This window comes from Dromiciops gliroides, chromosome 2, assembly GCF_019393635.1.
Source record: "Dromiciops gliroides isolate mDroGli1 chromosome 2, mDroGli1.pri, whole genome shotgun sequence".
Lineage (NCBI taxonomy): Eukaryota > Metazoa > Chordata > Mammalia > Microbiotheria > Microbiotheriidae > Dromiciops > Dromiciops gliroides.
The window spans coordinates 13,719,883-14,008,240 of NC_057862.1; the positions used below are offsets into that span (position 1 = coordinate 13,719,883).

General features: G+C 40.7%; 2 protein-coding genes across 4 annotated transcripts in view; one reads left to right on the forward strand and one right to left on the reverse strand.

The window, feature by feature from the left end:
- Nucleotides 1-5,252: 5,252 nt before the first annotated feature.
- On the reverse strand, nucleotides 5,253-107,680 carry A1CF (APOBEC1 complementation factor). 3 transcript variants are annotated; one of them, XM_043983145.1, is made up of 12 exons: nucleotides 107,587-107,680; nucleotides 73,050-73,193; nucleotides 48,701-48,835; nucleotides 44,510-44,640; nucleotides 42,413-42,651; nucleotides 33,332-33,496; nucleotides 27,724-27,821; nucleotides 25,966-26,239; nucleotides 23,185-23,369; nucleotides 17,558-17,694; nucleotides 16,728-16,873; nucleotides 5,253-12,113 (listed from the first exon to the last, which is right to left on the reverse strand). In XM_043983145.1, exons 2-12 carry the CDS (start codon nucleotides 73,146-73,148, stop codon nucleotides 11,962-11,964), a joined length of 1,761 nt encoding a protein of 586 aa, XP_043839080.1. In that variant the 5' UTR covers nucleotides 73,149-73,193; nucleotides 107,587-107,680; the 3' UTR covers nucleotides 5,253-11,961. The 3 variants fall into 3 exon arrangements, with proteins under 3 accessions (XP_043839080.1, XP_043839079.1, XP_043839081.1); XM_043983144.1 differs by having other exon boundaries at nucleotides 23,185-23,393; XM_043983146.1 differs by lacking the exon at nucleotides 73,050-73,193 and having other exon boundaries at nucleotides 23,185-23,393; nucleotides 107,587-107,676.
- Nucleotides 107,681-199,500: 91,820 nt separating this feature from the next.
- PRKG1 (protein kinase cGMP-dependent 1) overlaps nucleotides 199,501-288,358 on the forward strand; it is a 1,388,722-nt gene continuing 1,299,864 nt past the window's right edge. Inside the window, exon 1 of the mRNA XM_043987057.1 lies at nucleotides 199,501-200,060. Within this exon, the coding sequence (XP_043842992.1) occupies nucleotides 199,795-200,060 (266 nt within the window). The 5' untranslated portion in view covers nucleotides 199,501-199,794. The remainder of the gene's footprint in view (nucleotides 200,061-288,358) is intronic.

The following is a 288,358-nucleotide window of genomic DNA, read 5'->3' on the forward strand; positions in this document are numbered from 1 at the left end:
GGGCAGCCCCAGGCTTTAGAAGCCTGGTGAGTGACCAATCAACAAGTGCCTGCCATGTGCCAAGCATTGCAGATTCAAAGAAAGGTAAAACAGTGACGAAGAAAGCCAGCGACAGAGGTGGAGCTTTAACTAGTGCTTTGTGCATATGATAATAATAAATGGGAATGATAATAACAAACAATCTAATTCTTCAAGGTTTTTCAAGGAGGCAGCTGGGTGGTACAGTGGATAGAGGGCTAGGCTTGAAGTCAGGAAAATCTGAGTTCAAATCCAGCCTCAGACACTTCCTAATTGTGTGACCCTGGGCAAGTCATTTAACTCTGTTTGCCTCAGTTTCCTCATCTATAAAATGAGCTGGAGAAGGAAATGTGGGGTTTTTTTTCCCCCAGGAGAACACCATAATGGTGTTACAAAGAGTTGAATACAAACTGAAAAATGACTGAACAACAACAAAAAAGTTTACCAAGTACTTCATTTTTTAAACCTCATTAGATCCTCACAACAGTACCATGAAATAGATGCTATTATCATGTCCCTTTTGTAAATGGGGAACCTGAGGGTGAGATATATTGGATGACTTGCCCCAGAGTAAGTGACTAAAGGTAGGATTTGGATTCAATCTTAGTGATTTGAAGCTAACTCTCTGTCTACTGAGTCACTTGCCTGCCTCTGGGACAAGGGGCAGAGATCACAAGATTGTTCAAGGCTGCTTCTGGGGAGATGCCACCAGGGGTATGTGTGTAACTGGGGGAGGGCTGAGTGGGGGAGGGGTCCACTTGGGCATGGCTGCTATGGGGAGGAAGCCACCATCTGGTAGAGTTCTATTTTAATGAGGCATTCTTGCTAAAGAAGTGCTAAGAACAGGTCTTTCTGAAGGATCGAAAATGAAGTTAGTGTCCCTTTAAAATTCAGTACCACCATGCAAAACCCCAACTTCAGGACATTAGGAGCATCTTCAGACAACTCTTCAGGTTTGGGAAAGGGAAACAGTAGAGCGTGATGAAGTGTGTGTGTGTGTGTGTGTGTGTGTGTGTGTGTGTGTGTATGGGGATGGGGATGGGGATGGGGATGGAGAGTGTGAATGGGAAACTAAGCTTGAAAGAATCCTTTTGAGACCAAAGACTCAACAATTCAATTCCACAAAGATTAGGCCTCTACTAGTCACAGGGTAACAAGAGGATCATATTTACTTAAAGATGGGTCAATAAGTCAAAAGTCCATAATTCTGGTGTAAGCGAAAAAACACTGGCTTTGAAATCAGGCAACCAGGGTTCAAATCTTCCCTTGGCTACTTACTAGCCGTCTGAATTTAAACTAGACCAGGGGTCCATGTTTTTTCTTTTTCTGTTTGGATTTACATCCTTAGTGCTTAGCACAGTAATTGACACATAGTAAGCATGTAGTAAATGCTTGTTGACTTGACTTGGCTTGGTAGGCAGTTTCCTTGACTCAGCCCCATAGTCTAGATGACTCGAAGAAGTCTGTCTTTGTTTTTGGACACATCTCTGAAGTAAAACAATCTTACAATATTTCTGACATTACTCAGACCTGAAACTTGGCAAAACTTCCAGTAACCTTCCCACCATTTTATTCTGATGTTTATAGTTTGAAATACATCTTGTAGAGAAATCATTTAGGTTTCTTGTGGCCTTGAGCATTTGGGCTCAGGAAATGATTACACTTTCTGCTTTGAATTATTGGTCTGGTCGATCTTTACTGTAAGTACAGTAAAATCATCCATAGGGACCCAGACTCCCTGAGGCAATGTCATTGTAGCTTAAAGCATAACTATTGTAGACAGCTTGGCTTTGTGTTGTAGACATATTGTAGACAAGTGGCTTTGTCAACCTTCTCCACTGGAAAAGGAAATGACAAACCACTCCAGTATCCTTGCCAAGAAAACCCCATGGACAGTATTGGCATGATATGGTTCATGGGGTCCCAAAGAGTCAGACACAACTGAGGACTCTGAAACAACAACATAGCCAAGTAGACTTGTGTCACAATAATCGTGGGTTGTGTTTTCTGGATATCGGCATTAAGACAGGTAGGGAAATTCTCTAGCTGACAAAATGTTGGGTTCTTCACATATTTCTAGCTGGTCTTATATGCACACTTTATACGAACATGTTAGCCCAAGCTTAGCCAGGAGCTTGGACAGAACAATGATAGCATTTTCCTTGTGAATTGTACATGTCTGATACTTCTCTTTTCCAGGGTTGTATTTTTTTTATGAGCCTCTCACTGATTATGACTTTTGGTAAGTGAAAATACACTTTAATTTCCAATAAATATGGAAAAGAGTTTCATGCAACTTGGAGTTCATACAAAGGAGATAGTTTAGCAAATATTTTCATGTTCTTACATCTCTAACATGAAACCACTAAGTCAAAACAAACTATTAGCCTTCAAAAATACAAGTGTAGGGGCAGCTAGGTGGCGCAGTGGATGGAGCACCAGCCCTGGAGTCAGGAGGACCTGAGCTCAAATCCGGCCTCAGACACTTAACACTTACTAGCTGTGGGACCCCGGGCAAGTCACTTAACCCCAATTGCCTCACTAAAAAAAATACAAGTGTAAACAGAAGCACATTTATGTAATTGCTAATTATTCTTCTGTGTTGTGGCTGTTAGTTAAGTATCTATGATCAGGACCTATACATGCAGTACTAACTTTCAAACAAATCTTTGGGTCTTGATCATTTGTTTCCACGTATGATTTCTTTCTTTGCAGTCATTCCCCCCACCCCCCAGAAGCCTAGATAGAGAGTTGAAAGAGATGCAATAAGCTATCTGGTCCAACTTGCTTATTTTACAGATAAAGAAACTGAGGCCCAAGGGAGTTATCAGAGGTGGGAGAATTCTGGAATTTTCTAATTCTGGGAATCATTGTATATATTTATAAAATCCCTTGTGGGAAAGGGCTGTGTCTTAGGGTCTAGGCTCCTTTCCTCTCCATCTTAGGACCTAGTATCATGTTGATCACTTGCTAAGCACCCAGTGAGTTCTTGGTGAATAAAAACAATGAGCTGAGCCACTTGGGGAAATTTCCTTCCTCCACTAAGGACCTTGGTCTCCTCACCTAAAATGAGGCGACTGTCTTGCTTTATGCCTCCTGTCTTGTCTACGTTTTAAAGAGAGTCTGTGCTTAAGTTGATAAACTGGGGAGTGTCCAGTGGAGGGTCACCAGGATGCTATGTGAAGAGAGGCTGAAACATCTGGGGATGTCGAAGCCATGGGGTGCCTGGGTTTAAATGCAGGGAGTCTCAGGGAAGCAAGAGTCACAACAGGATGGCAAAAAGACCTTTATCCAATAGAGGCCAGCTCACATCTCCAGCCTCAGGGAAAATCCCCTTAGGGAAATCCAGTCTATAGAGAGTGGAAATAGAGTAGTCCCTAATACTCAGGTGCTGCTGGGTATGCGAATCAACCAGTGCTGGTGAGACTCTAGGCAGTTACAGACAAGGGAGTTCACCTGGCCAGAGGTCCTGAGGCTGCCTGGCTGAGCAGACCTAGCACGTCATTCCATTGTCAGGCCTTGTACTGCAATCATTTTTTGGAGGGGAAGAGTGGACCAAGAGAAATGCTTTTGTTCTCTTTGTCTATCTGCATAAAAACTCCTGCAAATTCCCTATCTCCCATAGATGTTTATCCTGAAGAAGACTTGGGCGGGGGCACCAGTCTACAGCTGGAAGGGTTATCCAGCTTATCCGGCTCTTCATTTTTCAGTTGAGGAAAATGGCTAGGGCCTAGGGCAATCTGAAAGGTTGTCCTATGGAGGGGGGCTTGCACTATTTCTGCTTGACCCAAGAGGGCAGAGCAAGAAGCAGGGGATGAGATGCAAAAGGACCAATTCAGGCTGGACATCAGGGAGAACTTCCCAATCATTAAATCTGCCCCAAGGGGAATAGGCTGCCTTTGGACACTGCAGATTCCTCCTCATTGGAAAGCTCCAAGCAGAGGCTACTTGGGGGCTTTGTTGAAGGATTTCTTCTTCAGATCTTAGCTGGACTAGTCTGTTTTGGAGATCTCTTCCAAACCCCGAGATTCTGTGAAGTTCTCACAACAAAACGATTGTAATCAGAAAAAGCATCATCTACCAGGTAAATCTGTCTCCAGTGAAAAAAATGTTCTTTCCTTTAATAAAAAATATTTTAAATAATCAGGTAGAAGATTTCTGGGTAGAGATTTGTAGAATTCAATTAGAAATATTTCCCTCCACTAGATGGCAGATTTATTATTATTTCATGAATAAACACCATGAATGGTGTCTCACTGTTCTGCACCTCTACAGTTAGTTATCTCTTCCACATTGCAACTTTCCCCCATCACGGTTTCACTATATTCTGGGTTGGCATAAGAAGCTGCAGCTGACACATGAAGGCTGGCAGATGACAAAGAAAGAGTTTAGAAACTAAGAAATGCACATAATATATGTATAGTATTGTGTAATATCAACCCAAATTTTATAATAGGATACTGTAAACACTCCATAAAAGAAAGAAAAAAAATTCAGACTTCTTCTTTGGTGTGAAGGGAGGACCAAAGAATTTTACATGGATTTTTCAGATGCACTGGGGTGCTGTGCTCCTTACCCCCACAATGTGGAGGGAATAACTATTTATTTCTTTAAAAAGTCATTTTCTGAGAAACCATTTATGTTGGGTTTGTTTCATTAAGGTTGCCTTATGTTAGAGTGTCAACTTTTTTAGGGCAGGGACTGTCTTGCTTTTGTTGGGCAGAGTAAGAACTTAATAAATGTTTCTTGTTCATTAAATCATATAAATTCCATCTCTCTCATCTATATCTATTTTTTTTTTTTTTGGTGAGGCAATTAGGGTTAAGTGACTTGCCCAGGGTCACACAGCTAGTAAGCGTTAAGTGTCTGAGGTCGGATTGAACCAGGTCCTCCTAAATCCAGGGCTGGTGCTCTATCCACTGTGCCACCTAGCTGCCCCCATCTATATCTATTTATATTTATCTCTGTCTCTGTCTCTGTCTCTCTCTGTTTCTCTGTCTCCTCCCCCCCCCCAATCCCAGGTTAGTTCTCCATGAAAATGTAAGTTCCTTGAGGGTCAGGTCTATTCATTTTTGAATTGTAGTCCTCTCCCCTAACCCAGCACGGTGACTGTCACCTGTTAGGTACTTAATTAGTGCTTGTGGAATGATTGATCAACTTTCCCCCTTAAAACAACATTAACTCTTCTTCTATCTGAAATGGTGATCCAAATAGGGAAAGAACAAATCCAGAGCTCACAGGTTAATTTAGATATTTAATAATACCTCATAAGTCAATTAACAGCATCTTATCAGCCAGAATTATATAGCATATTACAATATTTGGTAGATTATAATTCCATTTAATTGACTATTCGAAGGTGTCCATTATATTTATTGCAAACCAATGATTGTTTCCCCAAACATGTAGATGATGTAATTTTGACTCACTCCATTCTGGGAGTATACAATGAAAATTCTATACAAACATTGTACTAAAAGGACAAAATAAGTGCTTCTCACACACTTTTAATACTGTTTATGCCCATTTGGTTTTGTCGCCCCAGTGAAAGAACCTCCTCATGTAAATAAAAGAACAATAGTGCCAACATGGAATAACAATATGTGACTCAAGCAAGAAATGTGTTTGTCCAACTGTACTTTTGTTTTTAAGGTGTGTGTGTGTGTGTGTGTGTGTGTGTGTGTGTGTGTGTGTGTGTGTGAAGCAGTTATTTTAGGCAATACTGCTGCTAGTTATATAGCTCTACCCAAAAGGGAGAGTTTGACCCAGAGTGATATAACCAGAATCAAATCAAATAGCAGCCACTAGATGAAATATTAAGGTTTCTGATCCTGATGATTTGGTTTAAATAGCCTTCTCTGCAGTCTGCAAAAATAAAAGTTCTCCAGGAATTGGAGCAGTGGAAGCCAAGTTCTTGAGCAAAATTCATATTTGTGAGGGAATCTTAAAAGAGAAAAGAGCATTTTCATTCATTTCCCTGTCCCTCCCAAAGCCCAGCTCTGCTTTGTGAACTGTGTCCTGGGTTTTCCTGCCCAGGAATACACTTATGAAATTAAAATAATAATGAACCTAGTGATTTCAGACTGATAAACATGACTCTCCATTAATTAATATACTTGGGCAATTCTTGAATCTTTATTTGGCTTTAAAATTATTTTTTAAAAAGTTATCTTCCCCAGTATTGCAACTTGATTCTTTTTTTGCTTAGTCATTTATTTGGCATCCTACCCCCCTCAAAAGATTTGGAAGATGTTTTAACAAAGAAGATCCAACATTGAATTAATCTACATTAGCCTACCCAAACAAGCTGGGGTTGGAACAGAAAATAATGCTTGGGAAAGAGAAAATTTCTTATCTGAGTCCTGAAGAATAACTGTTGAAAAACATACTTCCCCAAAGTTTAAAAACTCTTGGATATTAGTGGGTTGAAATTTAGTGTAATGATGTTTTCTAAAACTGGATGAAGACAGAGAAAGGAAGTTACCATGAAAGAATATTCACTGAAGAACAGGTGTTTCTGTAGCTTCTGAGAGAAGACATAGCATCTAATATTTACTTCTATAATAGTGGGTAGTGAGATGGAGGTGGAGGAGAAATCATTAAAAAAAAATTTTTTTTTTTGGTGAGACAATTGGGGTTAAGTGACTTGCCCAGGGTCACTCAGCTAGTAAGTGTCAAGAGTCCGAAGTCGGGATTTGAACTCAGGTCCTCCTGAATCAGGGCCTGTGCTTTATCTACTGTACTACCTAGCTGCCTCTGAGAAATCATTTTTAAAAAGTATATATTATGTGGTAGTTCTCAGAATCCTTTCTTCTCCACTTACCCCCTCTCTGATATTTTTATTTTAAAATATGGGAGGGATTGGGATTATGTGAAGAAGGTCCAAGCTGAAGAAAATAGAAATAAAGAGAAGGTGTCTGTGTGTTTGCCAGCCTGTAGTTTGAGCAAGATGTGGTGGGGAGAGAGGGAAAAGGAAAAGGAAGAGGAGGTAGAGGGAGGGGGGGAGAGAGAGAGGGAGAGAGGGAGAGGGAGAGGAAGAGGAAGACACACACACACACACACACACACACACACACAGAGACAGAGAGAGACAGAGACAGAGACAGAGAGAAAGCCAGAGAGCCAGAGAGAAAAGCTACTTTGGAAAGTGATTTTAAGGGTGTGCTTGGAAAATTCACTTTTCCTTGGGCCTCAGTTTCCCTGTCTGTAGGGTGAGGGAGGTATACTAGAGGAAGTCCCGCCCAACCATAGATCTATGACACTGGTGGTCATCAGAGCTCTAACAGGGCTAGGAATGGATGCACTTGTCTTAGGTGTACAAAGCTGAGGAGCACAGTTAGTCCTATCTATTCTGCTCCCTGGATTACCTAAAATAAAAAGCAATAATGAAGGCAGAAGTGGGGAGTTTAATATTTGTGCTGTTGCTGTTTCATGGCTTCCCTATATAACCTCAGGGAATCATGGAGATGCTCACATATAGAGCACGAGTTTGCTTTCATCTAAGAATATTCTCTAGTTAAATATTACACAAGGACCAACCACTGTACATTAACCACAAACATTCTATTTTCCTTCTAATTGCTGCTAGGAAAAGTTGGCTATTTAATCAAACACATTTCTGAGATAAAGAATATTATTCCACATTCATGTGGCTTTTTTGGGGGTGACATTTTGTTTCTTATTTTGTGTGATTAAATGCAATCAGATAAAAGCAGGGTTTGGGACCAGAAATCCTATTTCTGCAATGCTTTTATATTATGATCTACTTTTTCGTCTAAGGAGGACAAAACCCAGACATCATTTCACTTCCTGTAATTATGGACAGGATATTAAGAGCATCCTCTTAATGCTTTTAGAGTAAAGCTAAAATCTCAGGCCAGATCATCAGAAATCAGTTCCACAGGACCCATGGTTGGACACTACTGTCTATGGCTGGTTGTGGCAGTTACAGACGAACATTAGCAGTTCACATCCCACAAAATACTGAGCATGTTGTGAGGGAATTTCACTCACTTGTTTGCAAAGTATCTTGAGGTCTCCAGGTTATGATTTGTTGCTTGTTTTTTTAAGTCTGATCACAGAGTGCATTAATAGTGCCAAGTGTGAAACCAAGGACTAATTGGTTTCTCCAATGGTATTTACAATATACAAAAAGTGTATTTACAAAATCTAAAAAAAATGCCAAGTCTCTTTGTAGCCTTATTTTTGGTATTCCCCACATCCATTAATTGGCCAAGAAGTTTAGGTAATAGGATTAGAAAAGGTCTTTAAAGACAACTTCATAACCAGGCACACTGAAGAAATACAAGCTATAGAAAATAAAAAAAATCTCCATTTAAACAACTTTGTGGACCTTCTTTCAAGAAACTGAAACACTCTACATTCACTTTTGCTTCTAAGCAAAGACTAATCCTAAAACTAGGATAGCCCAGGGGAATGGGTGATGGCTTTGCATGGAAGCCAAGGTCAAGGGTAGGTAATGTTCTTTCAACTGCCTCTAAGACGCCTTAAGTGGCTCCAAATGCCAAAGAAATGAAAGGAAATTCTAACTTTTAGAGTACCTCTCTAACCTAACAAATTATTCGGTGCAGACTCCTCCTGTCCCCAATCTAATAATGGCTCAATAGCTCTGAATAGAATTATAAAATGGAATTAGTTAAAAGCCTAGTGACACTGAAATTTAGATGGATGTTGTTTTGGTGAAAAGCTGAACTCTAGGCTGGGAAGAACATGGGGGTGAGCACTTTCGTAGAAGTAAAATAATATCCAAGAAAAAAATGTTTCTACATGGTTAATACTGGTAAATAACTTGTAATCTCATCCCATCTTAGTGCAAAGGAATACCTGAAATGTAGCTTCTAAAGGATTTCCTTTCTCTGGTGAGAAATACTCTGAACCCAACATTTTCCTGACCTGAAGTAACTTCCTGGTAGTTTTCTGAGTGCCTTGCTAACAAAATCATTACCTAAATATCAAGTCATTTAGGATGACAGTGAACAAGGACCTGGATGATCGTCTGAAAGAGTGATTTAATCACTGAAGTCAATGGCTTACTTCCAGTGGCAACCAGGGAAAGACAAGACAATCCAACAAGGGCGGAATCATGGAAAGCTAATTGGACAAAGATGGTACAGGTTGGGCTGCATCATTCACACTTATAGAATGACATTCACATTGTGCTTTTCCCCATTCCCCTCATATTCTGTATTTTTCTTAATATTTTAATGTCAACACCTCCTTTCATGATTCTATGCTTCTGAAAATTGCTGTTCTGACTTTTTTTTTGGTGGGGGGGGTGTCATTTTTTTTTTTTTTTTTAGCTGTGTGACTTTGGCTAAATCATTTAAATTTTCTGAACTTTAGTTTCTCCTGTTACAAAATGAGGGGATAGGACTAGGTGTCCTCAAATATCCCCCACAACTCTAAATCTGCAAGCTTATGTTTTATTAAGAAACTACCTTTTGTGTCTTGGCCCACTGATACATTTTCTCACCTTTAGAAATATTTCTCAATTCCAATCTTTTGTCAGCAAAAGAGGTCAATTGTTTTTGTCCCTTGGCTTGTTTTTTTTTTTCTTTTTTTTTCTGTTGTCTTTATGTTACAGTCTGGACATGTTATTTCACTGGTAAAGAGAATCCCTGGGTGAGGCAGCGCCCTCTCCCAATGCAAGTCAGTACATTCTTTTTGACCTGAAGTCTTGCTGAGTTGCCTGGAGCATCAAGAGATTATGACTTGGCCAGAGTTCCCAGAGCCTTGAATAGCCCATGGTAGGTACTTAATAAATGTATGTCAGTTTGGTTTGGATTGGATGGAAAGAGAAGGAATTAGGAATTCAACGGAAAACAGGATTTGCACTGAAAGGAAAATGGAGCCAAACTGGAGTCCCATTTTCCAGAGGATTTGAAAAGCAAGATGTGCTCAGTGAGATAGAGCCAAAAGAAGAGACAGGGAGGCCAAGCACGTGGGGTTTTCAAGGCCCAGGTTGCCAGTAGGTTCTAATAGTGTTCTTACTGCTGGGTTGGGCTATGCCTGGGGGCTCATGGGGATGAGGTCAGCCCTGGTCTGCCCTTTTGGGCTCTGACATCATTTTCAGCCAGTCTTTGGATTTGAGTCTCATAAATGTTGATGGGGGCCCAGGGATTTCTGAATGGGAATGTGAGTATGTTTTATTGATTTTCCATTAATGAAGCTAGAAGGGGGCCTCATCCAGGAAATGAGGGCCTGAGTGGACCCAAAGCACACAGGCTGCTCCGTCTGTTTCCCAAACCAGCGTTCCGGTAGATGTGGGGACTGAAGTGCCACTTCTTCATCTCCCTGCTCCCCTGCTCCCCAGCAGTGTCCCCGGGGGAGTGGTGTGAAGGCTACTTTTGGAATGGTGGAAAGGAACCCAGTCTTTGATTATGGGGGAGAAGGCTTTCCTGGGGAGGCAGCATGAAAAAATAACTCTGATTTTGCAAAGTTGTTTGATGTTTATGGGAGCAGGAAGAAAGCTAAGGCAGTGAGTTCTCATGTTAGTTGTCATATGGTTGGATTTGAATGAAGGGCCAGGGACAAACCCAAGAGAACTTGATGGTCTATAAGATCCAGAAAAAATGAACAGTGCCTTCCTTGGTCTTGCTGCTGTGAAGGCATGTTTTCACCGAGCTTTCTGTGGCAGGCAATTCAATTCAGGAGACATGAATTAATCTCCTAATTAATCATATGATGGATAGAAAATTGGTTTTGAAATAAGGGACATCTGGGTTCAAATTCCTCCTCTTAGACTAGAAGTGGGAAAGTTTAACCTGAGTCTCAGGCAACTTCCTGACACTGTTATAAAAGGGTTGCTATTTACCTCAGTGGAGGGATTTATCATGCCAGGATTTCCCACACCAATTAAACAGTAAGTCTTACGTATTGGCATCTGTACAGAGAACTGGGTTAGGGGCAGGGGGTACAAAGGTGAGAAAATGTCAAATTCTCCTCTTGAGCAACTTACAATGTGCTGAGAGACTAGGTCAGGGACTTTAGGGGCTCCCTGGGATCTCCCCCCATTTCCTGATGTATAGGGCCTAAACAAAATGGATTCAAAAGAAATCTACCTGGGGGGGGGGCATCTATCAGAACTGGGTTGAAAATATTGGTAATAGCCCAGAGGTAGAATCAATGGGAGGGGGTGCGCAGACTGCCTTTGTTGTTGTTTTTTAATTGCAGGGCAATGAGGGTTAAGTGACTTGCCCAGGGTCACACAGCTAGTGAGTGTCAAGTGTTTGAGGCCAGATTTGAACTCAGGTCCTCCTGAATCCAGGGTCGGTGCTTTATCCACTGCGCCACCTAGTTGGCCCCTTGTAGACTGCTTTTAATGTCTATATGGAAGCTCCAGAGAAGTCCTGAGTTTACTAGAGAAGTATTTGTCTTAGATAGAATGGAAAGATCCCACAGTGATTACTAGGGAAGTCTCTCCTGGCTGTTAACTAGGCCAGGCCTATAAACAGAGCCCAGGGAGGGGCCACTGGAGAGGGACCTTGGAATGTTAGCCCTCTGGGACTTTGTGGTCCACAGGTTAGGCTGGAGTTTTGTCTGAGTTTCTGGTCACCCTTTGTGGTTCCTCACCTCTGTGAGTGGCTTGGCCCATGCTTCCCATTGGCTGTGATACCTGACCCCAGTTTACACTTTCCTTTGTACATATAACAAGGGACACCTAAGGTCTTGAATAACACAAGATATCTCCTGGGACCAGAGTTGCTTCCCTTTCTGCGTTAGAAAATGGATTCATCACCATTTGATTTAATTTTGGAAACACACATGCTAAAACAACCCCACTGGCCAATGAGTAAGAAACTTTAGGAAACGGATGACTTAAAAATGATGTAGAAAGATTAGGAGAGTCAAGGGAGGTTTTGTCTACATTGAGCTCTGTGTTTCTTGTTTTTAAATAAAAAACAAACATACAAAAACCAGTCCTCAAAAGGTCCCATATCCATCCCCACGAGCAGCCACGGCAAAGGCAGGGTAGGCTTCGTACGTGGTGTAGGCTGCCAAGTCTTGGCCCAGGGTCACAGCCTGTTTCAGCTGGGCTGCAGTCACAGTGGCAGCTGCATTTGCGATAGCATAGCCTACCAGAGGGGGTGCAAAGGAAACACGAGTCAGAAGGCATGTCTACACCTTTCTGATTCACTTAGACCTGAGCTCCAGGGCTATTTCTGATCCCTCCTAGCTGGGTGAAGCCAGACAAGATGCTAAACCTCAGAGTAACCCGACCTGTGCTTGCACAGAGAGTTTCCTCTCCAGGAGTTTCTGAACCCATTGCAAAAAAAAAAAATAATTGACATGCTAGACACAAAGGTGTAGTCACTTCACTTCAGCTTTGTTCAGGACACCTGCATGCTAACTTTAGACCTGCTACTTAAACATCATATAGGCTAGGGGTGTAATTTATGGCTTCTAAGTCAGTCCAGCTCTAAGTCTATGATCACTAAGCATAGTCTAGAAAGGACCTGAGGGGCCATTTACTACTTCCCCCCCCTGTTTTACAGAAGAGGAAACTGAGGCCCAGAAAAATGAAGTGATATCCAGGGTCTCTTCCTATTCTAGTCCATCCTCTTCTCAACATCAGATTGATCTTCCTAAAGCACAGGTTTGACCATGTCATCCCTCCCCACCCCCCACCCAATAGACTTTAGTAGCTTCCTATCACGTCAGGGGTAAACTGTAAAATTCTTTGTAATAAACAAATGTTGTAAGTTGGTTCTTCCTACCCCAACCAATACCTTTCCAGTCTTCTTCTACCTTAGCTCCCCCTCCCCCTCCACATCCTATCTACAGACTCCAGGCATTCTCATTGGCTGTTTCCCTTTCGGGAACATTCTAGTTCCTCATCCCCTTTTCCTAGTTTCTTCCAATGCCATCTACATCTAACCTTCTACAATACACTTTTCACTATTCCCCTTATTGTTAGTGAATTCCCTCTGGGAACATTTCCAATTTATCCCACATGTAGTTGGTCTATGCATAGTTGTTTGCATGTTATCCCCCCCATGAGACTGTGAGCTTTTTGAGGGCAAGGCAGAGTTGAGGTTTTTTCCCCTTTCTTTGTGTACTCAGTGCTTAGCACAGGGCCTGAAACATAGTGTAAGCTTAATACATGCTTGTTGACTGACTTTGCCTCCCCCTTCCCATAAAATCATCCCTTATAACAAAGATGTTTTTAGAAAAGATGAAGAAGAGAAAAAATCAGCAAAATCAAACAACACATTAAGAAAAAAATTATCTGACACTGAAGTCAATGTTCCAAACCCATGGACTCCCACCCTTGCAAAGAAGCAGAGGAAGGAAAGGCTTCCTGTCTCTTATTTGGAGCCAAGATTGTTCTTTATCATTTTGAAATATTCACTTTGGATTCTTTTGTTTTGTTTCCCCACTTACACTTCTGTAGTCATTATATATTGTTTTCTTGATTCTGCATCAGTTCATGTAACTCTTTTTGGTGCTTCTCTATATTCATCACGTTTGTCAGTTCTTGCATAGTCCATTACATTCATGTACCACAGTTTGGTTAGCTGTTCTTCAGTAGATGAGCATCAAATTTGCTTCTAGTTCTTTGTTACCAGGAAAACGGCTGCTATATTTTTGTGTATGTGTAGTCTTTGTTTTTGTCAAAAGACTTCATTTATATATATGCCTAACAGTTGTTGCTTCCAGAATGATTTGACCAATTCACAGCCCCACCCAATTTGGGACATTCTTTCAAATGGCTGTTATTATTTACAATTCTTCTTTTGAGAATCATTTGTTTATATGCTTTGACTACTTATCTATCAGATAATGACTTTTGGACATATATTTCTATTAACTATATATCTTGGATGTCAAACCCTTATCAGAGATATTTGATATCAAACTGTGTTTTTGCCATTGAGGTGGTAGGCTGGTTCTGGGTGGATTTGCTCCTACTATCTGAGATACAGAAGATAAGGGGTTGTGGGGAGAGAGAGAGAGAGAGAGAGAGAGAGAGAGAGAGAGAGAGAGAGAGAGGAGATGAGAGAGAGAGAGAGAGAGAGAGAGAGAAAGAAATGGGTACTTAAAATTGAGGGAAAAAGCAAGGACCAGCTTCAAACAATGAGTCCATTTGGCTGATGTGCTGTGTAAGCCTGCCCAACTCCAGACAAATTGATTGTGTGTGTGTGTGTGTGTGTGTGTGTGTGTGTCTTTAGTAAAGCTCTGTGGCAGGAAACTGCCTGGACCCCATTATCATTTTTTCTAAAATTGAAACCACTCCTTAGCTATTCTTCACTGCATTTTATGCTTGCTAATCCACATTTCTTAAGCAGCTGAGTCTGTTTTCATGCCTCTGAGAAGTTCACTGAGAACAAGTTTTATATTCTAGGATACTTCTAAGAGAAGCAATATAAATATACAATCTAGGGAAGTTTACATCTCAGGGGCTTCTGAATTTTCTTTTTCCCATTGGGCTGAGGGCTCAAGTCTTTGCAGTCTTTGGAAAGAAGCCTGCTTTGGGCATATTTCCTTGTCTCTGCTTGATCCCACAGGGAGCTGTGACATAGGATTATGTTCCTGTTACTCCTGTGGTGATGGGGCAGCTCTCATGCTCTAAATACTTTGGTCTTTTGGCTTCAGGAAATGGAATCAGGGACAAGATAATGAAAACAAAAAACATTTTTTGGTAAAAAAGAGTTTCCTATAAGGAATATCCAGGGAATATACATGGAAAAGAATCCAAACCTTTTTGGCTGTTGATTAAATAAGATTATATAAACACATATATGTATCCACACACACACACACACACACATACATACACATACACAAACATCAAAGCACTACATAAATTCTAGCTATTATCATCATTATCCTAACCTGTGATTTCATTAGTATAGGGCATTCCATGGATGTAGACTGCTACCTACTCTGTAAGTTGCAATATTTGAGAGTTGCCTGGGATACTTAGAAGTTAAGTGACTTGCTCTGGGTCTCAGAGTCAGTGAATTAGGGGAAGAACTTTTTCCAGGTCTTCCTGATTGAGACCAACTCTCTGTTTACTCTGTTCCATTGTCCCTATCATTGTTATGGCTCATCATTTTCTATAGTAACCACAGCAAGTGGTTCTTGGGGGTCGACTTCCTACATGAGAAATGGGTCATCCTAGTTCATGGACTGATAGATTCAGAGCCAAAAACGGTCCTTAGAGTTCATACAGTCCAACCATCTCCTCTTATAAGTAGTGGAAGAGACTGAGGTCCAAGGAAGTGACTTGCTCAAAGTCATAGGTAATAAGGAGCAGAACCAGGATTAGAACTCAGGCCCTCTGACTTAAAATCTAGTGCTCTTCACACTAGACAAGTACCTGTCATCTTTCTTCAGGCTTTGAGGTTTCTTGATCAAATGCCTTAGTGGATGTTTTCCTTCCTAAATTTCCCGTACCATCTCCCAGTCTTGCCTCAACCCTGATGCTGGAATGGCAGGACTCAGGAGCAAAAGGTGAGTAGGTGACTTGCTCAAGGTCTCACACTCTGCTCCTTCCTTGGATCCCTAACTCAGAGCTAAATAAAGCCATAGGGAATAAAAATGGTTGTAAATGGAAAAGTATAATAAATAATTATGAAAACTCAGTAATTCATCTACCAACCATCCATTAAAATGCCTACTTTGTGTAAGGCACTGGGCAATGATTAAGACCTAGGGTCTGGAGTCTGTGATCTGGGAGGCATGTTTTATACCTGAGCTTTCCCCTTTCCATTCCCTCCTCCCCAAGTGCCACATGAAGGTTCCAAGAGCAAAGTTCTGACCTTGTCATTCCCCTGCTTAATAAGGGGCAGTGGCTCTTTGTTGCCACCTCCATTTGAGCTTTCAAGCCTGTCATGATCTTACTCTAACCTATCCTTCTAGACTGATCCTGTGTTGCTTCCACAAATCCCTTCTCTATTTCTGACAAGCTGGCATGCTCAGGACTATCATGATTGTGACATTCTATTTCCTGTCTGCTGTGTCAGAGGTGAACTTCTAAGAAATTATAAAGTACAAGGCCTGTACAACTCTACTGTAATTTACAGTGAATTCATTCCAAATGGGAGACATCCTTTGTGAGATATGGGAAAGTCCTTGGGAATATTCTTGATTGTTCATACTCTCATGCTGGTCAATCAAGAAGATCAATATACAGAAACCCAAACTTAAACATATTGCAATGATAACCAATAGGGGACTGGTTATTCTCATCACAAAAATAATAACAGCTAATATTTATGGATAGCACATCATTTTACAGTTGAGAAAATTGAGGTCAAGAGGTGAAGTGACAAGTCCAAAGTAACACAAGCAGTGGATTGCAGACTAAACCCCCAAAGTCTTGACTCTTGGTACAATGCTTTTCCATGAGAATGTGTTGTTAATTTCCTTGGCAAACCTTTCATTCATGTATCTTGCAAAGACAAACTTATCACGAGCATAGTCCAAATATATTTTCATGATTCTAAAAAGAATGGAATTAGAACTCAAAAGAACTTCACACATATTCTAGTCCAAACCTTCCATTTTACAGATGAGGCAGTTGAGGGGGGCAAAAACAGAGAGGTCAAGCCACTTGCCCAAGACCACACAGCTAAGATGTTTCAGGAGCTGGGCTTGAAACCAGAATGTTCAATCCCACAGCTAAAGCTATTTGAGATGGGACTTTCTTTGTGGAACACAAATTAGTGCCAGTTTTCACCCACCTGGAAAAGCAGCAGCCGCAGCGGCAGCAGCAGGAGGAGCTTCCGTTCCCTCCATAGGAATGCCCAGGGTCTGAAGAGTGTATTCAGCTGCATATGTTTTGGCTTCATCAACAAAAGCACTAAGTTTTGGAGGCGTGAAGGGGTGACTGTAAAGCAGAGGAGATGTTAGATTTGGGACCATTTTCCAAGTTTCTCAGCTAGATACATGTTGTTCCTCACAGATTATTACCATAATAACCTGGAAAACATTTGTGGAATCATAGGATTGGAGAGAGCTGGAAGAGACATGAAATTACAGATTGTTCCAAATGTATGGTGAAGTTGATGATGATGGTAAGGATTATCCAGCTCCTAGATTGGCTCAAATTTTTGAATACAAATCATCTCAATTCTGTACTCTATGTTTTGACTATCAATGAAAAGTGAAGGGAAACTTTGACTAGAATTTGTCAGAAGGTAATGGCTAAAAATAAAAAAAAGAAGGTAATGGCTATAAGCATTCAACCCAAGACCTTTTCCAATATTCCCAGATATCTTTATAATCACTTTGTATATAGTTTGTATTAATTGATCTGTGCATATATTGCTCCCTCCCCCACCCCAGTGGAATAGAAGCTTCTTGAGGGAGAGGACTGTTTTGACTTTATTTTCCTAGCTCTAAAACTCCACAGAGCATCCAACATCAAAATGACAAGCATTTAAAACAATGCCCTCTTCTCAAGAAACTTGAATTCTTTTGGGGGCTTAATAAATGCTTGTTGAATTGAATTCAACAGAGAGAAACCACCACCTGCAGCGAACAGGGGAAAAACCCCAGAAAAGCTACCCACATTGCTGGGTTCTGGTTGGCAAGAGCTGGAATGGAGACTTTGTAAAGGAAAAGTTGTCTCTGGTCTTGGCCAATGGCTGAGTGGAGCTGATACACCGGCTGTCCCCAGTTATTCTTCTGGCAAATTTCTTCTAAGACCTAGAAGAATAAAAATAATAACTTTTATTCTATGTGGTTTTTATTATTCAATCATCGATTCATTGCTTCATTTGTTCATTCATTCATTTATTTATTCTATGTGTTTTTTAAAACAAATGTTACACTTGGATTACTTCTCCAAATCTGAGAGTTTTAAGCTTCCATCTTCTGAATTCATGCTTATATAAGAAAGGCAGAAAATGCTCCATGGTTTAATGACTCATAGACCTTGAGTTGAACTCAGGTGAAAATCGAACAACTATTAATTCATAGATGATTCCCCTAGCACTTGCTCTAATACACTTTTTTGCATAGCTGTTAGCTGTTTCACTTTGCCCCAAGTACTTACAATTGTCATTTCAAGCTTTAACCTCAATTTTGTTTGCATTGTGATTGCTGCTGGGTCGACTTTTCTTTCCTAAGATCATCCATAATTTCTGCATAGTGTACAGGATGCAGAAGTACCCTCCTTTCAATTTACTGGGTCACAGTTGTCAAACCTTACCTTTGCATAGAAAACCTAAGAAATGTGCTATTGTTTGTCCAAGGGAAAAATTCCAAATGGGTGGTCCTATATTGTGGTCCCTTTCATTTCTCTGCCATATCCTATTGACCATCTGTGGCATCCTCTGCTTTTTATTAATTACCCGCACCTTCTTTTTCCTAAGTATTTTGCCCCCAGACTTACTGATTTAATCATAAGGATTGTGTCAGTCTTCCAGACTAAAGCCAATTTGGATGATGACCGGTGTCTAGGACAGGCTATAGTAGACTATTGCCCATGCAGTAATGTGTTTCCAGAAGAGTCCACAAAGTACAAGGCATAGGAAAGAACCAAGAGTAAAGGTGTGGGGGAATAATTCTCCAAAGCTCATAGTCCATAGAGGGATATTATTTGAGTAATCCTTTTGGAATTATATCACGGAATCACAGAATTTTAACAGTAGAAGGGACCCATCTATTCTAGTCCACATTTGAATAGGAATTCTTCCTCTAAAATATTTCATGTTATATAGAACATTCCATGTAATATATGGTATTATTGCTTGATCACGTGCTGTGAGGAAGCCCATGCATTTTGGTGACTCTAGGATGTCTTAACCTCTGACATCAGCCTAAGTTTGCCTCTCCTCATCTTCCATCCATTATTCTCAGTTCTGCCCTGGAGGGCCAAGCACAACAGAACCAACTCTCTTTTATGTAGAATCATAGAATTTCTGTTGGAAGGGACTTCAGTGCCCAGCTAGTCCATTCCATCACTGAGAGAGTCCCCACTGTAACCTACCCAGAGAGTAGTTATCCAGGCCCTTGAAGACTTCCTAGGAGCAGGAGCCTTCCCTCCCTCAGCACAGTCTAGTCCACTTTGGACACTGTTTCATTTACTCGAAGATAATGATCACGTCTCCATCTCAGCCTTCTCTTTTCCAGATTAAGCATACCTAGTCTAGTCGGCAGATTCTCATATTGGATGATTTTGGCATCCCTTACTATCTTGGTTGTTCTACCTTTAGGTCTTCTGAAGCTTTTCAAGATCCTTCCTATAATGTGGTCAGAAGGGAACACTCCTGAGACAGTCCCATCTGCTACTCTGGGTGTGGTCCTAGGGTGCTGGTCCCACTGGTGTTCCAGGCAGAGTGTCTTCCCTGTACCTCATTTCCAGGTGTGGTCCCACCATGGTCTTACAGGGCTCTAAATGTGACCCATTTAGAGGCCAAGTGGGTTCACATTTGGCTCTTTAGTGCCCTCCCTTTCTGCCCCCACTTTGCAGGTACCACATTCAACTGCCTCTCTGGGATATAAGTAAGTATGCCTTAAACCTACCATCTTTGGGGCAGAGATTTCAAGAGGAGCCATGCCACTCTCTCTGAACTTGGAAACATTGTTGATCAGAGACCCCCTGGATGAGTTAATGTTCTCCCCAGGGCATCATTCTGAGGGCAGTGAAGCTTCCTCTTGGTGCTTTCTCATCTCCACCATCAGCAAGCCCCCTTCTCCTGGAAATATATATATATATATATATATATATATGTGTGTGTGTGTGTGTGTGTGTGTGTGTGTGCATGTACATGTGTCCACACATATGTATATATGTGTATCCACATTTTTTGTGTATACCTACATACATACACCCTCCAGGCCCCAGAGCTTTCTTTGGCTGCCTGTGGGATCTGGCTCAGCTGACTGACAGCTAAGGTGTTAGTGATAAGCCTTAATACTCCCAGGTTCCTTGTGCTTTAACGAGAGGCTCTGCAAAGCCCAAAGGAATGCCCTTGTTGTGTTGTCATGCATGAGGAGTCCCCCACATGCCCAGATATATGGAGGGCTGATATTTGGGGGCAGACCTGAAGACCCCCCCCAAATTATATCATAAGCCACCTCATACACTGTATCCCTCATTCAAATGACCTAATGGTCATTTGTTGGGCACCTGGTCTCTGCCTGTTTGTGTGCTCAGGGCTCCAGAAGGTACAGAGAGGAATCTAGCTAAGAGTCTAGCCAAGGGCAACTTCTTATGTACTGGGGAGATAAGACATATGGGCCACAATCTGGCCAATCTGAGGTGAGCAAGTATTTTTTTTTTTCAAAGCACAAAAACCGATTTTCTCTTCTACCCCTCGCCATTGGGAAAAAAACAAGAGAAACACAACCGTTGTCACAATATTGGGCAATTCTTTAACAGTGACACAATATCTTAGACTCATATAGTAACTTAGGGGCCTCACTTTACCTATATTGTTTGATTTGACCCCCACAACAACCCTGTGGGGGTGCTATCATTATTCCCATTTGACAGATGAAGAACTGAGTCAGAGTTTAGTGACTTTCCAAAGTCACATAACTAGTACATGTCTGAGGCAGGATTCAAACCCAGATCTCTCCGACTGCTATTCCTGTGTTCTCTTTGCTAGACCAAACTGCCTCATAAGAGTTGAGAGCAGTCTGGACTTTGCTGGACAGAATGGCCGAATCTCAGAGTTAGAAGGGTCCCCTGGGGTCCTCTATGCAATTCCATACTGGAAGCAAGTATCCTTTTGGTTAGTTTGGAATCAGACTCAGTCTATTTTGTAAATAGACAGACAATGAGCCAAATGTAGATAAAATCCAGGTCCCATCAGCAGGGACCCAGAACTATAGCTCTGCCTGTTTATGGATCTGGCATGATCTTTATAGCTTCTTACTGAGGACTATCCTCTCTTACCCAGGATTTCCCCCTAGGAACATTAGAATTTGTCTCAGGCTCAGATCTATACAAGGGCTAAAAAGACGACAGTATGAGTAGCTAAGTGGTGCAGTGGATAGAGTGCTGGCTTGGAGTCAGGAAGTCCTGAGTTCAAATCTAGCTTCTACCCTGGGCAAGTCACTACACCTTCTTTGCCTCAGTTTCCTCATCTGTAAAATAATTTGGAGAAGGAAATATATATATATGTATGTGTGTGCATGTACATGTGTCCACACATATGTATATATGTGTATCCACATTTTTTGTGTATACCTACATACATAAATACACACACATAAACACAAACACACTTCAGTATCTTTGCCAAGATGACCCCAAATGGGGTCACCAAGAGTTGGACTTGACTGAACAACAGCAACGACAACAACAAGGTACAATGGAAGGATTTAAAGGCCCTTTTGTATGACCCTGGGTCAATCATTTCACTTATTAGTAAAATGCAGAAGTTTGAGTAGATGACTTCTAAAATTCTTTTTAGCTCCATATTTATGTTGCTATAATCTATGATTCCTCAGCTCCCAAGCAAGTGGTTTAGCTAACAATATGTGGAATACAGAATAGGTTTTATTTCCTGCAACAAAACACAGACTTGTACTTGTGTCAGTAGGCAGTTCAGAGAGCCCTCCTTCCATTCCCATGAGTCTTTTTTTTTTTTTTTGGTGAGGCAATTGGGGTTAAGTGACTTGCCTAGGGCCACGCAGCTAGTAAGTGTTAAGTGTCTGAGGCTGGATCTGAACTCAGGTCATCCTGACTCCAGGGCCAGTGCTCTATCTACTGCGCCACCTAGCTGCCCCTCATTCCCATGAGTCTTCACCATTCCCCAAGAACATAGATGGTACCCAAGAAATGGTAAAGAAATGTGGAAATACTTCTATATGATATAGAATGAAGGAAACAGAACAATAATGTATGGAGGAAAATGAAACCAATAACAAAATCCGAGGCACACCCAAAGGGGAAAGATTAACTGGAAGAAGACACATGCAAATTCTATGCTATTGTATTTGTTCTGATGGATTACAAAACTAGTTGATGAGGAGAATGCTGTGGATACCCATTTACCTAGTTTTTATCAAAGCTTTTGATAAAGTGTTTCATAGCATTCTTATGGAGAATGTGGAGAGCTATGGATTAGATGAAAGAAATATAGTTGGATTCTGGTGGGATATCTGGACTCAAAGAGTAGTTGGTAGTAGTTCAATGTTACCATGGCAGGCGGTTTCTCTTAGGGGATCTCAGGGATCTGTGCTTGGCCCTGTACTTTTGAACATTTTTATCAGACTAGAATCAAGGCACAGATTGGCATGCTCAAAAGTTTTGCCAATAGCCCAGAGCTGAGAGGAATAATCTACATGCTGAATTCAGGATCCAAAGGCATCCTGTCAGGCTAGGGCCATGGACTGAATCTACTAAGATGGGATTTGACAAGGGTAAAGTATTGCACATGGGTTCAAAAGATAAACATCACAAGTCCCAAATGGGAAGCCTGAGGAGTACTAGGGGAATGGTTGTTTCACTGTCATCTACTTCACAAGACTTCATCTGAGGGATTGTGTTTAATATCATGGTTTAAGGAGGGCACTGGATAAGCTATAATGTCCAGGATGGTAAAGTCAATGACATATGAAGAATCACTGAAGGAAATGGGCAGTTTTAGCTTGGCAAGAAGATGACACAGAGAGAAATGATGGCTCTCTTCAAGTAGTTGAAGGGCTGCCATGAGGAGGAAAGATTGGCTTTATTCTCTTTGGCCTTGGAGGGTAGAGCCAAGGGTAACAGGTGGAAGTTGAAAGAAGCCAATTTAAGTTGGATATTAGGAAAAGCTTTCTAACAATCAGAGCCTCCTTAAAATGGATAGGGCTGCCTCACTAGGTGTTAGCTCCCTCTACTTGGAAGGTGTCCAATCAGAGGCCAGACAGCTACTTTTCAGGTGCATCATTGGGGAAAGAGTTTCCCTTGGACTAGCTGCTCAGATCTCTTCTAATTCTCCAGTTCCATGATTCTATTCATTTTATACCCATTTGGCTTGCTTTTAGCAAACTAAAATAGTTTGTAGGTTAGAGTTTTCATATACCTTTATTCCTTAATTTGTTTGGTTGTCTATGAATTTAGTTATTATTCTTTCATTCAAGTATTTAAAGAGAATAAGGTATCATTTCACTTATTAGTAAAATGAAGAAGTTTGAGTAGATGACTTCTAAAATTTCTTTTAGCTTCTTCCACCGCTACTTCCAGTTCCTACTACCTACCTGAGGAGCGAGTTTAATCCCTTGAGGCTTTAGGGTAACTGGATTCATGGGAGTGAGCTCCATCCCAGGTAAAATGTCATAGAGTTTGTCTTCTCCCCTCTTGTCTCCTTTGACCTGATAGCCACGCCCCCGGCCCGGGTAGGCCAAATATCCACGACCGCCCAGTCCTCTAACTCCCGCAGCCCCTACAGGGACATTCATGTAAATTTCTAGGAATGTAAGAAGGTATTAAACTGAATCAAACCACCAGAAAATCACCCTGATTCTTACTGTAATGGAAAAGTTAGCCCCCATCACATTGATTATGCCCCTGAAGATGGGTCATGATGTAGAATTCTAATGGAAGGAAACTCAATGCAAAGTATAATTCACATGAGAAAAATAAATGACCTTGGAAGGACACCAATAGTACAGAGATTTGCCTTTCGTCCCTATGGCCGGCTGGATCTCTGAGCTCAAAGTGACTTTTCAATTTTGGCTGCTAATTAACTTAGCTCTCAGAGAGATTTGGCAAGAGAATAAAATGGTGCAATGGTTTATTATGGCATTCCAATGTGACCGAACTACCCTGCTTATAATATTCTGGCTTGCCTTTGGACTCTCTCCTTTATCAGCAAAATCAAAGTCACTGCCTACACATTAGGATACTGGACTAGGAAGCAAACCACCATTTTGGTTAAGTTCTTCATATTTGCTTCTTTGTTCTGCCAATGTGAGATTCAACTTTTCATTGAGTTTGTGCGTAGATTACTTTTGATTTTAGCTTTACTATTTTTTGTTGTGCCATATTGCTGATTTGATTTGCCACTGGTGGCATAAAAGGATAGGAAAAGTAATTTTGTCAATTACTCTTCCTTCAATCAGCATCATTGGTTCCTAAATAGTCAGAAGATAGATTTTTTACCCCCTTGCTTAAAGCATAGAACATTCTCACCTCCTCCCTCTTCCCCCATGCACACATTACAACTGGTTCATTTTAAAGGTATGAATTTTGGTTCTTCATTGACATGATTCCCCCAAGAAAAGTGTAGTAGGCTGCTTCTGGAGAAAGAGGAGGTCTTTAAGCAAAGGCTAGATGACCACATGAGGCATGTTGTAAAGGAGACTAAGGTGAGGGTAAGGGTTGGACAGCATTTCACTTTAGGGACCCTTTCCACTCTGAGATTGTGAATCTCTGCAGCGTTTGATTCTAAATACAATTAAATGTTCCTCTATAGCCTTCCTTTCTGCTCAAATGATCCAGGACCTGGAAGTCTGCATATGTGTGTGTGTGTGTGTGTGTGTGTGTGTGTGTCTTTTTCCCTCGCCTTCATTAGATGTTTTATTAACTGGAAATAGATATTATCTGGCAGCCAGACCGATTGTTTCCTTTTCTGATTGGAATTTAATTCCTCATTCTCTACTATCACTCAGAAACAAGTTAATTTCCTTACATCCCCATGAGAAGTTGCAATCCATATTTCTAAATGGAGGTAAGATGAGAGCATCCCACTATATTAGGTGTTATCAAATTAATAACAACTCTTCATAGGCAAGGTGGTATTCTAACCACTACCAATAGAATGTGTATTCTGAATTGTTCCTCCATTAGTGGTGAGTGGATTATGCTGAGCTATTCATGTTCAAGCTCAGTCTCTTTGGGGCACAGGATGCAGAGCTAGGAAGGACTTTGTTGTTTGTATCCTTAGCACTTAGCACAGTGCCTGGTGAATATTAGGCACCTAATAAATGTTTATTGAAGTGGATTGAGTCTAGTACTATTCCCACATTTTTACAGAGGAGGAAACTGGAGCCAAGAGAGAGGAAGTGGCTTATTAAGGGTCATCTGGGTAAAAAGTAGCAGGGCTCTTGTGACTCATGGCATACATTTATTCCTCCATCCCACCTCAGCTACATACAGACATGGCCATGGTCAAATCCTTGATCTTACCACCACTCTTAAGTAGAGATTGACTGTCACAATGGTTCCCTTACATGGTCATGAGCTCTGAACTTCCTTTATCTGATCATAATCTTTTGTCAGTCCCCCTATCCCCGTGCCCTGATCATCATTGCATCATTGCAAACTCCAGTTCTTCCACCTCTGTTCTTCCCCTGGCCATCACTCCTGCATGAGCTATACTCTCTTCTCTTTCCCATCTTGACACTTTAGTGAACCAATTCAATCCTACACCATCCTTTTTTCACTAGTACCTTACCCCCTTTCCATATAATTTTCTTACCCTAAATGATTCCTATCTGCATCAGCAGAGGGAGTGCCCCATAACAACGAGCTCCAATCTCTATCTAGAAGCTCATGAAAATGACTTATTAACATGGTGGTGGGGGTTGTGGGGAAAGGAGTGAGCTGTAATCTACATCTCTGGATGATGTATGTACACTGATGAAATCACAGATGCTTGATGCTTTGAATAAGAGTAACAATAACTACTATTACACTTGGAATGAGGATCCAGACTGGGAGTTGGACTTTACCTTGGGCTGTAACCAAATGACCTAACTCAGAACAAGTCATTTATCCTTATTTAATTGAAGCTTTACTCTCTCTCTCTCTCTTAATTTTTAGTGAAAATATAAAAAAAAACCCTTTTACCAGTTGTAATGTGATTAAAAAAAGGATTGCTTATTTGATACAGTAGGCATAACATGTGATTTTCAAAAACCAATTTCCATTCCCTATAACTACAACCCACCCCCCCATGTAATCCATCTAAAGCTATTGCAAAACAAATCATTTGAAATCTTTCAACGAGTCTTTGAAATCTAAATGGCAGGTGTTACCTCTAATAGAAGGGGGACGGATGATGGTTCTATTGCTGAGGTGTCCCTTGGCCACTGGAAAGTGGAGGTTTGGAATGGCTGCATAGGCCTGTGGAGCATAGAAGACAGGTGCTCCCAGGTAGGCTGTGGCTGGGTCATAAACATGTCCCAGTGAGTAAGTGTATTCCCCTTGTAGCACAGTGCCCCGGCCACCTGTGCCTCTGGTGTATCTTACGTAACTGTCTTTATCCACTGGCTTGGCTAATGTCACTTCAATAGGAGAACCATCCAATACCTGTCATAAGAAGAAAGTTAAAGTGAGGAACAGGAAAGGCAACTAAGTTCAGGTAGCATTTGTCCCACCTTTGTTTGCTCTCACTTTCTAGGTTTAATTAAGCAAACATACTCTATGTCCTATGGCCTTACATCACTAAGTCATGAGTGGGTGGAAGGTAGTGGGAACAACAATATGCCACCATGCGGGGCATGGAAAAGAATATGTGTAACTTCATTAAAGGCCCCACCTTTGGGAAGATGGGTTCAATAAGAAAAATAAACCCTGATACTCCTTGTATCTTGCCTCCTGATCTGGATTCTGCTTGTAGCGGACTCCATATGCCTAAAATCAGTTTCCTGAGCCCATCCAACACTAAGTCTATGATTCTGGTCCTATCGTCTTAACCCTTTGGGTACAAAGTTGAAATATGAAAGAATCCTGCACCAACCCAGACAACTGACTTTTATATACCCCATCCTGACTTGGACCCTATACTCTTCCCCTCAAGGATTCCCTACATCTCCCATGCTGATGCTTGCCAGAAACACAAGCAATGTAGATGTTGCCCTGGGTAGGATATAGAACCCTACGCCAATGAAGCCTACGCCTTTCCCCATTAGTACCTTATGTATCCCCTCATTTTTATACAAATTACACAATGACTCTTATACGATAGGGGCCAGTCTGATAATGTTATGTATACCAGCCCTGAAGGCAGTGCAAATTTAGCTTAAATTTTGGCTCTTTCCCAAACACAGGTTTGGATGGAAGAAGAGAAACTCTTTTTTTGTTTGTTTGTTTGTTTTTGCAGGGCAATGAGGGTTAAGTGACTTGCCCAGGGTCACACAGCCAGGTAAGTGTCACGTGTCTGAGGCTGGATTTGAACTCAGGTCCTCCTGAATCCAAGGCCAGTGCTTTATCCACTGTGCCACCTAGCTGCCCAGAAGAGAAACTCTTGTCCTAGGTATGGTATCAGTTGGGTTTCTCTACTTCCAGGCCTATTGCCAATGCAAGGTAGGTATAACTCCATGATCAAGTGATTGTTGACATGTGACCAAAATGTAATGAAACTGTTCCCAGAAACAGGATGTGGAAATCATTTTTGCTACTTCTCATTTGCACCTTGACTATAGAGATGACTGGGAAGAGAGAGGAAGAAAGCCAAAAGACAGGTAGTAGAACACCATGGAAAATGTGCTAGTTTGGAAATCAGAGGCTCTGGGTTCAAATCCTGTCTCTGTTGCTTACTACCTGGGTGTTGTTGGGCAAGGAATTTAACCCCTACAGGCCTCAGTTTCTTTATGTGTAAAAAAAAAGTGCTTGGACTGGATGGCTCTGAAGGTCTCTCCTAGCTCTAACTCTACCTATGAAACTCTGACATTATGGACCTAACTAAGCATTCACATCAAACTCCTACATTGGTCTCTGGTCATTACAAGGTGCTGGCGTCCCTTTCCCCTCGAGATATGGAAGCTACTCATTGGCTCACATTCCTGCATTACCTTCCCATTTAAAGCCTTCATCGCATTCACAGCATCTTCACGGTTATTGAAGTGCACAAAAGCATAGTCCCGGATTTTCTTCACTCTCTCCACAGAACCTACAAGGAAGGAGGAAAAATGAGGCTGTTAACAGAGGTCACGCTAGGCTGATTTCACACCTCGGCTTCTCTTCTCGGGCAACTTAAGCAACAGAAGAACATCTAGTCCGACACCCTCATTTTATGTCATTTTTAAAGGATGTCTTTTAAAAAAATTCTCCCATTACCAAACACCAAATAACATGGCATTTTCATATATGTTGTAGTCTAGTAGGAGAGGATTGTATGTGAAACTGCAAATCTCTATTACATACACTTTCCATTTCTTTTTATGTGTGTAATAAATACATGTCAGTTTCAAGGCTGTCTTGCTTGCATTGATTTCCTTCTGGCCCTCTTTCTGTTTTATTCCCTTTGGGGAAGGAGCAACAGGAACATATACCTACCCCCTTCCCCTTTCTCCCAAATTGAAAAATTTTCTAAAATATTGATTATATATATATATATGTACAATGTATATATGAGACATATATATATATACAATATTGATAGTATATATGGTATTGCTAGATATGCTATTTATATATAGTGTGTATATAAGTATGCATGCATGTATATACACATAGATTTTATTGATACTTAATTTTGAAGGGCTCTTCAGAGGAGTGTTAGTGATGGATGTAATAACAAATGGATGAACTTCAAAGTCCAATTTCTTTCTACAATGAAATAATAGTGTGAGTGTGACATACACACATGTGCCCACACATATATGATGTAGTCATTATGGGAATTTGTTTTATTTATCAATATTTTAGAAGATTTTCAAATATAGAAAAACTAGATACATATATACACACTATATACATTTCCATATGCATCTCTGTACAACGCAGTATATTTACCTATGAATATACACATGCATATGGATTTCTGATATTGTAACTTGAGTCCCTCACACCTCTGCAAGGACATGGTGAGTATGCTTCATAATCCCTACTCTAGAAATATAGTTGGTTATTTTATTGATAAGCGCTCTTAAGTTTTTCAAAGTTGTTCTTTTTCTTTTTCTTTTTTTTTTTTCCTATTGAGGCAATTGGGGTTAAGTGACTTGCCCAAGGTCACACAGCTAGTAAGTGTTAAGTGTCCGAGGCCGGATTTGAACTCAGATACTCCTGACTTCAGGGCCGGTGCTCTATCCACTGCGTCACCTAGCTGCCCCACCTCAAAGTTTTTCTTTACACATTGTTGCTGTATAGCTGTTCTCATGGTTCTGCTTCCCACTTCACTATTTCTCAGTTCGTAACGTTTCCCCAGATTTTCCATCCTTTTAATTATTCATGATGAGATATTAATATTCCATTACAGCCATATACTATATACTATAAATATATTTTTTCTCCTATGATCTCTTTGGGGTATATATGCATAGTTGTGACTCTGCAGGTAGAGTTCCAAATTGTTTTCCAGAATCCCTGGACAAATTTACAACTTTGCCAACTATGGATTAACATGTTTTCCCTGTCTCCAACCATTTGCCATTGTCCTTTTTTGTCATTGTTGACAATCTGATGGATATGAGGTAGAAAGTCAGAGTTGCTTTAGTTTATATTTCCCTAATTTTTAATGATTCAGAGTAGTTTTCCATTTGGTTTATGATTTCTTGGATTTCTTCCCATAAAAAGCATTTCTTTGACCATTTATCTACTGGAAAATGGTTCCTATCCTTTTTTTTTTTTTTTAAGTGAGGCAATTGGGGTTAAGTGACTTGCCCAGGGTCACACAGCTAGTAAGTGTTAAGTGTCTGAGGCTGGATTTGAACTCAGGTACTCCTGAATCCAGGGCCGGTGCTCTATTCACTGTGCCACCTAGCTGCCCTGATGGTTCCTATTCTTTTCTTTCTTTTTTTTTTTGTGAGGCAATTGGGGTTAAGTGACTTGCCCAGGGTCACAGATGGTTCCTGTTCTTAAAAGTTAGAATCAGTTCCTTATAAATTTTGTTTATCAGACCTTATTCAGAAACTTATTACAAAGACTTTTCCTCCCAGTTAATTGTTTCTTTTAAAATTTTAACTGCACTGGTTTTGTTTGTGTAAAACTTTATAATTTTATGTAATCAAGAGTCTATTTTATCTTCTATGATCTTCTGTATCCCTTGTTTGGTTACAAACTTTTCCCCCAAGTTCTGTTCAGAGGGGTATTTTCCTCCTTGTTCCTCTAATTTGTTTATAATGTGACCTTTTATATCTAAGTCATATATCTGTTTGGAGTGTATCCTGGTACATGTTGTGACATATTCACCTATACTTAATTTATGCCAGAATGATTTCTAGTTTTTCAGCAGTTTTTGTCAGATAGTCAGTCCTTATTCCAATTACTGGGGTCTTTGGCTAAACCCTTCATTTTACAGATAAGGAATTGAAGCCTAGGGAGGTTATCCAACTTGCACAAGGTTGCACAGGTAACAAGTAGCAGGGTTGGGGTTTCAACCGGGGCCATCTCTTTCCAAATCTATCCCCCCTTCAATTGCCTCATGCTGTCTCATGATTTGGCATTCAGCTGCTTTTTTAGGAATGCTTTGGTTGAAAAAAGTAAACTACACCTGTGTAGTCAGGTGAGAATTAGGTAAGCAAAAGTCATCTGGAGAACCACTAAAAAAGGAACTAGAAAGGGGAACCATATGGGGCTCTGCTGGGAACAGGGTTCTATGTCCAGCCTAATTAGTCCCTATAAGGATGACCATTTGTCTTTGTAGGAGGCTTTATTTTCAAGGTGCTGTTGTTAGAGGGCAATGAGCTTTTCCATGTCTGCTAGGTATGGACAATTGAAAATAAAGCTGAAAGTTGCCCTAACCTGACCTTGCTGCTCATTTTCTTCTTAGACTTTAAGCGAAGTGAGGCTCCTTGATAGGGCCTCCTGGTGTTTTGGGGTCTTCCCTCTGGAGGCCATACTTTCGCTTCCATGCAGACTTTCACTATTCTCCTTCAGTTCCTTGCTATCCTCTCTCTGAGCATGAAAAAGAATAAGTACAATGGGTATCATTAGGGAGCCTGAGAGTCTAGGCGACAAATTAAGGGACACATGCATAGCATCAGCCAAAGAGAAAGTATCTTGGGAGGGAAAGGTGAATTGCTTTTCATTATTCTTGTTTCAGCTAAAAGGGTCTAGATACAGCTCTGGCTCGCTATGATGAACTAGGAGGAAATGCTGATAAATGACTAGCTTTTCAGCATTTTCTTTGAAATTTCTTTCTTTCAAAAAAAAGTTCAGCAGCTAACTGTTCGATATCATAAGCACCACTCCCTCCTTCTGGGTGGTATGCCAACCAAGAACAGAGAAGGAAAATGGTTCAAGTCATAAAAGACAAGCCACATACTGAATCAATAGGATAACCCCAGAGAAGGTAATGTTCTTCCCTCCTAACAGGGGAGAGGTGATGGATTATGGGGGCAGAATGTTGCAAACAATGCCAGATGTAGTTGCTATATTAGTTGTTTTTGCTTTTTGGTTTTTGTTACATGGGAAGGTTCAATTCTGAATGAATAGATGTTAGCACTACAGATTCAGAGCTAGAAGAGATGTTAAGAGGCCACAAGTCCAACTCCCTTATTTTACAAATGAGGAAGCTGGGGCACAGAGAGGTTAAGTGACTTTCCCAGGCTAGTGGAGTAGTAGGGAGGAGAAACAATATCTAGGAATGGCTGTGTTATAAATATAAGAGGATCACTTAAAATTGTTCTGAGTAGTCTTAACCCTGTATCTTCAGTCTGAACCAGGACTCTATGAAAACTCAACTGTTGTTATAGAACTACTTTGGAGACCCCTGACAACTGGAAAAGCAAAACAACTGACATTTTTATAGCACTTCTTGGTTGACAAATTGTGCAGTGTATAGAGAATTTGGTGTGGAGTTGGGAAGAGTTGGGTTCAAATATGGCCTCAGACACCTACTAGCTGTGTGACTCTAGGCAAGTCACTTAACCTTGTTTGTCTCAGTTTCCTCTTATGTAAAATGAGCTGAAGAAGGAAGTGGTAAACCAATCTAGTATCTCTGCCAAGACCCCCCCCCCCAAAAAAAAAGGGGTTATGAACAGTGGGACACGACTGAAAATGACTAACCAACCACAAAAGTGGAAGTTGGAAATAGATGATTTCAGGCCTCATATGCAGTTAAACTTCCCAAGAACAAGAGCTGTCCAATAGCAAAATGGGTTTTCTTGGAAGGTGGTGGACTTTCTCTCACTAAAGCTCTTTAAACAAAGACTAGATGCATATGAACTGGGGGTGTGGCAGTAGATGATATTCTTCAAGTAAGACTAGGATGCCTCTGAGGTCCCTTCTAGTGGAAATTCTTTGACCTTTTTTTGACAGCCATCTGATGGAGAGCTGATGATAAAATGCCCAGCCATTCTCCATCTGCACAAAGATAGCAAATGTTCTTCAGTTTTAGCCAGAGGGATTTTAGTGATGTTTTTGTACAAGGGGTATGGGCCTTTCAGCTCTGTGTACATGATAGCTCAGTAAAAGGGATTTATTTCTGTGAAAAGCAGGAGACAGACAATATTTCCATAGAGTTTTGGGTGAGGAAATAGACTTCACAAGTTTTCTTGGCCAATGTGAACAGAAGCCCCATGTCACAGTGTTTCTGTTCCAGTCTTAACACAGATTGCTTTCAATGCTTTAAGAATTTTGCAGAGAAAATAACATGTGGATTAATTCAGAATATCAACACAGAAACTTAATATTGGCTGGGACTCCCTCAGGGCTATTCTTCTCCTACTAGCACCCCAAAATAAATCCTTTTGAAGATCCCTGACAAGTGATTATCCTATCTTTGCTTAAAGACCTTCCGCCAGGGGAATCCCTTTTGAGGCAGCCTGTTCCACTTGGGAGCAGTTGAAATTGTTAGATAGTTCTTCCTGAAAGCAGACTAAGTTCACTTCTTTGTAACTTCTACCCATGGCTTCTCTTTATTCATCTTTGGGTCACACAGAATAATGCTAATTTCCCTTTCACAGCACAGCCTTTCAAATACCTCAATATTGCTCCCGTAGTTCCCTGAATCTTTTCTTGTCTATGCTAAGTGTCCTCAGTTCCTTCAACCAATCCTCATATGGAATGCTCTGAAGCAACTTCACCCTCCTAGTTTCCAATGCCCTTCTTGAACTGTGATGCCCTGACCTGAACACAATACTCCAGACTGGTCCACCTAGGAGGGAATACATGGGGATGATCACCTCGCTAGTTCTGCATGCTGGGACTTCTTACAGCAGCCAGTAATTAGATATGAGATATGATTACCATATCTTAACTGTTGATTCATTGAAATTGCAGTTCACTACCCCTAGATCTTTCTCTGATGAATGGCTTTCTTGCCTTAATTCCAAAGCTGAGTTTTGGCATGAAAGGATTATTTCATCTTTTAATTTGCTCACTAAATATTCAACTCTAGGACTATCTGAATGAAGGCAGCCCTCATCAAAGCTGTGAAGACTTGTATCAAGACCAAATGCATGGACCCTCTCCCCTCCCCAAATGGAAGAGGGCATCCCCTTCCATGGAAATCTCTACCTGGTCTAATATTGTTGAATTCCTTTTCGATGGTTTCTTCAGAGGTAGACAGCATGAGGTTTCGCACATAAAGGATTTTCACAGAAGACATTGTATCTTCATCAACTTCTACTTCTGGTTCTGCCCAGTCCACAGCAATGGGATGTCCCCACAACTGAATTCTTCCTATTGAGAAGGACCAGAAGAATGATTGAAAATGGTAGTAATTTAGGTTGCAGGCTGCCCTGTTTATTCTTTGAATGGCTTCTTATGTGCCATTAATTATAGGTTCAGAGATTTAGGTCTCAAGGAAAACTTAGTAATCATCTAGTCCAATTCCCTCTTTTTTTGGCAAGGCAATTAGGGTTAAGTGACTTGTCCAGGGTCACACAGCTAGTAAGTGTCAAGTATCTGAGGCCTGATTTGAACTCAGGTCCTCCTGAATCCAGGGCTGGTGCTTTATGCACTGTGCTACCTAGGTGCCCCTGCAATTCCCTCATTTTACAGTTAGAGATACCAAGGCCCCAAAAGGAAAAAAAAATGACTTCTCTAGGTCATAGACAATAAATGGCAGAGCCAAGATTTGAACCCCGCTCCTTTGCCTTAAGATCCAGAATACTTTCTATTGTACCAAGCTGTCTCATACAGGAATTCCATTCCAGTACTGCCCCTTTGATAGTTATTTGCCTTATCAAGGCCACTTGCTCTTTTGTTTCAGTTTCCCCCTTTATAAAATGAAGAGGTTGGACTAGGAGACCTCTAAGGTTCTTTCCAGTTTTCAATCTATGAATCTGGAAATCAGAAAGGAGAAAACATTTAAAGTAGAAAGGTGGACCTTGTGATACATTTTGGATGAGACTCAAAAGTTGTCTGGTAGAGAAATGGGGATGATACATGTATCTATGTAAGTGAAGCGGAAACTGAGTCTGAAAACAGGCATGAAGGAGCCTTTCAGATATTTTTAGTTTCTAAAATTGACCCACTGAGATCCACAATTAACATTTTATTAAGTACCTACCATGTGCTAGGCACTGTGCTAAGTCCATGGGATGCAAAGAAAGGCAAAAGAAGTTTTCTGCTCTCAAGGAGCTTACAGTTTAATGAGAGAGACACTGTGCAAAGAACTATGTACAAATAAGGTATGGAGATAAACAGAAGATAATCAACAGAAAAAAAGGCACTAGAATTAAGAACATTCAGAAAAGCCTTTCTGTAGAGAGTGGGATTTTGTCTGGGACTTGAAGGAAGCTAGGAGGCAGAAATGAGGAGGGAGAGAACTCCAAACATAAGGAATAGTCAGTGAAAATGCCCAGGGTCTGCACATGAAACGTTTTATTTGAAAAATAGCAAGGAGGCCAGTGAATATGGTAGTGGGCGGGTGGGATATAAGGTGTAAGGAGACTGGAAAAGTAGGGAGGTAGATTTAGAGTGACAGAGGATTTTTTATTTGATCCTCAAGGTAATATGTAGCCATTGAAGTTTACTGAGTGGTGTGTATGTTGTATTGTATGTGGTGTGTGTATGTGTGCATGTGCATGTGCATGTGTGCATGTGCATGTGTGTGTGAGCATGTGTGTGTGTGTGTGTGTGTGTGTGTGTGTGTGTGTGTGTGTGTGATGGTCAGACCTACACCTTAGGAAAATCACTTTGGCAACTGAGTTGAGCATGGACTGGAGTGAATTGGACTTGCAGCAGGAAGACCAAGGAAGGAGGCTATTGCAATAGTCAAGGTGTGTGGTGATGAGAATCTGCACTAGAGAGGTGACAGAATCAGATAAAGAGACATACGTAAGAGATGTTGTGAAGTAAAATGGAAACACTTTGGCAATAGATTGGATCTCGGTTGTAGGGGTGAAAGGTTGAGGATAATGTCTAGGTTGTGAGCATAGATGCCTAGGAGGATGGTGGTATGTTTCACAGTACTGGGGAATTTTTAAAGGGGAGAGGGTTTGGGGGGTAGAGAAAGATGAGTTCAGTTTGGACATATTGGGTTTAAGATGTCTTTCGCACATAACAGCTGTGTGAACCTGGCTAACTTATCTCACCTCTCCCTATCCCCCCTCCATCTTCTTTTCATCCAGCTTGCTAGCTGTTCATGTACCCTCACGAGCTCCATGACCTCTCCAACTCTAGCACCACAATTGATCCACTTTGGCATTGTTCTACAAAGCGTATATCAGGATATACCTCAGGGGCAATTGGGGTTAAGTGACTTGCCCAGGGTCACACAGCTAGTAAGTGTCAAGTGTCTGAGGTCAGATTTGAACTCAGGTCCTTCTGAATCCAGGGCTGGTGCTCTATCCACTGTGCCACCTAGCTGCCCATGACCCTGTAACTTTCTATACTAGAGTATCCCTCTCTGACTTCCACTCCCTTATGTATATTGTCCCTTCCTTCAGAGTGGAAGCTCTTCAAAGCCAATTATTGCCTTCACTTATGCATTTGTATCATCAGTCCTTAGTGCAGCATTTGGAACTTAATCTGTGCTTGTTAAATGCTTTTTTATTCATTCACTCACCTATCCATCAATTCCTTCATTTATTCAATGTTCTAGGAAACTTCCTTAGACAATAAGTTGCAGTAGTGGCACTGATCTGAATTGGTAGAGGGAGTTTCCTCACTAGGAGTTCCCTATACCAATGAAACAACAACCCTACCACAGTGTTGTGAGGTTTAAATTAGGTAACATATGTTAACCATTTTGCCAATGTAAGAAGACTACATACATTTTAGCTGTTATGATCATAAAGCGGAATGTATTTCACAAGCAACAAATTATACATAAAAGTAAATATAACAAATCAAGATGTAAGTCTAGGGGTTTCTTAATTAAAACATGGGAAACTATGATCTCCATTCTTAATTAAAACATATGGGAAACTATGATCTCCATTCAAAAAACTATTTGTGCTTGTTCTAGAAAATGGTAAAAGATTACAGGACATGGAAAGAAAGAAGAATGGACGGATTTTGTCTACAGAGAATCCTCTATTTTCCATGTATAGTTTATCTAACACATCTGGAGCCTGGTTACTTCTAGTAAGAAGCCTATACCTATGACTGAATACTCTAGTTGGAATTCTGTCTTTATGTAGCATATTGAAGAATGGACTGTTTCAGTTAAATGTTGGGGTTCCACTATCACTGAAGGAGAAACTGTGAGAGAAATCTTGACAGATCTTTATCATTTTTTCTGTTTCTTGTCCTTCCAATATGAACTTTAAATATCTTGTATGATTTGTCTTAATTGGGCCTCCTCTTATATGAATCTTCCTATAAGCTTGTTCCCTCTAATTTTTTTCTGTTTTCATTTTTACTCTTTTTTCTTGTTCAGCATTGATTTTGATCTTTTCCCTGACAAGTCAGTTGTCTGACTGTTCAAAGACATGCTTTGAAAATGGCTGCTGCATCAGTCGTTAGTCATTTCCTGTGTGTTAAATTATAATTAATTTCATTTTGGGATGTTATGTGATGCTTTCACATCCTATGCCGCCTGAAACTTTTTTCCATTACAGATTTGATGATCCATAGGTCAGAATTATTCACATGATCTACAAGCTTTGGGGCCTCTTTAGTTTCTTAATCCTGAGCCATATTTTCCAGCATATTTTCTTTTGGGCCATCCTCTATGTTCAGGTTGCTTTGAATTCACAGACTATTAAAATATATATTGATCTGATTTTCAGGGAATCATTGAGTTCTTAATTAAGAATATCTTAATAGAATTTCATTTCTGACACAGATACTGCAACTATCTTCAAGGTGATCTGTTTGTATAGGAATTTTAATATGAAATAACCAAGTGGACCACTGAAAGATAATTGTTATTTTCTTTGTTGTTATGCAGTTGTGTTTGACTCTTCATGACTCCATTTGGGGTTTTCTTGGTAAAGATACTGGAGTGGTTTGCCATTTCATTCTCCAACTCATTTTACAGATGAGGAAGGTGAGGCAAACAGGGTTTGGTGACTTGTCCAGGGTAACTCAGCTAGTAAGTGACTGAGGCTGGATTTGAACTCGGGTCTTCCTGACTCCAGGCCCAATGCTCTATCCACTGTGCCCCCTAGCTGCCCCATTTCCCCCCTTAGATGTAGGATAAACATCAGCTCTGCTGTATTATTTCTCTAGGGAGAACCTTTGAGTAATCCTTCCATTTTGCCTTCTGTTTCATACATAGCAAGGAAGTCCATACAGTTATGATCCAGTTTCAACTTTTATTATGTGAGGTATACTGGTATGATTTTACTTTGGTCAAGTAAAAATCTTCCAATAAACTGCCTTTTCCTGGGCACCTCTGCTTAGGGATCACATTTTTGCTCATTCTGTCAGGGTCAAAATCATTGCAAGTATAAATTGAGGGCTAGCATAAGTTAGCTTTAAGGTACCTGCGACTTTCCAAGATGATAGAGTATAACAAAAGGAGTAGAGGAAAAACCAAATATATTCCTAGTCATCTGAAAAGGAGCTGGATTTTTTTTCTACTACCTTTCAAGTGAGAAAACAGGTCTGACCTAAGAAAAATGCATCTCATACCCAGTTTGTACTTTGTAGCCACAGAGTTCCATTTCTAGCTGTATCAGCACCCTGGCCAGGGACAGTGACAAACCTGAGAGATGTGAGCTGAGTCAGCATCCTGGCAAACAGTGTTTCTGAACAGCTATCAGTTTTGCCACAGAGCCATTATGGAAAAGGGAGGGGGGGTGAAATACAGTGGAAGATTTAAAGGAGTTTTACATAGATGTTTGTCTTCAAGTATTACATGGAGAAGAGAGATTTGACTGGCAGCGTTTGGCCCCAGAGAACAGAACTAGGAGCAAAGGGTAGAAATTGGAAAGAGGCAAATTTAGGCTTCACGAAAAATATGTCAGCACTGCCATGGGACATGGAATGGGACACTTAGGAAGTGGCTGAAGATGCTCAAGCAAAGCTTGATGAATGTGTTCTAGTGAGAATTCTTATTTAGGTATAAATTGGACTAGACAGAGCCTGTGGCTCCATCCCATGCTGTGATTTGATGACTCCATGGAAAAGAGTGGGCTTGGCTGCTTATACCAGGCAGTAGAGAGTCTTTACGAATCCTTGAGGTTGCTTGCAGAGTGTTCCAGACCCAGGTCAGCCTCCATGGCTGGGGAAGGTCAGGGCTGCACTTTATAGGATGCCAGGAGATTTCCCTGATGTGCGCATGTCTCTATAGACCTTAGTGGGATGCTCATTTATACCGAAGGGTCTTGTGCAGAGTGTGGAAGGTGGCCAGGGCAGAAGGGCTCTTGTCTGCTTTGCCTCTTGTGGATTGCCACGTGTAGCAGTGGCTATGTCTGGTCTCTTTCCATCGGTCTCCTGTCCTGCTTCTCAGATGATGGATGTGTCTTTCATTCCAAAAACTTTCTGCGGCAGCTTAGGTCACACCTGCCTGCGCTGGCCTGGTCATTTCAAGGGTGATTTGAGAACTCAGATGTAATGCTCTGAGCCCATGCTGGGTGGGGGTGAGGATCACATAAGCCTGTTCCCTCTTCTTGCCATTTCTCAATCAGGCATGGAACAGAATTTCTAGTATTAGGACTATACCTTAGTTGGAGGAACCAGTGGAAATGGATAGCATAATAATGACTGGCATCCTATAGGGTTTTTTTTGTGGGGGGCAATGAGAATTAAGTGACTTGCCCAGGGTCACACAGCTAGCAAGTGTCCAGCATCTGAATCTGGATTTGAACTTGGGTCCTTCTGAATCCAGGGCTAGTGCTTTATCCACTGTGCCACCTAGCTGCCCCACCATCCTATAGGGTTTTATTGCTATTTTGGGGGTGACTGTATCAGGAGCTTCTGTGCGTTTAATGTCTTTCCTCCACCATCTTGGCTCTGCCCCTGCTTATAGGGTTTTAAGATTTATAAAGTGTTATAATTTCTTCATTTCTTGCAATAATTTTGTAAGGCAGGTGCTACTGATATCCTAATTTTATAGATAAAAAATGGAGGCTCATAGCAGTTGTGACTTGCATGGGTCACACAGGTTGTAAATATCCATGGCAAAATTAAAATCCAGATCCTCCTGACTCCAGGTCTTGTTTTTTTTGGCTGGACAATGGGTGTTAAGTGACTTGCCCAGGGTCACACAGCTAGTAAGTGTCAAGGGTCTGAGGTAAGATTTGAACTCAGGTTCTTATGAATCCAGGCCTAGTGTTTTATCCACTGTGCTACCTAACTGCCCCCCTGAATTCAAGTCTAATGGTCTATCCACTACACCATACTGGTAGCTCCAGCTACATTTAGTTACCTTTGCTTAGTCCAGTTGATAAGTCTATTTCCTATGAAACTTGGCAGGAAGAATTCATTTTGTCCTCCATTTTATCCTTGGATTGATTTAAGTGACCAGTGATAGAATGGACTTGGACCTCTTCTATAACCTGGCCTGACTGAGTCTGAAGCTTGCCTGAATCCTTCAAACACAATAAATATTTCTGGACTGATTTTTTCTTTTGGTGAGGCAATTGGGGTTAAGGGACTTAACCTAGATCACTCAGCTATTAAGTGTCCAGTGTCTGAGGCTGGATTTGAACTCAGGTCCTCTAGGAGCAGTGCTCTATCCACTGTGCCACCTAGCTGCCCCTGGACTGAATTTGGAGACAGGAACACATGGGTTCTAAGACCATGATGGGCTTAAATGATCTCCCTGAAAAATGTGTTTTATATCAAGTGTTCTTCACATTTAGCATGGAGCTTGAATTCAAGCTCTGATTCTTTTTCTCATTACATCTGTGACTTGACCAGGTCATTTCATTTCTGGTGACTTCAACTGTCATAAGAGGAGATTGAACCAGGTGAGCTCAAAGGTTCATTCCCACTATACATCGACATTCCTATGGCCCAAGGGTGGCATGCTTTAAATAGAGATACTTTCCATAAACACATCAAATCCTCTGGAATTTTCCCTATGTTTGGGTCTATTTTATAGCATTTTAGTACATAAATGAAACATGAATGTGGAACTGATTCAAAAGCTGTGATAATCAACAAAGGCTGGGTAAATGTGCCACTTTAAGGCAACTAGTTCAAAGATGATAAAATTGGCAAGAAGTATCCCCTCCCATTCATGGGTCTTTTGGTATACTGTTTTTTTCTTCTTTCCAGTTTTGCAGAGAATGTGGAGATTCATCTATCTCCTGTGATATTACAGCACTGCCATCCATGATCTCATCAGGTGGTCCAGATTTCTGTTTGTCCATTGAGCCAACTTGCCTTTTTGTCATCTTCTCCAGAGATCCTCTGCCTTCTCTCTTGCTCTAGTAAAGTTTGTGATTAGTGTTAAATTGTTCACTTTGTTTCCTACAATGTGTTTTCTCCACATATCACCTCAACCTTTAGACTTTTTCTTTGAATTTTTAGTCAGAGGTTTCTGATATATTTTTATTTTCTAAATCCTTCCTTCCTTCCCCCCTTCCTTCCTTCCTTCCTTCCTCCTTCTCTTTCTTTGTTCTTTCCTTTTTTTTCCTCTTTCTTTCTTACCTTTAATTGGGCCACATGGACTTCAAGTTTTTTATGCAAATACTGGTTATATAGTGATGGTTCTTATAAAACCTTTCCACATGTCTTCAGCAACTATCTCCAGAGTTTATTATACCATGGTGGCATCCTTAGAAATAATGGGGCAATGGTCAATAAGAACTACCTCAGTTTCCTTATTTGTAAAATGGGTGTAATAATAGCATATAACTCCCAGGGTTGTGAGAATCAAATGAGATAATGCTTGTAAAGAACTTTGTAAACCTTCATGTGCTGTATAAATGCTAGCTATTAAAAACTCATGCATATGCATTTGTGTGTAACTTCCAAACTATTTTTATACTTTTGTCAAATGTTGTGGGAAGCTATGTTTGCTCATGAAGATTATTGCAGATTATAGCTATTTTCAATGACTTTGTTTTGGTTTGATTATTCTTTCTTCTGATGGGACTGGTGCCAACAAACTCCAAAAGGGCATTTTTCAAATTTCAGTCTAAATGTGTCTTTTCCTCTTCAAAATAATTTCAGACAGCAGGATTGTTTTTGTTATCTATTTCACTATTAGGTGGAATTTTTGGAGTTTGTGTTGTGTGGAGTTTCAATGCCTTCAGGTTGTGTGGCTTTTCTTTAGGTTTAAGTATGTTCACAATCTGTGCTCTTATTTAACCTACCCTAGGCCCAGGGATAAAATTATATCTTAAGATTGATCTTAACGGTATGCAATTCTTTGTTGTTTGCCTTAGAGCTAAGGGTTCCATTGAGAAAAGCAGTATGAAGCCCTTGTAAGGGCTTATAAGATCTATAAAGTTTTGAGAATATCATCACTATTATCACAATAATAATCTCTATCATCACCACCACCATGCCAAACTCAGATGAGCAGCAGTATAACGTGACCTGAAACAAGAAATGTCCCGACTATTGTTGGTATCAATTTATAAATGATATATTCCTAAGACAAGTGCTAAGAAACTTAATGTCTTTGCTGGGCAACATCTCTCTCTCTCTCTCTCTCTCTCTCTCTCTCTCTCTCTCTCTCTCTCTCTCTCATCTCCATCTCTCTATCTCTACACACACATATATACACACACAAATATATCTCCACACATATGCATGCATGTATACATATATGTGTCTACACACATGTATATTTAGAAATTATTATCAGACCAACTTAATGTGTTCATGTTTCCAAGCATAACTAGTGATATAAAAGAGGGATGAAGTTTCTATTTTAGAATCCTGGGACCCAGAGCTAGAAGAGATCTCAGAGATCCCTGAGACCAACTCTATCCTTTTCTAGGGGAAGAATTCCAGACCCAGAGGCAGGGGACACCTTGCCCTGTGTAACACAAGTAATAAATTGCAGACCTGGGATCTTAAGTCAAGGTCCTCTGTCTCCATTATTTTTTCCTCATCCATCTTATTTGTGTAACTTGTGTAAAACATTCTAAAATTCAAGGCACAGGAAGACCAAGAGGAAAGCTTATTTGCTTTTGAATGGCAAAGGAAGGAAGCCCATTTTCTCTCATTCCCAGTGACAGCTGTAGAGAAGGGGGTGGTGGGTTTTTTTCCTTTGATGGGGGGCTGGGGAGAGCTGCAAACCTGGGAGTAGTTTCCTCCTGCCCATCGCCGCTGCTCGATGACTTTCATACTCCACAAAGGCAAACCCCCGGTTCTTGGTTTTGTCAGCAGCGCTGGGGTACACGATGACATCAACCACGCCTTCTGTGACCTTTTTCATCTCTGACAAGATTTCTTCCCTCTTTTTGGTTTTGGGGATTCCCCCAACAAATAATCGGCAGTTGTCTACACTGGCACACACCCCAAGGAGGCGTCCATTCCTGCAAGAAAAACAGTAGTTTTACTCAGTGAGAAGCCCTTTCCTGCCAAGTTTTAAACACCTTTGGTTCTCCAGATCTTTTGCCAGATATCTACTCATCTATTCCTTGGTGGAGCAGGAAAGATCCTTGGAGACATTAACACCCCCTCATATTTTGGGTGAGGCCAAGTGATTTACTCAGTGCCTTATCATACAATGAGTGGTAAGCACAGGTCTAGATTCTGGGGTTCCTGTCCCTCACATAGAGAAATCTTGTCACAACCATCAGTTTCTATAGGAAAGGCAGGCAGTCCCAGGCATTTCCACTTAACAAGCCAAGGTTAAATATTGAACCTGGAATTTCATTAAAATAAGTAACTTCCAGGTGAAGTAACACTCTACCAATGCAGGTCAGCACCTTCTTGGCAGTGTATGGTGTTAGAGAGTTGCTCAGGGCACTGGGATGATAAATGACTTGATAGGAAGGATCACTCAGTCAGTCTGTGTCAGGACAGGACTTGAACCCAGATATTCCTGACTTTAAGGTCAGCTTTTCTTGCTTATTGCCTATCAACAGTTTAGATATGAAAATCAAAAAAACTCTAATGCAATTTTAGACTGCATTAAGAAAGATATACTTTCCAGGAAAGAGGAGGTGATAGTCATGTTCATTTCTGGATGTTAAGACCAATGTTAGACTGAAGAATTTCCAAAACAAGGCAAATAAGATGGTGAAGAGCCTTGAGTACATTGCATACAAGGACCGGTTGGAGGAACTGGAGATGTTTAGCTGAGAGAAAAAAAGGCTGGGGGGGGGGTGATTATTCTATTTGATTATTTGATTTCTTGATCCCATGAAAGAATGATTACATATGTCCTACTTGGCCCCAGAGAACAAAGTGGAAGAGGAGGAAGGAATCTGTAGAGGCAAATCTAGGCTTGATATAAGGAATATCTTCCTCTTCCTCCTTCTCCTCTTCCTCCAGAGGTTATTCCTAATAACTTCCTAATGATGTAAATGGAATGGGCTGTCTCAGGAAGTGGGGAGTCCCCCATGCTTAGAGGCCTTTAAACTGAGATTGGATGATCACTTGTGGATTCACATGGAGATTCATTTTTGGGTGGGGGTTAGACTGGATGACTGTTGCGATCCCTCCAAAATGTTATTCTTTTGTAGTAGCCACCATTCATGTAAACTTGCATCCTTTTGGTACAATGTCCCTTTGTGATAGATGCTCTGGGCCTTCATTTCCCTCCTGACTTTGGTTCCAGCTTTCCAGGCTTCAAAACCAGGCTTCAGTCTTGCTTTGGAAGCATCCTTGGCACCTGGGGCCTCCTCATTCTGGGACATCCAATTCACCTGCAGCTTCTAACCCTGAAATAGTCCTCTACCAGGCTGGCCCACTTCTCCCATTTGTGAGTTTGTTCTGCGGCTTCCATTTTGTGGAGAAACTCAAACCAGCCAGCCTTCATCTCCCCATGCCCTCGGCTCTGTTTCTGAATTCTAGGGCTTCCAAACCATGCTCCTGCACTGGGAACCTTCATCCCTCCTCATCCCACCCCCACACATACCTCAGCTCCCTTTTATGTGTTGTCTCATTGATTTAAAATTTAAGGGCAAGGTTTTGTTTGTATTTGTATGCCTAGTACACAGTTAGTGTTTAATAAATGCTTGTTCTATAGACAATTTTATAGACAAATACTGCCATTAACCTTTCTTCATAGTTAGTGGATATCTGAGATGAGATATGAATTTAGGGCCTTCTTGACCCAAATGGCTACCCACAGAGCATTATGCCAAGCTGATTCATGCTTACAGTCAGATGGCTGGAAACCCCTGATAGTGCAGTCATGATGACATGCAATGAGAGGAGTCTTACCTAATTTCATAATTATTCAGCTGCTTGATGGCATTTTTGGCCTCCTGCTTGTTGGAGAATGTGACAAAAGCGTAGCCTCGGTTATTTCCATTAAAATCCATCATCATCCGCATTTCGTAGATTTTACCAAACTATAAAAATACAAAACAGAGAGGAGCCTTAACCTTTCAACACTAGGTTGGGATCCTGTGTGACCCCCAAACCTTTTCCATTCTAAACTTGGCATATGTATTCCAGGGGGATTGGTTCTTGGTTCAAGTCTGCTTCATGTCTGGTTCCTGATTCCTTCTATACCTAGGATGAAGCATCCTTTATCAGGAGATAACAGTAATGGGGGTGGGAGTAGAGTAGGGGGAGGACCTAGATACATTTTCAGAATGTTATAGAGACCTGAACGTGCATCATCAGCAAAAGTCCTAGTTTCAGGAATGACTGGGTCCTTACTCCTAAAGATAGAATTTGAATCTCTGGAGATGCTGACTCTCCCTTTTCTTATTTAGGAAAAAGTGCTGGATTTAGAGTTAGCAGTTCTAGACTTGGATCTTTGTAATGAATGTCACACTAATGGCCTGTATGACTTTGGTAAGTCATATGAGTCCTTTTGGCTTCAGTTTCATCAGTGGGAAAAATAGGTTGGACTAGACTACCTCAAAGGTCCCTTCTAGGTAAAAAAATCTTATGATCCTATAATTTTCTTCTCTGTGAAAGGAGAAGGTAATAAGAATACAAAGTATCATCTAACCATTAAGCTTAGATAAAGGAACACCAATTTTGAGGATACCAACCAGAAATGGACTAGGGTGGTGCTACTAGGACTTTGTCACAGAGTGCCAAATTTTGAAATTGCTAACAATCCTTATAAACCTTTGAGGTCCTAGAAAGAGAGCACCTCCCTAGAAAGAGAGCACTCCCTCGCTCAACTCCAGTTCTTTATAGCAGCCTTCCTGTATTGATATTTCACGGTCTTTGCCCCTTCCCTAAGCTTCTTATGTCCCTCCTCCCTCCCCACAACTGCCACAGTCTGTGGGACTTGCCCAGACACAAACATTCCTAGTTACAGTTGTGTGACTTCTTCCTCTGACCTATTTCTATCTTCATTTCCATTTAAAGCAACATATAGAGTAAGTTGTTGAAGAAGACAGCTGTCAGAGAAACAGCTGGGAGCAAGCCACTATCATCTTTTGAAAAAAAACCCCACACATATTAATGTAACTTTAAATAACAAACTAAATTAAATTTATACTTACAACTGATTTGCATACATACATATATGTATATAAATGTATATGCATATTTCCTTTTACAAAGATAAAATTAATCCATATGCTGATTTGATTCTGCTTTCTTCACATTCTTTTGTAGGTTTCCACATTTCTTTATACTCTACTACTACTAGTAGTATTGTATTTGGTTACATTGAAAAACCAGATTGTTTAGACATTCCATAATTAATACTTGTCTTATTTCTTAAGTTCAGAATAAAATAAATAAAATAATAACCCCCCCCCAAATTCATTCCCCCTGATACCATAAACAAATTAAGAGAACAGGGAGTAGTTTATCTATCAGATTTATGGACAGGGGAAGAAGTTAGGACCAAAGAAATATAGAGAGCATTACAAAACGTAAAATAGATAATTTTTATTATATAAAATAAAAATGCTTTTGCAGAAAAAACCCAATGCAACCAAAATTATAAGGAAAGCAGAAAACTGGGAAAGAATTATTATAAGTATCTCTGATAAAGGCCTCATTTCTCAAATATATAGAGAACTCAGTCAAATTTGTAAAAATATAAGTCATTCCCCAATGGATAAATGGTCAAAGGATATGAACAGGCAGTTTCCAGACAGAGAAGCAAAGCTATGTATAGTCATATGAAAAATTCCCTTACATCACTATTAGAGAAATGCAAATTAAAACAATCTGAGGTACCTCACACCTATCAGAGTGAAAAATATAATAAAAAAAGGAAAATGTTGCATGTTGGAGGGAATGTGGGAAAACTGGGATGCTAATCCAACTCTTGGTGGAGAAGTGAACTGATCCAACCATTCTGGAGAGCAATTTGGATTTAAGCACAAAGGGCTATAAAACCATATATACACTCTGATCCATCAATACCCCCCAAAGAGAAAAAGAACTATTTGTACAAAATATTTATGGCAGCTCTTTTTTGTGGTGCCTAAGAATTGGAAGTCAAAGGAATGCCCATAAATTGTGGAATGGCTAAACAAGCTGTGGTATATGAGTGTAATGGAATATTATTGTGCTATAAGAAATGACAGCATAATTTCAGAAAAATCTGGAAATACTTATATCAACTGATGTATAGTAAAGTGAGCAGAACCAGGGGAATGTTGTGCACAGTGACGACAATATTGTTTGATGAAGAACTGTGAATGACTTAGCTATTCTCAGCAGCAATACAAGGATCTAAGACAATGCCAAAGGACTAATGATGAACCATACTATCCACCTCCAAAGAAAGAACTGATATTGATTGAACACAGACTGAAGCAGGCGATTTTTCACTTTTTTTCATTTTTTTCCTTATGAGTTTTTTCATACAAATGGCAATGTTTTACATAATCGCACATGTATAACGTATATTTGATTGCTTACTGCCTCAGGGAGAGGGTGGAGGGAGGGAGGTAAAGAGAGTTAGGATTTGGAACTCAAAACTTTAAATAAAAAAAGTTTATTAAAAAGTCCCTTCCCCCATTACAAATAATGTTAACATAAATATAAGATATTCATTGAATATTAGTTATTTAAAAAGTCATAGAGGTCATATAGGTGAAAGCCATGATTGCTAACAGCAGAAACTGAGCCTCAAAGAAGTTCAATGATTTCTCCAAGATCCCACGGCAAAGAACTTGAAGCCAGGTTCTCAGACAGTAAGGGCAGCGATCTTTCCACTCCACTCTACTGAGTATGTTTCTCCCCAGCCCTGCCTACATTGGTTTTAACTATTTTTGGAGGGAGGGGTCAATTTGAATGGGTATGAGCTGATATTTGAAATGGTTTCCATTTGCATTTTTTTATTAGAGAGCTTGAAGAGTTTTAAAAGTGTTAATAATTTATTCTTTTGTTAATTGTCTATTTATACTCTTTGGACATTTTTCCACTAGTGAGATTGGCTCTTTGCATGATTTAATGTCAAATTTGCTCTTCTTGTTATTGCCACAAATGTTTTTTTTCCAAGTCTTTCTTTGTCTTTATCTAACTGACCCATATAGTTTGCTCTCTGTCAGTTCTCCTATTTGTTTAATAGACATTTCCTTTCAAAACATTCATTCAATCAAAAATTGTGGTTTTGGGGGGTTTTGTTCATTTTATTCTTTTTAAACTTAATTTAAAAAAATGTATTGAATAAAATGAGTATTTCCATAACATAGTGCAATAAAAAGAAAGTTACAGAAACCATTTATTAAACCCATGCTAGCACTGTTTACTAAACTATAGAAATACAAAAAAAGGAAAGAGTCTCAAGGACCTTCCATTCTAATGGCTTTGCACCGTCACCATTCAGGAAGCACTTCTGAACCATCAGGCACCATGTACTGTGCTAAACCCAGGCTAAAAATACCCCAAACAAACATGGAATGGTTCCTGTCCTTACAAGGATTACATTCCATTGGGTAGAAACATGTTAAAGAAAATGCAAAACATATACAAATAATTACAAAAGACATGCAGAGTAAATACAAAATGATGGATTGGGTAGGAGAGTGTCATATACAAGTGGCATGAGATGAGCTTTGATGGAATTTGGAGAATCTAAAAGGCAGAAATCAGGAGGGAACACATTCCAGGCATAGGGACAACCTGGGAAAAACATGGAGATGGGAGATGAAGTGTTTTATAAACGGAATGGTAAATAAGCCACATTAGCTGGGTCAGAGATGTCTCAAGGGTAAATGGAGATCTGGAGATAAGCTAGGACTGGTGATAGAGATGGAAATTGGGGAGGCATGAAAAGGGAAACAGAAGCTGGGAGCATCAGGGTCCAAGAACAGGAGGCTGACATCTGAGCCTCAAGGGATACCCCAAATTAGGGAGAAGTAGGTGGAGGCTGGAAAGCCAGTGAAGAACAGGTCAAAGGGAGGCTCAGAGGAACACAGTTGGCCCAGAGACTGCCAGAAGTGAGATGATAGTGGGTGGATTAGAAGAGGGACCACGACTCACTTTTTCACAAAGTGGTATGAGTTCATCCTCAAAAAGGTCTCGGGGAAGTTTTCCAACAAAAATTTCACAGCCCCGCTCTGGGGGTGCAGCATCCCAGCCAGGGGGAGGTCCGCCATATTTTCTTTGTCCATTTTCCTTCAAGGGGAGGAAGAGAAAAGAAGCATAGTATGAGATGTTTTATCTCTGTTCTCTTTGTAGAATTACATCACAGCGTATGGCAGATATTGTATTATTGCAAAAAGGAGATAGAGGCTCTGCTGGTTAGATCGTCAAATATAACCTAAATGATTTGAATTCTAATCCTAGTTTTATTAGTCATCTGAGTATAGATTCGCAAATGGAAGAGACCTGAGTTATCAACTAGTCCATCACCTCATTTTACTGCTGAGGAAATTAAGTTGAAGTAATGGACTTAAGGTCACACAGCTATTAAATATTATAGAGTTGGACCCATGCAGCAAGGTGGCCAAGTGGATCAGACAGCAATGCCTGCAGTCAGCAAGGCCTGAGTTCAAATCATTTACTAAATGGGTAACCATGGGCAAGCAATTCACTTAACCACTATCTCTATATAAATTCTTTCTATATATAAAATGAGGATAATAATAACAACACCTCTCTTCCAGATTTGTTTTGATGACAAAATGAGATAGTAAAGCCATTTGCTTTATTATTTCAAACTTTAAAATTCTATACAAATGATGATAGTAATTATTATTCTTTGCACTTTGGTTTATAGAAGGCAATATAATCAAGGCTTTAGCATATTTGATATTTAGGACTTTAATAGAGTTAGTTAGAAGGGATATTGGGCACCATCTTGTGCAAGCTCTTTATTTCTTCATATGTGGAAACTAAGTCCTAGAGATGTTACGTGGCTTCCTCAACATCGTACAAGGAATAAGTGGCAGAGGTCAGATTTGAACCCGGGTCCTCTAACTCCACACTTGGTGTTCTTACCAATGTATCATGGCAGTTTTTTGTTATTGTAATTTTTAAAATTAAATTTGATTTTAGTTTTCATGAAGTTCCACTTTCCCCCCTACTCTCATCTCTCCTGCCCACTGAGGAATATAAAAAAAGAATAATAAGAAAAAAAACCCCTTAAGTACAAACATGTACATTCAAGCAAAACTAATTCTACATTGGCCATGGTCTCTTTGTCCCTCCTCCATATATCTCAGTCTGTACTCAGAGTGGTAGGCAGTAGGCTTTATGTTGAGTCCTCTGGAATTGTGGTTGGTCATTGTGTTGGTTGGAGTTATTGTTGTTATTTGTATAAATTGTTCTGCTTCTGCTCATTTCTTCATTAGCCCATACACATTTTCCCAGGATTCTCTGAAGCCACCCTCTTCAACCTTTCTTATAATAAAATGGCATTCCATCACATCCATTGATAGGGGGACATTCCTTCAGTTTCCCATTCTTTGCCACCATAGAAAAGACTATTGTGCCATATTTATTCATTTAATCAACATACATTCATAAAGTACCAACATTAGGTGTTTAGCAAGATAGAAAGTTTTGATACAGTGCACTCCCTGCTCTCATTAGGATATACAGGCTAATATGGGGGCAAAGCCTTCCCTTTATCTGTCTTGATTTTTCTATATAGCAAAGAAGCAGAGATATAAGTAGGGTGGAGTAATAATTGGACACTATCCCAAGGCAGCAACACAGAATGATAATTTTAAAGGTTCTTACTACAATTTCAGTCCAGAAGTATAGCAAGAAATGAATCAGTTTAGAAAGGAAGCAACCCCATGGCACACAGGGTGGGTGTGAAGGGGAAGCTCCTTCCATGCCCAGTTTCCTCATATCAACTTCCCCAACTATAAGCTGGTTCTATGCCCCAAAGTGTCCTAAAGCTGGACCAGAGACTCACACTATGTGTAGCCCAATGGAAATAGATCCAGTTTTCATGAGAGAACCTGAGTTTTAATTCAGGTTCTGTTACTTAATGCCTGAGTAATCTTGGCCAAGCCACTTCTTCTGCTGTGGGATTCAGTTTTATCATTTATAAAATGCGGGGGTTGGATGAGATAACTCCTGAAGTCCCTTCTAGCTCCAGAACCTTTGGAATTCTTTAAAACAAAAGGAGTCATGTTGAGTGGCTGAACTTTCCTTTTGAGAACCTTGGCTCACTCATATTGTTAAATATTTCCTCAAATTTTCATCCAGGGCACACAAAGAGAATCTATGATTTCATCAGTGGAATAAACTCCCAGCATGAGAATGCCCTCTGGTGAGATCTCAATTCATCTCTGACTTAATAAATGACATTGAGAGTTGCCTAAGTCTTTAGAGAAACAAGCTGACTTCCCCAGTATCACACAGCTAGTGAATGTCATGGGCAACATTTGAATTCGATCTAGTCCGTGGAGGTCTTCAAGTAGAGAATATATAACCACTGGCCAAGGAACTTATACTGGGGATTCCTTTCATATGGGGGTTAGATGAGATGACCATGTTGCTCCCACCAACCCTCAGAATTTTTGCTTCTTTGAATGCCAATCTTCCTGAATCCAAGACTAGTGCCCTGCCCACTATGCCATGGTGACCATATGAAACTGATATTAGTTGTTTAAAAACCAATATCCTCTAGCTACTAAAACATGCCAGTGCTTGTCTTCATTCCAGTGGCTTGTCTGATTTTCTTATTCAGAGTGTTGCTTTATGAGGTATTGGGTTAATGTGGTTTAAATGATGCTAATGGTGAGGACTAATTATGATGTTAAAATATCCCGTGATGTAATTATTTCAAATATAGCGGGGAATGGAGATGGGAGTGTTTCTCATGTTTTAATTTTAACTTTTGACTTCAATGAAACTGGATTCACTTCTGCTACATTAAATATTTAAGTTTCCACGCCTTCGTTCCTTCTCTCTCTTTGGGCCTAATTACAAAACCTCCATTTTGGTCATATGAGAAATGATTTACTTGATGCTAACAAAAACTCTCAGTGTTCAAAAACCTAAACTTAGATGGTAATTTATCACAAATGGTGTTTCCAGAGTGCCCTAAAATTCACAGTGGGATCATCTCATCTAATTCTCACAAACTTGGGAGGTAGGTTGTAGATGCTGTTACCCCCATTTTACAGAAGAAGAAATTGAAGTTCAGAAAATGAAATAATCTGCTTAGGGTCATAATTAGTAAATGGAGGAGGCAGGATTTGAACTCAGGCCTTTCTGACTGCAAGTCTAATGCCTTATCCACTATATCATTCCTTTAGTGCTGAACATCTCCTCTTTAAAGACTTTTCATCATGGCCATTTGACATTTTTTAGATATAGTCCGCATATACCCTCAATATTTACCTGAAGAAGGAAAGATGCAGTTAGCATGTTTATGTTACAAAGGGTTTCTCTACTTTATGAAACAACACAACATATTTCTTAAAGCTACCAGCCTCCTAGGACATTCAAAATAGGATCTATAGATCATAAAGCTATACCTAGAAAAGATCTTAGAGGCCATCTAGTCTGGATCCCCCCTTCTTTTAGATGTAAGAAAATTGAATTCTAGGGAAGCAAGTGACTTGCCAAAAGTCACATATGTTTGTTCTACAATAGTCACAAAACTTGGGGGGATGGCGATCGTACCCATGCTCATGGTGCACGGTTGAAGCATATATATATATATATATATATATATATATATTTCACAAACATTTCTATTTATCTAGAGAATGAGTTTTTATTCTGAGCCCATTGTTTGACAAGTCACCTGTCAAGGTTCAGAAAAAGCATTGCTTTGTCGATGAAACCTTTCCTGATTCTCCCAAAGTTAACATTTTCTTCCTTTTCACTTTTATTTGTATTCAACTTAGCTGTGGTCATGTTGAATCTGCCCCCTCCCCCCTCCCCCCAGTGGAATGTATCTTTCTTGGGTACAAGCACACTTTTTTGTCCTTGTATTCCCCAAACCTAGCACAGTGCCTGACATACATTAGGGGATTAGTAAATGGAGGAGGAATTGAGTTGAATTGACATTCAGTGAAGTATTGGGATAAAATGAGTATGATTTTCAAAGATTTCAAAATTTCACCAAATTGCTCTTCCTTCCTTTTCCCGTCCCCTCCTTCCCCCCCATGCCCTTAACTCTCCTTTCCCCTTTTTTACCTCTAGTCTAGATACCAGAATTCCATCCACTGGTAGGTAACATAGATTTTTTCAGAATTGTCATCTAACTTGATTTATTTCTTATGATTGTCTAAAATAGAGAGGCAATCAACAAGCTGGGCCGTTCTCGACTTGCCCCAACTGCTAAAAACTGCATCACCAAAATGGTGTCCTGCACGTCTGGGAAAGTCCCTAGCTGTTGCTGACCGGTCCCTTCTAGTCCAGTACATGGACATAGAAGGCTTGATTTCCTTAGGAAAAGAAGTGATTGGATGGGAAGCTTCATGATATCTCCTCCCCACTAAGTCTTGGTGTGGCTTCTCTTGCCACCAGGAAAAAAGACCAGAGGATCCTTTGAGGTCGGTAAAGCCCCTGGCAGGCCCAGCAGCCCAGGCTGCTGACTCAACACATGGTGGGGGGGGGGAGAACAGTGTGCCACATGAATGCTGCCCTCCCTGCCTTTTTGGAATTTGGGAAGGCCTATGAAAGACAGGTGTGGAAAATGAGTCACATGAGGACAGAGAATAGCCCTGGTTTGCCCATAGATGACAGATGAGGCCTGGAACTTTGGGTCTTTGGGCCCTATTTTTATAAATCGGGGGATGTAAATAGCCAAAGCCAGTTTAAAACTACCCTATCCCAGCTAAACTCCTTCTCAGATGACATGCTCCCCAGAACAGGAGAGTCATATTAATAGGAAGTCCCGCAGTGCTCAAAGTAAAATAGATAGCTTTGATTTTAAGGTGGGAATGTTCATTGAGCACTCAGAGGGGTCCAAGACAGTCTTTGCCCTCTAAAGCCAAATAAGCAACTGAAAGACTTTCCACTCCAAGTGGGTGAAACATCAAAAATCTGAGGCTCCCTCTCAGCATTTCTTACCTCCCCCCCTTAAGTGTCTGCTGTCTTTAAAATTAGACATTCTTCCTAGTCAAGTTGAAGTGTTAAACATATTAGGAAATGACTTCTGTGTTAGAGAGTTATAATAACAACAATACTAGTAATAATATTAATAATAGTTAGAATTTATGTAGCCTTTTAAGAATTGCAAATCCCTTTACATATACTATCTTTAATTTTCACGACAATCCTGAGAGGTTAGAATACTAAGTGACTTGCCCAAGATCAGTTAGCTAATGAGTATCTGAGTCAGGATTTGAACTCAAGTCTTCTTGAGTTGGTGCTGATCTATATCACCTAGCTGCCCAACTTTCACTGTGAGACCAGAAGAACTTTTAGAAGTCACTTGGCCCATCCTTTTGCTCTTAGACACAACTTTCTTTAGAAAACTAATCACATGATCATAGATTTAGAGCTGGGAGGGACTTTAGAAGTGATCTTGTCACAGGATCAGAGATTTCAACATTCAAGGGTCCTTGAAGGCCATCTGATCTAACCCTCTCATTTTGAAGAGAAGGGAACTGAGGCTCCAAGTGAACCCATGGAATCATCCGAGTGGGAAACGTCATCAAGGGAATCTGAGGTCTTTTTTGAGTCCACAGCCTTTCCACTTTGCACTCATTCCTTTTACAAATGAGCAGTAGTGGCTTGGCAAAGGTCATGTACCTAGTGTCAGGAATTTCATCTTGATCTATTAATCCTTTTATGGATCCATGATTTCAATGGTGCTGGCACCCCTTGTACTCTGGCAGATCAATCAGATCAGTTAGCCAATAACCATTTATTAAGTGCCTCCTATGTCCCAGTCTAAACCTGGGGATACAAAAGAAGCAGAAGGCAGTCCCTGCCCATAAGGAGCTTCCAATCTAGTGGGAGACATACAGTTCATCCACACTTTGTCATCCTGAGCTACCCAACATCTGAATGCACTGTCCCCCTCACTGGAGGTCTTCAAACAAAACTTGAATGATTACTTAGTGTCGTAGGCTCCTCTGTTGGAAACAACCTCATAGATCAACCTCATTTGAGAGACAAGGAAACAGAGGTCTATAGAAGCCAAGGGACTTGGCCAAGAGCACACGGGTGGTCAGTGATACAGGTGGGATTTGAATATAGTTCCTCTGATCCCAAAGCTAGGAAGGACTCTTTGCACCATACCCCAACTTGTCAGGTACAATGTTTTAGAAGATATTCTTTTTCAGGTATTGTCTACACTACACGACCTTCTTCAACATTATTTGCTCTGCAGCTACTATTGGTGAAATCCTGTGTGTGAGACACTGCTGATTTGCAGTGAAGAAAGAAAATAGCTCCTACCCTCAAATGACTTACATTCCACAGGTTGGTGGAGAAATCAAATTGCCACACATAAATTTTTTTTTTTTTTTTTTTAGTGAGGCAATTGGGGTTAAGTGACTTGCCCAGGGTCACACAGCCAGTTAAATGTTAAGTATCTAAGGCCGGACCTGAACTCAGGTACTCCTGACTCCAGGGCCGGTGCTCTATCCACTGTGCCACCTAGCTGCCCCTGCCACACATAAATTAATGCAAATCACATATGAAGTACACGGCCCACGGGGTTTGTTTCAGCTCTGAAATTCTTTGATGCTGTGCAATTATGTATATATCTTTTTTTTTTCTCCATAGGGTTTTCTGTCAGTACATGAGAAGCTTCTTTCTTATTCTTTTTATGTTCTGGGGAAACCAGTGTAGCTCTGGGTCTGTCTTCCCATAATGCCTCCTTCTTGTTGGAGGACCATACATTTCTTCCCCTCTGTTTTCATGATAATATTTTTATCCTTTTCCTGTCATGTAAGTCATCTTTGGCAATCCTCTGTAGACTACAGTCATCTTGTGCCTTTCTGCTACCTTCTGGGACCTTTACAATTGTCTTCTCTGAGGATTTTGGTGTTCTAGAAAAGTGCATAAATACTTTGGGATGATGATCATCTTTATTGGGGAAAGAATCTACAATGGAAAAAAAAAAGATGGGTTGGTCATGGGGTCCTGGCATGAGATAACCCGTAGGAAAATGCTTGTGCACCCCTGGCATCTACCTGGTGTTCAGAGGAAGTGAGGAAGGCTCCAGAAAGTTGGGTGGACCCCTTGTAGTGACCTGGGCAGAAGGCAAGGATGAGAGTCACAGGGGTGGGATAGGATCAACCTCCCTGGAGGAACCATCCACATTGGTGGGAACACAGAGGTCTTGGTGCTGGAGTTTTGAGTGTGTGGCATGAATGCATCCAGGACACTCCAGAAAAGGTGAGGAAGGTGAAATGGAGCCTCCAAAGAAAAGTGGGAGTCAGGGATGCAAGCGGAAGGCAGCTGCAAGGTGCTCTCATCCTGACTGATTTCACCTGGGAGCTTTGGCTGTGTTACAGGGCTGGGAGAGATCCAGTCTATTCTCATCTATAGGAGGCCGTATGGTAGAATGACAGAGCCTGGGTTTCAGTCAGTATTTCAACACCCAGCTCTGACACTATCTGTGTGACCTTGTGAAAGTAACTTAGCCTTTGTTGATGCCAGTTAGCTCATTTGCAAAATGAGTGGGGAGGGGTGGGCTCGGTGACCTCTCAGGTCCCTTCTAGCATATCAGACATGAATACATTTTAGGTGGATCTGCATTCTAGAGAGCCTTCGTACCAAATCTCATTACTGTAGTAGCAATCACATGGGCATGGAAGTCAAGGCACGCGGGCACTAATTTTGTCTTAGTCACTGAGCTGACCCTGGAAATGGGGGCACCCATCTCCTGGCCTCTTTTTTTTTGCAGGGAAATGGGGGTTAAGTGACTTGCCCAGGGTCACACAGCTAGTAAGTGTCAAGTGTCTGAGGCCGGATTTGAACTCAGGTACTCCTGAATCCAGGGCCGGTGCTCTATCCACTGTGCCACCTAGCCACCCCCCAATCCTGGCCTCTTTTGCCTTCTTTGTCTGATAGATTAGGGGCCAAGATTGGAATGGGCAGACAGTTTATTATCCGAGGATCCAATGTGTACCTAGAGTGATCTAATCTGGGTTCAGATTTGTTATTGACACTTACTACCTAAGGACCTCAGGCAAGCTGCTTGAGTTCTCTGGGCCTGCGTTTTAACATTTTTACAATAAGGGGTTTGGCCCAACCTCTTCCACAGTGCCTTTCCAGTTTCAAATCTATAATATCCTATTATATGAATTCCTTCCCCTCTGTGGATCTCAGTTTCTTCATGTGTACCAGGACGGGCTTTAGACAAGATGCTCTCTATGGAATCATCACACCCCTAATGTTTCTGGATAACAATATTACATGATATTTGTAGTACAATTGAAGGTTTCTAAAGCACTTTATGCGTGGTTATCTCATAGAACTTAGGTAGCACTGCAGTGGATGGAACACTGGACTTGGAGTCAGGGAGGACTGAGTTCAAATCCTGCCTCAGATACTTACTAGCTGTGTGATCCCAGACAAGTCACTTAACTTCCTTCAACTTCAGTTTTCTCATGTGTAAAGTGGGCATCCTACTTCATAGGGTTATTGTGAGGATCAAATGAGGTAACATCTGTCAAGTACTTTGAAAACCTTAAGATGTTATATAAATTATTATTAGTTGATTTTTTTTACCATAATCCTCTGAGGTAGGCACTCTTATCACCCCCATTTTACATATAGGGAAACAGAGGCTCAGACAGATCATTTGCGTATAGCTGCAGTGTCTAAGGTGAAGTTTGGAGCTAGGCATTCCTAACTTCATCTCTCCAGCACGCTGTCCTCCATGTGATCTTGTGATCTGTTGAATTGTGGGACAATTCAACAGAGATTTTAAATTTTTCTACTGTGTGCCAGGCATTGTGCTTGGTACTGGAAATAGACACACAAAATGGTTCCTTCCCTGAAAGTACTTAGGTCCTGGGGAAACAAAATGTGCATAAGTCATTAAATGCAAAGTAATTTCAAGAGGGGAAGGGCACTGGTGACTGGGTGAAGAGTTCAGGGTGGCATTGTGGCCATACCTTGAAAAAGACAAAGGAGACTCTTAGGCAGAGGCAAGAAAAGCATCCATCCATTCCAGATATGAGGAGCTACTTGGGCAAAGGGCTAGAGATGAGATATCATGTACAGGGAACAACTAGGAGTCAGTGTGTTGGAAGAGAGGATGCTCAAGGAGGAGTAACATGACTTTAGCCTGGAGAGGTTAGTTGGACATAAGTACTAGAGGGCTTTAACAACCAGGCTGATGATTCAGTGTATCTTGGAGGTAATAGAGTCCTTGCTGATTTTGGAGGAGGGGATGGACGTGTTCACATCTGGGTTTTAGGGATATCGAAAGACTGTCTCGGGGGCAGCTTAGGTGGTGCAGGGGATAAAGCACTGGCCCTGGATTCAGGAGGACCTGAGTTCAAATCTGGCCTCAGATACTTGACACTTACTAGCTGTGTGACCTTGGGCAAGTCACTTAACCCTCATTGTCCTGACAAAAATTAAATTAAATTTAAAAAAGACTGTCTCTAAACTCCTTTCCAGTTTTCAAATGCCAGAGTGGAAAACCCTTAAATCTGTGCTGTGGTTCTGTGGTGAAATAAGCAAATGAATGATTATGATTACTTTATACCACAAGAGGCTCATAGTTTAAGGCCTTTCCCCTTCATCTGAGGTGCTAACATAGTAACTCTACCTGGCTCTGGAATCAGAAACAGCAAAAGAGCATTGTATTTGCATTCAGACAACCCAGGCTTGGATTCCCAGCTTTGCCACTTACTGGCTTTTGTAACATGCGGGTTAGTCTCAGTTTCCTCATCTGTAAAATGGGGATAATTAGCATCCTTCACAGAGAGGTGAAGCATGATCACACATCTTGTCCTTTTCAGAGGTGGAGAATGAACCCAGGTGTTCAGGACACCAAGCTGAGCACTATCCACCATGAGATGCTACCTCTTTTTTTTTTTTGCAGGACAATGAGGGTTATATGACTTGCCCAAGGTCACACAGCTAGTAAGTGTCAAGTGTCTGAGGCCAGATTTGAACTCAGGTCCTCTTGAATCCAGGGATGATGCTTTATCTACTGTGCCACCTGACTGACCCTGCTACCTCTTCTAACAACCAACAGAAGAATGTCAAATGCAGCCATGTTCTTGGAATACAATGGATGTCATTTATCTGTGGCTGAGATGATAGAAGACTGAGCAGTCACCTTGTTTCTGTTTTTTTGTATTTTCACCAGGACTGTGCTGGTTTCGAGTGTTGGTAATTATGTTCTTGAACTGATGCATTTCTAAAGATGGACTTCTGATGCTTTTCTTCATTGTTGTTGCTGTATTGCAAAATCACCACTAAATAATCCTTCATTCTCATTGTCGAAGACTTCAGTGGATCAAGAATGGATGTTTTTCTTGACCTTTGCAATAGGGAAAAGCATCCTACATTGGAAATTTAAGACTGGGTGCTAGTTAGAAGGGTTTGTTGTTGTTGTTGTTGTTTTTAGTAAAGAGCCTCCCAAACAGCAAGGGCTCCAGGTTGTACATGGTGAGCTATGGTCCTAGGTTGGTCAGTAACTGGAATGACACCAATTGAGTTCCAAGGGTCTCTTTACTTTGCAACAGAGGGTCATGGTCTGACGTACTCTGGGGGAAATTGTTGGTTTTGGCCTGGCAGTTAGTCCATGAAGCTCCAGGGCAATCCCTTAAAGATCGCTCAGCAGGGGACAGGGATGGGTATAGTGACCTAATGTCACTAGAATGTGAAAATAACTTCTCAGATACATTTCCCTTGCATGGCATGCTAGAGCTTCTTGCTTCATCAGGCTGTGGACATGCTATCTACCTATTTTAACGACTTCAAATTGCTCACCCATTTAGACACATCCACACCACACTCTGGCATGTCCGGCCAGTGGACACAGGGATTCTTCTGAGCCTGAAAATAGCCCTGGAGTGTGGGCAGCTGGGACACAGAGCTTAGGGAAACATGTGGGGTGGGGGTGTGTATTAGTGCTCCGCTGGCCCAATCTGGCCCCTGGGACTTTTGCTACCTATTTAAGATATCGGTGGTCATGCATTGTGAGCGTGAGCTAATGTTCTACGATGGGCAGCAACTGACAACCAGAGGAAGAGGAAGGCCCTGGGTTTAGATGTTCTCTTACAAGAGTATGACTATTTTGATCACTGGCAGTTTTGCACAGTGGTTGGGTATAAGAAGACTGGATTCTTCTAAGAAGAATATAAAGGCCAAATCATTTTTCCAATTGCTCTATTGTGGAGGAGATGACCCTAGCTCCACTATTCTCATCTGGGCTTTTAGAATTATTTGTCTGGTAATTTCTAGAAAAAATAGCTTGGTGGTGGTGAGGGAACACTCACTGGAGTGACCTTATGGAAGGGCATCATCATCATTAATCATTTATTAAGTGCCTCCTGTTTGCCAGGTATTATGCTAAACAGGGGCCTTAAAAAAAGTAAAAAGCATAGTCCCTCTCCTCAAGGGGTCTAATGGGGAGACAATAAGCCAAGTGATTATGTACACACAAGATATATATGGTGTAAATGGAAGGATGATAACAAAAGTTGCACAGGATTAACAGGAACAGAAAGACTGCCTTTGAATCATGGGAGGGACCTCCCACATTGAAGATATAATGCAACCATTAAAATATTGGAATGTTAATGCAAATCATAATGGCCTAAAGGAGGGTCAGCATGACATGGTGGCTAGGAAGACAACCTTCAAGTCAAGGAGACATGAGTTAAGTCCTGTCTTTGAGAACATACTGGTGGACACAAACTCTCAGTGCTCTTGTCAGTTCTCTAGGCTATAGACTTGTTAACCTTCATTGCTAGAGGGAGTCCTTGTCTCAACTACAACCCCAGGTCTAGTTCTGTCCCAAATAATAAAATAAGGGTAACGATGGTTGACATTTATATAGCACTTGAAAGTTTACAAAATATGCAATGGGTATTATCTCCTTGGAACCTCACAACAACCCTGTGAGACAGACACTATAGTCCTTCTGATCCCCAAATGGATAAAAAAGACCCTTGCTGAGAGAGAATGTCCAGGTCAAGGTCACACAGTTAGTGATTATCAGAGGTGAGATTTGAACCCTGGTTTTCTTGGCTCCAAATCCAACATGCTTGCTAGTCAATCACGGAGCCTCAAGAAGTATGTGAAACCACTATTAACAGCCATCTAATGGGCCCGATGGAAGAAGCTGATAGTTGGTTAATGCCAGGATTATTTTTCTGTAGATCTAGATATAATAGAACACATACAGAACATAATGTCGCAAGGGTCTAAATTGATGACTTCTGATTGGAAGATTAAAAGAATATACACAGGAAGCTGGATGTTCTCCAGATCTGCTCCTCAGAGAGAGCAGGTGAGAGTGAACCCAACAAGCCCTGATAAGGATAGGATAAACACATCCACTAAAGTGCCTCCAAGAGGGTCTTTGCTGTGTCAATGACCCGAGTACACAATATATTCAATTTAGATTTGGGAGGTACCTTTAAAATCATCAAATCCAATCTCCCCAGTCTTTCTTACACATGAGGAAATTGATCATTGAATCACAGATAGAGAGCTTGAAGGGCCCCTGGTTTAATCCTCCCATTTTGCATAGGATTAAATGGAGGCCCAGAAATAAGCACCAGGGACCTTATCAAAGGGATCTGGCTTCCAGGAGGTAGGATATGCCACTGTCCTTTCCCTTCATCAGACTTCATGTGGAGTTTTGTGTTCAGTAAGTTCAGGCCACTTCCGGGCATGTAGTTTCAAGGACCTCTGATAAGCTGGAAGGTGTTCAGAGCAAAGCCAGAATCACTTGAAAGAAATGGGGTGTTTCCCTTAGAGAGATCTTGGGGAGGGCTTCGTGATAACCACATTCAGCTATTAGAAGGGCTATCAGTGGAGGAGGGGGTCCAGAGGGGACCAAAAAGGCAAAGGATGGGGCAGAGGCTCACAGTGAGGAAGGCAAAACCAGAAATGAAACTTTCTAACAATGAGAGCTAATGCCAAGTGGGAATGGATAGTTACCCCCTCCATGGAGGCCTCCAAGCAGAAGTTGGCAAACCACTTGAGTTTGTTAAAGGGACAGTTCCTTCCTGTTTGGGTGGGACTAGATGGCTGCTGAAATCCCTTCCAACTCCTACTCAATACAAGGTTATGTGACATGCTCAAAGTCACAATGTTTATAAGAAACAGAGCCAGGGCAGCTGGTGGCACAGTGGTAGAGCATTGGCCCTGGATTCAGGAGGACCTGAGTTCAAATCCGACCTCAGACACTTGACACTTACTAGCTGTGTGACCCTGGACAAGTCACTTAACCCCAATTGCCCCTAGCCAAAAAAAAAAAAACAAAAACAGAGCCCAAACATCTGGCTTTAAATCGAGCTCTTTCCACGGTACCGCACTGACTCTCAGAAGGAGGACAAAGGACCTGGGTCTAGTTCCCTTAGCTCCCCTCTGAGGCCTTGCTAGACTTTTCAATCAATGATTCACCAAAGTCCCCACTAATTTACCCCATCAAATGTACTTGGCAAATTCTTTGTGTTGAAGAGTTATAATTGCAGTCAATCAGTACTTGCATCTTGCGGGAGAAGACAGTGTTAGGATGGAGATGAGGTGGTAAAAAGAGCCACGGATTTGCAGTCAGAATAGCTGAGTTCAAATCTTGGCTGCTCTTGTTTCTCCCTGTGGCCTTGGGCAAGTCAATGAACATGTCAGAATCCCAGAGTTAGAAGGGAATTTCTGACCCTTCTGCTCCTTTCTTGCTCTATATCCTATGGTCCACTCCTTCTCAAAGGAATACAGAGTTAGTCCTTTGTCAGGGGTTTTTCCTAAAGAATATGATTTGGGTTAAATCTTCTGGTTGCCTTATTTCTTCAGCTGACAGAGATGTAGGCTAGGAGTAAGTTGATGTTGCAATAGGAAGTACACAACCTGTGTGACCTTAACTAACTCATTTAACTTTTCTGGGACTCAGTCTCCTCATTTATGGGCAGTGAACCAGGTGAACTTGAACAATATCCATTCCACCTCTATGATTTCTTGAGACCTGGAATCTTCTATGGATTGGCTGTGTGACCTTAGAAAAGTCACTCCTCCTTTCTAAGCCTCCCTCAGTTTCCTTATTTGTTAAATGAAGGCTTTGGATGAGATGTCTCCAAGACAAAATGAATCTCTGATCTTCAGGAACTCACATTCTAATGGGGGATATAATGTGCAGATAAATGCAAGATGCTTGATGACATAGATGTATAGATGAGAGACAGTCTTTGAGAAAGAGGCAGGAGTTCCTGTAAGGGAAGGGCCTGGGAAAATATCTCATAGAAGTTGGTATTGGAGCTGAGTTTTCAAAGAAATCAAGGGTTCTAAAAATGAGGAAAGAGAAACATTGTAGGTCTGCAGGACTCCAGTGCAAAGGCATGGAGATGGGAGGTAGTGTCCTATGTGAGGAACACGTAGTCCAGAATAGCTGGGCCATAGAGTGCAGGGAGTGGTGTTCGTGGAAGGGTGGGGTTGTTAAAGAGAGGAAAGATAGGAAGAAGGGAGGGTGGAAGAGCTCTAAATGCCAAACAGTGGAGTTTACACCATCCCTATTATCAGAAAACATCAAAACTGCAAAGAGGCAGATTTGTGTAAGAAAAGCTTTCTAGAACTCAGAGTCACCAAAAAGTAAAATAGGCTCCACCTTAGATGTTAATGGGCTCCCTCTCATGGACAGGCTTCAAGCAAAGGATTGTAAGGTCCATTGTAGACTGTGTGGGATTCTTATTTGGATGTGGGTTCAACTAGATGGTAACTGAGGTCTCTTTGAAGCTCTGAACTTCAGAAATTTTGTGATGCCATCCATGATCCTGATCACTTCCACATATTCCACCTCCAACTCCATCTTCCAAGTCAAAAAGTAGAATGGCTCCTTGAGATAATGTCAGACTCCTTAGTATGGTGAACAGAGCTCTCTACAGCCCAGTCCTGTGACCTCTAAAAAGGTCATTCATTATTCAACAGATTCATATTCACCATCCACTCTGCCCAGTGTTCTATTAAAGGGCGAGGCGGACCCTGTCACCCTGCCACTGAATAATCTTCAGCAGCTCCTTATTAACCCCAGGAGCAAATAGAAAATCCTCTGTCAGTTCTTAAGACTCTTCACCCCCTGGCCCCATCCTAGCTCTCCAGTCTTCGGCAGTCTATGACACAGTGATGCAGCCCTCCTTGTTGGGCCCCATACCTGATATGCCATCTCCCAATTCTGTTCATTTGTGCTGGCTTCCCCCATTCTTGGAACCCTTTCCCTACTCGTCTATACCTCATGACTTTCCTGGCCTCCTTGGACACTCTGCCCAAATCCTATCTTATGCAAGAGGTCTTTCCCTGTTATTGCAACCTCCATTGCTCTGAGGTCACCTCCCATTTACACTAGACATATATCTTGTGTGTACAACATTGTTTGCATGTTGTGTCTCCTATGAGGGTATGAGCCCTTTGGCAGGGACCATGTTTTTGCCTCTCTTTGTATCTCCAGTCCTTAGAACAGTGCTTGGCATATTGTAAGTGCTTAATAAATGCTTACAAAATGCAGTGCTAGAGGCTAAGGGCTACAAAGCCATCCCTGTCCTCTTCTGGTCAAACAGGCCAAATGATTTAGAATTAGAAGGGATCATAGAGATTATCTAAGCCAACCTACTCATTTTACAAAGGAAGAAGCTGAGAGCCAGTGAGAGGAAATGTTCAGTTGTTTCAGTTGTGTCTGACTCTTCATGACCCCATTTGGAGTTCTCTTGGCAAAGATCCTGCAGTGGTTTGTCATTTCCTTCTCCAGTTCATTTTACAGATTAGGAAACTGAGGCAAACACAGTGAAGTGACATACCCAGCGTTACACAGTTAGTAAGTGTCTGAGGCTGGATTTGAATTTGGGTCTTCCTGGCTCCAGGCCCAGGGCTCTATCCACTTCACCACCTAGCTGACTGGGGTTCATGGGCTTGGAGCTACAAGGGACATTAGAGATTATATAGTCTAGCTACTCTCAATCCCCCAATGTAAAGGTGAGGAAACTGAGTCTCAGAGATAACTATCTTAAGTTTACAGGATTTAAAGCTGAAAGGGACTACCATCTAATTCCTTTAATTTATAGATGAGGAACTTGAAGCTCAGAAAGAAAGGCCTTGCCCCAAATGGCTCAGGTAGTAAGCAGCAGAGCTGAGATTAAACTCGTTTACTTCAAATCCAGATTCTTTCTATGCTACTAGGATGAAAGAGTAAGAACTGGACAGGGCCTGTGAGGCCTTCAAGACTGGCCCCCTCACTTTACATATGAGGAAACAGGCTCAGAGAGGTAAAATGACCCATCCAAGGACACAGATAATATGTATCTGAGGTAAGAAGTGAACTCCATTCTTCTTGACTCCAAGCACAGAACTCTACCCACTATGCATCTTGCTGCTTTCAGTATTCCGCCACACTGTAAAGTAAGTGCTATGGTTATTGTTATCTCCATTTTATGGAAGAACAAACCAAAGTTGAGAGAGCTTAGGTACCAGAGACATGGCTAATCCATGCTGGAAGCAGAATTCAGACCCAGGTCATTGTAACTCCAAGTCTAGCAAGCAGTCTACCATGCCACATGGCTTCTTATGTACAAGTACAATCAAATGCAAGAGTGTTTCTTGGCTCTATCATTCCTCTGAGGAAAGTGATATCTGAAAGGGACTTGGCTTTTTCCTGATTGGGGTAAAGCATTCTTGAACTGAAATGCTAAAAAGCCAGGTCCCAATCAACCTCCAGGAATGAAACGTCCACTGAATGGAGGGATGCTCTTTGTTTCACGTCTTTCCCCCATGCATATCTAGTATGCATTTCCCCCATGCATCTGGATTTTTCTAGTATCAGCATCCAAAGCAAAAATAACATCATGCAACAGGGTTTTTTTGAGGCCTGTGTGCACACTTGGCTTGGATGGCCATTGGGGAGCTGATTGGTCGCTGTTACCAAGTAACCTACAAAACTCCATCACAGACAGCTGTGTTTGTTTTTCAAGGTGATAAGGAAAGGAGTCCAGAAATAGAAACATTCAGGTAATACAGCTCTTCCAACCTTGCCCTGATTTCAATCTTCTTTCTGTGTGAGAGGCTGATCTGGTGCAATGTTAAATTATTCAACTTGACCTCAAGAAAGACAATGACTTTAGGGCCATAGATTCAAAGTTGAAAAGGATGTCCTCAGAAGCCATTTAGTTCAACCCAATTTATGGTCAAGCAACCTCAGGAAGCGCAAGGAGCTTAAGTGACTTACTCAAGTTAGTATAGTCAAGAACAAAGCCAGGATTTGGGCCCATTTCCTCTGAGCTGCACCCCAGAACTCTCTTCACTGTTCTACACTTTACCCCCACACACTCCTTTTCAGGCCTCTCTTTCAGGAATTCAACCACTGCTCTATGGTCATCCAGTCCAACTCCCTCATTTCACAGATAAGTAAACTGAAATGCCCCTTGTGAATGTAGGATTTATTTCAATCTATCGGGCATATTTTAAGAGCTGACTCTTCCAGATGAGAGCAGCAGGGCATACTAAAGAGAGAGTCAGCCTCAGAGTCAGGAAGACTTGCTTTCAAGCACTGCCTCTGAGACATATTGTCTGTGTGACCTTACCTCCCAATGCAGTGCCAAGATAAGTCTCTAAGACTAAGTTGCTAAAACAATTGCCCTTCTTCATTGATAGAGGGAATTTCCTCCCAGTGAGTTTTTATATCAGTTAAGTCACAGATCCAATCTGTTGCTCACAGGGATGTGCTGGAACATGATAGTTGACATCATGTATTTTATTGGTTGTCATGTGGAGGATGGATTGAATAGTCTGTTTAACCCCCAGAGGAGAGAACTGGGAATAATAGGTAGAAATGGCAAAAAGGTCCATTTGGGAATAATGAGAGCTATCCCAGAGTGCAACGAGCTGCCTTGGGAGCTAGTGGGTCTCTCCTGATTGGAAGATTTCAGGCTAAGGCGACATGATGATTTGTGGTTATATTGTGGAGGACATTCCCAGTGGGCTAGACTAGATGGTCTCTCTGGTTCTTTCCAGCAAGGAGGTTCCATGAAACTGAGGCCCAAGGTAGGTAGGTGATTTAATTAAGGTCGTTCAGGAAGTAAGAGGGCAGAGTCAAAATTTGAATTCAGGTCCTTTGATTCTGAATCCAGTTGCCATGTGACGGTTCTCCAACTATGATATTTGAGACTTCAGTTAGTTGAAAGAATATATAAAGGATTAGATTAGTCCCGAAAAATACTGTGCCAGAAAAAAAACAAAAACAAACCAGCTACTTAAGCTGAAATCCCAAAGTAAACTTCCTCTTTGTATTTCTGGGAATATGAATGGTTAAACCTGCTGCTATCAAGATCACATCTCGGTCTTCTTTGTCTTCCAATGGCATTGGACAAGAAACAACACTGTCCTGCCCTGTACACTTAAAAATCTTAGCTTCCTTTGTCAACATTTGGTACACTTGTAACATCAACCATTGTTACATTGTTACTCTTATAACAATGGTGTGATGTGTTACATTGGCAACATCACATGCATTAATATCTACTTGGTTTATTTAGTTTAAAATAGTAACATTAACATTTATTACAGTGTTTCTTTTCTAATAGCAACAATTGTTAAATGATCACTTTTGTAGCATTGTTAACATTTAATGAGATAAAAGAAGTTAAATGTACAGAAATTGCCACTGATTTTTTTATCTTAAAAATTTTTAAATCCTTATAGCATTATTACAAATAATAACACAGAAAGGAAAATATTTACCCCCTATTCAGCAATTCCCATAGATATATCTTCATTATGCTAAATACCTTTGGTCCTGTACTAACTAGATTTCTGATGATTTTACATTTCCCTCTAGAACTAGTAAAGTGTTTCTTTTCTCAGTGGGCAGCTTAACAGAAATTTGTCATCAGCCATTTGGAGACTTGTACAGATTACTTCTGTGATTGGGGACTGTGTACTGTATTCAGTATCACCTCAGTTGAAAACATCTTGAAGGTATATATTAAAATCTTAAATAAAACTGAAAAACCAATAAGAACTCTCCTAACTGAAATGAACTCTTGACAATCTAACTAAAAAGAAGACTGCCCTAATATGTGTCAGACACTGTGCTAGGGTCTGGGGATCTCTAATCAAGAGTAAAAACTATTACTTCCCTGAGGGACCTTACATCCCAGAGGGGAGACACAGCATGCACATGCATTGGTATATGCAAAACACAAGCAAAGTGGATACCAGATGATTTGGGGCAGGGGAGAGAAAGTACCACCAGCTGGGGTACTAGGCAAGAAATCATGCAGAATATGATTCTTGAACTGAGCCTTGAAGGAAATGAGGAATTCCTGAGGTAGAAGTGAGAAGGAAGTGGATTCTAGGATTAGGAAATGGTCAATGCAATGGCATAGAGATGGAGTGCCACCTATGAGGCCAGTAAGCAAGTGGCTGGATTGTAGAAGTTGCAGAGGAGAATAATACGTAATAAGGATAGAAAGGCAGGTTGGAGTCAAGTTATGAAGGGATCGAAATGCCTGATAAATTTATATTTGATTCTAGAGGTAAAAGGGAACCAGCAGAGTTTATTGAATATAGGTGATGACACCACCAGTTTGACACTTTAGGAAAATCATATTGGTGGCCCTTTAGAGTCTGGACTGGGGTGGGGTGAGACTTGAGACAGAGAGACCAACTAGGAGGCTCTTGCAAGAGTCCAGGGGTATATGTGGCTAGAGGTGACGTGGTCCTCAATAAGAGTGGTGACAGTGAGGGCAGAGAAAGAGCCATAGGTGAGAGATGAGGTGAAGGGAGAAATGAGATGTGGCAAGTTCTTGGATCTATGAAGTGCATGAGAGTGTGTGAGGAATCCAGGAGGTTACCAATGCTATAAAAAAAGCAGTGTCCTCAACAGAAATAGGGAATGTTAGAAACAAGGTGAGTTTTGGGGGTGAGGGAAAGATAATTTGTTCTGTTTTTGACATGTTCATTTTGAGTTGCCCATGGGACTATGTATGTATGTATGTGTGTGTGTGTACATACACACATGTATACATAATATTATAAAATACAATTTTACAAGAGAATTCTATATTGTGAATATTATAAATGAAAAAAATACACACCAAAATGTATATATGTATATTTATAATGCATATATAATACATGTTATATAATATGAATAGTATGAATGGATTATATATTGTGAATATTAAAATCAAACTATTACATACACACATACAATGTATTTTTGTGTGTTCATATATGTATGTGTGTATGTGTATCTAGTTCTATGGGCAACTCAAAATGAACATGTCTAAAATAGAACAGATTATCTTCCCCCCAACCCCCAACTCCACCCTGTTTCTAACATTTCCTATTTCTGTTGAGGACATTGTTTTTCTTCCAGCCTTGGTGACCCCCTGGACTCTACTCCCCTCACAGACCCCAAAACTCACTGCATCTTCTTGTTTCTCCCTTCACCTCATCTCTTACATCTGGCCCCTTCTCTATCCTCACACAGTCACTGCCCTCATTGAGGACCACGTCACCTCTTGCCACACGCACACACCTGGACTCTTGCAAGAGCCTCCTGGTTGGTCTAGGACATATCTCAAGTCTCACCCCACCCCAGTCCATACTGTGAAAGGCCACCAATGTGATTTTTCTAAAGTGCCAAACTGGTAATGTCAACACAAACACACACATATGTATATATGCATTATACAAAATGTGTATAATGTGCACACATACATGTATATCTATGTATACACACATACATGCACATCTATGAGAAGAGAAGACTCAAGTGTGACATGACAAGCTGCCTTCAGGTCTTAGACTGCACTTTCACTGGGCAGACTACCTAGACACAATGAGCACAAGTTGTAGAAGAGCTGATTTAGGATTGATATCTGGGAAAGTTTTCTAACAATTAGCCCTGACCCAAAGTGGAATGAGTTGACTTGGAAGGTGATGGGTCCCTTTCATTTGCTCTCTTCCGGCAGAATCTGGATCACCATTTGAGTAGGAGGAGCTTTTTCAGGTAGACATTGGACTAGGTGTCACAGAAGTCCCTTCAAACCCTGAGCTTCTGTGATCTTGTGACCATCTATCATATTCCTTTTCCCAGAAGCCAAGGCATTTTCATATTGGTTAGAAAGGCAACAAGGAAAAGAAACTGAAACAAATAAATGTTTGATAAGAAAACTGACACACGTTGGAGGCTTTTGTTATATACACATGAATTAGTTTAGATCAAGATTAGAACTACGGCTCAGAGGAGTTAGAAAAGCACATGGGAGATATAAGACACTTGGCAAATTAGAGAACAGTGCTCTTGTGAGGAATAGTGGGAATATTGGCTCATCAAGTAATTGTTGCTTTGATTTTTAAAATGTATGTCTAAATTGGATTAGGTTTTCAGTGCATCCCCCAAAGAGATGTGATGAACAGCTTCATGATGCTGGGTTTGATGATGAGTACAGTGATTAGAATTTATGAAATCTAGATTTGAGGTGGGAGGATATTTGTCCCCTCAAAAATGATGAGGTAGTGAATACTGGGGCCACCACGGTCAGTCATTTTGCTAACCAGCTGCCCCCATACTCTGGGTTGGTTTGATCCTGATTTTCTAGGCTGGGGAAACAGAAGTGGGAGTAGGTGGTCCACCCAAGAGGTGGTCTGAAGTTATCCAGTTGTAGATGATGTTCTGTGGCTACAGCAGTGACCCCAGAAGCCAAAGAAAGGACCTATCCTCAGCCAATTCCCATACAGGGTCTCAGGATGCTTAAGTACCTGATATTGCTAGATTTCAGAGGATCTAGAGTTGAAGGGGAGCTCAGACATCATCTAGTTGAAACTTGCTTATTTTACAGATGAAATTTAGTCACAGAGAGGTTATAGTGTCTTGATTAAGGTCATTCTTTAACCAGGACTTTTACACTGGATTCTTTAGACCTGTCATATTTGTTCAAGTATTTAGTGCCTGGAACATAGTAGGTGCTTAATGAATGTTTATTGATTAATTGATTGAAGAGCTAGCTTGCATATGAGGGATTGAACTGGTTCTGTCTGTTCATCAAGGGTGAAAGAAGAGACAACATGGTGTAGTGGAGAGTGTGGTGGCCTTGAAGTCAGAAAGATGTGGATTTGAATACCTCCTCAGACACTTATTAGCTGTGTGACCTTCAGTAAGCCACTTCCTCACCTGTGAAATGGGATAATAGCACCTACCTCACAGAGTTATTATGAAAATCAAGTTAGAGTGCTTTGAAAACCTGAAAGCTGTATTAAAAAGATACTTTTAATTATTGCTGGTGTTAATCAGGAGTAATGCTAGAAGTTGCTGAGAAGATTTCTGCTTATTGTAAGCAGAAAGTCCTTAAAAATTAGAATGAACCCATGGTATTATAGGCTGTTTTGAAGGGTAGTGGGTTCTATGTCATTGGAAGTCTTGAAGCAAAATTATGAGCATCACAGACATGTTGCAGACTGGGAGGGGGAGCCTTGTCAGTTACACCTTGGACTAGGTGGCCCCCAAGGTTCTTCCTGATGATGAGATTCCCTGACTGAGCATCTAGTACTTTCCTGAAGAAGCTGGAGGGGCCAGGTATATAGTCATGAATCAAAATCAGACACTCATCAAGTTAGAAGGGACCTTGGAGATGTGATGGCCTGATATTTTGAATCAAATGAAATCCTGAGAGATGAAGAGATTTTTCTAAAGGTTTCCCAATCAATTAGTGGAAGAGCTAGGGCCAGAGCACAACCCCCTGAAATTGAATCTAGTCCTACTGCTATTTCATAAGGTGCAGACAGACACCTGCAGTACTCACATTGGGTGTTTGAAGCTATCACAGACTCAAGGACCAGGAGGTAATCTTTCCCTTTATATATTTCTGAAGGCTTTTTGTCAGAAGGGTTTGATGCAGACATACTCTGCCCCCACCCTGGGCATTCAATAGCTATTTCTAACTTCTGTTTCATTTTTTTGGGGAAATCATTTTTGATTTTATGAAGTTGAAATATTCTATTTTGTCTTTTGTGATTTTATTTCATATCCTTATCATATTGTAGACTTGGATTTGGAATGAACTTTGTCATATAGTCCAACCCCACCCCTGTTCATTTTACCTATGGGGAAACAGAGACCCAGAGAGATTAAATGACTCATCTAAAGGGACCCAGAAAAACAGGAGGCAGAACGGAGATTCAAGCCCAGCTCCTCCATCTCCAGAGCCCGTGTTCATGCCACTGCACCATACTCCCTCTTTTCTCTACTTCTTTAGTTTTACATCCTCTTCCCACTCCCCAACCCACCAGTCATTGTTGTGAAAGGGAACTCCTTCTGTTCTCCTCTCATTTACATACACATGACTACATCAATAGGTGCAGAAAATTGCCTTCAACAAGACTCAGCCCTCATTTCTAAAAAACTCTAAGAAGTATTGTGTTGGAAGGGCTTTTCTCAATAGGATCAAATTAGACTGCATCTACATTTCTGTTTATGGATTCTATTTAATTTGACAAGAGTTCTTATGTCATCTCTCCCAAGTGTACCAACACTGATGGGTAACCCCTTTGAGACTTAGTCTTTGAGAGTTGTCAGCAGAAATGGAAGCTATGCGAGTCTCCCAGGGTCACACAGAGAGAACATGTGATAGGTAAGACCTGTCACCCTCCCTCTGAGGTTAGCCCTCTAGTTTTCTTGCCAGGGTGCTCCCTACATGGATGAAATCACAGGTCTGTACCAAAAACGTATTACATTCCTAGTAGAATGTAAACTTCAGGGAAGTAATTGTATTCTATTTTACTTTTGTCTCTCAAACTTTTAACACAGTGATTTGCACTTAATAGTTGCTTGAATTGACTTGATTTGAAATCATAATCATGCTAGGCTGATTTCTCAGGCTGTGAGTAGAACCATGCATGGATGGAATAGGAGAAAAAGAGCTAGCCTTGGAGTCAGAGGACCTGAGTTCAAATCCTGGTTATGCTATTTATTCTTATCATCTCAGATCCTACATTTCCACATCTATAAAAAGGAATTGGGCCAGATGGTCTCTGGGTTCCTTTCTATTTCAAAACCTATGACCTCATTCCATCCAAGGAAAGCAAAATCACCTCTGCAACTGAAGGATAAGAAAGGTTGTCTTAGTAACTTTCCCATCAGGGACTTCTTACCTTGAAGGAGATCACCCATCTGTGGAGTCAGATGAGCAGATGTTGACATTGTGTGGCCATAAGCCCACCAAGACCAGACACATTCAAGGTTGCTTAGACAAGAGCTCTGGAGCATATCACTGAGGGTTCCTACCTGGACCAAGCTATATCCCGTGCGCTGAATGAGTGCGCGGAGGGCTGCTTCTTTCTGAGTGCCGCTCAATCCATCCCCGGATTTTTGATTTGATTCCATTGAGAGTGATTATCAGCAAAAAATCAGGTTAATTAGGGGTGCTCACTGCAATCAAATTTAAAATAAATTAAGAAAATTAATATTGCCAAGGTGACAAATCTTTTTGTGGAGGGTATTTCTAATCAACCATTTAAAATAAATCAGTCATTCATGGTTTAATTAATTAATACACAAAGTCTTTTAAACATTATGCCATTACATTTATAAAACATTTCCTAGGTTGCAAACTGGATTCACAGACCATAAGTCATTTACAAAATGGGGTCTGAGTATCATCACTGCCCCCTTTTCCCACTCTAAGGATGAGAAAAGTGAGGTTCACAGTAATTAAATAACTCCCCCAGAATCACACAACTGGTAGCCTCCCCACAGCTGCTAAATTAATATCACTAAAGCATGGTCTGGCCACATCACTGCCCTTGCTCAAAAAGTTGCGCTGGCTCCCTTTTGTCTTAGGATCAAAGATACACTTGTCTTTTGAGATTTTAAAGCCTTTCATAACCTGGGTCCTTCCTGATTTTGGAGGCTTCTTGTAGATTAGTCCTTCACTGACTTAACAGCTTCCTGCTCCTTGGTGATGCCAATCTCTCTCTCATCTCTATGTCCAGTCCTCCACAGCTCTGAGACATCCCTTCCTTCTCCTCCTCTCTGCTTCTTAGAACCTGTGGGTGCCTTAAGGCTCAGCTCTTGCCCCATCTTTGGCATGAGGACCTTTCTGATCTTCCCAAATACTAGTGCCCCCTAAAATGACTTCATATATATATGTGTGTGTGTATTTGTGTATATATATATATATATATATATATATATATATATATATATATATTCTGTGTCTAATTTTATGTGTATATGTTATTCCTTCCCCCTCCTTATAGAATATACAATCTTTGAGGGCAGAGACAGTCTTTGCATCCACTGCACAGCATCAGTTGGCTCATCACAAATACTTGTCACATTAAAAAGAATTGAATTAAACAGCGTTAAAATGAAGTGAATAGGAGGCTTCTTCAACCACAGAGGCAGATGATAAGGCAGACCTGAAGTAGAGAGGTGGGCATGGAGACAGAAGGTGGGTGGGCATCATGGAGGCAGAGCCACCAAGACTACACATGCCCTGGGATCTTCTGGCCTCTTCTTCCACATGACTGAGCATTCTTCTCTGCCTCCTCCGCTGGGTCCTCATCCATGTGCCATTCCCTACATGTGCAGTCCCCCAGGCTTCTGTCCTGGGTCCTCTTTACTGCTTTCTCTGCCCCCTCTCATTCTCCCAATAGCATGTAAGTTCTTTGATGAGAGGGAATGTCTCGCTTCCATATTTGTGTTCCCAGCATTCAACAGTACCTGGCAAATAGGCTTACATCCATAAGTGCATTCTGGTCAGGACTGAACTGGCAGAGGTGAGGACTGGTTCCAGTTATTACTGCCTCTGAGGCTAACTTCCCATCCAATAGGCAACACTACCTTATACATAGAAGGCACTTAACCATTTGTTGAATTGAGTTTAACCGAGTAAAGTCACCTTTCTCTGCTTTATTTTCACTGTTTACAAAAAAGAGGAACCTGGAAAAATGTTCTTGAACAAATCTTTCTGTTCTAAGTGAGAGGGGGTATAATATTGCAGTTAAAGAGCCAGTACTGGAGTTAAGAAATATTGGATTCAAGTCTAGCCTGTGACAGACACTTGCTCTGGGACATTGGGTAAGTCAGTTAGTTGGTCTCAGCAATCTGGACAACTCTCTAAATCTCCAAGCTGCAGAGAAAGGTGCAGAATACATTGACAGAGGGAGTTTCCTCACCAGAATCTTCTAGTCCCAAGGAAATCACAGGTCCACCCCAAATCTTACTTGAATCTCCAATACATCCACCACATAAGTGCAAAATGTATTAGCCCCGGTTTGCAGATAAGGACAAAGAGGTTAAGAAAGACTTGTTCTCGGTCACCATCTAGTGGGTCTACAAGGTAGGATTTTAAACCAAGTTTCTCCTGACTTCATGTCCATGCTCCTTCCTCCTTTTCCAATTTAGATCAAGGATTCCCAGTCTTGAAGGTTGTCATCACATTCTCCCCAACTACTCCTAAACACCACCCCCTGACTCAGCACCATTAAAAGGGATTTTAGCGGTGTGTGTGTGTGTGTGTGTGTGTGTGTGTGTGTGTGTGTGTGTGTATGTGTGTATGGGAGGGACTGTAGGAATTCACTGAATTGCACAAAAACTGGATGTTGCAACTCCAGAGAGGTTGAGAATTAGGGATCAAGATCATGCAATATCCAAAATCATCAATAAGATAAATCAGGACAGTCTGTGTACTCCTGGACTTCCCAGAAACCAGCTGGCCAGCATCTACATCTCTTACACACAAACAAAAAGGAATACTGGCTGCTAGCCTAAGGTTCAATGGAGAGACCTATGAGTGATAGATAGATGGATAGCCTCATACCTGCCCTGAGCTTCCCACAGTGTTATATCTGCTCCCCCCTTGTATTTGTTTTTGTTTTTAGAAAAATTGACTAACACTACACCCTGAACTCTATTACTTTTCATCACATATACCTAGCTTGTCAAGGTAATTTTGGCCCCATATTCTGTCATTCATTGGGCTAACTACCCCATCTTAGCTTCGTGCCATCTGAAAATCTATGAATATTCCATCTATGCTTTGATTGAGAAATAGCTCTGCATTAAGCATAGATCCTTGAGATCTCCACCGGAGACCTACTTCTGAGTGGACATGGAACCATTAATAACTAGTCTGAGTTAAGTCTTTCATTCACTTTAGAATTTATCTAACCTCCTGCCATCCAATCCACACTCCTCTATCTTTCCCATAGGAATACCATGAGAACCTTAGTGGCGAAGTAGACAGATCACTGGACTTGGAGTCAAGAATACCTAAGTTCAAATTCTGTCTCAGACACTTTCTAGGCATGTGATCTCGGACAAGTCATGATCTCTGTCTTCCTTGAAGTCCCCATTTGTAAAATGGGGATAATAATAGCTATCTGCTTTACAGGGTTGTTGGGAAGAACTGAATTCATCAAGGGCAGTTAGAGGTTCTCTCATTATCTTCCTTTATCTCCTTTGGCATCTGTTCCCAATCCATGTCAACGGACCAATAGTTGATTTTTGAAAGGGTCTGAATCAAATGCATCTCAGGATACATATTGGTAATATTCAAAGCAAGCTGGTTTATGTTCTATTTCCTGAATGTTGTGTCCCATCTCCCACTTCTCATCTCCCATCTCTATGCCTTTGCCTAGGCTATCCCCCATGCGTGGAATGCTTGCCTCCCTGACTTTGGCTTCTTAAATCCCTTAGCTCCTTTCAAAACTCAGATTAGGTACCTTAGAGGACCTTAGAGATCATCTGGTTAAATTGTCTCTTTTAACAGAGACAGAGCTGAGGCAGTGAGACCTAAGATCACAAGATAAGGACCCAGTGATTATTTGAACCCCCATTTTCCAATTTCCTAGCTAGTGTTCTGGCCACTATTCTGTCTCCTTTATTGGATCCGGTTGGTATTAGCGGGTGGGGGACAGAGGAGAATCTTCTGAATGGGGTTATAATTTCAGCAAATCAAAACTTTAAGATGTAAAAAGTTTTTAAAATATAAAATAAAAAGCCTCTAGCTAAAAAGATAATTATTAGGGAAATAATTTTAAAAACACAATTTATAAAACCAGAAAGGAACAGATCTGCCCATTTCTCATAGAAGGTTTTTTCCCCCTAGGGCCATAGAGGGAAGATCCCACTGGAATATAAAAGAGGAAAATGTTATCTTTCCCCCTAGAATCTATCATAGAGGGTGGAGACATGGCCACTCAGCTCTGGAGAGGCTTAGGCAATAACATAAGGGCCTGTTCAGGAGTCTGACTCTTCATCTGGGTGACACTGGCTCTTTGGAAGCCCTGAACAATTAACTTTTTTTTGTGTGTGTGTGTGGGGCAATGAGGGTTAAGTGACTTGCCCAGGGTCACACAGCTAGTAAGTGTCAAGTGTTTGAGTTTGGATTTGAGCTCAGTTTCTCCTGAATCCAGGGCCGGTGCTCTATCCACTGCTCCACCTAGTTGTCCCCTACAATGAACATTCTTATCAATTTCCATAGCTTCTCTTAGGCAAAGGCTTGTACTAGTGTGGGCCTTACAGGGTCCCAAGGCAGTGTGGCTAATGTGACCACACCAGCAGAAAAATCTTTCCTATTCCTCAAAGTTCTCAGAAATGTGGGTTATGTTCTGAAGTTGTGACCCTTTCACATATGATTCCTAGTGTTCTGTCCCAGGGTCATTCATTGGTGATGGTGACGAAGATAAGGACTGATGACATTTATATAGTACTTCAAAGTATAGAGAGCACCTGACATACTATCTCACCTCAAATGTCTGCTATCTATGTGACCTTGGACAAGGCACCTCATTAGAGGCATACTCAGAAGCAAAATGGAGTAGTATATTGGATACTGGACTTGCAGACAAGAAGAAATGGGTTCAAATCCCACCTTAGACATTTATTAGCTATGTGACCCTAGACATTTAATCTCTCTGTGCCTTAGTCTCTTCATCTCTAATGGGGGAGGGGGGAGACAGACTCAGGGGCCTCTGAGGTCGTTTCTAGCTTTAACCTATGGTCTTATGATCTCATATAAGTCTTGTAGCAACCCTGGGAGGTGACACTATTATTATTCCCATTTCATAGATGAAGAAACTGAAGTGAAGTGACATTATATAATCTCTTTCTGTTTTTTTTTTGGGGGGGTGGGGCAATGAGGGTTAAGTGACTTGCCCAGTGTCACACAGCTAGTAAGTGTCAAGTGTCTGAGGCCAGATTTGAATTCAGGTACTCCTGAATCCAGGGCCAGTGCTTTGTCTACTGCGCCACCTAGCTGCCCGACATTATATAATCTCATGGGGGAAAAAAGCATCAAAGGCAGAATTGGAATCCAGGATTCAAGTGATATCCTGTCTAGAATTCTTTCTATTAAATCTCTGAAGCTGGTCACCAAGCTTAGCTCATAATAGGTGACCAGTAACATTATCAATGCTAGCTATCATTTGGGAATCATTTTAGTCAATAGGCTTTTAGTTTAGCATCCAGGAAAAAGGAGCTGATCTTCCCACCGTAGTTTGTCATGGTTAGATCATATCAGGAGTACTATTTTCAACCCTGAGTGAGCCATTTATAGGAAGGATATTGTTGAGTTGAAGGAGGACCAGAATGGTGAAGGTCATAGCATGAGGATCGATGAAAAGAACTGGGACTTTAAGCCTGGAGAAGGGAAGACTTAGGGAGAACATGGGAACCAGTTACAACTGTTTGTAGGTATCCCATCTGGAGGAGGTGCCAGAGGTCAGAACTGCAAACAAAAAGACAAAGTGGAAAAGAGGCAAACTTAGGTATGATAGAGGAAAAAAACGCCGAAGTATAATCACTTTTCCCTCTCTGGAGATTTTCACACAGAAACTACATGACAATGGATTGGACTCCTTGGTTGTAATAAACAAACAATGATGATGACAACTATGATAATAGCAGTATTTTCATAGAGCTTTAAGGTTTGCCAAGCACTTTACACGTATTATCTCATTTGATCCTCACAACAACCCTGGGAGGTCGGTGTTGTTATCACTCCCACTTTACAGATGAGGAAACTGAGGCTGACAAATGTGTGACTGGTCCAGGGTCACACAGCTACTATATATCTAAAGTTTAGTTTGAATGGAGGTCTTTGTTGACCCCAGTTCGAGGGCTTCCCCCACCACAGCATTATCTAGCTGCCTCATATGCAGGGTCTTTCCAAACAACTTTGATTTTCTGAACTTCTATGTGCTCTAGACTTTTCATTCATTCGTCTTGATTTGTTTTCTATCTTAAACTAGTCCTCAGACCTTGTCAATTTTCATGCCCTCCATTTTTCGACACTGCCATATCTAATATTTTAGTCTAGCCTCCTATTTCTTCATTCTTAAATTGCTGTAATTGCCTTTTAACTGGTCTCCCTACCTCCATCTCTTTGATCCATTTGATACAGCTTTTCTCAGACTAATTAATCTAAAGCACTCTTAATTGTATCACACCTTTGCTTAGAGGCATCATGGCACAGAGGGAAGAATTTAGATAGGGGATCAGATGGAATAGTATCCATTCCAGTCTACGGGCAATTATCAAACAATCACTATATCCAGAGACCTCCATCTTATTCTAGGTTTAGAAAGACAAAACCACAGAGAGCCCTTGCCTTCAAAAAGGTTATGTTCTACAGGACAGATATAACATCTATGCACCATGGGCTACCCTACCCAATAGTCAATCAGAATCAAGATGATATTGTGTTGAAAAGCTATAAAAGCTATGAGGGATAGTTGCAAAGAAAACCTGTTACAAATAAGCTAATTCTCACATTTCTCCCCAAGGTCCTTAATGTGGTTGTTGATGAGGCTAATGGCCCAGGTCTCCCTCTGGAAAATCACCTCCCAGAAGGTGTGAGATGAAGGTAGAAAGGATGGGGAGCCCTGGCCATTATCAATGGCTGTCTTAGGGCTGTTTGGATCCAAAAGCACCAGCATGTGGCCCTCAGGCTTTTTTTTTTTTTTTTTTTTTTTTTGCTAAAGGCCACCTTTCCTTTGATAAGGTCACAATAGGTGATGTGAAAGTGACAAGTTCATACTTGCAAAATCTGCCTCTCCTTTCAGTTAATCATTAGAAGGGGAGGGTGGAGGATGATGGTACTTTGACATCAGTCAAAGTCTTTGATGCTGAGTCACTCCCAGCTCAGGTTCTTAAATTACCATGCATGAGAGTGAAATGGTAGAAAGAACACTGGCCTGGAAGTCAAAGGACCTGGGTTCAAATCCTCTCAAACTTATTTTGCCTGTGTAACTTTAGGCAGCTCTCTTAACTTCCTTGGGCCTCATTTTCCTTTTCTATAAAAAGAGGGGTCTGGCTCCTTACCGCTTTGACTCCAGGATCCCAATGAGAACACTGACTGCAGATCCAGATTCTGCCTTCAAGTGAGAATGTTCTTTCTTCTACCCTTAAGGACTTCCTTGCCATGCCCCCAAGTAAGCATGTTATTTAAAAAGCTAAACTTATCTGCCCTGCCCCCCACCTCAAATGTGGCCAGTGGGAATAGGCAGCTCCCAGTACTTTTGCAAATATCATGTTGCCAAGGTCCAGTTCAAGACACTGTATGTCTTTTCCCCCCACATTTATTTATTTTATTTTTAATTTATGGAACAAAAGCATGTTTATAAAATAGTAGAATAAAAATATGATTGCCCATGAAATTGCAAATCTATTATGTCCAATTTGCTATTCCTTTAAAATACATGATAAAGTTATCGTATAATTTTTTTCTTTTTTTCTTCTCCCCTTCCCTTTCTGCCTCCCCCTCCCCCATAGCTACCATTACCACAACTAGGGATTAAGACTCGATTATAATAAGCTGCTAAAATAAAATGAAAACAAAATAAAAGTGACTAATGTTATACGGCCACAAGTCCAAAAATATCTCTTTGAAGAACTTTAAAAAGAATTAAAAACCAAATGAGAGTGATCAAGGAAAAAAAATAAAAGCAATCCAGAAAAATTATGAAAAGAAAGTTAACCATTTGGAAAAAGAGATACAAAATCTTAAGAAAGAATAAAGCTCCTTGGAAACCAAAATAGGGTAAGTGGAATTGAATGATATTATAAGATACCAAGAAATGATAAAACTAGAAAAAATAGAAGAGAATCTGAAACATCTCATTAGAAAAACAAGTGATCTGCAGAAGAGACAGAGGAGACAATATAAGAATTGTTGGACTACCTCAAAATTGTGTTCAAGGTACTATGTGTCTCTCTGACACCAATAATGTCAAGGTCAGGGGAGAGCAAAGCTCCATTCTTAGTGATATCAAGGGGATTGGTAGAGAAAGAAGGATCAGGGTCCCTTGGGAAGGCCTCTACTGTACTAGAATTGTATGGGGAAATGGATTACATTATTTACTCAAAAGAGAAAGGATGAAGGGATGAAACAAAGGCCTAAGAAAACACACACACACACACACACACACACACACACACGATACTAAAGTTCTGTTGAAAGATTTTCTGTGTTCAGTGCAAGAAGACCTGAGTTCAAATCCTTCCTTTCTCACCACCTGTATGACCTTGGGCAATTCACTTGACATTTCTTATCCCTCAATGTTCTTATTTATAAAATGTGGGAATTGGACCAGATGGGGCCCAGAGAGGTCCAGGCCCTCTAAAGCCCTTGTAGCTCTGATCTAAATGCTTGTTTACTTGACTCTCTTGGCACCTTCTTGATGTCTGCTGACTCCTTTCATATACTATGGTACAGGTAGGGCCAAGAGGAGGAGTTGGCATCCCTTTCTTGCCTCCCATGACTGTCTCCTCTGGGGGAGCTGCAGAAAACAAATTGTTGCTACTGGTATTTCATACAATTTTCTCTGAGGAATATCCTCTAAATTTTGAGGGAGAAGAGTCATATCATTGTCTTTAATTACACTGTTGGGCATTTATGGCTAACCTTTGTTCATTACCTGATGGTGCTAAGTCAACAATATTTGAGAGTTGTTGATAAAAGGCATAAAGGTTAACCAATGCAGGAAAAAATTTCCATGAAAAATATGTTGCACTGTTAGAATGCTAACCTCTGGAGTGAGGGGAAGACAGCAATCATTGGTCCAATTTTCAGCTAGTTCACAGGTACAGGGCACTTTACAGTTTAAAAATGCATTCCCCATGACAACCCCATGACACTGAAGAAAGAAGAGCTGTAGTGAGAGCACCCAAGTTTGAATTAGGACTGCTTTTTACTGCTTGGGTGACCTTAGGCAAATCATTTCCCATATTAGGGCCTCAGTTTGCTTATTTGTTAAATGAGTGAGTTTGGCTAGATAATCACTTCATTTTCTTCAAGGTTGAAAGCCTATGACCCACAAGGAAAGTGGGTAGTTTTTATTGAATTTAGGAGGTCTAATTATTTTGAATCTTTTTGTCTGGCCATCCTTCCATTAAATCTTGCCATTGGTTGAAGGGATATTGGAGAGGTGGCTCTTGGGTAGGTGCCCATTGGACTGAAATGCCTTTAAAGTTCCTCTCAGCCCTGGGAAGATGGGAAGCCCAGGTGCTGCCTCCAGATCCAGTTTTCTTTTTACCATATGCCACTGGTTGTCTCCTCACTTAGAGTGTGAACTTCTTGAGGGTAGGGGAGTTGCCCAGTCCTGTGACTGAGAAGGTCTTGGTTTTCTCATCAATCAATCAATAAGTATTTATTAAATGCCTACTATGTGCTGGCTGCTGGGGACAGGGATAGACTAGACCTGTGATTTCATTGGCATAGGGAACTTCCAGGTGAGGAAATTCCCTCTACCAATTCGGGTCAGGACCCTTTCTAGAATTTATCATCTTAGAAAGCTTCCTGGAAAATGGGAGGTTAGGTGACTTATCCAGCATCACATCAGAAGCAGACCTAGAACCCCATTCTTCCCGGCTCTAAGGCTAGCTCTCTAGCCACTACACAATCACTTCCAGCCACTATATTAGCTGGCATGGATATAAAGACAAAAATCAAATAATTCCTGCCTTCAGCGAGCTTTCATTCCACTCACCTGGAAAATGATTGCGAGGAAAGCATTTTTTTTTTTTTTGGTGAGGCAATTGGGGTTAAGTGACTTGCCCAGGGTCACACAGCTAGTAAGTGTTAAGTGTCTGAGGCCGGATCTGAACTCAGGTACTCCTGACTCCAGGACCAGTGCTCTATCCACTGCGCCATCTAGCTGCCCCGAGGAAAGCATTTTGTAAACCTTAAAGCATAGAGAAATGGGAGTTATTGCTCTTATTAGTACTTCTCACATATCCCATCTCTATTTCCTCTAGTACTGGGCACACAGTGAGCCCTTAAATATCCTTATGGGTTGAAAGAATGCACCTGTGCTGTGGGGATGGGATATCTGTACTTGTGCTCCCTCCTTCAATCTTTTTGTCCTTCCTCTCTCAGGCTGTCAATTCACACCCTATGGGGTGTTTGGGCTCTATGGAAGAGGATAAAGGGATAAAATCCAGGAACCCTGGGAAGAGATGATACTATGGTGTACAGCATAAAATATTTTGAACTTGCCATTAGCAAAGAACTAGTTATGAATTTTTCTTTTGACTCTTACTAGCTGTGTGACTGTGCGCAAGTCACTTTATTTCTTTGGCCTCAGTTTCTTCATCTGTAAAATGTTAATAATAATGCCTCTCAGGGATAAGAAGGACTTCTCAGGGATATTTTCAGGATCAAAGGGAATAATGTATTCCATAGAGATTAGTTATCATTAATTATATGAGAGACAGAGAGAGAGAGAGAGAGAGAGAGAGAGAGAGAGAGAGAGAGAGAGAGAGAAAGAGAGAGAGAGAGAGAGAGAGAGGAGAGTGGAGGCTACTGCAGCATTGGGATTTGGAAGGACTTTGAGAGGTCCTCTAATCTAAAGCTTCTTTTTTTTTTTTTTGGTGAGGCAATTGGGGTTAAGTGACTTGACCAGGGTCACACAGCTAGTAAGTGTTAAGTGTCTGAGGCTGGATTTGAACTCAGGTCCTCCTGACTCCAGGGCCGGTGCTCTATTCGCTGCGCCACCTAGCTGCCCCTAAAGCTTCTTAAACTGTGGGTGGCCACCCCTCATGGGGTCATGTAACTGAATGTGGGGGCTGTGAAAATTTGGGCAACAGTCAAAGGGTATGTCTACCTATTTTATATACCGATATACCTTGGGTTACATAAGAATTTCTCAGGCAAAAAAGGATCATGAGTGGAAAAAATTTCAGAAGTCCTGGTCTGGTCCGACCCTGTTATCTTACAGATGAGGTGGCACAGACAGAGTGGAAGTAGCTTTTTCAGGGCCACATAGATCCAGGCTTTGAACCCTGGTCCTCTGACTCTAAATCTAGGGCTCTTTCTATGATATCGGCTGCCTCAACAAAAAGGCATGAAAGTTGTCAGTAACATGTTCTCTTCATCCAAGAGCTGAAGCTAGAGCTTCAAGTCAATGGTTAAACTTACTCTTTCAAAAGCACCAGTTTCCTTAGAATTGTAGTTTCTTGAGAGTGTGGTCTGATTTCAATTTTTTTGCTTGTGTGCCCAGTGCCTTACCCAGTGGCAGTTGCATTCTGTGGGGCTCAGGAAATGATTGTTGAATTATCTGAATGGAGTGACCAGGAGTTCTGTGCCATCTAAGAGCAAACAGAGGCAGAGTTGCAAGTAGCCATTTACTCCTTGACTTTCTGGGTAACTTGTGCACCCTTTCTTGACAAGACTGCAGCTCCAGGTATCTGAAATTCCATGCCACTAACAAGGCTTATGGGAACTCCTTTGGAACAATGTCTGACTCTTGTCTGGAGCGTCACTTTTTGCGGTGGTCTAGCTTTGCTCATCTACATTAAAAACTGTTTAGATACATCAATATGTGACCACTCATTTTACCCGCGATTTAGCAGCTGGGATAGAAATGGATTTCAAGCTCAGTATGACAAAATATTGCATTGTATTTTATGTAAGACCATATTATAAGACTGTATCCTTTGCCACAGATAATAACTGCTGGGGTATAATCAAGGAGGATGTAAGGATTCCTGGGACATTTAAAAATTGATTTATAAATTGAGGAATAAATGTGATCTCTTGACTTATGAGTACCAAGCATGGCACTGTGAATATTTTTGATACAAGCATTTCCTTGTAGATCTTACTCAAATGTAAAACATAGTCTTAGTTGCTCATTGTGTTGGCTTTTCAAATGGAATCAACTAGAAATTAAAAATAAGTGCAGGACTTTCCAATGGTCAGAGGCCAAAGTCAACTGGCTTTCATCTAGGATCCAAATTCAGTTGCATAATCGCTGGCCTAATTGAAACATTATTTGTGTTGATGGTGGAATCAGATGAAGCAGATACAACATTGGTTCTTGAACCATTCTTCTTCTTCAAAAGCCACTTAGAGGTGGCATCTAGGTGGCATAGTGGATAGAGCACCGGCCCTGGAGTCAGGAGTACCTGAGTTCAAATCTGGCCTCAGACACTTAACACTTACTAGCTGTGTGACCCTGGGCAAGTCACTTAACCCCAATTGCCTCACTAAAAAAAAGCCACTTAGAGGCTCATTTAGTAGAAAATACCCTTTGAAGACGCATGATGTGACCTTTGAATATCTAGGAATCAGCTTGAAACCAAGATTTACATATGGAAAAGTGCCTTCATCTTCCATTAGGTTCTGCCAGGCAGAATTGGACTATGAAATGGACATGCTCAGGATTTAGTTGCCAGTTTCCAGATGATGAATCTTTCTTTGTCTTCAGAGAAGATACTATGTTCTGGGGGACTGCCCTGGCTAATCCATTCATCCCCAAACTCCCCCTACCTCAATTTTCTACTCAATTGACATGGGAAATCAGCATGGTGGGTGGAAAATTACTCAGCTCTGACCACTGGACACTCTTTAAGGGGCTTCCCAATTACTTTGTAAACCATTGACCACCCTTTGGAAACATTCCTAGAAATCTAATGAATTTGGAATGCCTAAATACATGAATGGATTTGTGGTCTCATGTGGCTGTTTATGTCAGTGATGCAAAGTGTCTTGTTCATGGGACAGCCAGGAGGTCAATGTGACATTGAGCCTATGATACCTACAGGACATTTAGGTCAAAATGTCTGAAAGGCAGTTGGAGATGCAAGATTGGAAGTCAGTGGAGGGATTGGAGCAGGAAGGGTAGATTTTGGAATCTTTAGTATAGAGATGGTAATTAAATCTATGGGAGCTGATGAGATCACCAAGTAAGGTAGTCTAGAGGGAGAAGAGAAGAGCGCCCAGGACAGAATGTTAAGAAACACCTACATTTAGACGACATAATTTGGAGGAGAATGCACAAAGGTGATAAAGAAGGAGCAGTCAGAGAGGGAAGAGGAAAAACATGACAGAGGGTGCCCTCGAAACTTAGAGAGAAGAGAGTATTAAGGAGGAGAGAGTGATCAGTGGTGTCAAAGGCTGCAGAGAGGTCAAGGAGGCTGAAAGATGTAGAGAATACAAGATCCCATTGAATTGACTGTCAATTATAAAGAAGGATTTTATTTGATAAAGCAAAATCATGCCTTAAAGGATCTCTGTCAATAAGGAGCCTTCTATGTATATATCAAACCTTCAGTATTCTATGAAGGATAAAGTAACAGAGATAAATTTGCTGGAGGACTCTCTGAACCTCAGTAGCAGGCAAATCCAAAGGACTTTACCACCATCAGGGGGGAGATGCACCTTCAAGGGATTCTCCATAGAGGGTGAAGATCTCCAGTTGCTCCTGTTTGTAAATGATATTGCTTCAAGTCTCCTGGCACTTAAAAGAAATTTTTTAACCATCTACACAGGAAATGCCAATTGGATGAAGAATATCTAATGTCTAGATTATAGCATGTAACTAGATGGAGAGCTTGTAGAGCTCTGTATACTTATCTTGCACTGAGTGGTAATGCCACTAGGATAAAATACAATTCCCTCAGCCTAACATTTAAGGTTCCCAACAATATGGCTCCCCCCTTATATTTCTAAGCCTTATTTCCTATCGTAGCCCTTCAAGCACTCTGCATTCCAGTCCAGCTGATATACAAGTTATTCCCTATATAAGACAACCCATTTCCCACTTGTATGCCTTTTCACAGCCATGTCTGGAACACACTTTTTCCTGACTTCACCCTCTTAGAATCTCAAGCTTCCTTCAAAGAGCAGTTCAGTCATTACCTTCTACTCAAGACCTTTCCAGATCCTGTGTGGTTAGTGTTCTTGATATTTTGAAATGACTTTGAATTATTTGGCCTACATATTATGTTTACTTCTCTGTGTATATGTTGTATCCTGCTAGTATAATTTATGTTCTTAGAAAACTAGGTCAAAGAGAATGCCAAAGAGTCTCAGCTTCATGTGTATAAAGATTGATTGAAGTTAATGGGGATGCTTAGCCTAGAGAAGGAAAAATTTACAGGTGGGGCTATTTTCTTTTCTGTCTTTGTATCTCTAATGCTTACAACAGTACCTTTTATATAGGAGGCACTTAATAAGTATTTTTAATTGAATCAAATAGACTGAAATCAATCAAAGGTTACTCTGTGTAGCTACCATGAAGGACTGTAATATTTTCACAAGAAAACCTAGAAACACATGAAAGGCTGGTCCAATTGAAAATATTGCCTGGTGTCTGTGGTTAAGACTAGCAACTGTGCACCCAACTTGGAGGGAATTTGTGTCAAAATTGTCCTTCAATCCAAACCTATCTCATTCTATCCAGTCCAGGCCCATCCCACCCATTTTATGTAAGCCAATCCAACCCAACCCAATCCTATCATATCAATCCAACAACCATTTGTTAAATACATTCTGTATGGTAGGATGAGGGTTCAGTATGGGGGGCATAGGCATTTGTAAAAACAAAATAAAGTCCCTGTCCCTAAGGAAATTGCCATTGACTCAAAAAAACCCTATATGTACATAGAAAATTAAATATAAAAAAAATCCCATACAGAAGAAGTACAAATCAATTTCAAGGTAAGGACCAGAACCTCCCAGCAATTCTGAGCTCACATGGTCTGGACTTAGTCTTGGGGCCCTGACCCCAGTGAGGTTGGTTTCTCTCTCTGTTGCCAGTAAATCAGTCCAGGAAATTTCGAAAACGAAACAAACCTTTGTTCCAGCTTTTTCTCAGGTTTTCTTAGATTGCATAACAAGGTCCTCAACTTTTGCACAGACACAAAATAAGCCAAAAGCACCTTGGTACAAGAACAACCTTTGCTACCTGCCCACCGCCCCACTCCCCACCAAAGGGCATGCCATTCAAAGTATTCCCAGGAACTCCAGAACAGATGAAAAAATGAAATGGTAACACAAATAGCCTATCCTTCCTCAGTCTTCCCACCCTTCTGCACTCCAGGGACCTTTATGGGAGGAGAGCTAGAATGGGTTAGGGAATGCTAGACTGATGACACAGGAAAGGATATATGTGTGAAATCTATTAGCTGCTAGTTCCCAGATAGCACTGCCACATTTGATGCAAATGTCTCAGCTTGTTCTTGGACAATGTGTTGTCTGCAGCCCCGGGACCCATTCTTTTGTAACAAAACGTAGAGCCATTTCATGAGTTATCAAGATTGTATTTCAATCATTTCCTCATGGACTCATTTACTTTTCTCATTTCCAATTATGTCTGTATCTTAAAAACATTATTTTGGGCATATCTAGAGTTCTCTGGGCTATCTTTCTTAATGCTCTCACCAAGCACACACATGCTTTTCCACATTAGCCAGAATAACTGGAGCTGTGCCCCAGAAGTCCACAGCCTATGGGCAGGATTCCCCCTCCCACTTGCTATCCCTCTTTCTTATTGGTTATCTTCCCCCTGGGTCTGGTAGATGGTAATTCCTATCCTAACACTGTCACAATGAGCTTCTGGATCTAGGGACCTAGGCCATTTGAGAAGCACAGGATCACTTATGGACCAACAAGAGGCATGAGGGGCATGCCCTGTGTGTTCACCTCAATAAGAATCCCCTCTCCCACAGCTAGGCATCTGGTGTTTGCTCGATCGATGCCTTCTTATAAGGGAGAAATCACTACCACTTGAAATAGCCCACTCCACTTTGGGATAGCCCTTGAATTGTGAAGACATTTTTCTTTACATCAAAAAGATTAAATTAACTTCTTAGCCATTTCCCCATTGCTCCTAGCTCTCCTTTCCGAGTCCAAGCAGAACCAAGCTGATCTCTCCTCCACACAATCACTCTTCAAATGCTTGAAAAAAATCTCTCATTTCTCCCAAATCTTCTCTTTGGTAGGCTAGGTATCCCTTTCCTTTAAATCTTATCTGACATGACCTTGAAACCCCTTGACAGTATCTTTGCCTTATGTTTCAAAGTTCTTTTAAACCTCTAAAGATAGCATAATAGAGGGGCAGCTAGGTGGCACATTGGATAAAGCACTGGCCCTGGATTCAGGAGGACTTGAGTTCAAATCCAGCCTCAGACACTTGACATTTACTAGCTGTGCGACCCTGGGCAAGTCACTTAACCCTCATTGCCCTGCCAAAAAAAGATAGCATAATAGAAAGAACTAGGCTGGCTCTAATGTGAGAGCATTTTGCTTTAAACGTGTCCAAAACAAATCAACAACTCGCCCCCCCTCCCACCTACAGACAAAGTAGGGATAGAGATAGATGATATTCTCTACTCTTTCCTCAGGTCAGCCAGTTGATAAACTAGCATTTTTAGAGTGCCTACTATGTGCAACACCCTGTGCTAAGTGTAGGGAATATAAAGAAAGGCAAAAGATAGTCCTTGCTCTCGAGGATTTCATGGTCTGTTGTTGTTGTTGTTTAGATGTTTCAGTCATATCCAACTCTTCCTGACCCCATTTGGAGTTTTCTTGGTCAAGATATTAGAATGGTTTGCCATTTCCTTCTCCATCTCATTTTTTAGATGAGGAAACTGAGGCGATCGGGGTTAAGTGATTTGCCCAGTTAAGTGACACAGCTAGTAAGTGTCTATGACAAGATTTGAACTCAGGAAGATGAGTCTTCTTGACTCCAGACACAGTGTTCTATCCACTGCTCCTCCTAGCTACCCTTACCATCTATTGGGGGATATTATATACTAATAACCACGTATAAACAAGATAATAAACAAGATATATTAGATTCTCGGAAGGAAGACCCTAAAATTTAGGAGGAATAGGAAAAGTTTCTGGCTACATGTTGGATTTTAGCTGAGATTTAAAGGAGGTATGGAAGCCAGGAGGCAGAGACATGGAGAATGATTTCCAGGCATGGACTATGGCCCAGGAAAATGCTTGGAGTCAGAATATGGAATGTCTTTTGTGAGGAAAAGCAAGAGAACTATGTTGTAGAGTATGGGCAGGAGCCGAAGGTGGAAGAATAATGGAAAAGTGGGAAGGGGCCAGCTTGTGAAGAGCTCTTTTTGCATGTGTGTGGGGGCAATGAGGGTTAAATGACTTGCCCAGGATCACATAGCTATTAAGTGTCAAGTGTCTGAGGCCAGATTTGAACTCAGGTCCTTCTGAATCTAGCATGGGTGCTTTATCCACTGTGCCACCTAGCTGCCCCCTTGTGAAGAGCCTTAAATGCTGAAGAGGGGCTTTCTATCTGATCCTAAGACTATTGGAGTTTATTGAATAGGGAAATGATTTGGTCAGATGAACAGTTTAGACAGATCAGTTTGACAGATGAGTGTAGGATAGCTTGGAGTGGGGAGAAATTTTGGGGAGGAAGACCAACCAGCAGGCTACTGCGATAGTCCAGGTGGGAGAGAAAGGGAATATGGAGAGATGTCACAAAAATAGAGAGGACTTGATTACTAATTGGACATGGAGAGGGTCAAAGAGAGTGAGGAATCAGAGATGACATATAGGTTGTGAGCATGGGTGAATGGGAATATAGTGGTACCCTCAACAGTAATAGGGAAGTAGGAAAGAGGAAGCATTTTGGGGAGAAAGACAAGAAGATTAATTTTGGAGATGCTGAGTTTAAGATGTCTATAGGACATCCAGTCCAAGATGTCTAATAGGTAGTTGGAAATGCAAGACTAGAAGTCCAGAGAAAGACTAGGCCTTGTTAAGTAAATCTGAGAGTCATATGAATAGAGACAATAATTGAACACATCAGAGCTGGTGAGCTCAATAAGTAATATCTAGAAGGAGAAGAGAAGAGGGCTCAGGACAGAGCCTTGAAGGACACCAATAATTGGGGGCTTGACCTGGACAAAGACTCAGCAAAGGATAAGTGAAGGAACAAACAAGGAGGAGGAGAAGTAGGAGACAGCAGTGTCATGAAAACTTAGAGATAATAGAGTAAAAAGGGTGATAGTGCCAGAGTCTACAGAAAGATCAAGAAGGATGAATACTGAGAAAAGGCCATTAATTTGACAACTAAGAGGCTTTGGAGAGTTTAGCCACGAGAGGGAGTAGAGATATAAGACAGTAGATAGTAGAGATGGATGTATCCAGTGAAGATTTTTTGAGGACAGGGGAGTCATGAGTATGTTTGTAGGCAGTAGGGAAGAAGTTAGTTGACCTGGAGTAATTGGAGATTAGTGAGAAAGTAGGCATGATAGAGGGGTCAATCTTCCATCCATGGGATGGAATGAGATCACTTGTGCATGTAGTTCAGTGTGGCAAGGAGAAAGACCTGTTGTTGTTTGTCCTTTGTTCTCTAAGAGGACCATGACATTGGGGAGGGGATGTCATGACTTGCAGTGAATTGTATTTAAGTGAGGAAGGGCTGTGCAAAGTCACCAGCTTCACTCCCTCCTCTGGCATCATCTAGGTCCAGTGGCAAGAGATAGATGGATACATAGATAGATAGATAGATGATAGATGATAGATGGATGGATGGATAGATAATTTGCGTGTGTATACACAGATATGTATATCTACATAAATAAATATATATATATTCATAAATAAATGACACAATCATTGGGGATCTTAGAAAATCTTGGCAATGTTCTTGGCAATATCACCTTGATAATCTAATGGAAATTTATGGAATTGTAGAATCATATTTTTTTGGAGTTGAGTCCTCTGAGTGTATCTCAAAAGCATAACTGGGAAGCCATCATTCAGTCTCTTCTTGAAGACCTCCATGGAGATGGAACTCATTAAACTTGGCATTTTGGAAAGGAATTTACTTTAAAAATAATTACATAAAATTCTATCTGATAATCCAAATAGTTGACAATTTAGCATTCTCTAATTTGAGCTCCTGAAGTTTTTTCCAACCTTCACTGATTTTTATTTCAGTGCTGACAGTAGGCATATTAGCAGAAGAAGTATATATATGTGTGTGTGTGTGTGTGTGTGTGTGTGTGTGTTTGTTTAACCTTTTTTTGCTTCCTCAGCAGTTTTGATACACTTGTTCATGTTGAACTTTAAAACTTTAGGTTTCTTTTAGGCCATTGTATCAGCAAGGGATATGCAAATGATACCTCCCTCAAATTTTTACAGCTCAGTAGGTTCTGTTGAATCTCTTCCAACTGTCTTTTCTTGTGCCTTCTTCTGTACAAGGCAGTCCAGTTGATGTGCTATGAATTCCACTCCAAAAGAAAAGCAGACTCCACTTTGCTGTTCAAGAATGGGAAAACCTTTGTATTGGTCCATACAGAAGTAGCTAACTCCCAGGTACATTTAAAATGTATTTTAATGATTTTTAATTTTTATATTGTTTACTTTCTAGTGTTTTCTTCCCCTCCTTTTCTCCTCTCAGAAAGCCATCCTTTTACATCAAAGAACAAAGAGGAATAAAGAATTCAGTAAAACTCATCAACATACTGAAAGTATGTCAATATCTGCAGGGCTGCACAAACAGAGTCCAAATAGATGAAAGTGCTTCCTTGTATTTCTTTGGGTTCAAGTTTGGTCATTATAAATTCATAGTGCTCTTTCTCCCCCCCTTTCCCTGAGAAATATCTTATATCTTCTGAAGTCACACATTATGACATTCATGTCTGTGGGTACCAGGAACATGGTGAAGAGCTATATTATTTTTATTTGTTTTAAATGTTTTTATTTATTATTTTCTTTTTTACATCATCATAATTCTCCCATTTTCCTTCACCACTCCCTTATAAAGAGCTGTCCCATATAACAAATAATAGTTTTAAACGCAAAAAGAAAAAGAAAAAGGAAAAAAAAATAAGTACAACTAATCAATGAATTGAAAAGGTCTGAAAATATGTGCTATGTACTACACAGTAGATTTCTAATCTCCAAAAAGGGCATATTCTCATATCTCTCTTTTAAGCTTTGATTGTCCTTTATGCTTTTTCATTCCATTCTTATTTTTGGTGTTTGATTTAAATTTATATTGTTGTCATTGTGAATATTGTTTTCCTGGGTCTGCTTCCTTCACTCCTCATCAATTAGTGTAGATCATTGGTGTATTAATCACATTTGTCATTTTTTCAAGTTACTGGGGAGCTTTTTATGGGATGTGTGCTCCTCATTATGTGGGAAGGAAGTTCTTCTAGTTTTGCACACTTAGCTCTGCTCCTTTTTTCATAATGAAAAAGCCTGATCCATATAGGAAACCAGGCTTCCCAGGAGAGAAGATGTTCCAGGAAAATCGGAACAAGAGTAATAGTAAGGATAATATTACCCTTCTACAAACTCCTCATCTGATGCCTCTGAATGTTGTGGCAGAGACCCTGAGTTCTTGAAGACCAGGACAGTGGAGGCCAAGTCTGAGAAGGTGCTACCAAGCTGTAAAGGTGTTAAGGAGAGTCCCAACAGCAAGATATATCTTCTGTCCAAGGACCAGCTTAAACAAGTTTGGAAAGGCTCATCATCATGAGCATGGTAAGGTGGAAATAGATTCTTTGGTGGTGACAATCCGTGAAACAAAGGAAAATACAAAAAGGTCTTGTGTTCTAGATGGTCCCTTGTTGCTTCTGCAGTGAAGTGATTGAATCTTGGAAAAAATGGAAGAGGGGGCTTAGCTTCATAGGGTTTTTAGACTACCTGTAAGCATTTTTAGCAGTTGGTACTCTCACAGTAGTATCTTTTCCCAACAACCATTTATTCAATATATTCCTGGAGTAACTGAAGTATATCAATATTGACATTCTGATTATAAATTAGAACAAAAAAAGAAGGACATGGCTGCTATATGCAAGCACAGTACCATGTCTGTGATCCTACAGTGAACTGAGTTATGCTGAGCTATTAATGGATGATAATGGTTTAATGCATTACCAAAGTATTTGCATTTTAACGGGACCTTCTGGAGATACAATGCTTTAGTCAAATACAGCAACTGTAATGGGGAGGGGATTTTGGTCAATGTAGTAGGGGTCCAAGTAGACCTTTGAACTTGCCTCACATCACACCTCCAAGTAGGACTGGCTTTGCAGACATATCTACATCACAGAAATCAGGCAATCTGTCTGATTGTCCCTTCCACTGTGGGAAAAGTAGATTTTCTGCAGAGAGATGACAATTTCCTTTCACTTAAATAGAGTCACTGTTCTGCTCTGAATTTAGGTCCCTTGACCAATGGCTACATCTGACCAGATCAGTAAGTCATGGCTAAGTGGAAATATTTCTGAAAAAAGATCTGGGGGATTTAGTAAATGGCCAATTCCATACCAAACAATAGAATGATAGGGACAGAGAATGAACTTGGGATTTTATGGATATCGGAAACTTCTGCACAGAGAAGCTCCCTTTCCCAATGCAGGTCAGTCGCTCCCCTGAAGCCTAGAGTCTTAAAGACTTACCTGGGGCACTGAGAAGCTAAAGGACTTTCCCTGCATCATACAGTCAGTAGGTCTCAAAGCTGGGACTTGAACCCAGGTCTTCGTGGCTATTAAGGCAGGTCTCTGCCCACTCTATCCAAAGGTATGATGTAGCCTTAAAAAGCTAATGATGTCACCAAAAAAAAATGGGGCAGCTAGGTGGCGCAGTGGATAGAGCACTGGCCCTGGATTCAGGAGTACCTGAGTTCAAATCCAGCCTCAGACACTTGACACTTACTAGCTGTGTGACCCTGGGCAAGTCACTTAACCCCAATTGCCTCACCAAAAAAAAAAAAAGCTAATGATGTTAGTTACGATCTTAGGCTGTGTTAAGAGTAGCATGGTGTCCAAGACTAGGGAGAGGAGAGCTCCAGTTTACTCTGCTCTGGTGAGCCACATCTAGGACATTGTGTTTGGTTCTGGGCAATACATTTTTTGGAAAGTCATTGATAGACCATATGGCATCAAAAGCAGGATTCCACCATATGATAGCCAGTTGAAGGAACTGGGTAGATTTGGCCTGGAGACTAGAAGACTTTTCTAGAACCTGAGAACTATCTTCAATGTTTGATTCTCATCTCACAGGGATTTGCCTCTTTCTGCTTGATCCCAGAGGGTAGAACTACAAGGAATGAAAGGAAAACTACAAAGAAGAAAATGGATTTGAGATGAGGGCAGAATTCCTAATGCTTAGAGTCACCTCAAAGTGGCCTGGGCTCCTGGAGGCAATAGATTCCTGCTCACTGGAGGGTGTTGAGCAAAAGGCTGGATGCAGACTCACTGGGAATATAGTCAAGGGGAGTTTTTGTGTACAGGTGGGATTTTTATGGCCCGACTGGGCCCCACCAACCATGAAATACTGATTCTCAGACTCTGGGCAGGACCCTGGCTATTCAAGGAAATAAGCTTGGAGGGGGGGGGGGGTTGACAGGAAGACCTTTGCCCTCCCTGGGAGGCTTTCTTTCCTCAGGGTTTAGCAAGTTCAGTGACACAAGTCTGAAGTCCCATTAAAATTTTGTTCCCTGTCCCTATGGCTAATCATATCATGGCACATGTTTCCTTCTACATAATCAACAGGATGGCTTTTTATCTCTCATTTCATGTACACAGAGAGACATTATGTTGTCAGAATGACCAATATATTCATGTCTTCTGGGGAGAAAGGCCTCTGATGAAAGAGAAACACATTTATAAACATGTCATGAACGGAGGAACAGGCTGGAGAAATCCAGAATGTTGTTTGGAGAAGACAAAAACATTGGCTGAAAACATTCACTTCTAGCTCCCTGTGAGGCTTCTTCTGAAGAGTAATTAGAGGTTATCTTCAAAGTACTTCTTATTACTCAGAAGACAATGATTGGAATTCACTCACTCTCCACTTTTTTTTCACTCCTCTGGTCTTAGGACCAACTTAAATGTCAAAGCCCAATGAAGAGCCTTCTCTTCCTGCCTTATGAGGGTCAGTTAAGGGAGCTGGGGATGCTTAATCTGAAGAAGAGAAGACTAAGGAAGCACATGATAGTTGTCTCCAAGTATTCAAAGTGATAGTTAGTGAAGGAGGGATTGGGCTTCTTTAGTTTGGCCACAGAGAGCAGAGCCAGGATGATTGGGTAGAAATTGCCCTTTCTTTGTATCTGTTGCTCTGCCTTGTTTCAATGCCAAGGAACAAGATGCCCCTCCCAAGATAAGCTCATCATTATTCAACTCACTACCATGCTACTAACTGTAGCCTTGATTGACGTCACCTCCCTCAGCCTCTTCTCCCTTTGATTGGAAGGCTTGAGGACAGGTACCAAACTCCTCCCAATGCCATCCTTTATAGATGGCAGAATCTGAACTCTGAGACCGCTCCATTTTGTATCTGCTTCTCTGTCTGGTTTTAGCTCCACAGAACAAGGTGTCCCCATACCAGCCCCCACCCCCCCCACCCACCTCTCACTTCCCTGCCCACCTTTGTGTGTTATCTCTCCCTTTCAATTTTAAGTGCCTTGAACACAGAAACTGTCTTTTTATTCATTGTATTCCCAGTGGTTAGCACAGTGCCTGGCACAAAGTAGGTCATTAACAAATGTTTATTGATTACTGGATATTTCAAGGAGGCAAATTTAGGATTGATATCAGGAAAAACTTCCAAATAATGAGAGTTGCTCCAAAGTGGAACTAGTTGCATTCAAAGGGAGTGATTTTTTCATCACTGAGGACTTAAATCAAAGGCCAATGACCAGTTGTTGAGGATAATGAAAGTAGATGCTGAGGCAGGTATCAGGTAGACTAGATGGTCTCTGAGGTCCCTTCCAACTGTGAGATTCTGTGAACCTGTAGATATTCAAATAACGGTCACAGGTTGATCCAGATGCCTTCTAGGGTCTCTTCCAACTCCGGTCCAATGATTCTGTTAAATACACTTGCAACCTCCTTAAGGAACTGGGTTGGACCTGGCTTCCAAGCTTCCTTCTCCAACCTTTCCTTAGCTCTGTCAGTTTCCACTGTTCTATGTCAATCAGTCCATATTTGTTGGGCACCTCTATGGATGCTACATACAATTAAGTTTACAAAAACTGGGGCAGAATGTCTTTCAACTAATTGAATACAAGAGCAAAGATGAATGACCCCATTTTATCAAATTCTCCTACTCCAATTTAATTTTGGTAACCATAAAAATCCTAATTTTTATGCATAGAAAATGGGCATATTGGGGAAGTCAAATCTCTACTACAGTTTTTTGCAGTCAATGCTTTTATCCATTCCAGGATATCAAAGCATTACCAAGGTTTGATGGGAAAAAGAGGTGTGTGGTGGAAACAGGAGGACCATATAATTTCATCAGTGTGGTGAACTCTAAGATGCGGATTGGTAACTTATGCAATTTCCAATCTTAAAGAGTTGCCCACAGTCTTGAGGGGTGAATCTCCTTGCTCATGGTTACATAAGTTTGGCTTTCAGAGATAGAATTAGAATTTATATCTTTCTAACTGCAAGACCAGCACCCTCTCTATTATAGCTCTTGGTTAGCAAGAATAATCAGTTAAATTAGGAAGCTACTTTAATAATAATAATATCCATTTATGAGTCACTATAATAATGAATCCCCTCCTCAAGCAACTAAATTTGCCATTATTAGTTTGTACATTATTTTTACATCATTAATTCTAAAATATGATTTGAGTTGCTTGCCCTCCTCTCCAAGATTAACTGTTACAGTCTGATCTTTGCTTATGTTCTTATTGTTCTCGACCTCCCAAGACATCTTGCAACCACTGGAGGTTCAGCTTTGTCATTGACGCAATCAAGCAGCTTACTTCTCAGCTCAAAACCCCTTCAGTGGCTCTTTGCTAACCACTGAATAAAGTCTGAACTCCTGAGCCTGATCTAGAAGACATTCTAAAATCTCACAGCACTTTGCCTTTCCGGGCAGTCTTACCTAAGAATATGGCAGTTCATTTGCATTATGTTTTCACTAACACTGAAGTACTCACTATTCCTTGCATTTGTTCAGCCTTGCTCTTTGCTAATGCCGTTCCCCATACACAGGATGCTTAAAGGATCTCATCCTTTATAAAACCTCCCCAATCTTCAAGATCCATCTTAAATGGCTCCTTCTCCAGGAAGCCTTCCAGTCAGTCTACTTCCTTCTTCCAATTCCGCATAATGCTTTACAGCCATCTTGGGCTCTTTTTTCTCTTCTATCCTGTACATCTTTGGTATCATATGCATTTTCCTATATGTGTAATGGACCCTCAATAGACTGTAAACTCCCCAAGGGTGGGGGGATTGTCTTATTCATCTTTTTACTTTTCCAAATGCAAAATACAATATTTGGAAAAGCTTTTGGTTCCCTTTACCAATGCAGACCAATGCCCTCTCTGAAAACTAAGAGCCTAAGTAATTTGCCTAGGGCAACTAAGTGATTTGCCTTGGGTCTCACAGTCAGCAGGCATTAGAGGTGAGACTTGAACTCAGGACTTCCTGACTTAGAGGCTGAAATTCTCTCCACTTAGGCAGTTACTCAGTTTGTACATAGTGAGTTTTAAATAAATCCTTATTGAATGAATGAATGCTAAGTGTTGGAAAATAAGGTGAAAGGAGAAATATTGAATTGAATTGAATCAGAAAGATATGTGTAGCTACCATAGTTAACACATCTTTGTCTTGTTATTCATTCATTATGGGGAACAAATGCCAAAGGGAACCCTTGGGGAATAGCACATGGATATCTCCTCCATCCAGGAATGTCTGGCAAGCCTCTCAGAAAGTATGTCGGTAAGGTATGAGCCTTCTAGCTTAGCTGTCTGGCCCCACACCCTCTGATCAGCTGTACTGAGAAGTTTCTGGGCTGACTTGCCACAGGATCTGAATGTTTAGCACTTTGGTTTCCATATCCCAGACTACACTCTTCAAAACCCACCAGTGTTCCTCAAAATATACTTGCTTTTGTTTTTTTCAAGTTGGAAAGATTAAGACCCCAGCAAATGCTGTTATTGTACAAAATTCCAGCAGGGTTCTCTCTTGGTGATGGCAAATTTGCCACAGTCACTGCAAAGGGTAGAACACTATGAACAACCTTCCTGATACTTATTTCTTACTTAGTGGTATCAGATGCTCTAATCCTATTACTGGGAGTAAAGCAGGAGTTTGTTTAATTGGGGATGTTGACTTGCATGACCAAAACAATAATTAGCATCCACACTTAAGTAACATTTACTAGATGCCTTATTAATTTTTTCCTGAACAAGTATAAGAATAGGAAAATACTTTCATGTCTGACAGATATGAAAAAAACACATTCAAGACAGTTAAAACTAGATCGCTCAAGCCAATACCTTCTCCCATTTTGCAGATGAAGAGACTGAGGTCCGAATAGACTCCAAATAGACTTTCCTGGTTTCTACCTCTATCCTTTGACTGAAATTGCTCTCCAAAATGACCACTGATCTCCCAATCACCAAATATGATAGGATTTTCTTAGTTCTTATCCTTCTTGACGAATCTATATTACTTGACATTTTTTCCATACTCTTCTGAATCCTCACCTACATCGATTTTCATGAGACTACTTTTCACCTATGTATCTGACCATTCCATCTCAGTTTCCTTTGTTGGATGATCCCCCACCCTAAATTGTGGGTTTTACCTAAAGCTCTCTACTCTCTCCCTTCTTCATCCTTCCATTTTTCTTCCTCCTTTATCTCTCCCCTCCTTTACTGCTCTCTTCCCCCTCCTCTTCCCTCTCCCTCTCCTCCTCCCCCTCTCTATCCTTCTTTCCCCCATTCTCTCCCCATTTCTTCCTCCCTTCCTCTCTCTTCCCTTCTCCTCCTCTCTTCTTCCCTCACTCTTCTTCCTTCCTTCCTCCTATCTTTCTCCTCTCTCCTTTCCCTTTTCTCCTTCCCTTTGTCCCCTCTATTTCTCCCCTTCCCTCCCTCCCTTTCTCTCATTTCATTTCTTCCTAAGAGTTCAGGGATCATCGCAAAACTGATGACTCAGATATCTTTATATCCAGCTCTTGTCTCTCTTCAGTTCTGATCCTGAATCACTTATTACTTATTGGAGCTTTCTAACTATATATCCCATAAACATTTCAATATGTCCAAAGCAGAACATACCATCTTCCCCCCTTAACTCATCCCTCTTACTACCTTCCTTTTCTTATCTTTTTTGGCTTTGGATCCTCAGTATTTAGGAAAGTATCTGGAACATAGTTGGGGGTAAATATATGCTTATTAAATGAATGAATTAGCCCTTCAGTATACAGAGGTGGGACAGATGGATAAGGAGTTTCCAATGAGGGTACCACCATCTTTTTAGTCTCCCGGGTTCACAACCTCAGAGACAACTAGACCCTTCACTCTTTTTTGCTTCCCAATAGTCAATCAATATCCAAGTCTTACCAATTCCATCTCCACAACCTCTCCTGAATCCACCCCTTTCTCCTCACTTACATGGTCAGTGTCCTGGTTTATGATCTCGTCACTTCTCCTCTAAAATGTTGCAATAGCCTAATGATGTTTGATTTTCTCCCCCTTCAATCCATCCTTCCCAAACCTTCCAAAAGAATATTTATAAAGAAAGCTCTGGACGTGTCACTTCCCTGCTCAAAAAACTCTAGGTTTTTTTTTTTTTTTTGCCTCAAGGATAAAGAACAGAAGCCTCTGGCATTTCAACTCCTTCAAAGGTTGCAAGTATATTAGCTGTTACTCTATTCTCCTTTACCTTCCAGACAAACTGGCCAACTTCCCATGGCCTGTACTTAGTGTTCTATCTCCTCTCTCCAAGCTTTCCCAAGGCTGTTCCCAAACCTGTGATGCTTCCCTTCTTCACCTCTGGCTCTTAACAGCCTCTGTTTCCTACATGCTCAATTCAGGCACCATCTACATGAAGTCTTACCAGATTGCCCAATTTCTAGTGATCCTCTACACAAATGATTATAAATCTATAGCTTTTCCTCTCCCAAAAGAAGGTGAGATGCTTAGGGGCAGGTATCATGCAGCTTTTGGCGTTCTTTCTAGCATTTGGCAAATCCCTGCCACGTAACAGCACTAAATAAATACTTGCAAAATGAATGGGTGAACAGTTTTAGACCTGGATTTCTGATGGGAAGACTGGTCTTCTGTCCATTGAAACACACTGACTTATGGTATAGTAAAAACTAAAGATGCTAAATGGTGTTTCAAATTAGTTTGTGGTGGGTCTGATAAAATGGAAAAACCCTCCAAAATCTACAAAATGATATTTTTTAAAAAATTGAAACCCATGGGTTTGAATCCCTGATTATGACGTTGGAGAAGGCACTTCCTCACTCAGGATTTCCTCATCTATAAATTATCAGTGTTGGATTAGGTCATCTCTAAGGTCTCTTTGAGCTCCAAATTGATCTTGATTTGATAACAATAGCTTTGCATATTTTGGAACATTAGATCAAATTAGGGGAATGGATGGACAGAATATTGAAAATCCTATCATTTCTCATGTCATCCCAAATTACAAGGAAAATCTTGGATAACAATAGCATTCACCCATTTTGGAATTCAACAAAATTCTGAGCTGTGTGGCTCCCATTCACAGAATACAATTATCCAAAGTCCCGAAGATAACCTAGCTTTTTCTTTTTTTCCTTTTTTTTTTTGGGCAGGGCAATGAAGGTTAAGTGACTTGCCCAGGGTCACACAGCTAGTAAGTGTCAAGTGTCTGAGTCTGGATTTGAACTCAGGTCCTTCTGAATCTAGGGCTGGTGCTTTATCCACTGTACCACCTAGCTGCCCCTGAGAGCCTACTTTAAGAGAATTTCACTTACATGATTACTACTGGGATCAAGAAACCCTGTGGAGGTGAGGTCCCTGCCTGGATTAACCACTTTCCCTTCCTATTTGGCATCATGAAAGAAGAGTTGATAGTGGAATAAAAGCATCTCTTAAGGAGAAGATGAGAGTTTGATTTAAGATAGAGAAGGGAAAGTGAGATCCTCCTTTCTACTTGCTTTCCCTGGAAAGAATTGTGACTGTTAGAGCTGCTCTTTAGAGGAACCTGGTTACTGTTTCCGTGAATAAGATAACAAATGGTGTTTATCATTCGCTGATCAATATTGCCTTGTTTGAGCTGATGGAGTTACTCAGAAGCACAAAAGGCAAAGCAAACCACTGGGCAACAGTGCTAATCCACAGGAAGGACAACAACTGCATCTTTCCCTCTCTTTCAGAGTTCAAGAACTTTTTGATTTTACCTTTTCTAAAAGAAAATGTTTTGTTCATGCTTTAAAGAGCACACATAGGGGGCAGCTAGGTGGTGCAGTAGATAAAGGATGGGCCCTTAGCCCTCATTGCGCTGCAAAAAAAATAATAAAATAAATAGCACACATAATTGTCACTTCTCCTTGCCTCAACAGAAAACTTCCTTGTACTAACCTCCCCCCCAAAAAAAAAACAAACCAAACCTCACACACACACACACACACACACACACACACACACACACACACACACACCAAAACAAAAACAAAAACAACAAAACACCTCCCAGGTGAGTTGATTTTCTCCACCAGTGTAGGTCAGTACTTTCTATGCAAATTCTAGTCTGAGAGAGTACCCTAGAATACAGAGATGTTAAGTAGTATACAGCCAGTATATGTCAGAGGTGTACTGGAACCTGGTGCCCTGGTTTTAAGGCTAACTCTTTATTCATTGTATCAAGATGCCTTACGATGTTTGATACATTCTGCCTCAGAGGACAATTTATTAAATGGATGTTTGGAATAAAGAAACTAAGTTAACCTTAAAAAAGTCAATATATTTGCCATGTCTTGACAGTGTATGTGTTATTCCATATCTAGAGTGCATCATCTTTGTTTACAGTTGGGAAGCATGCTTCACTATCAGTGCTATAATCTTGTTATAGGCCACTATGTTATTCATCTGAATTTATTAACATGGTTTTTTTTCTTTTCTTTTTTTTTGGTGAGGCAATGAGGGTTAAGTGACTTGCCCAGGGTCACACAGCTAGTAAGTGTCAAGCATCTGAGGCTGGATTTGAACTCAGGTCCTCCTGAATCCAGGGCCGGTGCTTTATCCACTGCACCACCTAGCTGCCCAATTTACATAGATTTTGAAAAAGTTCATTTTTTTATCATCCAGATGTAGGAATAACATCTCACACCAAAAGAGGTTCTTTTGGATACCAGGACAAAGGATATTTTGGCTAACTGTAAAGAGTTTTCCTAAAATCTTTCCAAATCTAGAATTGTGTTTATACTCACATAAAAGTAACATGATTACAACTTTGGTAATAATTATGGAATCCTTTGTAATAGTTCTCTTCAAATTATATTATTTTATGTGGATGTTTGTGAAATGCTAGATATTAGGTGAGGTAAGCAGTGAACCAGATAAAGACATGGAAAATGTCCAGTGCCAATGATGTGAGACCTCCATTGCTCTATGGGTCACTCTTGACTTTGATTCTTTGGTGATTATGGTGTTGCAAGGTTTGCAGCTGTGCCATATTATCAGTATAATATTTTTTAAAAAAAAGATGGGTCTTAGTGTCAGGTTGGGATGACTGAAAGGACTGGTCAAGCTCTCAAATTCAATCCAACACACTTTTGGCTTCCTATTTAATTCTGGCCCAACTTATTGTCCATGTCTGACATCTATATCATTATGATCTAACTCTGTTCCTTAAACAAGCATTTATTAAGTACCTACTATGTGTTTGGTACTTTATTGTGTGCTTAGGGTATGAAGACAAAAAATGAAGGTATTCCTGTTAATAAGGAGCTGGCTGCCCAATAGCATGAGAGGAAATAATGCACCAGAAAATGAAGTAGTCCAGTCATGTAGAAAGAGAGAATGATTATGGAAGAACAACCTGAATAGTATTCTGGACCCTATGGGATGTGAGAAGTTCTAGAGGGATCTTCTTTGGACGATCAGAGGGAAAACATGGCTAAGAATTATATCAGAAAATATAGATATATTAAGGAGACATAGATAGTTTACAATGTTCACCAAGGGAAGGAGGAACCCCTTGAAGTTTTGAAATATAATATGAATTCCCTGAGCTGAACTGATTCATGAAGACATCCTACTCAACTATATTTCTTTTTTTTTTGTGGGGCAATGTGGGTTAAGTGACTTGTCCAGGGTCACACAACTAGTAAAATCAAGTGTTTGAGGCTGGATTTGAACTCAGATCCTCCTGGATCCAGGGCTGGTGCTTTATGCACTGTACCACCTAGGTAAGCCCCCCCCCACTTAACTATAGATGGGAAGTAATCTGCATTAGTGAAAGGAGTGCAAACACTGACAAAACTGCTTCAGAGGTGCTGAATAGGACAACAGGTGATATTCCTGCAGTACCCTTTGCTTTGCCAAATACTTTCCTTCTTATACCCCTCGAGGCAAGGTTAAGACAGTTTTCTGAGGCAAACTTTATCACTCTCTTTTACAGAGAAGGAAACTGAGCTTTAGGGAGGTTCGATGATTTTTCCCCCAAATCACAAGCTAGCACATGAAAAACCCCAGATTGAATTAACCCACTTCTCCATGTGTCGAGGCAACTTCAGCTTGTGCAATTTCAGCATGAGACTTGGATGGGAAAGTCTTTTTGTGTTGAATGATATATACGTGCATGCGTGTCTATGTATATAGGTATATGCTTGTCACGTTGAAAATGATTTTTTCTTGTATACAGATAGTTTTTAGAAGTCGAGTCACTATGTCAATATAGCTAACGTTTAGAAAATTCATTCAATTTACAAAACATTGTACATGTATTAGATCATTTGATCTATCAATCAATCAACAAACATTTATTAAGATCTTACTATGTATCAGACCCTCTACTAAGTGCCATGGATGCAAAGATCAGAGTGACACAGGTGTACCTTCCAGAACCTTACATTATAATGGGGGAGATAATACCTACACACACATATATGTACACACACACACACACATATACATGACTATTTTAAGTATGTAAATAATGTATTCAAATGAAATCAAAACCAAATAAAAGAAGCAGAAAAAATTCCCCCCAAACAAAGAAGATCCTCTTGGGAGGTCAGAAGGATTGAGGGACAGAGAGAGTGGAATGGCTCTAAACCTGTGGTTTCATCCACATTGGGAACTCGGGAGATTATATTGGGCTATATTCTCCTTCCAGTGCTGCAGATCAGAACCTTTTCTCTGACTCCCAGCCTTAGAGAGTTGGTTTAGGCACTGAGCGATTGACCTATTCACAGCCAACTGGGCAATCAGTCAAGCAATTATTAAGTACTCTCTGTGTACCAGGCACTGTGTTTGACATTGGAAATACAAAACCAAAAGCGAAGCAGATAGTTTTTGTTAGAAGCCAGGTTTGAACTCAGTTCTTCCTGACTCCCAGGCCAGCCTTCTGTCCTTTAGGCCACACTGACCCATGAAAAGTTCACCTTGCTAGGAGCAAAATGTTCCTATTTGTTATATCTCTTTACCAGATCCCTTCTTCCTCATCTTGTTCGATAATGAGAAGGGGAAGGAATCTCATTGGTAGTATAAAGGCATTATCAATGTCTCTCCAGAAATTGTAGTCCCATAAAAGAGATCTGAGGTTTGCAGCTAAGTGGCATAGTGGAGAGAGCACTAGGGTGAGAGTAGGAACACCCAAGTTCAAATCTGATCTCAGACACTTACTAGCTGTGTGGCCCCAGGCAAGTCACTTAACCCTATTTGCCTCAGTTCCTCATTTGTAAAATGAACTGGAGAAGGAAATGGCAAAGCACTCCAGTTCCTTTGCCATGAAAAAACCAAATGGGGTCACAAAGAGTCAGACATAACTGAAACAACTGAACAACAACAACAACAACAACAACAACAACAACCTGCACGTTTGTCTCACATTTTTGACAAGGGGAAGGCCTGGGTTCTTGGAGAAGTACTTATGACCATTATCAATCAATCAAAGATTTATTAAATCTCTACTATGAGGGAGTATTTAGGGATACACATACAAAGACAAACAATTCCTACTCTTAAGGAATTTACAGATGGCTGAGATGTATTCATCAAGTAGACCACCAGAGAGCTTTAGTTATACCCATAAAAATATAAATCAGCTTTGAAGAGAAAGGTCTTCAACATGTTTGGTGGATCCTCCTGGGCTTGATGAACCCATGCTAGAAAACTTACTTCCTGTTAGACCAGAATGAAATAAACTTTATGAATAATCAACGGGCCTGAAAACCAGTTCAAAGGAGAGACTCAAATTGGGAGCTTCCTGAAAGAATATTCCCAAGCAGACGGCTCAGATTCTTCATGCTAATAATGCCAATTTCAAGAAGTATAACCTGGCTTTCATCAAGGAGGTTGATGCATTTATCCTTTCTTTTGCAAGTGAACAAAGGGGAAGGGAAAATATTATGAGAAAGCTTTCTGGGATGACAATGCTGGCCAGGTCACTCTGGAGGATGACCATCTAATGATTAGCCTGATCCACCAAAGCTTGAACAAGTCCAAAGCACACTTTCTCTTAGCACACTCCACTATTTAGTCCACCACTTATTCATTCATTTATCTGACACGAGTAAAGGTGCTCCACTTAAGGAAATCCATTCACTTGGGCAGAGGGAGATTTTGGCAGCATCTTTATGATAATGCTAATAATCAAATAATAATGATTACTGCTAATAATAATTACTCAGCATGGTACAATTGACTTGGCACCCAGAGAACTGGATTCATTCAGTTTGGGGTTTTGTCAAATATTAGTTGTGTGACTCTCGGCAAGTCACTGAACTTCTCTACACCTCAGAATTCTCATCTATAAAATGGGGTAATAATAATTACCTCACAAAATTTTTGTCTCCTTACCCCAAGGAGTAATTTATAAGGCATATAACAACAACAGCCATTTACATAGAGTAGCTTGCACATAGGGTTTTTTATGTGTCTCTATACATTAGCTCATTTGAGCCTCTTAATAAGCTTATAAAGGAAGTACAATCGTTTTTAACATCCCCATTTTTCAGGTGGACAAGCTGGAGCTCAGAGGTATGAAGAAATTATTTGCCAGGGACTACACCATTAAGAAGTGTCAGAGGCAGGATTCGAACCCAGATTTCCCTGACTACAAGTCCAGCACGATCTCTGTTAACCACTGAGCACTAATTAAACTCCTTATGCACTGGGCTCTGTTGTTTTAGTGAAGTCAATAAGGATACTCCAGGAGGGAAGCATTGAGGAACCAATACTGGGTTGGAAGTGGGAGGCAGAGCTTGGGAAGTGGGGACCCAAAGTTGGGTCTCTTGAATCCTCACTTATTGGATATTTCTAAGAGAGCAGGTCTGCAGCCCTGCCCACTGCCCACCGCTATAAGTGACCCAGCCCCAGAGTGCCAAGCCAACCCTTTTATCCCTTCTCAGAAATGCGCTCCACATTTGCAGATAAAGGGTCCGCCATCCTATTACCCAGCGACATGATGTGTCCAGTACCTCCTTTCCCATTAGGGAGAAGCAGGGCTCAGTGATCATCTGGTTCACAGCCCTTTGTAATCCAAATGAGGCTCGGAGATGGCCTCACCCAGTGCCCACTGCTCACCCACTGCACAAATTCAAATAATTCAAATGGCAAAAAGCAAAGCCCAGGGACCATACCTAAAGCCTTCCAGTGATCCCCACCCGGAAACTCGGTCCTTGGTTATGGAGAATTGGCAGCAACGTGTCGCTCTGCTTATTCCCTCTTCATCATATCAAACTCCAAAGGTTCAGTGCCTCAGAGTTTGGTTTAGAATCTCAGGAAGTTAAACGTTAACTCAGCCTATCTCCCCTGGCCCGGCAGCCCTTTGACCGGCTCTCCAGGTCACTAGAGTCAGACAGAAGCTATGAAGCCACAATTGTTTATAGAGGCCGCTGAATTTTGTTTGAAAAACGAATCATCCCAAATGATATCATTTTGAAGTCCACCTTTCCTGACACGGGGAACCCTAGATTTCTTATTGGGAATCAATCATTGCTTTGAGGAATGAATACAAACTAATATAAGACCATAGATTTAGAGGTGAAAGGCATTTTTGATGCCATCTAGTCTGACCCCTTATTTTACAGAGGGGGAAACTGAGGCTGGGAGCTCAGTATTGCCTAATGTCACACAACTATCACGTGTGTTTGATCTCTTCTACTAGGTCTCCTTGTTTGGAAAGCCATTCATTCCATGTGTGGAAGAAAGGAGAGGAAGAAAGGAAGGAAGGAAGAAGGGAGGAAGGAAGGAAGAAAATATGGGTTGAAAATTAAAATTTTTTTTTTGGTCAGGCAATTGGGGTTAAGTGACTTGCCTAGGGTCACACAGCTAGTAAGTGTTAAGTATCTGAGGCCGGATTTGAACTCAGGTCCTCCTGACTCCAGGGCCGGTGCTCTATCCACTGTGCCACCTAGCTGCCCCAGAAATTAAAATTTTTTATGGTAACATTTATTAGAAATGTTCTTGGGGGCAGCTAGGTGGTGCAGTGGATAAAGCACTGCCCCTGGATTCAAGGGGACCTGAATTCAAATCTGGCCTCAGGCACCTGACACTTACTAGCCAACTGACCCTGGGCAAGCCACTTAACCCTCATTGCTCTGTCTCCCCTCCAAAAAGAAAGAAAGAAAGAAATGTCCTTGAGTTTTAAAAAATCAATGTTATATCTGGGCGGTAGTGGGCGGTAGTTGGGCCTGTGATAATGGTCTGCTTCCAATACTATTTATTGGCCAAGTTCTCTGGGATATTTTGAGATAAATATTTGTAGTAAGAAAAAAAGCTTCTTATGTATAATTCTAGTCACATGCTCATGTTTTGTGAGGTATTCAGTAGGTGCCTGCCCAGGATGTACTGCTTATCAAGTCAAGTGTATTATGTTGCAGCACAACATGCAATTACATGCCCATCAGAGACTGATTCCTGGCCACCTGGCCGTAGACTTCATTTAGTAGACTAGACCCCGGGTGTTCAGGTCTAAGCTTTTATATAAGACTAGAAAGGGCTTGTTGCACTTTAAAAAAAAATGTGTTGGTTTTGTAATTGGAGCCATCTAGTGTTAAGTTGATTTTTTTTAAAGCACATATACCAAAATATCCAGACAAAAATTCTAATTTGGTTTTAGTGGTAAACCTTATTTGACCCTTTGAAAAGATTCACACTGGTAGTCACAAGCAGAAAAAATCTTGAGAAGTCATCTAGTTCTTTCCTTGAGTTTAAATCTCATCTCATCTTTCTTGGTTTGATTTTTTTTCATTTCCACACTCTTTCTTCAGACTCATTTCTTTTTTTTTTTTTTTTTTTTTAGTGAGGCAATTGGGGTTAAGTGACTTGCCCAGGGTCACACAGCTAATAAGTGTTAAGTGTCTGAGGCCAGATGTGAACTCAGGTACTCCTGACTCCAGGGCCGGTGCTCTATCCACTGCACCACCTAGCTGCCCCTTCAGACTCATTTCTACATTTTACAACCATCCATGTTAGCTAGTGGTGCTGGTGGACAAGAATAATTGCCTTCACAGTGACTGCTTTGTGTTAAAGGAATGTCATTCCCATGAATTGAATCGTCAGCAATTAGAAGCTTCTTCGTATGGACTGTGCCAGAGGAAAAAGTGGGCATAGTCGAGTGGTATTCTGGGCATACTTTAGAAAATAATGAGAATGATCATTATTGACTGCAAAGAACTTGGGAGATCATGAAATTATATAGTACATAGAGGTAGATGTGCTATACTTACTCTTTAAGATAAAAGGCAGAGACCTAGAGCTTGTAGGGGCTTTCAAGGCTACAGAGTCATAGGAATGCAGACCCAGAGCTGAAAGGGGTGTCAAAGGACATTTAGCCCAATTTTTTCATTTTACAAATGAAGAAACTGAGGCCCCTGGAAGTTAATTGACTTGTCAAAGGTGACACAAATAGTAAGCATCAGAGGCAAGGTTGCAATCCAAATCCTCTGACTCCATTGTGCCACACTGCCTCAGTTTACAAATAAAGAAACTGAAAGCCAGAGAAGTTAGGTGAATTTATTCAAAGTCAGACACCTGGTAAGTTGCAAAGGCAGGATTGGAACCCAGGTCCTCTGATCATCCAGTCCATTCCTCTGTATCCAGGAAGACTTAAACTGTTCTAGCCTGAAAAGATTCTCTTCTTAGGTTGTTGTTATTTGTCCTTCATTTTTGAAGAGGACCAGTGACATCATGGGTGATGTCTTGACTTTCATGTGAACTGGATTTAAGTGAGGCAGAGTTGAACAAAGTCATGAGTCTCACTCTCTCTTTCTGAGTCATTGAAGTCCGGTGGCAGACAAAAGTCAAGACAACTGGCAATGGCCCAAGTTCTAAGCTCTCCACGACTCCTGCTTCAGGCACCTTCAAGGCCATTGGAACAAATTGTTCTCATCTGCCCATTCCACAGGAGGAAGTCTTCACATGCGTGGGGTAGATGTCCCTAACTCGCCAAAAGGCTTGAGGCCTGTTGATTACCCTTAAGCTGGTTTAGCCTGTTTGATGAGATGGTTTTTACTGGGGTGTGAACACTGTGAACGCTACGGCTTCTTGGAGTCACAAGTGAGAGTTGAATGGCAGGCAGACACCAAAGGTCAATTTGGGGTGTTCGGGGAGGATAAGAACTTCTGGTGTGAGGACTTGCTGAGACCTTTTCAGGGCTGCTTATCCATATTTGGCGTCCACCTGAGCCACCTAATTCTCACTTGTTGAATAAAGTTTTCTCAGCAGTCAGAAATTAGACTAGAACAATAACTATTTTCAATTATGGGAATTGTAAGACAACTTAATTGCATTGTTTGAACCTATCCTTGCATGGCTGGGAAGCTGAACCACTTCTATCTGATGCTTAGAGACCCTTAACTAAGGACCTGGGTTATGTTGACCAGAAACCCAGTCAGATCCAAAGACTGATGCAAGAGTTTTCTCACAATTACAAATCTCATACAATCCATATGTCTTGCCTGAAAATTGGCCCCATACAGCTCAATCAGATATTGTTCTCATGTTCCTTTGATTGTTCAAAGACTCTTGGTGGGGGGAGTGGGATGCTTTTTTCCCATTTCAGGGAAGTGCAACTGTTAACTCTCCCCCTCTCAACCTAGAAAGTCCCTGATCTTTCATGCAATTAGAAATTTGATGACCTAATGTTGTATTGTTTCCTTTTAATGAATTGACTTTATTAGATTAATTGTTTTTAACGTACAAAAGTCTGTCTCCTCCTGTATTCAGGGTTGAGGCCTAAGCTCAGGAAGAGGCCTGGTTCTGATTTATTTAGCAATTGGCATGCATTGCTTCATAAATCAAAATGCTCAGAAGCTCGAACCTTTATTTCTTCAGCCATGTCATCCTTCACCCGCCACGGTGAAGACATCTATTATATTGCCCTTGAATCTTTTCTTCTTTATGTTAATATGCACAGTTTCTTCAACAGCCCTCATATTATCATGGACCCAAGGCTCTATATTATCCTGATTGCCTTCTAGATAGCCTCCAATTTAATCAATGCCACTTTTTAACTGTGGTGTCAAGAATTGCTTACTTTACTTCAGATGAGATCTGACAAAGTCAGAGCAAAGGGAGATAATCACCTGTCTGTTTCTAGAAGTTATGCCCCCTTAATGCAGCACAAGATTGCATTAGAACTTTTGGCTACTACATCATACTGAGAGTTCATATTGAGTCCACTAAAGCCCAGAGATCTTTTTCATTATAACTGCTCTCTCTCCATACCTCCTCCACCTTCTACCTATAAAGTTGACTTTTTTGGTACCTAAGGGCAAGATTTTACACTTATTGCTAGTGAATTTCATCTCATTAGATTTGATCCAATATGCAAACTTTTTAGATGTTGATGCTGTCATACAATGTGTTCCCCATCATGCCCAGCTTCCTGTCATCTGAAAATATGATGTACTCCAGACTCAGAGTTCATATCTTGGGTTTAATTTGTAAGAATGCTTTAAATGCCTCTTTTGTTGAATGTTCATTCTTCTTCACAGATGATTGGGCTGAGGTTGTTAAGATATATCATTTCAGTTTGCATCTTGAGTTGCTTTGATTTTCAGTTAATGTTATTATATGCATTTTTTGCAATTTCAGGTGAATTCAGAGTTATATTGTATTATTAGAATTATTTTTCCCTTATATTTTAAGGCTTTTGTCTGATCACTTGCAGAATATGTTGTTGGTCACTGGAATTGTTCAGTTTAATGACTGTGTCTTGGAGTCTGTTACATAGGATATTTTTCCTAGAGGATATATACTCTTTTGGTCTGTGCTTTGTTTTCTATTCTCACAAGTTCTAGACAAAGTTCCTGCATGAATTAGGGTGTTTAGATTTCTTTTGGCTTGTCATGATCTATTGGGAGGTCTACAATTCTTAAGTTTTCTCTTCATGTACTTCAAGAGGAATGTGTTTTGCTTATATAGAGATATGTTCTTTTAATATTATTGCTTTTTTTACTTCTCTCCTTCTAGATTGTTTTTTGTTTCTGTATATTTATATTCTCTAGCTTTGGCTCTCTCTTTTGTTTCTATTGAAAGACTTGCCATAATTGATTTTTTTGGCTAGATTTATCTAATTCTGAGAGGGGGAGATTCAGATCCCCTACTAGTATAGTATTACTGTCTAATTCCTCTTGTAACTAATTTAACTTCTCCTCTAAGAACTTGGATGCTATACCACTTGGCACGTACATATTTGATATTGATATTACTTCATTATCTATAGTACCTTTTTGCAAGTTATAATTTCCTTCCTTATCTCTTTTAATGAGATCTATTTTTGCCTGTGCTTTGTCTGAGATAAGGATTGCTACCCCTGCTTTTTTTTACTTTAGCTGAAGCATAATATATTCTGATCCAGCCTTTTACCTTTACTCTGTGTGTATCTCTCTACTTCAAATGTGTTTCTTGTAAACAGCATATTGTAGGATTCTGGTTTTTAATCCACTCTGCAATTCACTTCCATTTTATAGTAGAGTTCATCCCATTAACATTCACAGTTATTATTACTGACTTTCTACTCCCCTCCATTTTATTTACGCCCTTTGTACTTTCCCCCCTTCTTTCACCCTAGTCCTCCTCATTGACGTTTTACTTCTTACCCCTGCCTCCCCCGATCTTCCCTCCCTTTTTATCACCCCCTCTCTTTTCTTTACCCTTTTCTCCCTTGCTTTTGTCCTCCCTTCTATCAGTCCCCCCTTTCCCTTCCCCTTTTGCTTCCCTAAAGAATGCGCTAAGTTTCTTTATCCCAGTGAACGTATATGTTATTCCCTCTTTGAATCAAATCTAATGAGATTAGGATTGAAACAATGTTCACCCCTCCTTTCTTTCCCTCTATTGTAATAGGTTTCTTTTTCACCTCTTCATATGATATAATTCATCCCATTCCACCTCCCCTTTCCTTTCCTCCCCTTAGACTCCTTTTTTAACCCCTTAATTTTTTTATATCATCACATCAAAGGCAATTTATATTTATACCCTCTGTGTAAACTCCTTCTCTCTGCCCAAATACATTTACAGTTCTTAAGAGTTATGAGTATTATCTTCCCGTGTAGGGATATAAGTAGTTTAACCCAATTGAGTAACCTTTTTTTTCCCCTCTCTTTACCTTTTTAAACTTCTCTTGAGTCTTGTATGTTAAGATCGAATTTTCTATTCAGTTTTGGTCTTTTCATCAGGAAACCTTGAAAGTCCCCAATATCATTGAATGTCCAATTTTTCCCCTGAAAGAGAATGCACATTTTTGCTGGGTAATAGATTCTTGGCTGCAATCCAAGCTCCTTTGCCTTCCGGAATATAATATTCCAAGCCTTGCGGTCCTTTAATGTTGAAGCTGCCAGGTCCTGAGCAATCCTGACTGTGGCTCCATGATATTTAAATTGTTTCTTTCTGGCTGCTTGGAGTATTTTCTCCTTCACCTGATAATTCTGGAATTTCGCTACACAATATTCCTTGGAGTTTTCCTTTTGTGGTCTCTTTCAGGAGGTGATCGGTGGATTCTTTCAATGATGATTTTATCCTCTGATTCTATGATATCAGGGCAGTTCTCCTTAATAATTTCCTGGAATATGGTGTCTAGATTCTTTTTCTGGTCATGGCTTTCAGGCAGACCAATGATTCTCAAATTGTATCTCCTGGACCTGTTTTCCAGATCAGTTGTCTTTCCAATGAAGTATTTCACATTTTATTCTATTTTTTCATTCTTTTGATTCTGCTTGACTGATTCCTGGTGTCTCATGGATTCCTTATCTTCCAACTGTCCAATTTTAATTTTTAAGGCATTGTTTTCTTCAGTGAGATTATGCACCTTTTTTCCATTTGGCCAAGTGAATTTTTTAAGGCATTGTTTTCTTCAGTGAAATTATGCTCTTTTTTTCCCATTTGGCCAGTCAATTTTTGTGCTTCCTTTTCCAAGCTGCTGATTCTTTTTTCATAGTTTTCTTGTTTTGCTTTCATTTCTCTCCCCATTTTTTCTTCTACCTCTCTCAATTGATTTTTAAAATCCTTTTTGAGCTCTTCCAGGAAGGCTTTTTGTTCTTGAGACCAATTCACCTTCCCTCGTGACGCTTCACATGTAGGCAATTTGAGGGTATTGTCCTCATCTGATTTTGCATTGGCTTCTTCCCTATTGATACAGAAGCTCTCAATGGAGAGGGCTCTTTTTTGCAGCTTATTTATTTATTTTTTAAGTTGAGGTCTGCTCTGGGGGTACCAGGGTCCCTGTTTTGGGCTTCTGGTGCAGGTGTATAGGTGCTGTGTGACTGGCTTTTTACTCTGAGGCCTTTATAGTGTGTGCAGTTCACCCCCCTGCACTTCCTGTCTGAGCACTCAGCCAGGCGCCTGATACCGGTGCCCGATCCCGCCTGACCTGTTCGTGGCCCTCCCGGCCAGTGCAGGTAGGTTTTTCCACTGTCTTTCTTGGCCATCAGATTTTTGAGCCAGGTTCCAGGGGCCTCAGTTGTTCAGTTGTGACCCGCAGCTCCTGCTGACTTGCCCCGACCCCCTCGGCTCTGGGCTACTACCCTGCTCTGGGCCTCCCTTTTGCCCAAGTCAGACTGACCTTTTCCTGAAGTCTTCTAAATTATCTCTGGTTGGAAGACTGTGTCTCTCTGTCTCTTTGCAGGTTCTGTAGTTTCAGAATCTGTCCAGAGGCTTGATTTAATGTTCTTTTTGAGGGAACAGAAGGAGAGCTCAGGCAGCTTGCTGCTTCCTCTCTGACATCTTGGCTCTGCCCCCCCCCCCATAATTGATTTTTTAAATTTTAATTATTTCAGTTTTGCAGGTCATACATTTTGCCACATATTTGCATGCAAATTCTTCTCTCATGATTCCAATTTGTTTCTTGAACTGCTATGGCACATCCTGCTGTATTTTCATGCTGTCTTGAGAATCTGCAAGATTCTGTGTTTCAACAAATGTTGGTTTAATTTCCTTTGTCTTACTTTATTTAGAGATGTTTGTGATCTTTTAGATGCCACATTACTCATCTTCCCTTCTAATTTTAGTTTCATTTCAGTTGTTTTTCTGTCTTCTATGGCTAAGATTCAAACCCAGGTTTTATGAAGCCAGTTTCTGTGTTCTTCTTACACAAGCCATGACTGTTTTTTAAAAAATATTTTCTCACCCCTATCTTTCAGAATACAGAAAGTTTAAGTTGAGAGTTACACAAAGGTCACTAGGAAAAGAATAAGCATTTATTACTAAGTGCCAGGCAACTATGCTAGGAGCTTACACATATAATATCCTCTGATTCTTATAACAAACATGGGAGATAGATTCTGTTATCATCTACATTTTACAGTTGAGGAAACTGAGATATCCAATAGGCAGTTAGAGAAGCAAGAATAGTCAGAAGTAAGTTTAGGGCCAGACAAAAAAATCTGAGATTAATCTGCACAAAGATTATAGTTGGATCCATAGGAGCTGATGAAATCATATTTTTTTTTTCAGGGGCAATGAGGGTTAAGTGACTTGCCCAGGGTCACACAGCTACTAAGTGTCAAGTGTTTGAAGTCGAATTTGAACTCAGGTCCTCCTGAATCCAGGACTGGTGTTTTATCCACAGCACCACCTAGCTGCCCCCATGAAATCATCACATGAAATAGTATGGAGGATCCAGGAGAGAGACTTAAGAGACACTTACAGTTAATAGACACAGACAGAATGAAGATCTAACTGTTAAGGCTAAAATTCTAGGTAGTCTGTCTAAAATATCTAATGAGTGGTCACCAATAAATTATAAGCTTTAGCAAGAGTTAGGCTTTTAAACATTTATTAAGGAGAATAAGAATTTGGTAAAGAGAGAGAGAAAGGCCTACAATCATCTATCTATTAAAGGGAGAGCTCATTTCTAGCTCCCTTCTCCGCCAGAGTCCACAGGAAAGAGAGTGAGTCAGAGCGCCAGGCTCCCCCTTCTTCCTCCCACAAGCAAACGTCACTTCCTGACGCCAAAGAAAAGATGCATGGTCTTGCCCTCAAAGACCTTCACCTCATGGCGGAGCTTTTCTACAGTAAGTCTCCAGCAGGTGGCATCATTCCAATAGTTACATAACAAAAGGATTGAGACAGAGTGGTCACCAGGCAGGAGAAGATCCAGGAGAGAGCAGTGTCACAAAAATCTAGAGAGAAGAAAGTATTAAGGACAAAGGGTCATCGACGGTGTTAATGGGGGTAGAAACATCATGAAAGCAGAGGTCAGAGAAAAGAACATGAGATCTGGCAGTTAGGAGTTCATTGGTAATACTGGAGAGAGTAGGTGTGAATTTCATCTTTTTTAACCCAAGGGCAGAAATGTACATTTATCCTATTAAATTTAATCTTATTCAGTTTGTCTCATTGTCAAGATCTTTTTGGATAATTAGCTCATTATCCAGTGTATTAGTTATCCCTCTCAGTTTTATGACATCTGCAAATTTGATAAGCATACCATCTATATCTTTATCAAACTTATTGAAAACACTATTAAATAGTATAGAACGCACCACAGATTCTTTGGACACTCCACTACAGGCCTCTTCCCAAATTGTTGAAACTGGGTGATACTTTGGATAATGACATTTTAAGAGAGAAAGAGGAGGGGCAGCTAGATGGTGCAGTGGATAAAGCACCAGCCCTGGATTCAGGAGTACCTGAGTTCAAATCTGGCCTCAGACACTTAACACTTACTAGCTGTGTGACCCTGGGCAAGTCACTTAACCCCAATTGCCTCACCAAAAAAAAAAAATTAAAAAAAAAAAGAGAGAAAGAGGAATCATTTATATGTGGTCAAAAATGTAAATAAAGAAACCACTACTTTTCCCGCAAACTCACAAAAGAATTGGCAATGCCTCGGGGATGCAGCAAATCCTCAACCTCTTGATTTGAAGTCAAATTTTATACATAGGTAAAAGGTCAACACTGTGATGTCCAATAAATAATGTATACACAGGTGAAAGTACATGTTTACCAAAAGGTCATACAGATTCAAGCCCATCAAAGAGTATGGAAGACCTTGAATTTGAATCTTGTGTGATTTTTGTGGTGCATTATGTCCCATCTCTGAACCTTCCTCAGTTTACTTATCTGTAAAATGAAAGAATTAGACTCACTGACATGTAAAGCTTCTGTCTCTAACATTTGCATATTTGCTCTGCTCTGTGCTACTTTCCTCCACTCTATTCCATTGTATCATTCATAGAATCGGAAATCTTGAATTGGGAGGGACCTTAGGACCTATTGAATTCCATTCTATTTCAAGTTTAGTAGACATGTAAATTGGCAGGAACCTGGAGATCTGTGTCCTCTAACTCCTTAATTTGAGAGATCCATCTTAATTCAACATATACTTTTTTTTTTTGCAGGGCAATGAGGGTTAAGTGACTTGCCCAGGGTCACACAGCTAGTAAGTGTCAAGTATCTGAGGCCGGATTTGAACTCAGGTCCTCCTGAATCCAGGGCCGGTGCTTTATCCACTGCACCATCTAGCTGCCCCTTAACATATACTTTTAAGGACTTACTATGTGTCAGGCTTAGTGGTACACCAAGAAGACATAGAGATGAAAAAGTAAGAACTAGGAGCAATGGGAGGAAGCTGATGAGGGTAAACTCAAGCTTGATAGATGCAGAAACTTCCTAATAGAGCCAGGCAAAATTGTAATGGGCTGCTTGGGAGGTTGTGGGTTCTCTGTCACTGGAGGTCTTTGAGCAAAGGTTAGCTGAACAATTGTCAATTATTTTGCAGAGGGAATGTTTGCTGAACCATGGCTTGGATTATAGCTCCTTGAAATTAAGAACAGTTTTGGTTTTGATTTTGTATCCCTGGAACCTATTGGGTAGCCAGGTGGCCCAGTGGAGAGAGCATTGGGCCTGGAGTCAGGAAGACTTGAGTTCAAATCCAACCTCAGACATTTACTAGCTATGTGACCCCGGACAAGTCATTTAACCCTGTTTGCCTCAGTTTCCTCATCTGCCAAATGAACTGGAGAAGGAGATGGCAAACCACTCCAGTACCTTTGCCAAGAAAACCCCAAATGGGGTCACGAGGAGTTGGACATGACTGAACAACAAGTACCTATCACACAATTAGGAATTGCTTAACAAGTGTTTGTGGACTAATTGATTAACTAGCTGCCCTCGGAGATCCATCAAGCTCTGACATTATCTTCAGAGTTCAGGGCTGAGGATATGTTTTCAGGGAGCATGAAATGGCCTTCATGTCATGACTCCTGGACGGGGAGACTGGATTAAGATGGATGGCACGTCTCTTTGCTTGCCAAGTTTTCACTGGACACAGCACTGAGCACTTTTTGACCTGGTTCTGGGGTCCAGTTACTTCTAACCCATTAACATAACACAATGAGGCTCAGTGCAGCATGGAATAACTGCTCTCCTCTCTGGTTCTGTGTGATTTCCCACATCACTGAATCCCCAGCCCTCTCTGCTAGCTTTGGCTCACTTTTTCAGGAAATGAACTCTTGTAGGATGGCTGCTTTGTGGCAAGTCTTTGGGAAAGGGCCACTTAACAAAACAGCCCTTACAAGAGGGTTGGGTTCAGCAAAACCCCACTCTTGGGGGTTTCATATGATCTGAATCTAGGTCAAGTCTTCACTTTATAGAGTAAAATTATTCTAGAAAGCAGGGGATCTCCTCAGACAGGCAAAGGGGGCTCAGATATAGAGTCAATACTGACTTCTAAGAAAGCCCTCCCAGGAGTCAGGAATCCTCAGTGTGGTGGCCTCTCTGCTGGTGCAGATCATGGTGTCATGCTTGACATTCCCTTTCAGGGCTCTCACTCTTTAAAAATATTTATTTCTTAAAATTCTTTTCCTTTAAAATTGTGAGCTGCAAAATTTCTCTTTCCCTCCCACCCCTCCTCATCTTACTGAGGCCAGCAAAATTATATCAGTTATACATATTAAATCATATAAAATGCATTTCTATATTAATCATATTGAAAAACTTCACAAAAACAGAAGAAAAGAAGAAAACTATACTTCAATTTGCACTTAGTTCAACAGTTTTCTCTCTGAAGGTAGATAATATTTTTTCATCATGAGTTCTTCAGAATTGTCTTGGATTATTGATCAGAGTAGCCAAGGCTTTCATAGTTGATCATCATTACATCATTGTTGTCACAGTGCACCATGACCTCCCTGTTCTTCTCATTTTACTTTGCATCAGTTCATATAAGTCTTGTCATGTTCTTTTTTCTGAACCCTCCCATAATTCCTTATAGAACAACAGTATTACATCATAATTGTATACCACATCTTGTTCAACCAATCCCCTCATTTCCTCAATCAATGGACCTTTCCTCAATTTCCTATTCTTTGCCACCACAAAAAAGCTGCTATAAATATTTTGTCTGTATGGGTTCTTTTCCTTCCCGAAGCTCTTATTCTTTTTTTTTTTTCAGGGCTCTCATTCTTGAGATGCTAGCTCAAGGATAACATTATGAGCACACTAAAATGGGGCAACAGAGGAAAACTGGTAATAATTCCAAAGAAAGTACCTCCTAAATTCAGTTCAATGAATGCAAAGATGAGAATATCTGAAATTGGTTTAATATGAATTGAACTTCAGAGATTCTTGGATCATAGAATTATATCTGAAAGAGATCTTAGAGGCCACCTAGTCCATTTATGTTACATGTGAGGAAACTGAGGCCCAGACAGGTTAAATGATTTTACCAGAATCATACACTTAATAATTGGAGCCAGGATTATAACCCAGTACTCCTAGCTCCAAATTCAGCTTTCTACCATGACATGATACCTGACACCTGATAGATGTATACCTGATACATGATACCATGCACTAAATGAAGTCCAAATGACAGCTGGTTCATTATTTTTAAAGTATGAACCAAACTGATCCAAAAAGAATCCTTCTAGGGAGGCCTAGGAATTCTAATGCTAGTGGAGATGGTTCTCCCAAGTCAAACTTTTCTTTGCTCTCAGTGTCAGATCTTTAAAGCACATTTCTGAAATTTTGCAGTAGGTTTCGGTAGTGTAGTTACACAAAAAGAGTGTTGGGTTTGGAGTCAGAGGTCCTGGATTCAAATCTCAGCACTGCCAACTACTTACGACCTATGTGATTTGAGACAAAGAATTTGACCTCTCTGGGACCCAGTTTGTTGATATGGGGTCATTTTCAGCTGTGTCTGACTCTTCATGACCCCATTTGGGGTTTCTTGCCAAAGATAGTGGAGTGGTTTGTCATTTACTTCTCAAGCTCATTTTACAGATAAGGAAAGTGAGACAAACGGGGTTAAGTGACTTGCCCACGGTCACAGTGTCTTGGGTCTGGGTTTGAACTCAGGAAGAGGAGTTTTCCTGATTCCAGGTCTGGCACGCCATCCATTGTGCCACTTAGGGGCCTCAGTTTACTTATCTGTAAGGAGGGAGGAAGTTGTGACTTCTAAGGCTTCTGCAAGATTTAAATCTATGATCCTATAATCTTTCATAAGTAAGTGGATCAGTGAACATCAAGTTACATGGTAAATTACTGGCATAAAATGAGTAACTTATTTACAATGATTTAATTAAGAAATAGACATAATCTTGGAAAACATTCCCTTTCTAGGACTATTGGATTCCTACTCCTGGATTTTCCATGCTGTTGCTACAAGTAAGAATTTTCTAATGGTCAAGCACAGTTGCTGTGTCAGCAGTAATATGTATCGGGGAGAGAGGGAAACATGGAGAACCTGACCTGAGATTCCATTGGCACAGGAAATTTCCTCCAAAGAAATGTTCTTTACCGATGCTGCTCACCACCTGCTCTGCAATTTATAGACATAGAGAATCAGCAATAATGCTGACCTTAACCTGGTAGCAGTATGGATGATGGATCAGAGGGAAGTGAAAGCTAAAGCAAGGAGATGAGTGGGGTTATGGCTCTTCCAGGATCATGTTTTGGGAACTGAAAGAGACATCAGAGGTCAACTAATTTCCGCCCCCCCCCCCATTTTGTAGATGAGAAAACTGAGGCTCAGAGAGGTTAGGTGACATACAAGGTCATATAAAAAGTATATGGTAGTGCCAGTTTCAAACACAGGACTTCTGGATACAAGTCTAGCAAGTCCATCTTTCTATCACTCTGTGGTTCCTGTTTTAGTCCAATTCATACGTGGAAAAAGAACTTTTCTACAAGATTCCTAACAAGCGACATTCAACATATGCTTAAAGACCTTTGGTAGAAGGGAAAGTGTCTTGTGATAAAAAATCCTAGCTTTTGAGTGAAAGGACCTGGATCCAAATATTACCTCTGATCAATAACATTTATGTGACCTTGGGCAAATCACTTAATGACCCTAGGCCTCAATTTGCTCCTCTATAAAATGAGGGAGGTTAACTAGACATTGCCTAGGGTACCTTTCAGTGTTTTATATCTGTCTTCCTATGACCCTCCCCCCAGTCTTTTCCTCTTCCATAGATGCTATCATTTGTCAGGGTCCCAGAGCTGGGCAGATAGAATTATTGTGGCTCCAGCATTCCATTCCACAACCAACAAGGATTTACTAAGTGTCTACTGTGTGAAAAGTACAAGATAATAGAGATGCAATAGCCAAAACAAAACAAAAAATAGTTCCTACCCTCAAGGAACTTATATTCAGATGGAGTTTACATCCATGAATCATGGAAAAATGATGATAATTTGCTGTGAAGGTTTTTCCCCCCTCAAAGAAATATATAGAAGACTTGTGGTCTAGGACTCACTGGACTAGATCACTGGTCTCCACACTTTTGGATTGTTTATCCCACCATTTTGAGTAGTGCCAATATTTGTATATGTGCTTACTTCTAATTTATACTACGCATTACTATCAATAATTATGTATGTTATAAGCCTTAATAAAAACAGGCATTTAACCAAGATGAAATAATATTCGATCCTAGATTGCACATGAAGCCACTCTAATTTACTGGTTAGGAAAATGGCATGATCAGACCTGTGCTTTAGGAAAATCTGTTTGGCAGCTGCTTGAAGAATGAACTAGACTTTGCAGAGGCTTGAGGCATGGAGACCAGTGAGGAAGCTATTGTTGTAGTCCAGACATGAGGTAATGAGGGGCTCAAACTGAGGCTACTCATTTGTGAATGGAGAGGAGGGAGCATATGTGAGAGACGATTTGTAAGTAGGAATGATTTGGCATATGTGGGACGGTGAAGGAAAGAAAGAGTGAAAAATAATGCAATGGCTGCAATAATTGCCTAGAAGGATGGTGGTGCAAGAAAGGGCAGTGTCTTGAAAAGCTAGAGAGGGGGCTGCTAGGTGGCGCAGTGGGTAAAGCACCAGCCCTGAATTCAGGAGGACCTGAGTTCATATCTAACCTCAGACACTTGACACTTACTAGCTGTGTGACCCTGGGCAAGTCACTTAACCCTCATTGCCCCACACAAAACAAAAGAAAAGAAAAGAAATAAAAAGAAAAGCTAGAGAGCAGGAGCAAGGTTTTTGGAGAGGAGAGTGGTAAAGTGGGGATCAGAGACTTACAGAGGAGGTAGTAGAGATGAATTTTGAATGAAGGTAAAAATTCTAAGAAATGGAGATTATCCAATCACAGAATCTCAGTACTAGAGGTGGAAAGGACCTGGGAGGCCATCTAGTCTTAGCTCATGTTGCGGGTGAGGAAAATGAGGCCCATGACAATTTCCCAGAGTCCTGCGTGAGGGAGGAATACATCCCAGCCAGAGAAACTAGCCCAAGAGGCCAGAGGTAGCAGAGAACTGTGGGTAGTCCAGTTTGACAGGAATTCTGAGTACATGAAGAAAAGTAATGTAAGAGAAGGCTGGAAAGGTATTTGAGAGCTAAACTGGGGCATCTTGAAAATAGGTGGAGGGATTCGTGTTAAAGCCTAGAAGTAATAGGAAGCAAGTGAATGTTTCTTAGTGTGGGCAGGGCTGGCATAATCTGACTGATGTTTTAAGAAGATTTTTTGTCACTTGTGTGGTTGACTGAAAGGAGAAGAGTCAGAAGGCATGGACACCAATTTGAAGGGCACAACTGTCATTCATGTGCATGGAGATGAGGCTCAAAATGAAGGTACTGGACACATGAATGGAAAGAAAAGGATTGATTTGAGAGCTGCTTAACCCAACATCTGATGAATGGTTGAATTTCAGGCCCAGTGGAAGAAATATTTAGGGAGCAAATGACATCACATAGGCATCCAGGACCCACACATGAACTGAACTTCTTACTCCTTAAAAATTGAGACCATACAGACCTATCAATTTAGCTTTGAAGACTTAGAGGGTAATATACAATTGGCCTGGAAATTTTATTTGAAGGTTGTGAAGGGCTTTTTTCTTTTTGCTTTGTTGTTTTTTGGTGGGGCAATGGGGTTAAGTGACTTGCCAAGGGTGACACAGCTAGTAAGTGTTAAGTGTCTGAGGCCAGATTTGAACTCAGGTCCTCCTGAATCCAGGGCCAGTGCTTTATCCACTGTACCACCTAGCTGCCCGTGCTATGAAGACTTAGAAAACACCTGAGCTAGTCTGAGAATTCATCAAGAAACCTGGCAGGCAGTGCTGCTTTCTGCAGAGCCATCATGACCAAATCCCTGCACCTCTCTCAGGACACCACAAGGGACTTGGTACTAGATGCAGTGATGGGTGTCTTTGGGCATTTGGATGGCGTATGGATTCTCTCATACTTCTGTGAATGGAGATTAGCTGTGGGATATATTTGGGCTGCATTATGGATAGTCCAACTTTAAGCAATTGGGGAGGAGAGAAGACAGACAGGTAGTCCTTTCCTTCTGTGCTTTGCTCCAAGGCTAATGCTATATAATAATTACATCGAGACCTCAGTGATGGAAGAGGCTTTTTAGGGACTAAGCCTTCCAAACTGGATAAACTCCCCAATGCCAAACCACGTGGATCCTCTAGATAAAGAACTAAAAAGGACATGGGGTGGGGCTTCTAATCCAGTCCCTTCATTTTGCCAACAAGAAAGCAAACAGGGAAAGTAATTAGGACAGGTAGTGATAGAGTTGGTGCCAAATCTAGTGGCCTTTCCATTGTACCACACTGCTTCTCAAAATGGGAATGAAAAGCTAGAGATGGGATAGGACAAAATTAATTAGGACTAAGAGGACACCTTTATGTGTTTATGTGCCTGTTTATTTAACAGGAAGCATCATGGGTTAATCTATAGTCTGAGGAAATCAGACTTCTGAGTTTGAATCCTGCCTCAGATAACTCCCAGATGTGTGATCAGGAGATAGTCACAAAGCATCTCTAAGTTTTGCTTTCCTTGAAGTGAATACTTCTCCTACAAAGTATTTATATAAAGAAAGTTCGTTTCAACACACATAGTGCCATAGAAATGGGGGTGTAATAATTTAAAAAATAAGCTTGAGGGGAGTAGCTAGGTGGCACAGTGGATAAAGCACCGGTCCTGGATTCAGGAGGACCTGAGTGCAAACTCCACCTCAGACACTTGACACTAGCTGTGTGACCCTGGGCAAGTCACTTAACCCTAATTGCCCTGAGAAAGAAAATAAGCTTGAAATCACTAACCCAGCACTTAACAGGTACTTAATGAATGCTCATGAGTTGACTTGCCAAGAACATAGCAGGCATGCAGTCTCTGAAGGACTCAACTGAGTGGAAATACTCCTGGGTTTAGAGTTGAAGTGCCAGAATCCCCATCTGCCCCTGCCACTTTTTACCTTGATGGCCTTGGGCAAGTTACTTAACACTTATGGGGGTAGAAGGTGGGAGCCCAATTTGGAGGCTGCTACAATTATCCAGGTAAGACATGATGAGAACTTGAATTAGAGAGGTAACCCTGTGAGTAGAGAAGAGGTCACAGATGTGAAGTCTGTGGAGATAGATTGGATAAGACTTGGTAGCTAACTGCACATAGGAGTGCTGGAAAGTGAAGACACAAGACAATGGCTGCGTCACAGAGACTGGGAGGATGGTGCTGCCTCCATCAGAAACACAGATGTTCAGAAGAGAAGGCAAGATCATAGATTTAGGGTTGAAAGGGACTGCGCAGGTCACCCAGTCCAACCCGACTCATTTTACAGATGATAGAGCTGAGGCCCAGAGAGAGGTGACATAACTAGATCATACAGGTAATAAGTAACACAGATGGAATTTGAACTCAGGTCTTCTGTATCCAGATCTAGTGCCCCTCTCACTGTAGCACAGTAACCCATACAGTATCTCAACATGTCTACTCCTGAAGTTCCTGCATCTTTGTGAGGGTGCCTACACTATGAGGGGAGCCTAACTTATAATAACACCATCATCACAGCCACTATTAAAACCATGTGGTGCAGTGGAAAGTATGTTAACTTGGAATCTCAAGATCTGCTTGGAATTTCTGGCCCCAACACTTACTAGCTGTGTGACCTTGTGAAAGTCATTTGGCCTGTTTTTGAGACTCAGTTTCTACTTCTGTAAAAATGATCAGGGGGGCAGCTAGGTGGCGCAGTGGATAGAGCACTGGCCCTGGAGTCAGGAATAACTGAGTTCAAATCTGGCCTCAGACACTTAACACTTACTAGCTGTGTGACCCTGGGCAAGTCACTTAACCCCAATTGCCTCACTAAAAAAGTTTTAAAAAGTGATCAGGAATGTTTGCTCAGGGTTATTATGAAGAGAATGTTTTCTAATCTTCAAGGTGCTATTATACTTTGTGAATTTCAGAACAGTTGTACCACTGCACATGGGTAGGTCTTTTTACAGTTTCAGAAGCAGCTTCCCAGACTTTCATCTGACACTCAGAACAACCCTATAAGGCAGGGAGGACACACATCTGAACCCCAAACTTTCAGAGTTGGAAGCGACCTCAAAGGCTAGGAAATACACCTTAGCTGACCAGAAGCAGTCTCTGCAGCATGCCTGCAAGGGTCTGTGCCTGAAGCCTCCAGCAAGGCAACTCCAGCACCATCTGTGGCAGCTCATTCCATTTTGGGGCAGCTTTCATGGGAACCAAGTTTTTCCTGATATTGAGCCTAAATCTACCATTTCTACCTGTTGCTCCTTGTTCTACCTTCTGAAGCCAAACAGAATGTCTAATCCCTTTCCCATGGGACCACCCAGCCTTCTTGGTGAAAAAACTAGGGATCATCACATTGAAGGGAGAGGGCAGTGTGGTCAAGTGGGTAGAACCCTGGCCTAGCAGCACAGACTAATCCTGACCATGCCATCGATTGTCTGGGTGATGTGGGCAAAGCTACTTAGGCTCTCAAGCCACCTAGCTTCCCAGCTCTTCCACATGCCCAGCCTGTCTTCTCTCCATATCACAGATTTTACTGAAGTTTGCATGCCATTTGCCCTTCTATATGTAACATGTAGACTGTGAAGTGCCAAACAAGGGGATTCTGTCACCCGCTAAAGGCAATAGTGAACTACTTAAGTTTCTTAAGCCAGAAAGGGATATTGGCAGATCTGTGTTTAGTGGCAAAAAAAAAACCCAAACCAACCAGGAAATGCCAAAGGTCCTGGACAGACATTGACTTAAGTTATGCCCAATGTATAAGTGACTAACATCAGACCCAATCCTGCCAGTGGGTTTGGAAAGGTGAGGTTTGCTGTCCTTATAAGCAAGAGGAATGGAGAAGGAGGTGACAAAATGACTGTAAGAGGATAGGCTGGTAGCACTGAGAAGGAACTTTGTTGCCATTGGCATTTGGCTAATTGTGGCTCTATCTAGAATATCTCCCAGTCCACAGCTAGATCTGGACTTGGGACAGAGATTTGATTCTGACATTCCAAGGCTCTAGAATCCATGTTCCAGAAGGAACCCACTTTGCTAAAGATGCAACTCTCTATATCAGTCCTCAATATGACCTGACTTCATGGAATTGAATGTTTAGGTAGTAATTCTGTCCTGTAAATGTCCATCCAAATGTGTCTGAGTACAAGACTGACCCCTGGGGAAGGAGTTTGGAAATGGTGACTATCTCCTTCACTCTAAGATCCCCAGAGACCTGGGAATAGACTAAAGAACTGGGGAGGGACACCTCTCATGCTTGTATAGAACTAATATGTTTCAACTGTGTCCAGTAGAATCAATTCAGCCATTAAGCTCCATGTATCAAACCAGCTAATATGTGAAATGCACTGTGGTCAGCAGTAGAGGCAAGTGCCCATGTGCTCAGATACTCCAAAGGACCAGTTACTTCTTTGATTTAAAAGTCTCCTCCAATGATCTCCCTCCTGGGTGACCTTTGTCCATGTCCTCCCACATGTTCTCCAGAGTAGGTATATCCAACATGCTGAGGACCTTTCTTGATTTCTCCTGAGGTTGTACCAGTGGAGCACTGTGACTATCCACTTGTCACTCCTCATCCTCCCACCTGGGCATCCTATCTTTTCTTCCCATCATACCTTGCATTAGTGATATCTTTTGCTCATGGTTTTTAGAGGTTTTTATTGGCTATGCACTGTAACCTGCTCACACATACCAGGCAGCTTTTTACTGACTTCTGTGTGATGCACATTTTTAATTATTTAGAGGCTATTGTATTGTGTCTCACTATCATAGAGCAACATGGATAGAACATTTGTATTGCAAAGATGGGCCTTTGCTTTCATGGAAGCTTGAACTCATTGAAGGAGTTTCCCAGTTTTCTAAATCCTATCCACTCCATTCTGCTCCTTTTCAATTCTGAGCCCAACTCATCCATCTGTATTATCTATACCAGACCTATATACTGATAGACAAGCTCTATGTCAAGCCAAACTCATGGAATAATTTGGGTAAAAGCATTCTTCATCCACTTGGTTTTTCTTGCGTAGATGGTTGAGTCAAGCTCCTCTGAGTTATTATAGATCTCTTCTAAGACACTCTGTAATGTTCCAGAGCTTGATTCAATCATCACAATATCATTCATGAGCATAAACATATGGAGGACCTTACCTTATACAGGGAATCCCTTTTGACTTAGACTCTCCACAGGATCTCCTCTATCACAGAGGAGAATGCCTTTAGGTAACATTCATCTCCCTATTTGTGTTGTGCCTGATATTTTTTACAAGAAGATCATGAAACAGGGTTATTTATGCATTATCTTCAAAGAATTGTAAAAATTCTGATTTATGGATTTGATCTTGTAAAAGCCTGTAAAACAGTGCTTTGTTCTGCTAAATCAAATGCTTTTTAATACTAAACAAATAATAATTAAAAAAGGACCTTATATTATTGTTCCTTTCAGTTAATTGTAAAAAAGAAAAGGTATAGTTAATTGCTGAAAATCACTAGCAAAGAGCTTATTATTATTTATTATCCTCATTAAGTATGCCCTTGCTTTGTGCACAGATCAATCATGAAGATACTGTAGAGATGGGAAAGGAGGCAGTAGGCATACATACAGTTGCTTTTTTTAGGTAGAAAGAAGTTCCAGGATTTTTTCCACCCCCTTGGGATCTTCCCTTCTTTTGGATCCCTTATAAATCATTCATTGCTTACTCTCACAACTGTGTCACCTCCAGCAGGGATCACCTCTATACACACTTGAGCCAACTCAGCCCTTCATGTCTTTCTTCTCTTTAGGGCTCTTTATGCCTCCTTTATCAATCAGCCCTGCTGGAACTGATGCTATGTCCAAGGGCTGGGATTCCATTATCCTCAATGGAGAAAACAGTTCATTGCAATGAATTTTTACAAACCCTTTCCATTTCTCTTTTGTTGTCATCTTTCCATTTTTATTCTTGAATAGAATGCCCTTGAGATGACTTTACTTATTAGGATCTCTTCCCAAGTTTTCAAATACTTTTACCCTCTGTTTCATGAACAGGCACTTCCCATAACAATCATCTTCTCTTGTGAGACTTTATAGTTGAATTTCTATTCTAACATGGTGTTGCCTTCACAGCCATCTCTCTCTCTCTTTCTCTTTGGCAAGTAAGTCAGATTGTTGACTAAAGGTCTTCTATGTTCTCTTTATTTCCTTGTTATGACAATTTATATAGGTTAAATTTCCAGATGAAACTATTACAGTTGATTTTTATACAATTTCTGTTGTCTATTTCTCATTTTCATATGTCAATAATTTACATAAATAGTTCTCAGTTAAGTTGTTTCAAATGCATGTCATACTCTCTCTTTTCTTTGTTTTGATAGCTTTACTTCTTTTTGTTTTGATAGTTTTACTCATTCTGAACTTTGTGCTGAAGAATCTGACAAAAGCATCAGGGGTACAAAGATAAAATCTAGCATGGTCCCTGCCCTAAAAGGGTTACAGTACTTGTTGAAGCATGACAATGTAGCTTAGCAGATGTGTTGGAATCAAAGCTGCTTTAAATCAGCCTTGAACACTTATCAGCTCTGTGACTCTAGGAAAGCCTCTTACCCTCTCTGAGCCCCAATTTCTTCTTAAAAGTAAAGGAAATAGAGGCAATTAGGTGGCTCAGAGGATAAAGCACTGGCTTTCAATTCAGGAGGACCTGAGTCGAGAGAGAGAGAGAGAGAGAGAGAGAGAGAGAGAGAGAGAGAGAGAGAGAGAGAGAGAGAGAGAAAGGAAAAGTGAAGGAAATAGTTCCTGTAGCACTTACCCCACTGGGTTGTTATGCAACTCACGTGAACTAGGGTCCATCAAGTGCTTGGAAGACCTAAAAGTCAGTCAATCAGTGGAACAGCATTTATTAAGCATTTACTATGTGTCAGGCACCATGCTAAGTGTTGGGGATCTAAAGAAAGGTAAAGAAAGATGTGTCAGTTTTCATTGGTGGAATTATAACAATCTACATAATCAGAGTGTGCAGGTGAGTAAAATAAGAGGGAGAGAGAAGGGGGGAGGAGAGAAAATTCAGACAAAGAGCTCCAGAACAGGCTGAGGAGGAAACATTTTTTAGCCTGGACAATCAGGGAAATAAGGAATTAAGGAAGACAGGGAAGTCTGCCCTAAGTCTTGAATGTGATCCTTATTCAACACGCCATCTCCAGCGGGCAGACTGTTTCTCCTTCAATATGTGGTGATATACATATATATGGTGATATATATCCATATAGCTGTGGAGATATCTAGCTCTATCTCTTCTTCTTCCATCATCATCGTCACCATCGTCCTCCTCATCATCATTATTTTGGTCTGTATATCCCCAGTGCCTCACATATCAAGGGGTTAAGAAATATTTGTTAATTGACTGATAGAATGTAAATTCCTTTGGGGGAAGGATTAATTCATTTTTGCCTTAATAACCCATTGCATAGCAGAGTCCATGGTCTATAGAAGGTGCTTCATTAAAGCAGACTGAACATAACTGGTTTGAAGGACAAAGGAAGAGAATGATTCTGGGGGAGTTGAGAATGGCATAGATTTCCTACATTGGGAATGGGTGGAGGGGGTGAAAGCTGGTTGAGATCATGGCACAGCTAGCAGCTCAGTTTGTAGAAAGTGCAGAATTTGTCAAGGAACGTAAATGTGAACAATACTCAGGAACTTCTTTTAGGTCTTTCCCCATCATTCCTTTTTTCCAGCCACACTCTGGTCATTTCACGGTTAGACAATTGATTCATTGATTTGCTGATTCATTCATTCATAAAAAGGACAAGGTGGCGTAGCAGGAAGGGTCCTGGATTTGGAGTCAGAGACCTTGTTGGTAACCCAGCTCTGCTAGTTACTGCATCTCAGTGGTCTTTAGTTTCTTCATTTATAGAACAAGGGCATTGGACTGCCGGCACTGAAGCCTGTGATTTTGAGAGGATTCTTTCTCAGTCTAAACTTCCTTTCAGTTTACTTTCTACCCTAGCCTATCAGCCTATTCCCCATTTCTGTTTGTAACTGGGGAGCCCAAGGCTGTTTGCACCCACTTCAAACAGTCTCAACCCCAGATTGATACAGAAATAACTCCCAGCGGACTGGCCTCCCATTTACTGCCTTTGCCTGTGACAGAAAAACAGGTCAGTGACAAATTTAGAACTTAATTCCATCAGGCAGGCTGGAAGGGCGCCAGCATGTCAGCACACCTCCCCTGGAGTTTTCTTTACCTAGCTTACTCTCAATGTCCTCTCCTCTCCACACAGCAGTGGGAAATCTCCCACGTGTATCAAGCGATGGTGCTTTAAACTCGTATTTCCCCTGGGGCCCTGCATTCAGATCAGAGGGCAGACTCACTTGTGGGATAGTAAGTCTCATCCAAACCTCAAGCTGGACTTTCTCCATGACCATTGTATGTTATTTGTAAGCAAAGGGAGAGAGTATGGACAGAGAAAAAGACCAGAAAGACACATGCTTTGGGTGGGGGAGGGTTACACGGCAATTGTGGCCCTTCAAAAACATGTCATGTGCATCAGAGCTGTAACTGGAATACTTACAGCTGGATGGATTCAACATGGGGATGGGATAGAAAAGGGATGTTTCATTCCAGAAACTATAACTACCATAAGATCAATGGGTTGAAATTGCAAAAGGACAAATTTAGACTTGATATAAAGAAAAACATCTTTTAATAATTAGAGTCGTTGATCAGTCAATCAATCAACAAGCATTAATTAAGCATCTACTATATGTCAGGTGCTATCCTAGGCACTGGGAATACAAGTACTAAGATGAGACAGTCCCTACCCTGATAGAGTTTACATTCCATTTAATAATAGAATGAACTACCCCAGAAGGTGGTGGGTTTCTCCTAATAGGAGGTCTTCAGTTAACACTTGGATCTGTTATAAAAGGAATATACATCAGGAATTCTTTTTCTGGGTATAGATCAGACCAGATGATCTTTGAGGTCCTTCCAACCCTGAACTTCTGTTATTTTGTGTGTAATCTCACCCTGGAAAACCTTGCTTCTTTGACCTCAATTTCTCACCTGTGACATAAGGGGGTAGGACAAATGACCTGAGGAGCTTTCTTCAGCTCTAAAGATGTGATTCTAGGATCCTATGAGTCACCAAGAAGATTCCAGCGGTGGGCCAAGCTTGAAGTGACAACAATGAGAGTCAAGAAATGCATGATCAAGGGACTACCCTTCCATCCAAGACAGTAGTTACATATTAGCCATCATTCCTATTTTCTGTGCTGCCTCTCACTCTGTGTGTATATGTATAAAACCCTGTGTGTATATATACACACACATACACAAACACACTTATACACATATGTATATATTTATATGTAAGTGTGCACATATATAATGTATATGCACATATTATCTCCCATAATTAGAATGTAGGCTTCTTAAAAGTATGTATGTTTTTCCTCTCTCTCCCTATCCCTATCCCTTGTATCACAGTGCTTTGTCGTATAGTACTTTATAAGTGCTTTCTCATTAATTCATTCACTCATTCATTCAAGATACTAGAACAAAGATAAGATGACCACTTGTCAGGTGTATTATGCTGGGGATTCTTTTTCAGGTATAAGATAGATTAGCCGGCTGCTGGATTCTCTCCCAACTCAAAAATTCTCTAATTCTGTGATCCCCATCTCATTTTCCCCATTTTTATCCCAGATCCCCCCACTATATGGTCTGGTTATTGAATTAATTAAACAATAATGAAAACAGTCCATGGCTTACAAGGGTGATGGTCATCCCAGGTAAATGGGATCCTGTGGTAGTTCTCCCTGATCAGAGGAGACCCAGGTATCCCTGCCCCTCTATCATCCTTTTCCTCACCATTAGTGTCCAAGGGCTGAACACAGATGACAGAAAGAATGCATAGTTAGCAAATGCTTGCTTCAGCCCACCTGGAGAGGGTACAGAGGACTCTCTTCTCTATGGCACAAGGCTTGATGGGCTCTGTGTCCTAAGAAGGTCATTCAGATCTTCCACATGTCATCATGTCTCTTCATTTGGACTCAAGAGCTTAAACCTCACTCAGCTCATGAGTTGGGGAAGTCCCACCCCCAGCACACTGAATACATTTTTTTGAATGTTAGGAGTTGCACTGTATGGGGAACACTCCATATGGAGCCCCAGCTGTGGAGACTCTCTGCTGACTGGTGCAGAGCAGTGAATCCCCTACATTTACAGGCTCGGAGAGTTGTCCTTGGGTACAGAGAGGTGCTAACTTTCTTTTGGTCACCTAGCTTCTATTTCAGTCAAGACCAAATTTGTAAGAGGTCTAAAACCCACCCTTCCTTCTCTTGTCAAAGAAGTGGGAGGGTTGAACCAGATGTATGTTAAAGGTCCCTTCCAACTGTAAGTCTGTGATCCCGTGAGATCTTCAAAGACTTCTGGGAGATGCAGCATGTTAGCATGAATGAGTGCTTACGTCTGGGGTCTGGAACAACAGTAGTGAGTGTGAGCATGTGTGTTTATGGGAGTGGATCAGGGAAAATCCTCTCAAAGACCAAGGAAGGCAGGGCTTGGAGAGAACCTTTCTACAAGAAGGGAACATGGGTGGAGGGGTTGGGTGTTCATCAAAGCCTGGAGGATTAAGAGCTGGAGATTCTGACTCCAGAAGATCTAAGACAAATGCAGCTTCTTAAACCCATTCTAGGTACTAGAAATTAGTAACGGATCCGACAAGTCTCCCAGACAGGAGTCAGTTGGCCGAGCCTAAAGAAAAGTTCTAGTCTAGTAGTGGGTCGGTCAGACAAAATGAGGAAGAGCTGAAGCAAAACAAGGTCAAATTCATGGTAAGTATGTAGGAAGGACCAATATTAACTGAGAACAGCAAAGCTCCATCATAGGCTACCTGGGCATCCTCAGACACATGGTTTCCTGTCTCTGGGTCTCAGCTTTCTCATCTTAAAATCAAGATGTCAGACATCAGCCAGCCTTTGAGATTCCTTTAAGTTCTAAAAGTATGACTTGGGACTGCTAGGTGGGGCAGTAGATGGAATACTGGACCTGGATTCAGGAAGATCTAACTTCAAATTCTGCCTCAGATGCTTACTAGCTGTGCAATTCTGGGCAAGTTAATTTCTTTCTGTTTCTCTTTCTTCATCAGTAAAATGGGCATAATAATAGTGCCAGGGTTGCAGTGAGGATAAAACGAGATGATACTTTGCAAACTCTAAAATGCTATAGAAAAACCAACTGTTATTAGGATACAGTAACATTGTAACACTGAAATATGCTGATTTTGAGGGAAGCATATATGTTTTTTTCTATTCTATGACCAAACTCCACCCTGAGATTATGGATATTTTGCTGGTGATCCCCTTATCAAAGGGATTTATCTCCATGGTCACAAACATGGCTTCACCCCTCCTCTCCAGTTTCTCTACAGCTTCTGGTGTCCTTTGGTTGAAAAACCTTTGAAAGAGGCTACGAACCAATTCCCAACAAGTGGCAGCTGTATTATTAGCCTGTAGTACACTCCTATGTCCTAAAATTACACTTCTAAAATTACCATCCTAGAATTGAGGACACCAATTAGATTTCAGGTCACCCCCTCCCTTTTTTTCTCCCCTCACAGTCCCGTCTCTAAGAAATAAAATGATCAGCATAGATTTCTATAACAGGGAGGGAGGAACATGTTGGCTTGGTTTCAGCTATGGACATGTAAAAATTCAAGCTTGTCTTTTTATAAACACAACAAATATAGAGTATATCTCTATACAGAGGTCAGTGTTATTTATGCCGCCTTGTTGAAAGGATTCTAATTGAATCTAGGAATGCAGGGTTGGATTTGAAGTTAGGGGAGTGGTGAGGAAAGAGGAGAAGTCCAATCAGGCTGGGTACCCACTGTTCATTTGGAGGCTACATACGGCTATCATGCATTATAGCCAGTAAAAATTAGTTTGGGTGGCCAAGAGAATGTGTCCAGTGAAGTCAGTTAACTTAATTTACTCCTGATGAGTATGATAATTCTTTAGCCTTTTGGGAGTGAAGTGGGGAGGGAACACCAAGCTAGATTTGGAATCTCAGGGTTATAGATTTAAAGCTAGAAGGGACCATCTAGCTGGATTACCTCATTTTATACTTGAGGAAACTGAGGCTCAAGTTGGTTAAATGACTTGCCCAAAGTCACATCGGTAATAAGTAGTAAGAGATGGGATTTGGACACAGGTCTCCTACCTCCCAAAGCCTTATTACAATGTAGAGAAATTCTGACTTGGCAGATAATGGGACACAATGGACAAAGCACAAGATTTGGCTTCAAAGGATCTGGGTTCAAATCCTAGCTCATCTGTTTCCTATTTGTGTGATCTTGGGCAAGTTCCATGACCTTTCTCAGCTTCCCCATCTGTAAAATGAGGAGTTTGTGCTAAATGGCCTCTGAGGTCATTTTTAGCTCTACATCTATGATCCTAACCATGTGACCCGGATTTCAGCTCTTCGGCCCCCAGTTCTGTTGTCTGCGAGATCAAGCTTAGACAAACTGACATCTAAGGTCCTTGTACCTCTAAATGGATGATCTAAATAGGATCAATCAAATGAGAGGATTCTCTTGAAAATCACCACTAGGTACTGACAGTTAGAGGGTTAGAAGCTGTCAGCATTTTCTCCAACGATTCTCTCTTCTTATGGTCAAGTAATCACTGACAGTTTTAGGCAGGATTGTAGGTGACTCAAAAAGACTAACCTGAAAATAAAGGTGTCAAGGGCTCTGGAGGTTTTTGTAGAGGTGCTGGGGAGACAGATGGCAGATCAGAGAAGAGAGACACTTCAAAGGCCAGTAGTAACATTTGGAAGAGACTCAAAGGGCTATTCAGAGATCAGCTGACATTAGATGGAGAGGGAGAAGAAAGCCACCCAGTTCCCCTCGATTCAGACAGATATCCAAGCTAAGGTGGTGGGAGAGGGAAGGATGAAGACTGATTCCAGAAAGGATGAGGGAGAATCCTCACCAGGAATTCTCCTCCCATCCTCTGCATCAAACCTCCACCTCAAAGAGTCCTTCCCTTCCTTCAAGACCCAGCCCAAGCATTTCCTGCTGTTGAAGCCTTGCCTGATCTCAACTGCTAGTCCTCTTCTTCTCAAACCACCTCATATTTAACTACTGTGTGTATATGTATATATTAATTCCATTTGTATTTACGCTGTATTTGCTTATATTTGGATTTGTTTTCTCCTATGGAAGCTCACTGAATAGTGATTGTTTCATTCTTTGTGGTTATGTCCCAGAGGCTAGCCCCGTGCCTGGAATACACAGAATAAATACTTGTTGATTGGAGCAATTGAGCTAAAGAACAACCATTAAATCTTGGTGCTTAATCAGCTCAAATCAACAATTATTTATTAAGTTCCCAGGGAGCCTGGCACGGTGCTTCATGCTGGATCCTGTGCAATGCAACCCAAAAATCATTTATTAAGTGCCTACTGAGTTCAAGGCACTCTGCTAAGTTCTAGGGACACAGAAGCAAAACAACCTCCCTGGCACCCAAACTGCTCTGACTGTGCTCTTTTTAGCCTTATCTTATATCACTCCCTACCACAGGCTCTGTGCTTCAGGCACATGGTGGATAGAGTTCTGGACAAGGAGTCAGGAGGACCCAAGTTTAAATTCTTGCTTGGTACTTATGAACTTGGTGACGGTGAGAAAGTCACTCGCAGCCTCAGCTTCATCACCTGCAAGGTCATTGTGAGGGTCACATGAGATGGGCCATGTGAAGCACTCAGCAAACGCCAAAGGGCTACGTGAAGATGAAGTTTTGTCAGTGCATCTATAACAGCCTTGTGCCTCTGACTCATTTTGGCCATGTGACCCTGGTTAGTTACGTAATCTCTAAATTCCCTAAATAACTGTAAGAACAAGTTTCAGAGATTATACCTATGGAAACATAGGTATGGTTAGAACCAAAATCAAGATGTACTTTCCCACTTTTAGGCCTTGACTCATGCTGTTCTCTTCCCACAGGTGAAATTGTCTAATTTGGGGGCTAGACAGGACTTTAGGCATATCTGGTTCAATTTCCTCACTTGACTGAAGCCCCAAGAAAGGAGGTAAGTTGCTCCAAAACACACAGGTAGTAATGGGTAGACCCAAAGCTCTTTCCATCATACTATTCTATAGCATCTTAATGTTGGGAGGCATCTTTAAGATCACATGCTCCTCCCTCCAACCTCTTTTGACAAAAGCCTTGATTTTTGCAATCTTAGCAAGGGCTCTAGCTAATTTAATTAGAGATGAAGCTTCCATTTAGACTGGAGGGTTTGGGACTGAGTTTCTAGTTTGTTCCCTCACACACTCCTTTTCCATATCTGCACCAAGCTCTTTCCATGTCTGCTGTGATTTAAGCCAGTGCTTAGGCAGTCCTTAGAATGTCCCAATCACCAGGGAATCTTAACTAGTCGTTATGGGTCTGACGAGGGAAACGTGCTCATTAAGAAAGAAAATTGGAAAAGAGAATTCTCTTTTTCATTTCTAATCAAATTGCTCCAGTGCTCTGTTTTTGGAGGCTTTAATAGATAGAACTCATTACTGGTTTAGAAGCTATTAATAATGTGCTATCTTGCATTACTGACAATGACTCGTTTGTTCCGTCAGTGGGATTGGCCAGGGCCCATCCATTTTGTCCTGCTCATTACCAAGAGGTACCAGAAGCCTGGTGGAATTAGGGGTCAGAGAGCGAGGATCCCAACCAGAGCCAGCCATATGATAGGACAAAGTACCTGGCCTCCACAGGGATCCGATTTATGATTGTGGAGTTCATTAGAACTCTTCACTAATGAACTGAGTTAATGACAATCTGCAGGTATTGGCTACAGAATAGGGATGTCTCTGCAGAGAGAACAATAGTGTGGTGTAGTGGAAAGAACATCGGGTGAAGGGGCAGAGCACTCAGCACATTATTAGCAACCTATGAGTGCTGGAGGCAGTTTGGAGATCTGGTGAGAGGGTCCTAGGTGTACAATCTGAATACCTGGGTTCAAATCTGGCCTCTGATAGTTTACTAGCTTTGTAACCGTGGGCAAGTTACTGAGTATCCTAGAGGAAGAGCCAGAAGATATCTGAGAGGCTTTCTATCTTACAGATCAGAAAAGTGAGGCTTATAGAGGTCATTTTATAGATGAGGAAACTGAGGTCTATAGAAGTTAAGTGACTTGTCTAAATTTGTATAGGTAATATATGAAGGGAGGATCTGAACGCAGATTCTCTGGATCCAAAGCCAGTGCTTCCCCCTACTGCACTATAGACCTTTTTAGGCCAAGGTTTCCCTGTCTGAAGACATCATAGAATCTGAGTTGGAAGGTGCCTCCGATTCCATACGGCACAAAGTCTTCTACAGCATGACCCATGGGTGGTCCTTCAGACCTGGCTCAGAGCTGTGGTTTAGGCTCGATTATCTCCATGCTCTTTCCTTACCTAATTCCTTCATTCTGCTTAAGCTTATGGCCTGTAGTGTAGGTGATTGCAGCAAGAGGAGAAAGAGGCATCCAGTGGGGGCATTTAAGGAGAAGGAAAGGTGGTCATTTCATTGATAGTTTGTAAGAATAGCAGAAATTCTCTAGGCTTTTTAGCTGGGCAGAGATTGAGTCCAAGTGAACTGTTTGGGTCTGAAGAAGGGCACAACCACGCCACGTGGCTCCCTTACAGTTTCCCTTTCCAATAGGACCTCCCAGTGTGCTGATTTGCTGGCAGGGTTGGTCATTGAGGAGCACCAAGGTGCCTTCCAACACTGAACCTCTTGTGTGCTTTGATTGTACTTGGTACCTTCGAAGAGAAGGGGCTTAGATTAGCCCAGGGTGAGATTATGGTGCCGCAGATGCACAGATAGGTGCTGGATGCAACCCGGGCAGATCCACTATGGTATGGGTGGAAATCTGCGGCACTCCACACTTATCTTTGAGAGTGCTAAAAGGTAAAGTAATTATTCTAAATGGTTGCATCATTTTTGCGATGGCTAGACACATTGGCAACACATGCCTTCTAAATGTGTAAAAAATTCAGCTGATCACCAAGGGACTCCAATATTCCAGGGGGATCATCTCTAGTTTGTTATGTTATATCTTTTTCAATGGAATTCAGGCAGAAAAAGTCCAGGGATATTTCATACTCCTGCTCTTATTCTTTTATATTATTTACATTTCTATTCTACAGGTGATCACACAAATAAAATAACTTGATTTTCTGTAACTGCATTGGGATGTGAACCCATCTTTTGTAAGTACACTCGATGTATCTTCAGATTCCAGTAGCATACAGGATGGCAATAATGACATTCATTCTATCCTGTTTCCATGAATCCAATGCCATCTTCTAAGTCTCTATATTAAAATAATTGCTTTTTGTAATTGAATAAAAAAATTAGGATTAAGCTTCCCTTCAGTTGTCCTCAGGACAACTCTACTGGCAGACAGGATATCAGGGATATTCTATGTCTCAGAAAATTCCCATACGAGTCTCTTTCTGGATCAATTATATCCTATGATCTTGTTTAACTATACTTTTTTTTTTTAGTGAGTCAATTGGGGTTAAGTGACTTGCCCAGGGTCACACAACTAGTAAGTGTTAAGTGTCTGAGGCTGGATTTGAACTCAGGTCTTCCTGACTCCAGGGCCGGTGCTCTATGCACTGCGCCACCTAGCTGCTCCTAATTATACTTTTTGATGGACTTCTTCATGGTATGTCGAGGCCTGTACTTGTAGTATGGAGACTTGTGATATGTTAGTCCATGAAAGATAGGAAGCTTGTGATGTTTCATTTTAGTCATCAAGTAATATATTGCTAGGTATTTGGTAGGTACTAAATTTTTACAGCCTGCATAATGTGCAGCAGTTTCATTCCATTTTCTAGCATAATTTGCATTGATTATTAAGTCAGTCTCCTTGAAGATAACCCTTATGTAATTTCTTGTACCAATAACCTAGCCCTGAATTGCCACCTTAAACCTTTTTATTTCTTTACTTCTTTCTTTTCTTTTGTGAGGCAATTGGGGTTAAGTGACTTGCCCGGGGTCACACAGCTAGTGTCAAGTGTCTGAGGCCAGATTTGAGCTCAGGTTCTCCTGAATCCAGGACTGGTGCTTTATCCACTGAGCCACCTAGCTGCCCCCAAAACCCTTTTATTTCCACAAATAAATCTATGACTCAGTCATTTGTTCAACATGTCTTTGTCAATATATTGTTGGTTGATCTCATGTGGATATTGCTGATAGAAGGCCTTTGGATTCTACTCCATCTGAAGGCAACTCCCTTTTGGTTATCAGCAATAAACCCAGTGGCATGCAACTAGGTCCCAATTAGTAGGAATAATGAATTCTTAGAAGTGGTCCTATTTATTTTGATCCACTGTCTTCAAAGTTATAATTGTGTAAAATATGGTAATTGATTCCAGCCCAATGGAATTATGCAGTGCAAATTCAAATACTATCACTACTTCGTGGGTTTCTTTATTTGCACTAATAAGGACCTAGTCCTATATGGTTGTTATATTCATGACTTTTGTCCCACCTGCATTTCTGTAGAGTTCTGACTCACTTATCATGTGCTCTGGGAATATTGATCAATATTTTTCCTCTTTTTCTGATGAGTATATGTTCCTTGCTACATAGGTGTTTTGGGTGATGGACAATATGTTTTGTCAATTTTGCATTTTTAATAAAATTGGTTATGATCCATCTTAACAGTTCTTCCTATTGGACTGTGGCTTCAGGAACCCAATAAAGCTCCAAGGTATTTCGCCACACTTTTCTCTTTGATGGTTCCATGTTCTCTCTGTCCTGCTTGGAGTGGTATAATTCAATTTGACTTCAGGGTTCAAGCTTCAATCTTTAATTCTCCACTTCTCCTTGACACAAGTTATGAATTTTAAGCTTTACAAGTGCAAATGACATTTTTATATCACTAGAGAAAGATTCCATGGGATGAAGGAGCTGGTTAGAAGCTTTCAGCGGAGCCACAGAGCTTGATGATATCCATATTCATCATTATTAAGAAGATAATTTTGTTTTTTCTATCCCCCCTTTAACTTGGATATGTAATTAATTTACTTCAGAAGAGATGATGATAGATTTATGTATAGGCAGAACTGTAATGGCTTAAATTCTCTCCCTTCAAAATGGCTAAACGGTGCAGTAGGTTAAGTGCTGGGACTGGAGTCAGGATGACACACTTTCATGAGTTCAAATCTGGCCTGAGACACTTACTATCTATGTGACTCTGGGCAAGTCACTTAACCCCTTTTGCCTCAGTTTCTCATTTATAAAATGAGCTGGAGAAGGAAATAGGAAACCACTCTAATATCTCTTCCAAGAAAGCCCCAAATGAGTTCACAGAGAGTTGGACATGAATGAAAAATTATTTAACAACAACAATAATGCTAGCCATCCATGAGTTGTTTGTGACATTATTGTTTTGGTAGTGTGTATCTTTATATCTGGACATCAAGTATTCTAGCATTCACATCCTACATGTTTGGGTGTATACATTTGTAGCACATAACTATGCCATGAGTATAGAACTGAGTTAAAGGCTTTGTGGTAATAAAGGTAGTGCCTTACTTTATAGGGAAGCTAGGTAGTGCAATGAATAAAGCACTGGGCCTTGGGTCAGGAAGGCTCATCTACCTGAGTTCAAATACAGTCTCAGACATAGCTCTGAGACTCTGGGCAAGTAACTTAACCTCATTTGCCTCAATTTCCTCATCTGCAAAATGAGCTGGAGAAGGAAATGTCAACCCACTCCAGTATCTTTGCCAAGAAAATGCCAATTGGGATCAGTCAGACACAGCTGAAACAATTGAACAACTATGAATGCTTTACAGAGTTTTTGAAAGATCTGATTATATTATTACTAAATTAATAACAAGTTGTTTTTTATACCTCAGGAGCCCAGAGTCCAGACCAGAGTCTAGTTTTTTCCTGATGACAACTCCAAGAAGACAAGATCTTAGAAACTTTAAGTGAACAGTTTTGTTTTGTTGTTTTTCTTTTTTTCCTTATGCTATTATATACACCATATTTGTAACATGTATTCTCTGCAGAGGCCCTCCCTCTGCAGGCTAGTGTCAAAGAGCTGGTTCATGAGGTACCACTCCTCTGGACAAAACTTTCCTTTTTCCTTTTTCTATATTGTTATTAACATATTGTTTGCTAGCATAGGGTAGTATATTCTGTTATTTTTGGCTATTTCATCGAGCAAACCATACATGTTTTTCAAAGAAACAAAGGGGGGGATGTGGTAAAAATTATTTATGGTAAAAATTATTGGAGTTTTAGCTGACTCATTTGGGAGGGGCCACACCTGGCCCACCCTGAAGTTATGTATGCTAATGAGGTCAGAAGGAGAACTCTCCATAGGCAGTTTTTGAAGGACCTCCCCTTTTGGGGGAAGAAGATTGAATGCTCCATGAAGGGAGGCAAAGGCTCTTCCGAAACTCGGGCCTCTCTCTCTGGCTTCTGCCCTTCAGGTGGCACAAGCAACTGTAGGCTTTCCAGGTTTTGGGGAGTGAACACAGAAAACCATAAATTACTTTGAATTAGCTTAATTGGAAATGATCTGGGGATTGCATAGGCTGTTTAGAGTTGAGTATTTGTATTTCTTTTTCCTATTTCCTTATATTTGATTTTTATTAGTTTCACCTTTGTTGTTTAATTAATTCCCAAGTAATAAAATCTGATCCTTCTGTGAATTAAAGCTGTAAGGCTCCTTTCTTATTGGCCTGGGAGAAATACTAAAAGGGCAGTTCAGAGAGGAGGGTGAACCTAAAGGTCCCTCATATTTCCAGGACCCCAATATTTTGGTGAGTCACCTAATTAATGCTCCGTATATCAAATTTTGTCCCTCACAATTGATTATTCTAATTTTTTTGCCAATAGATATGGAATAACTTCTGTTGGGAATAATGGGATCATTCTTGCACCTGAAGGGAAATAGGTGCTTACCATGTTTCAAGCACTGTGCTAAATTCTAGGATTGTAAATGCAAGAATAAAGAAAGACTGTCTCTGCCCTCAAGGACTTTGCACTGAGCAGTTTAAGGTTGCTAAAAGTGCTCTGCAGCTTCCCAAATGTAGTTTGCCCTTTTTCCAATTTATTTTTGTGTCCAACTCACTCTATCTGTTGTAAAAGATATTTGTTTTGATGGATTTATTGATTTTCCCATCAAACTAAGGGGAAGACAAGCATTTATTAAACACTTGCCTTGTGCCAGGCACTGTGCTAAGTGCTTTATAAATATTACCATTTTTGAGAGAGAGGTCATAATTTAGAATATTCATATTCATCCACTTGGTTTTTCTTTTGTGATTGGTTAGAATGGTCTTGTAATCAATACTTTAAATGACAATGGCAAAAATGATCAAGCTTTTGACACAGAGACTTAAAGTGCTTTTACCATAAGGAAGTAGGGGATAATTACTTTTTCTGAAATAATATTCTTGTTTTATCTCTGTGTAAAACTGAATATGAAAAGACTTAAAACATTCCTTAATTCATGTTTGATACCACTTAAAATCATTCGCAACAATACACTAATTTTTTGGGAGGTGTTATTTTTCACCTTTGAGTATGTTAAGGCTAAAATTCTAGCTAAACTATCTAAAATATCTAATGAGTGGTCGCCAATAAATTACAAGCTTTAGGAAGAGTTAGGCTTTTAAGCATTTATTAAGGAGAATAAGAATTTGGTAAAGAGAGAGAGAAAGGCCTACATTTATCTATCTATTAAAGGGAGAACACATTTCTAGCTCCGCTCTCCACCAGAGTCCAAAGGAAAGAGCACGAGTCAGAGCACCCAGCTCTTCCGTCTTCCTCCCACTAGCAAACGTCACTTCCTGACACCAAAGAAAAGACGCATGGTTCTTGCCCTCAAAGACCTTCCTTTCATGGTGGAACTTTTCTACAGTAAGTCTCCAGCAGGTGGCATCATTCCAATTGTTACAAGTAGGAATGAGTGATAAACTATTACTGTACTTTCTCTATGATAAGTTCAGTTTAGACTCATTTTTTAAGCTACCACTAACAAGTAGAATGGAATATCGAGTAGAGGGTCAGGCTTAGAGTTAGGAAGACTTGGGTTTAAAGCCTGTCTCTGACACAGGTAAGGTTTATAACACTAAGTAAGTCACTTCATCTCTCAGTGCCTCAGGAAACTCAGAGTATCTTTTATAAATACAAATGCTTTGTTGGGAATGTCCATACTGGGAGTTTCTCATGCCAGTGAAATTATAGCTTCTTATCCTCTCTTACCCCACCCCTAAAAGTACCACTAACTTCAAAGGAAATGCTGAATTTTAAAGAGTCAACCCACAATCTTTTATTGACAGTAAATGGTGATCAGGCTACATCCTAACTTCCTAACTTCAAGCATTTTTACTGTCCAAACTGTCTAAAGGGAGGTCTGAGTTCATGAATTATGCAGCATGACACAGGCTGCTTAGCCTTGGATCTCCTAAACAGACACCCAACCGCTCACTCACATTGATTCAGAATGCCACCACAAGACATTTCCATTTCTTCTTGATGTGGTAAGAAACCACTTAGTGGCCTAAGCCACATCTAGGTCTGGGCTCCGTTCTAGGGCCAACATTGTTGAGAAGTTGTTCAGGGATCATTCCCAGAAGTGGTAGCAAAGTGTTTATGTGAAGATGGGAAGATTTGAAATCAACATCATTTAAATATCAAATGAGACCCAGACCCAGTGTGGCTATGCTAAATGGGATCTGCTTTAGAATAGAAGGGGAAAGGAACATGTTCCTTAAACCAATACCACAAGCCAGAATGATAGCATGATGTACTTTGATGACTGGAAACTAGGTATGTCTGTGCAGAATCTTGTGGTCAATAGTGCCCATTTAAAAGCAGGAAATAGTCTTCTTTAAGATATTAGAATTGACCCAAGGGCCTCCACTTGAATTTCATGTTCAGCTCAGTACTATCAGCCTCAGTCTGTGGTTTCATCAGTATGGATGCTGTCGCCAGACAGCATGGTTGTATTGAGTATTGAGTAAAGGATTACACAGAACACAGTGACATGGACCTCACCCCCTTCACGCATTAGTGGATGGTTTGTTAGCTGTTGCCTGAAAGTCCATCACCCGGTGATGAACAACCAATGTGGAAGGGATGACTTTCTGGTAGCTTAGCTTAGAAGGTCCTCATCCAGCAGACACAAAACCTGCTCTTGGGCCCATGCTCAAAGCCTTTCCCATTTGCTAGGACCAGACAAACTATATCTTCCTCTGCAACAGTCACTTCCAAATCATGAAGAGGCACCTAGAGCCTTAGGAGCATCATGGTACTCTGTAAAGAGCATTGTCCCTGGAGTCAAAGGTTCAAATTCTGCCTTTGTTGCTTACTGCCTGGGTAAATCACTACAACTCCCTGAGCCTCAGTTCCCTTATCTTTAAAAAAGGAGTGGGTTGAAAATGAAGGCCCTTCCAGCTCTAAATCGATGTATACTAAAACCTCAGAAAAACTGATATTAATTAAGAGTTGGTTCTATTCTTCAGAAACAAACAAACAAAAATGCACACAGGCCCATGAGCACATGCCTTTTGGGTGGCTTACCTCAAGCAGATATTCGTATACAAAGCCTTTCATGATTCTCCTCCCTCCCCTCCCCCATCTGCTGGTGCTTTCCCTCAAAAAAAGGTGACTTTACATCTATGTATCATGTATAATATAAATTTTTATCATTGAAACCTTGCAAAATGTCTACAAGATGTCTTGGGTTAAAAGCTAAATTTCTTTTTGAAGGACCACACCTTAAACCCAAATAACTCTGACTCTCATTAATTGGCCAGTAATAGGTCCTGCCCCAGGCCTCATTCAGACATTGTTGGGCTCCAAGTGAGTATAAATAGTAATTATTTCTGAGGGTCTTCCCTTCCCAGATTGATTTTTTTTGTCTTTGCCTCATTTCTTAACTAGCTTTAATCACTAGATGGGCATTGCCTCTGGCAACCTGTGAAAGGCTTAGCTTAAAAGTCTAAAGTCTCCCACAGCACTGGAGCCATCTACAGTTATCCTAATCTATATCCTGCCAGTGGGCGCCAATGGCTCTTGGGGAAAGAGTGCTGCTGGTGACTTTGTACAGCCATGCCTCCTGTAAATCCAATTCACTTGCAAGTCATGATGTCACCTTCCTGATGTCATGGTCCTCTTCAAGAATGAAGGACAAATGGGGGCAGCTAGGTGGCATAGTGGATAAAGCCCCAGCCCTGGATTCAGGAGGACCTGAGTTCAAATTCGGCCTCAGACACTTGACACTGACTAGCTGTGTGACCCTGGGCAAGTCACTTAACCCTCATTGCTCACCAAAAAAAGGAATGAAGGACAAACAGCAACAGCAACATGTATAGAAGTAATATGCCATGGTAGGTAGAGAGGCAGCTTGGGAGGTTGAAAAATTTGTGTTCAAGTTTTGCCTCTGAAACATATTGGTGGGTGATCCTGGGCAACTTACGTAGCCTTTCAGGTCCCCCAGATTTTCCCTAAGGCAATCAGTGCAGAGCTCAGGCTATCAGTGTTGGTGCTGATCTTCATTAATATAGCATATCCATCTATCCATGCATCTGTGCATCCAGGCATCCATCTTTCTTGGTGCCACACAGCTAGTAAATATCTGGGGCTGAATTTGAATTTAGGTCTACCTGACTCCAGGTTCAACTCTTTGTATCCACTGGGTCACTTGGCTGCCCCAATGGCACTCAACTGCACCTGTCATCTTATTTACTCCTTTTACTTGTCATTATATATTTAATGAGTCTCTCAAGGATGGGGCTATGCCCCACTCCCCATGACTACCACCACATTTTTATCACTATCTTTCTTCATTTTCCACCACCAATTATGTTGTTTAACTTTCCTAAACTGACTCCATCCAAGATCCAAGTCTCAATTCACTTCCTGAATTTGACTTTGTTTTAAATAAATCTCATGTGCCTCAAGAATCATTGCTCCCTCCACAGCGTACAGAACATTTTAATAAGAAATACAATTTCTCTAGGTTTGCAAAGGGCCTTTCTCACAACAAGCCTGTGTGCTGTGTTTATTACTGTTGCAAATTTGCAGATAGATGAGCTGAGGTTCAGAGAGGGCTAGTGATTTCCCCAGGGGCACACAACCAGTGAGTATCAGAGACAGAGTTTGAACCCAAGTTTCACCTCACTACTTGCCCAGCATCCCTTTGATTGAGTAGACCATGCTGCTTCTTAACAACTCTGTGACTAGGGGTATTTTTAACTTGGATCAAAAACATAGTGGAATAGTTAGAGAGAGAGGAAGAACATGAGGCAGCTCAATGATACAGTGATAAGTTGAGGAAGTCTTGGTTCAATTCCTACTATGCAATCTTGGTAGTCACTTAAATTCTGAGACTCAGTTTCCTCAACTGTAAAGTGGGGGTGATAATAGCATCTACATATCAGGGTTGTTGTGAGGACCAAATGAGATAAGAAATGCAAATATTTTTAAAATACTATTTTATTTCCCCCCAATTATATGTTAAAACATTTTTTTTTACATTTTAAAAAGTTTTGAGTTCCAAATTCTATTCCACCTTTTGTTCCTCCTCCCCTCCTCTCCCTGACACATTAAACAATCAAATTTAGGTTATACATGCGCAATCATGCAAAAAAATTCCACATTAGTCATTTTTTACAAGAAGATCTGAAAAGAAAGAAAAAGAAATAGTATGCTTAAGTCTGTATTCAGACAATATCAGTTCTTCCTCTGGAAGCAGATGGCATGTTTCATCATTAGTCCTCTTGGATTACAGTATTACTGAGAATAGCTAAGTCATTCATAGTTCTTCATTGTACAATATTGCTGTTACTATGTACAATATTCTCCTGGATCTGCTCACTTCACTTTGCATCAGTTCACATAAGTCTTTCCAGGTTTTTCTGAAATAATCTTGCTTGTCATTTCTTATAGCACAACAATATTCCATCATAATCATAACAGCATGTTCAGTCATTCCACAATTGATGGGCACTCCCTCTATTTCCATTTCTTAGCCACCACAAAAAGACCTGATATAAATATGATTGTATAAATAGATCCTTCTCTCTCTCTCTGTCTAATTTCTCTCTCTCTCTCTCTCTCTCTCTCTCTCTCTCTCTCTCTCTCTCTGTTTCTCTGTATTTCTCTCAAAGGATAGGTACAGTTTTTTAGCCCTCTGGCTATAGCTCCAAATTTCTCTCTCTCCAGAACAGTTAGATCAGTTCACAACTCCATTGACAATGCATTAATGTCCCAGTTTTCCCACATCCCCTCAAATATTTTTAATTTTCCTATTTTTTGGTCAAACGTGCAAATCTTAAAGAATTATAAAAATGCTTATTGTTGTTGATATTAGTTAAAAGTCATACAGGTATCAAGCAAGAGAGCTGTGATTTGAACAGAATTCTTTTAACAACATATTCAATAGTCTTTCTGGTATATACCAAATTGTCTTTTTACCATGATGGAAACTGAGGTTGAGAGAGGCACATAGATTTGCCCAGGGTCATACTGCTGGTAAACAGGAGAGCTGAAATAATAGCTAGTGTGAAGAGTTGAATGTGCTATACCATGAAAGTGGGGTTATCCTAGTTCTTGGCTCCAAAGTGAAGAGCAATGTGTTGGAGTTATGGAAAAGCCAGGTTAGGCCTGAGGAAAGGGAAAGCTTCCTGACCACCAGAGCCACCTGAAAGTGTGGGGGAGGGGCTGTCTTGGTAAGTTGAGGTTGAGCCTCGATGAAGACCTTCCCATAAAGGTTGGATGGCCATTTGGCAGCCATTTTTATCTTGGATTCAGGTTAGACTAGATGCCTTTGAGGTCCTTTAGAGCAAGGCTCCTTAAACTTTTCCCACTTAGAAGATCTTTTTGCCCAAGAAATTTTTCTGTGACCCAGCTATTTAGGTATATAAAATTAGGGTTAGGGTTCACATACTTAACTCTTCACTGTTGCCATTTTTTCCCTGATCCTCACATTTAATTACATGACCCCATATGGAGTCATGGCCCACAGTTTAAGAAGCTTTGCTTTATAGCACTGAGATTCTCTGTACATAATTCTATGTACTATAATGGGATGCCAGAGTAGGATTTCAATGGGTAAATAGGGCAAGGAATTTAAAGGGGGAGCAAGAGAAGTGAAGGCAAAGTAACAAGCTCAGGGGTGAGCATGGTCAAAATTGGGGATAACAAGACAGCTAAAATGGAAAGTCAGAATATAGATATGGCTGCTCTTCAAGAGGGGGTGGCCCAATCCTTACTCCAGTGGGATTTGGTGGGAAGTGATTATTGGTCAGAGGTTATAGCACATGACAGTAAGCGCAGGAGGCTCTGCATAGGTTCATTGCTTCACCCTGGGAGTTTCACCATCCTTCCTAGAACTAACATCGGCCCCACCTGTGGGATCAAGTCTCACTAAGCTGTGCTGGCTACACTCCTCTCAACAGTTTCTTTGCTGACAACACTCTGAAAGGCAAAAGCTGAACTTAATGCCTAGAAACTTTCTGGATCGAGGCAGATCATTAAGCCATGTCTGATGTTTGACTTGCCCATTAGAGGTGATCAACCATTTTCCCTGAAGCCCTAATTTAACATCTAAACTCTTTCCTTTTTGACATTTATGATCGTAACAAAATTCTAGCATCAAATCAGAAATCTACGGTGCAGGAGAATGGAATTTTTAAAAGCAATAACAACTAAGAACATTTTAATACCATATATCAATATATTTTTTTATGGGGCAATGGGGGTTAAGTGACTTGCCCAGGGTCACACAGCTAGTAAGTGTCAAGTGTCTGAGGCCGGATTTGAACTCAGGTACTCCTGAATCCAGGGCCAATGCTCTATCCACTGCGCCACCTAGCCGCCCCTCAATATATTTTTTTTTAAAAAGAAAGGTTTTTAAAAGAAAGTTTCTGTGAGAGGATTTTATATTTGTCACTGCTTCTCAGAAATCTTGGCCATATATTTGTGAGTTAGTTAAAAGGGAAGTGGAAAGAAAGCTATATTTGGATTCTGAGGACTTGAGTTTCTGACTTGCATGTCATCTACAGGCCTCAGTTTTTTCATATGTAAAATGATGGGATTGAACTAGATGGCCTTCCTAGTGTAGTAGTATGATCCTGCTGGATGAGCCCTACCTCCACAGTCAGAGAACCTGGGTTCAAATGCAATCTAGAATTTACTAGCTTTGTGGCCTTGGGTAAGTCACTATCCTAAGCCTCAGTTTCATCTATAAAATGAGAGGATTCAACTTGTTTATATCTAAGGCTCTTTTCAATTCTAGATCTAGTATAAAAACATCTAGGTACCCAAGTCCCTTCAAAGCTCAGATCAGGTGCCATTTCCTATATGAAGCCTTTCCTGGTTCCTGCCCCTTGTTCAGACCCTCTCCACTTACTTTGTACTTGTATTTATTTAATTATTGTCTTCCCTCTCCTACCTCCCAGTGAAACAGAAGCTCTCTGGGCACAAAAACTGTTTATTTGGTATTTTTTGTACCCCTAGTCCTTAATACAGTAGTATCTCTCATAGAGACGGTGTTTAATAAATGTTTGTTAAACTGAATTGATTTTAATTAAAATCAAAATAAAATGAGATGAATTCTGCCTCATTTGTAGTATGCTTTCAATCTGAATCCATTGTGTAGTTTGGGTGTCTGGTGGAATCACCAATACAATTGGTGTGTGTGTGTGTGTGTGTGTGTGTGTGTGTATGTGGACATGCGTGCACGAGTATGCATGTGCGTATGTGTAACTCAGTCTCCAGGATCCAGGGAACATCAGGTCCACCATTTACATGACTGAAATGACTGAACAACAACAAAAATGACTCAACACATTGATTGCATGGACACTGTCCAAAGCACCACTGAAGTCAAAGGTCATGCACAATTTCTGTTTCAGGATCTTGGCATGACTGTCTGCAACTGCTATGAGGGGGATCAAGTCTCATTTATTTTTTCCCCCATTAGCTCCATGTAGCTCATATTTCCTGCTTGGTAATGATTTGGGGAACAATTGTGAAAAATTACAAATACTTCAAAAGATCTCACAAATTCCTAACACTAGATGGCATGGCAGAGTCATCAGTCCAATCTTTTGGGAAAGTGAAGAGTCATCCATCCAAAATGATGGACCCTGAAGCATTCCATAAAGTGGTATCTGGTCTTTCATTGGAAGCAGATGATTCCTAGAGTAGGAAACATAGCATAGGGGAAATAACTCAATATAGGATCAGGGAATCTAAGTTTGAATCCCATATCTGCTTATTATCTGTGTGTTGTTGGGCTAGTCACTTAACATTCTTACGCCTTGATTTCTCATATATAAAATGAGAAGATTGGACTACACTGTCCCTTCCAATTATAAATCAATAATCATATAATCCTATCTTTATTATCTTTGACATAACCTCAAAGGTGATATGCTAGGATTGACACCAATGCCAGAATCCCTAGCATGATTTTTACATCATGTATGCAGAGGATGAAGAAGCCTCAACTAATCAGAGATCTAATCAAACTATTTTTTTTTACAGATGAAGAAACTGAGGTCCAGGGAGGAAAAGTGACTTGCCCAAGGCCAGACAGATGGTAAGCATTAGAGCTAGAATTTGAACTCAGGTTCCCTAACTCTTGATCCTGTACTCTTTCCAGTACACCATTCTGCCTAGCAGCTAGGTAGCACAGTAGGTGGGTATTCAGGAAAAGTGAGTTCAAATCTAGCCTCAGACTAAATGACTAACTATGACACAGGGCAAGTCACTTAATCCTATTTTCCTTGCTTTCCTAATCTATAAAATGGGGATGATAATGGCATTTATCTCCTAGAATTATTGTGAGGATCAAATGAGGTCATATTTATAAAGCACTTAATACATGGTAGGTGATAATAAATGCTTATTCCCTTTTTACCTTCTCCTTGTATATCCAAAGTGTTTGTAAATCATAGTACACCTTTGTTATTAATCTCAAACGTAATAATAGTAGCTAGAATTTATTTAGCACTTTAAGGTTTGCAAAGATTTTATAAATATCATCTTAAGTGATCCTTTCAACAACTCTGGGAGGTGGGTGCTATTATTATACTCGTTTTGTAGATGAGGAAATGGAGGCTGTGAGGTTGAATGACTTGTTCAGGAATACATAGTTAATTAGTATCTGACACAGGATTTGAACTCAGGCCTGCCTAGCTCTTTGTCTACCACTCTATCCACTGTACCACCTGGCTTTCTCAGATATATAAGATCAACATAATTATTGATAGGTTTAGCCTATGAACCTTTGCTAAAAACAGTTGATCTTCAGAAATACATGGTCATTTCTTCCCATGACATGATCTTCAGAGCTTAAAAGTATCGAATTTCAACACATAACTTCTTACTAACTCATCCAGGATTTCTAAGCTATGAAAGTGTCTAATTCATCTTAAAATGAATTAATATCATCCATCTGCAATATCTTCTCAACACCATATAACTTGTGTGTCCTGAGAGAGGAGTATTTCACAGAATCGTGGGATCATAGACTTGCAGAATTTCAAGGTGAGAAGTAAACTCAGTGTCTATCTGCTAAAGTCATATCCGAACAAGACTCCCCTCTATAAAATCTTCAACAGGAGATCAGCCAGCTTCTTCTTGAATACCATCAGTGATGAGAAACAAACTATCGGTGTGGGTAGCCCATTCCACTGTTGGACAGATCTAAGCATTACTAAGTTTTCTACAACAACAACAACAAACAACAAGAACAACAATTATTTATAGAGAGCCAAAATATGCCTCTTTTCAACTAATACCCATGGGTCCTGGTTCTTTCCCCTAGGGCCACACAGAATTAATCTAATTCCTCTTCCATTTCCTTCAGACATTTCAAGAATGATGACATTTTCTCCTCCCTACTAAAAATTTTCTTCCCCTATTCCTTCCACTTATATACATATGGTATGGCATAGTTACCTGGTCATTCCCCAGTGTGTCAGCACTTTCTAAGATTTTGTTGTACCAAATGGAAACTTCTCCCATGATTAACCTTTCTAATCTCAGATAAGAAATAGTTTGAAACTCCTAATTGAGATCTGGTATATTGGAAACATTAACAATATGCTCCATGACTGATGTGTGCTCTTGGAATTGCTCTTGGAAGGCAACCTCTAACTTTTGTTCATTATTCCCTTTGGAATTCTTATATGACTTTTGACAAGCACCTTGTGTCCCAAGTCCATTTTACACCATTTCCACTCTCTCCTGCCTTCCCTCCCTCCAGATCCCATTCTACCCCACCCTTCCTAAGCCCTGCTTTATATTAGTAGAAATTCAGCCTTCCCCAGATAGCAGTGATATACCTTGGAGCATTATCCTATGACACACTCACCTTCTGCTTCACCTTGACAGCAGGAAAAACAGGCTTGGCCTTTTTATCCATTACGGAATTTTTAGGACATGGTTTCATCTTTCTACTTCTCATTTTTTGTAATTCTTTCCATCTTCTAAGATTACCTTCTTCAAATTATTTTTGTTCCTGTCTGTTTTGGTCTCTACTACGTTCCATTTTGTCCATGTTCTCAGATAGGCAAATGGAATTAGTGACTTGGAATAAGGAAGACAAATGTAAATCTTACCTCAGATACTTACTAGAATTCTGGTTCTGTTTCCTCCTCTATAAAATGAGGGAGCTGTACTTAATGGACTCTAAGGTCCCTTCCAACTATAAATCTATGATATTTTATTTTATAATCTCTGTGAGTAATCTCCCCAACCATGACAATTGTTGCTGATATCCACATTTAGCATTTTCCATTTTCCAATATGACATCAGTCTGTTGCTCATATTCTGTCCCTCTAGTCTGCTCAGTTACATTGGTGTTGTTAACTTTTTCATATGTATTGATTGTCTTTCTAATGCCTTTCTATTTCCCTTATAGTTCTTTGGTCTCTTGGACTTTGCTGTACTTCATTTTATAGGATCATGAAATCATTGATGTAGAGCTAGAATCTTAGAGGCCGTCTTGACCAGCCCCACCCCCTCCTCATTTCAAAGATGAATAAATGTGACCCAGAGCAGATAAGTGTCTATTCAAAGACAAGAAAAGTGGTTGGTATAGTGCTAGGATTTTAACTAATGTCATCTGACTGCAAATGTAGCTCTCTTTCCAACATACCATTCTGCCCCAAAGTAGTCACAAACAAACAAATTCATAGTCTTTAACTTATTCCTTTTCTATTTCTCTATGATCAGCCTCCTACTCTCCCAACATATCTACTAATTCTCCCCTCAACCAGGACATTCAACCACTGATGCCATTCATATCGCTTAGATTAGAATTTTAAATCATGACTGGGAGAAAACTCAGAGATGCAACAATACCTTGAAGAGAATCCCCTTTGTAACACTCAACAAATGGTCATCCAGTTTTTAGCTAAATATACCCAGTGATAGAGAAACATTGCCTCCAGCAGCCAGTCATGTCACTTCAGGAAGTTTTTTCTTATATCAAATCAAAATCTGCCTCTGAAATTGCCACTAATTGCTTCAGGTTCTGATATTTAAGGTCAAACAGAAGAAGCCTAATCTTTCTTTTACATGACAGTTCTTCAAGTACTTAAAGACAGATATAAAGAAATCATTTGCTTGTTCACCCCCACTAAGATTTCTTTTCTCCAGGCCTCTTTTTCACACCAGACACTTTGATAAGCAACTTTCATGCTGTTCTTTCCAGTTCTCCCCTGTTCTTCCACTGAACCTGTCCTGAGAATCTCTAGAGATTGGCCATTGTTACTGTGTTCTGCCTCTGTTCCTCTCACATGCTGATGAAAATGACCAAAACCAAAGAGCCTTAGCTTATTTTTTGTTTACACAGTCAAATAGCCATTTGGCAAGATAGGAAATCCTAGAATATACAAGGAAAGGGAATATATCATACCTGGCTCAGGATCTAGTGTGAGATGGATTGTGGATGAATTATTAACTTACAATGACTCTGACATAAGAAAGGTCAACATTGTGTCAGGAGAAGAAAACCCATTAATGAATGTCCTTCCCTTATCTCTTCAATTTCACCAAAGGGCATGGTATCAAAAATTTTCAGGATAAAATTAAAAGGGAAATTCATCTGTTCAGTAAGTCACAGGAAACCTCATTTAGAAAGCACCTTATTAGAGATCCAGGATATTTGCATGGAACAGATAAAAAAATCAGGTGCTTCAAGTGGGAGGAAAGTGAGGAGGATTGCTTTATTGTTAACTGGAAAAATGAAAGAGGCAGGAGAAGAGGCATTGTCAAAAGTGGAAAGATTGGCCTAGAGGAAATCAGAAAGTCATAGCTCAGATGTGAAAATGGATGTGAGGAGGCTCCTTTAAGGGACTCTAAATTAAATAAATTAAATAGAGTGTGTTTGGAAAGGCATAAAGCCTGCTAGAAATGGTTCAATTATGATCTGACCTAGTGCAGAAGGTGTGCTTAAGGATGAAAGAGAGAGAGAGAGAGAGAGAGAGAGAGAGAGAGAGAGAGAGAGAGAGAGAGAGAGAGAGCGAGCGCAGAGGCAGAATAAGCTGTTGGCCTCTTTAAGTGCCCTACAATTCTGTACCTATTACAGTGCTTGAAAGAAGCAGGTAGCATGATGCTGGGCACACACTGGATGCTTAGGAGGTCCTGATTTGTTGAGTCATAATCCAAGAATTCCAAACTTTAATGCATTTAGGATCTCATCCATAGGGTCTTCCATGCATTTGTGTCCAAATATCCACACATATTACCTAATGCACATGTATCCACTAATCCACATGTCATCCTGTGGAACTTTTATCTCCTCCATGTCATGAGGGCACCTCTAGTAGTTATTTATTTATTTTTTTACATTTTATGGGTATCAGCCCAGGCCACAGGGTTGTTGACTTGTTCTCTATTGCTCTGGATGCCTGAAAAGCACACTTCCTTTTCTGATAACAAATTTCTTGAATGATGCCCTTTTGCTTCCTGAGAGAATATTGTCATTGGGAATTCACTGAAGCCAACGCAGAGCTTCCTCCAAAAGCCAAGAAGATCTGGGTTCAAGTCCTCCCTCTGAAATATATTAGCAGTGTGACTCTTAGTGAGTTAACCTCTCAGTACTCTAGGCAACTTTATATTTTTAAATAATTTACTATAATCCTTTCTATTTTTAATTTTATTTTTAAATGATTAAAAATCTATTTTCTCTCCTTACTTCCTTTCCTATTGGGAAAAAAACATTGTAACACTTAAGGATAGTCAAGCAAAACTAATTTCTGAATTGGCTTTGTAAAAAAAGTCTCAATTTGCTCCATGTACATCACCTCTTGGTCAAAAGGCTGGTAGCACGTTTCATTATGGATCCTCTAGAATCATGGCTGGTCATTAGGTTTTCAGTGATCTTAAATCCTTCCAAATTGTTTGTCTTTATAGTGTTTCTGTTGTATACATTCTTCTCCTGGTCTGCTCGCTTCACTCTGATGCAGGTCATGCAAGTCTTCCCAGGTTTCTCTGAAACCATCTCCTTCATTTCTTACAGACTAAGAGTATTACATTACATTCATATATCATGATTTGTTCAGTCATTCACTAAGTGATGGGAATTCTAGGCGATGTTATAAGGTTATCAATCATAGACAAAGTGAAGTGCCAAGCTCTATTAGAAGTTTTCTTACATGGCTGCTCCTTGTACCAGTGAAATTGCAAGTTTCTCCACACTGCATATACAACTTTGATTCCAATGATGTTCCAAACTTTGCAACTGTACAGCTCCACTACGAGAATGTTGGTCAGTTATATTCTGTAGTTGTATTGCTACTTCATTGAGTTAGTTCACTAGTTCTTGTGTTTATGCCAGACACACATATGGCTAATAGTGAGAGCCCAGAAGTAAATAAGAGAAGAGGGATCTGGATTGCAATGGGAAAACAATACAAGCCTTTCAATGGTACCAAACCAACCCCCTTCCTCCTATTATCTTCTTACTATCAATACTCTCCCATTGATGCTAGATGTTGGAAAATTGATATGAAATGCTGTCACTGAACTGAGGTTGAAATAACAAGTAGCATTCTTGTTTTCTAAATGAATTATCTTGTGCAATGAGCTAGTACACAAAGAAAGAATATCTAAAGCACGGTTTCTTATGGTGCTTTATGATGGATGGCTTGATTTTTGATAACCTTTGTTTCATAATAATCTCAACCCGGGTGAAAAGGGAAGGTCAAAATGGATACAATTTACACATAAGGGTAATACCATAACTAAATTAAGAGAGCATGGAATCGTTTACCCATCAGGTTTATGGACAGGAGAAGAATTTAGGACCAAAGAAGGCAAAGAGAGCACTACAAAATGTAAAATAGATAATTTTGATTACATAAAATTAAAAGCTTCTGCAGAAACAAAACCAATGTCACCAAAATTATAAGGAAAGAAGAAAACTGGGAAAGAATTTTTACAACAAGTTCACTAATAAAGGCCTAATTTCTCAAATATACAGAGAAATGCGTCAAATTTATAAGAATACAATTTCATTCCCCAATTGAGAAATGGTCAAAGGATATGAACAAGTAGTTTCAAAGAAATAAAAATTATTTATAGTCATGAAAATACTTTAAACCACTATTGGTCAGAGAAATGCAAATTAAAACAACTCTGAAGTATCACCTCACTTCTATCAGAGTGGCAAATATAACAAAAAAGGATAGTGTTGGATGTTGGAGGGGATGTGGGAACACTGGAACACTAATCCACTGTTGGTGGACTTGTGAACTGATCCAATCATTCTGGAGAGCAATTTGGAACTATGTCCTAAAGGCTATAAAACTGCATATACCCTTTAATCCAGCAATATTACTGCTTAAGTTTATATCCCAAAGAGATCCCCAAAAGAGAAAAAGACCTATTTATACAAAAATATTTATAATGGCTCTTTTTGTGGCACCTAAGAATTGGGAAATCAAAGGAATGCCCGTCAATCAGGGGATGACTAAACAAACTGTGGTATATGATTGCAATGGAATATGATTGTGCTATAAGAAATGACAAGCAGGATGATTTCATAAAGGCCTGGAAAGACTTATATGAACTAATGTATAGTGAAGTGAGCAGAACTAGGAGAATGTGTACACAGTGACAGCAATATTGTTTAATGAAGAACTGTGAATGATTTAACTATTCTCAGCAATACAATGATTGAAGACAATCCCAAAGGACTAATGATGAAACATACTCTCCCCCTCCAAAGAAAGAACTGATATTGACTGAACACAGACTAAAGCATGCTATTGTTCACTTTCTTTCTTTTTTTTGTTTTCTTATACAAAATGACTAATATTGTCATGTTTAACATAATTGCACATGTATAACCTATATTTGATTGCTTACCACCTAAGGGAGGGGAGGGAGGGAAGAAGGGACAGAATTTGGAACTCAAAATTTTAAATAAAAATGTTTGTTAAATTTTTTTTTTAAGAAGAGAAAGAGTCAAAGGAATCTCTGGAGATCCCAACCTAATACTGAAGGTTAAGGAAATGGGTTTGGAGGGGCTGCTATACCATGATACTTTGATCTATAATAATGGAGAGAGTTCCTAAGTGGCTAAAGTCATGAATTCACCAAAGTATAATGGTAAAAATGGAAAGAACATTAGACCTAGAACCATAAGAATTCATAGGATCACAGATCTAGGGCCTGTGGTCACCTTGGAGGTCATCTAATCCTACATCCTCATTTTTCATGTAAGGAACCAGAGGCCTAGAAATGTTTAAGGATTTTATTTTATAAATGAAGTTCCTGACCCAACTAAACTGAACTACAAGTCAGAATGAATTACACTCTATTAAAGAATCCTGAAATGGAGTGGACCCTACTCATGAATTTTGTTGTTTATTTTTACTGACCTATTGTCCGAACCAGTTTCAGCTCACTGACTAATCTTGAACCAGAAGGAAGCCATTTAACAGTCACAAAAGAACAATAACATAATATCTGTTATGCACTTCGAGGCTTATCCTAAGACCACCATATGAACTAACCTTCACAACAACCCTGTAAGGTAAGTGCAACTAGTATTATTATTTTTACAGATGAAGAAACTGAGGCTGATATGATTATGTGTCTTGTCCATGACCACACAGCTGGTGTCAGAAGTGAGATTTGAGCCTCATTCTCTTCTTATTCCAGATGCAGAGCTTTTATCATTATTGGAATAATCACCCATCCAAATGAACTGCACCATTATTTCATTGGTTTTTAATTACTCCAGTGAAAAAAAGCAGTGGTGATGTGTGAATTGTCCCTTATAGTTTAAGAGGGAGGAGAGTTCTTACATGTCATCTAATCCAACTCCTTCATTTCATAGGTGAGGAAACTAAGGCCAAAACGTCATCATGGTGATGTGGGAAATGAGTGCTATCTCCTCTGAGCCTCTAGCTCTTATTCTACTGGGGCCTCTCCCTTTGGTGATAGTAGCTTATAGTCTGTGAACATATGAGTGAGAAAAAGAAAGAGGGGGTAACTTGATTACAACAGAATCTTCACTCTGGAAGCAAAAGGCTCCATGGAGTGCCACCTTGCCAGTCCAAGAAATGCCAATCCCAAGTGGCCAAAGCAGTGTCACTTTGATCTTTATTTAACTCCAGCAAAATATGCAGCATGTCTCAATATAATAAATAAGGAAATATTCCTGCTCTACATTGAATAAAGAATCATGTCTTATGTATATAGGCATTATTATTTCCCAAACATCTATAGGTGCAATTGTGATGAATGAAGTACTAATTTAATAAAGTATTAATTTAAAATATCATAGAATTCAGAGGAGCTTTGGGTCATGTATTTTCTCAATCAGCAGATACTATCACATAGGGGTCTTTGACATGTTCTGATGTTAAAAGGGGGCTCCCATATTCTAAAAGATTGGGAAGTGCATCCCAAAAGGACTTGAATCCAACCCAACAAATATTTATTAAGCAGGCCCTGTGTGCCAGACACTACACTAGGTTTAAAGGTATAGAAAGACAAAAATGAAACAATTCTTGCCCACAACGATCTTACTTTCTGTTGGCAAGATATGACGTGTAAATATGTATGTAATGTTATTTTTTTAAAGTGACTCTAAGTTCTAATATTTTTAAGTCTAGCATAATGGCTGGTATTTAAGAAATGTTTGTTGATTGACTTCAATAGGGCTAGATCACTACCAAATGGGGTCAGCAGAACAGATTTGGGGTGAATTTGGTGCACTTTGAAGGGAGCTAAGGCAAGGAGACAGAACCTTTTAGTCAATTCACTGATGTTAATAGGAAGAGTAATCACCTGTTCCTTTAACTATAAAATGAGAGAGTTGGACTGTGAAGGCCCTTCCAAGTCTAGATTGAAGATCACATGAAGAAAATTATTTTCTTTATTAATAAAATAAAAACATCCCATTCTAGAGCATTAAACCAAAGAAAAATAAATGTTGTGTTTCTTCCAGGGCCCATCACTAGGCTTTTCATAGGGTAGGTAATTAATAAATATTCACTGAAACAATGAATGATTTTCCAGGAAGATAAAGCCAACAATTCTATTTTTGGGGGGGGCAGGGCAATGAGGGTTAAGTGACTTGTCCATGGTCACACAGCTAGTTAAGTGTTAAGTCTCTGAGGCCAGATTTGAACTCAGGTCCTCCTGAATCCAGGGCCGGTGCTTTATCCACTGCGCCACCTACCTGCCCCCAAGCCAACAATTCTTTTGTCTACTTATTTACCAATATTTAAATGTATTTATATATTTATCTGTTTATCCATACCAGTGATTTCACATGTAAGAAGAGTTGTGATTTGGAAACTCCCTCTCTATTAGCACACTTTATGATTTTACAAATTGGCCTGGGACATTGTGAGGTTAAATGACTTGTCCAGGGTCATACAGTTATATTGTCAGTATGTGTCAGAGGTAGTATCCAAATACAGGTTACTCTGACATCTGGGCTAGCCCTCTTTCTACCACAACCCATAGCCTCTCGGAGTGGGAAATATAAAAATACTTTCTTTTATCTAGTGCCTTTTTCCTTTTTGCACATTTTATTGTAACTATGGCCTCTACACAGTCATTACTCATTCATAGTTGAACACAGCTTTTAAATGACCACATAAAGGGACTATAATTTCATTTTTATTACTACCATCAAAAAGTATTAGGAAAGTAGGAAAATGGCAACACTGAAAATAAATAGACAATGTGTGCTATAAAGAAAATGGGATGGGCATGAGCAAGAAAGTACTTCCAGTCACAAAGCTGATGTGGCTTGAGCTGATGCGGAGATGGAGAACATTATGATAAAGAACTAGAACTAGAATGGGGCATTTGGGACTTTGTCTCAGAGCACTGACACATGAAGGAGTGTGGCTTCTCTCTAGGAAGCATACTTCCTCCACTGAAAGGGGTGCATTTCTTTTTCCATTGATTTAGATAGCACCATGCCCTTTCCTAGAGATGTGACCTCATTCTCTCACTGACCTAAGCTATACCCCCAAGAGACCCTGTCACTGAAGAAGTGGCATAGTACAGTGGAAAAACCCACAGAACTTAGAGTTACAGGACCTGAGTTCAAATCTTGGGTCTGAAACTTTCTACCTGTAAAACCTCAAGCAATGAATTTATTGATCCTGAGTTTCTCTATAGTTTCTTCATTCATAAAAAGAAGTTATTAGAGGTCATTCCCTTTAAGGTCCTTTCAAACTTTAAATTTATGAGCCTAAAGCATCCTTACCCAGGGCCCACCTTTCCAACCAAATTTCTCTGGGTACAGGCCAGGTTCTCTGGAGAACAGGCTAATCCCTCTTCCAGTGTTGCTGGGTTATCCTCTAAGCTGAACCCATTTTCTCCTTCCCTCATAGTTATTTTTCCCTTAGGCAGAATAATTCCTAATCACAGTCTCAGATAAAAGGTATTATATTGGGAAATAAATGGAGAAATTGGATATTGGCTTATCCAAATTTAAGATAAGATGCTTGTATCATGCTTTCCCATCTAAAGGCTAGGTATCCTGCTCCTTTTGTAAGGGCTTTTCCAGGGGTACTTATCTCTAAAGGAAAATGATCCTAGCCCATCTAAGTAAGATTATACATTTCCTTGTGATCATCAGAACCACTTTTTGGGTTTCAAAAGCCCTGGTTAGGCAAACACACCTTGGATTAGAAAAGTGGTTAGAGGAACAAAGTCCATTTTTGGTCTTTGAGGCTTTAAAACCAATTATGTTTCCTGCTAGTCCTAGCACAGAATACAGAGAAAATCTGTCATAAACAGAACCTATTGAAAGCAAGGGAGCTTGTGGGTGGTTCCTACTCATTTTATTCGTTATTTTTCCAAGAATCCACCTTAGTCTATATTGGGAATTCAGGGGAGCCACCTCACAAAGGCTGAACTGTTAGGAGGAAGGGTTGAAAGAACTGGGCATGTCTAATCTGAAGAAAGGAAGGCTGGGTGGGGGGAGGGACAAGATAGCTGACTTCAAGTGTATGAAACAGTTATGTGGAGAAGGGATTGTGTTTGTCCCTAGAGGGCAGATCCCAGAGAAGGAGATCTATTTGTAGAAAGGTTAATTTAGGCTTGAGGTCCGGAAAGCCCAAATGCAAACCCAAATACTTCCTAACAATGGGAGCTGTCCAAAGGCTGAATAGACAGCCTATGGTGGGCTTTCAGACAAAGTTTGGATGACCGCTCAGGGGATATGTTAGAGTGAGGATTCCTTTCTTGTATGGGTGGGAGCGGTTGCCTGATGAGTTCTCTTATGACACTCAAATCCTGTGATTCTGTAATCCCTTCACATGTGTCTATTTTCACAAAATGTAGGAACTTTCCTAGTTCTCAACAGCTTTTACCAGCCTCTTATCTCATCCCCCCAATTTATCTTCTATATCTGTAACTATGTACATTTTGTTTTGTCCCAGAAGAATGGAAGTTTCCTGAAGGCAGAAACTATCTCCCTCCTGTCTTTGTATTTCCAGTATCTATCACAGGGGCTGCCACCTAGTAGACACTTAATAAATGCATGCAGAATGGAATTGCAGTGAATCCTAAACATCTCTGGGATCTCTCCCTCCCTCCCTTCCCCCCTCCCCCTCCCTCTCCTTCTTCCTTTCCCCTCCCCATCCTCTCCCTCTCCTATCTCCCTCTCCTGCTCCCCTCTTCCTCTCCCTCTCCCCTCTCCCTCTTCCTTTTCCTCCCTCTCCCCTTTCCCTCTCTCCCTTCCTCCCTCTCCCTCTCTCTCTCTGTCTCTCTCTGTCTCCCCCCCACGCTGTTTCTCTGTCTCTCTGTCTTTCTCCCTCCCTCCGTCCCCCCTCCCCCTGTCCCCCACCTCATGTTTGTATTGTGGAAATGCTATTTCAAATATCTGAATGTGAATGGCATCATTAATGAGAACTCAGGTTATTTAGAGGTAGGGTGGTATCACTGAAAGCAGGAAAGGAAGTTAGTCCAAGCAGGATACCTGGGTTTGAATCCTTGCTCTGACATTGTAAGACCCTGTACAAGTCAAATAACTTCTCTGGGTCTCATTTTGCTCAGCTATACAATTGCCACAATAATTGCCTTATCTGCTTCTTGGGCTGGTTGTAAAGAGAATACTTTGTAAACCATAAAGTGGCTCTAGAATCATTACTATCATGAGGTACATGGAGATATACAAACATGGTTGAGGGAGGCATCATCCTTGTCCTTTATTACTTGGTGCAAGGTGAAGAAATAGAAAGTTTCATATAGAAATGAATCCTTTTAGGCCATATAGTGCTTGGGCCTTAGAGATATCAGCACAATAAGCTGATGGTTTCATTGCCAGGATATACAGATTAAGTAAAAGAGGGAATTGTCTTCTCATAATTTAAAATCTGGTGCTCAATTGTGTATTAGTTGTTATTTGTCCTTTGTTCTCAAAGAGGACCATGGCATCATGGTGATGTCATGACTTGAAAGTGAATTGGATTTTAATGAGTCAGTGCTTTGCAAAGTCACCAGTCTCACTTTCTCCTCTGGAACCATCTGGGTCCAGTCACAAGATTTACATCAGGATGACTAGATTTGGCCCCAGATGTTTAAGGCAATTGAGGTTAAGTGACTTGCCCAAGGTCACATGGCTAGTATATATCTGAGGTGAAATTTGAACTCAGGTACTTCCAACTTCAGGGCCAGTGCTCTATCCACTGCACCACCTAGCTGCCCCTGTGTAATAGTAATCATTCTGTGGAGACCATAGTTCTCACAAAATCCCTGAATAAAAAAGTCGACATAGATAATATATTAATTATTTATGGTTCTTGAATGTTACTAATTTATCACTGTAAAAATTGATTTGATTATCTGTGTCCAACTCAATGAAAATTAATTCATTTACTTACTGTGCTTAGCACACACAAGGCACTTTATTAGAGATAGTAGATCAGTGAACTCAAAGACTGGAGGACCTGGGTTGGAGTTTCATTTCAGACATTTACCATGTAAAACCTTAGGGAAATCACATAGCTTCTCTGTGCCTCAGTTTCCTCTTCTCTAAAATGAGAGGGGTTAGTATAGATGAATTTCAAGGTTCCTTCTAGCTACATATCTATGATCTTATGAATCATTGGCTTAGGCATGAACTCAAATTTCAGAATTAGAAGTTGTAGATTGAACTTAAAGTTGGAAAGTTGTGCTTCAGGATCATCATTATGGGTACTAACAATTGAATTCACTCTTCTCATTCTCCTCTCCTCTCCTCTTCTCTTCTCTTCTCTTCTCTTCTCTTCTCTTCTCTTCTCTTCTCTTCTCTTCTCTTCTCTTCTCTTCTCTTCTCTTCTCTTCTCTTCTCTTCTCTTCTCTTCTCTCTCTTCCTCCACTGTACTATTTCCCCCTTTCCCTCTATCTTCTCTTCATCTCTTTTCTTTTCCCTCTTCTGCACCCACATCATCTCCTTCCCAGGTTTCATTTTGTATCTTTGCTTCCCCATTACCTAGCAATATCTATCATTCAAAAAAGTATCTGGCACATAGAATTTCTGCATCAGAATAGAACCCAGGCCTAGCAGTACCAGATTTCAAGCTAGTAAGCAGTAATCACAAAAGAGCAGGTAGGTGTCACAGTAGATAGGGTTCCAGGGCTGGAGTCAGGAAGACTCATCTTTCTGAGTTCAAATATGGTCTCAGACACTTACTAGCTGTGTGACCCTGTACCATTTACTTTAACCAGTTTGATTCAACTTCCTCATATGGAAAAGGAAAAGGCAAACTACTCCAGTATCTTTGTCAAGAAAACCCCAAATGGGGTTGCAAAGACTTGGGCATGACCAAAAATGACTTAACAACAACAACAAATGTGAAAACAATCGAGTACTGATTAAGGAATAAAATGGTGGGTCAGAGGAATATATTAGCCACAAGACACAGTAGTAAATGACCATAGTCACATTATGTTTGATAAACCCAAAGATTCACATTTTTGGAGAAAGAACTCATCATTTGACAAAAATTACTGGGAAAACTGGAAAACAGTTCAGCAGAAACTAGGTATAAGCCAACATCTCAGATAATATACCAAGATAAGCTCAAAATGGGTATATGATTTAGATAAAAAGAGTGGTTTCATAAGTAAATTAGGAGAGTGTGGAAAATTTTGCCTGTCAGATCTATGGATAATGGAAGAATTTATGACTAAGCAATTGAAAGAGAGGATTACAAGAAGTAAAATGGACAATTCTGATTTTTTGCACAACAAAACCAATTCAGACAAAGTCAGAAGGAAAGCAGAAAATGCAGAGGGGGGTTATAGCAAGTTTCTCTAATATAGGCCTCATTTCTCAAATATATAGGTAACTGAGTCAAATTTATAAAAATAAGAACCATTCCTCAATTGATAAATGGTCAAAGGAAATGAATAAACAGTTTTTAGAATAAGAAATCAAAGCTATCTATTAATCATGTAAAATGCCCTAAATCTTTATTAACTAGAGAAATGCAGATTAAAACAACTTTAAGGTACCAAATTATACCTATAGATTGACTAATGTGATGGAAAAGGAAAATGGCAAATGCTGGAGGGAATGTGGAAAATAGAGATACTAATATGCTCTTTGATGGAGTTGTAAACGCATTGAACCATTCTGCAGAACTTGGAACTATACCCAAAAGGTTATAAAACTGTGCATCCCTTTGACCCAGTAATACCACTAATATGTATATATTCTAAAGAGATCAAAAAAAGGAAAAGAACATGTTTCTACAAAAAAAAAATCTAGCAGCTCTTTTTCTGATAGCAAAGAATTGGAAATTGAAAGGCTGCCCATACATTTAGAAATGGGTGGGCATTTTGTGGCATGTGATTGTGATGGAGTACTATATGAATGAAATACTATAAGATGGAATGTTATAAGAAATGCTGAGCAGGAAAGTTTCAGAAAATCCTCAGAAGATATCTAAACTGATGCAATCTGAAGTTAGCAGATCTAGGAGAACATTGTACATAGTAACAACAATATTGTAATGATGATTAATGGTGAATGATTTAGCTACCCTGATCAGTTCAATGATCCAAAAAAATTCTGAAGGACTCTTGATGGAAAATTCTATCCACCTCAAGGGAGAAATCTGATGATCTCTGAGTCAATTGAAGTATAATTTTTTCACTTTTTTGCAATATGGGTAATATAGAAATGCATTCTGCATGATTTCACATACATAGTTGGTATAATATTACTTATCTAGTAATTTTAAAATAATAAACTTATTTTAAAACTTTTTTAAAAGAGAAAGTTGCTTTAAAAAAAGAATGGATCCCAGAGGCTATCTAGTTCAACCCAAACCTAAAGAGGAATTCCCTCTAAGTTACCCCCAGCAAGTCACCATCCAGACTTTACCCCAAACCTAGAGTGGAGGGAATCCTATCAGCTACTCCCTGTCATTCTGTGTAACTTCTATATTATTTGCATCTCTCCCTCCCTCTGTACATCTGAGGACAGAGACTGTTGTCTCTCTCTTTTTTCAATCTCTCCAGGAGTTATAGTGGTACATAGTTGGTGCTAAATAAAAGCTGGTGAACTTGAGGGATCTTTCATTGCATTGAAATATCCTGAGAGTTTTACTTTAGCAGCAAGAAAAGATGCAATGACTTCCAGAACGACATGGCAACCCCAGTAGGGGCTCTTAGAACACTAATAAGAACAAAATCATAGCAGTCTTTTAAAATAGTGTCATTGAGATAATTAAGGATCTGGGATACACTTGACTTCACTGGCAGATTTTTTCTCTTTATTCTTGTGTAGCAAATGTAAAATTTCTCCCCTGCCCCCTTCTTGACCCCCATCCTTAAGAAACAGCTTCCGGGGCAGCTAGTTGGCTCAGTGGATAGACCACTGGCCCTGGAGTCAGGAGTACCTGAGTTCATATCCAGCCTCAGACACTTAACACTTACTAGCTGTGTGACCTTGGGCAAGTCACTTAACCCCAATTGCCTCACTAAAAAAAAAAAAAAAAAGAAACAGTTTCCCCAGGAAACATCTAGGCCTATGCAGGTTAATTGGTTTGTATGCTTTAGTCAGCAAGGGGCCCATAATGATTGGTATTCACAGAGCACTTTCATGTTTACAAAGGACTTTCCATATAGCATCTCATTGAATATAGACACGCAGAGAGAGAATGGTGAAATGGCTCAAATTCACTCCATGTAAGTATTAGTAATAGAACTTGAGGTATTTATACTGGAGAAGAGAAGACTTAAGGGAGTGATCATAAATTCTGGCTTCAAGTATTTGAATGGCTGTTATGGGGAAGAGATTTGATTTTTTTTCTGCTTGGTAACATGAGGTATAAGCAGAATCAATGGGAAGGTGTGTGCATGTGTGTGTGCATGCATGTGTACACGTGCACATGTGTGTGTATTGTTACAAAGAGACATATTTATGATTGAATAGGGGAAATGTCCTAAGATGGAGAGCTATTCTAAAATGTAATGGGATGCCTGAACAGAAAGTGGGCTCCCCTATATTGGAAAGGTTGGATGTCTGCTTTGAGGTGATGTCTTGGAGGGGATTAATGGTGAAGTATGAGTTGAGACAAATGGACACTGAGATCCCTTTTATTTCTAAGATTCTGCAGTGCTCCCAATTATATTACAAGATAGTTACTACAGGTAATCTCATGCTTATATCAGGAAACTAAGTCTAGCTTGTCCATGTTCTCATAGCTAATAGGTGTTACAATAATCATTTGAACCAAAGTCTGTCTTGACTTCAAATTCATGACTCTTTCCAATATATAACATTGTCCAGTAATAAAGGAGTCAGAGTCAGCTGTGTTTAGTCTTCACAAAGATACTATAGTAGTTAGCTAATTGTCCTCATCCTTCACATACTTGTCATGCATTTTTCATGGTACAATGAATAGTAGATTAATCTGAGGAACAATTTATAACCTTTCTTGCCCCTCATTTATAGTTCTTATATTCTATTTCCTATTGTGTGTGTGTTATCCTTATCTTCTTACAGAGTATCTAGGTGGCACAGTTTGATAGGGTCCTGTACTTTGAGTAAGGATGATCTAAGGTAACATCCTGCTTAAAACACTCAGTTATGTGACTCTAGGTAAGTCATTTAACTTTGCAGCTTCAGGTTTCTCATAAGAAAAATGTGGACAATAGTATGTAACTCACAGGTATGTTGCAAAGATCAAATGAGACCATATACAGAAAGCATTTTGCAAACCTTAGAGTGCTTTAGAAATATTATACATTATAATTGCACTTGAGGGTAAGAATCCTGTGTACCTTGTCTTCCTATCCCCTTCAGCACCTAGGACAGAGTGCTCTACAAAAAGTAGGCATTTAACAAAGTTTTATATAATGAAGTAGAAATATCTCTAGGAGGAATATTTTCATTGAGTGGAAAGATACCATATACACACATATATGTATATGTATATATTTAAGAAGCAGGCATTATACAAATTATAAATAAATAAGAAGTGATTGAAAAAGGGATGCTTTGGTTTTTAAAAATATATGCAACTGTTTTGTACTATCTGGAAATATACTTGCAGAAATGTATCCAATTATAGCATTCTTCAGCTGCTATTATCTGGATTAGATGCTTTCAAGCCCAGACATTTTAGTTCACCTCTGAGACTTCATTCACATCTACCTCAAAAGATACATCACAAATCATTCATTCACTCATAAGCAAGTATTCATTGAGTGCCTACTAAGTGCATGGCACTGGGCTAAGCTGGAAGAGACATAGCATAAATAGCATAGCATATCATATTATTTTCAAATGTAAATCAAACTTTGTTGTTTTAAAAGTTCATCATCAAGCTCTCTTAATGGTAGCACTTCCAGAGCTTGAGATTTTCCACCCTGGTAATGTCATGGCAGAATTATTAACTCTCAGTCTGACCAGATTTTAACACAGTTGTCTGGAAGTGATTCTAAGAGTCTCTGTTAATAATAATTATAATAACTAACGCTTATATAGAGCTTAGTATCTGCCATAGGCAGTTAGGCATCACAGTGGATGGAATGCTGTCAGGGAGATTATACCTCCTGAGTTCAAATCTAGCCTCAGACATTTATTAGCTATGTGACTCTGGACAAGTCACTCTACCCTGTTTGTCTCAGTTTCTTATAAAATGAGCCAGAGAAGGAAATGGCAAACCACTCCAGTATCGTTGCCAAAAAGCCCAACCCTAATGGGGTCACAAAGAGTTGGACATTACTGAAAGTGGCTGAGCAACAACAACATACTCTGTACCAAGCACTGTGCTAAGTGCTTTATAATTATTATCTTCTTTGATTCTCACAATAACACCAGTAGGTAAATGCTATTATTATCTCCATTTTACAGATGATGAAACTGAGTCAAACAGAGGTTAAGTGACTTGCCCAGGATCTCACAGCTAGTAAGAGTCTGAGGCCAGATTTGAACTTAGGTTTTCTTGACTCTAGTCAGCTGCTCTATTCACTGTGCAACCTATGGCCATAGTGAGCTACTTACTACTCTCCACTCACTTCATCGCTTATTTATATGAATAACAGTTTTGTGGAAGCTTAACAGCTTCCACATGCGCGTCCTTGGCATATCTTGGTCAGATAGGATCAGCAACACAGACGTGCTCCAACCCGTGCAACTTCTGAGCATCTACATGCTACTGAAACAAAGACGGCTGTGCTGGCTTGGTCATGTGCACCGCATGCAAGACGGGTGCATTCCTAAAGACGTACTCTATGGCAAGTTAGCCTCAGGCCAAAGACCTGCTGGACACCCCCAGCTTCGCTACAGAGATGTATACAAGCGAGACTCGATGGCTCTGGGAATAGACACTGGCAGCTGGGAGGAGATGGCCAAGGACCATGCCTGATGAAGTTCAGTACTCAGGAGCAGTTTGCACACAGCTGAGGTGGGCCTCTGGAGAAAGACAAACGAATGAGATGTAGGAACCGACGGGCAACAGAGTGCAGTTTTCCGAAGTCCTTGTTGTGGCAGGAGCTGTGGCTCCCGTTTCAGACTGCACAGCCACACTGTGGCCTGTGATTCTTCAAGGTGCTGATCCATGGTTTTACACGACTGGCAGAAGCCTACTAATTGTTTTGTATTTGTTGAGTTGGAGTGCCCAGACAATTGTGATTTCATCAGTTTGGGGACCTCTGGCTGTGAAAATTCCTTCTGCAGACATAGATCAACTTGTATTCAACTTAAAATTGCCCTGGGTTAATTGAAGAGTGCCTTGCTAATGTGACTACCCAGCTAATGTGTCAGAAGGAGGATTTGAATCCAGGTCTTCCAGACTTCAAGTCCTTCCCTCTATAAGCAGGAAGTTGCAAATAGGCAAATTTTGGTGTACTGGCAGGACATGCTTCCTGATGAGGAGAACTGCAGGTATTTTGCAATCAATGAAACTGAGACTGAGGGGATAATTACCTTACTCTTGGCCAAAGAACTAGTATGTGTCTGAATGAATGAATAAAATGATACCTTTCCAAGGCAGTTCTGAGCTGCCTCCCATTGCAAAACTTAATACCATAATTTTTGATTCAGAATTGAGTCTTCTTTCTTTTGATTCTTCAAAAACTGCCCTAAGGAAATGACTCAATTTGTTCAAGTGCAGAGATCTTGAGGGGCAATCATTTCTAAAACCAGAAGGCCTAATGTGACTGGAGCCTAAGAATGGAGACGGTTCTCCCGCAGATCATTCATGGACTCGATTAGATCTTAATGAGTCTGGTTAAATGATGCTGATTGAGCAAGATGAAACTGTCTTCTTCTGTTCCAAACTCCTGCCCTTAAGTCTTTCAAAAGGCTGTTTTTCAACTGAACTGAAATCAAGTAGGTTGGTTTGAGGGCTCTTTCATGAATCAGAAATGAAAAGCTATGGTGGACTTGGGGGAAGTGATGATATTCTTATATGATGACATAAGTGGCAGGAGACCTGGAGTCCAGTCCCACTTCTATGATCTACTTATTACATGACCTGAGTTAAGCCCCCTAATTTCTCTAGGCCTCTGTCCTCATCTTGAAAATGAGCCCATTACATATGTTCTTCCCCCCTTTCCCAAAGGGTTGTTGGAAGATAAATGAGATGTCACATATGAAATACTTCTGAAAATAAATGTGCTATCAGTGGAATACCACCAACCCTCACATAGAGCAGGCCCTTGGAAAATAGTTGTTAATTGATTGGATGACAATGTTGGGGGTTCTCACAATTGCAGTTCCTAGTAGAGTCTGTTCCAGCCTGTTGACATTGCTTTGAAATTTAGAATATTTTACAGAAGAGGCAGACAGGTCAGTGACGCCTTTATTAGAGGCACTTTTTAATGAGAACAAAGAAAGGAAGAGGGCCCGATTTAAGACACCAGAGTGCAGGAGGAAGCACAGGTGGGGAGTATGTCAAGAGAGGTTTAGGACAGACTCGCAAGTGGGTTTCTGGGATGGGATGTATAAGGATGCACCTGTATCCCAGGTAGAAGAGAGACATTGCTGGATTACAGAGTGGTGATCTTAGGGGCACAGCCAAAGGATGAAGGAGGTTAGTGATGGACGAAGTCTGGTGCTACAGAGAAAGTGCCAAACTCTCCTGCTTAAATTAGAGTTACAGGATCTGAATTATTACATGACCAGAATTCAAATTCCAGATCTGCCACTTACAACTTGTGTGACTTTGGAAAGAGTTATTTCACCTTCTTAGGACTCAGTTTCCCTATCTGTAAAATGAGGGGAGTGAACTTGATAACCTCTGAGGTTCCTTTTAGCCCTAGACCTTATGCTTAATTCAATAGGCTGATCTCTGGATATGCCACTCAGGTAATTCTGGGCATCTATTTTCCTCCCAGTTTGGTTCAAGAATGCCTGGAAGGGGGCAGCTAGGTGGCGCAGTGGATAGAGCACTGGCCTTGGAGTCGGGAGTACCTGAGTTCAAATCCAGCCTCAGACACTTAACACTGACTAGTTGTGTGACCCTGGGCAAGTCACTTAACCCCAATTGCCTCACTAAAAAAAAAAAAAAAGAATGCCTGGATCCCATCTTTCATCCACCAGGATGGATCTCTAACATGTCTTAGAGGCAATGATTTTATAGGGAGGGGTAGACTATTGCTCAGGACCATCTGGTTCATTTCCAGTCTGTCATGCCAGAGGCAGAGAGGCACCAGGTATTATCCTGGGTACCCTCTTACCTTTTATCCCATGGAAAAAGACATTTCTAGACATGGAAGTTTCCAGAAAATCAACAGGAGAAGGTGAGGGGTTCCAGACAGAAAAATGAGCAGATATAAAGCAGAGATATTCTGCCCCAAGGAAGGCTAGAATCCACATATAAATATACACACACAAAATATTTGTACTGTATCTCCTTCAATGAGGGGTTATTGTTATTCCTGAGCTGCTGCCCAAATGTTGTTTTGATAAATGATCCAAATATGTTTTTTTCTTTGATGCAGTTCATATTATATCCCCTATCTGTCGAAAGATTGCCTTTGATACTTTCAATGACTGATCTCAGAGGCATTGGTCCTTAATTCACAGGTGTAGACTGTGAATCCTCTACATCTTCTCACTCTGTATGGTTCCTGATTGCATCCTTCTCCAGATCATCCAGAGATGCTCCACCCCCATCCCATGGGTGCCTGTGAGTGTTCAAACTGTTCATTTCCTGCCTTGCTCCTGTGACACAGCCCAATTCTTTTCCCAGCCCATGTTCCCCCCTTTGTGACATCTTAGCCAAAGAAGACTTCTTGGCAAACATAATAAAAAGATCTGAATTTCTTTATTGATTCCAATTTCATCTGTTCTCTTCCTAACTAAATGTATCACATTGATATTTCTGTTTTCATCTGGAATGGAGAGTGATTGGAAAAGTAGACATGTTCCATCCTGCATTGAGGTAGCTATTAACCTTTATCTATAATCAAGTATTTCTGTCTTTTCAAATTGTTTGGAAAAATTATTTATGCTTTATATGGAATAGATTGAGAGTCATCAAGCCTAATTCAGAGCATTGTAGTGTTATTCAGTTACAATGGATTTTTTTCAGTCTCTTGAGAATCCAGCCCTCCAGAGAGCACACTGGCCCTGTTTGAAATAGAAAAGAAAAGGTGATAGTTTTGTGATAATTAAGATTTAATGTAGCCAAATAGAAGAATTTCTCTTTGATCCTAGAGGCAATAAGGGACAAATAGAGGGTGATAAGGAGCCATTGAAGTTTATTGAGTAGAGGAGTGAGATGATCTATGTCTTAAAAATATTAGTAGATAAACTTAATAAAGTGAGAAATATCAAAAGAACCTCTATATTACCCTTTGGTGTCAATCTATAGATTCAAGGAATACTTTGAACCCAGGGTGTCCGTATGGTTAAATTTAAGCTAACACCAATTGTCTACTTTAGGAAGAAGCCTTTTAGAATCTTAGCTCCCAAGTCCAATACCCTCAATTTATAAATGGTGACACCAAAGCCCAGAGCAGGTAAATGATTTACCCCACATCAAACAGCTGATAAAGAGTAGAGCTAAAATTCAAACACATCTCCTTCTAATCCAGTCCTATGCCTAAGCCATTTTATTATGGTAGAGAATTTGCTCATAAAGATTCCTTGTGACAAAAACTCCTCTTCCCCCAATACCTAATCAGTGGCCTGTTTCAGACAATGATGACCTCTTTCTACCTTACTTCCAGAGTTGCTTTTGATGTGGTATATGCATATGGAGAAAATATTTCCCCAGTATAGCAATCTTAGACAAAGTTATGAAGGTGATTGAAATTAATCTCTCTCCCAGGGGAGAAGCACTTCATTTTTTCTGTATATAAAATAGATACCCCCTATTATGGAAAAGTCAGTTCCCAACACATGTATCAAAAGTATATGTGCAAAGATTAATTCATTTCCCTTGCACCAGTCTTTGAATCAAATAGCTAAATTAGAAACTCAAGGAAAAAACTTGGTCAAGCTAGGTAAAGTAGGTTTTTGCGTTGGCACCATAATCAGGTCAGAGGAGAAGGGCAGAACAGGTGTACTGCATCATGAGTAATGGTTCCTGAGCAGGGAGAGAATGCAATTGAGGTATTTGAGGGTGGTTGGGAGTTATTTCCGCCTGTGTATTATTGAACTGGCCACAGATCTGTTGTCTTTGGGTGGATTTGGCTAGTGACAGGATGAGGCTCAGACCCATGTTAACAAGCCCCTGGTACTTGGAAAGGACATGGGTGAGTGTCTTGGATCCTTCTAGGAACTTTTCTTATAAGGGTAGTCCCTGAATGATCCCCTTCCTCTCCTTCCTCTTACTCTGATGATGACCCAGGAGAAAGAAGGTAGGCCAGAGGAGGAATCTTATGCCTGCTTTTTCCTCTCTGAGGAATCTTGGGGATTATCATAACTCTTGGTTGCTTTTCTTGTGGTAGAGGATCAGCCTTTTGGGAAGCCTGGCCCTCTGATGATGGAGCAGACCATTCCAAGCCAGCCCTGCCTGACTATATTTCTGAAATTATCAATATCATAATATGACTATTCTGAGACTGTATCCTATTATTCTCATGGCACACTTGAAAGCTCCCGATGTGAGTGGGTATTTCATTTCCTATCCTAGTGGGGGTAAGAACCAATTTAAGATGGTTAGAACTGGTTGGAAAAAAGTATGAATAAACTAATCTGCGAAACCTAATTTGATTGAACATAGTTATTTTGTTTGTTTGTTTGTTTTTGCGGGGCAATGGGGGTTAAGTGACTTGCCCAGGGTCACACAGCTAGTAAGTGTCAAGTGTCTGAGACTGGATTTGAACTCAGGTACTCAGGAATCCAGGGCCAGTGCTTTATCCACTGCGCCACCTAGCTGCCCCCGAACATAGTTATTAATTTTCTGGCAAGTTTAAGGAATTGTTCTGTGGATGGATATACAAACAAAATCCCCACCCTCAAGGAACATATATCCTCTCCTGGGGGAAAATGGCATGTATATAAATTAGGTTGGTTCAAAGAATATCAAAGAGGGAGGGAGCATTACTGTTGGTGGGGGATCAGGGAAAGTGTCAGTGGGAAATTTGAATAGGGAATGAAGCATTTGTTAAGGAATGTGTTAGCAGGGGAATGTCCTAAGAATGATTGTGACTGTGGCTGAGCTTGGCCTGGCTGGGGTGTGAAGTGGACAGGTGAGTGAGTGACAAATGAAACTTTAGGAAGGTATAGGTTTGTGACTGGTTGCCTATATTCCTCCTCCTCTTCCTCTCACCCCTGCCTCAAGAGTATATCTATATGGAGTGTTCAAGTTCAAAAGGATCCTTTAATTTTTCGAAAGAGTTCCCAGCACAGGGAACCACTGAATACTTCAATAATAAAATAAGTAACTTTTTGGGTGTTGTTTAGCCATGTCTGAATCTTTGTGACCTCACTTGGGGTTTTCTCAGCAAAGATATTGGAGTGGTTGGCCATTTCCTTTTCCAGTTCATTTTGCAGATGAGAAACTGAGGCAAACAGAGCTAGGTGACTTGCCCAAGCACACACAGCTAGTAAGTGTCCAAGGCCAGATTCCAACTCATGAAGATGAGTCTTCCTTGATTTGATGGACCAGCACTCTATTCACTGGGGCACCTCATTGCCCCCAGTAACTAACAGAGTGCTTTCAAGTTTATAAAGCTCTATCTCTATCCCTATCTCATCTCTATCTATACCTATATCTATTAAGCCTCTTTATAGTCCTGTCAGAGATACTATTATGTCTCGAATTTTGCATGAAATGGGGAGAGTTTTCAGTGCACAAGCACAACTCCAGGGAGTGACCAGGAGCCAGTCCTATAGTGGATTTAGCTACATGGATAAGGTGGGTGTCCAAAGGGCAACTAGTTAAATCTCTTCCTCCCCTAAGGGTTCAGGTTGATTCTCTAATGCTATTGGGCCAAATCTCCATTCCAGTATATTATTTCAAATATCATTTGGCAGTTGAAGTTAGTATCTCCCTTATCACATATACCATCTAGTGATAAGCTCCCATGTAGAACTTAGCCCATTAATATCACACAGGTTTTACTAAAAGATACTTACTGAGAACATATAGGAAGAGTAGTTACAAACCATTTCCTTAAAGCAGAGGCACACTCTTCCCTATATCACCTTGGTGCCTAGGAGAGAGTGGGCACAAGCTTGAAACAAAGTCTTTACCAAGTTTACTTCCAATTTTGGCAGAGCAAATGGAGTCACTCTCTTACTTAAAGGACATAGATTTTGGGCTGTGGTATCAACCTACTGTTGGTCTGGGTCTTGATAGATATTCGAGGCTGTACTGTCAGACCACAAACTCTGGCATGAACTCCCATACATAGACCTTGGGGATCCTCTCAACCTTTTGAAGTTCACAAAACTGCTGGCTAGTTCAGTTCGTCTCTGTGCTCATGGCATCATATAGACCTGGGTGGAGAGATAGGCAGTGGGAGGTCACTGTTCCTAATACTACAGCTTCTCACCACCAGCAGGGCCCCTTATGTTGTGTCATTTGGGTTCTGTGTGAGAATGTGCTCAAGGCCCCTCCCCTGCCAAGAGGCTCACAACATCTTCTTCCCCTCAGAATGCAACTAGATAGGAAAAAGAAAAGGTGGAAGTGGGGCAAGACAGGACTCACTTTGGACCTTTTGAATGCTCACCTCATTGGGTTAGCAGTCAATCAAGAGTTCAATCAATTACATATCTATTAAGCACCTAGGAATTATTGAATTCCAGGAACTCTTCTAAGCTGTGGGGATACAGAAAGAGGCAAAAGACGGTCCCTGTCCTCAAGGAGCTCACAATCTAATTAGGGAGGCAACGAACTTATTCACAAACAAGCTATAGACAGGGTAAATAGGAAATAATTAACAGAATTAAGGATTAATTACTTCAACACATGGTTATCAGCCCAGGAATAGAATACCTGTCTGTGCTTTGAAGCCCACCTAGGCTTCAGACAAGCATTCTTGTTTGGGCTGAGGTTGGTCAATTCTCTGTTTCATACAGAGGAAGAAAGTGAGGCACAGAGAGGTTAAGTGATATGTCCAAGGTTACCTGGCTCATGAATGACCAAGAGGATTGTAACAGATCACCCTGACTCCACGTTAAGTAATTCTTTACTATGTCTGTTCTCTACTATGCAAATTTCATATCATGTAAATTTCTCTTCTCTCCACTCGACCCCACAGCCACCTGAGCTCCTGATTTTTTATGTCATTCCCTTTCTAATTTAGCATATAACTTTTGCGTGATTGGAGTTCTGGTGGCTAGGTCAATAGAAATAAGTTGAATTAAAGTCTAAACATGAAGCAGTGATGCCATAGAATGTTGACATCTAAATCCAAGCTACTTTGGAAACACATTCAGCATTTTCCGTGTTTAGAAGCAATAAAATAAATCTGGATGAGATTTTCATCATTAAATCTAATGGCACAGGGTTGATTCATTTCAAATCAGCTTAGTCTTTAGTTTGTTTAAATTGCTGTGACACCAATGCTGAACACGTCAGAAGGAACAGTGTTAGGCTAAGTAAAGCATTTCAGAGATATTTTAGGAGCTAACCAGCCCAGTTGGCCATCTGGGATACATTAGGTGATCTCTGAGGTGCCATTCAGCTTTAAAATCCAGTGCTTCTGTCATAGTGTTGGAGCTACAAGAGAAGATGGGCTAATGAGAATACAAGCATCATTCCTTAGAAGGGATGAAGCTGCAAAATGAAAATAAGAAAATCAATAAACATTTCACAGAATTCTATAAACTCGGGTCTTAAGGGGACCTCAGAAACCAGAGTCCGACCCGTAACTGGATTAGAACCCCTTTTAAGCATACCTGATAAGTGATTAGGCTTTGCTTGAAAATTTCAAGGAAAGAAAAAACACAGCCCCTTCCAATGCAATGTGTTCCATTTCTTGATAGCTCTAATAGTTAGGAGGGTGATTTTTTTGTTTGTTTGGTTTTTATCAAATCCAACTCTTGCCTCCCTGCAACTTGTATGGTGGTAGGGCATATTTTAAGTGCCTACTGTCTGCAAAGTTCTAGGAATACAAAGCCCTGGAGATACACAGTTTCTATACTCAAGGGTCTTATGATCTGATAGACTGGCTCAGATGTGCTCACAAATAACTACAATGCAAGCTACAATGTCTTCAGATGCATAAGAGATGGCCAACCCAAGTGGCATTCAAAATGCAAGGAAGCAAGGGCTCCACTTTTTCTAGTTTGATCAGGACAGGCTTCATTCCTGCTTGGCCTTAAAGGAAGAGGAACCTTTCAATAGGGGGAAATGGAGGGTAGTGTTTTTCAGCCTTGGGAGATGGCATATAGGGCATTGAGTGATCAGCCAACTTCTGGTACTTCTTTTACTCAACATTAGCAGTCAAGGCTTCTTCCAACAGGCACCATATAATGAATTGTATGGTCTCACAAGATGGGAAAAACACTCAGAAAGAAATCTCATATTCATCAGGGTAAACAAAGGGAAGAATGACTAGTGATTTTTAAGAAACAATTCAAAGCTCTCATGTTTCTTAGGTTATAATTCTGAAGAAATGAAGTGTGATGGTAGCAGAAAGGGAGGGGAGAGTGCTGGATGTAGAATTCAGATTCAAGCTCTGTAACCTCCTACTTGTGAAATCCTGGGCAAGTTAATCCAACTTTTTGAGCCTCAGTCTTTTCATGTGTAGAAGGGGAGAGTAAGCCAGGTACCTCGAAGGTCCCTCTCAGCCTATAATCTATGATCCCAAGGTCCACTTGCCTGGCTTGAGAGACTAGCACTCCAGACTATGATAAAAAGAATGTTGGAAACAAGGTGCCAGTTACCTAAGGCCATGGTGAAGAAGATGCCAGAGTGGAGGATCAAGTTTGAGGAGTAGAAAATGGAAGCAAAGAAAGACTTCTATGAAAATCTCCCTTAATTAAATTAAAAGAGGCCTTTCCATACAAGTAGAACTGAATAAGGATGAAGATATTGAAACCAGAGATAGAATGGCATGGCTGGAAGGGCCTTAGAAATCAATGAGCAGGAGACCAACCCTAAATCCCTCCTCTTTTTACAAAGGAGGAAGAGTAGAATAGAATACTGCTATGGAAACAATGCTTGATATGTAGATAGAAGAGACAGCTTCAAAATTCAAATGTGATTGGGCTGTCTTATTGAGGTCATAAGCTCTCCATAACTGGAGGAGTTCAAGCTAGGGTTAGACGACCACTTATTGGGAGATATTGTGAAAAGATATAGGTGGCAATAGAAGGCCGCAGAAGTCCTTTCTAGCTACCTGTGTGATCTTGGGTAAATCATTTCCCTCCCTGCACCTTACTGACCTTAACTATAAAATGGTGATTAAAGATATGTGTCTGTGGTCCCTAGAAACCCAACTGATGTTCAAGAATGTGTTTCCTCAATGTATTGAAGACCTTCCTCCAGCTCTATAGACGTTCTGTGGATTCGAATGTAGCATCTGGGCTCTCTCTCAATCATCTATCTGTCCCTCTCATCATTTGCCTTGCCCACCTTCTTTTCCAGTCATATATCCTGATGATCTCTGATAGCCTTTGTGCCACTTCTTCTGTCTAATTTTTCATTGCTGTGTGCCACACTTTAAGCATACCTACCATGTGCCTCTCCAACAACTTAGGATAGTCCTCCATGTCAATCTTTCAGACTGGGGTGGTCAAGGACTTACAATTGTACCCCACTACTGTTGGCTGACAGGGTGGATGAACTGCAATTCTTTCCCAGTAAGTGTGAACCAAATGGTGGTTACTATTATTATTTTTTTGCGGGGCAATGGGGGTTAAGTGACTTGCCCAGGATCACACAGCTAGTAAGTGTCAAGTGTCTGAGGCTGGATTTGTACTCAGATACTCCTGAATCCAGGGCCGGTGCTTTATCCACTGTGCCACCTAGCCGCCTGGTGGTTAGTATTATTAAGGAACATGTTTACTTGCTTATTCACTATGGATCTTAAGCATTCCTTTCTGCAAAATTTCAGGGACCCTTAAATGCTTATTGATTCATACATTTCAGGGCTTCCCATCTTTGTATCTGATCAGTTTATAAATACCTTTTAAGCTATTAAAATTTTTTCCAAATGGAAATGGATATAACTGTTAAGTAGGACATATTCAGATAAGCTCTCACTCATTCTTCATTGCCCAGAGGATGCACTAGTCCTCTGAGAGTTTTACCTTTCTTCTCCACAAGAAATTTACTGATTTCCCAAGAGCTAACTCAGTTCTCACATCTATAGTAGTGAAATCATAGTATGGCCTAATTAGACAGGTCCTTACCTCCTTCCCCCAGCATGCCTCATGGTTTTTCAGAGGAGACAAGAAATGACTTGTACCTTCCTCACCCCACCGTGTACACACACAAATACATACACAGAAGTGTGTAATTCCTGGTGGAAATTCCTCCAGAAAACAGCTACTCTAGAGGGACTTGCCTCCTTTGGGTCTCTCTGTTGTAGGAAAAGCAGTTAATTGTTGAGACCTAAGAAAACAATCGAGAAAATGTTTGGGCTTTTCCACAGCTCACGGGTGACCACAGTGGTTTTTGACATTACCTGCCCTTCGTTTGGGCTATTGCATTTGACAAGGAGTATTGATCTTAAAATTTTGTTAGAAAATCATCATTTCTTCCCTTCTGATAATTGTTTTTAGGCTTTCTGCCTTCTCAAGATCACTTTATGTTAGGGGAGACAATATGTACACTTAAGTATCTACAAGATCATTTCAATAATTAGATTTGGGGGAGATTCAGAGAAGGATTCACACAGGAAGTGGTGGTTGAGCTGAACTTTAATAGAAAATAGGGATCCTCAGAAGAAGATGTGAGGAGGGAGTTACAGTCCAGACAAGGAGACAGCTTGTGCAGACATAGAGATAGATGGGCAATAAGAGAGATAAGACCATGTGTGAGAAACAACAAGAAAACCAGGATGGTTAGACACAGGGCAACAACTTTCTGTGGGAAAAAGAATTACTAGGGATTTAACTTCTGTCTTTTTGTTTTTGTTTCTTCATTGTTGTAAAACATTCTGGCATCAAGAAACAAGACATGCCAAACATTTTAAATTAATCTCTACTGCTGATTTGTAACACAAATAATGAATAGCGAGGAAAATGTCTTGTGTAGGCTGTTAAGTATTGGAGGCTTTAGTGTGAATGAGGACAAAGCTTCTTAAACTGTGGTTTGGGTAGCTGAATATAGGGGTAATGAAAAATTTGGCAACAGTAAAAGGTTCTGTTTATATATTTTACATACATATACACCAGGGATTGAGAAAAAAGTTCTTGGGTGAAAAGGGGTGGAGAGTGGGAAAAAGTTTAAGAAGCCCTGAATTAGGACATAAGTATTCTTTTACTTTTCTTTGGCCTAGCTTATCTCTAGTTGGATCTCAGGATTTAGATTTTCCTGAGGAAAGGACCTTAGCACTCATATTATCCAACCCCTTTTATTTTACAGATGAAGAAACTGAGAAAAATTAATTAACTTTCTCACTGTCACAGAGGTAGCAAGTAACAGGATTTGAACCCCACCCCTCTGACTCCAGACCCAGCATTCTTTCTTCTATGCCACCATGCCCCTTCCCAACCCTAACTCAGGTGATGAAGATGAGTTCTAAGGTTTTGTGTGGGCCCATCCTGAAAACAAATCATCCATAGCTGTCCACTAGGTCTCCTGGGCTCTGAATCTTCAGGACCACTTGGCATGATTCCACCATGCCAGGGCCCGCCATCCTCAACCAGCTTGTATCCACATGGATATTTTGGCTTTCCATCTATGGCTGCCAAGTGTAGGCATTCTGCTGTTTGCGTGATGAGACATCCCATGTCCCCGGGGGATTGCCTCATCTTGAGAGCTATTGACTTCCCTCTTAGGTGAGTTTTAGAGAAAATAGGGTGGTTTTTCTAAAGAGTAACAACATTAAGCTATAAAAAGCAAGAATGTTAACGTACCAAAATGTACATTAGCAGAGCTCTCTGAAATAGACGGGCCCCTGCCTTAGTGAGAGCTGATGTTAATGCATCTGCTCTTCCCTGTTTGCGGATCAGTCTAATACATTAACTCACTACTAAATGATCCAAGCTCCCATCCATTAGGTGAGGTCATTAGATCTGAGGCCACATTATGGAAACAATAAATGATGGAGTTATCTTTTCTTGTTAATCTCTTCAATAATTACAAGAGGAGTTCCTTATCAGGCCATTCATTATTTATCTTGGTTTAAAGTAAAAGGGTTTATTTAAGGGAGTTAGGTAAAATTCCAAGTATTGACATCTTTTCCCTCCATATAAATCATACTTAAGAAAATAAGAGACCTGGAAGCCATGGCCCCAAAACAAGCAGGCCGTGCCAATATCTTGAGGAAATGAGAAGCAGATTTTCCTGCACTTGATAGCATTCTTTTTTTTAAATGCAACTTAAGAAGTTATTAAATGGGAGATCTAGTCACTGGGTGATAACTTACATGTTCAAGTATGGCAGTCATTTCCTATCTCATGAACTCTGTGGCTTCCCAGTCTTTTGTAAATGACTTTAGGCCAGAGGAAAAGCATAGTCTTCCATGAAGATTCCCACCAATGGTCCACCTTGATCTAGGGAATGGAGCTGGGGAATAAGCTTGGGCACTCCCCTCTGAGCCTGGGGCTGCAGGATGGATGCATTGCTGCCACTTGGGCTCCTCCTTGCGAGGGTTCTACATCTTCAGCCCCCAGAACCTCAGGACAGGACTAGGGAGCACAAAATATCATCGTTTTAGGAATCTGGAGTTGGAAGAGATCTCAAAGGCCAGTAAGTTCAACATCCTTAGCTTGCATATGAGGAAAATAAGGCCCAGAAAATTTAACCACTCACACAGCCAGTAAATGTCAGAAGCAGAATTTGAGCTCAGGTCTTCCTGATGCTCAGTCCACTCCACTATTCACAATATCACCTGTTTCTCTCTGGGAAACACCAACATAGCACATGAGCAGATATTACTTTTATGGTGAAACACAACAATACCAGAGAACATAGGAGAGGAAAACCCCAGCTGAGGTAATACAAAGTTCCAAGAGATTTAGCTACCAAAGATTTCCTTACTCTCTTTTCATAAACATCAGACTGTTCTGCCCAGGGCACACCAACACATAAGGAAATGTGTGCTCTGCCTAAAACATCTGATCCTTTCTTATTAGAGAGGAACAGAGCCCTTGATTCTCATGGTATGGGGTCTTAGCTAAACTTATCCACCCCACGATTCCTGCTAAAAAATAGGATATCTCCCCAGCAGCTGGTAGTTCAATGGATAGAGTGCTGAGGATGGAGTTGGGAATGACTTGAGTTCAAATCTGGCCTCATTCACTTATTAGCTGTGTATCCTTGGGCATGTTACTTAATTAATGTTTGCCTCAACTTTCTTAGCTGCAAAATAAGAGGATCAAATTAAACAATATCTGTTTTAAAATGCTTAGCAAAGTCCCTGGCACATTATAGGTGCTAGATATACTTATTCCCTTTCCTTTCCCTCCTCCTGCATATTTTTCCCTTTAGACAAGGAGATTGGGGAGTGAAGAGGATTATGGTATAGTCACATTATCAATTTACCTGACTTTAGAAAATTTCTCTCTTTTTTTTTTTTTTTTTTAGTGAGGCAATTGGGGTTAAGTGACTTGCCCAGGGTCACACAGCTAGTAAGTCTTAAGTGTCTGAGGCTGGATTTGAACTCAGGTACTCCTGACTCCAGGGCCGGTGCTCTATCCACTGTGCCACCTAGCTGCCCCTAGAAAATTTCTTAATGAATATACATTGGACAAGTATTTTCTAGCATGTTCTAGGCACTAGGGGATGCAAAGGCAATGGCTAGCCCCCTGCACTCAAAGACTGTACTTTCTACTGGGCAGAACAATAAACAAACAGCTAAGTAAATACAGAATTATCTGAGAGTGAGACTTCATACTTGTTACCTTTTAGTAGTGCCTCGTGATGCATATATCTACATATATGTTGATATATAACTTGTGGATACATACACACATACATAATGCACATATCGAATATCTGAAAATAGGGAGGAGATGCATACACTACCCATTCATCCAAATAACAAATAATTCCCATCTGTGGATCTGGATGTGTGTATATTCTTATAGCAAACAAACAAATCCATATAGCAAATAATTGTGGCTTGAGTTTCTCTGTCGTATATATATATATATATATATATATACACATACATACATACACATATATGCATGCATACATTATATATCTGGATATGTGTGTATACACACATATTTCTATATCTATCTATCTATCTATATCCATCTATCTATCTATCTACCTTTTTCTTTGTTATGAGCCACTGGTAGTCAGGTGAACCCTATGAACATCTTCTCAAAATAATGTTTTTAATAAATTAAAAGAAATGTTAAATTTCATTTAGAGGTTCATGAAAATAAAGATTTCACTTTTCCCCCCTCCAGGTTCACAGACCTTTCCTATGTTTCCTTGCTTAATTCCCTGGTAAGGTATTTGACTGAGGAATCATTACAGGATACATGTAGGTATACACACACACACATATGTATGTATATGGATATGTATATATATGTATGTATATGGATATGTATATATATGTGTATGTATATGTATATATATGTGTGTGTATGTGTATATATATATATATATATATACATATACATACAGGAAAACGGGAAGAAAGAATTCAAATAATTTTTACATTCATCAGTGGCTTGGATTCATTTTGTGGAAAATAAGGTTCAAAAGCACTTGTGGAGGACCTTAAACACCAGGCTGAGAAGTCCTTGAAAATTTTTGGAGTAGGTGGAATGATATGATGACATGGCCATGCCTATGCCTTAGGAAGAGTACTCAGGAAGATATACTTACTTCCATAAGTATTTGTTGATTGGTTCTGCATTGTATAGATTAGAAGGGATAGACAAGAATCACTGAGTAGAATTGGGAGACTCATTATTGTTTAATCAACAGGTGAGAAGGGCCTGAACTAGTGCAGTGACCCTATAGGTGCAGATAGGGGACAGATGGGAGAGATGTTGTAGAGGCAGAATCAACAGGTTGGTAATGGGGAGTGAGGGAAATGGAAAAGTTCAGGAAGATTTGAGGTCATACACCTGAAGACTGGGAGATGGTGGTCCCTTAGAGCAGAAATAGGTAAATTCGGAGTGTGTGTGTGTATGGGAAGTCAAGAGGTAATCATTTTTGTTTTGAACATATTGAGTTTGAGGACACCCTGAAGGATACCACAAAGAATGATGTGTGGCTAGAGTTCAGGATAGAGCCAGTTATATAGACTGGAGAAGCCCTTCATAGACATGAATCCTGAACCCAGTACTGGTGATGAGATCACTAAGATCATGAGCCATGAGGGATTTTAGAGATGGAAGGGGTCTTAGAATTCATCTAGCCCCAGCCGTTTGTGTTATGGATAGGGAAGCCAAAGCTCAGAAAAGAACAAAGACTTTTTGAATCTGTTACCTTGTTGATGGTAGCCGTTCTGACATTCGTTTCTCCAATCCTGTTGCCCAACCCCACTACTATGCCTAGTTCAGGATTTCATATACTAAACAAGCAGTAAATGTTTAAAGAATCTATAATACCCACTTGACCTAGTCTATGGAATAGAATTGACAAATGTTTGCCTTGTTTATATACTTCTCTACTTGTTTTATTCTGGATCTTTCCATAAATCTTTAAAATCTTTTTTATACTTGAAGTTGTCCAAAGTTTCTAAAGAGCCAAATGATCCCAGGGCCATGTCTGACCAAAGCTAGTACATCTTAGCTTCTTAGCCTAGTATCTGAGATCCTTCATAAACTGGATCCCCATTTATATCTTCAAAGAACCTCTATTGTCACCCTCCAATTCAGCCCCTCTGTTCCTATTTTCTGTCAACTGTCCTCAGGTGGGAGATACCTCTGTGTCTTTGGAACTCCATTACCCATGTGTCTAATGACCTTCTTCCACCCTCTGCCTGGATCCATGCCCAAGATCTCTTTGATAGCCAAGGTCAATATGCTTCCTCAGGAAGCTTTCACTGCTTGGTCATACTCCTCTCTAACCACCCCTGCTTCCCAATCTTCTCAGAAGTAATATATCCCATTCATGCCATCTGTTTTGTGGTTGCTCATCCATTACTTTTAATTCTTATTTTTGGTATGTGTCTTGTCTTTCAAATTGTTTATTTTTCCATGTAAACAAAGTTGTGAAGAGTCAATGATTTTCTTATCATGCAGGAACTTCCTCTGCCAAAGGACAGTCCATTTATGACTTGGGGGATTGCTTAAGGCACTCAGAGCTTCAATGACTTGTTTAGGATCACAGAGCTAGTTAAATATCAGAGGTGAGATTTGATCCCAAGTCTTTATGAATCCACATCCGGATAGTAGATTTGATATACATACCAACATACTCCACTAGATATAATGCTGGCCTTTGAGACCTGAAGTCCTGGGTTCAAGTCCTACTTTTGGTGTAGAAAGACTCTGTGACCCTCGGGAAGTCACTTGTCCTTAGTGCCTGGGCTTGAATTTATAGTGTGGCCCCAATAAGACGATGTTGCTGTTAAAGTGGTATCTTATCTGGCAATCTCAGTCTTGTTACTCTGGGGAACAGAGAATAATCTGTGCTGCTCAGGGGACTGATGACATTTTGAGAGCCCATAAAATCCTGGTGAGGGGAGATGGTGCCATGAAGTCACATTTGACTGGCGTCCTGGCAGAACTTGTGTTGTGCTCAAGCAGCACTTTGTCCTCTCCTCCGAGAGTCATTTACAGTGAAATCAATCAGAGATGCCACTTTTATCGCACCCAGTACTAAGGAAAAGTGGCTCTGAGGAGGAGGAGAGGCTGCACCCTGAATCAGTGAGGGGAACACCCCTCCACAGTAAAGGGGGGCATGAGTCATCATGCCTGGGGGGGACAACACCAACCCCCCTCACTAACTTTTCCCTGGTAGCTGACTCTTTGAGGATGAACTACTTTAGATTGGGATGGGTCACCGGGTGCCCAGTGTTCTGTTTGCCTTGAGTCCAGACTTAGAGCCTTTCTGGGATATGGAAATGCCAGGACTTGTCCTCTAGTGGATGGCACCAGCTTAAAGAACTCAGGGTTAGCTCTATGACATGCTGAGGCATTGAGGTAAAGAGGCCCTAGAATTAATTACATACACAACTAGATATGTAGTCTTCATGTAAGTATAGTTGTGTGTCTAGTATATATATATATATATATATATATATATATATATATATACATACATGTATCTACACATAGGATTCTACTTTGATAAGGATGCATAATAGTATCAGTGCAGAAGTTTCTTCCTTCTGTACAGATCACCACCCATCCATGCCTTCTCACCCTGTGTAACTCTTGTCCACCTTATTCCATAAATGAATCCATTCCTCTTTGAAACCTCCACCCCAGATGAGTGGAGGCTGTGTGAAAATTAGCCAACTGCATTTCTTAGCTGACCCTATACCCTGGTCGATATTCCACTTTCACATCCAGCCATCCCCCTCCTTCACCTAGCCATCTCCCTGCTTCTATATACATGTCCCCCTGGCCATACACTCTTCCCCACTTTATATCTCTTGCTATAGGAATATCAATCATAGTAATTCTACCACTGATTCTAGAAAGAGCATCTGCCTCCTGACACAAAAGAATACTGCTCATCCCTGTGACTCTGCAGACCGAAACCTTCTCCCTTGGCCACCACTGCCCCATGCATGTTGTCTCTACTTATTAGAAGTGAATTCCTTAAAGTAGCAATTGTCTCACTTTTATGATTGTATTCCCTGTCCTTAGAATAGTACTTGACACATAGTAAGGGCTTTTCTATTTCTTTACAAATTCTCCACTATGAGTAAATATTCAATGTATTTGGACCCTTCTTCTCACACTCCCCCCATCCAATCTGAATAGTATTTTATTTTTTTCCCAGTTACATGTAAAGATAGTTTTAAACATTTGTTTTTTATAATATTTTGAATTCCAAATTCTTCTTCCTCCCTTCCTTCTCTCCCATCTCCCCAAGACAGAAAGCAATCTGATATAGGTTATATATGTATGATCACATTAAACATATTTCTGCATTAGTTATGTTGTGAAAGAAGAATCAGAACAAACGGGAAAAACCTCAAAAAAGGGGAAAAAAGTAGAAACAATATGGTTCAGTCTGCATTCAGACTCCACAGTTCTTTTTCTGGATATGGAGGGCATTTTCCATCATGAGTCCTTTGGAATTGTCTTGGGTCATTGTATTGCTGAGAAGAGCTAAGCCTATCACAGTTGATCATCACAGAATATTGCTATTACTGTGTACAATGTTCTCCAGGTTCTGCTCACTTCACTCATCATCAGTCCACTTAAATATTTCCAGGTTTTTCTTAAATCTGCCTGCGCATCATTTCTTACAACATAAGAGTATTCCATCACATTCATAGACCACAACTTGTTAGAGTCATTCCCCAATTGATGGGCATCCCCTCAATATCCAATTCTTTGCCACCACAAAGAGAGCTGCTAAAATATTTTTGTACATATGGGTCTTTTTCCCTTTTTTATGATCTCTTTGTGATATAGACCTAGTAGTGTTATTATTGGGTCAGAGGGTATGCATAGCCCCATAGCCCTTTGGGCATAGTTCCAAATTGCTGTCCAGAATGTTTGGATCAGTTCACAGCTCCACCAACAATTTTCCCACAGCTTCTCCAATATTTATTATTTTCCTTTTTTTGTTATATTAGCCAATCTGATAGGTATGAGGTGGTACCTCAGAGCTGTTTTAATTTGAATTTCTCTAATCAATAGTGATTTAGAACATTTTTTCATATGGCAATAGATAGCTTTGTTTCTTCATCAGAAAACTGCCTGTTCATATCCTTTGACCATTTCTCAATGGGGGAGTTACTTATAGTCATATAAATTTGACTTAATTCTCTATAGACTTTAGGCTTCATTGCTTCTGTTTGTACAACAGCTTTTTAATTTTATGTAATCAAAATGATTAATTTTGCATTTAATAATATTCTCTCCCTTGTTTGTTCATAAAGTCTTCTCCTCTCCATAGATCTGAAAGGAAAACTATTCCCTTTTCTACTAATTTGTTTATGGTATAACCATTTATGTCTAAATCAGGTACTCATTTGGATCTTATTTTAGTATATGGTGAAAGATGTTGGTTTATGCCTAGTTTCTGCCATATTATCTTCCAGTTTTCCCAGCAGTTTTCGTCAAATAGTGAGTTCTTTTCCCAGAAGCTGGAGTCTTTGGGTTTATCAAATAGTTCTCACACTCTTGATACTGCATGAACATCAATGAAGTTCCTGGGCTATCTGTCAGTTATTCTTCACATTATCCTACATGACTGAGAAGATAAGTAAGTCTCAACTTCTCCACCATAAACTACCTGTTTGACTGTGGACAATTTATATAATCTTCTAGGCCCCAGTTTCCTTTTCTGAAAAGTGAGGAAATTGGACTAGATGCCTCCCAAGGTTTGTTTGAGCTCTAAAACTCTGATCCTTTCCTGGTCTTGCCTCTCTGACCCCTTCATGTTGCTGCTCCCAAGTTCCTTGTTTATCCCTTGTTTGTACCTTCTGTTAGCTGCTGTTCACCTCCCTATTGAGACAGAATGAGGTAAAGTGCTTTGTAGTTTTTGAAGCACTATATAAATGTGAGCTATTCTGGTCTTATATGAATGTCCCATTGTGGTACAGAGCAAGGCCCTGGCTCATGAAGCCTGTGCCTATGGAACACAGGGCCAGCCAGATTCTACCCTATTGGGAAGGCTTTGGGTCCCAGCCTAGATTCGGGGAGGTATAATGCTTTATGGACCTGTTAACTAAGGCTCAGACCTCCTAAGTTCAGGGAAGATCATTTCCAGGGCAGCTGCAGGAGGATATTTTTCAGCCATGGTTATTGTCAAAGATCATTCTCACACTCATAGGGGACTACACCCCGTATCACTGATGGTCCCTTTGAAGGAATCACAGGTCCTTGGAAGGATGGAGTAAAACCCCACTGTTACTGCCTTGTGATGCTAAGATATTCCTGCCATCATTTCTAGCTGACTCTCATAGCGGTTGTCTCAGTAATGCCTGTAAGTTCATCCTCTTTTATTAGATAAAATCTTGAAAACAGGATAGAGGATACTAAGCTTTTCTAATCCAATCCTTTCCCTTCCATTTCCCACTTCTCCCTTCTCCCTGCTGTCTACAGCTTTTTGTATTGACAAAAATATTTTTATGTTTTATTTATTTTATTTTAAATTTATGGAATAAAACATGCATTTCCATAACATGGTAGAATAAAAATGAATGTATTGACAAAAAGGATAATACTGAAAGATTTTTTTTCTAACTTCATCAAACTAAAGCATTTTTAAACCCTAGGAAATGAGTCTTTTTAATAAGTATTAAATTTTATTATGTTGTTTTAGCATACAAATCGAGTGTATCTCTTATAATCCTGCTTTTATTAATGTGACTGGAATAGAGCTATATTTAATGCTGATTTCCTAATTCAATCAATGAGCCAATTTTGAATCATTACCTATGAAAACTGGAGTATTTATTGTTCCCCAGGAGAGTGTTGGTCAAGAGGGGCAAGGTTTCATTTGTTTTTATTTGTAGAAAAAAAGACTAACAATTTAGTTTTCAATTAGTGGCTGTATGAAAGAGGAGCAAATGATTTCCAAACAGATTGGTCCTCTCCTTACTTCTAGAATGCTGGGCCTAGCTTACATATGGACTAGTCATGTACAATGCAGTTCAGAGGCAGAGGAACTGAGTTCAGATCTCGGCTTCTACTTGGATAACCTTGGATAACTTATTTAATCTGCTTGGCCTTGGTTTGCTTAATTGTAAAGGGGGAGTGTTGACTAAATGGCCTCTAAGATGCCTTTCAGCTCTTTAATCTACAGTGTTATAACCTTGTGCTCACAATGTAGTTCCAATGATTGGAAGCCAGGGAAACCCTAGTGGCCATGGTCTGTAGAGGTCTATTGTTTTATTCAGTTTAAACATTTATTAAGCAATTACTGAGATGTAGGCAGTAAAAGACTAACAAAAAACCACACAATTCTTGGCCTCAGTGGATTTTTTCATCCTAACGAGACTATGAATTAACACAGTAAAATCTATTTTAAGGAAAAAGACACAACCAGAAGAAACAGTGAAATCTTCCTGTACAGATGGCAACTGAGCTGAGCCTGGAAGGAAGTTCAGCGTTTTCATATGTACAAAGAGGTTGAGTATTCCAGACATTCAAGACAGTACAGTATGTGCAAAGGCGTGGAGGCTGGAGATGACTTCCAAGTTGCAAAACAGAAGTGATTTGAAGGATTGCTAACCCTTTTAGCAGAAGTTAGGAAGGTAGGTAGGAGTTCAAGGGGAGGAGTCAATTTGAAAACGGCTAAAATAAGCACAGCCTACTGTTGGTGTTCACAACAGAGAGAGGAGTATTAAGAACAGAGGGTTTTTATTGCAACTTTCACCAAAAGGGACCGCTTTCGATCTCTCCAGGCTTGCTCCTTCACAGAGCTCAAGTCATTTTTAAATGGCTTACAGTCACATTATATTAATAGCGTTAATGAAAACTGAAGCTCTCAATTCCCAAAAAAGGGGAGAGAGAAATGAAAAGAGCCTCCCTGCCCAGCCCAAGGAAAGGGTGGGATGTGTTATTTTCATTTTACTGACCTCACATCTTCCAGTCTTGTCCCTGAGAAGGGCTGAACCCAATCCGATTCCTCCCTGTCTGACATGCTCCCTTCCCCCTGAGCATCAGCTCTGCTGCTCGAACAACCCTCACAGGAATCACTATGTTTGGTACTAGGCTAATAATGCATCGGCCCCCTATTCAATTATTGTTAGGTTCCTGATCAAGAAGGAGATGGTGCTTCCCCCCTTTCAAAATGAAATAAAGCCCCCAATTTAATCTAAGGGTGATTGATCTTCCCTCTTTCTCTTCTATTTCAATAGTTAATATCATGATAAATAATAAAACCTTCAGGTAGACATAACTATAAAAATGAATGGCTATCTGCATAACAGCAAGAGAACTAAAAGAGGACCTGAAGTCACCAGCAATAAGCATTTATTAAGCACTTACTGTCTATGAGTCCTTTGCTGGGGATAAAAGGACAAAAAATCCGAGACATTCCCTGCCCTTGGGGAGCTTTCATTTGTGTGTGTGTGTGTGTGTGTGTGTGTGCGTGCGCGCACACGTGCGCGTGCGCATGCAGAGAAACAATATGCCCACAGTTCTTTGTGTTCAGTGAGTCTGAGCAAGGTGTGCTGGCCCTTGTTCACTGTCCAACTGTGATGCTGACACAAACGTACATGTGCTGTTGGTATAAAATAAGTGAGAAGACATCAGGGGGTTTGAGGATCTGAATTGGCATTGTGTCTATAGAGAGGAGATCTCAGAAGTTCCTCTGCCTGCTCAGAGTGTCACTGGACATAGTTTTATTATGTATTTCAGAGACTCACAGAGTCTCTGAACTGGAAGATGACTCTAGGACTGATCTAATCCAAACCAAGATAAGAACTCATTGTACCACCTATCCAATGAGCGGCAAATCCCTAAAGCTTCCTTGGCAAGTTTGGGTTAGATGTCATCTAAGTCCCCTTGTGACTTTAGCTCAAGCCTCTGATTGAAGCCCTCCAATAGGAGAAACTCCTTCACTTCTAGAGGTCCCATTTGGCTTTGTTCTATTTGTTGGGAAGGTTCTAAGGTTGAACTGAAATCTGTCTCTGTGTAACTTTCGTTCACTGTTGTATGAACCTCCCGCCTATCATTTTGATTAGGAAAGTATAATGGATAGAGCACTGGCTTGGGGCTAATGGCAGACCTAAGTTGAAATCCTACCTCTGACCCATACTAAACATGTACCTGCAAGTAAAGTCACTTTATTGGAGTGTTTTTCCTCATCTGTGCAATGGAAGGAATAATAGCACCTCCTCTGGAATAGTTATGAGAAACATGTAGGATAATTCTGTGCTTTGAAAGCCCCATAGCATGACATGAAGGTCAGATGTGTATATATGATGTAACAAATAATGCTACTGTCTATATGCCTGGAATCTACTTTCCTCCTTTCTGACTCATAGAGCCCTTCTCTTTCTTTAATTAACTCAAGCACTATATTCTGCCTGAAATATTTCCAAAACACCCCTTCCCCCATTAACTCGTATATAACTTCTTTGTATATATTCTCTTTACATTTAGGTTATATATCTTTATAGCCATACTTCTTGTCTTTCCTATTAGGGTGTAAGTTCATTGTGTGCAGGAATTGTTATATTCTTTACACTTGTATCCTCAACACTTGCCTGACACATAGTAGGCACTTGATAAATGTTTGCTAATTGCACATTCACATAACTGCACCCAAAAGACCAGTTCTGTTCTATTCAGTATGTCCCAAAAGTCTTAGCTTAGTTTGAAGCTTTAATAGCTTAAAACTGCACTAAGATGTTTGGAGCACTGTGTCTAATAATTGGTATCCATAGAATAGATATGTACTTGCAAAACATTTGACTTCTTGATTCTAGCTTGACCTAAGGCTCGGCTGAGGTATCATCCCTTACACAATCCCTCTGAGTTTTATTAATGCTCTCTTCCTACTCCTCTGACATGGTAGATATATATGTATATACACAGTCATACATATAACATATTTTTGTAATTACTTATTTCTGTACATATTATTCACTGCTCCTTCTCTTATAGACCAGTTTCTTGAAGATAGTTTCCTTCTCTCTGTTTTTTATCCCCAACACCGCCACAGTGCCACTAAATATTGAATCTCCCAACAACCTTGTAAGAGCTATACTGCAAGTTCTTTTTAAAAATTAATTAATTAAGGGGCAGCTAGGTGGCACAGTGGATAGAGCACTGGCCCTGGAGTCAGGAGGACCTGAGTTCAAATTCGGCCTCAGACACATAACACTAGCTGTGTGACCCTGGGCAAATCACTTAACCCCCATTGCCTAACTTAAAAACAAAACAAACAAAAATTAATTAATTAATTATGATTTAAAAATCATAAAAGTATTTTATTTTCTAGTTACATGTAAATATAGTTTTCAAATTTTATTTATTTATTTATTTATTTTGCGGGGCAGTGGGGGTTAAGTGACTTGCCCAGGGTCACACAACTAGTAAATGTCAAGTGTCTGAGGCCGGATTTGAACTCAGGTACTCCTGAATCCAGGGCTGGTGCTTTATCCACTGTGCCACCTAGCTGCCCCCTCAAAATTTATTTTTATAAGATTTCCAGTTCCATTTTTTCTCCCTCCCTTCCTTCCCCTCTCCCCAAGATGGAAAGAAATCTGATATGGGTTATATATGTACAATCACATTAAAAATATTTCTGCATTAGTCATGTTGTGAAAAAGAAGCAGAAACAATATGGTTCAATCTGCATCCAGATTCCACAGTTCTTTTTTCTGGATCTGGAGAGCATTTTCCATCATAAGTTCTTTGGAATTATCTTCGATCATTGTATTGCTGAGAAGAGTTAAGTCTATCATAGTTGTTGATACTGTGTACAATGTTCTCTTGGTTCTGCTTATTACACTCAGCATCAATTCATTTAAGTCTTTCCAGGTTTTTCTGCAATCCATCTGCTTATCCTTTCTTATAGCATAATAACATTCTGTTACATTCATATACCACAACTTGTTTAGACATTCCCCAATTATGGGCATACCCTCAATTTCCAATTCTTTGCCATCACAAAGAGAGTTGCTATAAATATTTTTGTACATGTGCGTCCGTTTCCCTTTTTTATGATCTCTTTGGGAAAGAGACCTACTAGTGGTATTGCTGGGTCAAAGGTTTTGCCTTTTGGGCATAGTTCCAAATTGCTCTCCAGAATGGTTGGATCACTTCACAATTCTACCAACAATGCATCAGTGTTCCAATTTTTCCACAGCTTCTCCAACATTTATTATTTTCATTTTTTGTTCTATTAGCCAATCTGATAAGTGCGAGGTGGTACCTCAGAGTTTTTAATTTAAATTTCTCTAATCAATAGTGATTTAGAGCAATTTTCATAAGGCAATAGATAGCTTTGATTTCTTCCTCAGGACACTGCCTGTTAATATCCTTTGACCATTTCTCAATTGGGGAATGACTGAAAGTTCTTTTTTTTTATCACTGTTGTACAAAGCAGGAAACTCAGAGAGATGAAATGACTTTCCTTCAGTCACCAAGCTGAAGGGTCAGAGACAGGAGGTGAATCTTGGTCTTGTTTTTGCCAAATCAATTAATCAACAAGTCTTTATTAATCACAGATTATTGGCACCTGACACCAATTATGTGCCAGGCATCCCAGTTACAAAGACAGAGAGTCCCTGTCCTCAAGGGGCTTACATATTATATAGCTGGTTAGTGTGACAATATAGGGGGAAGGTACAATCTAGTATTCCCTCTCTTTAGACACTGCTGTTGAATGAACCTACCAGGGCTTGTGTGTGCATCAGTGGATAGCTTGTTTTCTATAATAGATGTCACTGCACCAATATCTGTCAAGTTGTAGCAGGACCCCAGGCTCTCATCAGTGACCCAGCAGCTGCCTCACTCTAGAGAGCCAGATGTTAGAACGGTGGGTAGTAGATAAATTCTGTCACTGCCTAGCTATTACAACACTTGGCTGAAAAGTGCAAATTGGCAGAAAGAGTAGACATGTCCTGAAGGTGCTTTAGCCCATTCTTCTGCATGGAGGTCCTGGCTTCTTCCTTCCAGGTGATCCTTATCAGGAGGCCTCTACCACAAGACTCTTTCTCAGTTCAGACCAGCCATCTACTCAAATGGCTCAGGGGGAAATGGTTTATGTTCCCATTCACACACTAGGTGGTGCTCTTCTCCATAAAAAGAACAAATTTAAAAGAAATGAAGTCCATTGATTCTGCTTTGATGTCTCATGCTTCTTGCTTGAGGATAAACCAAGACAGAAGTCACAGCTATCTGTTTTTTAATGGAAACCCCCGAATTTATTTAATATCTGGGTTTCAAAATCTGAAGTTTAACCAAACAAGGTTTATTTTTTATTTTCTTGCTTTTATAGGATCAGGGTAGAATCAAATCTTAAACATTCAGTCCCTCTTCTCAATTCCTTTAGAAAACGTCTCTGAGAGGCAGGAGAGGTTTGAATAAACAGCTGGTGTTTTCAGCTGTCTCCAGGTCTGAAAAATGAACCGCCTGTGTTGTCTTCCTTATTACCAGAGGTTTTACAACCCTTCCCACCTCTTCCACAAATAAAGCTACACCTCTGCTTAGGTTTTCAGATGTGATGAAAGGTCTTTTCTCCTGCACTATTTATAAATGTCAATTAATTGGAGTGTTCTCAAAAGGCATTATGACAAGGTTGAAGGTTTCAGATCAGGAAGCCAAGAAATAGTAGCTGGATTAGATGAAGGGAAGAAAGAAAAACAGCTTTATAAATAAGAGTGGGGGCAGAGGGAGGTGAGCATCTGCTGGTGTTGGGAGCTTCAGATATAAAAAAAAATTAAAGAAAGTTTAAAACAATAATCAAATGGGAAGACACCTTTGCAAAGAATAAGGCATTACCAGAATAAAGATCTCCAAAGTTTTACTACTGAAAGGGTGTGCTTCCCCCTCCCCCACTTGGGAATAAGTTTGGACTCTATAAAGCCCGTCCTTGAGAGACAATGTTGACTAGTGGATAGTGTGCCATTCTTGGAATCAGGAAGACTTGAATCCAAAGCAGCCCCCCCCCCCCCGGATATTTACTAGCTGTGTGACTCCTGGATAAAGTCCTTAACTTTTGTTTTGTTTTGTTTTGCAGGGCAATGGGGTTTAAGTGACTTGCCCAGGGTCACACAGCTAGTAAGTGTCTGAGGCTGGGTTTGAACTCAGGTCCTCCTGAATCCAAGGCTAGTGCCTTATCCATTGCGCCACCTAGCTGCCCCCAGTCCTTAACTTTTAAGTCTCAGATTCCTTATTGATAAGAAATGGGAATGATAAGAGTTTCCTGTTCAAAGATTATTGAGAGACTTAAATGAGTCATAGGATTGGAGAATTGAAAGGGAATTTAGCAACTGTCTAGTCCAAACCATATATGCTAAGGAATTTCCACTTTAATATACCCAGTAAAAGGACATCTTGTATGTGAAACCCTTTACAAACCTTAAGGAGCTAGATAACTGAAAGTTTCTACTATGACCTAAGTTGCTATAATGAGCCAATGTACTGAAATTTCCCAGCCTAAAACTTAAAAAAAAAAGTTACTATAAAGGAAATCCATTTTTCTTATGAATATATTCTCCTCCCCCAAAGACACAAGGGAGATCAAGAAGCAATGTAGCTCAGTAGAAAGAGCACAAGGGCTTTAGAATTCGGGGACCTGGTTTCAAATCCCACTTCTGACCCTCGAATGTCATCTATAAAATGAGGAAGGTTGGAGAAGTTGGCCCAAGGTGCCTTTTAGCTCTGGATCTATAATAATCTCATTAGAGTTAAAAACACAGCTGAAAAATTTTGTATTAAGGAAAAAAAAAAGGAAGCCTATAACATAAAAGATTCTTATCTATATTTTGAAGAGGCTGTGTGGAATCTAGTCGTCTACAGTTAGAAGGTGACCTTTTTGCAGCAGAACCATCCCTTGGGGCCACTAAGAAATCTGTGTTTAGTATCCCTACAGTAGGATGTGTGTCATGAAGGTAGGGCTTGGTCTTGTAGCCCTGCGTTTGGCCAAGGAATGGGAAGCTCTAGGCTCAATTCTGGGGATCCTTGCTTCCAATTCTCATGGTGCTTCTCGGGAAATGGACTTCCGGCCCAGAGAGAGGATTCGCTTCCTTGAGTTGGGCACATGCAGGGCTGGAGTTCTGAGGAACTAGCCAGCTGTTACAAGGGCCTGTCGACTCAGAGGTTACAGTTTGTAGTCAAAGCAGGCCCTTGCCTTGTCACCAAGCCTAAGGCTCATTACTCTTAGCCAGCTGGGTTTCTCCAAGTCCGGGGCTGGCCATCCTCAGGTCGGTAACACCGGTTACTTCTCTGCTGCAGAGGTGAGGCTGGCCCTAAGACCATCAATCATGTCAGGAGCCCATTCCTGGGCGTGGACTGGAGGGCGCTCAGAGCACAAACACAGACTTGCTTTCTCCCTTGCTCTCTCTCACACACTCATACACGCACCACTTACACACCGTGGGAGCAGAAACAACTCCGGGCAAAGCAAACTCTTAAAGATACATGCGCCTGAGTCTAGGCTGAAGTAGAGAGAAGAGGAGGCATAGGGTTGAAGCACAGATGGGTTTATGCAGGTTATTATCTGAAGGCAGTTTAATATTTATGAAATGCTTAAGGGGAAAAGAAACCCTCCCCCCAACCCCTCCCCCCCAACCCCTACACAAAGTCTTAGGCTCGGGTTACAAGGAGCTGCGTCACCCACCTAATCACATGGTCATTGTTGCTATTTCAAGGATCAAGTGGCATAAAGCCCCATCTCTGCCCCCCCCCCCGCCTCCGCCTCCCCCCTTCCTTTGGTACCCTCTAGTCCTGGGGAGGGATGGGCAGAGAGATGCTGGAGAGAGGCTGCCCGTGCCTCTGAGCCAACACTCAGGCAGGCAGCCGCCCAGCCTCGGGGAGGGGGGGGGGCTCTGAGCCGGCTTGCCCACGGTGCGCTCCAGGAGTGATTGGGGGGAGCGGGGGGGGGGGGGTCCCAGGGGACCCTGGGCGGCTCTAATTGGTTTCTCAATGAAAGCTAATCACCTATTCCCCGGAGGCTCTCGGGATTAGCACTCAACAGCTCCTGTCTGGCGCTTGCTTTTAGGTTCTCTCCTTGTCCCGGGGCTTTCAGGCCATTCAGCAGTAAGTGGATCGAAGCGCGCCCGCCGCTCTCTCCCCGCCGCCCCCCACCCTTCAGCAGCAGCGGCAGCGGCAGCAGCGGTAGCAGCAGCAGCCACCCTCAACAGCAGGAGTCTCCGCTCTCCAGGTCGGGCGGCACTCCGGGGCTCCCTCCGACAGCCCGATCACCCCCTCGCCCTCCTGCCTGTCCTGGGCGCTGCTGTCCCCTCCCACCCTCTCCGTCCCCATCCTGCGCCGCCGCCGCCCGAGGAGGAGGAAAAGTTGGGCCCGGGGCTGGGCGGGCCAGGCTGGGCTGGAAGATGAGCGAGCTGGAGGAGGACTTCGCCAAGATCCTGCTGCTCAAAGAGAGCCGGATCAAGGAGCTGGAGAAGCGGCTGTCCGAGAGGGACGAGGAGATCCAGGAGCTGCGGCGCAAGCTGCACAAGTGCCAATCGGTGCTGCCCGCGCCCAGCAGCCACATGGGCCCGCGGACCACCCGGGCGCAGGGCATCTCGGCCGAGCCCCAGACCTACCGCTCCTTCCACGACCTGCGCCAGGCGTTCCGAAAATTCACCAAGTCCGAAAGGTAGGCGCAGGCACCTCCGGCAGAGGCTCCGGCGGCTGCCGGGCGCGGAGGGGGGACCGGCAGGGGGTCAGGGGCGCTAACTAGCGTCCCGACCCCCGCCCGTGCACCTTGGGGCAGCGGCGCCCCGGAGAGCAGAGTGCTCTGCTTCGGGGTTTTGCCCGGGGGCAGGGAAAGGGAGAAGGACCAGAAGTGCCTGGGTTGATGCAGTCCCTCACCTCAGGCCAGGCTCTGGGAAATATCTCTCCTTCCTCCTCGCTCCCCCCCCCCCCAGTCCTATGAAGTCCCCGCAGCAGCACTCCCGGGATGGGGGCGGGGGGGGGGAGAACAACAACCGGGGCGGAATTCAGGCCCAGGACGGGGCGAAAGAGCGTGGAAAAAGTTTGCTCCTGCTCCCAGGAAGTTGCAGGCGCCCAGACACCGCCCAGCCCTGGGTGTCCTCGGCCGTTAGCCTACCGTTGCCGCTGATCCCCGAGGCTTCGGCACCCCGCGGGTTCCCACAGGCCTCGAGGCCCCGCCCTGCTCCTGAAGGGCCCGAGGACCCCCCCCCCCCAAAAAAAAAAAAACCAACAACCCAGCTTTGGCAACTGGGCATGCTCAGTGGTGACAGCTCGCGGGGAAAGAGAGGCAGAGAACCAAAGGCCGGGTTTAAGTGAAAGTCGGAGTTGGAGGGACCTTAGAGAGGAGTCCGGCCCCTCACTTTCTGCTGGGATGCGATGTAGCCCAGACAGGGAGCGAGGCTCGCCCTGCTCACCAGGCACAGGAATGGCAGAGGAGGGGCCCAAGGCGGTCTGGGGACCGCCCAGGCTGGAGCTGTCTGCCCGTGCCCCAAAGCCTCTCCTGCATAGCTCTGCCTCCACTTGACTGTGTGATCTTGGGCAAGTCTTTGGCTCCTTCTCTGACCCCACTTTCCTCCTCTAGCAAAGAGATCTGTGGGAGGGAGTAGACTAGGTGATCCTTCCAACTGCAATGGTCCTTGATCTGGCTGGTGACAAGAGGGTGTGGAGGCTGGCCAGGGCTCAGCGGCTCCGCTGAGGGGAATGAGCTGGGGCTACTAGGCAGCTGTGGGAGAGGTGTGTGTAGTGAGTGGCTTCAGACCCACTTGGGAGAGGTTTAAAAAAAAATCCCAAAATTCCCCTCTCGGGGTCTTGGAGGGCTGGAGGGTTAATGCCATTTCAGTGACTCCTGGGGCAAAGCAGTAGCTTGTGGCACCAGACGGCTTATTGCCTTACACCTTCCTCTCGTCTCTGGGCTACTAGGTCGGCCTTCTCACTTATAGAATGGGGGGGTCCAAGGATGTGAAATCTGAAGCATTTGCCCCTTTTAGGCCAATCTACCCCCATCCAAAACCAATTCTCTTTCGATAAACCTCTTTAGTTTCAAGGTTTTTTTTGGGGGGGGGAGTGACTCCATCCACCTCCCTTCCTCCTTTCTACTAACATACACACAAAACCAAGCAGGCACCCCAAAAGCCAGAGAGGTAAACTGTGCCTGTCCAAAGTTGTGGGGGCTGCGGATCACAGTGCCTGTGAAGAGTGGAGGGCAGGTGGGAGCCCTGTCTCGGAGGCTTCTGCCCAGTCTGATCCTGCTGCTTGCACCGGAGGACTGCCATCGATCGATCGATCGGCTCCAGCACTAAGGCTCCTCTGGACATTAGGGAGAGGAAGTCCAAGTTCCCAAGCCCATTACTGGCTTTTAGCTGCTGGGAGTTCAGAGCAGAAAATGCTTTCCACAGGATATTGAATATTCCATTAGGCTCACTCTCCTCCCATCTTACCTTACGCCTGCTGTTTGCCTGACTCACTCTGGGTCTGAGTTTGGGGCCCACAGGAGTGGGAATCACGGCCTTGGATGAGCCCCCTAGACTCGTTTGCTCCTATTTGATTCGGCTAAGCCTGAAGGGTTCCTGTGTCGTTTAAAGGGCAGCATCACCTCTCCCCACCTACCTTGTCCCCCACCCCATCTCCCACTGCGGTCATCTGAGACTGTTGCCAGGACTGATCCATGTGTCCTTCAGCATCTTCTCTCCATCGCCTCTGCTTTGCCCTAATTCAGGTTCTGATAGAGGGGCCCTGGGTGATGGGGAGTAGGAACAAGGGGAGAAGGGGCAGGAGACTGAAAAAAAAGAGAGCGCTTGAAGAATTGACCTTTGGGAGGTGAAGCAGCCAGTAGCCATAGGATCCTAAGAGGAAGGGGCCCCATAGACCCTCTGGGCTGACCCCTTCACTTGACAGATGACGGAGCCTGAAGCCAGGGTTAAAACGACTGGTCTGAGGTCACACAGGGAGTGAGGAGCAGCTTGTGTTCCTGCCATTCTACATCAGAGGGCATTGGAATTGGAATCAGAGATCCTGGGTTTAAATCCAAATTTGGACCAGTCCCTTTTCCCTCTCTGGCCTCAATTTCTTCAATGAAGAGGTTAGAGTAGCTGGTGGCAGAGGTGCATTTTGGATCTAGGCTCTTACAGCTTTGGTGCCTCACAAAGGTCAAATGATAGGGACCCAAAGTGGGTAAACCTAGGAGTAGGTGGGGCCTGGACAAACTCAGTCTGGTGGGTGGGTTGTAGGGAGGCCCCTCCTTTGAAAGTCCTGGAATGAAATCTGGAGTCATGGACAGTGTTCCAGTCACCACCAGAGAGGTCCTCTCCCTCACTGGGAGGACCCGATGCTATTCTTTCTCCCTTCTCGATGACTTGGGATGAGAAGGGGAGCTGGCTAGAGCCCCACTAGGGGAGCCCCACAGGGGCTGCCGTCTGCTGTGAAGCTTCTCCATGTCCCTGCCTCTGAGCTCAGCCGAGGCTGCCCAGCTGATCTCAGCAGCTGGAAACGATCGGCCTATCTCCTTGGGCAGGCACTTCCCCATAGGTCACCCAGCAGCTGCTGTGTTCTCCAAGCCTGGGTCCCATCACATTTTTTTAATTACTGTTCTCTGTTGTCTGCGCTGAGCCCCTCCCAGGCTCTCATAGGCATTTCCCAGGATTGACAGAGGGAATTGTGCTGGGGTCCAGAGAAAACATGAGAAAGGCCTAAGTCTCACCCCCCATCTGCACCTCAACTTGGGGTGATGCCACCCAGGTGATGGCTGCCCAGGGGCTGCCCCCCTTCTCCTAGAAGAGGCTTTTCCCCTACTAGAACCAATTTCGAGGGAGGAAGTAACTGACCTTGCACATGCCTACAGCCTCCCCCGGCATTTTCCCATGTGGGGCGGGACCTGCATTCTAGTCAGTGATTGCCCTTCTTTCCCATAATGTCTGCTGAGCACATAGTTGGCTGTTTAGCCAGCCACTGGAGTATCTCCCCATTTCCTCTCTCTGTTGAGTTATACTGGGACTGAGGGGAATGTTTTCCCCTCCTCCTACCGGCGCCCCATTCTGACTCATGAGAGTTTAAACAATTTGACAGGTATAATATATGGGCAGAGGAATGGCTGCAATTGGGGGTGGGGGTGTACCAGAACATTTAAAGGGACAGAGCAAATTGAATTATCACCCAGCACTATCTGTCTTTGGGACACTGTGGCAGGAGAGTTTGAAAGCCTAATGAAGAGCTTTTGAAAGAAATGTGGAGACACAGGCACCCTCTACCTGTAAGGATGATAATGATAAATGACAATAACAACAGAGTTCATATAGGACTTAAAGATTTGCCAAGATTGTTACCTATATTTACATCTCTCTCATTTGAACCTCTCAACAACTCTGTGCCGTAGGTAGGTACTGCTACTATCTTCATTTTACAGATGAGGAAACTGAGGCAGAAGTGAAATGACTTGTCTAGGGTCACAGAGCTAGTAAGTGTCTGTATCAGGATTGAAACTTAGCTCTTACAGATACCAAGGTCAACATTCTATCCTTTATGAGAGCTTGATGCCTCATGGAAATAAAGTCCTTTATAGACTTAAAGGTGCCAAGTAAATGTCAGTCGTCATGTTCTTAGAAGTATATTGTAGTGGACAGAAAGCCCAGTCAGGGGGAGGCAGACCTGGGTTTCAGTGCTACCGCTGCCACATCCTGGCTGTGTGACTCTAGGAAAGGTTCTGTGTCCACACATAGTTCTCTAAGATGATAAGTTGGAGGGCAAGCGCCCATCTGCATGGGTAGATTGGTGTTTTTTTTTCTTTTTGCTAAGAGTTCTCTACATCAAAGAACGTCAAAGAAGCAGACTAACAACAATAATAGTAAGAACAATAAGTATTAACATAAAAGAACAAGGGGAGACACTCTTCCCAGGACTGTCCCTGTCTGAACTACCAAGAAGACAATGATAAATAGTAGCAACGATAAAATAATAAATAGAACTAAATTTATTGATGCGTATTCAAGGAAGAATTCTGTTGCTAAGAGCCCAGTTGACCTAGTGGCTTCACTGGGGCTGAAAGACACCTAATTTCTAGCAAGATTCAGGCTCATTTCCATGATCTCACAGCTCATGCCTGGGGACAGTCACCAAAGGATAGGCCACTAGGTCAATTTCAAACTTTCTCTGGACACCTGGCATTTTTTGTACTGACAAAAAAATGAATATAGTCCAAAAGTGTTCAAAGACTATTTAGGGGAGTAGAATAGGAAACGATCATCTATGAAACTTTGTTTTAGGAAGCAATTGTCATCCCAAATATTCTCCAAATATTTGTTACTAGGAGCAAAAAATAGCTTAAGGATTTACCACCAGGCAGCAGATCAGGGAGAATTCTTCCACTATTGTAATCTATGGGGCCTAATTATATCTCAATTTCATGTGTCCAGTGAGGGCATAGCATGACATCGACATCCAAAAGGATCTAAGAATCTAAGGAATGCTTCAGGGGAAATTAAACCAGGGACTGGAGCTTTTAATGTGCATATCAAGTATACAGTATGAGGAGAGTGTCTGAAAAGAAAATATCCTACTTACGGCACTTGGTATTTTCAGTACTTTGAAGAATGCATGATTTGCAGTTTTATGTACAATCATCTTTTAAAAAAAAATCGTACTGTGTTTTGGAAATGTTTGTTTTGTTCCATAAATTAAAAATAAAATAAAATAAAGAAATGCATGGTAGGAGTAAGATGGTTAGTTGAAATTTGCCTGTAGCCCAAATGCCAAATATAATATGATATCATATGGTATATGGTATGATACGATATGATAAATATAACAATCAATATAATCAATCCAACACACCACACCATAACATGGTATGATATAAATGTAATAAATAAATTTATGATATGATATATAACAGTATAATATATGCAGATATATAATACATAAAATCTTTGTATGTGTATATACACAATATGTATACACAGACAGGTGTGTGTGTGCGTGTGTGTGTGTGTGTGTGTGTGTGTGTGTGGCATATATCTTTGTCCAGTTCTTGCATTTCACTAGTGTGGGAATTTTCTCTTCCAATTCAGATCAGTAACTTAAAATGATACTCTTTAGTTTGGGGGGCACCAAATGGTTAAATGGCTTATCCAGGGTCACACAGTTAGTATATTTCCTAGCAAAGCTTGATCCCTTGTGGTCCTGAACCCACTGGCTCATTATCCACTAGACAACACTGCCTTTCTCTCATTCTGTTTAGTGATGACATTTTCAGAAAAGGTACATCAAGCAGGACGGACATTTTTCACTCAGTTTTTGTTTTTACTATGTGCAAGTGATCTCTGTGATCATTTTAAATATGAAACTTTAAGTTTTTAAACTTACTGTTGGTGATTGCTGTTATTGACGTCATAATAGCATGTGCATCATTCTTGTTTTTGAAATTAATTTTGATGTAGTCTCTAGAGTCAGAGTCTAGATTCAAGTCCCATTTCTGCTACTTCTGTGACCCATGGCAAATCACTTTGGTGGACCCCAGTTTCCTCATCTATAAAACAGGGCAGAGATTGGAATAGATAACCACTGTGGTCCCTTCCAGGTATGAATCTATGATCTTAAGATTTTTTTACTGACTTAAAAATGCCTCTGTCCTGCTCTCTGACTGCAAAATGATTCTCTGATTAGGCTGGGGAGGAGAACAAGCAGCTCCCACAGAGGAAGCCGTTGGAGGCTGACAGGACCCGTTTCCCACATCTATTCTGCGAGAGAGACAGGAATCCACCGTCTTTCTGCCAATTCGATTTCTCAGGGTGCTGGATCCCCTTGATCACTGTAGTCAATCAAGCTTTGTATGCATTCAGAACTTGGAGTTCTGTAAATTCCTGAGGATGAATGCCCAAGCAGGCTGGGGACTGCCTTCCCCTTCTTCTTTCAGGCCAGCCTGGCTTTGGCTCACCCAGGGAGCTTAGATCTGAAAGGAGTTTGGCCCAGTTCGGATGCCAGGGACTCTGAGGGGGTCACCCGAGGCCTACCTTAGGGCATATCTGTGCCCCAGGATTAGATCCATATCAAAAGTCAGATGACATCAAGAGAGAGAGAAGAGGGGGGGGGGGAAGGAGAGAGAGAGAGAGAGACAGAGACAGCAACACAGATGGAGACATACAGAAACAGAGAAAGAGATGGAGACAGAGAAACAGGAATAGAAACATCTAAGGAGAGAGAGAGACAGACAGACAGACAGACATACCTCTCCCAAGTGAGAGGAGTGGGCCCTTTCCTTTTTGTATCAGGGCTGAGACTGTGGCCCTATGGGAGTAGAAGGGAAAGAATCATGGCCCGGGAGGACCACGGTTCAAATCTGGGCACTGCTTTTCTGGCTCCGCAGAGCATTTTAAATAAGTTCCTTCTCCTCCCCAATCCTCAGGTTCTGCCTCAGTCAAACAAGAGGAGAAGGGAGTGCTGGATGACCTATAGGGTCTTTCAGTTCTAGGTCCTATGATACCGTGACCTGAATGGTCCCGAACAAGGTCAACTTGTTGGGAGGGGAGATAAAGAGTGAGGGCAGGGGAGAGAGGCGAGAGGGATGAAGGGCCCTGTGCTGCCCACGTCACTGATGACCATGCTCTGGGGCTGTTGGAACCATGCTCTGGGGCTGTTGGGACCAAGCTCTGAGGGCAGGGACTGTTTCATTCTTGGCTTTATGATCCCCATGGCTTCACACAGTGCCAAGTATGCAGTAGGCACATACTAAATGTTTGTGGACTGACTGATTTGTCCATCTTCACCACTCCCTGAGGTCATGAGCAAGACTAACTTATAGCTAAATTGTAAAGCGGATTCTATTTGTCTCTGGACCTTTTCAGTAACCCCCCACCCCTACCAATGCACTTCTTAGCTTATAAACTAATCTCTGAGTGTACAACAGGACTGGGAGAGGTTGTAATAACTGACAAAGAATGGTTCTGCCACCCGCCGGCTGGGTGACGATAGGCAAGTTGGTATCTTCTGATCCCAGTAAAACCTCCCATGTCTCTTCTGCTCTTGTCCCCTCTCTTTTTTGGGGTGTGGGGGTGGGGCAATGAGGGTTAAGTGACTTGCCCAGAGTCACACAGTTAGTGAGTATCAAGTGTCTTAGGCCAGATTTGAACTCGGGTTCTCCTCAATCCAGGGCCGGTGTTTTATCCACTGCACCACTTAGCTGCCCCCTCACCCTCTCTCTTTACCCCTCCCACTGTCTCTGTCTCTTTCTGTCTCGATGTTGCTGTTTCTTTCTGTCTTTATCTCTCTCTTCTTAGATGTTTCTATTCCTGTTTCTCTGTCTCCATCTCTTTCTCTGTTTCTGTCTGTTTCCATCTGTGTTGCTGTCTCTATCTCTGTCTCTCTCTTTTCCTCTCTCTGTCTCTCTCTGCCTCTCTGTCTCTGTCTCTCTCTCCTCTTCCTCTGTCTCTGTCTCTCCTTCTCTCTAACTCATTCCTCTCTATCTCTGTCTGTCTCTGAATTTCTGTCTCTGTGTCTCTCTCTGTCTCTTTCTCTGCCCCTCTCTGTCTCTCTCTCTCCCTCCCTCCCTCCTCTCATTGAGAGAGCACAAACATGTGGATCAAAAGTTAGAGGACCTGGGGCAGCTAGGTGGCACAATGAATAAAGCACGGGCCCTGGATTCAGGAGGACCTGAGTTCAAATCCAGCCTTAGAGATGACACTTACTAGCTGTGTGACCCTGGTCAAGTGACCTAACCCTCATTGCCCCACAAAAAAAGAAGTTAGAGGACCCGAGTTCTTTAAATTCCATCTCTGATCTACTTTATGTGTAAACGTGAGTGAATCACCAATCCTTACTGTGTTTCACTCTCCTTAATCTGTATAATAGAGGTAGGGAGCAGGACATAAGCCTTTAAAAGGCACCTACCATGTGCCAGGCACTGGGCCAGGTGCTTCACAAGTATGATCTTACAACAATCCTAGGAGGGAGGTGCTGTTTTTAATCTCATTTTATAATTGAGGAAACTGAGGCAGAGGTTACATGAACTGCCCAGAGTGACAAGGCAGTAAGTATCTGAATCTGGATTTGAATTCAGGGCTTCCTGGCTCCTGGCTCCTGACTCCAGACCAGTGCTCTTTCCACTTCATCACTTGGCTGGGAAAGGTTGGGCCAGATGGCCTCTGAGGTCCCTTACAGCTCCAGATCTCTGATTCTGTCAGGTTCGGGTCTCCTTAGCAGTACCTGCAGTGTACGTGGGCTTGCCAAGTGGACGTTGCTGATGCAAATAAGGGTCTGGACATTGACATTTCCCCGGGCAAAGGTGGTGAGCAGAAATACACCGTGATGCCATGACATGGGGCTCAGATTCTCAGTCTGCTCCTCACGAAGTACAATCTTAGTCAAGTCGCTTCTGTCTCTCTTGGCCTCAGTGGCCCCGGCTCTGTTGGACTAGGTGAGCCCTGAAGGTTCCTTCTAAATCCCAAACCCCTCAGCCTTTCATACCTATCCCTGGCACTGGGCAGTGCTGGTTGCCAAACTGGAGAGGTGGGGGCTATTTAGAGCTGATTTTGATGATGCCCCCCCACTTCCCAACCCTGACCCCCCCTAAGTTCCCTAAGTATCTCTCCATTTTGTGGTCCCTGGGTCTGTTCAGTGCTTAAGTCTTGTCACTCAAGTACCATTTACTGAGTCTCTGCTCTGTTCCACGGGATAGAGTAGGCTTAGAGATTACAAAGACAAAAGAAGGAACTCCCCGTGGCCTCTGGGAGCTTACTGTCTACTGAGGGAAACAGCAGGAGCTCATAAACAAATACAGAGGATGTACAAAGTGGACTCAACGTAATTGGGTGGAGCGGGGGCTGGGGAAGGCATGCTGGAACACCTGGCTATGAGCCAGAATGAAGCTAGGGATCCAAGAGGCAGAGGTGAGGAGGAAGTCCACTCCAGGCATGGAGGCAAAGGTGTGGAGGTGGAGGATAAATGTCAGGTATTAGGACAGCATGCACAGACTGCTTAGGATGGATAAGTGCACTTCAAATCCTGCAGTCACCAAGAACTTTGACTCAAAGGCCTGAAGAAATCCCAAATGAGGTCAATGCCCTTTTCCTCTATCCTCCCCTTTGTGCTCCCCCCTACACACAAAAGGGCAGGTTTCCCAGCATTCTTTTGCTCCCCAAACCAACCTTTGAGAGCTGAGGTGAGATGCTGGGAGCTTAACCATTCCCTTCCCCCCTTTTAGCTCAGATTTTTCAGGTGATTCTCATTGCTCAGCTCCCAAGCAGATATTTTGCTTCCCCTTTGAGACAGCCACTTATCAGAGTTCAGGACCTTTCATTATCACATTTGTGTTCATTCTTGGAAGTAACTGGGAGTGCTGAGATAAAATCAGGATAACACATCCTGCTTCAAAAAAGGGAAAGAATAGAAGTTTGGAACTTCTCAGGAGGAATGTAGGGCTTTAGCAGAAGCTAGGTCTGCAAGAAGCTCAATAGTCTTATCATGAATGGTTGTATCCCTTGCAGAGGCCTGTGTCACCCTTTTCACCTTCCATACAAAGCCTTCGCCAATCCCTCCAAGTGCTGGCTCTCTTGTCTCCAAAATCACATGGTGTCTAATTCATGTATATCCATATACACACATGTTATCTTCCTCGATAGAATTTATCTACTCTGAGAATGGGAACTCTCTCATTTTTGGCTCTAAATCTACGTTCCTATGATCTTGGAGGTTCCTTCTAGCTCTAAATATGAGCCTATGATTCAATAATCATCCCTAACCAACAGTTTCCTATCTATAAGAATGTCACACGGAAGTGTTGATCCAGCCTTTGCTTGAGAGCTCACTACCTCCTGAAATAGCCCATTCTACTTTTGGACAAGCTTTAATTTAAAAGCTTTCCTTGACTCCAGGTAAGAGCTCAGGAGAATTTCTCCCTTTTTTGTTGTTTGGACATTCCTCCAGTTGGCTGAACTCAGTTTGGTCTCAATCAAAACTTGAGAAATCTAACTGGTCTCATCAGTAGAATTACGTTTGATTGCTGAATGGGGATACTCCCTTTTTAGACTGTTGAAAAGTTGATTTGGTCATCTTATATTTCAGACGCCTATTTCCTATTCTGCGTTCACTCACCAAAAAGGTCAGAGTAGGAGAAGGGTAGAGCTGGAATCAACTTTTGAGCTTGGTGGGCTAAGATTGGGAAGCATTCTTATATGTTCCCCCTGATGGAAGAGGCAATTCACCCTTTTCCCCTTGGGTGACCCTTAGTTTGGGTCTTCCTTTGCCAAGCATGGCTTTGGTCTGAGATCCCTTTAGCCCTTACTTTTGGGTGTCATAGTAAATGATAGGGTTCTCTCTTTAGGCATGATCTCCCCATTCCTGAATCATCCTTAAACAATATTTGATGGCTTTGGGAACAATCCAGTTTCTTTTTTTCTGATTTCTTTGGATGGATGGTTTCATAAACATTAAAACTGGAGATGACATCCTTCATTGCTGGATGTTGATCCTCATCCTTCCACTTTGGGGAAGTTGATGTTTTAAGAGATTCCAGAAAGCGAAAACAACATGTGTGTACTTTCAATATTTCTACGGGTCTGAGATCCATTGATGTGGGTTATCTCACCTGTGACACAGGTCATAGCCCCATCTATGCCTTCCTTTAAAAAATAAAAAATGTCATTTATATAATGTAAAAAGGCATTATTAATAGGCCTATCTTCTTTCCTGTTTGAGGCAAATAGAGACCCTTGTTTCTTTTCTTAAATGATATAAGATCTTGCTCCCTAAGTCCTGGAAGAATGAGGGAGGTGTTCGCTACTTTTTTGCCTTGATGTTTTGTGTTACCTTTTCATCATGAACTGAGGATCTATTTTGTGGTAGAGAAGAAAGTGTCCTGGCTTCAGAGTCAGGGGACCTGAATTCAAATCTCACCTGGAATACTCTTTACCTAAGTAACCTCTGGCAAATCATATAAGTTCTCTGTCAACTCTTTGTCAAATGAGGGCTTTGTACTAGATGACAACCAACATCCCTTCTGGCTCTATATTAATGTGAATTTAAAATGTTCTTTTTTTCTATCATATTAAAATGGCAGACATCCATGTTTGATGTCAGAGGATAATGTACTTTGCTGTCTGATCTCCAGAGTTTGATTTCAGCTGAAAGTTTGGTAGTACAAATGACAATCCATGGACCCTGGTTTGCTAAACTAACATGTGGGTGTCATTTCCTTAGTCCAGGTAGATCAAGTCTGTTCAGGGAAAAACACACATGTATACTTATATGCTCATGGATATGTAGTCTCATCAATTTCAGTATTTGTCCTCAGGGATACAGATTGCTACCTACCATGGCTGTCCATGGCTCTGTACTTGTCCTAGAAGTTTGAGACAGGATGTTCACCCAATGTCATGGTAGCCTTCCTTGATTTCTATTGACACCATAAGGTTAACATTGAAGAGGATGAGCTGCCCTTTTGTTAGTCTTACTTCTCACCATGTTACTATCCTGTCATTTTCTTGTGTCTATTTCTTTGGTGGCACTTTACTCTGTTTCTCCTTTGTACTGTCCTCAAGTTTTAACCCATGAAACTTAGATGTAAACTCATTAATTCAGACAGTTGAACCCGATTTTAATTATGAAAAATTCAATTAAAATTTACTTCATTGTATTAATTGCTCCCTTCCCATCCATTTGTGAGCTTCTCAAGGGAGGACAGAGACTGTATTTGTCCTCCTTTTGTAGCTCCAGTGCTTAGCACAGTGCCTGCAACATGGTAGGTCCTTAATAAATACGTACTGAAGGACTTCTGTGAATAGAAAAGAGACAACAATGCTCCAAATATTTTTATTTATTTAGCTTATACAGGAATGTGTTTAATATGGCTCATATAAAGTTATGCGTTCATTATTATTGAAGGAAAATTGTATATTCAACTTGAATATATAACTTTTACAACTACTAGTTCTTGTTCATAGAACTATTGATTTTGAACTAGAAAGGGCCAAGAGGTATCTACTCCAACCCCCTCACATTACAAATGAGGAAACTGAGGCTCAGCAATGTGGAACATCCTGCCCAGTGTCTCCTGGGCAATCAGTAGGATTTGCACCCAGGTTTTTCTGACTCCAAATGCAGAAGACTCAGAAGAATTTCTATTTCCATTGAACCATGGCACCCCCCCTCACTTTATTGATCATTAATTGATGGTAGTTCCTAATGTTTGAATTTCTGTATTTCTGTATCCCTCTTCTTTATAAAGTAATAAATCATTTATAAACAAACCTTTTAATGCAATGATGAATCTTCTTTTTAAACTGAGAGTATCCACTTGTTAGTCCATTGTATTTATTTGAAATTCAGGGTTAGATATCATTATTGACTTTTTTGAGCTAAAGGGGAGCTTGAATTGAATTGAACCCTGCAACAAATGCAGAAATTGACATCAAGAGAAGTGATTTACTCAAAGAAATAGAGCTCCTCAGTGTCAGTGCTAAGATCAGGACCCTGATCTTCTGACTCCTAGTTGCTGTCTTAGTTTACCACACCCAACCTTAATCAATTTGCTGATGGTGTTGTCCAGGCCTGTTTAGCATTTGAATTAAGTGAGGAGTATTGGTAGGGGAAAAGATGTGTTTCTTTTTTGCTTGCAGATTTTTTCAGGGGATTCTTCTTAATCCTGAGTAAGCAAATCTTGGTTTGTCTGATATAAATTAATAATTATCTCTCAAAGGGTAGCTATGAGGATCAAGTCAATTAGAAAATACCTTTAAAGCACCTACCATGTGCCAGTCATTGTGTAAAGTAATGGGGAAATAAAGGCAAAGATGAACTTGTATTTCAGTGGGGAGACAACATGTACATCTATGAGGATATACATGTTATATATGATTCAAATTCACAGTAAACTTGGAGGAGAGAAGATGCTAGTGACAGAAGGGACCAGGAGATAACCTCCTACAGAAGGTGGCAGTTGAGCTGAGTTTCCAAGTAAACCAAGGATTCTAGGGGGCAGAGTTGAGGAGGGAATGCATCCCAAGAATGTTGGAAAAGCCATGGCAAGGGATAGAGATGGGGATGGAGTGAGGTGTATGGGGAGAACTTCTCACTTGTAACCTTAGGATCCTAGAAATCCCTTAGAGTTTTAAGATCTGTCCACCCCTCCTCCCACAATGAGTTAATGATTCGTGAGCAAATATGTTCAGACAACAGGAAAGAGCTTCTCTACAAGAGACTCTGGAGCAATAAAAATAGTCACCATTCTACATGATGAAACTGCTGACAGCCCAGGCCCTGGAATTACTGAAGCTCAGTGCCTGGAAAAATCATTCTACATATGAACATTGTTTCCACATAAATAGTATATAGCCAGTTATTATTACTGTGGTAAAAGTTCATTAACTCTGATTCCAAACACTTGAGAATTTGTTATTTACAGATGTCAACTACAGCTGGACCGACATCTATTTTTGCACTCTCCATGAAAAAGGAAAAAAATAGAAATTTAGAGTCAAAATATGTTATCCCAACCCCCATTGTTTACAGACAAGGAAACTGAGGCCTAGATCCTAATCTGAATTCTTCCCAATTGGAGGATCATAGATCTTAGACTGGAAAGGAGTTTTGAAGTCATTTATCCTACCCCATCATTTTGGAGATGAGGGAACCAAAGCCCAAGGAGATTGTATCTTTCCCAAAGTCACCCAAGTAGTGAGCGTCAGAGAGGGGCTAGTTTACTTCCTCCAGGGACAATGCTTCTTTTCTGCTGACCAAATGAATGGGATCAGCAAGATTTGGCAAAGAAAATTTTTTTCTGATACTTGAAAGGATCAGTGATTTCATCAGTATGTGGGTAGGAGAACTCTGTGATTGCATGTGGTAACCTTCCTGCCCCATAGTTGAAGGTCTTTGTGACCCTGCTGACCAGTCTTCTGATGATGAGCCTCTCTGAATGGACTTCGGCTGAACCTTGGGCGCAAATGTACAACTTGTATTCATTCCAAGAACTAGGCCTTTCCAATTCCAAGAGATATTCCAGACTTGTATCTGTTTGGCTCAGACTTATCCCAGGGCCACCTCCAAATTATGATGAGGCATCGAGCCAGGATGTTAGTGGAGGGCGGGAGACAATTCTACAGTACTGTTGTCTCTGTCATCTCATTGATGTGAATCTTCCATACAATAATGCAGATCTCAATTCACTTCTACTTGTCCTTCCTATCCAGTACCTTCCCAGGTCTTTCTGTAAATCCATCACGGGGGGTTCACTCAACAGGCTAGAAAGATGAGGTGGGACCTTGTCCATGGTGCTGATTTCAAAGGGTCCTTCATTCACTGAGTCCCAAGTATCCAGGCCATAGGAGCTTAGGATCATAGAGTCAGAGACCACGTAGTCCAACTCCCTTATGAAGGACGAGAGAAATGAGGCTCAGAGTCATGGCGCCCTGCCCAAGGTCCCACAGGAAGTAAGTGGCAGAAATATTCGGGCTCACTCTCTTCACAGTAACATAGTGCCCTCCTCATCAGCAACTTCTTTATTTGTGTTTGACTTGAGTTACCGATGCTACTAAATCCCTCAATCTGTGCTCCAGTGTTTGTGGGATCTGTGATTCTACTGCTTTGAGAATTCCTTCCACCAGCACAAGCTCTGTACAATTTGGGCATGGGTCTTTGAGACTCACTGTGACTGATAAAGTCATCTATGTGTGGCCAAACTAGTGATTAGCTCCCCCAATTAGCAAGGCTGGTCTTCAGCTAACAAAATCAATTTCCGAGACCATATTCTGTGTACACATATGTATATTTTATGTGTGTGTTTGTCTATGTTTATCTGCACACATGCTGCCTCTCTCAGTAGAATGTAAGGTCCCTGAAGATAGGGACTATTCTGTTTAGTGTCATAGCCTCACTTCCTAGTACAGGACCTGACATGTAGAAGGTGCTTAATGAAAGTTTGTTGATTGATACTTGAAACCCTGGCAGAGCCTTTGAGAATCAATGTCACCTACATATCACATCACGGTGTTACAGCAGGGCGTTGGTAAAGGTTAGAAAGAAGTCCACAAATCAGACCTTTTAGTAACACTATTGGCCTATCTCCTCACTGGTCTAGCTCAGTCGAAGGGTAGATAGAGTTAGGAAGACCCAAATTCAATCCCTCTCCCAGACACCGATTGACTGTATAATCCTAGGCAAGTTAAACCTCTCTGAACTTTAGTTTCCTCATCTATAAAATGGGGCTAATAATAGCATGTCCCTCAAAGGGCAGCTTGAGGATCCAATCCAGTGATCTATGTAAAGCTCTTGAGAAGCCTTAAAACCCTGTTAAATGTAAGCTATTAGGGAGACTTAGCAGTACATTTGAGCTCCTTAGATGTATTCTCTGAATGCCTGAGACCACCAGGCCTGTAAGGCAAAATGTAGGGATCTGAAATCAAGCTCTAAATTTATCTCTCTAACTCCTCACTCTATTTACTTAACTGTATGACAGCATTATTGTTTGTAAAGAATAGTTAAGAGCTTTGGGGGGGGGGCACTTACTATAGAATAATAGGACTTAAGGCACTATTTAATGCCACCTCTCATTTTGCTGAGGAGGAAACAGACCCAGAAAGATGAATTTAAGAATGAGGTATATTGGAAAAGGCCCAGGATTTGGAATCAAGGACCTGGCTTTGAATCCCATCTTGGTGTCACAGTGGGAAGTCATTTCACTTCCTTGAGCCTCAGATTGCTCCTCTATGAACTTAGGGTGTTGGATTTGATGACTTCTGAGGTCACTTGAAACTCCTAATCTATGGTTCTTGCTTATCTAAGATCATGAGAAGGGGCAGCACTAGAATTCTAACTCAAGCCTTATGACTGCAAAAAAAATAACCCTCCCCAACTTTAAAGTGCTATATAAATGCAAGTGGTTGTCAATGATAATGACGATGATAGCCATAATCTAAGTAATTTAAATCCTTCAAATCATGTCATCGATGACTATAATATTTGGAATATTAGAAACACTCAGATCAACCACAAAGTACCTATGAAAGATGATGCTATTCACCTCCAGAGAAAGAACTGATAAATAGTGTGCTTAGTATGGTTTTACATATATGTATATGTATATGTGTGTGTATATATATACATATATGTATATGCATATGTATATGAAGTGGCAGCCTTCTCTGCGGTGGATTGGGGAAGGAGTGAGACAGTTCAGAATTTAAAATGTAAGAAGAAAGAATAAATAAAATTACATTTAAAAGACTCATCTCAAATCCCACCTTCTGCAAGAAAGCTTTCCTGCCCATTCTTCTTAGAGCCTTCCCTCTGAGATTACCTCCCATTCTCTCTCTTGCCCTGTCTCCCCTCTTTCACTCTCTCTATATATCATGTCTGTCTGTGTCTGTCTGTCTGTCTCTCTATCATCTATCCATCCATCCATCCATCCATCCATCCATTCATCTATCATCTATCTATCTATCTATCTATCTATCTATCTATCTATCTATCTATCTATCTATCTATCTATCTATCTATCTATCTATCATCTGTCTGTCTAGTATATGGCTAGTTATTTATATGCTTTCTCTCCCATTAGAAGGTAAGGGAGGGGGCAGCTAGGTGGCGCAGTGGATAGAGCACCGGCCCTGGAGTCAGGAGTACCTGAGTTCAAATCTGGCCTCACACACTTAACACTTACTAGCTGTGTGACCCTGGGCAAGTCACTTAACCCCAATTGCCTCACAAAAAAAAAAAAAAAAAAAAAAAAAAGATAAGGGAGGACAGGGACCATGTTTTTCGTCTTTCTTTGTATCCCTAGTACTTAGCACAGTGTTACATAATACATACTTAATAAATTCTTATTGGCTTATTGACTGACTTAAGTTTTTTTCTTCCCAGCCATGGAAGAAAAGCCATGGATAATGACAATATGGCAAACACATATAGAAGTCATTTTAAATAACAAATCAACTTCCAGGGCATGATCATATCCAATGCACTTGGCTAAACTATCTAGACCATCTTGTAGGGGAGTATACCTCTGATGGTTATTATCTACATGACCTTGGGCAAATCACTTTACTTTCCTGGACCTGATTTTCCTCATCTGTAAAATGGAAGGATTGGATTAGATGATCTCAAATGTCCCTTTTAGCCCTAGATCTATGATTCCGTGACTGTACAACAAGTATCTCGGGAATGAGAGTTGAAATAACAGCCATCCTTATTTCTTTGCTGCTTTAAGGTCCTCAAAAGGCCTTTCTCCATCATGCTATGAAGTAGGTGGTGCAAATTCTGTGTTATTATCACTTTCATTTTTCAGTGAGGCTCAAGGACAGGGCAATTATTTAGCTCTGTGATTCAGAAGTTCTAATAACAACCACAAGATGGCAGTGGGAGTTAATATTTAACACAAGTTGAATAACAATGTGTTGGCCTTATTTATATTGGTAGTTTACTGAAGGTTTTGCATAAAGCAGCCAGGAGTTAGGGTCTACTATCTTGTGTCAAAGCATTGTTTTGTTAAACATGGAGTTTAAAGGCCACTTTAATACCAGTAAGCGTCTTAGTTGGGTATTGTTTTTTAAATTTTTATTAAAGAGAAGAAATAAACATTGTGGTCATACCTTCATACCCAGAGTCTTCCTTTGATTACCATCTGAGGGCAGTTTCCACCTGCAGCCATATGAAGATATCTCAGGGTGTGTCCCATTCAGAGAAGATGGGACGGTGGTGATGCCTGATGTTGTCAGGGCCTTGTAGGATTATTGGTTTAGAGCTGGAAGGGACCCCTGAGGTCACCTAGTCCAAACCCTTCATTTTATATATGTGAAAATGAAGGCCCAGAGGAGGGAATAGACTTGCCCAAGGTCATGCAGCTGGAAAATGGCAGAAATGAAATTTGAGCCTCTGGCTCCAAACTTGTATTCCGTTGAATGTACTCCTCCTCCAGTCTATGCCATATGAGAATCAATGGAGGGGCAGGTAGATGGTGCAGTGGATAGAGCACCAGCCCTGGAGTCAGGAGGACCTGAGTTCAAATCCTGCCTCAGACGCTTAACACTTACTGGCTGTGTGACCCTGGGCAAGTCACTTAACACCAATTGCCTCACAAAAAAAGAAAGAAAAAGAGAATCAATGGGGTAACTGACCTGGAGAATAGAAGCCTCTTTTGGAGGAGAGGGCAAAGATCCACAGCAGGATTAAGTATTTTGATGGACTTCATGTGGAAGAGTGATTTAGTTTTTTCTGTCTGTCTCCAGAAGGCTATGACCTTTCAGTGAAGATTTCATTAATATAAAGGAAAAGTTTGCTACAATTAGAACTGTCTCAAATTGGAATCAAGTAAAGCTGGATGTAATGAATCTCCCATCACCATTGGGTGCCTGAATGAATTTAGGATGTCTGGTGGGACTTGGGGGTGGGACATAATAGTTAACTTTATTTGTTTGAAGGGCTCTTCCTCAGAAGGGTGAGCTTTGGTTTGTCCTCAGAGAATGGAACTAGAAGCAGTGGGCTAGAAATTGTAGAAAGGTTAATTTTGGCATGATGAAGTGAAAACAACAAGAATTATACTAGCAGTTAGTATAATGGACTTTTTCAGCAGGCAGTGGGGTCCTCTCATTGGTGATCTTTGAACAAAGGCTAAAGGACCACTGCTATCAGATTCTTGCTCTAATAGGGGTTGGTTTGGATGGTCTCTCATTTCATTTCTAACTTTTAGAGTCTGTAATTTCGAGAACCTTCACATCTATGAAGAGCAATTCTGAGAAATGTACTGAGCAGCTTTTGGTTTTTACTGAATACCAGATAAAAGAAAAATGGGGCATCCATTGTAAAGGGTAGAATGTTGGTTGGGCATTAAGAGCAGTTCACTGGAATTATGTGGAGTCCTGAAATGCATCTGCAACAGTCATCGTGGATTTTTATAAAGTGGATGTATATGATTTTCTATGGTATATTTGAATAGTCACCTAGAGTTGAAGTGAGGAAAACCTTGGCTCAAATACTGCTTCATTCACTCATAAGCTATATGACCCTAATCAGGTAATTTGACCTATTGAGTCTCTACCCCTTCATCTACACAGGAAAAATAATAGTGCCTACCTTAAAGGAATAATGATTGAGATGATGTAAGTGAGTAAGTAACTACTTTGTAAACCTTAAAGCTCTCTGTAGCTATTTACTGTCATCACCACTGGAGTTATTGGCCACATCAGGCGGTTACAGCTTGATTTATTTAAAATATACTTGAATTCTAAGTCTGATCACCTTTTATGTGGAAAAGGATTAGAATCTATTTTCCTGTACTCAGGAAGCTCTGAGCATTTGTTGCAGTGTCGAATTCTCTCTATGTAATGCACTATATTTAGAATTCTAGGTAACATTATTGTAAATTGCTCTCATCCCATCTAGAGAAAAAGAAAATATTCTCTTGGATGCCCCCCCCCCACTATAAGCTATATTGGATTAATATTTTAGGATGAAAAGGCAGCCTCATATGGCTAGGTCAGCACAGAAGGATGAGCTGTGAGTCATGTCTAATTGACTGCAATTTGCTGAATCAATACTCCCTCAGAAAGTGTCATTCAGCCTTCCTGTAAAGGAACAATTCCATTCAGTTCTATCTGTGACCATAATCATATGAAACCCCCTAGAGACTGGAAGTGAAGTCATCAGCATGATGTCATGCTTGGGGACTTAACACTCTACGGAGAAGCTCTCATGTGTCAGAGGAGGGGGCCAAGGGCTGAAGGCATTAGGAAGGGCTGCCTTTCAATGCTCTTGACAAAGAAAGAAAGTTCACCTTCATCCTCCTTAGCACAACTGTGCCTGTATTGCAGAGTAGATTGACCATGGGCATTATTACAGTTGGAGACCTCTGGGTTCCTATTCTATCTTTCTTATTAGCTGTGTGACCCTGGGAAAGTTTCTTAACCTTTCTCAGCTTCAGTTTCATCTTCCAGAAAAGGGAAAGGATTCAAATGGATAAAGGCTCTGTTAGTTCCCAATCTGTGATGCTCTGTTCCATGGGAGAGTCTCATAAACAGGCTTACATAATGGATGGGTGGACAGTCTCAGCCCGTCCTTGGGATCTCTTTGCTTACTCAGTGGACATAGAAACCAAATATCCCTGTACTCTGAGACACATTTTGTGCTAGGATCCATTTTCCTGAAGAGTGTGTGTGTGTGTGTGTGTGTGTGTGTGTGTGTGTGTGTGTGTGTGGGTGGGTGGGTGGTGGGGTAGAACTGTGACATCAGCGTTTGAAGTTGGAAGTCACCCCAAATACTCCTTTGAACTTTGTCTTCATCAAGATTGTTCTCCCACAGGAGCAAGATTGCCCATTTTAGGGCAGTGCTAGAAAGACTCCAGGGGATGACAGAAGTGGGGGAAGGGGATCCCTGCAGACTGCTTGGTATCCACAATGCCAGACCTTGTAAAGCAGTAGATAAGCAGTAAGACATTTATCTTTCTCTTGTCATTTATCTCTCCAAGTCAAATTCCTAGAGGATTGAAAGAAAGTTCGAAGGGTCCTAAGCAGATATCTTCCAGCCATTCAGTCAGGGCCGTCTGGCTCTGGGGTATCTGTCATTTATGGATGTTTACGGGCTTTTTGTGGAGTCATTAGGGTTTTTTATATTGACATATATAGTGAAGGAATTTTATTGTATTTGACTCTGTATAACCAGTAACCAGGGGCTACGGATCTGAATGGGATTCCAAAGAGGTGCTAGTAACTGGCCTTTTAGGTATGCAGGATGTAACATCTCCTGTGTCCATGCATTTGTAGCCTTCTACAATGTAGGAGGCAAGGTTCATCTCCACCTCATGAAATACTTAGTTTCCTTAAAGGCATAGGCACCTAGTCCTATAGGAAGCCTTTCTAGATCACCTGCCTTCCCTAAGTCATAGCACTCTCTCCCTTTTGGAATGACTTAGTGTCATTTTGTATGTAGTGATATAGAGAAAGATAGAGACATGCATATATGTGTACACACATACATATAAACATATATACATACACACACAGATTTATAGAGAGGCACTTTGGCAAAGGGGTGAGACAGTTGGACTCAGATTAAGATGACCAGAGTTAAAATCATGCTTCTAACCCATATTGACTGTGGCACCCTGGGCTAGCTGCTTCACTCTCAGCAAACTAAGACTAAAGATTGGAGAGTGGGTCCTGACCTGCAAAGGTAGAGAAGATTCCTCACTGAGAGCCCCGGTCACATCTCTACTTTACATATGCTCTGCGTGTATTTGCTTATGTGTATGTTTTACAGTCCCAGGAGAATGTGTTCCTAGTTCTTTGTGTGGTACCTGGCACAGAAAAGTCACCTCAGATATGCTGCCAGAATTGAAATGGATCAAACTAGCTTGAGAGCACTCGGGCCACAATCAAAACTTCTGTGTTTGGGGAGACTGTTGTGGCGATCTTCTGAAGGGAGAGGCAGAACGTGAGAACACAGACTGGTTACTGCACAGTTTCCTTTAAAAAAACAAAACAAAAAACCCTAAACATTTTATACAACTATCCTTGCCACAGTTGAGTGTAAGGAAGACTTTTTGGATTTCTTTAAGGAATTTTGGTCTGCTCAGCTTGGGTGCAGACCACCAGCCATCTATATCTTTTCATCTCTAGCTGGACAGCCAGGTGGAACAGTGGCTAGAGAACTGGATCTTGTTGTCATCAGGACGACCTGTGTTCAAATCTGGTGTCAGGCATTTATTAGCTGAGTGACCCTGGGCAAGTTACTTCACCACTGCCTTCTCTCTAAGTTTCCTCATTTGTAAAATGAGGATAATTAATGGCACTTACTTCCCAGAGTTGTTGTGAGGATTAAATGAGACACTACTTATACAGGGCTTTGTGCTGTGAGTGGCACATAGTAGACGGTTTATAAAGATTTATTTCCTTCACGTGATTATTATCCATGTCCTTCATTCATCCTTCAGGGAGCATCCACTCAATGCTCTGGGGAAACTTCTCTGCGTCTCTTCTTATGTCCAAGATTTCAGCCTGACTCTGTCCATCAGTTGTCCACTCTTCTTGCTCAGAAGCTCAGTTTCCCATTATGCTTGGCCTTGACAACATTCTTTGTGCCGTCTCTCATTGGATAATATGTCATCATGAGGAATTCACTGCTTGTTCCCTCCTACCACCCATCCCCGTTGCCCTTGGGGAAAGATTAGATCAAATCAACAAATGAAATCTAAACTCCTAGTAAAAATGAATGAGAAATGCCCATATTTGGTTATATTTTCTCCCCCCAAACTACATTCATAAGTCCGCTATTTCTTTGGCAATGTTTATATGCCCTTTTATCTTGTAGATTTCATGAAGCCTAGAAGGTCATTTTCAGCGCCCCCCAACAACTTTTTTCTTTAAGCTGAGCCCCTCTTTTACCTCCAGACACCTGCTGTGGGACTTTAAAATAAGGGGGATGAAGTATGGAAGAGGGAGTAGCCATATGTTACTCTATAGAGTGGGGTGTGTGTGTGTGTGTGTGTGTGTGTGTGTGTGTGTGTGGTTTTAAAGAATTATAATGCCTTGTTTTTCTTTTCATTCTTCAAAATATCCTTTGGATGTTTTAAGGATGCTAGGGCTGTTACTCCCACTTGGGAAAAGAATAAATTCCAAGTCTCTCAGCTGCCCCTTTTTTTAAAGGAAGGAGAGAGCAAATTTAGACATATATGGTATCGCTAGCACTCCTCAGCACTCTGCCTTTTTATAGGCTAGCCCACACTGAGGCAAATTCTCAGCGGGAACTCTGAAAGGTAGCTTCACAAAAGTTGCCTTGATTGAACATGCAGAGGCAATGTTCAGCTGCCTTCAGGAAAGTGAAATATAGCTCAGCCTTCTGGAGGGAGGCTGGGTGGGAGCAGGATGGGGGAAGGTGCCCTAAGGCGTCCAGGCAGCCAACTGTTTCTGAAAGGGATGCTGAGCTGTCCATCATCAATCCTGCTTCACAAAGTGGTAACCTGAGAACACTGAACTCCCTGAAGATTCCTGAGAGTGGACAAGGAATTGTCATGAAACAGAACCTGAAAGCTGGAAGTCACTAGGGATCATGCAGGCTAACTCCTTGGTTTGAAAATGAGGGAACTGGCTCTCAGTGAAGTTACTTGCCCATGGCTATACTGAAATCCACAGCCTGTGAACTCTAAAGCTTCTGATGGGAGGCCAAGAGAAGGGGGTTAAGAGAATAGAAATGGTGAAATGTAAATGAATAGAAAGATGGAAGGTGTCTCCAGTGTAAATTATCAGTTAGGTACGGAGACATCAATAATCACTTGCACATTAGCAACTTTTCCAAAGTTTCAGACTTCCCTTAAACTCAACACGATACGTAGTATGGTATTGTTCCTCTAATGTTTTAAAGATGAAGAAACTGAGGCTCATAGATTTTTAGTAGCTTGTCCTGGTCAAATAATTAGTGAGCTGATCAGAGCCAGGTCTCAAACTCATGTCTTTTGACCCATTGGTCTTTCTACTGTAGCACACCATTTGCATCCTTCTTGCTTTATTTTTCCTGTTTCTCCCATAGAAGCAGGAATTGTTGACATTTAAAAAATAGATGTCCATTCTGAGTCAATAAAACAGTCAGCAGTGTTCTATGCTAAGTGCTTCAATGTACAGAGCAGTGGGTTTGGAAGCAGAAAGATGGGAGTTCAAATCCAGCCTTAGACACTTAGTAGCTCTGTGATTCTGGGTAAGTCACTTAATATTTTTTGGTCTCAGTTTCTTCTGCTGTAGAATGGGGAAAATGACAGCAACTTAATCAAATAAGATAATATTTGAAAAGTGCCTAGTTCAGTGTGTAGCACACAACAGGCACTATTTAGGTGCTCAATTCCCCTTCTTCCTTTCCCTCTGTAGGTTAAAATATGTACAAACACTTCCTCAGTTTGGGTGACCTTGAACAAATCATTTAACTTCTCCTGGCCTCAATTGTCCCATTTGCAGAGTAAGGAGATTTCACTAGATGCTCACTGTGGCCCCTTTCAGCTCTAGTACTCTATTCTGTGTTCTACTAGCTTATGCTCTAATGTCCCCTATGAATCCAATATTCTCTGTTTTAGTGTTCTAAATCTGAGAGTTCCTACCTGCTCTAACATTCAATGCTTTAGAGCCTACAACAATTCTGTCTTCAGGTCCACCTTTATGCTAACATTCTGTGATTCTGTGATTCCATTGTTGCCTATTTTGATCTGCATCATACTGTGCACAAAGGGAGAACGGTATTGACATGATAACAGTAAACTGACTGGCAAAGAGCAAGGGTGATGGGCTTGGGCACAGAAGGTACAGATGGGACTATTTCCCTGACGAGTTGAGGGCTGCAGGGAAAGGGCTTCAGGGAATGCTGCCATGGTGTGTTCATAATACTTATCCCATGGGGTAATACATTCTGACGTAAGGGTTCCAAAGGAATAGCACATTCTGCGATGCTGTGATTCTGATCCTGCAGCTAGTGTGTCTGGGTTATGGTGGCCTCCCAACACAGATACACATATGCTCTCAACATGTGGCCGTGTGTTTCTTCGTGTCTTGCCATGTGTCTCCCTTACAGTCCGAGACTGTTGTCCCCAGCTCTGAGCTTTTCCCTCTTCCCAAGTCCATATGCAGTCAGATGTGACTATTCGTTGCTTCATTTCCCAGAGGCTCCCAGTTTGTCCATGTTTGAGCATGGCAAATGTTCTCCCTAACAGCCAAAATCTGAATTTCCATAGGAGCTTCTCTTTCTGGTTCTCCTGAGTAGGAAGGGGGTAGGGCTTCTTGCTGTACCCCTCCCCCAATCTCAAGTGCTCCTAGGCAAAAATGGTGAGAAAGACATCCTTTCCTCAGTATATTGCCCCTGCAGTTTCCAGACTGAGCTTAATTTGTTTAGCTCCAGGCTTATACTCAGCCAGTTAAGCCTTCTGATGGTTCATGCCTTTGACTTATGATGCTTTCAGATGCTGCAGTTGTCTTTGTGTGTGTATGTGTGTCTGTCTGTATGTCTATCTGTCTGTGTTTTATAAGGCATTCAGAACATCAGATTCCATCCTGAATCACAAGGGAAACACAACTGTGTTTACTGAAAAAATAGGAGAGGAGAGGGAAGGAGAAGAAAGAAGCATTAAGATCCAAACGTGCTTTTTGGAAGTTATGCTTGTGCTGTCTCTTAAATGTAAAAGTTTAGAAGGAATTTGAAGCTTTTAATCAAAATATTTTAATAAGTTAAATTTAATTATGATATTTTTGTTTTTATAATTGTTTAAAAAATACCAAATTCTATGGTTTCTTGTTTTCCTCCCACGTCCCCTTCCTCTCCCTCTCTCTCTTTTCCTTTCTTTCTTATTCCTTCCTGTTCTCCCTTTCTTTCATTTTCTTTTATTCTCTCTTTTATTTTTTTCTTCCATACTCCATTCCTTCTTTCTTTCCTTCATCTCTCACTCATATTCTCCCCCTCCAAAACACAACAAAACTCTTTTGTTGATAGCCATAGTCTTATGTTACCTTAAAAAGGGATGAGCTTGATAATCTCATATTACTTGTCATTTTTTTCTGGTTAAAGAAATCATTTTACTGAAATTTGTCCTTCAGAGTTAAACTTTCTCTCAAACATGCTTCCACACTTAGGAAAAATTGGGCTTTGAGTCATTATTAATAACCTTTTCAGGGACATGGACTCAGTAAGATGTCTTACTGAGCCAAATTCTTTTCTTTCATTTTCTCATTCTTTTATATCATGCATGAAGAGTTACATGCAGACACAGCATTGGGATGCTTGCTAGAGTGTTGGGCTTGGAGCCTGAAAAATGCAGCTTCCAGCACTCAGATACTTACTCTGACCCTGGGCAATTTTATAGTAACATACCCCACAGGAATCTTGAGTATAACATAGCCAATAAATGGTTTTCTAGCTTCCACTTTAAGACCTCCATGGAAAAGGATCCCCCATTCCTCAGGTCTCCCGGCTGTCCATTTCTCTTGGTGACCACTTTCATCATTAGGAAGCTATTCCAATATCCCAATATCCTGCCAGAATTTCCCTGTAACTTGTCCTTGTGGCTTCAGGCTCCACAGCCTGGGGCCAAACACAACAAGCTAACTTCCTCTTCCCCTTTACAAGCCTTTACATACTTGAGCTGAGCTTTGATGTTCTTGTCCCTCCCCTGTTCAAATCAGGTCTCTTCTCCACACTAAATGTACCCATTTTCTTCCACTGATCCTCCTAAGAGAAGAACTCAAAGCTCTTTGTCATCATGCTCCCTCTTCTCTGAAGGCTCTCCAGCATAAACTGTGGTGCCCAGAGCCAGAAACAACCCTCCATATTTGGCTTGAGGAAAGCGGAGCTTTATTTTACTGACATCTGCCTGTCTTCACCTTTCAATCATTGTTCCTAGTTCTGCAATAAATTTGGTCCTTCTACCACATAGCTGTCCTCAGATATTTAAAGGGCAGTAATCATGGCCTTGAGAGGCCTTCTTTAGGCCAAGTTGACCACACTTAGTTTCTTCCAATATTTCTTATTCTTTGCTCCCCTTTAAATCTTCTGTGTTTGTCCGACACTGGATTATTGGCACTTACTTGCATATGATCCTCATCTCCCGACTCATTGGTTTTGCCAGCTGACCCACCACCTGAGGAACTCTCTCCCTCCTCATCTCTGCCTCTGGCTTCACTGGCTTCCTTTAATTCTCACCTGAAATCTCTTCTTACACAAGAAGCCTATCCCAGTTCTCAGTAGTTTCAATGGTGTCCTGCTGAGATTCCACCCCACCCCAATTTATACTTTATGAATCTTGTTTGCACATAGTTTATTATACTATGAACTTCCTCAGAGCAGGAACTATCTTTTCTTTGTAGGTACTCAATAAAATGCTTGTTGATGAACTCATAGGACATAATCTCTAGCACCTTTGGCATCCTAGTCAGCCTTCTCTTAAGCTCTTCAGCCTATTCATATCTTCCTAAAACATAACTCCCAATACTGGACCCAATAGCTCTGGGGTCAATTTGACCATGGCATTCTGCAGTTGGCCATTCTTTTCCCTACTCCTGGATATGATCTACCTCTCAATGCCGCCCAAGACCTTGTTCACTTTCTTCATGAGCTTACTTATCCCCTTGTTGACTCACAGTGAGTCTGTAGTCCATTTATATCCATATGTATTTCAAACAAAATGCTGTCCAATTATGTTCCACCTCCTCCTCTCTGTCTTATGCTCAAGTTTATTTCTTGAACCCAAATCAAATTAAGAATGTGAACAATTTAAGAGTAGAGGGTAGCCCATTTTTGTATTTGTGATGCCAGCACCCCAATACGTTTTTGGAGCATGGTAAGTACTTAATTCTTGAGGATGGATTGATTGAAGAAATTGACTAGCGCTTTATCCTTGTTCAATTTCATCATATTAGATTCTGCCCATCATTTTCATCTGAGACAATCATTTGAAGACTTGATTTCCCCTTTTGGAGTACCTTTCCTCACTACTGGGGGTGAGCCTCCCTGCTGGAACCACATTGTTCATCTCTGTCTCAGGGTCCTTGCTCTTAACTGGCTCACAACTCAGTTCTACCATCAAGCTGTAAGCAATAAAGGTTTTCTGTGTATTTAATTCTTAATTAGATACTAGGAAGGATAGAAAGGAAATACTGAAATGGAGGAACCCTTCAAGCCATAAGAAATATCAGTGTAGCTGCATAATATGCTTTAGTCCTACCTTCCTCAAGCTAATATGAATCATCTTTCCATTTTGAATGAATGGTAATTGGACATTGAAGTAGAAGCTGTCAATGAAAGTAGGGCCAAGTGCGGAATTCCCATTTTAGGTCACCTTGCCAGTGCTAGATTGGTTCTTGGGCAAACACTAAAGAATAGAAGATTTTAATGAGGTTTGAAAAATCTCCGAATCGTTAGTCGTTGACCTATATAAAAAACGGAACTTCCCAGGATCAGAAATTCAAAACTGAAAGGAAGCTTGGAAATCATTTAGGTCGCTAAGTTGCACAATACCTAGAGTGCTGGACTTGGAGTCAGGAAGATTTGAGTCAGAATTCTGCCTCAGATGCTTACCATCCATGTGATGCTGGGCAAGCCATTTAACCTCTGAGCCTATGTCCTTTACTGGCAAATGGAGATAATATTTGCACTCATTTCAAAGGGAAGTTTTGAGGATAAAATGAAATCATGTACACAAAGCACTTTGCAAACCTGAAAGTGCAAGCTAAGTGTTAATTATTATCTAGTTTAACATTTTTATTTTAAAAATGAGGACATTGAGATCCAGGAACATGACGTGATTTGTCCAAGCATCACAATAAGTATCAGAGGTGAGATTTGAACCCTGTTCCTCTGGCTCCAAAGCCACTGCACTTTCCACTGTCCCCTTCTTTCAAAAGCTTGGTCTGACCCTGACACCCACTCCGTGCTTGGATACTGTTCCCAAGGACTGCCCTGAATCTTCAGTAATATGAACTTGATCACAGATATGGTAAAGCTTTTTAAGTTCTTTCAACTTGTAACTTTCCCCATAAAAAACAAATAATTTGATTCACTTAAAAGCCCAAAGCATTAATGATGTATAAACAACAGAGTTTATTTTGACTGAGTGTTTATTCTCCTGATTTCACTTAAACTCTTTGTTAATAGCTTGAATAGACTAGGAGAAAACTAAAGCTAATTTATTTTTAATCAAATTAACTAATGGCTATAAAAATTTTCCTAACTTTAAACAAAGGCAGGTAATCTAATTATATATTGGAAAAGGTCACTTTAATAATCATCACTGAATCTAGGAAGAAGAGGATTTTAAATCACTCATTCATTCATGGGGGAGTCAGGGACTATTGCCAGTTGTCCTTACCTATGTCCTGCCACTGGATTCCAATGACTCGGTTGATGACTTTGCATGGCTCCACCTTCCTTAAATCCAATTCTCTTGCAAGTCAACCTCACTCTCCTGATGGCATTGGTCCTCTTTGAGAACAAAGGATGAACAACAATTTTTGGGGAGGCAGGAAGGAGGAAAAAAAAAACACCATTGCATATAAAGGGATAAGAAGTGGTTTCAGACTATGATTCTGTCCCTTACTATTTGTGTGACCTTGAGTCGGTCATATTGCTTCTCTTGGCCTCAGTTTCCTCACCTTTAAAATGAAGGAGTTGGAATAGATGATTATAGGATTTCAGGTTTAAATCTGAAAGGTACCTTAGGCTTCATGTGGTCCAACTCTTTCCCTTTGGAGATGAAGAGACATAGATTGTTATTGTTCAGTCATTTTCATTTGTCTTATTCTTCATGGTTTGCTATTTCTTTCTTTGGATAATTTTATAGATGAGGAAACTGAGGCAAACAGGGTGAAGTGACTTGCCTAGGGTCACATAGCTACTAAGTATCTGGGACCAGCTCTTTTTTGTTGTGGGGCAATGGGGGTTAAGTGACTTGCCCAGGGTCACACAGCTAGTAAGTGTCAAGTGTCTGAGGCTGGATTTGAACTCAGGTACTCCTGACTCCAGGGCTGGTGCTTTATCCACTGCGCCACCTAGCTGCCCCCTGGGACCAGCTTTGAACTCAGGAAGATGAGTCTTCCTAATTCCAGCCCTGGCACTCTATTCATTATGCCGCTTAGCTGCCCCTTAAAAATTTCACCTAAAAGCATGCCTCTCTTCATCCTCTTTGATTTCTGTCTTCTGATTCTGCAGAAATCCTTGACATGGCTCAAATGATGCAAGCTTATAGTGCTATCTTGTGTTTAACACACTTCTTGGCTACTGCAGGGAACAGAAGAGTTGTTATCTGGTCTAAGTGGGAGAAGCCACTAACTTCAGTCAAGGCTGTTGGGGCTGCTCTCAAACAACTTACATTCTTCTGTGGGGGTGCAGGGGGGATGAAAAGGATATAATATATACACAGACAAGAATAGACACAATAATTTGAGGAGAGCAACTAACGTGAGGCATATTAAGAATGACTTCAAATAAAAGGTGACACTTTTTAGAAGCCCTGAATGAATTTTGTTTTGTTTTGTTTTGTTTTAGTGAGGCAATTGGGGTTGAGTGACTTGCCCAGAGTCACACAGCTAGTAAGTGTCAAGTGTCTGAGGCCGGATTTGAACTCAGGTCCTCCTGACTCCAGGGCCGGTGCTCTATCCACTGCGCCACCTAGCTGCCCCCTTGAATGAATTTTTAAGACAGATGTGATAAAGGAATGTATCACACGTATGAGGATGGAGGAGGAGGGTAACCTACTTGAAGACCTGTTGGAAAAATATGAAATGAGCAAGTTCAGGGAACAGAAAGTAAAGCACTTCTTGCACTTAGAGCATGGGAAATGAAATCATGGACACTGTGTCTGTCAAGGTAGGTTGGTGATAGACTGTGGAAGGCTTCAGCAATAGGGAATCACTCAAGGTTCTGGAGCAAGGCAGTGACATGGTTAGACCAGTTTTAGGAGGAATATCTTGGTAAGGGGGCAACATGGCATATAGCAATGAAATCCAAACTTTATCAATTCAAAACATTAGAACAATCTCGTGGTGGAAGGGGGGGGGGCGGTGGAGACTAGTGCCTGTCACAGAAATTGCAAGGATCTTTGAGAAATGCTAGCTCAACCTTCTCCTTTTATAGAGGTGGCTTGTTGTTCAGTCATTTTTCAGTCATGTCTGACTCGTCATGACCCCGTTTGGAGTTGACAAAGATAATGGAGTGGTTTCCCATTTCCTTCTCCAGCTCATTTTAAGGATGAGGAAACTGAGGCAAACAGGGTGAAGTGACTTGCCCAAAGTCACAGCGCTAGGAAGTGTCTGATACCAGATTTGAACTCAGGAGGATGTGTCTTCCTGTCTTCAGGCCTGGCATTCTTGGTATTGTGGCGCCACCTAGCTACCCTATAGAGGTGGCTATGGAGACCCAAAGGCCCCAAGTCACAGAGGCAGTAAGTAGTAGAGACAGATTGCAAACCCAGGTCCTGTGACTTAAGACTCAGCTCTCTGGCCCCTAGAGCACATTATATGTTTTTGATGACTAAAGATCTCCCAGTGCTTCAGGTTCATGATCTTGAACACAAACCAAATCACACCAAAGGAATAAATATTTACTTTCTCTTAATAGCCATAACAATTGTGTTGAGTGCCCAGAGGCAGAGTCTCTAGGGAGATACTCTCCCTCTCACTTCCTGCTCAGACTACATCTCCCATCCATCCTCCATAGACCAATATCAAAGGGATTTTTCTTAATGCCCAACTCTAGCCAGGACACTCCCCTACTCAATACCTCCATTGGTTCTTTGTTGCCTCTCAGGGCAAAAGTCGGCTTTGTTTTTTGTTTGTTTGTTTTTTAGTGCTCTTCAGAGCCTTTTCCCAACTTTATTATCTATTACTTCCCTTTCCATACCCTACACTCTTGTCAAACTGTCTATCTTGCTGCTACTCTCTCCCTGTCTGGAATGCACTGCCACCTCTCCTCTACTTCTTAGAATCTCTTCTTCCCTTTAGAACTCAGAGGGAATGACATGTTCTATATAAATCCTTTCTTGATGCCTCCAGCCATTAGTGCTCTTCCCCACAAAAATTATTTTGAATATGCTTTTTATATACATATGGCCTCTTTTTTGTGGGGTAATGAGGGTTAAGTGACTTGATCAGGGTCACACAACTAGTGTCAAGTGTCTAAGGCTAGATTTGAACTCAGTTCCTCCTGAATCCAGAGCCAGTGCTTTATGCACTATGCCATCTAGCTGCCCCTACATATTGCCTCTTACAAGGAAATAGAATGTAAGTCCTCTGAAGGCTAGGGTTGTTTCATCTTTGGCCCTATATTCCCAGTGACTACCACATCTCTGGTACAAAGGGGGTACTCAATAATTTCTTATTGAATGGAATTGAATTGGATTGTGTCTGGGAACAGGGATTAGAATTATTCTACTTGGCCCCAGAGGACAGAACCAGAAGCATTGAGTAGAAGCTTCAAAGAGCTAATTTGGGCTTGATGCCAAGATAAACTTTCAAACAATCAGAGCTATCCAAAAATAGAACTGGCTGAATCGATGGTGGAGTGGTTAGTGGCTTCCTCTTTTTTTTTTTTTTTTTGCAGGGCAATGAGGGTTAAGTGACTTGCCCAGGGTCACACAGCTCTTAAGTGTCAAGTGTCTGAGATCGGATTTGAACTCGGGTCCTCCTGAATTCAGAGCCAGTTCTCTATCCATTGCACCACCTAGCTGCCCCCAGTGGCTTCCTCTTGTGTAAGACATGTACTCTTGTCAGGGTGTGTTGTAGAAGAAATTTTGGTCAGGTTGAGGTTGAATATGATGGCTTCTGTTTTAGAGAATTCCCAGATGAGACAATTCCCTCTACCAATTCAGGCTCTTACTTCTATGCACCTGCTAGTCTTAAGAGATCTGGGGCATGAAGAGGCTAAGTGACTTGTTTAGAGTCACACAGTCAGAGGTAAGACTTGGCCCCATGTTTTCCTGACTTTGAAGCCAGCTTTTTGTACACTATGTCACATGGCCTCTCGGGAATCTAAGAGCAATAGAAAATGCAGCATTTCCCAAAAGATATTTAGTTTAACTCATTGAAGGTCTAAATATAGAATCATATGTTTAGCCTTTTTGACTTATAAATTAGCATTCTGGTCCTTTTCACTTTCATGAATTGTGGACAAAACTCAATTGTCCCCGAATGACTGTAAAATCAAGCTTCTCCTGAAAAAAACATATGGATATTAGTTTCTTTCTAGTAATGGCAGAATTACTGGGACAGCATTTGAAGTACATGAAAATTTAATGTCAATTTCATATTTAGATTCACTTAAATCACCAACCAATGCTTTATTATTCCTGCTCTGTGGAATAAAGATATCCACTCAGCGCCATTATTTCCCAGTCTGCTGTTCTGTCCACCTTAGCTGTTGCTTGAGAACTGATAAGAGAGAGATGTAATTTCAAATGTGGAGGAGAAAAGTAATTAAAGTACAGAGAGAAGGATCATGTGTTCTGGTCATAGAGCCCATGAGCAGCTCTTGCCAGAGAATAAAAATATTTATCTGAAAGTAGCTCAAAGACCTTTCATTTCCAGGGGTGATAATTCCCAGCTTCCAGTGATGGCTTCATGCATTTTCTTTTCCATTATCTTCTTCCTGGTTGAGAAAATAGGAGCTAAACTTTACATATTGCTTTGTAAATGTAAAGTCTGCTACATATAGGACTTCATTTGTCTTTACAGCAACCTCATGTCGGAGGCAGAGCTGACCGGCATCTTTCTTCCATTTTGTAGAAGAGGAAAGTAAGGCTTAGAGAGTGGAATTAATTTGATCCTGGCCATAGAATCATAGATTCTTGGAGTGGGAAGGGGTCTTCAAAGGTTATCTGGTCTCACTTATACTTGAGTAGGTATAAGTAGATACCTGCTTGACTACCTCCACAGGTGGAGAGCTCACTACTTCCCAAGGCAACCAAATGGAACAGAGGCAGGTCTTAACTGGAATGACAGGCAGGAGTAGCAAAGAGGCAGGTTTACTTTTGATGTAAGGAGTATCTTCCTAACAATTACAGCTGTCCAAAACATAAGGTAGGCTATCTCAGTAGGTAGTCAGTTCCTTCTCATTTGAGATCACAAAGCAAAAACCAGATGATTGTAGTCAGGCATGCTATAGTTTGTAAATACACATTTGTTAAGTGCTTACTATATGCCAGGCACTGTGCTAAGCACTTGGGATACAAAAATAGGAAAAAGTCAGCCCTTGTTCTCAAGGAGCTCCCAATCTAATTAGGGAAAACACAAGTAAACAAATATGTACAAACCCAGAGGGAAGGTGCTAGAATGAAAAAGACTCGGGAAAGGCTTCCTACAGAAGATGGGATCTTACTTGGTACTTGAAAGAAGCCAGGAGACAGACAAAAAAGGGAGAGCATTCAAGGCATGGGGAGAGCAATTGAAAAATGTCTGTAGTTGAAAGATGGAGTGTCTTGTTCATGAAATAGAAAGGGGGCCAATGTCACTGGACTGGAGTATATAGCAGGGAGTAAGATATAAGAAGATTGGAAAGGTAGGAGTGGAGGCTAGGCTATGAAAAGCTTTGAACACCAAACACACGGTTTTCTATTTGATCCTAGAAGAGATAGGGAAACCCTGGAGTTTATTGCAGACCTGTGCTTTAGGAAAATCACTTTAGTGGCTGAATGGAGGATAGATTGGATTAGGGAGAGACTTGAGGCAGTCAGACACTCCAGCAGGCTACTGTAGTGGTCCAAGCATGAGTTGAAGAGGAGCTACTCCAGGGTTGTGGTAGTAACAGAGAAGAGAAGGAGGTACTATTCAAGAGATGCCACAAAGGGAAAATTAACAGGTTTTGGCAACAAATTGGATATGGAGATTAAGAGATTATGAGGAGTCGATAACACATACATTGCAAGCCTGTAGGACTGGAAAGATGGTTGTATCTTCAACAGTAATAGGGACATTTGTTAGGGGGAGGGAAGATAAAGAGTTTAGTTTTGGACACATTTAGTTTAAGATGTTTACTGGATATCCAGTTCAAGATGTTAGGTGGTTGGACATGTAAGATTGGGATTCAGCAGAGTGGTTAGGGCAGGATTGATATGTTTAAGAATCATCAGCATAGAGAGTATAATTAAGTTCAAGGATGCTAATGAGATCACCCAGTGAAGTAATTATAGAAAGAGAAGAGGGCCTGGGATAGAGTCCTGTGGGATACTCATGGTTAGAGGGTATTTTCTGGATGAGGATACAGCAAAGAAGACTGAGGAGTGGTCTAAGAAGTAGGAGTAGTACCAGGAGAGAATGGTGTCCCAAAATCCTAGAGAAAAGACTGTCAAAAATTGGGACACCAAAGCACTCCTTGTGAAATTGAGAACTAGTCCAGCCATTCTGATGAACAATTTGGAACTATGATAAAAAGGCTATAAAACTGTGTATATAACCTTTGATCCAGCATTACTTCTTCTTTTTTTTTTTTTTTGAGATATTTTATTTTTTCCGTTACATGTAAAGATAGTTCTCAACTTTTGTTTATACATGCTTTATAATTTCAGATTTTTCTCCCTCCCTCCCTCCCCTCCCTCCCCCCTCCCCTAGACAGCAGGTAATCTGATATAGGTTATATCTATATATATCTATACATATACATATAGATATATATATACACACACATATATATACACATAATAACATTAATCCTATTTCTGCATTAATCCTGTTACAAGAGAAAGAATCAGAGCAGTGATGCAAAACCTCAAAATAGAAAAAAAAACAACAGCACCCAAAACAAAAGAAATAATATGGTTCAATCAGCATCTATACTCCACAGTTCTTTCTTTCTTTTTTTTTCTTGGATTTGGAGATCCTCTTCTATCATGAGTTCCCTGGAACTCTTCTGTACCATTGCATTGGTGAGAAGAATATAGTCCATCACAGTAGGTCAACACTCAATGTTGATGATACTGTGTACAATGTTCTTCTGGTTCTGCTCATCTCACTCATCATCAGCTCACGTAAGACCCTCCAGGTTTCTCTGAACTCTTCCTGCTCATCATTTCTTACAGCACAATAGTATTCCATTGTATTCATATACCACAACTTGTCCAGCCATTCCCCAATTGATGGGCACCCCCTCAACTTCCAATTCCTTGCTACCACGTAAAGAGCAGCTATAAATATTTTTGTACACGTGGGTCCCTTTCCCCCTTCCATGATTTCTTTGGGCAAAAGACCTAAAAGTGGGATTGCTGGGTCAAAGGGTATGCACAGCTTTATCGCCCTTTGGGCATAATTCCAAATTGCTCTCCAGAATGGTTGGATCAGCTCACAGCTCCACCAACAATGCATTAGTGTTCCAATTTTCCCACAGCCTCTCCAACATTTATTATCTTCCTTTTTTGTCATTTTAGCCAATCTGATAGGTGTCAGGTGGTACCTCAGAGTTGTTTTAATTTGCATCTCTCTAATCATTAGAGATTTAGAGCATTTTTTCATATGGGAATAGATAGCTTTGGTTTCTTCATCAGAAAACTGCCTGTTCATATCCTTTGACCATTTCTCAATTGGGGAATGACTTGGATTCTTATAAATTTGATTTAATTCCCTATATATTTTAGAGATGAGGCCTTTATCAGAAGCACTGGCCTCAAAAATTGTTTCCCAGCTTTCTGCCTCCCTTCTAATTTTGGATGCATTGCTTCTGTTTGTACAAAAATTTTTTAATTTAATATAATCAAAATCATCCACTTTGCATTTTATAATATACTCTATCTCATGTTTGGTCAAAAACTGTTCTCCTTTCCAAAGATCTGATAGGTACACTATTCCTTTCTCTCCTAATTTACCTATGGTATCACCTCTTATGTCTAAATCATGTATCCATTTTGACCTTATTTTAGTATAAGGTGTAAGATGTTGGTCTAAGCCTAATTTCTGCCATACTATCTTCCAGTTTTCCCAGCAGTTTTTGTCAAATACTGAGTTCCTATCCCAGAAGCTGGAGTCTTTGGGTTTATCAAACACTACATTACTAGTGTCATTTACTACTGCATTTCCTGAGCCTAGCCTATTCCATTGATCTACCACTCTATTTTTTAGCCAGTACCAGATAGTTTTGATGACTGCCGCTTTATAGTAAAGCTCCAGGTTTGGTACCGCTAACCCACCTTCCTGTGAATTTTTTTTCATTATTTCCCTGGATATTCTTGATTTTTTGTTTTTCCAGATGAATTTTGTTATTATTTTTTCTAGCTGTATAAAATAATTTTTAGGTAGCCTGATTGGTATGGCACTGAATAAGTAAATTAATTTAGGCAGTATTGTCATTTTTACTATATTAGCTCTGCCTATCCATGAGCAATTGATATCTTTCCAATTATTTAGATCTGATTTGATTTGTGTGAAGAGTGTTTGGTAGTTGTGTTCATAGAGTTCCTGGGTTTGTCTTGGCAAGTAGACTCCCAAGTATTTTATATTACCTACCGTTACTTTAAATGGAATTTCTCTTTCTATCTCTTGCTGCTGGACTTTGTTGGTCATGTATAGAAATGCTGATGATTTATGTGGATTTATTTTATATCCTGCTACTTTGCTAAAGTTGTTAATTGTTTCAAGTAATTTTTGACTTGATTCTCGAGGATTCCTTAAGTATACCATCATATCATCTGCAAAGAGTGATAGTTTTGTTTCCTCCTTGCCTATTCTAATTCCTTTAATTCCTTTCTCTTCTCTGATTGCTAAAGCTAACATTTCTAGGACAATATTAAATAATAGGGGTGATAATGGACATCCCTGTTTCACCCCTGATCTTATTGGGAAGGCCTCTAATTTATTTCCATTGCATATAATACTTGCTGATGGCTTTAGGTAGATACTGTTTATTATTCTAAGGAAAGCTCCCCCTATTCCTAAACTCTCTAGTGTTTTTATTAGGAATGGGTGCTGTACTTTGTCAAAAGCTTTCTCTGCATCTATTGAGATAATCATATGATTTTGGTTGGTTTTCTTATTGATGTGGTTGATTATGTTAATAGTTTTCCTAATGTTGAACCAGCCCTGCATTCCTGGTATAAATCCCACCTGGTCATAGTGTATTATCCTGGTGATCACTTGCTGTAATCTCCTTGCTAATATCTTATTTAAGATTTTAGCATCAATATTCATTAGGGAGATTGGTCTATAATTTTCTTTCTCTGTTTTTGCTTTGCCTGGTTTTGGTATCACCACCATATTTGTGTCATAAAACGAATTTGGTAGAACTCCTTCTTCACCTATTTTTCCAAATAATTTGTATAATATTGGAATTAATTGTTCTTTAAATGTTTGGTAAAATTCACCCGTAAACCCATCTGGCCCTGGGGATTTTTTCTTAGGGAGTTCATTAATAGCTTGTTCAATTTCTTTTTCTAATATGGGTTTATTTAAGGATTTTATTTCCTCTTCAGTTAACCTGGGCAGTTTGTATTTTTGTAAATATTCATCCATTTCATTTAGATTGTCAAATTTATTGGCATACAGTTGGGCAAAATATTTCCTAATTATTGCTTTAATTTCCACTTCATTGGTGGTAACATCACCCTTTTCATTTTTGATACTGGTAATTTGGTTTTCTTCTTTCTTTTTTTTAATCAAATTAACCAGTATTTTATCTATTTTATTGGTTTTTTCATAAAACCAGCTCTTAGTTTTATTGATTAGTTCTATAGTTTTTTTGCTTTCAATCTTATTGATTTCTCCTTTAATTTTCAGGATCTCTAATTTAGTGTCTAATTGGGGATTTCTAATTTGTTCTTTTTCTAGCTTTTTAAGTTGCATGCCCAATTCATTAATCTCCTCTTTCTCTTTTTTATTCATGTAAGCATTTAGAGCTATAAATTTTCCCCTAAGCACTGCTTTGGCTGCATCCCATAGATTTTGGTATGTTGTCTCATTATTGTCATTCTCTTAGATAAAGTTATTGATTGTTTCTATGATTTCTTGTTTGGCCCATTCATTCTTTAGAATGAAATTATTTAGTTTCCAATTGATTTTCATTCTACTTTTCCCTGGCTCTTTCTTACATGTAATTTTTATTGCATCATGATCTGAGAAGGATGCATTTACTATTTCTGCCTTTCTACATTTGACTATGATGTTTTTGTGCCCTAATACATGGTCAATTTTTGAAAATGTGCCATGTACTGCTGAGAAAAAGGTATATTCCTTTCTATCCCCATTCAATTTTCTCCAGACATCTATCATGTCTAACTTTTCTAGTAATCTATTCACCTCTTTCACTTCTTTCTTATTTATTTTTTGGCTAGATTTATCTAATTCTGAGAGGGGGAGATTCAGATCCCCCACTAGTATAGTATTACTATCTAATTCCTCTTGTAACTCATTTAACTTCTCCTCTAAGAACTTGGATGCTATACCACTTGGCGCATACATATTCAATATTGATATTACTTCATTATCTATAGTACCTTTAAGTAAGATGTAATTTCCTTCCTTATCTCTTTTAATGAGATCTATTTTTGCCTGCACTTTGTCTGAGATAAGGATTGCTACCCCTGCCTTTTTTACTTTAGCTGAGGCATAATATATTCTGCTCCAGCCTTTTACCTTTACTCTGTGTGTATCTCTCTGCTTCAAATGTGTTTCTTGTAAACAGCATATTGTAGGGTTCTGGTTTTTAATCCACTCTGCAATTCGCTTCCGTTTTATAGCAGAGTTCATCCCATTCACATTCACAGTTATTATTACTGACTGTCTATTCCCCTCCATTCTATTTACCCCCTTTGTACTTTTCCCCCCTTCTTTCACCCTATTCCTCCTCACCGACGTTTTACTTCTTACCCCTGCCTCCCCCAATCTGCCCTCCCTTTTTATCACCCCCCTCTCTTTTCTTTACCCTTTTCTCCCTTGCTTTTGTCCTCCCTTCTCAGTCCCCCCCTTTCCCTTCCCCTTTTGTTTCCCTAAAGAGTGAGTTAAGTTTCTTTATCCCAATGAACGTATATGTTATTCCCTCTTTGAGTCAAATCTAATGAGAATAGGGTTGAAACCATGTTCCCCCCTCCTTTCTTTCCCTCTATTATAATAGGTTTTTTTCCACCTCTTCATATGATATAATTCATCCCATTCCACCTCCCCTTTCCTCTCCTCCCCATAGACTCCCTTTTTATCTCCTTAATTCTTTTGTATCATCACATCAAAGACAATTTATATTTATACCCTCTATATAAAGTCCTTCTCTCTGCCCAAATACATTTACAGTTCTTAAGAGTTATGAGTATTATCTTCCTGTGTAGGGATATAAACAGTTTAACCTAATAGGGTAACTTTTTTTTTTCCCCCTCTGTTTACCTTTTTAAACTTCTCTTGAGTCTTGTATGTTGAGATCAAATTTTCTATTCAGTTCTGGTCTTTTCACCAGGAAAGATTGAAAGTCCCCAATGTCATTAAATGTCCATCTTTTCCCCTGAAAGAAAATGCACATTTTTGCTGGGTAATAGATTCTCGGCTGCAATCCAATCTCCTTTGCCTTCCGGAATATCATATTCCAAGCCTTGCGGTCCTTTAATTTTGAAGCTGCCAGGTCCTGAGCAATCCTGACTGTGGCTCCATGATATTTAAATTGCTTCTTTCTGGCTGCTTGGAGTATTTTCTCCTTCACCTGATAATTCTGGAATTTGGCTACAATATTCCTTGGAGTGTTCCTTTTGGGGTCTCTTTCAGGAGGTGATCGATGGATTCTTTCAATGATGATTTTATCCTCTGATTCTATGATATCAGGGCAGTTCTCCTTAATAATTTCCTGGAATATGGTATCTAGATTCTTTTTCTGGTCATGGCTTTCAGGCAGTCCAATGATTCTCAAATTGTCTCTCCTCGATCTGTTTTCCAGATCAGTTGTCTTTCCAATGAGGTATTTCACATTTTCTTCTATTTTTTCATTTTTTTTATTCTGCTTGACCGATTCTTGGTGTCTCATGGATTCCTTTTCTTCCAACTGTCCCACTTTAATTTTTAAGGCATTGTTTTCTTCAGTGAGATTATGCACCTTTTTTTCCATTTGGCTAAGTGAATTTTTTAAGGTATTGTTTTCTTCAGTGAGATTATGTACCTTTTTTTCCGTTTGGCTAAGTGAATTTTTTAAGGTATTGTTTTCTTCAGTGAGATTATGCAGCTTTTTTTCCATTTGGCCAAGTGAATTTTTTAAGGCTTTGTTTTCTTCAGCTTCCTTTTCTAAGCTGCTGATTCTTTTTTCATAGTTTTTTTGTGTTGCTTTCATTTCTCTCCCCATTTTTTCTTCTACCTCTTGCAATTGATTTTTAAAATCCTTTTTGAGCTCTTCCAGGAAGGTTTTTTGTTCTTGCGACCAATTCACCTTCCCTTGTGAGGCTTCAGATGTAGACAATTTGAGGCTATTGTCCTCATCTGAGTTTGTGTTGGCTTCTTCCCTATTGATACAGAAGCTCTCAATGGAGAGGGCTCTTTTTTGCTTCTTACTCATTATTGCAGCTTATTTATTTATTCTTTAAGTTGAGGTCTGCTCTGGGGGCACCAGGGTCCCTGTTTTGGGCTTCTTGTGCAGGTGTATAGGTGCTGTGTGACCGGGCTTTTACTCCGAGGCCTTTATGGTGTGTGGAGATCCCCTGTCCTGCACTTCCTGTCTGATTGTGCTCGGCCAGCCAGGCGCCAGACCCCGGCGTCTGATCCCGCCATTCGTGGCCCTCTTGGCCGGTGCAGGTAAGTTTTTCCACTGTCCTTCTTGGCCACCAGATTTTTGAACCAGGTTCCGGGAGCCTCAGTTGTTCGGCTGTGGCCCGCAGCTCCTGCTGACTTGCCCCGACCCCCTCGGCGCTGGGTTGCTGCCCTGCGCTGGGCCTCCCTTTTGCCCGAGTCAGACCAACCTTTTCCTGAAGTCTTCTAAATTATCTCTGGTTGGAGGACTGTGTCTCTCTGTCTCTTTGCAGGTTCTGTAGTTTCAGAATCCGTCCAGAGGCTTGATTTAATGTTCGTTTTGAGGGAACAGAAGGAGAGCTCAGGCAGCTTGCTGCTTCCTCTCCACCATCTTGGCTCCGCCCCCAGCATTACTTCTACTAGCTCTGTATCCCAAAGAGACCAAAGAAAAGTGAAAGGGACATATTTGTACAGAAATATTTATAGCAGCTCTTTTTGTGGTAGCAAAGAATTGGAAATTGAAGGGATATCCATCAACTGGGGAATGGCTGAACAAATTGTGATATATGATTGTGTTGGGATACTATTGTACAATAAGAAATGGTGAGCAGGATGGCTTCAGGAAAACCTGGGAAGATTTACATAAACTGATGCAAAGTAAAGTGAACAGAACCAGGAGAATGTCATACATAGTATCAGCAATATTGTAAGGGTGATCAATTGTGAAAAACTTAGATACTTGGATTAGGACAATGATCCAAGACAATTTCAAAGGATCCATGATGAAAATGCTATCCACTTCAAGAGAAAAAGAAGTGATCAACTTTGAGTGCAGGTTGAAGCATACTTAAAATGTTTTTTTTAATTTTTGTTTTTGTTTGTGTGTTTTCTTTTACCATGGCAAATTTGAAAATATTCTGTGCTTGATGTGTGATCAACATCATATTGCTTGCCTTTTCAATGGGTAGGGGAGGCATGGCAGGGAGGGAAAGAATTCGGAACTCAAAACTTAAAAAAATGAATGTTAAAATTTGTTTATATATAATTAGGAATTATTTAGCAAAATAAAAAAAATATTTTTAAAGAGAAAAAAGACAATTGAGGAGATGAGATGGGGATCAACCATGTCAAAGGTTGCAGAGAGGTCAAGAAGAATGAAAATTGAGAAAATGCCATTGGATCTGGCAATTAAAAGCTCATTGGGGGAGGAGCAGCTTGGTGGCACAGTGGATGAAGTACTGGCCTTGGATTCAGGAGGACCTGAGTTCAAATCTGGCCTCATACACTTGACGCTTACTAGCTGTGTGACCCTGGGCAAGTCACTTAACCCTCATTGCCCCACAAAAACAAAAACAAAAGATCATTGGTAACTTTGAAGAGGCTGGAACTCAGATTGTAGGGGATTAAGAAGAGAGTGAGGAGAAAAAAAAAATGGGCCCACCTATTTATGGTCTTCTCAAGAACTTTAGCCACAAAAGTCAGAACAGATACAAGATGGCATTTATCAGGGATGGAAAGATAAAGTGAGGGTTTTTTTGAAGATGGCAGAGATGTGGGTATATTTGTAGGGAGGAGGGAAGGAATCAGTAGATAGAGGGAGATTAAGGATAAGTGAGAGAGTGGAGAGACAGAGGATCAATCTGTTAGTGAAGACAGGATGAAATAGGAACATTTGAAGGTTAGCCCTGAAGGAGTAAGGTCACTTCATCATGATAATTGACTGACTAATAGCAGACAGTTGAATAGCAAACTTTGGAATCAGATGTGGTGTAGGAAGCTGGAAATATACAATGGATGGTTTGGGAACAATGACTGGGATTATTGATTAGTGAGTCAGCAGCCTTAAATTAATGCTTGAAATTCTGAAATCAGATGAGCTTTCCAAGGGAGTTAAGGTAAAAGGGGAACAAGAAGGGGCCAACCACTCAAGTTTCAGGGAGTGCAGTGCCAGGTAAGGGGTAGGAAGAAGGAAAAGGAAGTGGCGAAAGATAGAACAGAAAGAGCCATCTTAGATGAGAACAAGATAAGGACATGGAAGGCTCATGTTTCAAGGAGGAGAATGATGAGTAGCAGGAGAGCTGAGGGCAGATAAGAGACAAGACTCTGGCTTTGGCTATAAGAGAGTCCATTTATGGCAGGCAGAAATATCAATGGAATGATGGGGGTGGGACTTCTGAGGAGTAAGAGAGAAAGGAGTCTCAGTTTCACTATGCCTGCAGTTAGGACAGAGAATTGCTTTGCACCATGCAATACATTGGGACTGATTAACAGTGGGGAGGTAATAGAATTAAAAGTGGTTGGGAAAGACCTCCTGTAGAAGATAGGATTTTAGATGGAACTTGAAGGAAACCAGGGAAAGCAGGAGCAAAGATGAGGCATGAAAGAAACATATATATTAAAAACAATACTTCTTTTTTGTTGCAGTTCCTTCAATCATTATTAGAAGAGATGTGCATAGAAGCATTCTTCTACTATGCTGCCATCTTCCCACTCATTCCCATCTCATGCTCCTTGCTTTCATTTAAATCAGAGTGGGTGTTTTGGGTGATCTGAAGAAGGCAGGGTTCATGTCATTTGAAATAACAGGAGCCCTGCCAGAGGAAACTAAGGTCTATCACAAATCAAATCACCTTAAGTCTCCCTGGTTACTTCCTTGTTAATTCTTGAGAGTCCATTGGCTACTGTCTCTAAGGCCCTGACATTCTTAGGGTCTCTGAGCTAACAGATCAACTATGGACAATACAGAGCTAGATATCTGTTTATCATGGAACTTCTGGGAAAGACACACTTTCCTCACAACATATGTGTGTGTATATACACACACGTGTATATGTGTATATGTATGTATGCATGCATGTATATTGGTATGTGTATATGTATATGTATGTATGTGTATGTATATCTATCTCTATCTCTATAAAATGCAATTCAATTTGTAGTAGAGTTTGAGTAAGTTCCTTGTGAACAGAATTGTATCTTCATTGTATTTGTATCCCCAGTTCCTAGAACAGTGGCTGGCACGTGGTAGCTACTTAATTAATGTTTGGTAATTAACTGATTTATAAAGCTTAAAATTGCCCTAAACACCCTTGTTTGAACACCCTTGGTTAAACTTTAATCAGGGACGCTGAGCCTAGACTATGTTGATACTTGCAAATGTACAAGTAACTTCCATACCCAACTAATGAATATTCTTAGGGAATTCTAGTCTATGGGGTTGATTCCCTTCCTATGTTTTTTTTGTTTTTAACATAATCCACATGACATGAAAAATAACTGGCATTTGCATAGTTATTCAAGGCTTGCAAAGTACTTTATACATATTGTTTATATCTTTCTACAATATATACATATATGTATGTGTGTATGTATTTCTGTATATACATAATTTTAAGAAACTGTGTAATTAGGTACTTTGAGTATTCATTCCCCCATTTTACTGTTGAGAAAATTGAGTCTCAGCAAGGTGAAGCTATTTACCTGTGGTCACACATGTAGTAATGGTCAGAATTAGGATTTAAAAACAAGTCTTCATGTCTCTAGATCCCACATACTAACTATTAAGACACATCACCTCCTGTAAAGTATAGGGGAAGCAATACATCTTAAGACATTGTGATGCATTGGAAAGAACACTGACCTCTGAGTCAGAGAAGCAATGTTGAAATCTGGCCTCTGACTCTTCTTACCTGTGGGATCTGGGCAAGTCACTCATCCTCCCTGGGCCTCAGCTTCCTCCTGATGGCCTCTGAGGTTCCTTCCCGCTCTAGTTATCTGATCCCATGATCCCAAGTCACTTTTCTTCCCTGGGCCTCAGCTTTCTCCTCTGTATGATGAGGTATTTGGTCCAGATGGCTAATGATGTCCCTTTTGGCTCCAAACCATGTAAACTTTTTGCATGATGTTTATATTTAAGGTTTTAACTATTCTTAAGAAACCCCTTACTCTGTGAAAGAAGGTTTCTTTTGAAGGTCAAATTTTTGGCCATTTTACTATGTATCTAGTTCCCTAAAGAAACCTGATGAGTCTCATCACTGATGGTAGTTTTCTAGGAATTAAGATTAAATGTCCTTCTGCTTGGTGAATGTGTAACTGAGAAATATGCAAGACAGTGGCATCTAGTGGAAGGAGCAATAAACTCAGCAAGATGGTTTGCAGACCATCTTATGTACAGTGTCTTGTTTGAATCTCACCATGACAGAATTCTGTGATAGATGCTATTATCTCCATTTCTTAGTTAGCCTCAGTAAACTGAATTAGACAAGTGAAGGGTTGTGTCCATGAGCACAAGTGTCAAAGTTGGCATTCAGATTCAGGTCTTCTTGCTGCTATCTCCAGTATCCATTCATCCTGTCCTCCTCTCTTCATTGTATTTTTCTCAGGATCAAGTCAGAAAATGCATATAAAATATCCCAAAGATGTGAAAAATGCATATAAGGAATTCACAAATCCCTTCTGAAAGAATCCAGTGATTCATGTTTGCCCACTAAGCCTCAGTTTGAGTAGAATGATGCTAGTGACATTTGTTGTCCCTACCACGTTGAGTTGCTGTAGGACTCAAATCAGATAATTTATGTAAAGTGCTTTTCATATTTTGGAGTGTCAGCTGGTTATCCAACGTTATTAGTATTTATGTTTAAGTGGACTATGTAGCACATGAGGGTGCTAAAGATTTGGTGAATTGGACTGAATCGTTTGCCCACCTCTATTGTGTATAACAGGCATTGAGGTGGTACATTAGAGAGAGCATTGAGTTTGGAATCAGGAAGACTCATCTTCGTGAGTTCAAATCCAGCCTCAGACACTTCCTAGCTATGCGGCCCTGGACAAGTCATTTAACACTGTTTGCCTCAGTTTCTCATCTGTAAAATGAGCTGGAGAAGGAAACAGCAAACCGCTCTAGTATTTTCACTAAGAAAACTCCAAATAGGGTCATGAAGAATTGAGCATGACTCCACAAAAACAAAAATTCTGTATGATACAGAATTTTGCATTTATATATTGTCACTCCTTCCTCCCCACCTCCATTCAACATTTCTTCATGAAAACTTTGGAAAATGACAGAAAAGTTGAGTGACTTGTTTAAGGTCATACCTTGTTTTATGTCTGGGCCTTTTCTTTGTGCTTTGCTGCTTTCATCTTACTCAGTCAATTGTATTTACTAAGCATTTAGTATGTTCTAGGCATCGTACCAAGTTATGGTCATGTCAAAACAAAGGAAAATAGCACCTTATCTCCAGGAAATTGCATTCTATTGGGGGAGGAATCATGTAGATCATTTGGTACAGGATATTTATGGAGGAGATGAAAGGTAAGACTGAATTTTTTTTAGTCCCATCTTTTAGGCTACAAGCATTATTGTGGTATAAAACTGTCCAGGAATTATGTCTTATGTAAGCCTCCTGTTAGAATTATGGCAATAAAGGAAAAAGAAATATTGAATTTCCCCCATGCCCATTTATTTTTTTTATAGTTTTTTTTTGTTTTTTTTTTGTGGGGCAATGGGGATTAAGTGACTTGCCCAGGGTCACACAGCTAGCAAGTGCCAAGTGTTTGAGGCCGGATTTTAACTCAGGTCTTTCTGAATCCAGGGCCAGTGCTTTATCCACTGTGCTGCCTAGCTGCCCCCCCCCATGCCCATTTAAAAGACTCCTTGTGAATGGAATAAATTGCAGCAGGTGAGTGATGTGATGCCTTAATATTTGGATGTTGCAACCTTTGTGCAGCCTGACCCATGTTGCTGAGGCCAGAAGCTTGTTTTCTGAGCAGCAGATGTTGGTCTGATGACCCATCCCAGGCTCAGATGACTTCATTTCTGTTGTACCCCATGAATACTGTGTGTGAGATCCCACTGGAAAAGGGATGTCAGTGTCCTGAAATGACCTAAGTGGCTTTCCTCTTATTGAATTGTTACTGGAAAGGTTGACACTGCATCTTCTTGGCCATTATTCTGCAGCCTAGATTCCTCAGAGCTGAATGTCTAATCAAACTTTCTTTAACCTTATAATCCTCAATATTATGTCTGACCTCAAAGTACGGACAAGACTGAAATAATAAAGCAACTGTTTGGATTTCTTTTGTGAAAGACCACACGAAGGAGGGAGCAGATATTCTTCTAGGTACTAAATAAACCTTTACTTTAACTTCAGAATTTAGGAATATCATTCACGCAAGGGTTTTCTCCTTCAGCTCAATTCTAGGATAACTTACTGAGAACTGGATTGGACCTTAGATGTCACAGGATCATTGAGCAGGAAGGGACATCAGGAGCCATTTAATTCAACCCATTCAATTTGCATAGGAGGAAACTGAGGCTCAGAGAGATTGAATGACTTGCCCAAAGTCACACAGGAAGTGTCACAAGTAGGATTCAAACCCATGTTCAAATCCAAGACTGCAATATACTGCCTGCTTAAGGATAGTGCTAAGCTATTTTAAATCTTAGGTTGAAATACTGGAAGGGTGAGGGATTTACTCAGGCTTATACTTCCAATAAATGTCAGAGGCAAGACCAAGACTGAGGTCTTCTTGACTGTGAAGCCAGCTCTCTATCCATTATTCCATACAGCCTTCCTGTGCGCATGTGTGTGTGCGTGTGCATGTGCATGCGCGTGCACATGCATGCACACACACACACACACACACACACACACCCTACCATGGCCAAGGTGCACACAGACAGGTAGGCCATATCTAAACTTCACTATGGTTCCAGGTCCTGACTGATATAACTTGGATCTATGATCACTTTTCTACTCATTTGGAATTGAATGATTTGATTTTTGCTTTTGAATATCAGTGAAAAATAACTGGAGTTCTCTCAAAGACCCTTCTGGTTTGGAAGGACTGAATTTTAATTAATTACCATGTCTAATCTTTAAACTCAATTGCATTTTCCTCCAGCCTCTGTATAGTGAGCAGCATCTCAAATATTCAACAGTCTTTTCTTTCTGATTTTGAATAATAAGAAATAAGGTCAATGGAAAGGAGTCACTTCTGGAGATAGCCATCTTTCACGGTGAAAGTAATTGTCTCCGCCTAGCCTCCCCTGCGTGTTTATCTGTGATAAATGCCTGCCTATTTGCCCAGCATTATCTATCAGCCACAAACTGACTGTGTATAATTATTACAACAGGGGATCATTTCTTTTCAGTGTGATTTTTGGAAGAATAAATAGCTGTCAAATGAGTTGGCAGTGAGGACAATTAAGAAGTTTAGTTCTTGAGTTGCATGAATAGGCTCAGGAGGCCTGAAAACAGCCCGACTTTTCTGGGCTGTGGCCAATGATTTTCTGGTGAGACTCCCACTATGGCTGTGGCATTCTGATTGGCTTGGCTTAGATGTCTCCAGACAAATGAGGACCCTGCTTTCCTTCCATCGCCTCAAGAATTTGGAAAAATAGGGATTTTCTCCTTATAGCAGAGAGGTGGTAGACTATGGGCATGGAATGTTGCACACTGTTAGGCATGGCCTCCATTGGTTTTACCTAATGGTATTTCTTTGTTCTATGGTGGAGGGAAATCTAGGGAGGTATTCAGCAATGACTAATACAAAAAAGGAAGGAGTTTCCAGTTTTTTTTCCTTTACATCTATTTACTTTTATTTAGAACATATAGAAAAAGGAGTATTAGTGACAAGATTGATGGGGTCTGAATCGGAGAATATTTCCCAATTTAGTGGTTTTTAGCCATTTCTAAACATCAGTTGCCAGAATAAATATTTAAGTGGCCTAAAGGAGAATGAAATCAGATTGTACCAAATGTTTTTCACTGCTAAAAGACAATGGTAATTTCTAGAGTTCTGCTGGACATTCTGAAGAGTAAAAGGTTAACCTTATATGCAGGCCTCATGGTGGAACCTTAAATCAAATCCAACCTTCTTGTTAGACAGAGGAAAAAATTAAAGATCTGAGAAGGGAGAACTTTGTTCAAGGTCACAAGGGTAGCAACTAGCCAGCTAGAATGAAAACTTAGGTTTTCAAAAGGGGTATTCTTTTCCCTCCACTAGACTATTGATCCTTTATTCAAAAAGCTGCACTTTCTAGATAGGCAAACTCTTGTTGTTCATATATGCCCAAATTCTCCAATTTACCCTTTATATTTGGTATTATATATCTACAGTTGTTTGTATGTTTTCTGCCCCATTAGAAGGTAAGCTTCCTTGACGGCAGGGTCTGTTTTTGGTTTTCTTTTAATCCCCCATGTTTAAACGCAATGCCTGACATATATTAGATGCTTAATAAATTCTTATTAACTATATTTCTTTTCTTTGACTCATCTAGAAACATGCTTTATCCCTCTAATACTGTATAAGCTCCTTTAAGTCAAGAACTGCTTCTTTGGTTTTATGACTTCAGTCATCTAGCACAGTTCCTAGCATGTAGTAAGTCCTTACTTAATAAATATTTACTGGTTGATTGGATGATTTGTCACACCTCCCTGAGCTCAGAGAACCAGAGAAGACCATTGTCAAAGAAGCTGAAACAGGGTAGCCAAGTGGTGTACCTACTTCTCTCACTTAAGCTAAGATAAACAAAACATTAAAAAGTATTTGGAAAACAATTTCAATAATGATGACAACAGTGTAAGAGAAAAGAACAACATCTAGAGAAGAAATGAAACTGAAGGTTGTATGATTATAAAGAACAAGCTTAGAGTTATAAGTTATGAGGAGATGCTTTCCCCTTCTCCTCTTCAGAGGAAAGGGTCAAGGGGCATAGAACAGTGCAGATAAATTCAGATTTTTTTCAATGTGTTATTTTTTCTGTTGGTCCTTTTCTTCAAAAAAAATCTTTGTTTTAAGGGAAGAGAGGGAGAGATATAGGGGAAAATAAATGTAGGTGAGGTAAAAACAAAATACCAATAAAAACCTATTTTTGAAAATAAAATCAATGAAAGCCATTTCTCAATTGATAAATGCCCAAAGAATGTGAAAAGGTAATTTTCAGAGGGAAAAAATTCTAAGCTTTTAGACGATGCCACATTAAAAAGTATCCAAATCACCAACAATAAGAGAAATTAAAATTAAAACAAATTTCATCTTATACCCATAAAATTAGCAAAATTAACAAAAATGGAAAATGTTCAATACTGAAGCAGCTGGGGATAAATAGGAATGTTAATATACCATTGGCGGAGCTGTGAATTGATCAGTCATACTGGAAAGAAATTGGGAACTATGCCTCTAAAGGGATTAAATTGTACATACTCTTCTATCTAGTAATACCACTACTAGTTCCATGTCCCAAAGAAATTTTTTAAAGGGGGAAAAGGAACCATATGTACAAAAATATTTCTAGCAACTCTTTTTATGGTGGCAAAAATTGAAAACTGAGGTTTTTGACTTTCAATTGGGGAATGGATGAACAATTCATAATATATGAATGTGATGGAATACTATTATGCTGTAAGAAATGTTGAAGGGAATGGTTTCAGAGAAACCTGGAGGGAAGACCTGCATGAATTGCTGCAAATTGAAGTGAAAAGAACCAGGAGAACAACTTATAACAACATAATAAAGTTAAACAACTTTGAAAGATTGAATAACTTTGACCAACACAATGACCAATCATGATTCTGTAGAACTTGTCGTGAAACATGCTATCTGTCTATTGACAGAGAAGTGATGGACTTGGGGTGTAAACTGAGACTTTTTTTGATGTGGCCAATGTGGGGATTTGTTTTCCTTGATTTTATATATATATATATATATATATATATATATATATATATGCTACAAAATTTTGCCTTTCTTTTAAAATTAGGTTTGGGGGAGATAGAAGTTGATGAAGGTAGATTTTCAGTAATTGAATAAATAAAATATTTGTAAAATAATTAGGAAGCCATGCATTCAGATTCTAGAGTTTCCTTTGGGATCCATTTGATTCTGCAGTCCTTTTATCATCCTAAGCTGTCATTGCTATTCATCTCTTTACTTATCTACAAAAAGGCAGTTTGTACCTTTGGACAGGAATCCTGAATTTCCCAGAAAGTGGATATCCTGATTAGTTAGCCTAGCTTGTAGAAGGAGAGAGAAGGGAGACGAGATCTAGCCACCCTCTCTTTAGCTAGCCTTGAGCAGAAGAAAAATTGACCCAAGTATGGTCCTGTCACCACATGATCCCAGTTATCTGTGTCCCCAGCTTTTTTTTTTTTTTTTTTTTTTTTTTTTTTTTTGCGGGGCAACGAGGGCCAAGCAACCTGCCCAGGGCCACACAGCCAGCAAGTGTCAAATGTCTGAGGTCAGATCGGAACTCAGGTCCTCTTGAATCCAGGGCCGGCATCCCATCCACTGTGCCATCTAGCTGCCTGTGTCCCCAGCTTTTTTTTTTTTTTTTTTGGCAGGGCAATGGGGGTTAAGTGACTCGCCCAGGGTCACACAGCTAGTGTCAAGTGTCTGAAGATGGATTTGAACTCTGGTACTCATGAATCCAGGGCCGGTGCTCTATCCACTTCATCACCTAGCTGCCCCCTGTCCTCAGCTTTTTAAAGAAAAAGCTTCTCCTTGTCTCCTAGTCCCCACTCAAATATTTTCTTTTGATTGTCAGTCCTTCCAATTTTGTATGGATTGGACCAGATGGCCACTGAGGTCCCTTATAAGTCTTCAATTGATTCTTTGATTCTATTTGATGGGATCAGAACCTAAAGAAAGTGTGTGAATTCAAATTTTTGTAGAAAACACAAATGTCAGGGGGTAGCTAGGTGGCACAGTGGATAAAACTCCAGTTCTGGATTCAGGAGGACCTGAGTTCAAATCCAGCCTCAGACACTTGACACTTACTGGCTGTGTGACCATAGGCAAGTCACTTAACACTCATTGCCCTGCCAAAAAGAAAGAAAGAAAGAAGGAAGGGGAGAGAGAGAGAGAGAAAACCACAAATGTCTTGTTGCCTGATATTCCTACCCCTGACATCCAGTAAAGTTTAAACTCCTCAAGGGTAGAGACTATTTTATGACCGCTTTACATTTTTTAATCAATAATATGGATGAAGGCACAAGTGGCATGCTTATCCCATTTGTAGATGACACAAAGCTGGGACATTGGAAGAGAGAAGAATCCTAAAGACATATAATAAGATGCATCGAAATAGATAAAATTGAAAGCTTTCCATCTGTAGACAAAAAGGCAACCTTACATGTATAAGACATGGGAATTATAGCTGGAAAGTAATTTTTCTGAAATAGGTCTAGGGATCTTAGTGGAATTCAGGTTTAATGTTAACTGAAAGCTAATGTAACCTTGAACTTTATTAAGAGGGACATAGCCTTCAAAAAGACCTCTTGGGTATATTTCCTGTGGTGAATGGATAGGGGGACATGGACAAGAGTCCTACAGAATGAACAAGCAAGAATGAGTTGGAAGGAGTGTCCAAATAAGTGAGTTCAGAGATTGATTGTTGGAGTATTTTACTATGAGAACTTCCAAGAATCAAGGAATTGATAGATCTTCACTACTCTGCTCTGATCGTGCCATCTGGAGGATTGTGTTTAGTTCCAGGTACCTGCTCAAGTTATGTTTGCCAAACATAGATAGACTGAAAGAAACAAAGACATTCAGCCTAGAGAAGAGAAGGCTTGCATGCTGCTGCTGCTGGTCATAGTGGTGGTGGTGGTGGGGGGTGATGATAGTGTGGAGAGGTGGACAGAGAGAACCAGATGTGGTAGCTATATTTGAAGGACAGCTGTGTCGCAGTGGGATTGAATTTGCACTGTTTGGCATCAGACAGCAGAACTAGGAGCAATAGATTTCTGTTGCAAAAAGGCAAATTTATCCTTAGTATGAGGAAAGCCTTCCTGACTATCAATTGGCAGACATTTAATAAGCACTTTCTAAGTGCTTAGGGGCTGGGGATACAAAGACAAAAGTGAAACCATCTTTGCCTTCAGATGATTTACATACTACCAGGAGAGACAACACATACATAATAAGATAGAATACATTCTATATAATATGATATATATACATATATATGACATGTATTTTATGTATCTATGTATATATATGTATATATATATATATATATCAGTGAAAGGCATTAGGATCTGTAGGACCCATCTGTAGGTGACAGAAGGTGAATTCTGAAGGCAATGGGAGATTCTAAGAGGGGAAGAGTGAGGGCATTCCAGGCATGGGGGTAGTCAGCCTAGAGATGGGAAATGGAGTGTTTTGTTTCAGCATCAGCAAGAAGGACAGATTGATTGGACCATTAAGTGTTTGAAGACAGCATATAACAAGACTAGAAAGGTAGGTTAGAACTATATTGTATAGGGCTTTAAATACCAAATTGGAAGAATTTGTAGTTGCTCTTAGAAGTGATAAGGAGCTACTGGAGTTAATTGACTAGGGAAGGGAAGTGGTCAGACCTGTGTTTTAGGAAAAGGACTTTGGCAAATAAGTGGAGGATGGATGGCAGTGGGGAGAGACTTGAGGCTATTGTAATTCACATGCAAGGTCACATTGAGGTAAACTATGGTTGTGGCTCTGTGAGTACAGAAAAGGGGAAAGATAGGAGGTGTGTTTTGGGGGTAGAGGTGGTAGCACTTGACAAATGATTGGGTATGTGAGATGAGGCAAAGAGAAGAGCCAAGCCTGACACAGGGACATTTATAAGAGGGGTGAATTTTTTCCTCAAAGATCCTGAATTATATTTTGGACACATTGAGTCTGAGATGCCTACAGGATACTCTTCAAATTTCCCTTATAAAACTAAATTTTGACTCTCAAAAGAGACATACTATTGACTTCTGGTGAAGCAGAATGCACTGAAGAAAGCCAAATGGTTTTCTTAGTACCATGGATATTGGAGGTATTTTATGACCTCAAAGCATTTTCCTTCATTGGTGAATACAAGTAAATCACCTTCTGATATTTGAGACAACTTCTCCTTGATATGGACCATATTTTCAGACCTGAAGCCAAATGACCTTTGTTCAGATTCTCTGGCTGACAATTCCTTGATTTGTGACTTTGGAAAAGCCAATTTATTGTACCTCAGTTTTCTCCTCTGTAAATTGGTAATAATAATGCCTTCTTATCTGCTAGGGTCATTGTAAGAAAAGTGCCTTATGAACCACAGAATGTTGTAGAAACGGGAGCTGGTACCACCGTACCTTCTTTTTATGAATGAGAACAGCACAAATGTAAGAAAAAAAAGAACATAAGTATTGAGTATGCCTATACATTCAAGATGGTGTTTGCAAAATGGGCTAATTATTCTGGGATTCAAAATTCCTTCAATCTTCTTAGATCATTTAAGAAATCTTTGGCCAGAAATCTTTAGACCAAGATCTCCCTGCTGGTTTGAAGTGTTCTTGGCTTGCTTTTCAGTACACATTTGGTTTAGTGCTATATGAGGCATTCTTTCCATCAGCAAAAATAGGGGGTTAATTAAACTGTAAAGATAGCTTCAGGAGAACCAGGGTAAATGTACTGGAAGGAGCACAAGATTGAGAATCAGAAGACTTGGATTCAGACTCCTGGCCTGGCCTTAATAAGCTTTGTGACTTTAAGTAAATCATTGAACCTCTCTTGGCCTCAGATTTACAGAATGAGGAGGCTGGACCACTTTGCCTCTCAGATTTCATCTATAGCCAACTCCATATGAATCTAAGACTAGATGATTTCTGAAGTCCTTCCAAGCAGCTTGGCAGAGTGGAGGGGATTTGGGACTTTAAGTCAGGAAGCTGTCTGTCAACAGGCATGTATTAAGAGCTTACTATGTGCCAAGCACTCAGCTAAAACACTGGAGATACAAATACAAGCAAAGAGATAGCAATTCCTTGCCCTCAAGGAACTTCATGTCTAACTAGGGAAGACAACATACAAAGGGAAGCTGGAAAAGGGAGGGGAAAACAGGTCCCCCTTGGGGGAGGCTTATTGTTAAGGTTGGAGAATGAGGGATGGCTGGTCTAAGACCCTTCCCCACAATAAAGGTTGTGGGAAGAACTCAGCAATGGGACAGTGGAGTAGAGTCAGGAGATAGCTGAGACATGGCAGCTAAGTCTGGAAGAAGACACATTCAGATCTTGTCTCTGACACTTGTTAGCTACATGACCATGGGTGAAACTCATCTTCTCTTGAGCTCAATGTCCTCAAATGTAAAATGAGATTAACACTACTTCTAGACTGTCTTTCAAAGGATGGCCACAAGGCTCAAATGTCCTGATGAAAAGAATGAATGAAAGTTCTTTTTACGTGCTCATTTAGGGGCAGCTAGGTGGCGCAGTGGATAAAGCACCGGCTCTGGATTCAGGAGAACCTGAGTTCAAATCCAAACTCAGACACTGGACACTTACTAGATGTGTGACCCTGGGCATGTCACTTAACCCTCCTCATTGCCCCGCAAAAAAATAATAATGTAAGTGCTCATTTATGTGGCAATGAATGTGCCAAACATTGGCATGCAGGTAGAAAAGGGACACAATCCTTGCTCTCAAGTTGCTTATGGTCTATTTGGGGGAGACAACAGTAGTCAGTGGCCTTGTGGCACTTTAAATACAAAGACGGAATGGACAGTGAGGCTTAGGGATCCTTAGGCTGCATTGGCAGGTCAATAAGCAATGCCCAGTGCTCTAGATGGCATAGCATCAGACAAATGATAAGTTCTGGTGGATCTCAGGGTGCAGTGGTGAGGTTAAGGTAAGGTTCAGTTGTCCTTACTGGAAAGATTTAATTTGGTGAATCCCTGTTTGTCCAAGGGGTATGAGCAGCCACATCCACCCCATGAGTTTCATCATTTTGGCCACAACACTGGACAGGTCTGCCCCTCAACCACTAGGAAAGGGGAATTCAGTGTGGAGGTTGGAGTAGAGCACTGTCACTGGGTTCCCTTCTGCATGGCTGAATTTGAAGTAGTCAGCATTTAACTGGGAGGAGGGAGGGTAATTGGGCATTGGTGGAAGGTTTAAGGAATGGACATTCAAAAAGTCAAGTGGAAAACACTTACATACTCATGTTTTCAAACTATAATAATAAACTTAGTGGGACAGTCTTCAAAGTATAAGAACAATTAAACCAAATAAAGAATTAAATGAAAAATAAAAGCACAAACTCCCTTTTATTTACATTTCAATCAGTGATTATTTTAAGAATTTAAAAACCATTAAACACTATATATAAATGCCACTTGTAAGTGCTGGCTATACAAATCCAACAATTAAGCACAAAGATTGTGGCCTCCTAGTGCGTTAGAATAAGATTTCAAGGTGGAAGTGACCTCTGAGACCTCCTAGGCCAACCTGCCCATTTTACAGATAAGAAAACAGAGGCCCAGAGATATTAGGTGAACTGTCTCTGTTCACATAGTTGGTTAGAAACTTAAGTGCGGGTCCAGGGGAAAGGGGAGAAACAATGCAGAGAGAAACCAGAACAAAATAAAAAGCATAGCAATTCAAGAGGGAAAGAACATTAACAATGGGGACTCATTATTATATAGCAGCCAAATACTAACAAAATGTCCCCTCAGTTTATTCTTCTGATCTCTTTTTGATCCATGAAAAAATGTCATTCCAATGGTGACTTTGTATCAGCTCATGATCAATGTCCACAATTTTCTCGTGATTCTGCCTTCTTCCCTGTAAGTAACTCCTCACATCTTTCCATATTTCCTTGAAATCCTTCTATTTCTCTTTGTGGTAGAACAACAGTGTTCCCTCACAGTCATCTGTCATACTTGATTGAGCCATTCTCCCCTAGTGGCACATAGGAATTGTCTCCAGTTTATTGCTATTTCAAAGAAAGAGAACTTGCTTGTGTTCTTGAGTTCTGAGTTAGGTGTTGTGTGCACAAAAGAGAAACTAGACCTCCCTTGTTGCAAATAGAGACCAGTGTCCTCGCCTTTTTAAAGGTAAGTTGTTATATGCTCATAGAAAAACTCTTAGAATAGCAGATTCTGGGAGCTGGGAGTTATTTTAGAGTTGATCTATTCCAAATATATTCATATCTTTCACAGAAAGAAACTGAGGCCCAGAGATAAGGTCCTGGCAGGACCAGGACTAGAATCTGCATCCCCTGGTACTCAGACTAAGGCTCTTCTTACTACTTAACAAGTAGCATGAAGAGTGGATGGTGCCGCACTTGGATTCAAGTTTGGTCTCATGATTATTAGAAGGATGAACAGCAAACCCTTTAAGTTTTCTTTAAGACAATTTTGTTTTTATCTCCCAAACATGAGCATGGGGACACCTTTCTTTGCATCCCTAGCGTTTAGTACCATGCATGGTTCATAGTAGGCACTTAATAAATGTTTATTGACTGACTTACTGACTATTGTACTTAAGTGGTATAGGTTGTTTAGAGAATCAAATGAGATCCTGTATATAATGTTCTGCGGAAATGCTGGTTATTATCCTAGCACACTACCTTCTTTGTTCTTTGGGGTAGTGGAGAGGAAAGAGGAAAGGTGTTTCAAGTTGGAGAGGTGCTGGGTTGGATCTGACTCCACTACTTACCGCTAATCTGACCTTGGTCTAGTCCCTTAATCATTTCAGGATTGAGTTTCCTCGTGGGAAAAATGTAGGACTAGAAGATGACTTCTGAGTTTCCTTCCATCTCTACGTCTGTGATCCTATGAATATATATCCAGGTACAGTTAAGCTTTTAGTCTTAACTTTGTCAACCTAGTTGGAATTGTTTTCACCACATGCTTGAAAATATCTCGTTTTATTTCATCTCATCAGAGGATGATGCTAGTTTGGCTCATCAAAGATACTCTTGTTATTCAAACACCTGAAAATGAAGGCAGACACACAACATTTTTTTCCGACGGGTTTATCTATAAGGCACCAAAATTTTATTTGACGTAAAATCTAGAGAAAAAGGGGAGCAGAGAGCATATTATAGATGTTATGCATTCTTCCCTTTCTATGCAATTCAGGAAGAATAAAAGGCATCCAAGCAGAGCCTATGACTGACTCCTTTTGGTGCAAATATCACCAGCTTGTTTTGAAAAGTAGTTGGAATCATTAACCAAGGCGAGATGGGTGATGTATGGACAAAGCAAACTGAAAATCCAGGGCAGCTCCCAAGCTTAATGTCAGAGTCGGGAAAAGGTAGGTTTGCTGAGATGGGGACAGGTTAGAAATATAGCTATGGATAACCAAAGCCAAAGACTTGCAAGCTCAAAGTCTAATCAGCACATCCTTGCTCTGCCACTTGCTAGCTGACTGAAGGTGGGCAAATTCCTTAACCTATCTGGGCCTTGTTTCCTCCTCTGCAAAATGAAGGGCTTGGGTTAGGCAACTTCTTGGGTTCCTCAGTCTCTAAACCTGTAAGTCTGATTCTCTTGGACAATGAGAGTTGAGACTATTTGAGTTTCGAGGTCGATTTTAGCTCTAACAGCCAATGATTGTTCCTTTTTTATTACCTGTGCAATGTTCTTGGGAGGTGACTGCTCTGCTAATTAGATCCCATATTGGTTTAATGTCTTTTCTCTTCCAGACAACATTTGCATTTCAACAGGGGCCTACAGTACTTTAGCAGCCATTGTGAGAAGAATGCATAGTGGATCTAGTTATAAAGAAGACCAGTCTCTTAGGCTTTCTAAATGTTCCAATGATTCATTGAAGGAATTTAGCACTTTCTCATCTTGGGGAAGATTGGAGTAGGGGTATGGGGTGGGAGACATGAGAGTTATCTCCAGATACTTGAAGGGCTGTCACACAGAGGAGAGATCAGATAGGCTGATGTTTGGTTCCAGATGTCAGAATTTGTAGCAGTAGATGGAAGTTACAGAGACAAATCGAGGCTTGGTATCTGAAAAGCTTCCTAAAAGAGCTGTGGATGGGTATACCTTGAGAGAAGGTGGATATCTTGCCAGTAATTAAGAAGATAATCACTTAACTGGTATGTGATAGTAAGGAATCCTTTGCATGTGAGTTTTAGACTAAGTGGCCACTGAGGTACATTCCCAGAGCTATCAAATGTCAAAGATAATACTTAGGACTCCCTTCCTCAAAGAGTATATGGTCTCTCAGCCTTAAAGATCTTTAGATATAGAACTGGTGCTCATTAACCCTAAAGAATGACCATTGCGAAGATTTAAGGGGAGGCCAAGGAAGTCAGTTTTGATTCTATGATTTTTCTGAACTTAGCACTAAGTTCTAAACAGGGGAACGTGGGCCTAGAGGAAGACATGGCCCCATGTAAGGCTTTAGTTTCTTCCTTTGAACCAATTTCAGAGAAACATAGAAATAGAACTTGAAAACACTCCTATTAGAAACCAGTTTTTATCAGCCACTTGCATGTGCCAAGCATTGATTAAGCACCTGCTGTGTGCTAGGAACTGTGCTAGATGCTCGGAATACAAAGCCAATAATGATCAAGGTCATTATTTTTCAGATATCAGTAGCAGAGGCAAAGAACCATTTTTCTTTGCCATCACTAGTGATGCTTTTATTTTTTTCCAGGTGTGATAGGAGAGGAAAACAATCAACTTAGAATATGGGCACCACTGATACAGTCAATTCTTGGGACAATGTTTTAGTAAGGCCATTGGTAAACTGGAAAGTGTTCAGAGAAGGACAGCCATATAGAAAGAGCCATGAATGCATGGAATAAGAGGGCCAGTGGAATGACCTGGAGGTGTTTAGCTTAGAGAAAAGGAGATATAATGGGATGTGTCATGATAGATTGCTTCAAGTGCCTTAAAGCAGGACTTGAACTTTTCCCACTCATGATATCTTTTTGCCGGAGAAATGTTTATGCCACCCTGGGTATATAAGTATATGTGTATGTATGTGTATATATGTGTGTGTGTGTGTGTGTGTGTGTGTGTGTGTATATATATATATATATATAATGTACTTATTGTATACTTGTTCTATCTTTATATAGATGCATATTCACATACACGCATGTATACATGTGTGTGTAAACAAGTTCATGGACCCCAGATTAAAACCCTCTGTGATAATTTGTACCTAATTAATAGGGTTTTGTGAGGCTCAAATGAAATTATTTAAGAATGAAGTTCTTGCAAGCATTAAAGCACCATAGGGTATAAAGTATGTTTGTTTTAATTGTTACTTAGTACCTGCTTAAGGACAGGGAGCTCCATCCCAGGTGCTGGATGACATACAAAGATTAAATATGATGGAATACTGGGCCTCCAGAGCTCACCTTCAGGAAAGGTGATAAAATCATGAATATAGAACATTATTGGATTAGAGAAGAGAGGCAAAGGGCTGCCTGAGAACAAAGGACAAAGAAGAAGCAACACCTTAACTAGCACTTGCTGTCAATCCCCTCCTCAGGGCTGGGGAATTTAAGGGGACAAAAAGGAAATGCCTTCACTCCATTTACTTTCTCCTGGTGGAAATACGTAGGCTATACAAAGTACATGGGATAGACAAAATAAATACAATGGAGGGAAGAAAAAGGTAGATTTAGGAAGTTACAGATTGCTGAGCTTGATGGATGTGTATCCCTGGAAATTCTAGGAATGGGTGGTTAAGCAAGATGTTAGCTCTATCTAGACTGTCAGGTTTAAGGGTTCTTTCTCTTTCTTCCTCTAAAATGTCAGATAGTGGAATCCTTAAATAATTAGGAGATAGTTTGGGGGTAATAACTCTACCATAAGTGCGGAAACATTTTGGTTTACATGTATTACCATTTACTCGAGTTTTTAGAGTCTCAAATAATTTTCCTGGGCCTCAGTTTCTTCATTTGTAAAAGGCGAGAGTGAATGAAATCACCTCTGAACACCCTACCAGATGTGCTGGGGGTGAGGGGAATTGGACAAGTATAGAAGACTATTTTTTTTCTTTTAATTTCCCCAATTACACTGCTTTATGGGGAAAACCTTTTAAGGATCAAAAAATAAAGCCTGATTTTAAGGCAATTTGCCTGTCTGCTCTGCTCCTGCCTCCTGGAAATAATGTCATACAAAGTGGTTAAATCATCATAACACATCAGTCATCCAAGATCCACAAGCAAGCTCACTAGGGCTGACTCCTGCTCCAAGCCTCTGTAATTGTTGGAGAAATAGCCGCCACCAATGTAGCCATCAGATTAGGAGGCCCCAATGGAAGCACACCCAGGTTTCTTCAGACACTCAGAACGCCACCTCCCCCATGTACACTTGTTCAGTCACTTCTTTGTTGAGCCCATTTGGGGTTTTCTTGGCAGAGATACTGGGGTGGTTTGCCATTTCCTTGTCCAGCCTCCTTTTATAGATGAGGAAATGGAGGCAAACAGAGTTAAGTGACTTGCCCAGGCTCACACAGTGTCTGCAGTCAGAATTTGAACTCAGGAAGATGAGTTTTCTAATTCCACTGCCCCCATGTACATACATGCACTTATACATACCACATACACATTTTATGAGGGATTAGCTTGATTTATAGATTCCTTAATTGCTTGATTCACTTTTTAATCTTAGAGAATTTGCAGACTTAGACATCCCCAATTTTTGAGCCTTTCCAAAAAATAAATTATTGGGAGGGGGTAGATTTCATGTTTGTTTGCTCAGCTGTTTGGGACAAAATAGGGAAAGAGGGGAAATCCATACTACGGAGGGAAAAATACAAATGGAGCACTGGGAGTAACCTTCTAGCTCCTAGAATCCAACACCCTCGTTTCCTGTATGGGGCCACTGAGGGCTCAGGAGTTGAAGTGACTTAGAGTATGAAAGGAGTGTTAGAGCTGGGATTCCCCTGATCCTCTGGGGCCTCTGACTCTGAGAGCCAGTATTTTCTTCCCTGTTGCACCCCAGCTCTCATTCAATTCAACCTATGCCTTCAGAAATTGACTAGGTTGTTTTTGGATTTGATGTGACTTTTCATTTTTTTAAAAAAAATCAGCTTTCATATCATAAGTCAAACTTCTCTTTGCATATAAGCACATAGGCAAGGTTCGGCTGGGACTCTACAAATGTTTGGGTCTTGTTTCTGCCTGTGGGTTTTAAAGAAAGCATACCTTCCCACTTCTTGTCCAAATTCTGCCTCTGTCAGTTCAAGTTTAGGCAGAAATTATAATAATGATAATAATTATAAGTATAAAAAACATTAGCATTTATATATTGCTTTGTGATTTGCAAAGTGCTTCACATATGTCATTGGATCTTCATAAACAAATCTATGTAGTAGGTACTTTTATTATTCTTGTTTTGCAGGTAAGGAAATTGAGGCTGACAGGTTAAGTGACTTGTTTAGGGCCATACAATTACTGTGCCTGAGGCTTGTTGTGAACAAAGACAGAGCAAAACATTCCCCCCAGGGACCATCGCTAGGGATTGCAATGTCAAGAAAGAAACATTTCCCCTTCTTATTTTAACATCTAACATGTTGACAATGAACATTCTAGCCTACTTAGGGAGATCACTATAGAACACAACATCAACATCTTTTGGAGATACCAATAGAAAGTAGAAAAAAATCAATGTATGCTCCAAAGCATGAAATATTCACAGTGTTTTTCCATTGTGTATGATGTCGTGGCTTGATTTTTGTAAGAGAGAGCTAGATGGTGCTGTATATATAGCTAAGAAGTCTTGATTTAAAATTTTGTCTCAGAGTATAAAATCTAGCTTGAAGCTTAACATAAAAAACCCTAAGATCCCAAGGCAGCTAGGTGGTGCAGTGGATAGAGAAGATAGAAGTCAGGAGGACCTGATTTCAAATCTGGTCTCAGACACTTACTAGCTGTGTGACCCTGGGCAAGTCACTTAACCCTTGATTGCCTACCAAAAAAAATTACAAACCCAAAGATCTTGGCAACTGGTCCCATCACTTCCTGGCAAATAGAGGGAGAAGAGATAGAAGTAGTGTCAGATTTTCTATTCTTGGGCTCAAAGACTGGCCAGGAGAAGTTTTGCAGAGTAGAAAAAAAGGATAGTCATTCTTACCATTTGGGCTGAGGGTCAAAAGTAATTGGGGAGGGAAACGTATGAATAGGATGAACATGAACAGGCCATGTCTCTTGAATTCTATGAACTAGCAATGAGACAGTCAGTCCTATGTAATACTACTTGCTTCTCCCTCCCATCTCAACCTCATTAAATGCAATACTCCCAAATGGTATGAGTTGACATTTTTTTCCCAGTCCAGAGTTAATGACTTGCTATCATGTTTTGAATATTCCAGGTAGGAAGTAGAAAGCATAAAACATCCAAGACAATGGTAGGCAAATAAGAGGAGTTAAGAGGGGGATGAGAAGTGACCACCATGTGAATGGCAGTGAAGAGATTAGGAATGGGAAGAGACATCAGGAAGATACAGAAAAAGCATCAGGAAGCTGTTATATATCAGAAAGACCTAAAGACTTAAAGCATGGCAAGCCTTTCATTTTAGGGACTCAAAGGGGTTGTTTCTAGCTTCTGGAATAAAAGAGCCTTGCAGCAACAAGGGATCGTAGAGGGCAGTTAGCCCAAGGCACATATCACTGCCGTTTACCTCTCCAACCAATGGTCCCACCTGACCTTGAGGTCCTCTCTTCAGGGAGAACCCAATATAATTCTTCAAGTATTTGAAGGATTGTCAGATGGAAGCAAGGGATCACACTTTTTTCTTTTTGACCCAGAGGGAAAATCTAAGAGCAAGAGATGTTTCAAGAGGCAAATTTAGGTGTGATGACACAGAAACAAACCATGATCCAGACACAGAATGGGAAGCATTGAAAGGTAGTATTTTTCCCAAGCACTGGAAGTACCCAGGCAGAAAGGCTAATGTAACATTCAATTTAGAAGGGGTTTTTGTTCAGGCACAGGTTGGACTAGATGGGTTCCTCTTAATGTTAAGATCCTTGGATTCTAGTTAATACTGTTATTTCCCTCTTACATTAACCTCTCTGAACTATTTAAACATTTAATTTCCCAGTAAACAGGACTGAAAAACAACTGAACAAAAGAATGTAAGCTCCCTGTGGGTAAAGGCAATGCCACTTTTTCATCTCTGTATACTCATTGCTATGATGGTCATGAGCAGGCTGAATAATGCTTTAAACCAGGCATTAGTCAGAATAATTGGAGTAGAGGATGTTATCAAAGAAATGGGTAAATAATAAAGAAAATGTGGTAAGAACTAAGAATAACCATTGTATGATCCATATGCTTCACTGGCATCCTTGTGATGTCAAGAGTGAGTGCAGAAGGGCACTAGTAATTTGGGTACCTGTAGCAAACTCATGGTAGGCACAGAGAGGTTTTATACAAGATGAATGGGCTTGGATACATGGCTGTCTTCATTGTTGAACCCTCATTGATGAGATTGTAGGTCCAGTAGTGTTTATGGGAGTATTTCCATTGCCTAGCTCAGTGATAGGGTCTTTTAAAAATTTTTTTGGGGGGGCAATGAGGGTTAAGTGACTTGCCCAGGGTCACACAGCTAGTAAGTGTCAAGGGTCTGAGGCCGGATTTGAACTCAGGTCCTCCTGAATCCAGGGCCAGTGCTTTATCCACTATACCACCTAGCTGCCCCAGTGATAGGTTCTTAATAAGTATTTCTTGAGTAGAAACCTGGGCTTTTTCTGCACCAACAATTATTTTCACTGAACTGAGCAACCAAACATTTGATTGATGATTCCTACATGATCATCAGCTATTGAATGAAAAGGAACCTTAGGATTCATCTGGCACAGGATCTTCACTTTATAAAGAAGGAAACCAAGACCCAGAGGCTAGGTAGCCAATAACAGCATCTGTATTTGAAAGCAGCATCTCTGATTCCAAGTCCAGCACTTTCTTCTTCTTGCAGAATTCTAGTTTGAATTGACCAAATTTATGAGTTATTTTGGTGCCATGTATAGTTAGCTATTCTTTTCTTAGAGATAGAAGAAAAGGATGGGGAGCCAAGATGGCGGAGAGGAAGCAGCAAGCTGCCTGAGCTCTCCTTCTGTTCCCTCAAAACGAACATTAAATCAAGCCTCTGGACGGATTCTGAAACTACAGAACCTGCAAAGAGACAGAGAGACACAGTCCTCCAACCAGAGATAATTTAGAAGACTTCAGGAAAAGGTTGGTCTGACTCGGGCAAAAGGGAGGCCCAGCGCAGGGCAGCAACCCAGCGCCGAGGGGGTCGGGGCAAGTCAGCAGGAGCTGCGGGCCACAGCCGAACAACTGAGGCTCACAGAACCTGGTTCAAAAATCTGGTGGCCAAGAAGGACAGTGGAAAAACCTACCTGCACCGGCCGAGAGGGCCACGAACGGCGGGATCAGAAGCTGGGGTCTGGCGCCTGGCTGGCCGAGCACAATCAGACAGGAAGTGCAGGACAGGGGATATCCACACACCATAAAGGCCTCAGAGTAAAAGCCCGGTCACACAGCACCTATACACCTGCACAAGAAGCCCAAAACAGGGACCCTGGTGCCCCCAGAGCAGACCTCAACTTAAAGAATAAATAAATAGGCTGCAATAATGAGTAAGAAGCAAAAAAGAGCCCTCTCCATTGAGAGCTTCTGTATCAATAGGGAAGAAGCCAACACAAACTCAGATGAGGACAATAGCCTCAAATTTCTACATCTGAAGGCTCACAAGGGAAGGTGAATTGGTCGCAAGAACAAAAAACCTTCCTGGAAGAGCTCAAAAAGGATTTTAAAAATCAATTGCAAGAGGTAAAAGAAAAAATGGGGAGAGAAATGAAAGCAAAACAAAAAAACTATGAAAAAAGAATCAGCAGCTTGGAAAAGGAAGCTGAAGAAAACAAAGCCTTAAAAAATTCATTTGGCCAAATGGAAAAAAAGCTGCATAATCTCACTGAAGAAAACAATACCTTAAAAAATTCACTTAGCCAAATGGAAAAAAAGGTGCATAATCTCACTGAAGAAAACAGTACCTTAAAAAATTCACTTAGCCAAATGGAAAAAAAGGTGCATAATCTCACTGAAGAAAACAATGCCTTAAAAATTAAAGTGGGACAGTTGGAAGATAAGGAATCCATGAGACACCAAGAATCAGTCAAGCAGAATAAAAAAAATGAAAAAATAGAAGAAAATGTGAAATACCTCATTGGAAAGACAACTGATCTGGAAAACAGATCGAGGAGAGACAATTTGAGAATCATTGGACTGCCTGAAAGCCATGACCAGAAAAAGAATCTAGATACCATATTCCAGGAAATTATTAAGGAGAACTGCCCTGATATCATAGAATTAGAGGATAAAATCATCATTGAAAGAATCCATCGATCACCTCCTGAAAGAGACCCCAAAAGGAAAACTCCAAGGAATATTGTAGCCAAATTCCAGAATTATCAGGTGAAGGAGAAAATACTCCAAGCAGCCAGAAAGAAGCAATTTAAATATCATGGAGCCACAGTCAGGATTGCTCAGGACCTGGCAGCTTCAACATTAAAGGACCGCAAGGCTTGGAATATGATATTCCGGAAGGCAAAGGAGATTGGATTGCAGCCGAGAATCTATTACCCAGCAAAAATGTGCATTTTCTTTCAGGGGAAAAGATGGACATTTAATGACATTGGGGACTTTCAATCTTTCCTGGTGAAAAGACCAGAACTGAATAGAAAATTTGATCTCAACATACAAGACTCAAGAGAAGTTTAAAAAGGTAAACAGAGGGGAAAAAAAAAGTTACCCTATTAGGTTAAACTGTTTATATCCCTACACAGGAAGATAATACGCATAACTCTTAAGAACTGTAAATGTATTTGGGCAGAGAGAAGGACTTTATATAGAGGGTATAAATATAAATTGTCTTTGATGTGATGATACAAAAGAATTAAGGGGATAAAAAGGGAGTCTATGGGGAGGAGAGGAAAGGGGAGGTGGAATGGGATGAATTATATCATATGAAGAGGTGGAAAAAAACCTATTATAATAGAGGGAAAGAAAGGAGGGGGGAACATGGTTTCAACCCTATTCTCATTAGATTTGACCCAAAGAGGGAATAACATATACGTTCATTGGGATAAAGAAACTTAACTCATTCTTTAGGGAAACAAAAGGGGAAGGGAAAGGGGGGGACTGATAGAAGGGAGGACAAAAGCAAGGGAGAAAAGGGTAAAGAAAAGAGAGGGGGGTGATAAAAAGGGAGGGCAGATTGGGGGAGGCAGGGGTAAGAAGTAAAATGTCGGTGAGGAGGAATAGGGTGAAAGAAGGGGGGAAAAGTACAAAGGGGGTAAATAGAATGGAGGGGAATAGACAGTCAGTAATAATAACTGTGAATGTGAATGGGATGAACTCTGCTATAAAACGGAAGCGAATTGCAGAGTGGATTAAAAACCAGAACCCTACAATATGCTGTTTACAAGAAACACATTTGAAGCAGAGAGATACACACAGAGTAAAGGTAAAAGGCTGGAGCAGAATATATTATGCCTCAGCTAAAGTAAAAAAGGCAGGGGTAGCAATCCTTATCTCAGACAAAGTGCAGGCAAAAATAGATCTCATTAAAAGAGATAAGGAAGGAAATTACATCTTACTTAAAGGTACTATAGATAATGAAGTAATATCAATATTGAATATGTATGCGCCAAGTGGTATAGCATCCAAGTTCTTAGAGGAGAAGTTAAACGAGTTACAAGAGGAATTAGATAGTAATACTATACTAGTGGGGGATCTGAATCTCCCCCTCTCAGAATTAGATAAATCTAGCCAAAAAATAAATAAGAAAGAAGTGAAAGAGGTGAATAGATTACTAGAAAAGTTAGACATGATAGATGTCTGGAGAAAATTGAATGGGGATAGAAAGGAATATACCTTTTTCTCAGCAGTACATGGCACATTTTCAAAAATTGACCATGTATTAGGGCACAAAAACATCATAGTCAAATGTAGAAAGGCAGAAATAGTAAATGCATCCTTCTCAGATCATGATGCAATAAAAATTACATGTAAGAAAGAGCCAGGGAAAAGTAGAATGAAAATCAATTGGAAACTAAATAATTTCATTCTAAAGAATGAATGGGCCAAACAAGAAATCATAGAAACAATCAATAACTTTATCCAAGAGAATGACAATAATGAGACAACATACCAAAATCTATGGGATGCAGCCAAAGCAGTGCTTAGGGGAAAATTTATAGCTCTAAATGCTTACATGAATAAGAAAGAGAAAGAGGAGATTAATGAATTGGGCATGCAACTTAAAAAGCTAGAAAAAGAACAAATTAGAAATCCCCAATTAGACAATAAATTAGAGATCCTGAAAATTAAAGGAGAAATCAATAAGATTGAAAGCAAAAAAACTATAGAATTAATCAATAAAACTAAGAGCTGGTTTTATGAAAAAACCAATAAAATAGATAAAATATTGGTTAATTTGATTAAAAAAAAGAAAGAAGAAAACCAAATTACCAGTATCAAAAATGAAAAGGGTGATGTTACCACCAATGAAGTGGAAATTAAAGCAATAATTAGGAAATATTTTGCCCAACTGTATGCCAATAAATTTGACAATCTAAATGAAATGGATGAATATTTACAAAAATACAAACTGCCCAGGTTAACTGAAGAGGAAATAAAATCCTTAAATAAACCCATATTAGAAAAAGAAATTGAACAAGCTATTAATGAACTCCCTAAGAAAAAATCCCCAGGGCCAGATGGGTTTACGGGTGAATTTTACCAAACATTTAAAGAACAATTAATTCCAATATTATACAAATTATTTGGAAAAATAGGTGAAGAAGGAGTTCTACCAAATTCGTTTTATGACACAAATATGGTGGTGATACCAAAACCAGGCAAAGCAAAAACAGAGAAAGAAAATTATAGACCAATTTCCCTAATGAATATTGATGCTAAAATCTTAAATAAGATATTAGCAAGGAGATTACAGCAAGTGATCACCAGGATAATACACTATGACCAGGTGGGATTTATACCAGGAATGCAGGGCTGGTTCAACATTAGGAAAACTATTAACATAATCAACCACATCAATAAGAAAACCAACCAAAATCATATGATTATCTCAATAGATGCAGAGAAAGCTTTTGACAAAGTACAGCACCCATTCCTAATAAAAACACTAGAGAGTTTAGGAATAGGGGGAGCTTTCCTTAGAATAATAAACAGTATCTACCTAAAGCCATCAGCAAGTATTATATGCAATGGAGATAAATTAGAGGCCTTCCCAATAAGATCAGGGGTGAAACAGGGATGTCCATTATCACCCCTATTATTTAATATTGTTCTAGAAATGTTACCTTTAGCAATCAGAGAAGAGAAAGGAATTAAAGGAATTAGAATAGGCAAGGAGGAAACAAAACTATCACTCTTTGCAGATGATATGATGGTATACTTAAGGAATCCTCGAGAATCAAGCCAAAAATTACTTGAAACAATGAACAACTTTAGCAAAGTAGCAGGATATAAAATAAATCCACATAAATCATCAGCATTTCTATACATGACCAACAAAGTCCAGCAGCAAGAGATAGAAAGAGAAATTCCATTTAAATAACGGTAGGTAATATAAAATACTTGGGAGTCTACTTGCCAAGACAAACCCAGGAACTCTATGAACACAACTACCAAACACTCTTCACACAAATCAAATCAGATCTAAATAATTGGAAAGATATCAATTGCTCATGGATAGGCAGAGCTAATATAGTAAAAATGACAATACTGCCTAAATTAATTTACTTATTCAGTGCCATACCAATCAGGCTACCTAAAAATTATTTTATACAGCTAGAAAAAATAATAACAAAATTCATCTGGAAAAACAAAAAATCAAGAATATCCAGGGAAATAATGAAAAAAAATTCACAGGAAGGTGGGTTAGCGGTACCAAACCTGGAGCTTTACTATAAAGCGGCAGTCATCAAAACTATCTGGTACTGGCTAAAAAATAGAGTGGTAGATCAATGGAATAGGCTAGGCTCAGGAAATGCAGTAGTAAGTGACACTAGTAATGTAGTGTTTGATAAACCCAAAGACTCCAGCTTCTGGGATAGGAACTCAGTATTTGACAAAAACTGCTGGGAAAACTGGAAGATAGTATGGCAGAAATTAGGCTTAGACCAACATCTTACACCTTATACTAAAATAAGGTCAAAATGGATACATGATTTAGACATAAGAGGTGATACCATAGGTAAATTAGGAGAGAAAGGAATAGTGTACCTATCAGATCTTTGGAAAGGAGAACAGTTTTTGACCAAACATGAGATAGAGTATATTATAAAATGCAAAGTGGATGATTTTGATTATATTAAATTAAAAAATTTTTGTACAAACAGAAGCAATGCATCCAAAATTGGAAGGGAGGCAGAAAGCTGGGAAACAATTTTTGAGGCCAGTGCTTCTGATAAAGGCCTCATCTCTAAAATATATAGGGAATTAAATCAAATTTATAAGAATCCAAGTCATTCCCCAATTGAGAAATGGTCAAAGGATATGAACAGGCAGTTTTCTGATGAAGAAACCAAAGCTATCTATTCCCATATGAAAAAATGCTCTAAATCTCTAATGATTAGAGAGATGCAAATTAAAACAACTCTGAGGTACCACCTGACACCTATCAGATTGGCTAAAATGACAAAAAAGGAAGATAATAAATGTTGGAGAGGCTGTGGGAAAATTGGAACACTAATGCATTGTTGGTGGAGCTGTGAGCTGATCCAACCATTCTGGAGAGCAATTTGGAATTATGCCCAAAGGGCGATAAAGCTGTGCATACCCTTTGACCCAGCAATCCCACTTTTGGGTCTTTTGCCCAAAGAAATCATGGAAGGGGGAAAGGGACCCACATGTACAAAAATATTTATAGCTGCTCTTTACGTGGTAGCAAGGAATTGGAAGTTGAGGGGGTGCCCATCAATTGGGGAATGGCTGGACAAGTTGTGGTATATGAATACAATGCAATACTATTGTGCTGTAAGAAATGATGAGCAGGAAGAGTTCAGAGAAACCTGGAGGGTCTTATGTGAGCTGATGATGAGTGAGATGAGCAGAACCAGAAGAACATTGTACACAGTATCATCAACATTGAGTGTTGACCTACTGTGATGGACTATATTCTTCTCACCAATGCAATGGTACAGAAGAGTTCCAGGGAACTCATGATAGAAGAGGATCTCCAAATCCAAGAAAAAAAAAGAAAGAAAGAACTGTGGAGTATAGATGCTTATTGAACCATATTATTTCTTTTGTTTTGGGTGCTGTTGTTTTTTTTTCTATTTTGAGGTTTTGCATCACTGCTCTGATTCTTTCTCTTGTAACAGGATTAATGCAGAAATAGGATTAATGTTATTATGTGTATATATATGTGTGTGTATATACATATATGTATATGTATAGAGATATATAGATATAACCTATATCAGATTACCTGCTGTCTAGGGGAAGGGGGAGGGAGGGGAGGGAGGGAGAAAAATCTGAAATTGTAAAGCATGTATAAACAAAAGTTGAGAACTATCTTTACATGTAACGGAAAAAATAAAATATCTCATAAAAAAAAAAGAAATCTTGCCATTAGTTCAGAAATAGGTGGGGCACTGGAAGAGGCCTCTATGGTGAAGATCTAGGGCTGAGGTTTGAAAGGAGAATCAGGAAAACAAGAATCTGAAAAGTTAGTGGTAACTATAAGCCGCCTGGTACGTATTTCTTGTAAGTTGATGGAGTCTTTAAAAAAATTTTTTTAATCCTTCCTGTAAAAAAAAAAAAAAAAAAAAAAGAAGAAAAGGGTGGAAAGTTTAAATCTGAATCTCTGGAAGCTCCTGAATTACACCTCAAGTTATAACACAAATTCATTCAAGAAGTGGAGAAGACAGATGTTAGGTTATTATGTTGATAAATGATGTCCAGCATAAATCTTCATCCTACTCCACAGAAAACTAAGGGTATTTTTCTGAATGAAAATCAGGTTATCTTTGAATAACTTGGGCTAAGCCTTTTCCAGGAATGAAATATTCTTTTCTTTCCTCTTGGCAGCACAGTTGATGTTTGCATGGGAAGGAGGGAGGTGGGACATTCATGGAGAGGCCCTGTTTCCCAAACAGATGATTGCAAGGCTCAGTGCCCACTGCCAGCATGTCAGTTTGAAGGAAGCAGGATAGTTTCAATGTTCAACCTGTGGGATTTGAGTCAGTCAAGACCCATGGGTGGAAGCCGTGTGTCAAAGCTGCCAGGCAGAATCAACAGACCAAAGGCACAGAGCTTAGCTGCCTTTGTAGTGTGGAATCAACAGGAATGTGGACATATTAAATGGTCCTCCTTCTGTAGGATCCTGTTGGCAGCTCTTGTTTAAAAAAGAAAAAGATGATTAGAATCTACTTTCATAGGAAATGTCAGGCTGCAGTAGCCAAGCAGCTGCTTTCTTGTTGCATCAGGGGCTAGGACCCCAACCAGAAATAGGAATGTTTCTTTTCCTGAGATCTCTGATGAAACAGAAGGCTAATCACCTTTCTTTTTGTTTTTTTGTTTTTTGCTGAGGCAATTAGGGTTAAGTGACTTGGCCAAGGTCACACAGCTAGTCAGTGTCAAGTGTCTGAGGCTGGCTTTGAACTCAGGTCCTCCTGACTCCAGGGCTGGTGCTCTATTCACTGCGCTGCCTAGCTGCCCCCTAATCACCTTTCTTAAAAGCCATGCCCTGCCCTTTTGCCAGTAAAACAAAGGATGGAAAGGCGTTTGCTCCCAAGACCCATGAGGCCTATTCTATTTAGCATTAGTTGATAGGGTTTGTCATATCAGTTAATGAACCTTCTGGAATACAGTGGGCTAACCCCCAAATTCCAACAGTTGTTGAGTCTCCTAAATCCCTAATTGTATTAGGATTTCAAGGCTCCCGAAATGTTTTGGCCTTGGTTTTGGATAGCAAAATGAACCCAGAAAATGAATACCCAGATTTTCTTTAGGGAGAGAAGTATTTAATGGGGACCATCAGATTATATCTAGGATATCTGTAAGATAAAAAAGCACAGTGACTGGTACATAGTAAGTGATATATAAATGCTTATTCCCTTCTTCCTTCCCCTTCTTTATTCAGTAGCGAGCACACTGATTCAGGTATATCTGTCACATACATGGACCTTCAGGGGAACCATTGGTTCAGTGACATACAAATCTAGGAATGATGAGTTCTATATAATAAGACTTGAGCTCATAAAGATGATCTTAAACATATCAAACACTCAGTTATTTGACCTACTTGGTGATCTTTCCACACAATATTGTATCTCCATTTTCCATGCCCTTGCCCTGGCTGTTCCCCATGTCTAGAATAGGGTCCCTCCTGACCTCCCCTTCTTTAGAATCCCTTATTTGCTACAAAACTTAGCACATGTCACCTTCTATGACAGCCTTCCAGACCCCTGCGGCCACTAGGGCAATGTTCTCCCCTCCCCTCCAAATATCTTTTATATATTTTCTCCCTCCTCCCTACAAAGGGGACATTAACCAAACTTCCTTACCATAGGCCAGAGTTCTATCTACTTTACCTTGTTACTTCTTATGAGAAGTCATATGACCTTGGATAATTAAGTTTCCTTGTTTTGCAACAGACAGGACTGACAATTCTGTCTCTCTGTCTCTCTGTCTCTGTCTCTCTGTGTCTCTCTCTCCCTCTTTCTGTCTCTCTCCCTCCCTCTTCCTATGTATAGAATATTAATATATACACATATACATATATGCATGCATGTGTGTATATGCACGTATATGCATGTGTATGTACATATATATGTGTGTATGTATGTGTATATATAGTAAAGACCCCAGGGAAATGAGGCAGCCATTTTAATTGAAGTTGAACTTCAAGAAAACCCTTGTCAGTCATCACATCCCCCATAGTTGAGCCAAGAGCTCCTTGTCTTCTGTGCAAGGAGATAAAGATGTGTGCATCAAATGAAGCCCTAGTCTGGCTTGCAAATTGCTTCTTGCTTTAGGAGAGTAATGATTTACACTGGGCCAGTGTCCAATAATGACTATTTCATTGACTTGGGTAGTATGTGTGCACCTCTGAGGAGTTGACCTATTTGTCCATCTGGGTACAATGCCCGGAATGTGCTGTCCAGCTCCTTCTCTGTCCTTTAGCATCTCCAGCTTGTATAAGCCTTCTTGTCTTTCATGGTTCAGCTCTGATGCTGCTTCCCCCATGACTCATTCAGTGTTTCCCTAGCTAGGAGTGTCCCCCTTTCCCCTGAGTCTGCTTTGACTTCTTAAGTAGCCTTTTTCATTGTCTAACATGGATTATTATTATTTGTATACATGATTTATCTTCTCTCTTAGAGTGTAAACTCCTTGAGGGCAGGAACTTCATGGTTTTGTTTTTGTATCCCCAGAAGAGACTGCAGGGCTTTGTATGTATTCAGTGATGAATAAATGTTTGTTCAACAGAATTCATATTTTCCTGTATTCATTAAGGCATAGTAGTACTCATCTTCATGGCACTTACTATGGAGTGAAACATTCCTGTTTCAAGAATTGGTGATTTGATCAGGGTTGCTCTTCCTTCCACCCACACAGATCATAACCTTCAACAATTTAGGAGACAATTTGTTAGATTTTTTACATGGACAGAGAACTCATCCCCTTGCAGTCAAACTGGTGATGAGGCTTGGAGCTAAGTGAAGCTCATCACTGTACCACAGATGTGGATTGACAAGCATTTGTTTGTTACCTATTTTATTATGCACCAGCTATTGTGGAGACCAAGATAAATATGAAACAGTCTCTACCCTCAAGGTGCTTATATTCTAATGAGCCAGACAACATGTTTGCAAATAGGTATATACAAGATGCATACAAAACTTACTAGGTAACCTTAGAGGGGCAGTTACTAACATCTGAGGGGACCAGGAAAAGCTTTGTGCATAAGGAAGTCCTTGAGCTGACCCTTGAAGGAACACTGGGAGTCCAAGAGGTGGAGATGAGGAGGGAGAATATTCCAGGTATGGGGCACAACTTGTGCAGGGGAATGGGGTTGTGAGATAGAACATTGAGTGTACAATACAGCCAGAAAGCTATCATGGTTGAACCAGGGTGACTGTGGAGGGGACTAATATACAAAAGACGCAAAAGATGAAATGAAGCTTGTTGTGAAGAGTTTTAATTGACAACCATAAGAACTTTATCTTAGAACTGACAGGGAGCCATTGGAACTAACTGGGTTGAAGGTAGGATGGGGTTAGAGGATCGGACCCGGTGATTTAAGGAAGTCACTGTTATAGCTCAGTGGTGGATGGAATGGAGGTGGGAGAGGCTTAAGTTTGGGAGACCAATCAGGAGGCTCTTGGAAGAGTCTGGTTGACAGATGATGGTTAGGGCTGAGCTAAGGTGGTTGATGCCTATGTGAATAGAGAGAAGAAGTTGAATAAAAAGGAGATTCTAGAGAAGGAAAGTACAAGATTTGGCAATCAGCAGGATCTGTATTTGTGGCCTTTCTTGCTTAGCAGGATGTACCACAGTCTGCCTTCCACCTGCCAGCTGCCAGTGTGATTTCCACACTGGGAGGACACAATGGAGGAAGGCTATACATACATTGCTGTAATTCAAGGTTGAACACTAAAGTGCAGTCACACTGGTAGAAAATGTCTGGGGAATTCAGAACTTGGAGTGATCATAGCCCACTGGGGGAACCTGGGAAGGCTGCCTGGAGAAAGATGCATCAGACTTGCCCCTTCAAGGATGGGTGGAGGTTGGACAGATGATACAAGAGGGAAGGACTCTACAAAAAGAGGGAAATGCAAGGATAAAATCCTGGTAAGTAAGAGTTCCAGGAGCATGGTTTTGGCTTATTTTAAATTGTCATTAGTATTCCTAGAGTGAGGCTGCCGGAGAGAAAAACTGTTTGATCTTGTCCCTTGGGCCTGGAGCAACTTCCTCTCCCAGTCTACTGAGCTTTTTCTCACTATTTCAGCCCACATAATTGTGCTCTCTGTGTATGATTTTCATCTCTCTTCATTGTGGCTGTTGCATATCCTGTCTCTTCTAATTGAGATTCTAAGCTCTCAGAGGCCTGGAGTTTTCAGTAACCTCAATTCCCGTGCCTAGCCCAGACAAACACACAGGAAGCTACTTCATGCACATGCCTTTTGGTAGCAGTAATGAATAATTATAGTCAAATGGAATATAGAGAATGCACACCCTCTATTCTATGGACTACCATTCCACAGAAATGAATAAATCCATAAAATAATTGTAAGCATGCACATTATGATAAAGAGGAATTCATTCAGCAAGTATTCAGGAAACATCTACTATGTGTAGGACTCTGTTTTAGATTCTGTGATACTAGGATGATATGAGTCACTTACAAGTTACATTCTAATGGCAGGGACTTGATCGATCGATTGATCAACAAACATGTATGAAGTGCCTTTTCTGAGCTAGGCAATGGGCATACAGGCATTCTTCCTTTCAAAAAGCTTACATTTTACCGAGTGAGACTCCAAGTGCATAAGCAGAGATATAGAAAATGCACACAGAATTAATAAAAGGCAGTGTGGGGTGGAGAGGCGCAAACTGCTGGGGAAAGTTCTCATGTACAAAATTTAGTTGAGCCTTAAAGGAAATTTGGAATTTTAAAAGCAGAGGTGAGGGGATAAAGTATTCTGGGCATGAGGGACTGCCTGTTCAAAGGTAAGGAAGCCAGAGATGGAGAGTCATATATGAAAACCAGTAAGAAGGCAGGTCCAGCTGGATTGTAGAATGTATTAAGGGTAGTAATGACGAATGAGGGTAGAAAAAAGTCATTTGGAACCAGGTTGTGAAGGACTTTAAAAGCCAGATAAAGAAGTTTGTTTCTGATGTTAGAGGTAATAGGGAACCACTTGGATGGAGTTTATTGCTTTTGTGGAGGAGGAGACATGATCAGAACTGTATTTAACGAAAATCACTTTGGCCATCCTGTGAAAGATAGCTTGGAAAAAAGGAAGATGAGGCTGAGAGACCAATTAGAAACGCAACATGATAAAGCAGGGGAGAGGTAATGAGGACCCAAATTAGAGTGGTAGTCAATGGTGTGGGGAGAAGAAATATGACCGAATGAATGAACCATTGTGTGTGAAAGTACCTTAGAAAATGCTTAAAGCACATTGCAATGATATCCCAGGAGGCTGCTATTTCATGACCAACTTCTTTGATTTTGTAAATGTCTTAGAAAGTGGCCTGAGTGTCAGAGAGGTCCAATGACTTACCCACTATCAAGGACAATATATTAGTATGGAGTAGTAACTTGAACCCAGATCTCTGTGATTTCAAGTTAAGCATTCTATCCATGACGCCACAAGACATCTCCATGCAAAAGTACCAGGTGGTGTTTTTATTATTAATTGTACATAATTATATAATTTAAGATGTGGGTATGGAATAATCATTCATGTGGGGGAGATTGTAAAGGGATTTGCATGAATGGGTTGCAAAAACATTTGGGAATGTACAGCATTAAATAAACACCAGTAAGTACAATTATCTGAAAATTAATGATATTGCTTTAAACTTTCAGAGGAGCCAATTTCCACTCCCTGCAATCTTAGTGCAGATAAACCATAACTGTGGACATTAGAAGATTATCTCTGGATCTACTGTTGTTTTTAAGCAGACTAAATCAACCCCTTGTTTTCATAAGAGTAAATCAAATGTGAAAAGTGACCAGAGATAAATAGGAGAAATGAAAGCATCTCTTGGCAGAAGGAAAACCTCTTTTAAAAAAATATTTTTATTAATAAATGAACAGCATGTTTGGTGGCTGGATCATTTACAATATGTTCAGCCTTTCCCATGGAGCTCTGCCCAGTCCAAATATTCTTTTTTGAATATATAAACAGATGTGCACAGATTCATTTTCTCTCTCTCTCTCTCTCTCTCTCTCTCTCTCTCTCTCTCCCCCTCCCTCCCTCTCCTCATCTTCTGTGGTTCAGAGGAAAGTTTCCAAAATAACAAAATGTAGGAACAATGATTGAGAATGTGAAATGTTTGTGTTTCTTTTTTTCTCTTCCTTCCCCCCCACCCCCATCCTTCCCACTCTGCTCATGACTATGGGAACATACAGCCTCTTTGTCTATGGGAACAGAAAGAGGTCCAACAAGGTCAAGTCTACACAGAAGCAACCCAGCTCTGTGGGAGAGAATGAATTTGTGTGTGTGGGCATAGATCTTAAGCTACAGAATATTAAAAACAAACCATGTTGGGGCAGCTAGGTGGCACAGTGGATGGAGCGCCAGCCCTGGATTCAGGAGTGCCTGAGTTCAGGTCCAGCCTCAGACACTTAACACTTACTAGCTGTGTGACCCTGGGCAAGTCGCTTAACCCCAATTGCCTCACTAAAAAAAACAACAACAAACAAACAAGCAAAAAACAAACCATGTTATGACTGTGTGATCCATTCTAATTCTTCCTCTTCTCTAAGAGTGTTCCCCAATATTCCAATGTCATGTGGAGGAAGGATCCAGTCTGCCACTCCACCATAGCTAGGGACATATCGTGGGTCTGTTCCTATGTAGAATGAGGTTTAGTCTTTAGCAAGTGACATGTGGGCATCTTTGATCTTGGTTTCCTGGGGCTTCGTTTGAGCAACTTCTCTTGTTGACATTGGTTGGTCTCAGTTTTGGTTATGACAGTGCAGCACAGTCTAGAAAGTTCCATCAGTCCAAAAGAGCTTCAAGAAGCATCTATTAGTTGGCCATACATGACTTAGAAAACATTTATTAAATACCTACTATGTGCCAGACACTGTGGTGGGCACTTGGAAATACAAAGACAAAAATGAAACACTTTCTGCCTTCCCAGTGCTGTCATTCTATTAGCAGGGGGAATATAGCCTTCTATAGATAAATACATTTGACCCCAGAAACTTACTAGCTGCGTGACCCTGAGCAAGTCATTTCACCTTGTTTGCCTCAGTTTTCTCATCTGTAAAATGAGCTGGAGAAGGAAATGGCAAATCATTCCACTATCTCTGCCAAGAAGACCCCAAATGGGGTCACAAAGACTCGGACATGACTGAAAAACAACTGAACAAAAGAGATAACTACATACCCAGTAATGTTTAGGAGGAAGAGAGCATGAAGAAAAGTGGGGGTGGGTGGGTAGGGACAGGATCCAGAAATGTGCATTTCTGCACTTCAAAGATCAGCCCAAACAAGTCCAGAACAAGGCCCTTCATTAAATTGGGTTCATGGGAATGATTTTGTTTTTTTGCCCACAACCTCTCAAGAACACCTCTCAGGTATAGAGATTATAATCTGCATTGGCTAATGGACTACCCATTGCCAAGTAAGATCATTGATGGATCATTGGCTTTGAAACTGGAGGACCTGCTTCTGACACCATCTATATGATCTTGAGCAAATGACTTAGCTTCAGTCACCTTAGTTGAAAAATGAGGGGTTGGGGGCATCTAAGTGGTGCAGTGGATAAAGTAACGGCCCTGGATTCAGGAGGAGCTAAGTTCAAATCCAGCCTCAGATACTTGACACTTACTAGCTGTGTGACCCTGGGTAAGTCACTTAACTGCCCTGCTTAAAAAAATCGAGGGATTGGAATGGATGATGACCTCTTTTTGAACTCCACCTCTACAATCTTATTGTCCTATGGTCAGTAAGCACTGAAATAAGGTTCAAACAGAACTGTCATTCACCATTCTTGCTCTCCAGGACAGATCAGTGTTGTTTGGGAAATGGCAAGAAGCAGTTGAATTCTGTGCTCAGGAAGCTTTGACTGTAAACTGTCCCTGGGGCAATGAACAATTCATGGTGCGTGCCTGTGTGTGTGTGTGTGTGTGTGTGTGTGTGTGTGTGTGTGTTGAGGGGGGAGGACAGATGGGGGGCTCAGTGGGAGGGGTACAGTATGTTTGCAGTAAAGCCCTGGATGGAAATATCTAAGCTCTCGGGATCCAGTCACACTGGGAGAAACCCTATAAATGAGCCCATACTGGGGAGACACAGACTCTAGGACAATGCAGCATACTACTAGGAAGGTCACTCAGAAGGAGATGGGTGATAAAAGGGGGGAGGGCCTGGGAAGAGTTCACTCGGGGTACATCTATCAGGGCTTATATCCCTCTTCAAGGCGCTCAATTCAATTGTTTCTGCCAGCCCCTGGAAGACGGGAGGCTTTAAATTTTGGCACCCTGAGGCTGTGGGGTGAAAGTTTGGGAGGTGAAATGTCTCGGCCTAGTCAGCTTGGAGTTGCCCTCAGGGCCTGCTGTTTGTTGATTCATTGGAGTCAGCCTGGACATGTTTACACTTCACTGGGGCCAAACCACAGCCCCTGGAGGCCCTGTCCTTTCTGAGGTCCTCCCAAATTGTCTTAGGAGGACAACTGCTTTTGCTCTTTGTTTTTGCTGCTCTACGTTCCTTTCGTGTCAGTTTTTTGTCTGTTTGTGGAGGAAATCTGGACAGTCTGGAAATTTCTGACCTCCATCATCTTCCCAGAATGCCCCATAAAAGATATTTACATGACGACCTTGTTGTCTATTTGAAGGGACTAGCAAGTTGTACGTGGTAGATTTGCAGTTTCATGTGCAATCATCGTTTTTATTGTACTGTTATGGAAAGGCTTATTTGTTCCCTGAATTGAAGATAGACAGACAGCAGCCAGACAGCCAGACATATTTTTGGCACCCTGAAGCAAAGCTCTGATCAACCATACCTTAATTATGATTCTTGATTCTAGGCTGTACCTAGTCAGGTTTATGTCCTGCTTGGATTGCTCTCTCTAGTTCAACTCAACAAACATTGAATAGCAGCTAGCATGAATCCAGCACTTTAAGGTTTGTAAAGAGCTTTGCATATGTTATTTCAACTGATCATGATTGGCCTCATTTGACAGATGAAGAAACTGAGTCTGAGAGAAGTTAAAAGATATGCTAACTAGATAAATGATAGGTCACATAACTCGTAAGCATTTGAGGCTGAAGGCAAGTCCTGTGCTCCATCCATTGTACACCTAGCTGCCTAAGGCAGCACTTTTATGTTAAAAGGCACTGCTAGCGACTAGGAACACAATGAGAGAAAAATGATGCAGCCCCTGCTTCTATTCAGCAAGCAGCAATAGGCTTGGTATTTGGTATTTGGAATGTCATGGAGACAGGCCTCTTAATCCCATTTGTCCAATAAGCAGAGATATGGCTATTATAAAAAACAAATGAGTTGCTGAAGGTCAATATGATGATTCAGTCTCTTAATTGCCTATCTCTATGATCCTTGGCAAAGATAAACATATTGCCAGGCAGCCATGTTTCTGGACCCAAGTTGCCATCCCTGGGAGCTAGGAGGTTTGGTGAGAGTGGATTTTCTGCTGCGTTTTTGATGAACTCAAATCCATTTTCATTCGCTTTGTCTGCAGAATGGATGCCCATGAATAAGTCAAGCAAGGTGACCTGTGACTTGGGGACTGTACAGATTCAGCATCTGGAAGAGCAGTAGTGATTTTCTAGCTTTCTATAATTCCTGTGGCTCTCAGAAGGAGCCAAAATGTCCTCTCTGGTCTCCCTGTAGACAATGTCCCCTTTGGCTTCCTCACCCAGCACCACATGGGACCAGCACCCCATTTCAGTGACCCAGCAATCCAGCTTAAAGCTTTAACAACATGTATCAGGAGATGATTTTTAAAAGAAAGTTTAAGCCTTTTGAGTCTGAAACCCAAGTGGCTGATTTATAGGAAACATTAGACTGCCCAGATTCTTTAAGGGGAATTTTCCCCCACTCCAGCTTTAATTTAAAAGACCACACACTGGGATAGCGTTCGGTAGCTTGTGTCAGTGAGAAGCTGTAGAACTAGAAATGGGAAAAGCCATTGGTTTGTGGGTTAGTGTGCTGGCAGCTGGAGTTTCTCAGTCTCTGCTGAGAGTGAAGGTATTTATAAATGTTTCGCAGTTCAGGCTTGCTTGATGTAGAGTCCCACTTAGAGGTTCTGGAAGGAAGTACAGTAAAAATGATGTAACCATGTAGAAAGATTTACAAACAAGTGCAAACATACACACACTGAAGGCAGTTATAGCTACACATGCATATGCACATAGAAGATATGTATTATATATGACACAGCTATGTAATATCATATAATATCTATTATATATTGTGCTTCATGTATCTAAGACATTTGTGGTATTTTTGTGTAAATATGTACACATATACAGTGTGCATGTGTGTCTATTGGGGGCAGCACTCATTCAGAATGCCTGAGTGGTTCTACCACTTAAAAATTGTGGGACTTTGGGTAAGTCACTTGAAATTTCTATGCCTATTTCTTCCTCTGTAACATGAAGGAGGTAGACTCCGAAGTCTACTTTGAAAGTATATTTAAGATCCTATACAGCAGAATTAGGGAGTGGACTTGTGATTTCATTGGTAAAGAGAACCGTTTGGAGAGGAAATACTCTCTAATAATGTAGCTTGGCTCTGAAGCACTGAGAAGCTGAGGGACAACCTATATCTATAATTTTGGATTATATGTTTATATGCATCATATTTCAAAATGTTCATACACAAAATGCACTTATACCTTGGTTATTTTAGATATTACGGCATATTCTGTATTATCGGAGATTGGCGGGTAGAGCAAAAAATCTTCCCAAAGTCTCTATTTAAATAGAGCTCACACCACAACCATTCCCCCAGATGCATTTTTGAGATTGAATTCAGGCATTGCCAAGTCCTCACACCAAGTACCTTCTCCTTTTCTCCCTTTTCAGCTTTCTTTTGTGTTTTGTTTCTCCTCATTAGACTATAAGCTCCTTGAGGGAGGGGACTATTACTCTTTTTCTTATTTTTATCCCTAACACTTAGCACAGTGCCTGCCACATTGTAGGCATCTATTAAATTCTGATTTAATGGCATGCAGGCAGTACAGGAGACCAGTGTAGACAGTCTCCTGCTTGGCAGTTTATAGTCTTAGAGAGTTCCCTTGAGGCCATGAGAGGTTAAGTGACTTGACCAGGTTGACAGAACCAGTAACTGGCAGAAGTCAGATGAATCCGGACTCTCCAGACTCCAAGGCCAACTCTTTATCCATCATGTGTATAAGCTTAAAGCATTCTTTTCTTTAAAAGCTTTATTTTTGTTATTGTTGGCCTTTTACTGTCCAATTTGTCATCCCCTTGTGAATAAGAGCTATTGAATTTTTGTAATATCTCTTTGGGGAAGGTTTGCAGTTCACCAGGGTCTAAGAAATAACTCCCGGGTTGGGTGCAAATAAAGCATTCAAAGCCAAAGGAAATGAAGCCTCCTTCCATCACTGTGTTAGAGATGTAGAGAAGACTGGCCCATCAGGGTATTTGTTTGAGGACTGGGTATTTCAGCACTCAAAGATTCAAAGAATCTCAGGAGATAGGAGCTCAAGGGGGCGTGGATAGCACCCCAACCTGGCCAAGAATCTTCTATATGGCAGACCTGAAGAGTGGTCCTCCAGCCTTGGCTTGATGACTTCTAATGATGATAAGCTTCCTGCCTTCTGATGAAACTCATTACACTAAGGGTCAGTGGCAGGGAGGCTCTTAACTGGTAGACAATAAGTAGTTCTGAGATACTCCAAACTTGCTATGGATAGGTATTCCTCTTGGTTATGTCTTGCTCACCTGAGTCATGTCACAGATTGTCAATACCTAAGTATCTTTCCTTTATGTAGCTATGTCCTACAGGAGAAGGTCATGGTTATTTGTTCTAACATCAGATCTATCTTTTTTTTTTAACTTATTACTAATTGAATTTGTAAACTTTGGATTTGCTTGGTGGTAGTGTTGTGGATCCGAGGTGCTAATTTATGCAGAATTGTGGTCATTAAGGCCTTATTAATTACATCATCTGGCAGCACAAAGCCAATGGAGAGCAATGGCTCTAAAGGAGAATATTGGCAGAGTGGCCTCATTTTATGTTGTTCCACAATTAGTCTAATTACTTATGGTCTGGCAAATTCAATTGTGGCAGGCCTGTTGTTAGGGGGCATTCAGGCCAACAGGAGCAAAGGCTAAGGTAAAGTAAGAGGGCCTAATTACCGGGGCTAAATAGGATCTTCATTCCCTGTTCCTATTCTCCCAGAATAAGTGTGGTGGACTCTGAAAGCAGATCAGGAGACCTGAGAATAGCAGAATGGTTTACCCGGGACACAGGCACCCTAATCCACAAATGTTTATGTCATGATGTGGGTGTCACCCAGATTCTAGAAAAGTTCTATTTCCCTAGGGAGCTCTCAATTCTCTTTTGGACTCAAACTAAGCTCCAGGCTGACATATTTCTAAGGATGCTCATGTGAGTGTAGTGAGGTTTGTGGGGGAAGGTAGGAGGTAAGAGATGAGAGTATGGAGAGGAAAATGCAGGAATGGGATTTCTGGCTCCACAATGAAGCTTAGTGGAGCATTAACCAGAGAACTGGCCAGAGTGAAGAGCTGTTGGCCCTTTCCTTTGACTTAAGTGGAATTATAAAATCAGGCAGCTAAGTGGCTCAGGGGATAGAGAACCAAGCCTGGAGTCAGGAAAGTTTATGTTCCTGAGTTCAAATCTGGCCACAGACACTTACTAGCTGTGTAACCCTAGGAAAGTCACTTAACCCTGCTTGCCTCAGTTTCCTCATCTGTAAAATGAGCTAGAGAAGGTCCAGTATTTTTGCCAAGAAAACTCCAAATGGGGTTATGAAGAGTTGGACAAAATGGAAATGACTCATGATCATCATCAACAACAAACAATGACAACAACAACAACCAGATCATGGTTCTAGAACTTAAAAGACAACAGAGGCTATCTAGTCCAACACCCTCATTCCATAGGTCGTGACAATGGCAAGTATATGGTCACAGTGGGTTGCAATTTGGTCTAATCTTTTTGGACACACTTTGGAAGTTCTTTCCAGTGATTCTGCATCATCAATACTGTTTTTTCTCTAAGGAACAGTACAAGGATCTTGTGGTAGAGCCATTGGAGTATCACCAAAAAGGCAAAGCCCCAAACCTGTTTGCTCATTGCTATGCTATAGAAGTTGTTGCTGCTGTTCAGTCATTTCAGACATATCTGACTCTTTGTGATCCCATTGGGGGTTTTCTTGCCTTCTCCAGCTCATTTTACAGATGAGGAAATTAAAACAAATGGGGTCAAGTGATTTGCCTACTAATAAGTGTCTGGGGCAAGATTTGAACTCAGGATGATGCATCTTCCTGACTCCAGGCCTGATACACTCCACCTATAGAAGTTAAAACCCTACTATCTAATCTACTACTTTGGGCTAAAGCATCAAGGACTTAGCATCTTACTGCTCAATAATGTAGTTTCTTGTTCAGGGCTTATGGTAGTCAAGGGTTAATCATTTATTTTACTATTAAGCTCATAAGCTCCATTTCCATTAAATCTATCCAACCAAGCCATAAAAAGGTCAGTGACATAGTCAAGAAAAAAGCTACTTTAACAGAATAGCAACATAGATAACAATGAAAATGTCTCCCCCATACAATCATAAGTACATTCTACATATTCTAATACTACTGGAGAAAGAAGGGAGAGGGAATGGGTATCCAAGAGAACTTACATTTCTATGCTGGAGTACCAGCCAGAATAGCTTTCCATCTCTGAAACTGCCACTAGTTGCTTTACTGCAGAGTTGCTGATATCATTTGCTGGACTGGTTTCTCCATTGAGTTGCTTCTTTGCTGAGCTACTACTGCCATTGGCTGCTTCTCTGTTGATCTGAAGCTTCCAGGCAGCCCCACCCCCTTCCACCATGAGAATGTATATGTTAACTCTTTGTGAGTTGGATCATAGACCATGCCTATTTCAGCTCATTTGTGAGTCAGACCCATACATCTAGTCAACATATCAAGAATGCCTCAGGCTTAAACTCCTTTTTCATTGAGAATGCTTCTACCTCAGTGGAAACTTCCCCAGGCTTACTTCATATTTGAGTTTGGGTGAGAAAATTCCTTTAAAATCTTGTAATACTCCCTGAACACTATTACTAGGAACACATTGATCAATTTAGAGTTTTACTTAGCAATACTATAGGGGCAGGGAAGATTTGATGACCTTTATTCTAAAGTTAGAGATCTGGTTGTATCATGGTCCCTCATGTGTTCCCAGAATATTTCTGTTAAGATCCAAATGTTTTGCTAGAAAGGCAGCACTATGTGATGGATAGAGCACTGATCTTGGAGTTAGGAAAACATGAGTTTAAATCTTGCCTTAGATACACATTACCTATATGACCTTAGGCAAGTCACTTAAAATGTCTGTGTCTCAGTTTCTTTATAGATCAAATAAGGGGGTTGGATTTAATGAGGTATTGTCTATCTCTAGATCTATATTCCTCTCATTTATGCTACTATAACCTGTCAGGATTAGAAAAAAATTATTAGGACCCACTAACCATTCAAATAAAAGTATTTATTAAACAGCAATTATGTGAAAGGCACTGAGTATGCAAAGATTCAAAGGTGAAATAGGCCTTTTCTTCAAGGAGTTTCTATTCTACATTGTAATTCACTAGTAGGAATTATTTTAGCCTTATTTGCTCTCTGACTTGCACTCTTGCTGCTGCTGAAATTGAGAGGCAGCTAGGGCAGGACAGGCAAACATGGTTAGTAGGAAAAAAGAGGGAAAGGTCTAGCATGTTAAACATTTCACATGGAAAGCAGTGGAAGCCTCCTGGGTACTGAAGGGTAGTATGTGGATATTGAGCTTGGTATGTAAGGGCAGCAGAAGGCAGGCAAAGGGGCACTTATTTAATAGCAGAATTTCCGTCCTGATTTGTTTTTTGTTTAGGAGACCATATCCTTCAGTGTTGTGTCTCTCTGGGAATAGAACTAGCAAAGTGAATTCAACAATGTTGTGTCTGTTTTTGGACAGGTTGGATATTTTTAAAGAAAATTCTCTAGAATCATTGAATTTTAGAGTTAGAAGGGACCTTTGAGACAATCTAGTCCAATGATTTTCATTTCACTAAAGAAGAAACTAGAGTTAGCAACTAAGAAGTGAATAGTGTGACCTTATAATGTGTATTCTGTAAACTCCCTACTGTATACCACTTTTCTACTCTCTGTTTTTCTGTCTTCTCCTCCAGTCTTACAGGAAGCAGTGGCCCTACTCCAGCTTGCTTCTCTGTCTCAGCTCTTGATCCCACTCTCTGCAAATGCTTGCAATATCAATCATTCCCTTCCTCCCAGACTTGTGTTAGTCTTTGATGTTTCCATTTCTATTGACTCTTGGAACCACTAACTAAAATCATAGGTCATATCTCATATTCTTCCCCTCTGACGTTTGTCTTTTTTCCCCTTTGACATTTATCAGAAGTTTTTCTTTATCAGTTTAGGAAACTCTCTTTTTCATTCTAGGAACATGCTATGCAACTTGTGGCAACTAGATGGTGCAGGGGATGGAGCACAAGGCCTGGAGTCAGGAAGACTAATTTTCCTGAATTCAAATCTGGCTTCAGACAGTTACTTGCTGTGTGACCCTGGGCAAGTCACTTAATTTTGTTTCCTCATCTGTAAAAAGATCCAGAGAAGGAAATGGCAAGCCACTCTAGTGTCTTTGCCAAGAAAACCCCAAATGGGGTCATGAAGAGTCCACTATGACTGAAAACAGCTTAACACCAAGAAATGTGATTTATACTCTTAGAGATGTGCCTGAGGATACTGAGAAGTCCAATGACTTGTCCAAGCTCAAACCGACATTATGAGTCAGAAGCAGGATTCGCATCTTAGTCTTCCTAACTCTTATACCAGCTCTTTATCTACCTAACATTCTTCAGTAAAATGGCTCCAGCCACATAATTGTCTGATCTTTCTTTCCTGCGTGCTGTGTGTCAAACAAAGTTACTGCTTGGGGGTCCGGGTGGAGAAAAGGTAGAGGGGCTATGGTCATGATAAATGAAAGAAGAAGCTGGTTATGATCTCTGGCTGTGCCACTTTCAGTAAAAAATATAGAATTGTTCAATTTCTCTATTTTCACTTATTCTTAGAATAAATGGCAAAGCTTTAAAATAAATAACAATACTTAAGTCACTGACAAGAATGAAAAGTATGGGTCTAGGGGGGATGCAGGAGGGATG

Excerpts from the sequence above, each read along its gene's own strand:
- A1CF (XM_043983144.1), bottom strand. The coding sequence starts at position 73,148 with ATGGAATCAAATCAAAAATCCGGGGATGGATTGAGCGGCACTCAGAAA. Across the intron at positions 44,641-48,700 it reads TCATACCACTTTGTGAAAAA|TTTGGTAAAATCTACGAAAT; the intron begins GTGAGTCGTGGT and ends GTATTTTTATAG. Across the intron at positions 33,497-42,412 it reads CAGGAGGAAACTACTCCCAG|GAAGAATTCAGTTGTGGGGA; the intron begins GTTTGCAGCTCT and ends CCTTCTCAATAG.